General features: G+C 43.2%; 2 protein-coding genes across 7 annotated transcripts; one reads left to right on the plus strand and one right to left on the minus strand.

Annotated features, from left to right (window-relative positions):
- The first annotated feature begins 6268 nt into the window (after positions 1-6268).
- TMEM131 (transmembrane protein 131) lies at positions 6269-184287 on the plus strand. Of its 3 annotated transcripts, none has more exons than XM_054009260.1 (41): positions 6269-6614; positions 36988-37049; positions 58522-58562; positions 89010-89078; positions 106974-107097; positions 117007-117123; positions 118835-118957; positions 120305-120385; positions 122652-122802; positions 122900-122956; positions 125137-125198; positions 131434-131542; positions 133840-133948; positions 134480-134633; positions 134733-134903; positions 135284-135394; positions 135486-135620; positions 136786-136890; positions 138560-138646; positions 141187-141339; positions 142237-142312; positions 142405-142522; positions 145792-145930; positions 146066-146175; positions 146659-146725; positions 148367-148518; positions 149168-149310; positions 150586-150772; positions 152048-152233; positions 154161-154319; positions 155036-155631; positions 161498-161673; positions 162859-162986; positions 165230-165354; positions 165529-165687; positions 168585-168750; positions 177355-177476; positions 177562-177658; positions 178944-179041; positions 181701-181864; positions 183280-184287. In XM_054009260.1, exons 1-41 carry the CDS (start codon positions 6269-6271, stop codon positions 183574-183576), a joined length of 5832 nt encoding a protein of 1943 aa, XP_053865235.1. In that variant the 3' UTR covers positions 183577-184287. The 3 variants fall into 3 exon arrangements, with proteins under 3 accessions (XP_053865235.1, XP_053865244.1, XP_053865253.1); XM_054009269.1 differs by having other exon boundaries at positions 6377-6614; positions 36988-37064; XM_054009278.1 differs by lacking the exon at positions 165529-165687 and having other exon boundaries at positions 6377-6614; positions 36988-37064.
- Positions 181870-240783, minus strand: LOC128826151 (inosine-uridine preferring nucleoside hydrolase-like). 4 transcript variants are annotated; one of them, XR_008442807.1, is made up of 11 exons: positions 240666-240783; positions 227086-227145; positions 226278-226468; positions 212754-212933; positions 210791-210902; positions 210194-210330; positions 209714-209917; positions 190522-190617; positions 189345-189409; positions 187759-187844; positions 181870-181969 (listed from the first exon to the last, which is right to left on the minus strand). XR_008442807.1 is itself a non-coding variant. In XM_054009290.1 (7 exons), exons 3-7 carry the CDS (start codon positions 226455-226457, stop codon positions 209567-209569), a joined length of 960 nt encoding a protein of 319 aa, XP_053865265.1. In that variant the 5' UTR covers positions 226458-226468; positions 227086-227145; positions 240666-240783; the 3' UTR covers positions 206023-209566. The 4 variants fall into 4 exon arrangements, 3 of the variants coding, with proteins under 3 accessions (XP_053865265.1, XP_053865273.1, XP_053865281.1); XM_054009290.1 differs by lacking the exons at positions 181870-181969; positions 187759-187844; positions 189345-189409; positions 190522-190617 and having other exon boundaries at positions 206023-209917; XM_054009298.1 differs by lacking the exons at positions 181870-181969; positions 187759-187844; positions 189345-189409; positions 190522-190617; positions 240666-240783 and adding an exon at positions 235581-238544 and having other exon boundaries at positions 206023-209917.
- Positions 240784-248794: the final 8011 nt, after the last annotated feature.

Consider the following 248794-nt stretch of genomic DNA (forward strand, 5'->3'; position numbering starts at 1 on the left):
ACATGATGGCATATATCACATTAGTAGATGTGCAGGTGAATGAGCCCCTGATAGTGTGGCTGATGTGATTGGGTCCTCTGATGGTGTTGCTAGAGTAGATATGGGGACTGAGTAGGCAACAGGGTTTGTTACAGGGATTGGTTCTTGGGTTAGTGTTTCTGTGGTGTTGTGTGTAGTGCGGGTGAGTATTTGCTTCAATTCAAATGTAAACCTTTTCAATACAATGATCAAAAGGCTATGGAGTTCCAGCCTAGGATTTACAGAATGTCAGGAATGAGGGCCTGCAGCCAGGCCTGAGATCAGCTAGCAAGTTCAGTCTCGAGAGACCATGGGTATGCACCCATGAGAGATAAAGAATTTATTCAGTTGGTTTTATGGCAGCTGCAAACGTGGCTGAAGAGACCCACTAGAGAGGGACTAGCTCTGCCGCATCTGTCACATTTAAAGGTGATGTTTCGACCCTTTGGGCTCTGCCTTCTGAGAGCTCTTTTCTCCTCTGCTAAGCTGGACTGCTTCCTTTCGTAACTCCGGAGATCAGTTAGCTAACTTCAGCGGAAACCCCTAGTCAGCCAGGTCGCTTGATTGGCTGAATGGCATTGCCAAGACAGCTCTTAAGCCCAGCAGTTCCATTGGCCAGTGGCTGCTCAATGCTTACCCCTGCAGCTGTGCTCGCTCTTGTGCCTGCCTTGTTTCCAGCTGCGCTCCAGTCCTTTCCCAGCCTTGCTCCAGCCCTGCTCTAGTCTGCGCCAACCATGCTCCCCTGCTCTGTTTCTGACTCCTGGTTCCTGACTCTGGCTCTGACTCCTGGATCTGGAATCCAACTATTAGGCTGGATCACCACTGCTCCAACCAGTAGGAGTGACCACCCATGACCTGATGAGTGACAGTTCGAGCAGCCTACCAAAAAAAAAGGAGGTAAAGAAGGGGAGTAGAAATGGGTCAGTTCCTGGGATGGATCCCGCTAAGGCCAGCATCATCTTGTGTGAGATAGTGAATGCCAGTGTTCCCTCTAATTTTTTACATCCATGTGCAGAATGAATTTTATGTGCACCAATATGGAGGTGATGTGTGGTGGGGGTGGGGCTAAAGGATTATGAGTGTGGGAGGGGGCTCAGGGCTTGGGCAGAGGGCTGAGGTGCGGGAGGGGGGTGAGGGCTCTGGCTGGGGGTGCGGGCTCTGGGGTGGGGCTGAGGATGAGGGGATTGGGGTGTGGGAGGGAGCTCAAGGCTAGGGCAGAGGGTTGGGGTATGGGAGATGAGGGCTTTGGCTGGGGGTGCAGGCTCTGGGGTGAGGCTGGGGATGAAGGGTTAGGGTGCAGCAGGGGGCTCAGGGCTGGGGCAGAGGGTAGGGTGACCAGGTGTCCGGAAGCAGCCAGCATGTCCCCCCTCTGGATCCTATGCCAAACTGGACCTTCAAGGAGCATATAATCTAGTCTGGATCCAAGAGGAAGACTGCTTTCTGTACCAGGTACAGGCATTTCAAATACCCAGTCCTGGTCCTGCCTTTTAGCCTGTGCAATGCCCTGGCAACCTTTCAGCACTTCATTGATGATATCTTGGACCAGTTTATCTTGATATCCTATTTTTTTCTCCGGATCAGGATCTTCATAACCAGCATGTGCACTGCATCTTAGAAAAACTCCAGGAAAACCACCTCTGGGTGAAGCTTCAGAAATGTGAGTTTGATGGGGACATGGTTTAATTCCTAGGGTGTGCTGTCTCCTCTAAGGGACTCACTATGGACCCATGCAAGGAGTCAGCCATATCTAACTGGGGGGCTCCATAGGACATACGGTTCTTGGGTTTCAATAATATCTACTGGTGTTTCATCAAGGGATTTTCTAGGCTGGTCGCCTCTATGATGACACTCCTGCAAAAAGGAGCATGGTTCATCTGGTCCTCAGAAGCTCAGCCTACCTTTGATCAGCTGATTAGGACATTCACCATGGCACCCATCTTACCACCTAGAGCCCACCAGACCATTAATTGTGGAAGCTGACTTGTCAGATTTTGCCATCTGCGAGGTTGTCCCAGCCAGTGAGCTCCCATAGTCAGCTTCACCCATATGCCTTTTATTCCTGCAAACTGAATGTGGCAGAGAATAATTATAACATCTGAGACACGGCATTACTACCAATCAAGGCAACGCTGAAGAATGGTGTGAAGAATGGTGTCACTCTTGGAGGGAGCTCAGTTCCCAATCCAGGTTCTCACAAACCATAAGAACCTAGAGTACCTCTGGATGGCCAGGCACCTCAATCAATGGCAGATTTGATTTTGTTGTAACCTAGCACCCAGAACCTACAAATGAGAAAGCAGATGCTCTGTCCCACGAAAAGGTGTACCTATAGACTGGCATGGAACGTCTCTTCGCAATCCTTAATGCATCCAATTTTTGTTTCAGGTCAGTTGACTGCAATCTAATGTATCTGTTGTCAGCTGTTCCACGACCCCTTGGCGACCCAGATCCATCAGACCCTGGATAACATAGATGCCCAATCTAGCTCCAAATTCAGGCTGCAGGATGGCCTCTTCTATGACAAGGATCGTATTTATGTTTTGGAATGTCAAGCTAGACTCCAGGTCCTGAAACTGTCATGACATGCCAGTTGATAGTCACTTTGGCCAACCCAAGTTGTAGGGCCTGATAATGCAGAGTTTCTGGTGGGTTGGTCCACATGCATGCACCAAAGAATATGCAAGGCTCTGTGACATTTGCTCCCAAACCAAGAGCTGGCACTTGAAACCGCTCAGCCTTCTCCAGCCTTTGCCCATTTCCCCACCAACCCCGGTCTATGGTATCTATAGACTCTGTTGTGGAGCTGCCTCAGTTTCAAGGGCACAAATATCTTCCCCTACATGGGCTACCAACTGGCATCATGCTGGACTGTGGCCCCCAGTTTGTCTCCCGTTTTTGACAGGAGTTTCAACTGCTTCTCAGCATAAAGTCTCTCACCTTGTCTGCCTACCACCTGCAGACCAATAGGCAAACAGAACAAGTCAACTAGATTCTAGACTAGTACCTACATTGTTTCTTGAATTACCCCCAGGACGACTGGTTTTCTCTGCTTCACTATGCAGAATTCGCCTTTAATAATGCAATCCATGCCTCAACATAACAAAGCTCATTCTGTGTGACTGTTTTCATTCTCAATTCCATCCTGACATACCCATGAACTCCCCAGTACCTGCAGCTGCAGATTGGGCTGTCCACCTACATCAAGAGCTCCAGGAGCAATTGATATCCATAAAGGAAACTTACAAACACCATGCTGACCAAGGTTATCGGACCTCTCTCATCCTGTGGGGGACAAGGTCTGGCTATTGACCCAGAACCTCAAGTTGGTCCACTTGTCAGCCAAATTCGATCATCAGTACTTGTGCCCATTCATGAACTTGGAACAGGTCAATCCTGTAGCCTTCAAGCTACGAATACCTGCTTCACTCAAGACGCACCCAATATTTCACATTTCCCTCCTTAAGCTACGTACTGAGCATATGTTCTCAAATCACTCCAGCCCACCACCACTGCCCACAACCATTAGGGAGCAAGAATAAATTAATCTGGCAAATCTTGAACTCTCGGTGAGTTAGGGAAAAACTCCCTTACCTGGTGAACTGAAAGGGCTATGATCTGGATGACCGATCTTTGGGAACTTGCTGAAAACATCCACACCCCAAACCTACTACAGGACTTCCACTGGGCTCACAGGCACTGGCTTCTAATATTCCCCTGGGGTGTTCTACTCCCACTCAGCCCCAGGCCCTGCCACCACTCCACCCCTTCCCCAATCCCACACCCACCTCTTCCCACCCCCACTCCACCCCTCCCCCCAAGGCTCCACCACACCTCTTTCCGCCTCCTCTCCTGAGTGCACCCTGTCACCACTCCTCCTCCTCCCTCCCAGGGCCTCCTGCATGCCACTGAACAGCTGTTCCACAGCATTCAGGAGGTGCTGGGAGGGTGGGGGAGGAGTTGATCGGTGGGCAGGAGTTGAGGGGAGCATAGCGTGGCTGCAGGTGGGTGCTAAGCACCCTATGACTGGGCTCATCCTGAGAAACCAGGCCCTAGGGCTTCTGAGAGGTGTCCTCAAAAGGGAGGGGCACTGTCAGGAATGAGGGCCTCTAGCTGGGCCTGGGGTCGGCAAGCATCACAGCTGCAACCTCTAATTGGCTGGACTGGCTGAGCAGCATTGCAAGGTCTGCTGTTAAACCTAGCTGTAGCACTGAGCACATGGCTGCTCAGTGCTTATGCCTGCAGCTGTGCTCGCTCCTGTGCCTGCCCTGTTCCCAGCCTTCTTCCAGCCATCCTTAGTTTCTGACTCCAGCTCTGACCCTTGGCTCTGACTCCTGGTTCCTGATTCCAGCTCCGATTCTTGGATCTTGACTCCTGTTCCAGATACTAGGCCAGAACAACACTGCACCGACCACTAGCACTGACTGCCCAGGCCTTGGTCAGAGACACAGAGAAGCCTTTAACTCCCTTCTCGATGCAGTAAGTTTCTATGAGATTTGTGTAACTGATGACATTGTCGATGTTAAGGCTACAGGTGTGCAGAATACCTCATTTCCTCCTTTCCCCCTTGAGATTAATGCCTTTCCCATCCCTCCTATACTGTGACTGTATTTCTAGTGAACAGCAAGAACTAAAGACTGTAGAGTCTCAAGGTGGCCCAGGCATCATTAGACAATAATAAGAAACAAAAAATGAAAAGTATGACACCAATAACTCCAAAGCATATTATTACTTGATAAAAGTCAGTGCTGTCATGTGTGTGTAAAGTGTAATAGGCCATGAAATGATTTAACCTGGTGGTATTCTAAACAAAAAAACTCCCAACCATCCTGGTAGCTGTTTCCATCACTTTCCCCTGACACAACAGACACAATACATACCTCAGAATGACAAGGTGCTAACCTGGGATTAGGGCCCCTTTGGGCTCCTGAATCTTTTCCAGTTTCTAAAAATCATGTGATTTCAAGAAATTCAACCTTAACAAGAGGGGTTAAAAATGTTGTGGTGGGGAACTGGATGATTAAGGTATGGGTATGGTCATATGCAAATTTTCACTCTAATCTTGCCTGGGTCAGCAGTGACTGAACGTTATTGCTAGTGAAAGCTGTTCAGTGACCCACTTTATGTGACATGACTGATGGTCTCAGGCCAGCTCCTAGAAGAGAAGACCAACACAAAAGTCATGATCACACACGGCCTCCTTATTGATAGTCTTAGCATATAAAGCCATGGAATTGCATTAGGTTGACCAGATAGCAAGTGTGAAAAATTGGGACAGGGAGTGGGAGGTAATAGGAGCCTATATTAAAAAAAGCCCCAAATATCGGGACTGTCCCTATAAAATCGGGACATCTGGTCACTCTAAATTGCATAGTTTATGCATGGGCTGTACTACATACGCCGGGGATAAATATTCTCACATTGATACTACACCTAGCATCCCCCTGTATTTCAATTTGCATCACAAATTTTCAAATGTGAATTCTTTTATTGGCATGACAAGTTTTCACACTTATTGCAAAAGGAATACAAGATCCTGCACTACATCATGTACTTGCCTCATCAACAGTGTTACTGAGGGAAGAGGGGAGGTTAATTCCCTTGCTGTTCGCCTTTTATTACTCCATATGCACAGAGTACTATGCCATGCAGGCAGGGGGCAGGGACAATTTGCTCCCATGCAATACCCTGTAGGCCTATTAATGTCCACGCATGGGGGACAGGACCCAGATGTTCAGCACTTTGGCTGGCAGATCTTGTCACCTCTGGGGCTCCCAGGGCAGCACCCTCCAGCAGCATTTAAAGCGCACGGGGGGTGGGTGGGAAAGAGACAAAATCAAGGGGCAATTATCTCCTTCCTCGTAGGAAGCGGCATCCCCCAGGTCTGTAGGCATCTCTGCTGCGGAGTCTCTCCCCACTCATTGATCCATCCTCCCCTTCCCCCCAGGCTGCATGTAGCAGGAAGTGCTGGAGGCAGGAATAGAGAAAGTACCAATACACCATAGAGAATAGACAGCAACAGGGACGGAGCGTCGAACTGCACAACGGACAGGAGTGCGCTTCCTGCCGCCATCTTGAAGCCGGGCAGGAAGCTCCCTCCCTCGGCTAGTTTCACAGCACACCCTCAGCTCTGTGACGTCAAAAGGGGCTGGAGTTTCACCGCCAATCATTTCACGCCAGCGGGAGGAGTAGGCGGGTTCCGGCTGCACGAGCCGCTCCGCAGAGTGTCGCGCTGCCCCTGCCCTCAGCTAAGATGGCGACTGCCCGCTCCGCCCCTCCCCAGCGCGGCGGGGGCGGTGCCGGGCCCGCCCCCTGCCTGGGTGGGTGGGGGTGTTGTGTGTGCGCCAGGCGCCCGCCCGCCCCGGCCGTGACTGACACTCGCACGCGCCCCGGGACGCAGCGAGCCCGGAGCCCCGTTCGCAGGGCACCGCCGACACACCGAGCTCGCGGCAGCAGCGCGATGAGGGCCAGGCGGGAGGTAGCGGCGACGGCCCGCGGCCCCGGCTCTGCCCTCCCGGCGCCCGCCGCCCCCCGGCTCGGAGCGGCGCTGCGGCTGCTGCTCGCGCTGCTCGCGCACACGGCCCGGGCCGAGCAGGAAGGTGAGAGGCGCCCCCGGGCTCCGCTGTTACCGTTTGGGGCCTGGCCGCAGAGCGGGGCCCCGATCCCGGCAGTCTGCGCCGGGCCCAGGCTGGGGAGGATCCCCGGGGCGGGGCGGTTGCTCGGGGACCCGCAGCGCTCGAGCCGGGGAAGCGGCTTCCTCCCGGTTCCGGGACTGAAGGAGCCCCAGTGCCTGGGCCGCTGCCACCCTCGGCAGGGCCCCTGTGCGGGGGGTGCCCCTTCGCAGCGCCTCGCTTCTCCTCCCGGCCGCGCTGCAGGGAGCCCGGCGCTGCCAGCTCACAGACGGGCTGGTCTCCCTGCCGCCCTTCCCGGACTGTCACTGCCGGTCTGACGCGCCCCGCCTCGGCCCGGGGTCAGGCCAGGGCCGGGGGCTGGGTGGGTGGGTGAGAAGCAGGGGTCAGCACTGGCCGTTGAGGCTTATCCGCAGGTTTTCGGAAGGCAGTTGACATTGAGGTGAACTTGTGAATGGGCTTCACCTCGGGACTTTCTCAGAGGCAGTGGCAGGGGGAAGCTGGTGCTGCCTCGTAAAACACCTTCCCTTGCTGGCGCTTCCCCGTGCTTCAGTTCGAAGGCAGCAGCCCATTATGAGACTCTTTTGCATAGTTACCCCCCCAGACTGCTCCGCTAAGAGATTGACATCCACCCCTCCCCCAGAACTTTTGACAGGCTGAACCTAGTCACTGTGTAGGTTAGAGAGTATTTTTTGCCTGAGTTTGGTGAAATTCAGAAAAGGACTTTTAAATTTGGTGTTTTGAAAACTCCGCTACCACTCTTTTGTGTGGCTCATTTTATTTCTCATATGGGTTGACCTAAAATGCTAAGTTTGTTTTGTTGGAGTTGCTGAGATGTGCCTTCTGGTATTGCGGAGGGGCCTAATGGAATAGGTAAAAAGGTAGTGTCTAAAGAGCAACATTTAAATATCAGTGTTATTGTTTATAATATAAGCTGACATTGTGCTGACTTCAGGCTTAGATGCTGAAGCAGTTCCTGGATTAAACAAGAAGTGGAGGTGCACATACAAGGGATAGGGCAGAAATGTGTCCGAGCAGAAGTCCAGAAAGAGGGAGACTGATAGAGAACTGGGAAGTACAAACAGGTCAGGGGAAGCACAGACAGGTGGCCTAGAGCCATAGTTTTGAAGTGAGAGAGCAGCATAGGTGTTTCTGCTGGAGAAATGTGGGATGGGACTCCAGTGTCCTATACACAGAGATCAGAATACATTTATCTAGACTTCCATTTTCTAACCAAGGAATCAATTTTAATAATTACCTAGTAATTTGTTTTTGTAGATTTTAAGGTGGCAATGTTGATGTGGTATGATAGTGACAGAATCCTAGCAGAGAGCTGGTTGGATCCCTTTATTATTCAATTCAAGACATTCTAGTATTTGGGTTTAAAAAAAAGTGTCAGGAATGTAACATTTGAGTGTGGGGAGTTCATAGACCCAAACAGTCAGAACTGTGGTGTCTTCTCAATCATTGGGGAGTTCAAATGTAGACCCTTCCAAAATGTGGTTATTTCCATGCCTTGTGTTTGGTTATAATAATTCTGGTGGATGTTCGCTCATATGTATCTAGTCAGCTCTTAATTGAAATAATCTCCAAATATGATGCCACTGATCTATGCCCTAGAGTTAGTGCCACCTTTAGACTGCTATTTTATGTTGACTCTTTAGGAGGGCTGATCACCTTCGTTCTTTGGGCAATTCCATATTGACATTTTCTGAGAAATAAATGCAATCTGAGACTCAAGACCAAAGTTTGAGCAGGTGCAACTGAGCTCTTTCAAGAAAGCAATATAACTGTGTCAGTAGTTAAATGTGCTTTTATCAGTATAACTTATGCCTGTAAATTTACCCCAACCATACTTCAGCCATCTCCATAGAGTGAATTTGACATCCATGCTCGAGAAGACTCCTTTTGTTGTTTGCTTTTTTGCATGCTGCCTGGATTGGAAGCCCTGGATAAAGTGAACAATGAACCTACCAAGAAAAACTCCGGGATACAGGACCTCTGCCATATTTATGGGAAAAATCTATACTGCTACAAGCAGCCTTATACAGATATAAACTGTGTCTGTACTATAAGTCTGTACTGTTTTAACTAGGTCAATTTCTAAACACAACTAATTATAGTGGTACAAAAACTGTGTAGCCCAGCCTTAAGGTGGATAGAAGTCCATATCCAGACTGAAATTGACTAATATTTGTCATTGATACCCATATGGTTCTGAAGAGCATCAGGGAGACTGTTCAGAATGCTGTTAATCTTTTTTATTTTTATTTTTTAATTGTTTGGGGAAGTAGCAGAGGGACTGGAATTGGTCAGCAGAGTGAGTAAGAAAATACTGAATTCACTTACCATTTGAAGGTTCTGTCATCAGCCATAAGGACAAAAAAATTAAATTTAACTACTCTTCTTTAAAAGCTTGCAGCTGTCTGTGGTTCAGGCTTTCCTTTCTTATTGTTATGAAGGCATCCTACTCTACTGCCAAATGGATTTTTCAAGATCATTTGATATCTTCCAGTTTTTTGGATACTAACCAGTCAAGGTCTAAAACTTGACATGGCATAGAAGTGGTACTAGTCCTTGCTTTCAATATAAGTCTCTGGAATCAGTGCCTGATGGAAGTTTATCTAAGTCTGAGCCAGGCCACATTCAGGAAGAGTTTTAATGTTGCTTTTTAGCAGATGATCTGGAACTTCTGCCATTCAGCTTATTGACAGCATTTTCCTCACCTTCAGCTTGTACAATTGTTGTGTATTTGTTCTTAGTATTCAATATATAACTTTATACAAAACGCTGACCCTGGAAAACAACTTTCCAGAATAATGCAGCATAAAATCCCTGCTTTGCAACTGGGCAACTGACTAATGGGCACCTGACTACTCAGTTAAGTTCCGATAGCCATCTTACCTGCCATTTCACAAGACTGGAGCAGAGAGAGCAGGACTATTAGGGTAACTTCAGTCCCTGATGATGTAACTCTTAAAGATGCTCTTTAGTGCTCATATTGAAACAACTTTTATTTAAACAAACCTAACAATTGACAAGTCAACATGAGCAAATAATACCTTTGCATGTTTGACTTACACTCTTTTAAAGTTCTTGATATTTATCTTTGAAAGATGGCAATTGAACATAAATGGTAGTTAAGATTACCATTAAAGATGGTCTGTACTGGAACCTAGAAAATCCTCTTCTGTTTTCAGCTCTGCAGAAGACTTCCTATGTGACATTGCGTTAGTCACTGTCTCTCTCCACTTTTGCTAACATCTAAAAAATGGGGAGAGTAATACTTCCTTATGTCACAGGAGTATCATAAACATAAATTCATTAATACTAGTGAGGTCCTCAGATTCTACAGTGATGAGTACCCTAGAGAAAAAGCCTATACAATATTTAATATATTTTTTTAAAATTTTCATTCCTTATTTTGTTGTTTCTCGTACACTGCTTTCAAAATTAATGCAAGGCACAGTAAAATAAACTTATTTTAACACTAAAGTTGTGACCCTGATAGTCCAAAATATAATCTGATATAGCAACATCAACGTTGAACTCAAAGGATGCTTATTCTATTATACTGAATTGGCACACCAAAATAATAAACAACATGAGGCAAAAAACTGTTAGTGAAGCAGAGTGGTACATTTTTATCCTGTCATTGAGAAACTGTAGATAACTGGAAAGCTAAGTGGTTTGTGCTACATCTTGCTGTTTTAATGTGTGATGAAAGATAAGATCTTTTTCAGCCAAAGAAGTTTGTCATTTCTGTTTGTATCAATAAGAAAGGAGTAGTAAGTGGTTAGGTAGTGGTTGTCATTTATAGTTGCTAGTCCTGTTAATCCATATTCTTGGGTTGTTAGCCACACTAAATATGGTAGACAGTGTAGTCATAAGAACAGCCATACTGTCTTCTGACAGTGGCCAATGCCATTCAGAGGGAATGAACAAAACAGGCAGTCATCAAGTGATCCATCCCTTGTCATCCATTCCCAGCTTCTGGCACAGTGGCTAAGGACACCATCCCTGCCCATCCTGGCTAATTGCTGTTGATGGACCTATCTTCCATGAACTTAACTACTGTATTTTCTGGCGTATAAGACTACTTTTTAACCCAGGAAAATCTTCTCAAAAGTCGGGGGTCGTCTTATACGCCAGGTGTCATCTTATAGGGCGGGTGCTGAAACTTCCGAGACGGACTGGAGAATCTGCGGTCGCCGCATATGGTGGGGGGAGCTCAAAAACGGCCGCGGCTGCATCCCCGCCCGATGACGAGGTGAGGGGGCGCCTCACCGGGAAGGTGTAAGTGAAGGGCGGAGCAAGCTGCAGGCGTCCGGGACGCCTGGGGTATGGAAAAAAGAGATAGAGCGGCGCTGTGCCCAGAAAAACACGCCTCTTTCACCCGTCTGGCCCGCCCTTGTATCCTATTACCGTACCTCCTTCTCTGCCTCTCAGATCTCGCTCCTGAGGACTGCAGTGAAGCGGCGCAGGCGCGCATGTGCGAGATCTGAGAGGCAGAGAAGGAGGTAATAGGATACAAGGGCGGGCCAGACGGGTGAAAGAGGCGTGTTTGCGCTACCGCTCTGATAGTCTTGGAGACAGGGAGGGCTGGGCAGGCAGGGAGAGCTGACCAATCCAAGCAGGCTTTGTATACAACAACCAGCCAATCGCCGGTAAGGTACATCGCTTGCCGTGATTGGCTGGTTGTTGTATACTGGGTACCACATACAGTACAGCACCAGTATCTGTACCTGTTCATACAGTATAGCACCAGTACATACAGTACAGTATACAAATGTCCAACAGTCAAAACCCCATCATGGCTCCACCAGCAAGAAGAAAGAAATATGAAGCCAGTTTCAAACTTAAAGTTGTAAACTTTGCCATGGAACATAATAACTGCGCTGCTGCAAGACAATATGGAGTAACAGAAAAGATGGTTCGGGACTGGAAAGCAAATGAAAAAGCATTAAAGAGTATGCCAAGGGGTAAGTGTGCATTAAGAAGAGGCACTGCACATTGGCCAGAACTCGAAAAACATGTAGCAGACATGGTGAATGAGCATCGCCAAAACGGTTATGTAGTGACACGAAATAAAATACATTTGTTTGCACTTCAGTGGGCCAAATCTAACCCAGATCACAGCAACAGATTTAAGGCCACTGTATCCTGGTGTACTAGATTCATGGGAAGGCATAATATGGTACTGAGGCAAAAGATGAAAATTGCCCCAAAATTACCTGCAGATCTTGATAGCAAAGTAAATAGTTTCCATCGATATGTAATACAACAGCGCACTAAACATGGCTATGCGTTAAGTAGTATTGGAAATATGGATGAAACTCCAATGAATTTTGATATGGTTGGAAATAAAACTGTCCATCAAAAAGGTGAAAAAACAATTTTAATTAAAACAACAGGACATGAGAAGTCCAGTTTTACAGTGGTACTAGCATGCACAGCTGATGGCGCCAAACTGAGACCAATGATTATTTTTAAAAGAAAAACAATGCCGAAATTCAAGTTCCCTGTTGGTTGTTTTGTACATGTTAATGAAAAAGGCTGGATGGATGAAGAAGTGGTAAAGCTATGGCTTGATAATGTATGGAGCAGGCAACCAGGTGGACTTATTCAAAAATGTAGTCTACTGGTGTGGGATATGTTCAGGGCTCATTTAACTCCCAGCACCAAGCAAATGCTTGCAAGACTAAACACAGATGCGGCAGTTATTCCTGCAGGATTGACATCGTTGGTACAGCCACTGGATGTGTGCCTAAACAAACCATTTAAAGATCGCATTCAAGAACAGTGGAATGAATGGATGGTTAGCGGCGAAAAGTCATTCACAAAAGAAGGAAACATGCGTGCTCCACAGTTGGATGTTTTGTGCAAGTTTGTCATAAAAGCCTGGAATGATATTGATGCAGAAACAGTAATCAAGTCTTTCAAGAAGTGTGGCATATCAAATTCATTAGATGGTATGGAGGACGACTACTTGTGGCAAGATGAAGAGGAAGCCGAAGCTGAGACCACACCATCTGATACGGAATTCGATCCATACGACGACTGCCTTACAAATGTATCACAAGATGTCATTGATGTACTTATGATATCAGATGACGAACAGGAGGATTTTGAAGGCTTTTAAAGGGAAACTGTCACGCCAGCAAAACCTGTAAAAATACCGTAGCTTGCAGTTATGATGGGCGTTGCTAACTCGCCAGGGACTTGCCCGGCACTTGCTCTCTCTCTCTTGTTTGTTATCTTCCTCCTATCATCATCAGTTCCAGTTTGGTTGACAGCTTAGAAAACAAACAGCATGGCAGCTCCCATGGGTTTATTGTCTTATCCTTCCTTTCAGCTTTAGAGTGAATTAGGAAAAGTTTAATCCACTTGCACTGTTTTATGTTTACATGTTTGATGACAAACAGCCTTATGTTTATAAGTGACAGTTTTCCTGCTAAGTACCTGCATGTCATAAGCATTTGAATTAAAATTACCATATTGAAATCAAATCTGATGTTTTTTTAATTTTTTTTGGTGTGCGTTGGAAGAGGGGTAGTCTTATACGGCGAGTATATCCCAAACTCTATATTTTAACTGGAAAAGTTGGGGGTCGTCTTATACGCCCAGTCGTCTTATACGCCGGAAAATACGGTAGTTCTTTTTTTGGACCCTATTATAGTCTTGCCCTTCACAACATCCTCTGGCAAAAAGTTCCAGAGGTTGACTGTGCGTTCTGTGAAGGAATACTTCCTTTTGTTTGTTTTAAACCTGCTGCCTATTAAGTTCATTTGGTGACCCTAGTTCTTGTGTTCTGTGAAGGAGTAAATAACACTTCCTTATTTACTTTCTCCACACTAGTCATGATTTTACAGACCTCTATCATATCCCCTCTTAGTCATCTCTTTCCAGGCTGAAAAGTCCCAGTCTTATTAATCTTTCTTCAGATGGAAGCTGTTCCATACCCCTAGTCATTTTTGTTGTCCTTTTCCATACCTTTTCCAATATCCAACATAGTCTAGTGGATAGGGAGTCAGGAGCCCTGGATTCTACCCCCAGCTGACCTGATGTGTAGCATTTGGAAAGTCATGTGGGTCATAGCCCACAAAATCTTATGCTCTAATTAATTTGTTAGTCTTTAAGGTGCCACAAGACTCCTCATTGTTTTTTCTGACACAGCTATCCCTCTGAAACTTGTATATCTGTTTCTCCTCCCATCCTTTGTCTTCTCTATATTGGCCCCAGGCCTACAATTCTTTGCATGCAGGCGGACTGCTGGGCTCATGGAGCACCTTAAAGTCAACAAATTGCAGGTTCTGGGCCTTAGGCTGTAAGTTCTTCAGGGAGCTCTTTCATTATTGGGTTTTGTATAGTGCCTAGCAAAGTAAGGCCCCAAACTGTGCTCAAGCCTGTAGGTGGTGGTGTAATACAGTTAATATATATTGATGTTTTTAGTTTGAATCAACATGACTTCCAAATCAACAGTATTGCAGTATTTGAAATGCTTACTTTGAGCCATTTAGATATCTTTTAATTAAGGTATTGGCTGAATGCAGAACAATTTCATATAAAAATTAATGTTGGGTATCTATTGTACAACATGTTTGGCTAACTTTTAAAGTGCAGTTCTGCTTCAAAACATGACTTGGCTTTTGGTTCCATATTTGTGTTCTCTCAATGATTCCCAGATCAGATCCACTCAGTTTACAAGTATAAAGATTACATTTCCTACTATAAGCTCTGCAACTCCGTCTGGAATCTGAAAATGAAAGATGGGCTTTTGTGGGCTATGCATAGCAAACAGTGAAGGATTGGTGATGGTTGAAGTACAAGCCAGAACAGAATATAGCTCATTCACTTGCCTATTGCTCTGCAGGGCTAATGGGAGTAAACAGTAGTCAAAATGTTCTTTGTTGCTTTATGTTCTTTCTTTACTATTTGCCTGTATGCTCTCCCAACTGCCCTCCCCGTCCCCACCACTCATGCATGTACACCTCCGCCCTACTCATCTTGCTTCCCAGATTAAAGGGCCTGAGGCAGACACACCATGTAGAGCAGGGAAGCATGGGAAGAAGATAAAAATGAAAGTGAGAGAGAAAACTAATGCTGCTTAAAAACTATTATTTCTTTCATATACAAATTTGCCTCTCCCCTTCCTTTCAGTCCACACCACGTCTATTGGAGACATCTTCTCCAAATGTTTTTTTCCCTTTGTAAAATTGGATGACTTCCACTATAGCTTGTCATATCAGTGAGTCATGCAATTATATTTGTGATTAGTTAGTCACAGACTGAAGAGGTTAGAAATTGCTGATCTGAGATAAAGAGTGAAGAAATTATCTGGATACTTGATGGGCTGTATGTTCATCGGTTGCCTCAGTTTTTGGATCCTCAGTTTGACATCTGTGTAGCACATATTAAATGGATTAAAACTGGCTAACTGATAGATCTCAAATGGGGATGCTTCTAGTGAGGTTCTGCAGGGATCTGTTCTCGTTCCAAGGATATTAAATAGCACAGATTGGTGGGATGGAAAATAATAAAAACAGGTCAGTTCTGCAGAATAATCTATATTGTTTGGTAAGCTGGATTTATCAAAATGCAAGGTTATACATATGTTCATAGACTAAGGCCAGCAGAAATCACTGTGTTCTTCAAATGCAGCAATAAATCTAAATGAATCTTAGCTAACTAAGGAATCTAACTGAGACAAAACCCCATTACTGGGATGTGCCAGTGGTGCAGCTTGGATAGTGGAATGAAATGCACTCCAGCAGGCACTGCTGTGAAACATTTGTGCCGCCTCCTGCCCCTCCCTGTACTTTTTCTGACCATATTGAATGCAAGGCCATAGAAGAGGGTGTGGCGCTCCACTTCCTTAGTTCTTTTCAGCTGTGGCTGCAGATGGACCAGGGACTTCTCCTGGCTGATCCACCCAGATCCAACCCCTTTGAAGATTGTACGTCAGTTAGATCCCTTAGCTGAGATTTGTTTAGATTTATTGCTTTTGTTTTAAGTTATTTATTTTAACATTTTATTAGTTCGTGTGGGCTCATGAATCATAGTGGCAGATCTGAAGGGGACGAGGCTTTGGACTCCCATACCATACCTAGTTTGCTTGGAGGCAGACTACTCTTCTTCACGGTGCACGATCTGCAGCACCTTCTTGCAAGCTCTTGGAGTGGTGCATCAAAACAAACTCCATGACTTGCTGCTTCAGGAGGCTATGCAAACCCTCCACCTCTGTAACTGCCAGTTCCATGAGTACTGTTGGGCTTGTATCAGCCCTTCACCTCCCAGGGAATAAAAAGCAGCCCAAGATCCCACCTGAAGGTAGTATCCTCCTATCATGGAGTGAAAACCAAACCTTGGTACCAAAGAATCCTAAAACATTCGATTTTTGATTCTAGACACAACGGAACCCCATGTATGTCAGCCTTTGTTAGAATAACTTTACGAGTGTGCCCTTTCAGATATGACCGTTTTGGTTCAGAATAAGGGTAGGGCCTGTAAGCAAAACTATGCATTGTTTTGGGTCTCTGTCCTTTAGGATCAGTTCTGAAAACATCACTGGAACCTAGACTAAAAGTTACTGCCTCAGTTCAGGGAAAATCTCAAAGGAAGGGGTGTGCCCCTAATGTAGCAAGTATATCTGTTCCAGGTAATTTTGACTCCTTTGCATGGTCAGCATCCACTATAATGGTAGTTGCCCAGGTACTGCTCAGATCTGCTGTTAGAGCCATTATCTAATTAGTGAACTGTATATCCCCTGGGCAGAGTGATAGGGCCACTTCCTGCTCCCACCTCCCCACTGGAAAAGAGACAGAAAATCAGAGAAGATTTAGATTTCCCCAGCCATATCACTTCCTTCTCCTAAAACACCTTACCAGCGAGGTTTGTCTCCCCCTTTTCAGTTTCAAGAATTCTAAGGCATTAGTTGTCCTTTTACTAACTGCCTTGGAACTGATATTGGATCTGCAATCTGGCAGTGAATCAGATCACGATAAATGGGTTAATATACTAGCTCAGCTCCCATCAGCTGAGGTAAAAGTGAACCCAATAAATGTTACTGAGATGCTCCATGCAGCACACACACACACAAGATCATACCCTTAACCAAGTAGGTACTATGATTGGGATGTGATACTAAATATTAGCAGGCTTAGCAATTCCCTCTTTGGTACAGATCATCATCCTTACAGTGATCTAGCACCACCTATAGGTCAGGGAAAATCTCATGTATCTGCTCAGTTTAGATTATCTGGGTATACTGAGCACTCCCTGATAGTAGTCCCAGATACACTCAGAGAGGAGGATCCGATGGGACTCATCTCATACCAGGACATGGATTTGAAGTCTAATGATCAACTGTCCCCCTGATGACAATGTCGGAGTCATTTCAGCATCTTCACAGGAAGATGTCATTCAGTTTCACGAACTGTGGTCAGAATAGCTTCAACCTTAAAGAACACATCTGTGTCCATAGAAGAGATCTGTCTTTGAGTATTCAATATATTGGGTCCTCCTAATAGCAAGATCACCCCACTCAGTTTTAGAAGCATTATTGCAACTAACCAAAACTATTTGAGCAAATCCTGCCTCTGGTCAAGCCATGTCAAAGAAGGCTGACAAGCTATACCAGTTACCACGTGAGGGTTTTTCTTTTTGTCTTCCTGCTCCTAACTTGTTGGTGGTTGCTGCAGCAATTCAGAGGACAAAATGAGGCCAAGTGCATTCTGTCCCATTTGACAGAGGTGAGAAACTGGATACTCTGGGCAGGATGGTTTTCTCCTCAGCCTCACTAGGCATTAGGATTGCTCTAATGGTCAGGCTCTAAAGGTTTAGATATCAGTGCCATCTCTGGGGCGAAATGGCCTTGTTTGCTAAGGATCTGTCTGAAGAGCAAAGGAAATTGGCTAAAGCCTTAATAAAAGGACAGCTAATAGCTAAACATGGACATGGCTAGATCTACAAAATGACTTGGGTGCCTAAGTTCAACATCTAGATGGCACTGAGATCCTCAGAATCCCCACTCAGCTGCTCATAAACGTGTATGATCACACATTTCTGCTGTTAGTCACCAAGGCGCCTACAAATCTGCTGGTGAGCATGTTCACAGCTGCCTCAGTCTAGGCAGTTGGGTGCCTAAGTCCCAGCAGGATACTCAAACTAAGCATTCCCCTCCCAATCTCGCCTGCAAGTCCTAATCCAATAGGCCTAAACCACACACAGAACTAATGGGGAAAGTCAACCCTCTGCCTGACGTGGAGGAGGGACTTGAACACAAGTCTCCACCTATCAAGAGAGTGCCCTAACCACTGGGCTATGAGGTATTTTGGGGTGGGGGTCTCTATCTCCTGTTGAAACTGTTCTACTGTGTAAATGTGCATTGGAACAGGAAGACTGGACCCCGGGTCCCTTCCCTCCCCAACCAGGTGAGTGCCATAACCACTGGTCTATAGAGTCATTCACACACTCTGGCTGTATATATCTTTAAATACTTGTATGTAGTGACACAGCTTCAGCAGGAGAGATTGAAAGAGATCTGTGTTCATATCCCTTCTCCACACGAGGCAGAGGGGGAGAATTGAATCCATCTCTTGTACATCCCAGGTGAGTACCCTAACCATTGGTGTAATGGTTATAAGAGAGGCATACCACCATCCCTTCCTTCAGTGTTTCATGTGGATGTGTGGCAGGGGGAAGGATTAGCACCTAACCCTTTAAGGAATTCAGGAGATGGTTTAGAGCTGTGAATTCCAAGCAGAGATTGGTGTCTCCCTCTGGCTCATATGTAGGTGCCTAACTGACTTTGAGGGATAGGGCTTAAGACCCACCCCCTTCTGGGCATTTTCTACTGGCTAGGCTCCCCATACAGTGGGCTGGCTTTTATGGATCCAGTTCTTAAGCACCCAACTCTCCCCAAACACTGTGTTAGGGAGCCAGGTAGTTATCAAACTTGGGGCTGTGGATTCCAATGGGTGACAAATCACCTAAAAAGCTAGGCGTGGCAATGCCTAAGTTCCTTTGGTGGATCTAGCCCTTAGAGCCTCGTTCGATGCTTCAGACACTGCAGCAACGGCAGTGGTTTTAGCTATCACAATAGGTCAACATGCATGGTTTAATCTGTCTACACTAGCACTTTTGTCAGTATAACTTATGTTGCTAAGGAATGTGAAAAAACACCCCCCCTGAGCATCATAAGTTACACCGACAGAAGCACTGGTGTGGACAGTGCTATGTTAGCCGGAGACACTCCTCCACTGACATAGCTACTGCTGCTCATTGGCAGTGGTTTAATTATGTTGGCAGAGAGCTCTCTTCCTGTCAGCATAGAGCGGCTAACTGGGAGATCTTACAGCTGCATTGGTATAGCTGAGCTGCTCTAAGGTCTCTAGTGTAGACCTGGCCTTAGATTATCTCATCTTCCACCTGAAACCAGAGCACATGTGGAAGAACATTCATTCATAGGTGATAGCTTGCTCAGTGGAAGGACTGATAGTCCCAGAGAAGATTAGATGCTAGATGAGCAGCTAGATTGCTAGGGGATTATTAACCCGCAAGGAGAAGGTTTGGAGCTCTTGTCTTAATTATTGTAGACAGCAATACACTTCATCCGTTTGTATTTCATACAGAGAGGCTATTATTTGCACAAACAACTTCCAGTTCAATAGCAGCAGAGGCAAAAGAGCGCCAAGCAAATAAAGGACAAATAAATCATACCCTTTTCTTTTGTGTCAAACCTTAGACCACAGGTTTGACATGAGGTTCCAGAGCTGCAAACCAATCTTAAACTATTCACCCCCCTCCTTCCACACCTTTGAGCATCAATTTTCTCACTCCAATAACTGGGGTTTCATCCATACAAATAAATGGATCCTGGAAGTAGTACAAGAAGTTTATTCCATATAATTTGACACCATACTGCCCCTTCCCTATCTCATCAGGAATCAGCTCACAAGAACCTACTTAAAAGCAGAGGTTCACTTGTTCGTAGAAATAGGGGTCAAAGAGGAAGTTCTAAGAGAATTCAGGGGAAAGGGATTCTTTGGAATCAGAAAGTATCTGCTCAGCTCCTTTATCAGAACTTTATTAGAAAGTTCAAATTGTGCATGCTGACTCTATCGTTAATAATTCCCTCCCTACCCACTCAAGTTTGTTTTGAGCTTTCTGTTTAAAAAAGGATGCGTATTTCCACATCTCTCTGGCTTTCACATTGCAGATACCTTTGTTCCATTGTGGGGAGGAATGGGGAGGGAGGAAGATCGCTATCAGTATAGAATCCTTCCATTTGACCTTTTTACCACCCCTTGTATATTTACAAAATACAGCACATCTAAGATAGGGTGTACATGTATACCCTAAGTTACATGAGGCACACATTAAAGGATCATAAGAGAGCTTGTTCAGTGATACAACTTGCACCTGCTTCCATTTGGAGAAACTGGGACTTGGAATAAATTGGGGGGGAAATCACACTTGCTTCCTACTCAAAGAATTCCCTTCATTGGGGAAGATCTGAATTCAAAAGCAGGCAGAGCCTTCCTACCAGAAGAAAGAATCCTGAAAATTCAGTTAGTTATACTCAGGCATCAAGAGTTCTTACCAGATAGTAATGTTCTTCTTCAGACTGGTGGGCCTCAGATCTCAGTTACACATACAAATCCCACCCATGCTTGTCTCAAGATGAGAGTTCTGCAGCAATACTTAGCAAAAGATGATCTCTAAAGCTCAGACAACATGTTCTCAAAGTTGACTCCTCCAAGAGAAGGGTCACAGTGTCCTGAGAGAGCATTCAATCTCCCTGTTTCATCTACAAGTATCACCTTCAGTGCCTCCAACTTTGGGAGGGGAGCCTATTTCAACAATTTACTAATTCATGGTCATCTGGACTATGTGGAGAAAAAGATACATACTAATATTGAGGGCAATTTACTGGGCTCTCAAGGCTTTCCTTCCTCACTTGCAAGGCATAGTAGTCCAACTTGTTAGGTACAACACAACAGCAGTGTCCTATGTAAATAAGCAGAGGAGTTCATTCCCCTCAGCTGTGCAGAGAAGCTGTAGCACCATGGAACTGGTGTATCATCACACTTTACCACATAGTCCTACATTGGGTGGGTTGGGCAAAAACAACAACTTGGCAGGTCAACTGAGCAGGGGCAGAAGAGAACAGCATGAATGGTCTGTAAACACATCAACATGACGTCTTTGCAAGTCTGAGTTATCTGTAAATAGATCTGTTTCCAGCAAAGCACAATGCCAAGTGCCCAAAGTTCTGTTTGAGAGCAGGAGAGCATTCCATTTAGGATGTGTTTCTACTCAACTGGTTTCCTCTCATCCAAAAAGTAATACAGAAGATGTAGCAAGATACAGCCAATAATATGGTTATGACAATGGTTTCCAAACTTCCTTCATCTCTCCAGAGGAGTATATTTATTTAATGTATTACTTTAGCACCTAGGTGCCCCAGTCATGAACCAGGACCCTATTGTTCTAGGTGCTGTACAAACACAGGATGAAAAGACAGTCTTTTTGTTCTATCATCATGGACCTGTTGTCTCAGTAGACCAGCCAGATTTATCACTCCAACCTTCCATTCAGTACACCTGATAGCATGGGCCATAGGACCTCTCTAGATCTGTTAGTTCTTTTGCCGCGTCTTGATAGATATCCTGAAACAATCAACTCACAAGGGCTATGACTTCAAGTGGAAAAGGCTTACAGTTTGGGCATTCAATAACATAGTCCCAGCCTCAACTCCAATCCAGCTCTGTTTGCTTTGCTTGAAACTTTCTGATACCTGCTTTACTGTCTGTGAAAATTCATCTAGCTGTCATATGTGCTTACCACATACTCATTGATAACAGGATTGTATTTACTCATGGCAGAGTAAAGAGATTTATGAAAGGTCTAGTAAGCATCTATCCTCCAGTCAAAGGTTCAGCCCCATCATGGGATCTTAATTTAGTGCTTACTCAATTTATGAAGCTGCCCTTTGAGCCTCTGAATGTTCACTGTTTGTCTATCAATCAAAATAGCATTTATAATAACGATAGCATCTGGCAGGAGAGTAAGCGAATTGCATGCTGATGATTGATGTGACCTTCACAGTTTTCCACAAAGCCAAAGTTGTTCTCCATCACCACCCGAAATTCTTGCCCAAAACAATAATTGATTTCTATCTCAACCAATCATTTATCTACCAATCGTCCTTCCCAAATCTTATGCAAACATCCACATACCAGATACTAAAAGCTTTCTACCTAAATAGAACCAAAGAGTTCTAAAAAGTCACTAAATCTTATGCGCAAAATAAAAGGCAGACCATTACTTCAGAAACTGTCTAAGTGGGTTATGCTGTGCATTGAACAGAGCTACAAATTGGTCTCTGTTCCCTCTCCCTTTCCAGATAGGGATTAGAGCCTATTCCACAAGGGCAAAAATGGCCTCTGTGACATGCCTTAGGCATATTCCCATTGTGGAAATCTCCAGAGCTACAGCATGGAGTTCTAGCCGTGTGTTTACATAATGCTATGCACTAGACCTGGTCAGATGCTCTACTTAGAAGAGCATTACTTCTGTCATTGTTTATTTAGGACTCCTTGTCTCCACTTTCCTTGGATGACGGTACTGTTGATCAAACTGTCCCATGAGTGGGAATGTACAGAGGCCACTCGAATTAAAAATGAAGATTATTCACCTATAATTGGAGTTCTTTAAGATGGACGTTGCATATTCACACTTCCTGCCTACCTTCTCCTCTTCCTCAGAGTCCTAATTATAGTCTTGGATCTGAGAAGGTGGTGGTAGGAGCAGAGGTGACTGGAGTACCTTGCCTTCAGTGTTCAGGAACAGTGAAGGAAGGTGTAGGAGAGGGCGTGAGAGTGCTCCAGTGGGCACCGCTATAAAACATTCCAGTGCGTAAGCTCCATTGCAGGTGCATCCAATGAGTGGGAATGTGCGGAGGCCACTTGAAGAACTCCTGTTACAGTTGAATCACCTTTGTTTAAGCTAGCCTGACCACCTGCCTAACATAGTAGGCTGTTGAATTTTGCCAAGTGAAATGGCGTTGGTGAAACTATTACTGGATTACTGTGTCCAGTTTTGGTGTCAACACTTTAATTTTTTTTTTTTCAAATTGGAAAGAATTCAGAAAAGAGATAAAGAATGATTTTGAATTCTGAAAAAACTAGCTTTTTAGGGAGACTTAAGATAAATATACTTTATCTAAGACAGTTAAGTGATTTGAGCATGATCTAGAAGTACCTACCTAGAAAAGAGATTTCTGATAGAGGGCTCTTTAATTAACAAAGGCATAGGAAAATCCAATGACTGGAAACTGAAACTAGACAAATTCAGACTGGGAAAAAAGGTGCGTGTTTTGACCCATGATGTTAATTAATCATTGGAACAATTTAGTAAGGGATGCAGGGAATTCTGTCACTTGAAATCTTTAAATACAGATTAAAATAATTTCTAAAAGATGTGCTTTAGCTCAGACAGAAGTTATGGTCTTGATGCAGGAATTACATGGCCTTTGTTATGTTGGCGGTCAGAATGAATGATGAAGATAGGTCCTTCTCACTTTAAAGTTTTATTCTATAAAAGGGCCTGATTTTTCGGGAAGGTGCTGAACATCCACCTTTGAGAATCCATCTACTTTAAGGTTTCTCAGGCAGATGGATTCAATTTGAATTCTTTTCAGTTAAACACATTGCAATATTAGACTTCCAAATATATATTGTGCTCTTAACTAACGTTTATGGTTTGTTCTTTTTGAAAAGCCTATGATGATCTCTTCTTTTGTATGCTGCTTCTTGTTTTGCCCTTGTCTCTTTCACTTTTGCTGTTCTTGTACTCCCTCATGCTTTCTCTTCTCTGATCTTATTACATGTTTCAGCCTGCCTCTTCCTGTTCATCTGTGCTCCCACGGTACAAGGTATTTAGTCACTTTGCTAAACAATATATAGGTAATATTAATGCAAGATTACTGACACTTTCCAAAAGGAAGGCTTTATTTCTGCTCTTTCCCTGACCATATACGTAAACTTTGCATTTGGTCAGATGTTGTCTTGGTACAATTTCTTTCCTGTCCTCCAGGCTAACAACACTTTCCAGTGACCTTTGTAGTATGGGAAGTGGAATAGAAGAACTTAAGCAGGAAGGATAGGTTTCACTCTTTCTTCTGATTAGTATCCTCTCTTGTTTATTTTTTAAATATAAACTATTATGCAACACTCCTCCCTGAAGTTATCAGTTTAAAAACTGCTGCTTCTGTTGCTTATCAAAGTACAATCATTGCCCTTGTGAAAATGAATACAATTCTATTCTGAAAAATTACCATGAAAAAATATCAGAGGGGTAGCCGTGTTAGTCTGAATCTGTAAAAAGTAACAGAGGGTCCTGTGGCACATTTAAGACTAACAGAAGTATAGGGAGCATAAGCTTTCGTGGGTAAGAACCTCACTTCTTCAGATGCATGAAAAAATAGTAGCTTCTTACTCAGTTGTCCTGCTGCTTATGTGTCTGTTTCGTTTAGTGACAGAAAGCACCAGGTGATTGTGGGGCAGGAGCCAGGACGGTGAGCAGCATCTGAAGAATGCTGCTGTAGCTTGTAGCCAATTGCAGTCCTTTGTTGTTAGAAAGCTGCTACTGGTAATCCTAATTCTTTTAAAAGGTGTTAATATTGGGCGTCAGGGCAATGTTCATACCCTAGTATCTTGCTCTTCCTGCTCTCTGGCCCTCCCACACTGTGAAAAATCCTGTCTTTCTTCCTCTCTTCTTTAGAGTGAAGAAAATCCTGTGTCAGTGTTCTTAACGGTTGTGTTGTGTGGTGGGATATTGTGAGGTATCGTTGTAATTAGTCTGAATGGATACACTTTTGAAGCAATTTGCTAGAGTTATGTTTGCATTGTGTTTGCACAGTTCACTTAATAGTTTCCTTAATCTCTGGTTAGAGTCACAGGATTGCAGCTTTAGGTGGTTAGTACTGGCACTAGTGGTGAGAATCCTCACATAAAGATAGGGTTACCATCCGTCCGTATTTCCCCGGACATGTCCGGCTCTTGCGTCTTTAAATAGTCGTCCAGGAGGAATTGGTAACAAGGTTAAAAGGTCCGTGATTTTTTCCCCCTCCCCTCCCTCCCTTCCATCAGAGTGTGGCGCGGCTGATTGGGCGGCTGGGCCTGATTGCGCCGCTCCCATTGGCCTCCAGCAGCCAGAGCCCCTCCCCTACTCCCCCCATGCTGCCTGCAGCCGGGTGTAACCACACACACAGCTCCACCGGCAGCGTGTTTTGCCTACACGTGGAGCCAGCAACTGACCGGCATGGGCATGGTAAGGGGAGTCCCGGGAGGCAGTCAGGGAGCAGGGGGAGGGTGGTGAATATGGGGTGGGGGGGGCGATGGGTTATATTCTTCTGTGGTGCTCAAGCTCCAGCAATATCCAGGGCCGGGGGCCCTGCTCCAGCAATATTTCGAGCTGGGTCTCTCCCCCGGCCCTGCCTGGAGTGGGCCCCGGACTCCACCTGCCGCCCCGCCCCCCCCCCGTGGGTCCCCCCCGTCCCTGTCTGAAAGAAAGCAGTGCGCTCCTCTCCCCTGCCTGCTTGTGCTGCCCAAGTAGCACATTCCTACGCCTTCCCGGCAGCAACTGCTGTCTGCTGCTCCAGGGTCCTAGTGCCCCCCATCCACTAATGGCAAGGCAGGCTGCCCTTCCACCCTAGCCCTGAGCCTCTCCAACGCCCCAAACCCCTCATCCCCAGCCCTTATCCCCCTGCACCCTAATCCTCTGCCCCAGCCCTGAGCCCCCTCCTGCATCATGAAACCCTCATCCTCAGACCCACAGCCCTCACCCCTGCATCCCCTCCTATACCCAAACTCCCTCCCCCTTCCCACACACCCCCTCCTGTCCTCAAACTCCCTCCCAAAGCCTGCACCCCCTTCCTTTACACCACTTCCCACCCCCAAACTCCACCCCAGAGCCTGCACCCCTCACCCCCTCCTGCACACTCACCCTCTGCCCCAGCCCGGAGCCTGCACCCAGCACCCAAACTCGATCCCGGAGCCTGCACCCCTCCTGCACCCTAATCCCCAGCCCAGGACCTGCACCCCACTCCTTCTCCCTCCACCCAACCCCCCTCCCAGAGCCTTAGGCAGGTGCGGGGGGCGGGTTCTGGGCACCATCAAAATTTCTACAAACCTGCCACCCATAAGGGTCGGGGCAGTCAGGGGACAGGTAGGGTCCTAGGGGGACAGTTAGGATGGGGGGTTCTCAGGAGGGGGCAGTCAGGGGACAAGAAGCAGAGAGGGTTGGGGATTCTGAGGGGGGCAGTCAGGGGGTGGGAAGTGGGAGGGAGTGGATGGGGGCGGGGCTAGGGCGGGGCTCCCCTCACCCCGGTGTCCTCTCTTTTTTTTGATTGTGGAAATATGGCAACCCTACGTAAAGATAGAATTATTGTGGGTTGGTGGTTGGGTCTTCTGAGCCTGCAGAGGTTATGAGTAGATGGTAAAGAGCTTGGATTCCCAGGGAGACCCAATCTCTCACTGAGTAGCTTGTATGGAGCTGGAGGCTTTGGTTAGGCCTTGGATTGCTGCAGGCCTCAATTAGGTTGTCCAGAATTTGAGAATTGGGATGGGGGAGGGGGGAGTTAAGGTTGCTAACTTTCTAATCGCTGAAAACTGGACACCCTTGCCCCGTCCCCTGCTCTGCCTCTTCCCCGGAATTTCCCACACACCCCCATCGCTCACTCTGCCCCCCAATCCCAGGACTCACCTGCTGCCTACAGAGCTGGGCTGGGAGGAGCTGATGTGGAGCTTGCCCGCCTGCCCAATTAGGACAGCGCGGTCGGGCTCTGACTTAGAAAAGGAGCGAGGGGCTAGGGGCAATTGGGGCACAATGGGGAGGTCAGTCCCTGAAGCGAGGGGCCAGGAGGAATTGCGGGAAGGTCAATCTCTGGAGTGAGGGGCTGGGGGGGCACTTGGGGCACAGGCTGAGGGGGTAGACATGATTTCCTCTCCCCCAGGCAGTGGTGGTTCTGGTACCTTCCTCTCCACCGGAGTCTGGAACTTTGTGTCTGGGAGCCAGTTCTCTCTGTCAGCAACTGAGTAGCTCCTCCAGGTAGTCTGGTGGCACCTTAAAGACTAACAGATTTATTTACCCATGAAAGCTTATCCTCCAGGTAGCAGCTGCTGCTCTTCCGTCTTGATGGGGAGGCTGATTGTAGTTACTCTGGTAACCAACTTTTAGTGTCTGGTCATCAGTACTGACTGGAGACTGCCAGATCCCCTTTTGGACTGGACTTTCTGGTCAAAAACTGGCCACCTGGCAACCCTAACTGGGGAGGATGGGGCAAAGGATAGGTTGTGAGTAACTCTGTTTCAACATTAGTTACAATCAGTTATAACTGTGCAAATGAAAACAATAGATTGTCAGAGGTATAACTGAAGGCCTAATTTAGGTTACTGAGCCTTACTACTTGTGGTGATGCATAAGAAGGAAAAAGCTAGAGCCCTGCGCAGATACAAAAGGTTACATCCACAGAGCTGCAGGGTTCTAGTGACAATGAGTGAGACCATCAGGGCCACAGCCAGCAACTGGGCCAGGAACCACAGCGGTTAAAGCAGCAGCATGTCGGGCTGCTGCTTGCAGGAGCCAGCGTCCAGCCTGGGCAGCTCCTCCGGTGTGGTTGTGCCGCCCCCAGCCCTGCCTACTGGGACAGGCACCAGGCTCACCAGCAGCTGTACCTAGTCACATACGACTCGCACACTCCCGGACAGGAGTCCCATCAATGTTGTACATCGGCAGTAGGGGTAGTCTGTGCATTCGAACAAAATATCTTGTAAGCATGGGTAACCTTCAGTGAGAGCACTTAATCTCTTTCTACTAGTAGGCATACATAGTTCCTTGCAAACTCTTTTTTGCCCAGCACATCATGTTAGTGGAATTTCTTGCTCTCTTTGAAGAGAAACCTTGGTATGCTATTTTTAGCTCTTGAAACGTGACAGGTGCCCTAGGCTAGGGTCTGTTTGAACAGGGCCTGAGGCTGACTCACTTCCATTCTTCCAGGCTAGGTCAAAGTGCTCTTGTCCATCGCCTGTGTGAATCAGGAGTGTGTTGGCACCTTCTATTTTTGGCTGGCTTTCAAAACCAGGACTTTACTAATTGAACTACTAAAGCAAACCCCGCTGCAAAGCTAAACTAAAAGTGGATGAGACAAGTGGATAAAATCCATGTCCAGCTACAGGAAAAATAAATCACGTAACAACTCCCGGAAAGCATTCACTGAAGTAAAGAGCTACTGTATAAAAAGGTTTCAGAATAGCAGCCGTGTTAGTCTGTATCCGCAAAAAGAACAGGAGAACTTGTGGCACCTTAGAGACTAACAAATTTATTTGAACATAAGCTTTCGTGGGCTACAGCATCCGAAGAAGTGGGCTGTAGCCCACGAAAGCTTATGCTCAAATAAATTTGTTAGTCTCTAGGGTGCCACAAGTACTCCTGTTCTTTTTGTATAAGAAGGAATAGCAAAAGGTGTCTGTCCTGCTCTGTCTCAGTGTTTTTCTGTCTTGAGTTTTAAAACTAATATTTACAAATTGTGATAAGGCTAGCACAAAACAAACACATTGTTCTTAATTATTCAACAAAAGTTACTTTGTTTCCAATTTAGCTTAATCTGTTTGCATGTGTGTATATATGTTTGTTTATTTGGTTGGTGCACTTTTAGTCTTGTATAAGATCTCTACTTCAGCTGTAGATGGTTTAACTGTCACTGAGTATTTTCCATGCGAGTGTTAGCCCTTTGCTGAGGGAGGGGGCGTTTAAGGTGATGGGGAAGTGAAAAGAGAAAATGAAAGTTTCTATGTGACATGAGTTTTTGGTCTCAGTCCAGTTCCCCGTGGATGTTTTGCAGGTGGTCTGTGCTTCTCTCTTAAATGTGTATTTATAACCTTGGCCCTGATGGTTCCATCTAGACTCCCTTTAGAGAAGATTTTATTTTATCTGTGCACAGACCTCTGCAAAGGAAAGGAAGAAAGCAGGTCATCTGGCTACACAATCAGCAAGAACAGGTAGTTTGAAAGGGACAGCTGGCTGGTCCTTTTCTGCCCCTAGGACACTATGTGAGGTGATGGGGTCTGTAGGGGAGGAGTGACGTTCTGAATTCTCAACCCAAAATATCATGTTTTAGGAGATGGATAGAAGTTCAGGATGGTTTTTGTGTTACTTGAATCAGTTGGTTCATCTCTAATGAGAGTTGGCCTTTTTTGAACAGCTTGCAGTAATCAGCTGCCTAATTTATCTGTCTCTCTTGTGGCAGAATAAGCTTCCGTTCTCCAGTGAAACTGATGAAAAGTGGTTATTACTGAAAGCATACAACTTTCAACACTATTTTCTGTTATTCTTGGGATGTCTAAGATTTTTATGAAAAGTTGCACTGAGTGAGCATGGCAGTCATATATCCTATGTATAAGTTTCATGGCATGCTGTCCATTTCTCCCAAGTGCAAACTCCTATCTTGTTTTCCTACTCCTTCCCTATCACTGCATATATTAGCCATTTATTAAAACATATTGCTTTTCCCCCTCAAGTATTCCACATGCTGCTCAATTTCCTTCTCATAGGTTATCCATCATCCTATTAGTAATGTTCTGTTGGGTGGACTATAACTTTGTCAGAAAATCTCAGTGTTTCATCTGAGCAAGACAAATTGCACTTTGTGACTCATCTGAACCAAATAAGTTGTTTTTTAAAAAAAATCTGTGGTGTCTTTTCGAATTGAGTGGTCTCAATTTTTATACGTAGTCTATTTCTTTGTGTCAGATACAGTCAAGGCTATAAAACTTACTCATCCAGTCCTAGTCTACTAACACACTAACGTGTACGAATACATGTTATGAATCTTGATATAATGACAATCACATAGATATACAGTGAATGACATTATTGAGCATATTGTAATTGGTTCATGGTTATAATAAACTCGTAGTGAGCTTAGGCACAGAGTGGGTTGGAAAATTAAATTAAAAATTAATGTAGAGTACAAAAGATTATTTTTTTTTAAAAAAATCATTGACTTTTACCCATTTTGGTAAGTTAGGCATCACACTTCCAAAGTGACAAACAAATTTGAAGATAATTCAGAGAACAGATGGTAACAGGTTTCATAAATAAGACTCATAAGGGAAAGGTTTACAATTGGGAGCGTAGTCATTCTAAAAAAAGACTGAGGGGAGACACTGATTTTATGAATACATAAAGAAATATTTTAAAAAACACTGAGCAATTCTTCTTCCTAACATAAAAATAAAAGGTGGAACTAACATGATGCCTGCCTACCATTACTTTAATTACTCTGCTTGTATTTACTACATCTCTTTTTGTCATCCTTTGCCTCATTTATTTAGATCACGGAGACCAAAAAGTAAAGTAAATTGCTGTCTTTAGGCACCAGGAGGCATGGTAGATTTTAGGGCTGTTTGGCTGAATATGAACTTATTCAGTTTAGTATATCGGTTGCACAGTACATCTTTATAACTTTCTGGTGTTGGTTAGGAAGTTATGGTGCTAAGTGCCACCTTGTTTTGGAGGGTTTTTTGTTTTCAAATTAACCCTTCTTTTGGTTATCTGATGCACTGTAGATCTGTATTATTTGTGTCCCAGACCCAAGCATGTTTTGTTCTTTTGTACTGGGCTGAAGACTATCTGTACTTGGTTAATGGTATTTCCTTAATAGGGAATGAGAGAAGAAAAATATATTCACATGCATATTTGTCTTAACTCCTACACACTTGACTTGAGGCAGGAAACAAGAGGTTGGTTGGTGGTGTTGGATAGTGCTGCCTGTGGCTGTATCAACCTGAAGGATGGTGGCATAGGCAAGAAATTACTTGTTTTTACCATACTTCAAAATAAGCTAGGACCTTACAATTAAAAAACACCATGGTTCCTGACCCAAAGAGTGTACCGTCTAAACATGCGACATGACAAGGGAAGATGAAGCTAGAGGGAAGTAAAAGGAATGACTTTCTGACCATCTAGGTTTCAGAATAGCAGCTGTGTTAGTCTGTATCTGCAAAAAGAACAGGAGTACTTGTGGCACCTTAGAGACTAACAAATTTATTTGAGCATAAGCTTTCATGGGCTACAGTATCCGAAGAAGTGGGTTGTAGCCCACGAAAGCTTATGCTCAAATAAATTTGTTAGTCTCTAAGGCCTTGGCTACACTGGCAATTCACAGCGCTGCACTTGCTGCGCTTGGGGTGTGAAAAAACACCCCCCCTGAGTGCAGCACTGTAAAGCGCCAGTGTAATCAGCGCCTGCAGCGCTGCACGCTCGCTCGCAGCGCTGCAAGCTATTCCCCTCGGCAGCGCTGTGAATCCGCGAGTGTAACCAAGGCCTAAGGTGCCACGAGTACTCCTGTTCTTTTGACCATCTAGGTACTTTTATGGGCCTCATCACTGTAATATTTCAGTGTCTGGCAGCTGTCACCAAAATGAGTGTCTGGTGGTTGAGCATGTCTTGTTTTAACATTTGTTCTTAAAGTTTTACACTTCAGAAATGACTGTTCCAAGCTGTGGAAAAGAGTGGAATTTAAATAATCACACATGCAACAGCATATTTGCTAAACTAGCTTGATGAACTTTCTTTCTTCAACATTATTTACTGAACAGAAATTCATGTCTCATTACTGAAGTGTTCATAAAGCAACTTCTAGTATAATAACCTTGGATCAAAATTATGTTGTCCAACTGAATGTTAATGCACACTTGTGCAAAGATAATGTCTTTGCTCTGACAGATATTATGTATATTTAACTGTTAGACTACTAGATTTTTCAAATGTTTAGAGATTTATTAAGATGTTTATGTATATGCATAACATTCTCCCTGTGTGTTTTTTCTTTTCTTTTCCAGTAACATCACAATCAGTTGCTATGAATGATAGTAGATTATTTCAGTTTCTCTGTAAAAGGATTGATGGGACAGTAGAAAGTTAACTTAGAAGAAAGATATTTGAGTGACTTGAGGTGCATGAATAGTAAGGAAGACAAAAAAAAGTTGCTTAATAGGAAAGCTGTCTTAAATGAAGAATTCAATTTTTTGAGGTTGCATCTTGAAGCATATCACTAAACAGCCAGCATATATGGCCTACCAGACTTTTACTAGCTGCTATTGCTTATGACATCACTTCTGTCAGTGATGTGCAGTTATCTACTTTACAGGAGACTTTCCCTGGCCAGGGAAAAAATGGGCAAGCTGTCTGTAAAGGAAATTTTAAAATGGCTTTGGAGCGGAGCCCGGAGCTGGAGCGCGGACCAGTAGGTTTTTGCCCGGAGCTGGAGTGGAGCCGGAGCAGAGCAATTAAAAAATTTGATTGCTTCAAATCCCTGTTTTTAAAATACAGCTTCCCAGACTCCTCATCTGAATTTAGTGACTTCAATCTGAGTGGGAGTCTGAGAAGTTACATGCAACACAAATTTAATGTTATTAAGCTGCAGTTATCCACTCAAATTTTGCTTTTATGAAAATGGAAACAAAGGCTTGAGAGTCAGTGAGTATGTCACCTAAAATAAAAGGTTTAACCACAGAAGCTTAACCACTGGCTGCCTTAAGAGCCACTACTGCTGTGAAGCACCGCTGCAGAGCTTGGCTGCTGGCCGTGACTTCGCCTAGTTCTAACTGTCACTTGCTCTCTGAAAACATGTCTTGCAAAGTGATATAATGATGAAGGGCACTTTTATTTAAAACAATCACTCACTTAAACACAAAGCACCAGTTTTTTCAGAAGGCTTAAGATATATGAAATACAAAAATGACTTGGAGAGTGGCTGAGGAAGCTTGTGGGTTTTACAGGAGAGCTGTCTGCACTCAAGTTGCTTGGTCGTAGGACTCTGACATAGTTATAGTGTATGAGTTGCTGTGTGTTAAGTTACAGTAGTGACTTTTGGAAAAGTACATTCTTTGTTTACGAATTTGAACCTCCTGAGCTACAGTCATTTCACCATGCAGTTTAGGACCTCTGATTTTTAAGTGGCACATTCGTTGGGGAGCGGGGGGGGGGGTGGGGTGGGAAGAGCTCTTTGCCTCTTTTGCTGAGTTATGATGTATGTAGAAGGTGTGAAAGTGGTATTTTAATGGGAGGTGAGTGTTCCAGCATATGTTACATTATACTCAAGTCCTATCTACCCTGTTTTTTCCCCGCCCCAAAGACTTTACAACTGGAGAATTTATAGATTTATGATGTCACAGATAACAAGCAACTAAAACTCGATTGAGGGGAAGGAATGTTCTTATTCACAAATTCTTATAACAGTTTTTTAAAACACAGATGTAACTCAAATACTTAATTGTAGAGGGGGAGTGATGGATCTCTTTGCTAAAGATTCAGCCCAGCCCGATCTCTCACTTTGTCCCTCAGTTGCAGACATAGAGTTCCAAATCTACATGAAGTTCTCCAGGATAAATTTCTGGGTCAAGTATTGAAGACCAGATCTAAAATTCTTGATATTGTGGTTAAAAATGGACTAATAAAAAAAACCTTTTCTGTCAATGCTATCTTTTTTCTACTCACTACTTCCATTGCACCTCACCTTTAAAGTCCTGGATGGCCTGGGTGGGTTCAAGACATATAGAAGTAAAAAATAATGGGTTACTTGAGAACTTGTCTATTATACTTGTGTTGGCAATTAGTTTGACTGGAAGACTCATGTTCTGAGTTACTAGGATTAAACTTTCTAGGACTGATGGCTGTAATTTCTCAGTTGAGATTCCACTGACTTTGCAATTTGGGATTCAGAGCCCAAGTCCTAATGAGCTTGATGTTATGATACAGGAGCTAAATTAAATGGATCTTGTTTGATGTTTTTTTCTATGTAGTTTGTAATGTTGTGAGTAAGTGCTTGATTGCTAGGATAGGCACTCTGTAATACAAAACAGTTAATAGATTAAGAAAACTTCTTTTTTTGTTTGCATATTTAACATAACTTAATTGATCTACACAGGAGTGTTTGGAAAACATTAAGGTTGTAATTCAAATACACAAAAGCAAGCTAATTCAAAGCGAAGATTGACGCTGGAATGACCTGTTCCCACTAATGCCACTGTTAAGATACTGCAGAATGTTTACGCTAAGATTAACTATTTGGAGCCCCACATAATATTGAAGCATACCAGGATGAGTGGGGCTGTATTTGCAGCCTTGTATTTGAAACTTTGCTTTTGAGTTCTAAAGTTTGGAGGCTGACAAAGCAATGCTGTAAAATGACATCCTGGGGTTCTGTATCCTCTTCTCACTTTACAAGTAAAAAAAAATGTTTTTTCTAACTGCAAAGTTTATAAACTCAGCCTGTGAACTCAAAAGCAAACTGTTCTTTCTGTTATTAATAATAATAAAGATTCTGTAATTGGTATGCAAAATATTGTCAATGTGCAAGGCAGTGTAGAGTAGATTCTATCTTCCATAAGAGAAGAGCAGCAGCCGAAAAAGCAAACAGGATGTTAGGAATCATTAAAAAGGGGTTAGAGAATCCAATGAAGAATATCTTATTACCCTTATATAAATCCATGGTATGTCCACATCTTGAATACTGCGTACAGATGTGGGCTCCGCATCTCAAAAAAGATATACTGGCATTAGAAAGGTTCAGAGAAGGCAACTAAAATGATTAGGGGTTTGGAATGGGTCCCATATGAGGAGAGATTAAAGAAATTAGGACTTTTTCAGCTTGGAAAAGAGGAGACTAAAAGAGGATATGATTGACATGTGGAGAAAATGAATAAGGAAAAGTTATTTACTTGTTCCCATAATATAAGAACTAGGGGCCACCAAATGAAATTAATGGGCAGCAGGTTTAAAACAAATAAAAGGAAGTTCTTCTTCACACAGCGCACGGTCAACTTGTGGAACTCCTTGCCTGAGGAGGTTGAAAAGGCTAGGTCTATAACAGGGTTTAAAAGAGAACTAGATAAATTCATGGAGGTTAAGTCCATTAATGGCTATTAGCCAGGATGGGTAAGGAATGGTGTCCCTTGCCTCTGTTTGTCAGATGGTGGAGATGGGTGGCAAGAGAGAGATCACTTGATCATTACGTGTTAGGTTCATTCCCACTGGGGCACCTGGCAATGGCCGCTGTTGGCAGACAGGATACTGAGCTGGATGGACCTTTGGTCTGACTCCGTATGGCCATTCTTATGTTCCTAACTGCACTGTGAAGAAAAACAGTATTTTGATAGCAAAATTAGCTAAAAGGGCTCTAAAGAGTACATTAAAGTACTACTTTTTACATAGCACTATATTTATAGACTAGACCTCTGAGACTTTTTATAAACTAAACTCCATAATTAGATTGAATAAATAAGTTGGATAATGGTATCTTTTGCTTTAGCTGCTGAAACAGAAGGGAAGGGGCCAAGAAAGCTGCCTCAGTGGTCTAGCAGCAACACTCTATAGATCAGGGCTGACTTCTCTCCCTTGGCCACAGTGGCTGAATATTGTGCAGTGAATCAAACTTTGAAGGGAGCTGGCCAGTGTTGGGGCTAAAAAGTTAATTAAATGCCGCCACCTTAAGAGAATTGCCCCCCTCTCCCCCCGGCATCCAGTGTAATATCTTTTCCTTAGCTCTATGGAAAGCAAATCAATCTTCTGGTTAGAGCTGATTGGGAAACCAAACTTCAGTTCTGCACAAATTTGAGGTTTTTAATTATTTTTTTTGTTCCAAATGGGATGAAAAACCACAATTTAAAATCACAGAACTGAAACTTGGCAATTTTTTTCCATTTTGGAAATACTGAAATGCAATTATTCTGAAATGAAATATGCTCCCTGGCATCTCCAGCTGCCCACCTGCTTAGCTGCCATGAAGGTAGTGACCCTGGAAGCCCTGGCAGCTGCTGACTCAAATTGTTAGTCCGATCAATTCAACCACTGACTAGCTTCTGTGAGTGGCAGTGAAACTGATAATTTATTAATTTCAGTCAGCAGTTGTCAGGGTTTACAGAGTTCCTGACTCCCTAGTGGCCCCCTGATGGGCTGCCTTGGACCCAGAAAGCCTGGAAGTCCCAGATCCTCCTTAGTAGGCCTGTTGGGCTGACCAGGAGCCAGGAACGGGAAGCCCTAGGAGCACTGCCTCCCAAGCTCTGAGGCTCAGCCAGTGAGCAGAAGGGGAGCCAGGAGCCTGGGAGTGCTTGCTGTGCTCCAGGCTACCAAGGGCCTTGGGAGTTGGGGCTCCCCGACTCACAGTGAGTCAGTGGATCCAGGTAGCCCCGTGGTCCCCAATTCCAAGGCACTCTGCATAGCAGGGTTGCCCTAGAACAGTGGCTCTCAAACTTTACTGGTGACCCCTTTCACATAGCAAGTCTCTGAGAGTGACTCCCCCTTATAAATTAAAAACACTTTTTTATATATTTAACACCATTATAAATGCTGGAGGCAAAGCAGGATTTGAGGTGGAGGTTGATAGCTTGCGATCCCCCTGTAATAACCTCGTGACCCCCTGAGGGGTCCCGACCCCCAGTTTGAGAACCCCTGCCCTAGAACTAAGTGGATGAGCTAGGAGGAGACCAGGCAGGGTTCCATCAGAAGTTTGTCTAAGTCAGGTTCCACAAAATGTTTAGATTTTGATAAGCCAGTAAAGTGTTATTGGAAAAAATGTTTCAACTTTGCTCTACTGCTGATATGAAATGAACCTCAAGTATTTGAGTATTTTTTGTCTTGAACTTTGCTGATATATGACAGCTGTAATACACTGTTATTCACTATTCTAAAATCTTTTAGGATATAATGGAAGTCAAAAGTAAGGCAGACAATTGAAGTAGTTGAGTTCTAGTCAGTTTTAAACTAGAAATTAAAGAATGATGCTCAGTTACCATTTAGGGTAATATTTCAGTGTTTGACCATGATATTCACTACTGATGCTTATTGATTAAAAATAGCTAATCAGCTACAATACTGTCATGCTCGTGCTTCCTTCATGAATAAGCAACTTGGATGAATAGCTGACTTTTAATTCAACCAGTCCTTCAGTTATACTAGAAAAATTGGATTCAGAACATAGACAAATGTGGTGCTTGCATAGAGAACTTGGAATTGAGCTGTGCATCTCTGGTGGGATAATCAATTAGTCACTAAGATATGGTATTGAAGCTTTTGTTGTTGCCCCTCATCTTTCATAGCAAAAGTCTGGGATTTTCATGGGTGGGGGCAGGGGGAGCTGGGTACTCATGTAACTTAAGTAACAGTAGCTTTCATAAACTGTTTGTGCAAGGCAAATATAATGCTTCCAGTTATGTTTGTTAATGTTATGGGGTTAAGAATATTTCTGTCAGTAACTAGCTTTCCCTTTACTTCACAGCTTTCATCCAGTCGGATAGCATAATAGAAGTGCTACGCTTCAATGAAGGAGGCTTATTGCAGGTAAACAGTCATAAAGTAAGACCCTATCAGTTTAAAGTTTTAGCTCACCTCTGTCTTTTATCACTTCTGTAACTTTCATCCCTTTTTTTAACGTGCTAGCTGCATTCAATGTCTTTTGGTTTAGTGGATCTTGATTTAAGTAAATTAGGAAGTACGACTAAAACTGTGGATTTTCTTAACTGACTTTATGAAATCTTCAGCATGATATTTTTTCTATTGTCTTGCTGCAAGCTGATGAATAATTAAACTGCATTGTCTGAGCAGTATTATTCCTTTGAATGGAACATTAGATAAGGGCATCGCAAAGTCTGTGTATACACTAGGCATAACTTTTGCTAAAATTTCCCACCATTACTACCACTTTTTCTCAGCCCATTAGTGGTAGCAGAGTGAGTGGGACAGGGGTGAAAGGGACCATTAGCGTAAAGAGGTTTCTAGGTAGCTGCCATTGTTTTTAGGCACTGTTATCGATCCCTATGTCATGTGCACCTACTCTGACAAGGCTTAATACACCATTGGCTGCCAGTACCTTGTTTGTGCTAGCACTCCTACCTTTACTGCCATCAGTTGAGCTTAAGCGATAGTAGCTTAGATTCCTTTGCATTTGGCAGGGCTGTTTGAGTTCCTTGTTTCTTGCTCCTGCAACCTTTTGATGGCAACTGGCCCTCTGTATACTTCCTTAGTACCTGCCATTATGTCCAAAAATAACAGTGTAGTGCCTTGGCTTGATTCAGCTAAATTGATCAGCAATGAAATTGCTAATGTTGAGATTTAAATTGTCATCGGACTTGGGTGTGAACACCCTTGATGAACAGGGTAGTTTGTTTCTCTAAGTTTTCATTTCAGGCTGTCTTCATCCATTTTAAAGGTCCTCACAACCATCATGGGTAGAGATCTAGTCTAAGATTTCATTTAAAAAAAATTATGGAGCACAATCTTGTGGCAAGGTATACAGGTGCATAATTACATTTATACACCGGGCTCTGCCTAATGTGCAAGGCCTTGTGTGCGTGAGAAAGTTGCACTCATTTAACTTAAGGTGTGGTTTAACTAAAATCAATTTTAAATAGGTAAAAACAAGGGTGTGGATACTCTTATTTTGATTTTAGTGACTTAATTCTGTCTTGCTTAAAATGATTCTTTAATTGAATTAAGTTAAACAGAAATAAGCCTGGTTTAAACTGAAATAAGTGTCCTTGCAAAGGGTTTGCACTAGTTTAACTAAATAAACCAGGTTAAAATCATACCTTAAACTAAACTTGTGCAAGTTCCTCATGTAGACACGTCCCACATTTCTCATTTGTTACTAGCACAGTTGGGAAGATGATGAAATTCATGACAACTGAGAGCCCTTTGGTACTTATGATAGTTAACAAGCTTAAAATCCAGTAGTGCTTGCAAGTTGGGTGAAGATTGAGAGCTCTAGAATTCTGGGTTTGACTCAATTATTTGTTTCGGGATTACAGAGATTGTAAACTCAATTTGTAGCTCACCTGAGCTGTAAAAGCTATTAACCCTGAAGTATACAATAGGGCTAGTACTCATGACAACATCTAGCACAATTACTTCCCTGTTGGTCCCTATACATTACTATAATACAAATATGTACGGCTAAGACACTGTATACAAACTTGCATGCAAACAAAATCTCAAATTACAGTTAAGATTATTAGAGGAAATAACCTTTATACAAAATACGTATTAAGATTGTTATAATTAATGCTTAAGGGTTTGGAGGTTTAAGAATGCAAAGGACTAGGAAAAGTAACTAGCAAATATATATTCAGTTATTAAATTGGAATGTGTATATTCACCCTACAAATTCTAATGCCACTATCTCTGAGCCACCAGACCTGCTAATGCACTTTATCATCATATCAATCTCTAATTGTATACACCTTAGTCAAAAATATACATACATCAGTGATTAGTGAGATGCATAAGCAGGTGGCTCAGAGATAATGTTATTGGAATGTGTAATGACAGATTTTCTTATGCCACTATCATCATGTAATGGTCTTGTGTATTTTAACTGTAGCACTAGCAATAGATAATATTGTCCAGGAACCATTTTTCATGTTTATGGACCTTTTGAGGGCAGGGCATTTGGTAATGTCTAGCAAAAGTATATGCAATCTCTGATTTCCTTTGTAAAATATTTCAAACTTCCTAGCATTTTACAGGTTACCTGATATAGCACTTGGAAAATGCCAGTCAAAGTTGTTCCTGCAATCTTATCTCTGTACCCTTGTATGTTATAATGAAGGTCTTATTACCTGATCATGTACTATTTCTGAAATACAGGCCTACAATTATTTTTCTATAACTTTTCTAAGGTGCATCATTTAAATGAATGAGGGAAGTGTGTGTACAGTGAATGAGGCAAGAACTCTATTGAGTGCTTGATTTTTCTCACTGCAGCTTGCATCTAAATGAAAACATATATTTAAGCAATAGTACATGATCATAGAATTTTTGTCATGTATGTGCAGATAACATTTGCAGGGCTAACATTCACAATATAGGTTTTTGTATAAAGTTTGTATTCTAGCAACTTTAACTGTAAGTTAGTAAACTTACTATGGCTTCCATTGGTTGTTGCTGGTCCAATTTTATTCACATGCTCTGAAAGTTGACTATAAAACTTTAATGATTTATTCTTATATTAAAAATGTACTTAGCAAAAATAGTATAGAAAAGTAGAGTAAAGGCCAAAATGTTTGTACAGTTCAAAGGCCAGTTCTTTTGAGTTATCATTGTACAGTATATTGTACTCTCAAGCTATTTCATTTTGATGTTTTCTTGCTATAATAGTAAACTATTTTTCTCCTTGTTCTGCAGTTTTTAATATGGTGGTTTGTCAGTTACTCATTTTAGCTGATCCATTGCAACACAACAGAGAAAATATATTTATCATAAGTTCAACTTGCATATCTTGTCAGAGAACAGTTATTTTTACGGAAGCTGTAAACTCTGCAGTGTCTACTTCTGTAGTGTTACACTGCACCACTGTCCGAGTGCTTTTACGCATCACTATTCAAAACTGAGCATTCACCTCTCTATGAATAAGTTCTTGTAAAAATGAAAGGTTTTTCTGGGTCACCTGATGCTGTAGAATGAGAATCAAAGCAATAACTTAAGTTTCGAATTTTAAAAAAGCTTGTCTGAAGGTCAGATACCAGCATTCAGATAATATTTAAAATAACTGATTTTGTATGCAGAACTTCAGTAATGGAATTAAGAAACATTGTATCAAACATTCTTGGGTGTCCTCTCCTTAAGGAAGTGATACGTATCACAGGGTAAGAAGCAAACTTTTATACCCCGGAGGGAATTTACTTATCCAGTAGACAAATTACAAAAGTGCCGACTGTTGCACAATTTGCTTCATTTACTGGTGCTGAAAGGAAAACTAGTCTTGTTGTTGATTTTAAGATCAAAACGTGTATGTATACCTGGAAAATACACTCACAGTAGAACACTGCTAATTCATATTAGTTGGGAGCCCATTACAAATTACTGCACTCTGAGATTTTGACCACCAAAAGCAAGGAAAAGGTGTGCCAAAATGTAGTCAAAATATCTTTGTTTATAATACTTAGTATAATTGTTTAGTTTGTTTTTAATTGTTAGTCACCCACAGAGTATAGAAATCTAATTTATTAGTAATAGTCTGTATCAAATTTTATAAAAGTAAAGAAGCCTTGGTGAGTGAGAGACCTTGCAGCAGGTTGCTATTAAAGTGCTGCTGAGAAGTAGGGGAGAGAGTCATTTTTTCTGTGAATTATGGCATGAGTGTACTAAAACAGTGGTTTTCAAAGTCGGTCTGCCCCTTGTTCAGGGAAAGCCCCTGGTGGGCTGGGCCGGTTTGTTTACCTGCCGCGTCCGCAGGTTTGGCCGATTCAGGTTCAGCTCCCACTGGCTGCGGTTCGCCGCCCCAGGCCAATGGGGACTGCAAGAAGAGGCATGGGCTGAGGGATGTGCTGGCCGCCACTTCCCGCTGCCCCCATTGGCCTGGAGCGGCGAACTGCGGCCAGTGGGAGCCGCGATTGGCCAAACCTGCAGATGCTGCAGGTAAACAAACCGGCCCGGCCTGCCAGGGGATTTCCCTGAACAAGCGCACCTACTAAAGTATGCACAAGTATGATGTTCTGCTTGCCTTAAGGGAACAACGTAGAAGATTTAAGTGCAACAGTTTAGATTGGAATATATGCTTGAATTAATGCATGGTAATTGTGTCCATGATAGAGGTAGGGTTTTAGCTGTGTTAATTTTGCAGATTTGGTCACCTCCACCTACATTCTGTATCCAAATCCGTGTCCTCTGGGACTATATACAGTATTCCAAACCTGCAAGCTTTCTCAAATAGCTTCTGTTTAAAGTACCAATGAACTTCAACTTTTTTTCCTCCAAAAAACATGGACCAGGTGAAACCAGGGATTGAAAATTGTGCAGGCATGGCAACTTTCAGTCCTGGGTGAATAAGTTTTTGACCCAGTATTTTGGTCTGAATAGCTAGAAAAATCTTTACACCAGTAGACATTTGTCATTGTAGGCTTCCTGCCTTACAGCATTCATTTCTAACCTTGATGATTTAAGACGACAGAATTTAAAATCTAAAATTAATCTCAAGAGGGAGGATAATTTTTGATCTTCAAAATTTTGATAGTACTCATGTTTGTCACTTGAAGATATTATACTCTCATGGCAACAAAGGGAGACTGCCAAGAGGTGAACAACTTAACCAATAATGAAGCTTATAGCTGTAGACTTCCTAAAACTGTTCACTCTATAATAGATTTAAAAAAATGTGGTGTACTACACCTTTTGTTGGCCCTTGTTTGGCATGACCTGTGAGTTATTCGTAACTAACATAAATGAAAACTTCACACTACACTAACCATAATTTTCTTTCACAATAAAGACTTACCTTAAGTCGCAAGTAAACCTGTCCAGGAGGATTTAGCAAGTCAGAGTCATCAAATTGTGCAAGAGGGATGTTGGCAGTTCTGCAGCTATTCAAAAGCTGGCTGAAAGTTTGCCAACATGTCTCCCTCTACAGAAGGGAGATGTATACCTGGGGGCAAGGAAAGGGAGATGTATAGAAATAAACAATAATTGCTGTCTGTCAACAAGATGTGACCCTATGTTAGGCTGAATGATACTTTACCACATCTTTTAAAAAACTGTATTTTTAAAAACAAGTACAAATAAACACTTACCTTTTAACTTTCAGAATAAACTCTTCATGGCTATTGACAAACAAGCAAATTTGAAGAGTGTGCCAAGGGCTGCTGTCCCCTAAGAAAGGGATTTACTCTAAACTTGAGGCAATCCAGAAGAGGGGGCGTGTGTGTGTGTCTCCCCCCTCCCCCCATTTGTCTAATGTTTACTCACCCACTCTAAGTAGGGCAGTTATCTTCTAGGCTAGTGATCCGCTTCTCACCTTAAATGGCTGTTAGGTACTGCTCCTAATGCAGTGCATTTTACTCCTTAAGAATAAATACACCCTTTCTTCTACTATTAAGGAAGTGGCAAGAGAACCTCAAGCTCACTCTAAGGCCATGTTTACACTAGAGAGCTTACAGTGGCACAGCTGGACCGATGCAGCAGGGCCTCTGTAAGATCGCTCATGCAGCCACTCTCTCCCGTTGATATAATTAAATCACCCCCGTGAGCAGCAGTAGCTATGTCGGCAGGAGACGTTCTCCCACCAACATAGCACTGTCCACACTGGGGCTTCTGTCAGTGTAACTATGTCGCTCAGGGGTGTGTGTTTTTACACCCTGAGCAACACAAATTATATCTACAAAAATGCTAGTGTAGACATCCATACTGACTGAAGAGTTCTAGGCTATTTTTTCTGCTATAATTGTAGGTATGCAGAATTCCTTTCAGAAGCCGGCTACTGTAAAAGGGTGTAAGTCTTGGCTGGCATATACCAGTTGAAGGAATTGAAGGGCCATATGGATGGAAAGTAACAATAAAAATAACTATGTACAGTTATGTATAATCAGTATCTCTGGTAGTAGACTCATGTAAATTCTGCTTAGCGCCAAAGGTATAGTAATCATAACTGCCTCAGTCCTCAGCATCTCCTGGACAAAAACTAACAGGAAATATAGTGACTTTGCAGTGTGGACAGCTTGCTAAAAGAACCAAGCTGAAGAGTTAGGAGCCTGTGGCTGGAGACCACCTTTGTAAAGGCTATAGTGTCTTAACCAGGATGCTGCCACTCCTTTAATTGTGGGTGATTTGAGAGCTTTAACAGAAGTATTTTACACACATTGCTACACTTTTTGGTAAACCAAAGATAGTATCTCAATTTCATAATGTAAATCATTGAAATCCCTGACATTATGGAAATCTCTGAGGTGCTAGGATTGTGCACTGTATAAATGTCTGCACGTTTTTCACCTTTGCTCCTGAGAAATGTTTTGACATAAACCTTTTTTTGAATCATTTCAGAAATTGGATTTTGTCTTGTTGCATGGAGGAAATTACTATCTTCAGTCTTCAGGGTTTTTTAAAAAAATCAACAGAGCCCAAAAGTGAATGAGTATTGCAAAGCCAATGTCAGTAGAACAGATTGCATCAGCTGGAGTCAACTGATGTTTTCACTACCTCATCTGAGTTAGGTGATGAAAGAGCAGGGGAAAAATGACTAATTCTCAATCCACTAGTTCAGCGAACTCACAGATTTAGGATATTTGATTTTTATTACCTTTATCAAGATATTCATTAATGCTTTATTTAATTCTTCTGTTTATTAACTTAGAGCTCATTAATGTGGAGCAGAGACTGTTAGTTCCTTACCAGCTTGACAGTTGCCTTGTAAGAGCTCAACTGCAGCATAGCAAGCAGCTTTTGTACTACCGGTACTAGAAACATGCCTTAATAACAAACAGGAATGGATATGAAAGATCCCTAGTATATCATGACCCTGAAAAAGTTCCTAACTGTCAGGGTGGTTAAACACTGGAATAAATTGCCTAGGGAGGTTGTGGAATCTCCATCTCTGGAGATATTTAAGAGTAGGTTAGATAAATGTCTATCAGGGATGGTCTAGACAGTATTTGGTCCTGCCATGCAGGCAGGGGACTGGACTCGATGACCTCTCGAGGTCCCTTCCAGTCCTAGAATCTATGAATCTATGACTGGGAGTGACTTTTGAATTTTAGTTTTAAAATAGTGTATGAAAATTACTGTATAAGTAGGTTTAAAAAGAAATCTAAACCTGGGAAGCAGTGGTAGCTTAGGAGCTTTCTCCATCCTTTTCTACTAGCTTATCAGCCAGTGGGAACAGGATAGTCCAACAAATTTATGATTCCAACCCCTTATGAGGCTTGGTTCTGACCAAGGTGTTATAGTATTGGCTGAGTCCCTCTTGGGGGACAGTCACCAGATTGTGTTAATTGGACATAACCTTTAGATCCCACATGCATCCAAGACTGCTGGATCAGGGCAGAGTCCAGGCAGTGTCTTGTGTAGGGTACACTCCTAAGTGCAGACTCCTTGGGATGTGAGACTCCACAGTCCAACTGCCTTAGGTCCTAAAACCAGTGTTAAACCTCCCCGACTTCCTGAATCACTTAGGTATGCTCCCCCAGAATCCCCTCTATAGTTTCCGTCTTCAGGGACATATGGCAGGTAAAGTAAAGGAACACAGACTTTGCACAGGATCTTCTTAAACACATGCACGTTTTACTCTTAGTACAGGAGATACAGATCTATGCAAAATAACAAACATTTGAATGCAATTACCTCTTCATGTCCTCACCATTGAGTGCCTGGGTTTTGGTCAGTGTCCTTGGAGAAGCCAAAGACTCTTGTCTCCTTCCCCTACTCCTCCAACTAATGCCTAAAGTTTTTGATAATGAAGTGGCTCTGTTTGCTTGGAGCCTGCTCTTAAAGCATGCTCTCTGACACAGCTTCACAGAGGTGGATTAAGTGCATTAACAGAAAATCCCCTTGTAGATTCTTCCTACATCGACACACTACAGTGCTACATGACTAGATATAAAGCCAGGAACTCTGGAGACTTGCAGGTATGGTTCCAACACCAACCTTAATTCTACGCTGTATTCCAACCACTTGTTAGTTTTAGGCCAGATACCTCCTTACTTTGCCGATCTTTCTTCTTCCAGTCCACAGTCCCACTATGAGCCAGAGACTAACATTTTACAGCTTGAGATCTGACTACTTATTCACCTCCATATTGTATGCTCCAGTTTACCTCAAAGAAGAGATAGGGGAACAAGTATACATCTAGGCCCTGCTTGGCAGCTTCCTAGTGCCACCAACATGTCACTGCTAACTCTTACTTGCCCCACCCCTAATTAGGTCACTTTCAGTTATGATATAAGATGGTGCTTCACCTGCTCCTCTTCCCTTCAATCTGGGTCCTGCATATTGCTGATGGCCCTCTCCAGCATTGGGCCTGATTCTTAGCCTTCGTTGGAGTTCACCTGACCACCTGTACCTATATAGGGTGAAAGGGTGGATTTAGATTAAGTACAACTAAAGTTCATGTTGCTGCAATTCATGTATTACTCTTTTTGGGGAATTCTGTGCCAAAAATTATGTGCACAATATTTTAAAATTCTGCATATTTTATTTGTCAAAATAAAACAATATAATCACACCAGTTCCAATTATTTTTGGTTATTTATTTCAAAATACGTGTCAGTAAGTATGGCTGTAACAATACTGACAACAAAAAAGATTCAGGAGATGTTTTTGACCAATAGATTCCTTACTAGGCATATTACTCAGTTTTGTATTTAATAATTAATTTTAACTACAATACAGAACCATATTCCCTACACCCCTCAGAAGCAGTGCAAAGGCTTGGTGGAGTCAGGGGTAATGAAGGATCTGAGGGAGAGGGAAGTAATTGCTGGGGAGGAGCCTGGGTGTGAACTTGGAGGGTTGTTGAGTATGGGTGGAAAAAGTATGGAACAGATTTTATTTTGGCATGGAGGTGGGAAGGGATTGTTAGGGAGCTTCCACCATGCAACCCTGGCTGACCCCCTAGCCTCTCCAATTCAGTCAGGTACATCTGCCCCTGTCCCCATGTATCCCTGCACCCCCTTAGCCAGACCTTTCCCCAAGTGTCTCTGTGCCTCCACTCAGCCATCCCTATTTACCCATCTGGCCCTGTACCCTCTCCCCTGTCCCCCTGTGGCCCACCACCTCCCTCCCCACTGTGGCCCTGTGCCTCCACTCCCATTCAGCCCCTGCCTCAGTCTGTCCTCCACCACTAGCCCTTATAAGCCCCTATCTGTGACACCCCCCCCCCCCCCAGCAGCCCCATGTTGTCTCCCCATATCCCCTCTCTCCTGACCTGGCCCGACAGGTGCTGTGAAGAAGGCACTGCAGCCCCTTTCTCTTCCCTATGGTAGCTGGGGCTGGCTGGGGATTGGCGGCTCTGTTCTAGTGCCACAGTGCCCTCTGGTGGGCAAAATGCATAACTGCAGCAACTTTCCAGCAGAAGTTATTTTCTGCGGAGAAAAAAAATATGCATGGCACATTAATTATGTGCATGCACAGTGGCGCAAAATTCCCCCAGGAGTAATATATGTACGAGAGTACATTTAAATGTGGTATGGCAACTGGTGAAAGTCTCTAGCTTGAAGGTGGATGATGGGCAGAGGCATGGGGCTGATTTATGATTGACATTAGAAACTTAATTGCAAATTTAGTTTCTAGCATTCTGAAGCAATAACATTCTCTCTTAAAAGATAGTATCTCAAGCTTTATTAGACATAAAATGCCAGCTCTAATGTTTAACAGCTTCCAGTGTCCATTCATTAAGTCAGCGACCATTACAACCAGACCCCACTTGGTTTATCTTTATAAGATTAACAATTTTTCCCTCATTTCACCTAGACTTAAGAATTCATTTCCCACTAAATTACCTTTTTGTTTGGGAGGCATAGCTGCTAAAAGTAAAGATGAACACATCTTGGAATTGTTCACAACTAAAACTATTGTGGAGTAAAACTTTTTGTATTTTCTAGATGGTTAGCTCAAAAGGCAGACTTTCTTGGAGGAAACCAGTGTCCCATTAATTGACAAGCAGTTAATATTAGTTTGTGCAAAAATGCATATCATGAGGTGGATGTTACAATAAAAATACTGCCACAGAAGACTGACCAAAAGGAACCTTTTATTTCTAAGTGAAAGAAGAGATCTGTGTCCAGAAATGACATGGTCAGGTTTGCTAAATGGCATTCATTTACTGTGCAACTTAGAGAAACTTGCATACATCTCATTATTTTTAACCTTGACCAGGTGCAAACTTCATCTTGGACAGTGCTAACTGTGCCATTGTAACTGCATTTTATGATTACCTTTCCTCCTGTGTAGGTGAGATTTGACAAATTTTTTCTTTAAGTTTTTTATGCTAATGATACATTCTCATTGATGAATCTCTTTCAGGAAAGAGGGGATATATTTTGTATATACAGTAAAAGTGTGTGTGATAGGGAACAATATTACTTTCAACTCAGCACTGCCTTCCCTTTAAAGCGTGGATTGGGAAGGAATAACTGATACGTAGTTTTAGTTCTTGGCAGTCATGCTGACAGCTGGTGGAGAGGTGGACCAAGTCAGACAAGAAAAAGAGCATGCCAAGCTCCAACACAGAACACCCACAAAAGCCCTTGTCTTTTATGCATCTGTATATATTATGGATTTTGCAGGACTATGCAGATTACTAATCAGTTTTATGAAATCCCAATTAGCTGCCACATCAGTTTTGCATTTGCTTTAGTTGTGCAATGATTTAGTTATGCTCATGAGCTGTTCACGTTGCCTTGGTGTCATTTTACCCTAGTTCACCTTGATTTCAAAAGAATCATTGAGATTTGAGTCTCATTTCACATGTATTACATTTAACCCAGGCAGTGAAATAAGTAAAAATACTTTTCTGTATAAATGTCAATCTCTTAGTGATCTTTGTTTTTGCTTCCTGTTTACAATTTTAATACATTGAGAATCTGAGAATTTACAATGTTAATACATTGAGTGTTCTGTTCAGTGATATACAAAGTTTATGATCCGTCTTCATGTATGAAGCATCATAATCTTTTAAATTTAGTTTTAAAGCATAAGGTGTGTGTATGTGTATGTGTATGTATATATATATATATATATATAGAGAGAGAGAGACATTTAATCACAAGTGGAGTAAAAGACATAACTTCATAACTTATGGCGGTAGCTGCAGAAGTACTTATTATTCAGTAGTTCAAATAAGTTGAAGGAACATTTCCATTTATTCCTCTATGTTCAGAAGTTTAATTCTAGCCAGCGTTTGCAAAGATCTTGGTTCAAGACTGACATCAGGTGTCTTGTTTAAGTTTGGAAATTGGCTCACTTAAGATTATATTATCTGCTGAAGAATAAAGGCATCATAAAACTTGCTCCTATTAGTTATGTGACAGCTAGAGCTGATTGGCAAGGATGGGATAGCTTTGGGTAAGTCTTTCTCAGCAGTCTTGTTACTGGACCTAAACCTGCCAGAAATAATCATCCAGTGGCATTATTGAGAGGTTTTGTCAAGTTTTTACCAAGCCATCATATGACTCAGTTCAGAGGCAGTATCATCTAGTGATCAGAACAAGGGATTGAAAGTGAAGATTCTTCTTTTAGTAGTGTCCCTATGGGTGCTTTACTTTAGATGTATCTATGTCCCTGCACCTTTAATCAGAGAATTTAGGTAAGCAGTGTCCATTCTACCTGCACAGGCACTCTCCCTCTTATGGTCTACCTCGAGGCTATCTCTCGTTGCGCAGGTGAACCACCCTCCATTTCTTCTCAACCTCCCTTGGCCTGAGACAGAGCAGTTTACTTACTTACCTCTCTTTATACTTGATAGTGTTTAGTTTATAGTTCTTCTTAGAGTTTCCAATCCTTTTGTATCAGAGGGGTAGCTGTGTTAGTCTGAATCTGTAAAAAGCAACAGAGGGTCCTGTGGCACCTTTGAGACTAACAGAAGTACTGGGAGCATAAGCTTTCGTGGGTAAGAACCTCACTTCTTCAGATGCGGTTCTTACCCACGAAAGCTTATGCTCCCAGTACTTCTGTTAGTCTCAAAGGTGCCACAGGACCCTCTAATCCTTTTGTAGTAACTCTAAAGCAGTGGCTCTCAACCTTTCCAAATTACTGTACCCCTTTCAAGAGTCTGATTTGTCTTGTACCCCCAAGTTTCACCTCAGTTTAAAAACCACTTGTTTACACAATCAGACATAAAAATACAGAAGTCTCGCAGCACACAGTTATTGAAAAATTGCGTACTTTCTCATTTTTACCATATAATTGTAAAATAAATTGGAATGTAAATATTATACTTGTATTTCAGTGTATAGTATCTAGAGCAGTATAAACAAGTCATTATATGCAACTTTAGTTTATGCTGACTTCACTCATGCTTTTTATGTAACCTGTTGTAAAACTAGGAAAATATCTAGATGAGTTGATGTACCGCCTTGAAGACCTCTGAGTACCCCGAGGGGTATTCATACCCCTAGTTGAGAACCACTGCTCTAGCTGTGTGCTGATTGGGCTGTGGGTTGAGAGCCACTGGTCTAGAGCTTCTGTTCTTCAATTCTAAAAAAACAAAACCTTGTTTCAACACTTTTTCCTGCCTTTTGTGTGTGTGTGTGTGTGTGTGTGTGTGTGTGTGTGTGGAATTGCCCCTATAGGGGCATGCCTGGTTCCCCTGGATTCAAAAGGTGCCTCTCCTTGATGGACAGACTCACTCTGGCTGCCTCGGAGAAGCATACATTCTGCAGAAGTGCACCTTCTGCCAACAACTGAAGGCTAGATTTGGAAAGAACCAGGAGCTAGAGCTGAAACTCCTAATGGAGGATGTCTGTAATGGCATGGCACCCACCTCTTGCGAGCGCCCTTTCTGGTCAGGTATGTCTGTGGTCTTTAAACAGTCCTGGCCCTGGTATTAGGCCATACACTTCGGTCTTCCTCTCTGGAGGCAATGGTTTTGCCCTCTTGGTCTGTTCTGGCCCCAACTCTCCAGCTGGACCAGTTCAGTTCCCCTTCCGGGGGTTTATCGCTGTCTGACTGTAGGCCACTTGCCTAGTGGCCTATGGGGGGACCCGGGCCCGCCCACTGCTCCGGGTCCAAGCCCCTGGACACTAAAAATAGCAGCCATGTGCCACTGAGTCCCTTTAGCAAAACTGCTTTCAGTTTCCTGGGCCACTTCCCTGTGGTTCCAGCCTTCGCTGATGTTTCACCCTTACCTAAGGGCTCTTCTATGTTTAGGCCCATCAGCGAGCCAGGAGCTCTTCCTTGCTCCCCTGTTCCCTGCCAGCACTGAGTCTGTGGTGCTGCAGTTACCTTTGGCCAGCCAAGAGCACTATCTGCACTCCGTTAGCATCAGCAAGGAACTGTCTGGCTCTGTAGCTTCTTTTTATATGGCCCTCCTGGGCCTTTATTGGGTGCTCCCTGCAGCCTCTCTGATTGCCTAGCCCTTCACAGTCTTTCTAGGCTGCTCGGATGACTTAGCTCCACTGTTTCTTTCCTGGGACGGGTGTGGCTGGACCCTGAGGCCTCCAGCAGGGGAGCCTCTGAGCCTAGTCCACCCTATCACACCAACCTTAGACTGGTGTCTGACCCCCGGTTCTGAGTATTCTCCAGGTCAATGATTGTCCCTGGAGCCCTCAACCTCCAGAGGGGGAGAATTGCGGAGGAAGTCAGCTGATTTCCCCCGTGCAAAAACCTAGAAAAAGGGCGGCAAGCCCTCAAACTGAGCTCTTGAGCAGCCAGAGGAGATCCCTGACGCATTCGGTCACCTGTGCACCAATGGCTCCGAAACACGGTACCCAGAAAACATAGGGACCACTGGGTACAATCTCTGCTGTAATGCCTAAAGACCTGAGGAGCAAAGCCTCTGAAGTGGCTGCACGGCCTGCTGAAGTTAAGAATAGAGACTGTACCATCTCTACAAAATTGGTACTGACAGAAAGGTCCTTGGTAACAAGTGCTTCAAAGCAGCCCTTGTCATAATGCACCTCCCATAAAAGATCATCAGTACTGATGAGTCAGCACCGGCAATCCCTGATGGTACTGATTGCAACAATGGAATTGCACAAGTTCAGTTTCTCCAGGGACCTTGTGATTGTGGAGGAACTGTAGACCCCACTACGCAGTACCCTATGGCCTCTGTATTTAGAGCCCCAGAAAGAAATTTTTGAGGCGCAGGAGGCCAGACTAGAGGTGGAAACTACTCAACCAATGAACCTTTCTTCCTCCTCACCAGATAAGGTGGTGATGCCCCCTCTTCCACTATTAGCTGATGATTTTAAGCTTTTCCAAGATCTCAGTAAGAGGGTGGCTGATGCTCTGCAGATTCCCCTATCTGTGGTGAAAGACCCCAAGCAACCACTCCTTGCAACAACAATAGCTGCTATGTACGGACTTTCCACATCCCTTCAGAAGTAGCCTGACTCTCTCCCACAGGAGTTGGGAGAACATCTGACAGGCATTATTGTTCAGGCATGCAGGAGTGAAATCAGGAAGGCCAAATAACACTTGGAGTTGCAGCTAGCAAGGGATGTTAAGAGTAACAAGAAGGGTTTCTTCAGGTATGTGAGCAACAAGAAGGAAGTCAAGGAAAGTGTTCCTCCCTTATTGAGTGAGGGAGGCAACCTAGTGACAGAGGATGTGGAAAAAGCTAATGTACTCAATGCTTTTTTTGCCTCTGTTTTCACGAGCAAAGTCAGCTCCCAGAGTACTGCACTGGGCAGCACAGTATGGGGAGGAGGAGACCAGCCCTCTGTGGAGAAAGAAGTGGTTCAGGACTATTTAGAAAAGCTGGACGAGCACAGTCCATGGGGCCAGATGCACTGAATCCGAAGGTGCTAAAGGAGTTAGCAGATGTGATTGCAGAGCCATTGGCCATTATCTTTGAAAAGTCATGGCGATCGGGGGAGGTCCTGGATAACTGAAAAAAGGCTAATATAGTGCCCATCTTTAAAAAAGGGAAGGAGGAAGATCTGGGGAATCACAGACCAGTCAGTCTCACCTAAGTCCCTGGAAAAATCATGGAGCAGGTCCTCGAGGAATCAATTCTGAAGCACTTTGAGGAGAGGAAATTGATCAGAAACAGTCAGCATGGATTCACCAAGGGCAAGTCATGCCTGACTAACCTAATTGCCTTCTATGATGAGATAACTGGGTCTGTGGATGAGGGAAAAACAGTGGACGTGTTATTCCTTGACTTTAGCAAAGCTTTCGATACGGTCTCCCACAGTATTCTTGCCAGCAAGTTAAAGAAGCGTGGGCTGGATGAATGGACTATAAGGTGGATAGAAAGCTGGCTAGATCATCGGGCTCAACGGTTAGTGATCAATGGCTCCATGTCTAGTTGGCAGCTGGTATCAAGTGGAGTTCCCCAAGGGTCGGTCCTGGGGCCGGTTTTGTTCAAGATCTTCATTAATGATTTGTAGGATGGCGTGGACTGCACCCTCAGCAAGTTTGCAGATGATACTAAACTGGTAGGAGTGGTAGATACGCTGGATGGTAAGGATAAGATACAGAAGGACCTAGACAAATTAGAGGATTGGGCCAAAATAAATCTGAGGTTCAAGAAAGACAAGTGCAGAGTCCTGCATTTAGGACAGAAGAATCCCATGCACTGCTAGAGACTAGGGACTGAGTGGCTAGGCAGCAGTTCTGCAGAAAAGGACCTAGGGGTTACAGGGTACGAGAAGCTGGATATGAGTCAACAGTGTGTCCTTGCTGCCAAGAAGGCTAACGGCATTTTGGGCTGTATAAGTAGGAGCATTGCCAGCAGATTGAGGGACGTGATCATTCCCCTCTATTCGGCATTGGTGAGGCTTCATCTGGAGTACTGTGTCCAGTTTTGGGCCCCACACTACAAGAAGGATGTGGAAAAATTGGAAAGAGTCCAGTGGAAGGCAACAAAAATGATTAGGGGGGCTGGGGCACATGACTTATGAGGAGAGACTGAGGGAACTGGGATTATTTAGTCTGCAGAAGAGATGAATGAGGGGGGATTTGATAGCTGCTTTCAACTACCTGAAACAGGGTTCCAAAGAGGATGGAGCTAGGCTGTTCTCAGTGGAACCAGGTGACAGAACGTGGAGTAATGGTCTCAAGTTGCAGTGGGGGAGGTTTAGGATGGATATTAGGGAAAACTTTTTCACTAGGAGGGTGGTGAAGCACTGGAATGGGTTACCTAAGGAGGTGGTGGAATCTCCTTCCTTAGAGGTTTTTAAGGTCAGACTTGACAGAGCCCTGTCTGGGATGATTTAGCTGGGGATTGGTCCTGCTTTGAGCAGGGGGTTGGACTAGATGACCTCCTGAGGTCCCTTCCAACCCTGATATTCTATGATTCTATGACAGGTTGGTCTTGGAGATTATCTCCAAGGGTTACTTTGATCCACTTCACATCCCTCCCTTCTCATGAGAGACTATTAAGTCAGGAAATAGATCATGAGTTATGCCTAGGGGCCATGGTACTAGTCCCTACTCACCTCAAAGGCATGGGGTTTTATTCCAGATATTTCCTGATCCCCAAGAGAAAGAGAGGTTGGAGATCCATACTAGATGTAAGGGCACTAAACAGATATGTGAAGGCACAGAAGTTCAAGATGGTTACACTAGCAGTCATTATTCCATCTCTGGAGCAAAGAGATTGGTTCTTGGCCCTCAGCCTACAAGATGTCTACTCCCACATTTCAGTGTGACCATCCCATGGGAGAGTCCACCGATTTACCTTTGGGCGGGACCATTGTCAATACAGAATGCTCCCATTTGGCCTTGTCCACACCCAGGATATTCTCCCAGGTCCTCTCCGTCATAGTGACATCTATAAACATTAGGCATTGTCCAGGTATGGGTAAATAACGACTGCCTTCTCAAGGTTCATTCTTTCGAAGTTGCCTTGCAAGCCACCCAGAGGACCATGCACATATTTGTGCAACTGGGCCTACATCTCAATAAACAGAAACCAACCTTGATCTCCGTACAACGTCTGGAGTTTATTGGGGCTTAACTTGGTGGAATGTAAGAGAGAGCTGTCCTTTTGCTGCACAGATTCAACACCCTGATGAGTCTCAGTCTCAGCCCATCAACACCAGCCAAGAATTGCCTCTAGCTTCTTTGTGATCCCACACGCACTTTTGACATGAGATGTTTACAGATATGCCTCAAATCTGCCTACTCTCCGAACAAGGACAGGCTAAACAAGCTGCTGTTGATGCCCTCCAGGGTCAAATGCTCCCTGCACTGGTGGAGAGAACCATCCAACATCCGTGCAGGCATCCCGTTCACACAACCAACGCCGATTCTAACAGATGCCTCTCTAATAGGCTGGGGAGCCCACCTAAACAACTGCAAGTCCAGGGAAAGTGGGCTCCCACAGAATTGGTACTCCATATCAATCTTTTGGAATTAAGAGCTGTCAGAAATGCCAGTACACACTTTCTCACACAAAAGTCATGACAGACAATATAGTGTGCATGTTTTACATAAATCACCAAAGGGGTACCAGATCACCTTCCCTTTCCGTGGAAGCACTGTAACTTTGAAATTCGTGCATCCGCCACAATGTACTCATTTCAGCCGCTTACCTGCCAGGGGTGACAGCAGACAGGCCATCAGAATTCCTCATACAACCACGAATGGGAGATGAACCCAGCAGTGCTTCATGGCATATTCAATCTATCGGGAGCCCTGACCATAGACCTGTTTGCTACTTACTGCAACAAGAAATGTCTGTTACTGCTCCAGAGCCGGACTGGGGAAACAGTCTCTAGGAGATGTTCTCATTTTCCCATGGGGCAGGGAGCTGCTATACACCTTTCCTCCATTTCCTCTCATGTCAAAGGTGCTATTAAGGATACAGAAAGACAGAGCAAACGTCATACTGATTGCCTCCTCTTGGCTGAGGCAAGTGTGGTACCCATACTTTGGATAGCTGACAGTGTGTCCTCCAATTAGTCTTCAGTCCATTCATCACCTGCTCTCCCAAAATGACAGATGGATCCTTCACCTCAACCTTCAGAACCTCCAGCTCTAAGTTTGGCTCCTTCATAGTTCCAAAACTTAAAAAGAAAATGCTCTGAGTAGGTGAAAAACGTGTTACTGTGCATTAGGAAATTGACAACTCCTCTCACTTACCCGACGAAGTGGAAATTATTCCAAATTTGGTGCAATTCCAAACAAATAGCTCTGATATCTTCCTACCTCCTTTTGCTCCTATACTATATTCTAGACCTTAAAAGGACTGGTCTCTATCTTAGCTTACTTAAAATACATCTAACAACCATAATTCAGCCTTACACCATCGGGTGGACGGATGCTGAGTATTTTCCCATCCAACACACACATTCTTCAAGGGCATGGGAAATGTCTTCCTGCACATTAGACCACCCACTTCAATGTGGGATCTCAATCTGGTTCTGAAAACCCTAGCTAGACCACCCTTTGAACCTATAGCCACTTGTTCTCTCCTACACCTGTGCACAGAAGTGCTTGAACTGGGGGTGGTGCTGCCCCCCATCTTGAAGTAGTAACAACAACCCAAATACATGGATTCCGCCTTCACCACCCCCACTATAAAAATTGTTCCCGCACCACTGCCTGTGCGTGAAGGCAGCATTTCTTGAGGGCATGACTCAAAACAATGAATAGGGGAAATAGCGGCATAGATGGCGCAGCCACTGTTCACGGTCTTTTTTAAAGACAAAATCACCCTGTGGTAACACCCAAAATTCCTTCCCAAGATAATCTTGTCCTTCCCTATGAACCAGTTCATTCACCTCCCCACTTTTTCCCCAAAACCACATTGTGACAACAGGGAGGCAATACTTCATACACTGATGTTAGGAGATCCTGAGTGTTTTATGTGGACAGGACTAAGGACTTCAGGAAGTCTCCTAAACTCTTCCTTTCATTGATGGAAACACCGAAAGGTTCTTCAATATCTGCTGAAAGACTCTCCAAATTGGTCTCCAGTTGCATTAACCACTGTTCCCATGAGTGTAACCTGCTACCCCAATCAGGAATCTGCACGTACTCCATGAGATCCATTTTTACCTCAGTTGCGTTTGTTAAAGATGTTCTCATCTCAGAAATCTGCAGGGCAGCGACCTGGGCCTCTGCTCATACTTTCGAGAAACACTACATGATCACTCCAGACTCAGCCTCTGATGCCATCTTTGGCTACACAATACTATCGTCTATAATAAACTGCACTCTGAAGCCCCAGCCCTCCATGAGGGATACTGCTGTGAAGTGATCTACAGAGGATCACCCATGGGGACACTACTCAAAGAGGAAGTTACTCACCTTGTGCAGTAACAATGGTTCTTCAAGATGTGTCCCTATGGGTCCCTCCTCCCTTCTACTTTGGAGTTCTTGAGGGGTTCTGCGGTAGAGAGGGAACCGAGGGTGGTTTGCCCATGCAGTGCTAGATAGCCATGAAGGAGGGCTCATGTGCGGGCAGAACAGACACTGCTACCTAAATTCTCTGATTAGAGGCGCGAGGGCGCAGATAAACCCAGAGTGGAGCACCCATAGAGACCTATATCTCAAAGAACCATCGTTATTGCACAAGGTGAGCAACTTCCTTCTCTGGGTTCTATCCCAGACTGTTGGTCAGTATGACTGTTGGCTAGTCAGCATCTCTGTACTTCAGTTCATCCATTGATGATGATAATTTTAACACTCCTCAGACATAGGTGATGCTTAGTTAAAGCTTTTGAATAGAAGATATTATAATGTTGATGGTGCTGTTTAATGGACTCAAGCTTGTACAATACTTGGAGTGATACTCTCCTATTGCCCAGATCTCTAGGACAAGCAAAGTGCTTTCTGAGCTGTTGTCAATTTTGCTTCCTTACAGACAGGGTGCAATAGAGGACTTGTGGTTGGGTTGAATATCTAGCACAACAGCTCTGTACTGCCAGTCACAGAAAAGGGTTGCTATGCATGTGCTTCCTCAGGAGTAGAGGAAGAAAAGGACCCGAGGGAACAGCAGAACACCTGCTGGTCATTATGGAAGGGGATGGGTCTAGCTGATGTCACCCATGCAAATTATGCCTTGGAAGAATGGGGTAGAGGACTACCCACAAATGTTCTGCTGGGCTTACCTGTTGCCAAGGCTTTTATCTGAATGTGTTGTCTGTTAGCACTTTGATTAGACATCTCTTACTGGGGAGGGGGAAGATAGATTGGATCTGGGCTTTCAGCAACAATTAAATTTTCTAGACAAGCCTGAGTAAGCTGTGTACCAATTCTTAGAGCCTTTCAGACATCATAGCTCAGAGTTTAGTTTGATTTGGTTTTAAGACAGAGAATAAATCTTACAAGCTATAGACCACAACTGTATAGTACAAAGGTAGTTATTTTTTGCCAGAAAAGTAAGTAGTAGTTCAATTTGTCAATCAATCCAAAGTATGCTGTGTAGTAAAATAAACTACAGTATGATTCCTTGTTGCTGGAAAGCACAATTTGATTTAACTTTAGGAGGCAGGTTGCCTCTGTAATACTTCAAGATGTATGTATGTTGTTTTTTAAAGCTTGTTAGCTGGTACTAGGGTCTAGCAAGTGAATTTGCAAATAAATCCTTGACTTGCATATGATCTAGTTTGCCATTTTTGCACCAATTGCAGTCCTATAAAACCAAAAGATTTCAAAAATGTCAAGGTGTGTTTTTTTTACTATGGATACACAAAAGGGAAAAGAGTACTCTTTATTGTGTACTCTTGACATCCTGGTTTAATGGCGGCATTCATGAGATTTGTAAAGCAAAAATTCATAGTTCCTTAATACTGAATATTTTTGCTTTTCAGAGACTGTATCCTTAAAAGGACTCCATAACAAGTTTTGTTTGGGGGTTATCTGTAGTATATTACTTTTAGTGGTTAAATGTGCTTTTTAAACTTTGTTTTCTGATATAGTATTGGAAACTTAAAGCTCAGTCCTATTTGCTAACTGAAGTTTCTTTCAATTTCTGCAACTTATGTTTGACTTTCGTTTGATTTATACAATGCCCTTTGTAAGCCCTTCTTACCCCCACGTTAGCTCTTGGTAGGTTAGAGGGGCCATACTTTCCTCTCCTTCTGGCCCATAAAATATTGCCCTTTCTGATTGTTTTTTTTCCTCCTCCCTTTTCAATCTTCCTGAAATGCTTCATACCTCCTAATTTTCCATGTTCCTAAGATTTCAGGAATCATTACTGCCTGCTTGATTCCTGATTTGCAGGGTGCTTTGGTATTTGTTAGTTGCTTGATTTGTTGATATCCTTGGTGGTAGACAGTTGGCAGATACTGACTTGGACTTCCTGCCCCAGACTCAGAACTTGCCTTTGTCTTTTAAAAGACTGTTCTAATTACTTGTTAGCATTGTATTGTTTAATATGGAAAACATATTTGATATCAAGCATTGCAACCTTAACTGTTCGTTCTTCTTGTTACAGACCGACACAAGTATTGGCCTCAGTTCATATCAACAGAAAAGGTAAGGTGTGTTCCAGAATAAGATGTTCGCTTTTAATAAATTCCCCACTGGGGAATTTGTGATTCTTGATGTCAAAAAAATAGACTGTTTTTGTGCAAGTCACTGTTAGAAGTAAGATGGCTTAAATCCAAATATTGTAATCTTTCATTTAGCAATCTGGGCCAATTTCATGTCTGTTATATATGTCAATGATAAACATTTTAGTTGGCTAATGTTTAAATACTAAACATTGTAATGTGTAGTAAACCTCCTGTTATTGAGCATCTCCCTTCATGTATTTGGAACAAGTGAGAAGGAAAGAACACCGTTTCTTACCCATGAAAAACAATTCAGTTCAGTCAGTTTTCTGTTGTGTAAGTGAACACCTCTGCCATTAGGAGATTCCCATGTATGTAACTCACAGAGGAAGAAAAGAGCAGCACCTCATAATAGTCTCATTAAAATGGAAAATTTAGGCTGAATATCTTGGCGAATGTCTTAACAATTAGATTTCTTAGCTTGGGGAATAAAAGTGATGGAAGCCCAGTAGCTTAGGACTCTTGCAGCTACACTGAACAAAAGACGAATGTACATCAGTGAACAATCCTCCACAGCAGAGATGGGGCTTGACTGATTCTGCCTGTAGATTGTGTGTTCTGTTAAAGGTGACCTAACAGGTAAAAGAGGTTTAGTCCCCTTTTTGCTGTTGTATGATTAAAAGCCTGAAAAACTTTTTAGAAGTTTCTTCTTATCTGTCCTGCTGTTTAAAGACTCTATGGGTTACTTGAGAACTTTTTATAACTATGACATCAGAGAATCAAAGCAAGTGAAATGTGATTAATTGCAAAAAGTGGCTTATTCAAGCTGTTACATTTTAATACTTATCTAACTCTTGGGAAACATTCAAGAGGAAAAAGGTGGTGGTAAAGATTCAGCACCACTGCCCCTTCCATTAAAGGCTGAGAAAGTAGAGTCCAACCATCTTTGACTTTTGGTGATTTTTTTCCAGTAAAACCAGAATGATATCCTTTAAAAGGTTGAAGAAGTAATAAAAAAGGAGTGTAGGACTTTTTGGGTGGGGTTGGGGAATTACTTGTAGGATTTTTTTTCATGTATTATGCCTTTTGTTTCTTTATGATCCTTTTTTATATATGTATATTTGACTTTAGAATGGTGGACAATATAAATCCAGAAAAGGGCCGTGCACACAGTATTAAATACACTCTATAAAGCTTCCAAAAAGGGGAAGTGCATGATATAATCTTGTTTTAAATAGTGTTGATAAAAACTTCACATATATTTTGCTGTACAAAATTACCATAGCAATTGCCACACATCTGGGTTGTGAGATGTAGCATTGCATTGTTCTGACTCACAAGTTCTATTCTTTTAAAGAATCTTATATGCATGTGTTGTCCATCTTTATATTTTAAAAGTTGCATCTTTGAAGCTACAAGGAAAACTTTGGTTTGGTCTGGGGAACAAATGGGGTGTCTGTAATAGGACTTTTCTCTTGCATGGTGTCACATTTATTCCTAAATCTCAGGGAGAACCCAGAAAATAAAAATGTACAGTGCAGGTAATTACATAATCATTTACAAATACCTATGGGTAGGTCTGCTGTCAGCTTTCCCCCTTTACCCGCCCTGGTCCACAGCCAACCCACTGCTGGGACCTCGCCATCCTCTCCCTCGAATGGGGATTTAAGATGATTATAAAGGGGGGATTGATTCCCAGCCATACCAGTCATAGAAGCCTCAAACCCCACTGTTTCTTCTCCTTTAAGGAATATCTCATTTAAATCCTTTACCAATCCATTTTATCTGATTACCCTGTCCCTTCCCTATGGAATACCTGCACTGGACATCCCAACGAAGCGCCAGCAATTAACTTGGCTGCCTCCCATACCTAGCCGGATTCCCAGACATCTACTAATGCCCTTTTTAGTATTGACCAAAAGCGTGTCAGTTCCCAAATCTGGCAGGTAGACCCTGTACCCCCCTAAATTATTCTGGTGCCCATGTGCTATGTCCAGATGAGAAATTACTGATACCCCCTTCTCCCAATGCCATGTATGAATTTGGCCATCTCCCTGTTCACATCCCTCCTAGCCTTGTTGATGCAAGGGGGCTTCACTGCTTCCCACCACACCCTGCATTGCAACATGTCCAATGAAATAATTTTTATTCCTAGAAGAAGTTCCAGGATCCACCTGAAGTCCCTCTTAGCTCTGAGCATTAAGTCCACCCCTTTACACATTCCAAATCTGGGAACAATGTATGCCCTCGCATCCTCTGCAGAGCAGGAGCTGGTCCCATAACATGCCTCTCCTCCCATGCTAGCTCAGGACTGCTTCACCACTGAGGCCCAGCTGTGAATCTCCAGACAACTTGGAAGCATGCCTATGTGCCCAGTAACCAATAGTGTGCCTGCAGAGCCACACCACCATCTGCCTGGCCCATCTGCCAGCATCTGGAATGCAAATACAAAGGAAAATTGACATTGATTCTCCACCTGGGATCTCATGTACGTTCTGTATGCTTCAGAATGTCAGTGCCCAATTGCCTGAATTGCTGTAGCTCCGAGGCCCATCTGGACCACTGCTGGTGCCGCCCTGATCCTGAACGAGTGGGAACCAAATTCGCGTGCCGGAAGCCTCAACCTCATCAGTCCTTATCTTAAAACTTGAACAAACCAGTATATTGTGAGGGGACTCTCGTCATGTGAACCAAGGAGGACCTGTCCATCCCTGGCCTTATTACTATGTATGCCCTCACACCCACCATAGGGCAGATTCACCCTCCTGTAGAATAATAGGTTCACCCTGCCCGCCTTGATCCATCTTCATCCTCCTCAACATTAATATCACTGATCATGCCTCCCAACATATAGCCCTCAGATCCAAAACCCTTCCAGAAGAATCCCTACAGGACCCAGGTACTTTTTCGTATATCTTAAAAACTCCAAAAAACGCTACCAGAAATGCCTTCTTGAACAAGGCCATCTCTTGTCCACAGAGATATGTTGGCTCTAGGATCCACGCCAGATCCCTAAGTATTATTAATAGTGATGGGACAACATGTATTCTGTCTAGAGTTGGTGCGTCAAGATTACCTGGCTAGAAACCTCCGAACTAAAATCCCATGACAAGAACCTTGGTAACCATTCAGTTACTGACAAATGTAAGAACCAAGGCAAGTGGAGATGGTTGATGAAGCTGGTTGCTAACACCATGTGCTGCAGCACCCATTCCCATGTAATGGGTCATATCAGTGCCAGGCCCTCCTGCTCCTGAAATAGCACAAAATCATTAAAACTTCTCTCATAGCTCCATAATGTTCGCAGAACCACTGATCTGACAGCCATCATGTGCCAAGGTTCCTTAGTACCTGCAATTAAAATGTCATCTAAGTAATGCACTACCTGCCATAAACCAGTTTCCCACATCACTGCCCAGGGTAACATTGTACTAAATTTCTCCAATGCTGAACAGGATATTGCCCAATCCCCTGGGCGTAGCTTTATCAAATTGTCCTTTGAAAGAGAAATCCAAAAGGTTAAAGTCAGAAGGGTGCACCGTCAGCAATTGAAAAGCAGACAATATCACACTTGGCCATCAGTGGCCCTGGGCCACAATACCTAACCATGCACACAGTCTTTTCAGCAGAGGAGTAGTGCATGGAACACAAGGCCTGATCTATTCCATCGTTAACTGAGCCACTCCGTCGTTCTGATAGGTGGTGAATTAAGCAATATCACCTGTCTTAGGGACCAAGCCTAGGGGAGACGTTCGCATTGTCTATATATGTAAAGGGTTGAATGGCCCTGCTACTCTATTCTTTAATTGTTGTGCAATCTTTTTCTTTCCACGTGGGATCCATTCCCATTAAGGACTTCAGATTTTTGGTATCACATGACTTCTTTCACTGGTAAAGGAGATGATAAACCCTGCAGTAACCCTCCCCCCCCCCCCCCCCCCACAAAAATGCCCTATCTGTCTTGTTTAGGGTAATCCCAAAGGAGCATCCTTATCAACCTCCATCTTAGCCAGAGATTGTGCTCTTGTCCAGCCCCCATATTCAGCTTGCCCCCCACTCCTTCCTGTATGTTAGTCCCTATACCCTGCTCCTGCCCCCAGGGATCTTCAGGCAGCACCTGACTTATCCCACATTCTGTTTCCTCACTGCAGCCTTCCCCAGTTGCTGTGGCAATTGCGGGCTGTATAGGCCCCAAAGCATATTTTGCAAGCATGCTGAAATTTCCAGATGCTACGAAACACGTGCTTACATTAAAATGTCATCATAAGATTCAGGCCTCTGGCGGGCATGCTGTGGAATGAATGGGCCACTGTCAGTGTGGAAAACCCCCAAGCCTCGTGGCGTCATCCATTCTAATCATATCATAGGATATGGACTGTCCCACCGGATTCCAGTTTCTGTCGCCACCCTCCACCCAGTCATAGTTAAACCAAGCCGTTGTCCTTAAAATAGTACGGTTTGATTTCTCCTGACCTCTTGTGAGGGAATGAGGGGTAAATGACCACCCTTCTCTCCCTTAATTCCTCCCTAGAGGAAAAATGGGCAAGTTCCCTGAATCCCAACAAATTCCCCCTATAGATACCCATGCAGCATGGGTCAGAAGGGACTCACTTTCACACCCTGCCCCTGCAATCTCCACCTGGTGCTGGTCACACTCATTCCTGACAGCTTTGTTGCTCTCCAGTGCTGCAATCGTTCATAGTGTTATGCTGTCTGGAGTGGCTCGCTGCCTTGAGTGCCAACCTCAGTGCAGATTGTCAAAAATCAGGGCAGAAACCCAAACTGGTTGTGTGTTCTATAGTTAGATTTCACCAACTCAGTAACAAGTGTGAACTCCTAAAGCACTAAAACAGTCTTACCATGGAGTCACAACAGAGAGTCTTCTCCCCCCCCCCCCCCCCCCCCCCCACCTTGGGCATTCCAGTCTATGTGGCAGTCACTTTACACCAAAAATCAGAATAATATTTCGGTTACTCCCAGTCCCAGAGACCCAGCCACTTAACCCAACTCAATTGTATTCAGATCTCAAACCAAAGACAATGCTTGTAGCCAATCCTGTAATAAACTAACCAAAGATTTATTAATTAAGAAAAGAAATAATTATTTACAAGGTTAAAACTGGAGACACACATGCACAAATAAGTTAGTTTTAGATTTTAAAAGATAATAGAAACTTTTATAATCGGTTCTATATGTCCTGTAGGGCAGACCCATGCCAGTCAGCATGGGCATCTCTTATGTTTAGGAATCTTTGCCTCTGAGTCCAGACAGCATACAGATCCCAGTTTCTCCTTGTCCATGGATTGTTAGCCCCTTCAGCCCAGAAACCAAGCTGATGGCATTAGTTCATGCACAGATCTCCTCCTCTTGGAGGGAGTGAGGCATGCAATCAGCAAGGTTTCTGTCCTGTGACACTACACAATGCCTTCTTTGCCTTCAGTGGGTCATCTTGTGTGCAGGATGAGCACTTTACCCTAATTAATGCTTCTTTTCCTGTTTAGTGTGTTACACTGACAGAGGTTTAAAGTGCAAACACACAGTATAACTTTATACCATGGGATACAGATGATATAAGTAGGATTAATACGTGCAGCATTCTATAAGCATTCCATAAAATCTAAGCACATTCTTATAACACTGATATCTAACTATACTAGGTGAGCCAGACTGGTTTCCAGCTATGCATTTGTCAGTGTTTAGTGAGGTCTTGGGCCTTGGCATGAGCTGGCTCCTGGTATGCCAGCATCACGCATGTCCTGGCTCTGGACAACCCACTACACTTAGTAAGCTTCTCTGTGCTGCAGAAACAACTTCGGAAGCAACTACCTGGATGATTTGAATCAATTCTCTGTTAGCTCCCCCACATCCAAATGCAGCTAGTTCCCCACTGGGAGTGTTTGCTTCTCCAGGATTTACTTTACTTCCCAATGGAGGGGAATCCATTTGGTATTTATTTATTTATTTATTTGTATTTTTTAAAAAGGGCCTTAAAGTCACCAAATGAGCTGATTACTAATGGCAAGGTTGTGAAAATGTTTACCACATAAAGAATCAGCAATAGCCTATTCTACAGTTTTTAGCGTGTGAATCCTGATAGTGCTGGCTGCCTATGTGGTAACCATTGTGACAAAAGTTTTACTAAAAATCCTGAGGTATAGTGGCAAGAAAAGAATGGTGCATGAATTTTTGTGTGCATGCAGTTTTTAATGCCTTTTAAACAACCTGAGGCTAGGTCTACACTACCCGCCTGAATCGGCGGGTAGAAATCGACCTCTCGGGGATCGATTTATCGCGTCCCATCGGGACGCGACAATCGATCCCTGAATCGACGCTCTTACTGCACCAGCGGAGGTGGGAGTAAGCGCCGTCAACAGGAAGCCGCAGAGGTCGATTTTGCCGCCGTCCTCACAGCGGGGTAAGTCGGCTGCGATACGTCGAATTCAGCTACGCTATTCACGTAGCTGAATTTGCATATCTTAAATCGACTCCCCCCTGTAGTGTAGATGTAGCCTAAGAATGGGCTAAGAGGCATTGGAAGTAAAGGATATAATGCACAGTTGTGGACAGGTGGTGCACAAGTTCCTCAAGCAGCACTGCCAATGCACTTCAGTCTTGACCTTACACCCCCTCTTCTCAATTTTTTGCCTCTTGAGTATTCATTAATAAGGCTATGATTTAAATCACAGGTATTTTTAATAAAAGTAATGGACAGGTTACGGGCAATAAACAAAAATTCATGGCCCATGACCTATCCATGACTTATACTATAAATACCCCTGACTAAACCTTGCTGGGGGAGGGCCCTGCTGGTGGTGGAGGGTGCCCCAGGGAGCCGCTGCTGGGGGGGAAGGTGTGGCAGCACCAGCTGCTGGGGGCTGCTGAGAAACGGCTGCTCTGGCCACCCCCAGGACCGCTGCTCAGGTGGTCCCCGGGGCCAGCCGCACCTGTGACTGTTGGGGCCGCACCTACAGTGGCCGGTGCAGCTGGCTGCCCACGGGACCAGTCGCCCCAAGACCCGCCGGTGCAGCTGGCTGCCTGGGCATTCCTGGGTTCAGCCACGCTGGCCGCCGCAGAAGTCACGGAGGTTGTGGAAAGTCATAGATTCATAGATTCTAGGACTGGAAGGGACCTCGAGAGGTCATGGAGTCCAGTCCCCTGCCCACATGCAGGACCAAATACTGTCTAGACCATCCCTGATAGACCTTTATCTAATGGAGTCCATGACTTCTGCAACCTGTGTGACAGACGGAGCCCTATTCATTAACTAGTGTGCAGTACTGAGGAAGCCATCCTGATTCCTTTTCACACAGTGCTCCACAAACTTTCCAATAGGTCCATATCTCATGAAAATTGAAAGTTGTAAATTGTCCTTAATAATGAAAATTCAAATTCCAGTATTCACATTCCTGGTTTGCTTCAGCGCACTGTTTTTGATAATACAACTACCATGCTGTTAACATCAGTACTGAGATAGTAGAAAGCAAACAGAGCAACTGCAGTTTAGAGTGGGTCATGCTGATGCTGTCTGAGTAACAGAGGTACATGCTGTATTAGGTGGGTTCTCCAGCTGTGACTTGTAGGACAAGTGTACACAGTGAGTTGTTGGCTTCTGACTTCCCACCAGAGACATGTTGTATGCTGGTTTCTTTTTTTAATAGATCACAAATTTTGTCCTATTACTCTAACCTGAGTGCTTAAACTGCATCTTAATTTATATTTAGGCACCCGAGTGGTGTGACTTTAAAGGGCTAGTTACTAAAGCTCCTATTTGATTTCTGTGGAAGATATTAGCGCTCTGACCACTTAGGTACCTAACTATGGATTTAGGTGTCTAAATTCAAGTATCCAGATTTGAAAATTTCAGTTAACTGTTTGTGTATCTTAAGTGTCCCGTTTAACTTCTTATTTGAAAATGTTCTTTCAAAATGTTTTAGATATGAATAGATTACTAAATAGGACTTCCTTTGTAAATTTAAATATGCTTAGGGCAAAGAGACAGCATTACAAGACAAACCAGCAGCATGCAGAAATGTTCTTACCCTGACACAGCCAGAATTCTTGCTTGATGCTTCCTCTTACACATTTTAGACACTATATTGAGAACTGCAATAATAAGCATTATTTTCTTTTAGAAATTATGCCAAAAAAACAGGAAGTATATTTGAATAACGTTTCATGCTCCTTCGTGCAGTATTAGGGCAGAGACTTGAATGCTGCATTTCAATTTAAAAGCCAATTATTTGCATTGGTACTGTAAAGTTAAAGCCATCAAATAACTTTACTTTAAGCCCTTAATTTGCCGTTCTTTACCAAGGGTCTATATTAGACCAAGGTTTCTCAACCCATCAGTCATGACTAAGGCTATGTGTTAGTCACGGGTATTTTCAGTAAAAATCACAGACTGGTCACTGGCAGTAAACAAAAATTCGCAGCCCATAACCTGTCCATGATTTTTACTAAAGATACCCGTGACTAAAACTTGTGGGGGGGGGGGGGGAGAAGGGGCTTCCTGGGTGTTGGGGAGAGAGGGTTGGCAGGGCCGGTAGGCTCCCTACTTGGCTCTGCGCCTCCCCCCAGCAGCAGCAGAAGAGTTTGGGTGTGGGAAGGGGCAGAGGGTTGGGGCATGAGGTGGGCTCTGGGCAACATTTACCTGGGGGCTCCCTGGAAGTGGCGACATCCCTCTCCTCAACTGCTAGGTGGAGGCATGGTCGGGCAGCTCTGCGTGCTGCCTCTGCCCAGAGCACTGGCTTCACAGCTCCTGCAGGCAGAGGCAGCATCATGATGAAGGGGCAGCTGGGGGAAGGGGGGGCTAGCCCCCCAAATTTGAGTGAATGATGCTGCAATCCCCTTCATCAGATACCAGTGCCGTTCTCACAGATTTGGTCTGACCAGCCAGCCAAAACTGAGCAGCACTGCAACATAACATCTGGAGCGAGGAGCCATGCTCAGCCATCCCCAGGGGACAGGAGCTTGCTGCTGTGGTACACACAGTGCACTTAAATACTTATTACATAAACATGTGTGTTCTATATTGTGGTTAAGAAATATTTAGTAAGCTAGATTTTTTTTTTGCACTAAAGTTATTTATTGGGTCGTAACTGGCCATCAATGTTTACAAATGGGTCCTTATCCCAAAAAGGTAGAGAACCACTGTATTAGACCGATCTATTTTGACCTTGTCTCACTGCATAACATAAATCTTTTCATTCCAATCTAATAATTTGATGATGCAGAAAACAACTGATGCAACAGATTTAAACACAAGTTTCATGTATATTTCATCAGTTTCTGTATATAATGTTCACAGAAGAAAATATCCTTGGCCGAGATAATTGCTAAGATCCAGAATCTTGTGATGTTATGGGTGCTTTCACGCCCATTGAAAACAATGGGATTTGAGAGTATTCAGTATCAAGATCCAGACCCTAAATTTGACTAGATTTACTGAAACTGAAAAATTTCTTCAAAGTTTTGCAGATAGTCACAGTTCAAACTCATTCCTCCACTCCATTCTCTCCACCACCCTAGTAAACAATTGAGAAGAGTTTTTCAAGCTAAACTCATTAAAAAAAACTACCACTGCATTAAAAATAAAGGTTTGTTCATTCAGTGCTATGCTATTGCTATTATTCTGATCTCTTGATCCTGGCTGGAGTAGTTACTCATTTCTTTCGCTCATCTGTAAACGTAAAGCAGTACAGCACAAAAACCACTGTCAGCCAGTCAGAGAACTTCATATTTTGTTTACAGAAAAAGTTGACGAGATTCCTCCACTCAAGGTTTTCTTACCTCAGACTCTCAGCGCTGCGTTCAGAGAGCAGCCGTCTCCCAGGCAGTCTTTTTTTTTTTTTTTTTAATGGCTGCTTGAATTACCTGTGTGAGCTTCATTAACTGCTCACTTGCCAGGGATTAGGTAGAACAGTGCACCCTGTCATAATTAAATTCTTAAAGTCTCTTTGAATTTGAGCTTGAAACACATTCTTGCCTGGCATGTCAATTTATACAAAATGCATTTAGTTGGGTACACTTGAATTTTAAAAATAAAATTAATTTTTTTTTTTTGGCATTTATTGTGTAATATTACCTCAGACTGTTTAAATGGGCATGTGTGGTAGTAATGTTTTACATATGCAGTGTTGAGAAATATACTCAACTAAGCCATTAGCTTCTTTTAGTACCATATGTTTTTAGTATGGCAACAATTTCAGCGGGAGTTTGTGGGCTGACAGTTACACTGTCATGGTTTTAATAACAGTTATCTTGTGAACCATTAAGTATGGAATCCTTAATACACAAAATTCTATCAGTTTAGTGCTACAATTGTCAATGAAAATTCTTGAGTCAAGTCACAACCTTCAGAAATAACTGAATGTTTGTGTGCATGTAAGAACCATCTTTATGAAAGTGCAACTAAATGTGTAAAATTAAATTTAGTACTGTCTGATTTTTTTAAAATATTTTTAAAGCAATAAAATTAAAGGATACTCTTAAAGCTTCAGCATATCCTTGACTCACTCTGTACTGCTTATTGCATGCAGTTGAATGTAATGGACCTATTTTGCCATTCCAGGAAGAATGGCATAATAGATTTAAATCCAGAGTAGACTCTTTAAATGTAAATGTATGTGTTTTGTGGGGTTTAAGTCAGCCCTTAATGTTGGCGCACAAGGCTTGCTTGTATTTATATAGATATATCGATTTAAAGAAGCAATTCTGGTACACTATTTTTTTAGATTTACTCTTGGTCATATTAGACATGATCTGAATACAGTGAAGTCTAGAATCTTCACATAATATTCAGACGCCTTAGGACCCACATCTTCAGTGCCTTTAATCTGCTCTAGCAGCACATAGGGGTCCAAAAGCTATATTAACAGAAGAGAGGGCTTCTTGGGTTATACGTCAGTGTCTCCCAGTTCCCTGGAGTAGTGTGTGTGGCAGGGGAGCATTGAGTTCTGGCAATTCCTTACCTTCACAACAGCCCCATAAAACCCAAATTAGTTTGGCCCTTAAGCCATTTTTGGCTTCTGCCCACATGACAACCTTCCCCATTGGATCTTGAGGATTGGGGTCTTGGTGTGTCACTTGTACAGATTTTAGATCTAGATAGTCACATAAATGAACATTAGATTTTAAACAAGCTCTCTTTTTCTAGCAAACCACAACAGTGCATATTGAGCATGTTGGGAGAAAGGTAATTCTTTTTTTTTTTTTTTTTTGAAGATACAAGTCATTTTTTAAAAGTGTGATACTGTGTTGCTGTTAATCATATCTGTAGATTGGGTCTTTTTTTTTTTAGCAGTGCATGGTGCCTTTTGTTTGTTTTTTCTGAAGGAATATTATCTGAAAATTGAGCAATAATAGCCTGTGGGTACATTGCAGAGAGATGTTAGCAGTGCTTTGACTTCAGAGTTTGCATTGCATCGCAATCATGTCAGAATCTGCTGGCCTTTTGCCTTGAGGTGCATGTAACCATGCACCTGTGTGCTTATATGCTGGCTGTTCTATCCTTCAGCTATCTTAAATGGGAATGCTGACTAGACACGCAAAGAGGACTCTGTATCTTTAAAAATAGGTTGTGCTTCAACCTCTACTTGGGTACTCTGTTTACTCAGAATTTTGTAGGGTGACGGAGTTGTCATGGAGGTCTTTCCAACCCTCATCTTTTTCCATGGGGGAGCTGCACTTTGTGCTGCACTTCCTTTACAATGATGTAAGGGGGTAAGGGGGGGGGGAGTGATCTCCATTGCCTGCAAAACATATCTTCCCCAGTAAGTGGATGAGTACAGTAAGTTTGCAAGACTGATATGTACAGTTTAAAAACTTAGTCACCAGAACTGCAACTTTTTTTCTGATCTTTAAATTCTGGCCTTGTAATTCCACATAAAAATCCTCAATATGAAATGTCTGTTGTGCAGTTTTAAAGTTTGACTATTGAATTAGACCATTTTTACTTTGTAGTTTTTTCGGCTGTGTGGTAAGAATTTTTGTGCTGCGAGATTTCTTGTTTGTACATTTTGTTGATTTGCTTAGTTAACTAAACTTTCTCTTGCTGTGGCTGTGAAGCTTGTTCTGTCCCCAAAGCTCCATTAGTCTGTAGCTCATATACAGATATTTGTAGCTTTGACATCAGACTGCAGCTCATACACAGGGGAGCAAAGAGGACCCATGGAATTATAGACCTCATCAGCCTAACTTTGATATCTGGAAAGATACTGGAATGAATTATTAAACAATCTGTAAGTACCTAGAGGATAATAGGGTTATAAAGAATAGCCAGAATGAATTTGTCAAGAACAAATCATGCGACACCACCCTAGCTTCCTTCTTTGACAGGGTTACTGGACTAGTGGATAGGGGAGAAATAGTAGATGTGATATCTTATTTAAGTGAGGCTTTTGACATAGTCCCACATGACATTCTCATAAGCAAATTAAGGAAATGTGGTCTAGATAAAATTGCTGTAATGTGGGTGCACAACTGATTGAAAGACTGTATTCAATAAGTAGTTACCAACGGTTTGCTCTCAAACTGGGAGGGCTTATCTAGTGGGGTCCTGCAGGGTTCAGTCCTGGGTCCAGTACTAGTTAATATTTTCATTAATGACTTGGATAAGAGAATGGAGAGCATACTTATAAAATTTGTGGATGCCACCAAACTGGAAGGGATTGCAGACAGTATTAGGATTCAAAATGACTGTGACAAATTAGAGATTTGGTCTGAATTCAACAAGATGAAATTCAATAAAGACAAGTGCAAAATACTTCAGTCACCAGAAGTGTGGTGGCTAGCTTGTTAGGGTGCCACTTACGTTGGCACTCGTATCCCAGACATAACGCAAGAGTTGTCTGCATATCTGCTGGTTAGATTTCAGTCACCTATGAATGGAGACTCAGCAAATCTTGAGCACAATAAGCAACTTCCCTGTCCCAGTGTCTGCTAGTATATCGCACAAGGATAGAGAAGTATATTACATTGGTATGTCTGTTAAAATGAACAGTGAAATATCATCATGATGGCAAATTTCAAATGAATGTGGCCGCCTTGCAAATCGAGTGCCCCCCAGATCGATGTCTGTCAAAGTGTTTAAATTGATCAGATTATATATATATTCAGTGTGTCCATCAGTGACAATCTTATCATGCCACATAAGCTTTTGGCACCCGTGTGATTGCTGGCTTGTAGGAGCATTCCTTGGTACATACACTTCAGAATTAATTGGTCTCCCATTCTTATTATATGTCCATAACAAGAAAGAAACCAAAACTAAAACAGTGCTGATGGAGATGATTGCTGGGTTCAGCATTGAATATTCTGATGTCTGATCTTGTCATACTGATTGGTATGAAGCAGTTGATGGAGACGATGAGAATGGAAAATGTCAATCCAGTGTTCTTGAACCTTCCACAGCACTCACATTTCACTGTCCTACAACAGAGTTGGTATAACTGTGGTTCTATAGATCCGTAGCTTTGTAGCAAGCTTGATGTCACACCGTCCCCACGAAGCTGCTGAAGGGCCTGAAACATATTAGCAACTGCTCACATGTGTCCACATCTTTTGAGCATCCTCCAGCACTGTCTATGATGCTGTCCAAATATGACAGCTGCCCAGTGTCCCATCAACACAAATTAATATTGAGCTAGAGACTGTTTGATGGTAATCACCAGGAATTTAGTTTTATCCTAATTAATAACCAGACCAATGCGTGTTGCTTCTTGCCTGCCCAGATCAGCCATCAGCTGCAGGAATTAATCAGAGTCAGTGAGACATTGTGCACTGTGACAAAGTTCCTCCTCTATCTTGGTAGGTTCTGCGCTTATTGGTGGATTTTCTTGCCTCAGAGATTCACCATGTGGGTTGGGGAACAGCCCAGAGACCTTCCCCTCTGGAAGAACCCACAGTCCAGGTCAATTGGGAGGTTTGGGGGGAACCCGGGCCCGCCCTCTGCTCCGGGTTCCAGCCCAGGGCCCTGTGGACTGCAGCTGTCTATAGTGCCTCCTGTAACAGCTGCATGACAGCTACAACTCCCTGGGCTACTTCTCCATGGCCGCCTCCAAACACCTTCCTTATTCTCACCACAGGATCTTCCTCCTGGTGTCTGATAACGCTTGTGCTCCAGCAGCACACCCTCTCACTCTCAGCTCCTTGCACCTCTTGCTCCCAGCTCCTCACACTACAAACTGAAGTGAGCTCCTTTTTAAAACCCAGGTGCCCTGATTGGCCTGCCTTAATTGATTCTAGCAGCTTCTTCTTAATTGGCTCCAGGTGTCCTAATTAGCCTGCCTGCCTTAACTGGTTCTAGCAAGTTCCTGATTACTCTAGTGCAGCCCCTGCTCTGGTCACTCAGGGAACAAAAAACTACTCATCCAGTGACCAGTATATTTGCCCTCTATCAGACTCCTGTACCCCACTGGTCTGGGTCTGTCACACACAGTGTATTCAAAATCTTGAAGTGGAATGGTGTTGGGTTCAACACCACTGACAGCTGCCCTCTCAAGTGTATCCATCAACCCTTTCAATGGTGGCACGATGCAGTCTTGCCAAACTCCCATGCAGATAGGAAACCCTGGCATGTATCTGCCATGGAATCAAATGCAGCTTTCTGTTATCTTGTAGAGCTCTTTTATCAATGACACTGTCTTCTGAGGATTTCCTCGATGCCTCATCAGATCCCACAAACTTGCTCAATACACTGAATAAAAGGCCTGACAGAAATCTATAAAAAGTGCTGTGCACAGCTTATTAAATTCAGCCATCTTTTAAAAAAACTGTCTCAAGGTCATTCCACTGTTGACTAGATCTTTACCAAATCTAAAGTTGCACTGAGTATTTCAGCCTTTGCTACAAATTGCATCATTGATTCAAGACACTAATACAGAAGCAAATGCTTTCCCTGAGTCCAGTGATAGCATAATACCTCTGTAATAGTGACTTTCAGTGTTAGTGAATAGGTATTGTCTAAACATATTAGGTCCATGGATTTAACTAAAGGTGTAGTGTTGCACCAGTTTAGTTAAACAATTGCCACTTATGTGTGGACACTCTTAACATGGGTTTAAATTCAAGTTTAGTTTGGACTAGGATTTAAGGTGTGGTGATAAATTGTTACCTAGTTTAGTTTTATACCTTATAAAAGCAATTACAGTTTAGCTAAGATGGTCCAGTTAAAATCCTAACCTAGGTTTATATAAATGTAGTCCTTGTTTAAATGGAAAAGTTTTGCCACTTATACCACTGTAGATGCTTTTAGTCTCCTGTAAGTGGCTTTTTTGATTGTCTAGACACCTTCCCAAGCAACATAAGTCAAACCAAAGTCACTCTTATACCAGAATAAGAGGGTCTGCATGGGGGTTTATATTAGTTAAGCTTTTCACCTTAAGTTATATTGAAAAAAATTCTGTGTAAACAAAGCCTTTTATCCTAATCCAGACAACCTAGATTCATTAATTTTGATTCACATGTTGAAGATCCTCTCCATGACCATAACTAGAGGTTTTTAAACAATGGATTTGGGGCACAAGTATGGTATATTAAGAAAGGACAATTGCATGATAACTTGTTTTATGTATCTGTGTAATCACTTATACAAAGGGCCTTGGTCATGACTGAAGGATGCCCCTATTCTGAAATAAGACCCTAAAGGCAGTTGAATGAATTCTGTTTATGGAAATAGTATCTTCTACATAAATCGGATGGAGAAGCCTGAGCAGAAAAATCAAACCCTTTTATACTCTATTTAAATTTAAAAGGAAAAAGACAGGAAAGTAGCTTTCCACCTCTGTAAATTCAAGCAGTGGTTCTCAACTCGGGGTCCGCAGCCCCAGGGGGACTGTGAGCCAGTTTCAGGGGGTCCCTGAGCACTGGTGCCCTGTGGAGCAGAAGCCCCAAACCCAGGGGCAGAGATGGAGAGGAGCACGGGGAGAGTTGTCCCTCCAAACTGCAGTGCCTTAACCAGAGTGGGGCAGTCCTGGGGGCAGCTCCACACATTCCCCCTGCCCCAAAGTCCCACCTCCTGGCCAGGTCTGAGGTGGGAAGCCAGAGCCAGGCAGTGCGGGGTAGCTGCTACTCTGGCTGGTGCTATGGAGGGCTCAGCTGCTGCGCTCCCATCTCCTCTTCCTTCTCAGCTCCCAGCCTCTCTTGATTGCTCGCAGAGCTGCTAAGAGCCACCCTGTTGGAGGGACCTAGTTCTGGCAGAGCCCTCAGGGAGCAACAACCGCGGGGTGGGGCCCTCCTGGCACAGCCTCTAGCTACCGCCCTGCCTGAACACTTTCCAACATAACAGCACCTATGGCTTGCCATTGGGGAAAATGAAGGACCCTGGTATGAGGGGAGGGAAGGGAAGGGGGAAATGGAGGGGCTTATCCCCTGGCATGGGGGAAAGGGTAATGGGAGGTATACAAAGCTCTTTGAATGGACAGAGTGGGGAATGGGGGACACAGCTTTGCGGTGTGTGTGTGTGTGTGGTTGCAGGCATTCCTAAAATTAAATGGGATAGGAGGGTGGTGCGCAGGGAATTTGAAGGGGGCGTGGAGGGACGTAAGTAGCCCCAGGTTTGTGCAATGCGCTCAGCCTACAGAAGCAACGAAGTGTGCAACCCTCTTAATTATCATATCTTATTGAAGTGTGGAGCCCTTCGGTTTTAAAGATTTAGGCTGTTGCAGTCACCCACATGGGGTGAGTTCTCATACATGTCAAAGTTGTTACCCACTTGTGTTTATTATGAGGAATAGAGTTGGCTGTTAACAGGAAGAGACAAACCTTTATTGAAAGTGAACTTAAAGTGAGAAAATAACTTGTTTTGCATGAAACCTCAGCGGCACTTAGTTGAAAGTGTAGAACATCGCACATAATGTGGGCAGAAAGTTGCAAACATAATACGTTGCAGTTAAGATAAATGTGAAGCATCTATTTTCCTAGACCAATTCTTATTGAATGAGATATGACTAATGAGATGTTGGGAAGATCTTGCTCACAGTACAGTGGCAAAAATTCCGGCACAATGCTATAAAAGATTTGAAAGTTAAAAAAAAAAACAAAAAAAAAAACCTAATGCTCACAGTTTTCTAGAATTTAAGAATCATAAGGAATCATTTTATAAACATAGCCTACAAACAATTGCAAGCAATCTCCTGAAATTATAAGAAGTTGGGGCAGCCAAGCCATCAAATGAATTAAAATAAATAGTATTTGGCTAAGTTAAAGTTGAGAAGAGGCTTTGGGGAATAGAATGCCAAGGTTTAAAAGTGGAAAGCTTGGTGAGACTCTCACTCTGCATTTGTAGTGTTACTTGGGCAGATTTGGAGTGGCAAATGTGTTAAATTTCTTAGTAATGACTTAATACATTCTCTATGAACACTTACAAAATCCCATGTATAAACCTAAAATACCTGCCTACACTACACTCTGAGACATAATTTGAGATGTGAATGGAAGGAAAGCGGGTACGCCAGAACTTGTTACAAGGAAGAGGTGGTTATTAAGTATTCTGAATTGTATAGTCTTTCAAAGTAAGTATATAATAGAATGTGATAAGTACAGTTGTATAGTTGTAATATAGAGTGTGAAACTAATTTGAGATCTAAAATGTAACTTATAAGCGTCTAGTTAGACTTCTAAGGATTGGATGATTTTCAGTGTTGTATGCCTAAACTTAGGCACCTGTGTAAACTGATTTTTTTCAAACAAGCTATGTGGCATCTCCCATTGGATCATCTATTTAGGTGCCTGGTTATGGACTTAGGAGTCTCCTTAGGCATCCAATTTTGAAAATCTCAGCAAATAAATGAGAAGTAATGTCCCCCATTTTATTTCAAAACATTTATCTTGCTTTGTGCATCACTTACCATCAGTTTTCTGCTGCTTTCTGATTTGACACTGATCAAAAGCTTGTGATATAGACCCCATGAGTAGTGTGAAAACATTTCATATTTGGGTAAATGCCTGTTTGTGGGTGTGGGCAGAAGAGTTTTGGGGGGGATAGGCTAAACAGAGTGCTGGAGGCCGTTAGAGACACAAAGATACAGTTTAAAAATTGGAAATAAAATCCTAGTGAGAAAAATAGGAAGGAATGTCAACTGTGGCAAGTCAAACGTGAAAGTAGAGTTAAGCAGGCCAAAAAAGAATTTAAAGAGCAACTAGTAAAAGACGTTTAACAGCAAACAAAAATTTTATACATCTATGGCGGGAAGGTGCTAAAGGAGCACTCAAGGAAGATAAGGTCATTGCAGAGAAGCTAAATTAATTCTTTGCATCAGTCTTCACTGCAGAGGATGTGAGGGAGATCCCCACACCTGATCCTCAGATTTGTGACCTAGAAAGAATGGAACTATCCCAGATTGAGGTGTCAATAGAGGAGATTTTGGAACCGATGGATGAATTAAAGAGTAATAAGTCACTGGGACCAGATGGTATGTATTCACCAAGAGTTCTGAAGGAACTCAAATATGAAATTACAGAACCTTCTCCTTCAAATCTTTACATTCCTTCTTCGAGGCCTTATAAGGGTAACCCTGCAAGATTTGTGTGCAAACCTGAAGTTTGTAGAGTTACCTAGTATATTGTCTGAACTAGACTGTAAACTCCTTGGGGCAGGGATTATGTAATTTTTTTGTATAATGCGTGAGAACATTGTTGGCACTCCATATACAAATATAATTAGAAGCTAGCCATTTCTTTAGCCGTGTCCAGCAATTACAATAAAATTGGAAAATCAATGCTGATATGTTAAAATATTGCTAATTAGTGCTCACCAGCTTGTTTTTAATTAAAAGTGAAGTTAAATGTCCTCAAAATGGCCTTGCAAATAGAATCCCTAACTTTACAGGCAGAAATCCAAGAATTGAAAAACTGCTATCTAGCCAGTTAGACCAGCTGATTATTATCTAATGCCTATAGAAAACTACTTGTAAACTATTTGCCTATTCTTTGAGACTAAGCAAACAATCAGTTTACAACAGTGTGTATAACTAAACTCGTTCCCTTGTGTAGACACCTCTAAAAGGACACACGTTTTTGTAACTACTTCTACCTGTGCTTTGAAATCAGTAGAAGAAAAAAATCTCTCATTAATGTATTGCAGCATTTGTGAATGTATTATCACATTTAGGCACTTATGTTCTGTAAGAAACTGCATAAATTCAAGTATTTCTCCCATCTGTCACTTCCGTCCGTGCATGCATCAAAAGTAGATCAGTGAAATAGACGTACCAAAAATTTGGGCTCTGGCTGTCCTGTCAGATCAGAGTGGAATAACAATGATTTTTAAATCAATTTTTAATCGACAGTTAAAAAATTTAAATCAGTAAACTATAGTATAGTTTACATTTTACTCATCCTTTAAAATGAGAAGAAAGTGAGGTCTTAAATTGCTAACTTGGATGTTTTGTACTTGTTCCTTTAGTTTTCCAGTAGTTAGTAGAAAGTCTATGTAAAATATGAAATTCTACTAAGTTTTATGCTTAAAATCCTCATCTGTACTGAAGAAATACACAGATATAGGCAAATCAGAACATCTACTTGCACTTCCCCACCTCAATTTCCTCAGCACTCCTGAGATTCTTTGGGCTAAGTCAGTATCCCCAGTGGAGTCCAGAATCCCGCCGTCTGCACCTAGTCAGTCAGTCTGTCTCTCTTTGTCCTTTGCACCTGGCTTCCTTTCTTCTTCCTTGGCTGGTCCCTCAGTTAAACAAGACCCCTCTGCTGTGAAAGCATGGCTCTCTGATCCTCTTTCCTGCCCAAGCTTCTTGCGTCTCTCTTGTTTCCCCTGACCTTCTCAGTCTGTATGATTTTAAAGGTTAGCATCAACACTTTGGTTTTTTGTTGTCCTGTTCGGAGATTTCCCCAACGTGGTTGAACTGGTCTCCCAGTTCAAGCAACCCTCCTTAGCATACCTGTTTAGTAGTCAGAATATAGTTGTTAAGGGTAATGACTTTCCATTGTCCCTGGTCTGGGAAATGGGTGACACAGGTCTGACGGAACATAGCTGATACGCCATACACTGCGGCATGAAATGATTCAGCAGTTTCATAACATCAGTCTGAATTTATATATTTTTACATAAGCAGATTCTCCAAATTGTCACAGTGACTTAAATTGCACCTTGCATCTGTATGCCCAAATTAGTCTGCTTGGAGAAGTTTCTTGTATACAGCTGAATACCCCTGATGTTAGGACTCAGTTGTATATCTGTCTCCTAAACAGAGCCGGCTCCAGGGTTTTGGCCGCCCCAAGCAGCCCAAAAAAAAAAAAGCCGCGATCCGTTGCGGCAATTCGGTGGAAGGTCCTTCGCTCCGAGCAGGAGTGAGGCACCATCCGCTGAATTGCCGCCGAATAGCTGGACCTGCCGCCCCTCTTTGGAGTGGCCACCCCAAGCACCTGCTTGGCAAGCTGGTGCCTGGAGCCGGCCCTGCTCCTAAATAGAACCAAACTTAATTGATCATTTCAGTAGTGTGGTAAAAAAATTTTTTATTAAATCCCTTAAGTATGATTACAGTAGAATTCATTGTAAATGTAAGCATGATATTTTTGTGTTCATCTCATGTTCTAGCATATTAGGTTTTCAAAAACACCCTAATATGGTTGACATTGGTTTATAAATAACTAAATTTCATTTTATTATTGAGTTAGAAGTAGACTTTCTTGTTGCGGTCTTTGTGAGATAGTGTTTTAGATAAAATATAAATAATAAAAATATATGGAGATAGGTATATCTCATAGAACAGGAAGGGACCCTGAAAGATCAAGTCCAGCCCTCTGCCTTCATTAGCAGGACCAAGTACTGATTTTGCCCCAGATCCCGAACTGGCCCCCCCAGGATTGAACTCAACCCTGGGTTTAGCAGGCCAATGCTCAAACCACCGAGATATCCCTCACCCCCTCAGATGCCACTGAAGCATGATTATTAATAAGTTGTTGCCAAAATATTGCATTTGGTGCAGTTCAGAAGTGTTAGCATGGAATCAAATCAATGTAAAATATATCTCAAATTTCTGTTCCAGAAGATCCTTACATGGCAATATGCATGCATAGCAACTGCTAATGTTGGCTGTTCAGTGGAGAGTCTGATTAGCATGTATAATCTTTCAAGATGCCCAGTTCTACATTTTCATATTTAAAAAAATAACAAATGTCAAGTTAAAAATAAGGAAGATGAAGAGACTTACCTGGTTTAGAAAAGTTTGGGTACTTGCCTATTGTGATTAAATTGGCCTGTAGCCATCCCACCTTGGGCTGTAAGCTTATTAGATCTCACAAGCTAAGCAGGGCAGGGCTGGGACAGTACTTAGTTGAAGACCTTCAAGGAATACATGTAGGTGCTGCAGAAAGACATTAGTGACTCAGTAGGTAGCAATTTCATCTGAGTCAGGTAGGTAGCCCTACTCCAGCTCCCAGTTTTATAGGGTCCAAAGACCATAACACATGCACTGGAATAGCCCATGAAAAGGTCCTGATCAAATTTCAGTGGTGATAATTACCTTCCCTCTTCACCCATGCTCCCCTGCTGAGCCAACTGTGCAGTACTGGAAGGGGTGTGTGGACAGATTCCATTACTGGTAAAAGGGGCGTGACAGGAAAGGTTTGGGCACCACTTATCTATTGGCTACATAGAAAAAGTACCTTCTGAACAAATTGGTTTTCTGCATGTATGAGAGTCATAGGTTTGCTTCAGTGACGAATAACTCCTACGTTTTATTCTTGCAAACACTTCAGAGCTGAGAAGCGGAAGAAAAGTTAGCTGAATTACTTTTTGGTTTGTACCATCAACAGAATTAACTGTGTGTCAGCTGCAGCATCTATATTAATGTTCATTCCTAAGCCAAAATAATAGCTTGACTTTTATTTTTTAGTCCTCAAATTGCTTGCAGGGCTGGCAATTAAAAAATACTTTTGAATTGACTTGCTGTTGAAGGCATTGAGAGAAATAAACATGGAACCTCAGTACCATTTTTAGTCACTTTTGGGGGACTATACAACCACAGTGTGATCCTTGTTCCCACTGTCAGAAGCCTTGAAATGTTTTTTCCATGCAGGCAGGGGGCCAGGGTCCAAGAATATAGCAGTCTGAAAAAGTTGCATTCTACAATAATGTGGAGTGTCCTAGGATAAATGTCTGCTCCCTAGTTCTGGTATTCTTAACAGTTGTAAGAAAGTCAAGAATTGTGAGGGGCGAAAAAAGCACTCTTTGATCTTGACATTTTTTAGAAGGTTCTCAGAAAACTCTACTATTCAACAATTTAAACTATGGGTATTAAAATACTTGCCTTACAAGATGGCCTTCCTAATAGTTGTTAACCTTGTGAGAATTGTGAATATCTGCAGAGGTCAGTCTCATTTCCTTTTAAATGAATCTCTAAAGCCACTCGTTCTTTTGAGTTCAACTTTCATTTTACCTTAGAGTTAAAATAGACCCCCTAGTAATAAATCCCTCGTTTTGGTGGGCAAACTCCAGCATAAATATTAGTCTATATAGTTCTAACAAAATACTTAAACAGCTGGTTTCTTTAAGGTTCTTACCATTGCGTAAGAAATAATTTGGGTGGGTGGATAGATAGGTAGATGCAGTCAGTCTCAGAGCCTGTTTCATCTAAAAAATTAGAGAGGTAGAAAATCTACTGGACATGTAGTACATTCTTCATGCCAATGTAGATTTTGGTCCCTGTTGTATATTTTCTTAGACTAGTTTTAAACACTGTACAAGAAATAGTACTTCAACTCCTTCTATTGAAAGACTATACCACAGTCATGGACTTTACTGGTTAGACATTTTTCCTGATACTCTCTTAATTTCATTATTCTTAGTTATAGTTTAAGATACTGAGGTAAACCATTGGAGTTTAACCCTACAAATGTTGACCATTATATGCCCTTTTCACTTTTTTTGTTTAACCAAACTGGATTACCATAATGTCTTTCCTCATAAATGTGTCCCTTCAGGGTCCTAGTCACCTTTGTTACTCTTCTATAAATTTTCTCCATTGATCCCTGTTTGTTTATACCATTCTGGAACTGAAGAAAAATAGGCTCTGACTCCAGATGCCTTAGAATTCACACATGGGGGAAATTAGGATTCAGAAAAGATAATTGGCAAAAGGAAATTATTTAAAAATGTGTAAAGCTCCTCTAACAGCAGAGAGGGCTAGGGGTATGTCTACATTATGGGATTAATCCGAATTTATATAATTTGAATTTTGGAAACAGATTGTATAAAGTCGAATGTATGCAGCCACACTTAAGCACATTAATTCGGCGGTGTGCGTCCATGTCTGGAAAGGGTCCAGAGAAGAGCAACAAGTATGATTAAAGGTCTTGAGAACATGACCTATGAAGGAAGGCTGAAAGAATTGGGTTTGTTTAGTCTGGAAAAGAGAAGACTGAGAGGGGACATGATAGCAGTTTTCAGGTATCTAAAAGGGTGTCATGAGGAGGAGGGAGAAAACTTGTTCACCTTAGCCTCTAAGGATAGAACAAGAAGCAATGGGCTTAAACTGCAGCAAGGGAGGTCTAGGTTGGACATTAGGAAAAAGTTCCTAACTGTCAGGGTGGTTAAACACTGGAATAAATTGCCTAGGGAGGTTGTGGAATCTCCATCTCTGGAGATATTTAAGAGTAGGTTAGATAAATGTCTATCAGGGATGGTCTAGACAGTATTTGGTCCTGCCATGCGGGCAGGGGACTGGACTCGATGACCTCTCGAGGTCCCTTCCAGTGCTAGAATCTATGAATCTATGTACCGGGGCTAGCGTCGATTTCCGGAGCGTTGCACTGTGGGTAGCTATCCCATAGTTCCCGCAGTCTCCTCGGCCCATTGGAATTCTGGGTTGAGATCCCAATGCCTAATGGGGCCAAAAACATTGTCACGGGTGGTTCTGGGTACATCCTCCCCCCTCTCCAGGGAAGCAACAGCAGACAACCGTTTTGCGCCTTTTTCCTGGGTGAACAGTGCAGACGCCATACCACGGCAAGCATGGAGCCTGCTCAGCTCAAGACCGCAGTCATGAACATTGTAAACACCTCATGCGTTATCGTGCAGTTTATGCTGAACCAGAACCTGCAAAACCAGGCGGCGAGGAGTAGCCTGCGGCAGCGAGAGTGATGAGGACATGGACATGGAATTCTATCAAACCGCAGGCCCCGGTGCTTTGGAGATCATGCTGTTAATGGGGCAGGTTATAGCCGTGGAACGCCGATTCTGGGCCCAGGAAACAAGCACAGACTGGTGGGACCGCATAGTGTTGTAGGTGTGGGACGATTCCCAGTGGCTGCGAAACTTTCACATGCGTAAGGGCACTTTCATGGAACTTTGTGACTTGCTTTCCCCTGCCCTGAAGTGCCAGAATACCAAGATGAGAGCAGCCCTCACAGTTGAGAAGTGAGTGGCGATAGCCCTGTGGAAGTTTGCAACGCCAGACAGCTACCGGTCAGTCGGGAATCAATTTGGAGTGGGCAAATCTACTGTGGGAGCTGCTGTGATGCAAGTAGCCAAAGCAATCACTGAGCTGCTGCTACGAAAGGTAGTGACTCTGGGAAATGTGCAGGTCATAGTGGATGGCTTTGCTGCAATGGGATTCCCTAACTGTGGTGGGACGATAGATGGAACCCATATCTCTATCTTGGCACCGGAGCACCAGGGTACCCAGTACATAAACTGCAAGGGGTACTTTTCAATGGTGCTGCAAGCACTTGTGGATCGCAAGGGACGTTTCACCAACATCAACGTGGGCTGGCTGGGAAGGGTTCATGATGCTCGTGTCTTCAGGAACACTACTCTGTTTAAACGGCTGCAGCAAGGGACTTACTTCCCGGACCAGAAAATAACCGTTGGGGATGTTGAAATGCCTATAGTTATCCTTGGAGACCCAGCCTACCCCTTAATGCCATGGCTCATGAAGCCATACACAGGCAGCCTGGACAGGGAGTCAGGAGCTGTTCAACTACAGGCTGAGCAAGTGCAGAATGGTGGTAGAATGTGCATTTGGCCGTTTAAAAGGTCGCTGGTGCTCGTTACCAACTTGGTCAGACCTCAGCCAAACCAATATCCCCATTGTTATTGCTGCTTGCTGTGTGCTCCACAATCTCTGAGAGTAAGGGGGAGACCTTTATGGTGGGGTGGGAGGCTGAGGCAAATCGCCTGGCTGCTGATTATGCACAGCCAGACACCAGGGCGATTAGAAGATCACACCAGGAAGCGCTGCGCATCTGAGAAGCTTTGAAAACCAGTTTCATGACTGGCCAGGCTACGGTGTGAAAGTTCTGTTTGTTGAAAACCCGCCCCCTTGATTGACTCATTTCCTGTAAGCAAACACCCCCCCCCCTTAAATCACAGCTTGCTTTTAAACGAAATAAAGTCACTATAGTTTAAAAATCATGTATTCTTTATTAATTGATTATAAACATAGGGAGAGAACCGACAAGGTAACCCGGATGAGGTTTGGGAGGAGGATAGGAGGGAAATAAAAGGCCACTGAAAAAAGTCAATATAATGACAGCCTTTTGCTTGGGCTGTCCACTGGGGTGGAGTGGGAGGGTGCACGGAACCTCCCCTCCCCACCCCCCACGTTCTTACACGTCTGGGTGAGTAGGCTATGGAACATGGTGAGGGGGAGGGAGGTTATACAGTGGCTGTAGCGGCACTCTGTTATCCTGCTGCCATTCCTGAAGCTCCACCAGACGCTGGAGCATGTCTGTTTGATCACGCAGCAGCCCCAGCGCTGCAGCCTGCCACCTTTCATTCGAGCGTCCCTCATGATCTCACGTTCACTGGCATCTTTCCTGTACTTAGATACCGTGTCCTTCCAGTCATTCAAATGAGCTCTTTCATTGCGGGTGCATTCCATTATTTCCGAGAACATCTCGTCTCGCGTCCTCTTTCTCCGCCGCCTTATCTGAGATAGCCTTCAGGACGGAGGAGGGAGGCTTGAAAAATTTACAGCTGCTGGAGGGATGGAAAAAAGGAGAGAATTTTTTAAAAAGATACATTTTACAGAACAACGCTTATATTCTTTCATGGTGAAAAACACTATTCACATTACATAGCACATGTGATTTCAGTACAAGGTCGTATTTTCCATCTTAATATTGAGTGCCTGTGGCTTTGGTGTTAAAGATCACAGACGTAGGTCCGGGCAACAGAATTCGGCTTGCATGCGGCCATGGTAAGCCATTGTCTTTCGGCTTCTGCGCCCTCCTTTCCCACATACCAAGCAAAGCCCGTTGACTGCTGCGGTTTTCCTGTTAACCTTCAGCAGCAGAAAACAAACTAACCCCCACCCCATCCAATTCTCTGGGATGATCGCTTTATCCCTCCCCCCACCACGTGGCTGGTATCAGGGAAGATCCCTGCTAGCCAAAGGCAAAAAGCTCAGCACCAATTCTCACCACCCCCCCACGCTTGGCTAACTGCAGGGAAGGATTTCTTTTCGGCCACAGGCAAACAGCCCAGTAGGAACGACCACCTCTGTCCCCTTAAATTCCCGTATTTTAACCAGGTTACCATGAGCGATATCACTCTCCTTAGGATTACACAGCAAGATAAAGAACGAATGTTGCTTGAATGCCAGCAAACACCGGGACCATACGCTGCCAGGCTTTGTCATGCAATGATACCAGATTACTTGCTGCAAGCATGGCGTGGTCAAGTGTCCTATCATGGAGGACGGAATAAGGCTGCACTGCCCAGAAACCTTGTGGCAAGGCTTTTGGAGTACCTCCAGGAGAGCTTCATGGAGATGTCCCTGGAGGATTTCCGCTCCATCCACAGACATGTTAACAGACTTTTCCAGTAGCTGTACTGGCTGCGAATGCATCCCAAGTCCTCAGGGCAAATTAATCATTTAAAAAACGCTTGCTTTTAAACCATGTTTTATACTTTAAAAGGTAAACTCACCTGAGGTCCCTTCCATGGGGTCATGGTCTTGGGTACTGGCTTGGGAGGGTACTTCAGTCAGGCTGAGAAAAAGATCCTGGTTGTTGGGGAGAACGGAGTGCTGTGTGCTCTCCTCCTCCTCCTCCTCCTCCTCTTCCCCGTCCGCAGAATCCTCAGGTGTGGCTGATGAGATTACCCCCACCTTGGAATCCACGGTCAGAGGTGGGGTAGTGGTGGCGGCCCCCCCTAGAATTGCATGCAGCTCAGCGTAGAAGCGGCATGTCTGTGGCTCTGACCCGGAGCGACCGTTTGCCTCCTTTGTTTTCTGATAGGCTTGTCTGAGCTCCTTGACTTTCACGGGACACTGATCTGAGTCCCTATTGTGGCCTCTCTCCATCATGCCCTTTGGAGATTATTTTTAAAGGTTTTGGCATTTCGTCTTTTCGAACGAAGTTCTGCTAGCACTGAATCCTCTCCCCATATAGCGATCAGATCCAGTACGGTCCATGTTGGTGCTCTTTCAATTATCGGCCTGCATGGTTATCTGTGCTGATGAGCTCTCTGTGGTCACCTATGCTCTCCTGTGCTGGGCAAACAGAGAATGAAATTCAAATGTTCGCGGGGTTTTTCCTGTCTACCTGGCCAGTGCATCAGAGTTCAGATTGCTGTCCAGAGCGGTCCCAATGGTGCACAGTAGGATAGCTCCCGGAGGCCAATACCATCGAATTGCGGCCACACTAACCCTAATTTGAAATGACAATATCGATTTTGGCGCTACTCCGCTTGTCGGGGAGGATTACAGAAATCTATTTTAAGAGCCCTTTATTTTGAAATAAATGGCTTCGTTATGTGGACGGGTGCAGGGTTAATTCGATTTAACACTGCTAAATTCGAATTAAACTCATAGTGTAGACCAGGCCTAGGACTCAAATTAGGCAGAGTATCACAGAATGTGCCCACGTTGCTTTTTGTGGTTTCTACCATCTTGTTCTCCAAAGTTTTGTCTTTTTATTTAAAAGTCTCTAGCCATTATGGTTGTGAAGAAAACCTTCAAAAAGTGAGCAAAGTGTAACCCAGAGATCCCCAAACCGAGGGGGCACAGAGGAACCTTCTGCTCCGTCCCTGTCCCCAGCCATGACCTCCTGACCAGGTATTGAGTTATCCCTAAGTGTGCCTTTAGTTCCAAATCATAGTATACCAAAAAGATTGCTTAAGAGTATCATTCAAAACTATTTAAAAATCCACATAGGAGAGTAGTTGCAGAAAGGCGCAAGCTTGTCTCCTTTGGAGTAAATTTGTTATACAGTTTAAAATAGCACAGTTGGAGTGGAAGCAGTAAATAGAGAAAAGTATATGGGTCCAAAGAAGGTTTTATATTTCGATGTTGAGGAATTTGCATTGAGCTAATGCCCACCTTTCACAAATAACTGTTTTGAAACTATATTGTGTGGGTTAGCATAAAACTTATAGAGATGCCATAATGCAGTATTTTAACTTCTTAATGGCTGAATTCTAAAGCAGCTATGAATGTGCACAGCCACTCTGTCAGTCATGACCACTGGTAAGTGGCTTAGTTACATAGTAGAGCCTCGCTAATTTTCTCACATGGCCACTTCTCACTTCAGCACTGAGCTGTTAAATCTTTGCTGAGGGCTCGTATTGCTAAGTCTTCATTGGTTTTGCAAACACATTACTGGATTGGTCATGGTCAAGGCTTTAATCTGGTTCTAAAATACAGTTAAGATTCTGTCTGGTATTTTAATTTTGTAGTTGGTTCCCCAACTACACTGTGGTTGGAATGTGGACATATGCCCTTAAATTTGATCAATATTTAGCTTTTCTTTGAAGTACAATGGGAGAGACTTAGGTTCGCATTATGTGCACAATTTCTTTTCAAATCCCATTGTCACAATTACAGGGCTAGTTGCACTACTGTCCCTTTTCTGGTCTCTCTAATTGCAGTCCCTCACATGTTAGGGGCCTTTACCTATCTCAGGATACAAATCCAGAATTTTCCCATTCATAGACCAGGCCCTGTGTTACAGTATCCTGGGGGTATGTCTACACTGCAGTTAAACACTCTTGGATGGCACATGTCTGCTGACTCGGGCTCGCACTATGGGGCTGTCTAATTGTGGTGTAGACATTCAGGTTGAGGCTGGAGCCTGGATTCTGGGACGCCGAGCCCAGGCTCCAGCCCAAGCCCGTACATCTGCACTGCAGTTAGTCAGCCCCATTGTGCAAGCCCAGGGAACCCAAGTCATTTGACCACTGGCCAGCCATGAATGTTTAATTGCAGTGTAGACATACCCTATGCATCAACTGTGCTTGCCCAGCAGGAACGACAGTTTGGCACCTGTGGCACTTCCCTTTGTGAGTCTGTGATCAGGGGTATTGTGACAAAACAGCTTTCTTAAAACCAAAGCATTGTTTAAAAGTAGAAACATAGCATTTAGAGATAATTTTAAAGCAAGTCTTTATGCATGCCTATCTTACCTAAAGGCTTACTATGCTCTGGTCATTGTCACCTATTCTTTGTACATGGTAGGTTGCAGGGCTGTTGCTAGCAAGTCAGGCTTCTGTATCCAAATAGAGACTGACTATAGAGCTTCCACTCAGAGAGATACACCAAAGATGTCTTCTATAAGATCCTTTAAAGTACTGCCAGATAGGGCTGAGGTTAGCTGAAGTTAAGATACAGTAGAACCTCCAAGTTACGAACAGCGGAGTTACTAACTAATCAGTCAACCACACACCTAATTTGGAACCGGAAGTATGCCATCAGGCAGCAGAGACCCCCCCCCCCTTCGCCCCAGAACAAGGAAATACTGTACAGTAAAGTACTGTGTTAAACATAAACTGCTTAATAATAAAAAAAGGGAAAGTGTAAATTTTTTTTAAAAGATAAGGAAACTTTCTGTGCTTGTTTCATTTAAATTAAGATGGTTAAAAGCAGCATTTTTCTTCTGCGTAGTAAAGTTTCAAAGCTGTATTCGGTTCAGTTGTAAACTTTTGAAGAACAGCTATAATGTTTTGTTTAGAGTTACAAACATTTAGAGTTACGAATACCTCCATTCCTGAAACCTGAGGTTCTACTGTGTGTTGTACACAATGCCACCTAGTGGCTGAAGAGTATAGTATGGTTCAGCATTCCATTCGTTATCTAGTCAGTGCTAACTTCTTCAGACACCCCCAGAAACTGTCAGTCTCTGTGTAGTTCCTCGGAACAACTCCCCTCTTCCCTTGAGAGGATTCTTGCTTTAAAATCTGCCACAGTTCTCTTGATATTCTGATTCCCAAGCCTTTTCCTGTTTTTTGTTGAGAAGTGGCTTATTTTGAGCCATTTTCCCCCTTCCTGCTTGCTTGTCTTACAGATCCCTTTTAAACTAAACCAATATAGTTGTACACTAAAGCAATGACCTGGTTAATATACAGTATTCATAAATTACAGAGCAGCTCCAATTCTATCACATCTATTTCATTCAAAGAGAAGTAAAATACTTTGGGGTCAGCAAGCAAAGTTCAATTTCAATTTGAAATTAATTATTCTTCCTTCTTGTTCCTCAGTGTATCTCTGTATCGGGGGAATTGCAGACCTATCCGGTTTGAACCACCGATGCTGGATTTCCATGAACAGTAAGTAGAAAAGCATAATGGCACAGTGTGGGGGGATGTAGAGGAGTATAGGGAAAATAGTGGAAGTTTTGCCTGTCCAAGCTGGAATTTTATGTTGATCCTGAGTTATTTGTTAATCCGTGGAGGGAAAGGGAGTCATGTATATAGTTTTGTCAAAGTGGTTGTCCAGAAATACCCTATGCACATGGAAGTATCCTTCTCCCTTTTATAGTAAATACATTGCTAAACATTAAAGCTATATGAAAGTGCTTTATTTTACAAGTATTAATTAATGGCCTTTGTCAGTGCAATGAACAACAGACTATAGCTAACATGCCAAATTTGTATTAACACGTTACAAAAAGAACTTGTAAGAGACGATAACCAACCATCTTAGGTTCGTCTGTGTTTCAGTACTTTGGTTTGGGAACTTTCATGATTTTTAAATGTCAATAAGTGGTCATGGTCAGAAAACGAACTGTAGTTATTTGCTTATTATGTTGTTTAAGCAAAAATGTACAGTACAAAAGTGCCATGTTAATCACATCTCCGCTATAACCACAAAATGTGATTGAATATCATTCATATAAATAATGCAGTACAAGAACTTCTAAATTCAGTAAGTTTAAAGACTGCTCATGTAGATAACTTTTTTCTATAACACAGGTTTGATTATATGGTCTTAGTAACTGAATAAGAATAAAGTAAATGTATGGGGAAATTCCTGAAGAAGTTTTGATTTGTAGTAAATACACAGCATTCTTTTAAGAGTTGAAGTTTTATTTTTATGCAGTTTTTTTTATCATAATGTTAATGGCTTCTACTCCTTTACTTTGTAGAAAAATCTTGCTTTTAAAATGATCTTCTGTAAGCACATCTGAAGGAAATTAAATGAGTTATGTGAACTTCCAATTTTTTTAAAATTTCGGAAGTACTTGAATATCTATTTTTCATAAAAATATGAATTTTAATATAAAATATCAGCATTTTAGCATTAAAACTGATGTCTTAAATGTTTGTTCTAGTAAGTTTGCTCTTCATTATGCTTCAGTTGTTTTTTATATAAATCTATCCTTCCAGAACTCTCTCACTTTGAAACAAGTCAGTTAATAGAGAGCTGTAACACTGCCAAAACTATTCAAGTTTCTGATCTGCAAAGGGCATGTGCAGCTCTGTAGAATTAGTGCCAAATGATGTAGGCTTTTTTAACCAAATACGGAAATTTCTCAATTAAAAGTTGTAATAGGAGCATGTGTGTCAGACTTTGGTTCGTTAAATGTTTTCTTCACTTCTAAAAAATACAAATATGTTAAATATATTTTACCTGCTGTAGAAAGTTGAAATGCATTGCTGCAGTTATACATTTAGTCAGAAAACAATGGTCTGCTATTATGATAGATTTGTTAAAATTTTAGTAGGACCATGTTGAACACAATGTGGAAAATAGTAGATTTTGTTAGAGGTAACTAGGTCATGTTTGGTTGTCCCCTTCATGCTCCTAGTAGGGCTGGAAAAATCTTGAGGAGGAGAAAAAGTGATAGTCTTGGGTTGTAAGTAGCACATGTATGAACTGCAGGTAAAAGGGGAGGAGGAGGGTAGCCCCAGAGTCTCCATCCCATATTGGGGAGATGGAGTGAGAAGGGGCTCTGCACACACCTCTGCAGCATAGGAGGCTTGCAAAGGTGTAAACTGGCCCATTCATCTCATTCAGATGAGAACATGCCAGTGAAAATACCCCATGGAGATTTACACCTTGAAATACTGTCTCTGAGAAGCTGAACTGCTCCCTTCATCTCAATGGGTGTTCTCCTTTCCCTCCTCTCATCACTGTACCTTTGGCATGTACTAAACATGTCCCAGCTTCTTATGAGTCTCAGCCCCCTGTGCCTATGGCATGCACTGAGATGCCTCCTCCCAGCTTCCAGAACAGGCCCAGTCTATCATGCCTAGTGATGCCTTGCAGGAGTTCAATAAGACTGTCTTAGTAAAGAGAACCAATTCTTCCTGGCCAGGAATCTAGTGTCAGCCTCTCTGGTGTCATTTTTCCATATGATAGCTACTCCCTCCCGTATCAGTCTAGTCTCACACCACCATAGCTGGCTTCATAATACTGCCCACCAGACTGTCCCAGGTTGGACTCGGGCAAGCAAGTAGATGGCTCTGACCTGTTGTATCAAATGCAAAACCTGATATTTTTAAGTGTGAAATTTCATGTATTTTACCAGTTGAGATACACTTGGTGAGTTTGGTTTTAAAAAACTAATTGTATCCAGTATGCTTGTTTCACCAATTTAGAATTCCCCCCCAGATAACCAGCTCTTAAGCACTGCATTGCTATGTCACTGGGGGTCCATGTAGACCATGTTGGATTGCCACTGATTAAACAGAAAAGAGATACTAAATTAACCTCTCACTTGTAGAGGGTGATCCCTCTAGAAGAGGGACGAGATTTATTGACTGCTGCCATAGCTCTAACAGTATGTGACTAGAGGACTTTCTTTTCATTTTCTTTCAATACGGTCTTTCTCATAAGCACTAAATTTACAATTCATATTGTAAAAGCAGTCTGCCAGTATATTCATTGAGGTTGTTGAATCATGATTAACAGACTATGAAAGTCTTCAAATGGTACTGAAATCTTCATTCTGTGGCAAAACGTATCTGTGGAATGGTCTTGCCTCGCTTGTGTTGAAAAGCATCTGCCACATCTCAACCTATGCCTAATGTTTTCTTCCTAGGTTAATATTCTACAAGCCTAACTTTAGTTTTTGTTTTGTTTTCTGTTTATCACTGCAAGTAGTTCTATCTTGCCTGTAAGCTCTATGCTTTTAATATTTGGTAGGCAGTTTTACTCTGAAAAGAATACAGAACAGCTTTGTCTGCACTTAAAAGGAATTGCTTGTTAATGTTTAAATTGAATATCTGAGTCCTTTCTGCATGTGATTTAAGAGTAGTTTAAGGGAATGAGAAGCGGATCAGACCCTTGTTTCTTCAAGAACTCTATTAATCTCTAACAGGATATGGGGAAAATAATTATAAGCAAGCAGGAAAATTATCCAGATAATTGTCATTCTTTTACATTCTTTTTTTCTTTAAGCAGCCATTTTCACAGATTTCAAGGTGATTTTATAAGATAGCTGTAATAAAGAACCAAATGTGCATTTGTCATGTTTTTCATACATAAGTGCTTTATAGTAGCACTTACATTTTAGACGTGCTCAGGGTAATATAAAATATTTTTCTTCTCTCTTTGTAACAGACTTTAATTCACATCTGTTTTGGAGTTGGTTAAAAAATTTAATCTAGAAAACAGTTCTACAGGTAGATCAAAACCAAATATGTTAAGTTGATGCAATCTGTTTTCTATCTGTAAATTATTTTATCTTAGAATGAGGGATGCTGGTAGGTCAAATAATGCAATAATTTAAAGCCTTGTATCATAGAATCTTAGAAGATTAGGGTTGGAAGAGACCTCAGGAGGTCATCTAGTCCGACCCCCTGCTCAAAACAGGACCAATCCCAACCAAATTGAGCCATTGATCCACTACCCGTTGAGCCCGAAAATCTAGTCCACTTTCTATCCACCTTATAGTCCATTAATCCAATCCATACTTTAACTTGCTGGCAAGAATACTGTGGGAGACCATATCAAAAACTTTGCTAATGTCAAGATATATCACGTCCACCACTTTTCCCATATCCACAGAGCCAGTTATCTCATCACAGAAGGCAATCAGGTTGGTCAGGCATGACTTGCTCTTGGTGAATTCATATCGACTGTTCTTGATCACCTTCCTCTCCTCCAAGTGTTTCAAAATGGATTCCTTGAGAACCTGCTCCATAACTTTGGTACAGTTCATTCTGGGTGACATGATTGGATAATGACCTGCTCTCAGTATTTCAATCTGTGGAGCTTTGAAAACCAGTTGAAAAGAGGCTGATTCACTGCAAAGATTGGTCCAAAAATATACCTTATAAAAATCTTTGTACTTGTTACATTAATTAAAACTTGAAGATTAAGAATCTGTCTCTGATAGTGCAGTGATATCTCTTCCTTAATTTCTGCTGTATTTCCCCTGGTAGAGTGACCCAACTGATCTCAGTTTCTCTCTCCGTTACCTTGGTCAGAAAAGTAACTCGTCCATATTGCTCAGACCAACCATTATGTATGTCTGAGTGCAAAGCAGGGAGCACACTTTTTTAGTGCTTTGGTCTTGTCCACTATCTTGTTTTCCATGAAGCTGTGGCAAGAGTCCAAAGCTGTGCTGTTAATAATAGATGAGAAGTGACCAAAATTATGAAAGGATAACCTTTCCATTTAGGGCAAACTGGGTATTGCACGTGTCACTGAAGTCAGAGTAGTCTCCTTTGCTTAGGTCTCTTTTTTCATAGGAAGCTTTCCCTTAGACTGGCTTTCTGCAGCTGTCAAAGGTGATTATGGGGAAAAAGTTTGTAGGCAGCCTCAGAATTCATAAAGGCTCTCTCTGTCTAGAACCAGGGCAGACCTGTTAGAGCAGGGGTGGGCAAACTTTTTGGCCCAAGGGCTGCATCAGGTTTTGTAAATTATATGGAGGGCCGGTTAGGGCAGGGGGTTGTGGCCCAGCCCCCACCTATCTACTCCCCCCTGGGATTTCTGCCTCATCCAACTCCCCCATTCCCTGACGGCCCCCCTGGGACCCTTGCCCATCCAACCACCCCTTCTCCCTGTCCCCTGACCGCCTACTGCTGCCCCATCCAACCCCCCCTCCTTCCTGACTGCTCCCCCCCAGAACCCCTGCCCCCATTCAACCCCCTGTCATCCCCCCGACCCCTATCCACACCCCTGACTACCACCCCGAACTCCTCTGTCCTCTATCCATCCCCCCCTGCTCCCTGCCCCCTTACCACACTCCCTGGAACACTGGTGACTGGCAGTGCTACAGCTGTGCCGCCTGGCTGGAGCCGGGTCACACTGCTGCTGCCACTCAGCACAGACCCCGGGTCAGGCCGGGCTCTGCAGCTGCGCTGCCCCAGGAGTTCACAGCCCCAACCCCCAGAGCGGAGCAAACGAGCTGAGGCTTTCAGGGGAGAGGGAACAGCAGGGGAGGTGTTTGGGGCTAGCCTCCCGGGCCAGGAGCTTGGGGCCAGGCAGGACGGTCCCGCGGGCCGTAGTTTGCCCACCTCTGTGTTAGAGGGTCTAGACTTTTCTTTCCCTGAACCTAAATAAAGAAGAATCCAAAAATCACAAAAAAATCTTTCTATTTTTCCTCATCCTCCAATTTTCCCACAAAGAAGTAGAGCTAGAAGGGGAGAGATGTTAAGGTTGAACGGGAATTCCTGCTGAGATTACATTCTCAGCTTTTAATACTCAAATGAAATCTTACAAATTTCAGAAGGCAAGTTTGCATTTGTTTGAAGAATCCCACACTAGATATAGATTGAAAAGAAGCCAGAGGTGTTCTCAGTAAAGGTCTTTTCCAAGCAACCTATCCTTGCCCCACAATGAACAGATGGAAATCTCTGAGAATTACTTTGAGCCAATAACCAGGACCCTTGTAAGCTTTAGCCGCAGGTTCAACATGGCTCAGTGCAAGGGACTTACCCACCTCTTTACCTCTAAAGAGGAGGGTAAATTTCATATTCACTAAAACAATTCTAGCAGCTATATGTTTCCGATGCCTTCAGATTCTCTTCCAGATTCATAACTTCAGTTCTTCTTCGAGTGATTGTTCACATCCATTACACATTAGGTGTGCGCGCGATGCCTGCACGGACGTCGGAAACTTTTTCCTTCAGCAGCTCCTGTCGGGTCATAGATTCATAGATTCTAGGACTGGAAGGGACCTCGAGAGGTCATCGAGTCCAGTCCCCTGCCCGCATGGCAGGACCAAATACTGCCTAGACCATCCCTGATAGACATTTATCTAACCTACTCTTAAATATCTCCAGAGATGGAGATTCCACAACCTCCCTAGGCAATTTGTTCCAGTGTTTAACCACCCTGACAGTTAGGAACTTTTTCCTAATGTCCAATCTAGACCTCCCTTGCTGCAGTTTAAACCCATTGCTTCTGGTTCTATCCTTAGAGGCTAAGGTGAACAAGTTCTCTCCCTCCTCCTTATGACACCCTTTTATATACCTGAAAACTGCTATCATGTCCCCTCTCAGTCTTCTCTTTTCCAAACTAAACAAACCCAATTCTTTCAGCCTTCCTTCATAGGTCATGTTCTCAAGACCTTTAATCATTCTTGTTGCTCTTCTTTGGACCCTTTCCAGTTTCTCCACATCTTTTTTAAAATGCGGCGCCCAGAACTGGACACAATACTCCAGCTGAGGCCTAACCAGAGCAGAGTAGAGCGGAAGAATGACTTCTCGTGTCTTGCTCACAACACACCTGTTAATGCATCCCAGAATCATGTTTGCTTTTTTTGCAACAGCATCACACTGTTGACTCATATTTAGCTTGTGGTCCACTATAACCCCTAGATCCCTTTCTGCCGTACTCCTTCCTAGACAGTCTTTTCCCATTCTGTATGTGTGAAATTGATTTTTCCTTCCTAAGTGGAGCACTTTGCATTTGTCTTTGTTAAACTTCATCCTGTTTAACTCAGACCATTTCTCCAATTTGTCCAGATCATTTTGAATTATGACCCTGTCCTCCAAAGTAGTTGCAATCCCTCCCAGTTTGGTATCATCCGCAAACTTAATAAGCGTACTTTCTATGCCAATATCTAAGTCGTTGATGAAGATATTGAACAGAGCCGGTCCCAAAACAGACCCCTGCGGTACCCCACTCGTTACGCCTTTCCAGCAGGATTGGGAACCATTAATAACAACTCTCTGAGTACGATTATCCAGCCAGTTATGCACCCACCTTATAGTAGCCCCATCTAGTTTGTATTTGCCTAGTTTATCGATAAGAATATCATGCGAGACCGTATCAAATGCCTTACTAAAGTCTAGGTATACCACATCCACCGCTTCACCCTTATCCACAAGGCTCGTTATCCTATCAAAGAAAGCTATCAGATTGGTTTGACATGATTTGTTCTTCACAAATCCATGCTGGCTATTCCCTATCACCTTACCACCTTCCAAGTGTTGGCAGACGATTTCCTTAATTACTTGCTCCATTATCTTCCCTGGCACAGAAGTTAAACTAACTGGTCTGTAGTTACCTGGGTTGTTTTTATTTCCCTTTTTATAGATGGGCACTATATTTGCCCTTTTCCAGTCTTCTGGAATCTCTCCCGTCTCCCATGACTTTCCAAAGATAATAGCTAGAGGCTCAGATACCTCCTCTATTAGCTCCTTGAGTATTCTAGGATGCATTTCATCAGGCCCGGGTGACTTGCAGGCATCTAACTTTTCTAAGTGATGTTTAACTTGTTCTTTTTTTATTTTATCCGCTAAACCTACCCCCTTCCCATTAGCATTCACTATGTTAGGCATTCCTTCAGACTTCTCGGTGAAGACCGAAACAAAGAAGTCATTAAGCATCTCTGCCATTTCCAAGTTTCCTGTTACTGTTTCTCCCTCTTCACTAAGCAGTGGGCCTACCCTGTCTTTGGTCTTCCTCTTGCTTCTAATGTATTGATAAAAAGTCTTCTTGTTTCCTTTTATTCCCGTAGCTAGTTTGAGCTCATTTTGTGCCTTTGCCTTTCTAATCTTGCCCCTGCATTCCTGTGTTGTTTGCCTATATTCATCCTTTGTAATCTGTCCTAGTTTCCATTTTTTATATGACTCCTTTTTATTTTTTAGATCGTGCAAGATCTCGTGGTTAAGCCACGGTGGTCTTTTGCCACATTTTCTATCTTTCCTAACCAGCGGAATAGCTTGCTTTTGGGCCCTTAATAGTGTCCCTTTGAAAAACTGCCAACTCTCCTCAGTTGTTTTTCCCCTCAGTCTTGATTCCCATGGGACCTTACCTATCAGCTCTCTGAGCTTCCCAAAATCTGCCTTCCTGAAATCCATTGTCTCTATTTTGCTGTTCTCCCTTCTACCCTTCCTTAGAATTGCAAACTCTATGATTTCATGATCACTTTCACCCAGGCTGCCTTCTACTTTCACATTCTCAACGAGTTCCTCCCTATTTGTTAAAATCAAGTCTAGAACAGCTTCCCCCCTAGTAGCTTTTTCAACCTTCTGAAATAAAAAGTTGTCTCCAATGCAGTCCAAGAATTTGTTGGATAGTCTGTTCCCCGCTGTGTTATTTTCCCAACATATATCCGGATAGTTGAAGTCCCCCATCACCACCAAATCTTGGGCTTTAGATGATTTTGTTAGTTGCTTGAAAAAAGCCTCATCCACCTCTTCCACCTGGTTAGGTGGCCTGTAGTAGACGCCTAGCATGACATCTCCCTTGTTTTTTGCCCCTTTAAGCCTAACCCAGAGACTCTCAACACTTCCGTCTCCTATGTCCATCTCTACCTCAGTCCAAGTGTGTACATTTTTAATATATAAGGCAACACCTCCTCCCTTTTTCCCCTGTCTATCCTTCCTGAGCAAGCTGTACCCATCCACACCAACATTCCAATCATGTGTATTATCCCACCAAGTTTCAGTGATGCCAACAATGTCATAGTTGTATTTATTTATTAGCACTTCCAGTTCTTCCTGCTTATTCCCCATACTTCTCGCATTTGTATATAGGCATCTAAGATACTGGTTTGATCTTTCCTCCCAGTTTTTTCCTGACTCTCCTTTCTCTCTGCCAATATAGCCCACACTCCCTCTTGTTTCCGACTCATTTCCCCGGTCTCCATGTTCCCCACTTACCTGTGGGCTTTGCTCACCTGTCCCCGTCGAACCTAGTTTAAAGCCCTCCTCACTAGGTTAGCCAGTCTGTGTCCGAATAGGGTCTTCCCTCTCCTCGAAAGGTGAACGCCATCTCTGCCTAGCAGTCCTTCCTCGAATAGCATCCCGTGGTCTAGGAAGCCAAAGCCCTCCTGGCAACACCATCTTCGCAGCCAGGCATTCACCTCCATGATGCATCTGTCTCTGCCCGGGCCCCTACCTTTAACAGGAAGAATTGAAGAGAATACCACCTGTGCTCCAAACTCCTTCACCCGTGCTCCCAGAGCCCTGTAGTCACTCTTGATCCGCTCAGTGTCACACCGCGCAGTATCATTTGTGCCCACATGGATGAGTAGCATGGGGTAGTAGTCAGAGGGCCGGATAATCCTCGACAATGCCTCCGTAACGTCTCGGATACGGGCCCCCGGCAGGCAGCATACCTCCCGAGATGAAATGTCAGGGCGACAGATGGGCGCCTCCGTCCCCCTCAGCAGAGAGTCTCCGACCACCACTACCCTACGTTTCCTATTCGCAGTGGTGGCAGCAGACTCTCCAGCCTTAGGGGTACGAGGCTTCTCCTCCTTTACTGTAGGGAGTGATTCCTTCTTTCCTGTATCAAGAAGAGCATAACGGTTACCTATAACCACGGCAGGAGGGTTCGGAGCAAGGGTGGAGCACTGCCTGCTGCCAGAAGTAACCAGCTGCCAGCGTCCACCCTGAGCCATCTCCTCCTCCACCAGTGGTGTATCAGCAGTCCTGTGTACTGGGACAGCTACCTCAGCTGTCTCCACATGGACACTGTCGAGGAATTGCTCGTGGATACGGATGCTCCTCAACCTAGCCACCTCCTCCTGTAGCTCTCCCACCTGCTGCCTGAGAGATTCCACCAGCAGGCACCTTTCACATTGGATGGTCCCCCCCAGCCTGGATATCAGTAAGTGGAAATTGCAAGTTACAGTCTTTGCAAAACCACACCAGGATCTGGGTAGAGGCATCCATGCTTAGGCACTCTGTCTGGCTACAGGCACAGGTGGAGGAGACAGTAGCAGTGCTGGCACAGGTGTTGCGGGTCTTCCTAACCATCGTAAGCCTCCCTCTGTCAAACTCCCGTCTGCAGCCCCCTGTCAGCTGAAAGGGTTGTTTAAGCAAACAGTTAGAATGTAGTTGCTTTATAGGTATTAAGGGGAATCAAGAGAAAACAGATGGAACCGGCAAGGGACCCTCGCCCCCTTCCTGCTCCCTTCCAAACTCCCTTGCGAAACTCCCTGTTAGCAGCCCCTGTTCGCAAAGCTCCCTGGTCGCTTGTGCGCTGCCCCGCTCTAGCGTGTATATATATCTCCCTGCGGGCCCGACCCTCCCTCAGTTCCTTCTTACCGTCCGTGGCGGCGTTGGAACAACTCTCTCTCGTCTGAGAGTGTCCCTTAGCGTTAGTAGTTAGTGTTAATCTTAGCAGTTATCAGTTCTTTAGTAGTAGTTAAGCTCCTTTGTTTTAGGTGTTTGGTCAATCCTGACACCGGCCCTGGGTGGCGGTGCATGCCGCATGCCCAAGGCTTGTGCCATGTGCCACAAGCCTATGCTGATAAGCGATCCCCACGACACGTGTCTCCGTTGCCTGGGGGAAGCACACCAAAAAGAGCGCTGCAAGATCTGTAAGGCCTTCAAGCCCAGGACTAAGAAAGAGAGAGACTTTCGCCTTAAGCAGCTGCTCATGGAGGCTGCATTACAGCCATCCACTTCGGCGGCACCGTCAACCTCGGTGCGGAGTGCCCCGGCATCGGTTCGTGATCCAACACCGGTGGGGCACCCTAAGCCTATGGCACCGGTCGTCTTCACCGGCAAAATCGAAGGGCCAACCCAAGGCCCGAGGACACTCCCCACATAAGAGGGTAGTGCCCGCGAAGAACTTGAGTGCGCCTAAGGGCGTTGCGGCCCCAGCACAGATCCCGGTGCCAGTGGCTCCGGCGCCGAAAGGCCCATCGAGCCCCAGGATAGCGTATCCAGTGAGGAGGAAGGGCTGGAGGAGCTTTTGGAACAGCCCTCCACCCCGGACACGTTTGAGGCAGCAAAGGACCTCATCGAATTGTCGGCTGGGGGCCCCCTTCAAGCTAAAGACAATCCGCTGAGACTGCCATCCAGAGGCAAGCCGGCAATGGTGCACCCATCATGGTCACCATCTCGGCACCGATCCCGGTCGAGCTCCGCCTTGGTGGACTCCCGGCTACCCTCCGCGCAGAGAGCCACACAGCCGTTGGGCCCCAATAAGCGCCCGGCACCGACCCAGCAGCCCTACTCGAGTAGGCACCTGCGATCCCCAAGACCGACCACTCACAGTCGTTCCCGGTCCCGAGTCACCGGTCCCGATCCAGGTCCAGGTCGGCAAGATGCTACTCCCGGTCACGGAGGCACTACTCTCCGACCCCGGACTGTCACCGTCCCACGGTACCGCCGTGGCCTTCCAGGTCACTGTCCGTGGTTTCTGAGGCAGACTCGGACCAGTCCAGCAGATATACCCACAGGGCACCGGCCAGTAGGGAACACGAAGCTGCTTGGCACCCACAATGGGGCCAGCCAGGACAATGTCCATTCTGGACCCCTTGGGCCTACCACCAGCAAGGCCCCCCGTCCAGGACCTCGAGATCTGGCCCCTCGGGACACCGGTCCCGCTCTCCTCAGGGGCGCCCCTCCTCTCGCAAGGAGGCCACAGTCTCCAGACCACCGGAGCGAGAAAGAGCCAACTCGGCACCGAGCCCGGCACCGTCTCAGGCCCACATCATAGGGCAGACTCCAGATGAGTGCCCAGTCGGTGAGGAGTTGCAGGAAGAGGAAGACGCACAAAAGGCCCTAACCTCTTCCTCCTCACCAGATGAAGCTGTGGCAGGCACGACAGTGTCCACCCCTCCCCCAATTGACCATCGGGCGCACCAGGAACTGCTCCACCAAGTAGCCCTCAATCTGGGGTTGCAGGCGGAGGAGACGGTAGAGCAGGAGGACATCCTATGGTTGACATCCTAAGCCCGGAGGGCCCCTCCAGGATCACGCTCCTGCTCATAAAAACGGTACAGTCCAACTATAAAACAGTATGGCAAACACCGGCCTCCAGTGCACCAACTGCGAAAGGCGTGGAGAGGAAATACTTCACCCCCTCTAAGGGGTTTGACTTCCTCTTCTCTCACCCAACACTGTTCGCTGGTCGTCTCTGCGGTCAACGAACGAGAGCGACATGGCCAGCAAGCCCTGGCCCCCAAGGCCAAGGAGGCAAAACGCTTGGACTTATTTGGGAGGAAGGTCTACTTGTCCAGGGGCCTCCAGTTGAGGATCGCTAACCAACAAGCGATTCTGAACAGAGACAACTTCAATTCTTGGGCATCAGTCTCCAAGTTTAAGGGTTCACAACCCGAGTTTGCGGCCATAGTGGACGAAGGGAAGGCAGTAGCCAAAACCTCTCTGCAGGCCTCCCTTGACTCCGCGGATGCAGCTGCCAGGACAATCGCGTCAGGAGTAGTGATGAGGCGCTTGGCATGGCTACAGGCTTCCAGCCTTCCCCCAGAGGTGCAAAACACCTTGCAAGACCTTCCGTTGGAGGGGTCAGGCTTGTTTTCGGACCAGACGGATGCCAGACTACGTAGCCTCAAAGACTCTCGAGCAACCCTCAAGTCATTGGGCATGCACACCCCAGTGACACAGAGGAACCCCTTTAAGCCCCAACTACCACAGAGGCAATACCACCCTCGTCCTAGACAGGAACCGTACCGCAGAAGGGGCAGGGATAACAGGCGTTGACGTAACATGCCTAACCAGGGCCAAAACCACGGCCAAGGCAAGCCGCAGCCAGGAAATAAGCAAGGGTTTTGAAGCTGCGATCGAGGACAGCGTACCGACCCTTATACCGGATCCCCCTCTATGTTTCAGGGACCGCCTGTTCCATTTTTACCATGCTTGGTTCCGTATAACATCGGACCGCTGGGTCCTGCGCATGGTGGAGGCGGGTTACACCCTTCAGTTCTCCTCACCCCCTCCCTCCTGCCCCCCATCCTCGTGCGGGCCCTCCTCAAAGTAGGAGCAGTGGAAGAGGTCCCTCCGGATGTAAGGGGGAAAGGGTTTTACTCCAGATATTTCCTCATTCCCAAAGCAAAAGGCGGCCTCCGTCCCATTTTGGATCTACGCAGACTAAACAAATTTTTGGTCAAGGCACGTTTTCGTATGGTCTCCCTTGGCGCTATTATCCCATCCCTGGATCCGGAGGATTGGTACGCTGCCCTCGATATGAAAGATGCATACTTCCACATTGCCATCCGCCGGCCCACCGACGGTTCCTGCGCTTCACCATCAACTGACACCATTTCCAATTTACAGTCTTGCCCTTCGGCCTAGCAATGGCCCCGCGAGTGTTCACGAAATGCATGTCCATGGTGGCAGCCTTTCTTCGAAAAGAAAGATGCAGGTATACCCGTACTTGGACGACTGGCTCCTTGCGGACAGGTCAGAGGACGAGGTCCGCTCCCATGTGACACTGGCATTACAGGTGTTCCGCAAGCTCGGTCTACTGGTCAATGTACCCAAGTCCTCACTGATCCCCACGCAGAGACTGGATTTCATAGGAGCAGTCCTGGACTCGGGGCGGCATAGGCAAGTCTTCCAGTGTCACGGTTCTTGGCCATTCAGAGGATCGTAAGCTCCATCCAACAATTCCCCACAACCACGGCCAGATGCTGCATGCAACTCTTGAGGCACATGGCGGCTTGCACACATGTCGTCAGACATGCCCGCCTAAGACTCAGGCCATTACAGTTGTGACTGGCCCAAACGTATCGCCCTAACAGAGACCCCTTAGACCTAGTAGTGACAATCCCAGCTCGGGTGTCGAACTCCCTCCGCTGGTGGCTCGATCAGCAGCAGGTTTGCGAAGGGGTCCCTTTCGCCACCCCGCAACCCACTCTGACGTTAGTAACAGATGCGTCGGACCTGGGCTGGGGGGCGCACCTTGGGGACCTGCGGACCCAGGGCTTATGGTCCAGGAAAGAAAAGTTGCTTCACATCAATTTGAAGGAGTTAAGGGCAGTTCGCCTTGCCTGCCAGACCTTTCATGCTACCATAGAAGGCCACAGTGTGTTAGTTCTGACGGCCATGTTCTACATAAACAAGCAGGGCAGGTCCCGATCCTCTCCCCTCTGTCACGAGGCGCTCCTCCTATGGGATTTCTGTATAGACCATTCAGTCCACCTACAGGCAGCATATCTCCCAGGGGTCCAAAACGGGTTAGCAGACCACCTCAGCCGGTCCTACCACATGGACGAATGGACTCTGAGAGAGGACGTCCTGCATTCAATCTTCCAGAGGTGGGGATTTCCCCAGGTGGATCTCTTCGGCACCAAGGACAACAGCCAATGCCCTCAGTTTTGTGCATTCCAGAACCTCAGCCCAGCTCAGTGGCAGATGCCTTCGCGATTCCGTGGGGCGGGAGCCTGAGGTATGCCTTCCCGCCATTCCTGCTCATCCACAGGGTCGTGCTCAAGACCCGCAGGGACAAGGCGACAGTCATCCTCATCGCACCGGCGTGGCCATGCCAACATTGGTTCACGACCCTGCTGGAACTGTCTGTGACCGCCCCGATCGCCCTCCTCCTCTATCGCGACCTCATCACGCAGGACCGGGGTCGCCTACTCCACCCGAACCTACCGTCGCTACATCTCACGGCGTGGTATCTCTGGCTAAACGATACGGAGCACAGGTGCTCCCACCAGGTCCAGCAAATTCTTCTTGGTAGTAGGAAGCCCTCCACAAGAGCGACCTACCTTGCCAAATGGAAGAGGTTCTCCCACTGGTGTGAGTCTCATCACATACAGTCTCTGCAGGCCTCCGTCCCATCAATACTGGACTACTTGCTGCACCTCAAGCATCAAGGGCTTGCCCCCACCTCATTTAAAGTGCATCTGGTTGTCATATCGGCGTTCCACCCCGGAGAGTTGCGGGTTTCGGTGTTCTCCAACCCCACAGTAGTCTGATTCCTCAAGGGGCTGGAGAGGGTGTTTTGCTACTCCTGCCCGCCGGTCCCAGCATGGAATTTTAACCTGGTCCTAACTAAACTCACGGGGCCGCCCTTTGAACCCCTAGCCTCTTGCTCCCTCATGCACCTCTCATGGAAGGTAGCGTTTCTAGTGGCCATCACATCGGCTAGGAGGGTATAGGAATTGAGAGCCCTAACTTCGGAACCTCCTTATACAGTTTTTTATAAGGATAAGGTGCAACCGAGGCTGCACCCCAAATTCCTTCCTAAGGTGGTCACGCAATTTCATATGGGACAGGACATTTGTTTACCAGTGTTCTTCCCTAAGCCCCATACAGACCCAAGCCACCGCAGCCTGCATACCCTTGATGTCCGTAGAGCCTTGGCATTCTATCTGGAACGGACCAGACCATTCCGCAAGTCGACGCAACTGTTCATTGCCATTGCGGAGAGAATGAAAGGCCAGCCTATCTCGGCGCAACGCTTGTCAGCATGGATTGTGCTTTGCATACGCACATGCTATGAGCTCGCCAACGTACCAGACCTGGAGATCAGGGCTCATTCGACTAGGGCCCAAGCGTCTTTGGCGGCTTTCTTGGCGCAGGTTCCACTCCAGGAAATCTGTAAAGCGGCCACCTGGTCGTTGGTGCATATGTTCACAGCCCACTACGCGATCCATCATCAGACCAGAGAGGACGCGGTGGTCGGCAGGGCTATGCTTCGATCAATTGTTCCTTGACTCCTACCCTCCTCCAGTGGTAAGCTTGTGAGTCACCTAATGTGTAATGGACGTGAACAATCACTCGAAGAAGAAAAACCGGTTACCTACCTTCTGTAACTGTTGTTCTTCGAGATGTGTTGTTCACGTCCATTACACTTCCCACCCTCCTTCCCCTCTGTCGGAGTCACCGGCAAAAAGGAACCAAGGGAGGGTCAGGCCCTCAGGGATATATATACGCTAGAGCGGGGTGCTGCTCTGGCAGGAGGGAGGGACTCTGCCAGCCCGACGGGAGCCGCTGAGGGGAAAAGTTTCCGACGTCCATGCACGCGACACGCGCACACCTAATGTGTAATGGACGTGAACAACACATCTCGAAGAACAACAGTTACAGAAGGTAGGTAACCGTTTTTTATCAGGTGCTACATATAGCTGCATTTCTAGAAAGCCAAACAGTGCAGAGTGGGAAGATAGTATTTCAGTGGAATAAAAATAACTTGTTAGTAACTATATCCTTGTTTGATAACACCTTGGCCTTTAGCTTCAGGATGCTTAGCACAGGATACTCTTATTACTTCATAAACAGGAAGCATTTTCCAGTTACCTAAATGATCAATTGTGATACAAGTTGATTATTATCACTCAGGTATCTGTCAAATGCTTGCTTGACTGTCAGCAAAATTATTGTGCTTCACATTTGGAACCTAAAATGAAAAGTTATAGAAACAATTGCATAATTACACTAGCATTTGTTAAGTAAACTGGTAACTAGCCAAAACTTAAGTTGCAAGGATCTTCAACACTTTTGATTTGTATAAAACTATTTACTGGAATTGCTGTATGGTATCTACTGTAATGAAAGTGTACACTATTTGAATAGACAGACTATAGTTTTAGGGAGCAAGTACACACATGAGCTGAGGGTAACTTTCAGAGACTGACTTGGAGTAAACTTGTTAGTTACATACCCTCAAACCCCAGAATGGTTTATGTGAAAGGTATGTTTTATGAAGTCTAAAACAAATTTCTTCAGAGACATTAAAGTCTGAAAAGCAATCATGAAATCAAAGCATGTCTTATTTTGTCAGTATATATGTGCTTTAATAAAAGGAGTGAGTCAAAAACTACGTAGAACAAATTATCTATTTGATTTTACTGTTACTGAAAAGCTTGCAGTTTATTCATCGTTTTTGTCAAGTGAATGGATTTTGTAGTCTCACTGCTCTTTAGAGCTTCTGCACTGATAGCCTGATTTAGTTACCTGAAGTGTATTTTAAGAACCTTTGCTATGTTGTCCTAGAGATGTAAAATTCAAATAAGAATATTAGATTATATTATAATACTGAATCAAAAGTGATGTATATATTTGTATGCTTCTAAAATACAGTACATTTTCTTTATAGTAAACAGATAGGAAATACAGGACCCAGATAGGACTGCTCATGATGATCTAATGAAAATAATTTCAGCATTTGAGGGTTGCGGATTGGTGTTGTGTGTTCCCTTTTTTTCTTTAAGTTGCTTTGATGTTACAAACTTGTAAAAGAAAGGAGCGATGGCTTCGTATCAGTTTCCCATCTGGAAAACAGTGATATTACTTTACTTCACAGGGGTGCTTAGGTTAAATTCTTAATGTTTAGGGCAGGGGTGGCCAACTCCTGGGGCTCCAGAGACACGTGCTCTTCAGAAGTTAATATGCGGCTCCTTGTGTAGGCACCAACTCTGGGGCTGAATCTACAGGCGCCAACTTTCCAATGTGCTGGGGGGTGCTCACTGCTCAACCCCTGGCTCTACCACAGGCCCTGCCCCCACTCCACCCCTTCCTGCCCCCTCCCCTGAGTCTGCCATGCCCTCGCTCCCCCCCACACACACACACACACACTCCCCCGAGCCTCCTGCACACCACGAACCAGTTGATCGGGAGGTGTGGGGAGGGAGGGGGAGGCGCTGATCGGCGGGGCTACCAGTGGGTGGGAGGTGCTGGGATCAGGGTGGGGAGAGCTGAAGGGGGGGGGAGGAGGGCTGCTGACTTATTACTGTGGCTCTTTGGCAGTGTACATTGGTAAATTCTGGCTCTTTCTCAGGCTCAGGTTGGCCACCCCTGATTTACGGTGTGTCCAGACACTACAACAAGCACCAGAGAAAAGTGTATAATTAAATAAAATAAATAAATAAACTACAGAACAAGAGCAAGCTTGTAAGGAGGTGTTGCTTTTCTTATTTCCAGGGAAGACTTAAGTATTGCTTCATAATGATTTTAATGAGGACTTAAGTATGTGAATTCTTTTCACTGCTTTATTTAAATTTGTATTTCTTGTCCAGTCTTCTGTGATATGAAACCTAATAATAATTCTATCTAATAAAACACAGTAAAAACATTCTGAATAGACTTATGTTCGTTTCTCTTGTCTTTTGACAGGCCAGTTGGGATGCCAAAAATGGAAAAAGTTTATCTACATAACCCTAGTTTAGAAGAAACTATTATATTAGTATCAATATCTGCTACAACATCACATTTTCATGCATCATTCTTTCAAAATAGGGTGAGTTACTCTGCTTATTAAAGTTATCCTGTTTTTCTTATGACTGTGAAAACTTGTTTCTCTTCGTAATGAGTAGCTCTTGCTTTAAACAAAATTTCTGGTGGATATCTAAAACTTTATGGATTCTTCAGTTCTTTTGATCTTTACCAAGACTGATAAAACAACTTTTCATTTCTAAAAGGATTTTCAGCAATTAAATATCCAGGCCTGACTGCAGTTGTGATTTGCACACACTTTCCTTTATGAATCCTGGTTTTTCTTCCCAAAGGTTGCCAAGCTATGTCACAACAACCTTCGCTTCAATTGGAGGACCCTAGGAAGCTGCTTTTCCTGTGTTCTTAATAATCACTGATGTTGGCCAGAGGAGAAGCTGAGATGTAGGGTACATGTAGGAATGCACTTTAAAATTTCTAGGCTGTTTCTCAACACTAGTTCTGTCAGTGATTTAAGCTTAGTTTACGCTGTGTGCAGAGGTTTTTACTACTGTCAGTCTAATCCTGTTTAGAACAGAGAGTAACTTTCTAGTATAGGTCTCAAAATAAAGAGCAGAGTTTAGGGTGATGATTTGTTTTTAGTTACAGTACAGTATACTAACTATTGTTTGCAGTGGTGCAAGTAGAATTCATTTCTTACCGGTACGCTGCACTCATGGGAGGGAAACAGAGGGGGGCATGTGACTTCCACATGTGACTCTTCCTTGCCCCAGCCCGGGGCCCCATCCCTTCCCCATGATCCATCTCATGTTACTTGGGGGAGCGAGGGAGGCTCTGTCATCCTCTTGCTGCGCAGGAGACTTCTGAACTGCAGGGCTCTCTGGAACCACAATGGTGAATGGAACAGAACATGGGGCCACTGGACAGCCCCACGCTGGCAACTCCTCTGACATGGCTGTACTGCCCCTCAGCCCTTCCATGCAGATGCATCTCCTGAATCCTGTCTGGGGTCTGTACAGCCTTGCCGGAGGACAGGGCGTGGGGTGGGGCTGGGATGGAGGAACAGTACAGCCGCTCCAGGGGAGCTGCTGGCATTCTGCTCCTTTTGTCGCTGTGGTTCCCTGCTCCTTTTGCTGCTGCGATTCCCAGGAGAGCCCTGCGGTTCAGCCCTGGAGCGGCTGTACCAACCCCAGCCCTGTCCTCCGGTGAAGCTGCTGTACAGATCCCAGCCGGGAGACGCAGCTGCGTGGAAGAACTGGGCGTGGTACAGCCGCACCAGAGGACGCAGCCCCACATTCTGTTCCTCCTGTGTCTTTCCGGTACAGCGTACTGGCTATAAATATCTTACTGGTACGGCGTACCAGACTGTACCGCCCTACTTGCACCATTGATTGTTTGTATACTACTTTCCTTTACATTCTAAACGTTTCTTTCCAGTAAAGTCTTGCTAATTTTGCCATGAAAGGAACCTGCATTGAAATCCTTAGGACTCGTTAAACTAACACTGAAGTATTTTTGTGGGGAGCAACTGAAACTCCTCTGCCTTTAACCTGATCCTTAAGCTCACTAGGTCATTCCTGCTTCCTTTAATGTCAGTCAGTTTACTCTTTTGGCACCTATCAGCAGTTTTTTTGAGGTAATAGTTTCTACAGCCAATTCCAGGATTGTGTGGGGTTTTTAAAGTTTTTAAATACATTTATTATAAGGGAGAAAATTGGAAACAGTAAATAAGCAGACACAACTAGATTAAGATTATGAAAAAGGTAGCCAGCTGTGCTCTAAGGTTAGTTACAGAGAATACTAGCTAAGTCTTACCTTTTAGGAAGTCCCGTGTCAGCTAGTTGCTGTCTGAGGCTCTCTCTTCCCCCTTCGCCCCCTGTGGTCTGTCTAAATTAGGACAGGAACCTGTTACTGACAATGGTTGTCAACTGGTCCCTTCTAGATCTATGTCAACTGATATCAGTACAGTTTGGCTGGTAATGTAGACGGGGTCAAATGGTTTTAAACTCTGACAGAACCTATATCATACTAGGCTTCTAGGATGCTTCTGTGGAGATGCTGAAAACAATTTCTCCCTGTTTACGCTAGCAGCCAAACTGCTGTAAATATCACTTGAGGAGCAGCTGGGGGGAGATTCACTGTTAAATTGTCAATAATGTGAATCACTTTCGGAGAATAATCAGACCCTCTGAATCACAAACTGGCTAGTTCCATTCCTTCTCTTGTAATCCAGAGTGAAGGTCTGAGTCCATGTAGTGTTTTTATAAGTCATACATTATTGTATCCTTTAATCAGATATCAGTCCACAAGTACAGTTGTATTTTAAAGTTCTAACCTATTTGCTTAGATGTTCAGTACAATACTCAGAAGCATCTTTCAATTCACTTAATTTTGAAAGGGTCCAGAGCCGAACTTTCACCCATTTCAAAAGAAGTCTTTGAACCTGTCCAAGAGGTGAGTCCTTTAAGATGGATACAGAAATGCTGTGCATTTGAGAGAGAGAGAGGAAAAAAAAAAAAAACCCTCCAAAAAACAAGTAGCCCAAAAGTTTCTGATATACCTGAAGGATCTTTCAAAAGGTCTTCAGTTCACTTTGTGCTCTTTGAGCTTGCATTTTTCTTGAAGCAGCTGCTATTAGCATGGTTAATGAACACTTCAGATTGGGAATTTGTTTCCTAGCTGAACACGGTTTAGAAAATAAAAATTAATAGAAAATACACATAGAGCCAACATATTGCTATAACAGATACAAGCCAAATTGAATAGCGAGGTCTGAACTGTCACACTGAGATCAGAAATACCTTAATATGTTTACTTCATTCTTTGTAATGTTAAATCCAAAGATCTGATTAATTTTAGTTAAACCATTCTACCTCTTGTAAACCTGATGTACAGTACTCTTGATAGAGTGGATGTGTCTGCCTCGAGTATGACAAATTTACAGGGGGTTGTACTTGTTACTAACCCATCAGAGCAGTTTTTTCCAAGGCCTGTGAAGCAGATGAGACAGGCATTGGGCTCTCAGCCAAGAAATTTGAAGAGGGCTAGCACCTGTGTGCGCTTTGTTGTTTGTTTTTGTCTCGTTGTGTTCAGAAAACTAACAGCTTGGGTCCTTAACCATGAGATGTCCTTTCTCAGTGTTGAGACTTATGATATTTTAATAGTCAATAAATCAAGGTATAGAAAAAATTTATTTTTAAATTTACTATATCAAGTAGCTTTGAATATGAGTGAGATTTGAGAATGTGGTAGGGAAACAGTTCATTATCCTGAATTTACAAGTAGGTAATTCCAGTCTTTATCTGGCCAAATAAATTTCTCATTCGTCTTGCTTCATTTCTCAGTGAAATGGCAATTCATTTTTATTATTTAAAGGACACTGTCAAGATTGGTTTACCATTCTGTCCCCCCCCCCCCCCCATTAAATTTTGTAGAAATTCCTTCCGTTTAAAAACTTATCAAAGTATCACAATACAGCAGAATAAACATAGTTTGGGCAGACAAAGATGAAAAAAACTTGGCACGTGTAATGCTTAATGTGAGTTTTTCAAAACAAATGTTGTATTGCTGTTTCTTAAAAGTGATGGATGAGATGAAGAGGACAGAAGGAAAAGTGGGAATAGAGTTTACTTTTTCTCCATTTAAAGATAATGATCATTGACACTTTTTAAAAATTTTAATAAGTCAGTGAAGTGATGCGTGGTGAGAGTTGATGCACTGATGTTTCACCACCAAAGTGGCAAAACTGGATAAATAAGAAAGTGCCTTTTGATAATCAGTGCCCAAACCCTGTACTGTAATCTTTAATGTTACGGAATGTTTTGGTTCTAAGTGTTGATATGATTATTCAGGATTTAAGTTCCTGATTTAAGGTTGAAGTTTGTAATATCATACTGTGTGGACACTGAGATTCAACTTCCTTTGCCTATTAAAGGTAGAATGAATAGGTGATATACAGTATTTTCTCCTTATGAAATTGACTTTGTGTTTTCAAACTAAAATCTTTGAGAAATTTCAGTGACATTTTAGATTATGCTGTTAGAAACCCATAGGAATATATTATTTCTAACTAAGTATACAATAGCTTGAATATTGCTTTGTTCCTCATTAATATTTTTTGCTAATGTTTAAATGTGCAGTTTCAGCTAAACATTCTTTGAACTATATAGCTTTCATTGTGGCTATCTTAAACTGATTTGAAAAAACAAATTACAATGAGGAGAAAATAAGACTGATATTAGAAATGCATTAACTCATTTAGGGTATGTCTACACTGCAAAATTAGGTTGAATTTATAGAAGCCGGTTTTATAGATATCGGTTTTATACAATCGATTGTGTGTGTCCCCACCTAAAATGCTCTAAGTGCATGAAGTCGGCGGACTCGCTAGTACCGAGACTAGCGTCGACTTCCGGAGTGTTGCACTGTGGGTAGCTATCCCACAGTTCCCGCAGTCTCCGCTGCCCATTGGAATTCTGGGTTGAGATCCCAATGCCTGATGATGCAAAACAGTGTCATGGGGGGTTCTGGGTACGTGTCATAGGCCCCTTCCCCTCTGTCAGAGCAACGGCAGACAATCAATTTGCGCCTTTTTACCTGGGTTACCTGTGCAGACAACATACCACGGCAAGCATGGAGCCTGCTCAGCTCACCATCACCATAGGTCATCTGGGTGCTCTCAGACGTGGGGCTGCATTGCTACACAGCAGCAGCCCCTTGCCTTTTGGCAGTAGATGGTGTATTACGACTGGTATCCGTCATTGTCGTATTCCAGCTCAATCAGAGGCACCTGGGCAGACATGCTTTGTCTCCTGGAGACTTAGTCCTGCCGGCAGTCCTATTGAACCGTCTTGACGATGATGGCTAGCAGTTGTAGTACAGTATCTTCTGCCAAGCACCCAGAAGATGCCGAGGGCTATCAGTCATGCTGCACCGTCTGCAGCCAGCTAAAGATGTAAAAAATAGCTGTATTCATTTGCTTCCCCCACCCTCAGTGAAATCAACAGCCTGCTAAACCCAGGGTTTTGAGTTCAATCTTTGGGGGGGGCATTCTGTGTGACAGTTGTTTGTGTTTCTCCCTGATGCACAGTCACCTTTGTTGATTTTAACTCCCGGTACCTGTACGCCATATCGTCTGTCGCCCCTCCCTCCATCAGTTTCGCACCTTTTTTCAGACCAGACGCCATAGCACTGGGATCATGGAGCCCGCTCAGATCACTGCGGCAATTATGAGCACTATGAACACCACGCGCATTGTCCTGGAGTATATGCAGAGCCAGGACATGCCAAAGCAAAACCAGGACCAGCTGAGGAGGCGATTGCAGTGCGGCGACGAGAGCGATGAGGAAATTGACATGGACATAGACCTTTCACAAAGTATGGGCCCCAGCAATGTGCAAATCATGGTGTTAGTGGGGCAGGTTCATGGCGTGGAATACCGATTCTGGGCCCGGGAAACAAGCACAGACTGGTGGGACCTCATCGTGTTGCAGGTGTGGGACGATTCTCAGTGGCTGCGAAACTTTCGCATGCGTAAGGGCACTTTCATGTAACTTTGTGACTTGCTTTCCCCTGCCCTGAAGTGCCAGAATACCAGGATGAGAGCAGCCCTCACAGTTGAGAAGCGAGTGGCGATAGCCCTGTGGAAGCTTGCAACGCCAGACAGCTACTGGTCAGTTGGGAATCAATTTGGAGTGGGCAAATCTACTGTGGGGGCTGCTGTGATCCATGTTGCCAGGGCAATCAGACCTGGTGATATCAAGGGTAGTGACTCTGGGAAACGTGCAGGTCATAGTGGATGGCTTTGCTGCAATGGGATTCCCAAACTGTGGTGGGGCGATAGACGGAACCCATATCCCTATCTTGGCACCAGAGCACCAAGCCACCGAGTACAGAAACTGCAAGGGGTACTTTTCAATGCTGCTGCAAGCCCTGGTGGATCACAAGGGACGTTTCACCAACATCAGCGTGGGATGGCTGGGAAAGGTACACGATGCTCGTGTCTTCAGGCACTCTGGTCTGTTTCGAAAGCTGGAGGAAGGGACATTCTTCCCGGACCAGAAAATAACCGTTGGGGATGTTGAAATGCTTATTGTGATCCTTGGGGACCCAGCCTACCCCTTAATGCCATGGCTCATGAAGCCGTACACAGGCAGCCTGGACAGTAGTCAGGACCTGTTCAACTACAGGCTGAGCAAGTGCCGAATGGTGGTGGACTGTGCATTTGGACGTTTAAAAGCGCGCTGGCGCAGCTTACTGACTCGGATAGACCTCAGCGAAACCAATATCCCCATTGTTATTGTTGCTTGCTGTGCGCTCCACAATATCTGTGAGAGTAAGGGGGAGACATTTATGGCGGGGTGGGAGGTTGAGGCAAATCGCCTGGCCACAGCCAGACACCAGGGCGGTTAGAAGAGTACAGCAGGGCACGGTGTGCATCAGAGAAGCTTTGAAAACCAGTTTTGTGACTGACCAGGCTACTGTGTGAAACTTCTGTTTTGTTTTTCTCCTTGATGAACCCTCCGCCCTCCCTGCCCCCCCCCCACCCCGGTTCACTCTACTTCCCTGTAAACCAACCACCCCACCCTCCCCCCTTCGAGCACCGCTTGCAGAGGCAATAAAGTCATTGTTACTTCTCATTCATGCATTCTTTATTAATTCATCAAACAACTAGGGGGATAATTGCCAAGGTAGCCCGGTATGGGTGGGGGAGGAGGGAAGGAAAAGGACACACTGCAGTTTAAACCTTTAACACTTATTGAAGGCCAGCCTTCCGATGCTCAGGCAATCATCTGGGGTGGAGTGACTGGGTGGCCGGAGGCCCCCCCACCGTGTTCTTGGGCATCTGGGTGAGGAGGCAATGGGACTTGGGGAGGAGGGCTGTTGGTTACACAGGGGCTGTAGCGGTGGTCTCTGCTCCTGCTGCCTTTCCTGCAGCTCAACCATACGCTGGAGCATATCAGTTTGATGCTCCAGCAGCCGGAGCATCGACTCTTGCCTTCTGTCTGCAAGCTGACGCCACCTATCATCTTCAGCCCGCCACTTGCTCTGTTCAGCCCACAATTCATCCCGCCACCTCTCCTCTCGTTCAAATTGTGCTTTTTTGCACTCTGACATTGACTGCCTCCACGCATTCTGCTGTGCTCTTTCAGCATGGGAGGACATCTGGAGCCCCGTGAACATATCATCCCGAGTCCGCCGTTTTCTCCTTCTAATCTTCGCTAGCCTCTGCGAAGAGAAACATTTGCAGCTGGTGGAGGAGAAGGGAGAGGTGGTTAAAAAAACACATTTTAGAGAACAATGGGTACACTCTTTCACGTTAAATTTTGCTGTTCACATTACACAGCACATGTGCTTCCGTTACAAGGTCACATTTTTCCTCTTATATTGAGGGCCTGCCGGTTTGGTGTGAGAGATCACTCACGCAGTGCCAGGCAACAGAATTCGGCTCGCAGGCAGCCATGGTAAGCCACAGTCTTTTGGCTTTTTTCACCTTCATAACATGTGGGAATGGTTTCAAACAGCAGCGCCCTCATTTCCCATACCAAGGACCCATTGGGTTGACCATTTAAAATGGGTTTGCAATGTAAAAGGAGGGACTGGGGTTTCCGGGTTAACATGCAGCACAAACCCAACTACCCCCCCCCCCCCACACACACACACACCCAATTCTCTGGGATGATCACTCCCCCCGCCCCCCCACCGCGTGGCTAACAGCGGGGAACATTTCTCTTCAGCCGAGCAGGAACGGGCTGAATGTCCCCTGAATGTCCCCTTAATAAAATCACCCCATTTCAACCAGGTGACTGTGAATGATATCACTCTCTTGAGGATAACAAAGAGAGATAAGGAATGGATGTTGTCTGCATGCCAGCAAACACCGGGACCATACGCTGCCACGCTTTGTTATGCAATGATTCCAGACTATTTGCTACTGGCCTGGCATGGTAAAGTGTCCTACCATGGTGGATGGGATAAGGCAGCCCTCCCCAGAAACCTTTTGCAAAGGCTTTGGGAGTACATGAAGGAGAGCTTTCTGGAGATGTCCCTGGAGGATTTCCGCTCCGTCCCCTACACATTAACAGACTTTTCCAGTAGCTGTACTGGCCACGATTGCCAGGGCAAATTAATCATTAATCATTAAACATGCTTGCTTTTAAACCGTGTGTAATATTTACAAAAGTACACTCACCAGAGGTCCCTTGTGTGCCCTCAGGGTCTGGGAGCATGCCTTGGGTGAGTTCGGAGGTTACTGGTTCCAGGTCCAGGTTGATAAACATATCCTGGCTGTTGGGGAAACTGGTTTCTCCACTTTCTTGCTGTGAGCTATCTTCGTTGTCTTCATCATCATCGTCTTCATCATCATCATCTTCCACGTACCCCAAACCCGCTTCCCTGGTGCATGTTTCTCCATTGATGGAGTCAAAGCACACAGTTGGGGTAGTGGTGGCTGCACCCCCTAGCATGGCATGCAGCTCCATGTAGAAGCGGCATGTTTGCGGCTCTGCCCCAGACCTTCCGTTTGCCTCTCTGGTTTTGTGGTAGGCTTGCCTTAGCTCCTTAATTTTCACGCGGCACTGCTGTGCGTCCCAGTTATGGCCTCTGTCCTTCATGGCCTTTGAGACCTTTTTTAATATTTTGCCATTTCGTTTACTGCTGTGGAGTTCAGCTAGCACTGATTCGTCTCCCCATATGGCGAGCAGATCCCGTACCTCCCGTTCTGTCCATGCTGGAGCTCTTTTGCGATCCTGGGACTCCATCATGGTTACCTGTGCTGATGAGCTCTGCGTGGTCACCTGTGCTCTCCATGCTGGGCAAACAGGAAATGAAATTCAAAAGTTCGCGGGACTTTTCCTGTCTACCTGGTCAGTGCATCTGAGTTGAGAGTTTTGCCCAGAGCAGTCACAATGAAGCACTGTGGGATAGCTCCCGGAGGCCAATAATGTCGAATTCCGTCCACATTACCCCAAATCCGACCCGCAAAGGCCAATTTTAGTGCTAATCCCCTCATTGGAGGTGGAGTAAAGAAATCAGTTTTAAAGGGCCCTTTAAGTTGAAAGAAAGGGCTTCGTCGTGTGGACATGTCCAGGCTTAATTCGATTTAACGCTGCTAAAGTCGACCTAAACCCGTAGTGTAGACCAGGCCTTAGTCAAAGTCCCACTTACTGTGCCATTCTGTGGTTGCTGACTTTCCTTCAGATTCCTCTTTGTGCCAGAACTATACTCCAGGATCTGAGCTGCATGTAAAAATAAAATTGAGTTTCTAGCCTGTATAGTTACAAAGAAAACTTTAAAAACATTAATGGAGTGTAAAACAATGTAGTGATATCTGCCTGAGTGATATCTGCCTGTAAGACTGTCTGAAACAGTAATTCTAACGCAGGAGTAAATGGCCTCATTCATATCCATGAGTGATAATGCTGAAACTTAATGTCATTAAATGTCAGAACTTTTTAACTGCTAATAACTTTAACAGAAATATTCATCTATTTTTTATTTTATTTTGGGTAACACTTTAAGGTGCTATACAAACACACATGTTGTTATGGTCCTTGTCCCCAAAAGCATAATCTCTAACAACCTTCTATGCATCCAAAAGTTCTGCCATAATCGCTAGTTTCTTCACACCAACATTCATTATGCAGCTATAAGTTATCAGTACAAAGTTTCTAAAGGATATTGAACATAAAAACATAAGGTGTAGTGTACATTTTAATCATAATTTCAAACTAAACATGTAATGTATTGATTATATTATTCATATTCACGTTTAACTCAGTTTAAAACCTCCTTTCCTTTATGTGAAGCTGCCAGAGAATTTCTAGTCTGCTGCAAAATCCTTTCCATAGAATTTAGGTCAAGTTTGCCATGAAGTACACTGGAGGGGATTCTTGACTATAACATGCAACATTGTTTATTTGAAAGGTGTAAAGTCCTCCCTAAATATTCTTATTTTCTCATTGCTTTTATTTTTCAGAAAATTCTTCCAGGAGGGAACACATCTTTTGATGTAGTTTTCCTTGCAAGAGTAGTTGGGAATGTAGAGAACACTTTATTTATTAACACTTCCAATCATGGGGTATTTACTTACCAGGTAAGAGAAGAAATGGTAGAATAATCTTTTTAATATTCTTAAAATAGATAACCATATAGGTCTGTGAATATCTTTTGTGAATATGTTTAGTGGCAGGTATAAAAAGTGTTGTTTAGCCATCTAGAGAGGTGCCAAGAAATGGAGAAAAGTACCATAGAATTTGTTGCCTGACTGAGAGCATTAATACTTATAAACACCATTATGCTGACAAATTGCTATATGTAAATACCCCTATCAAAACCTAATACTGAGCATCCTGTCTGAAAAGTTCCCTGAAGACAAAGATATGCAGTAGCTTACCCATTATTACCACAAATTTGTATCTGTTCCTGATTGGAGCAACATTTTTGATAGAATACTTTCCTTTGGTGTTGTGCAGAAAGCTTATCAATTAAGGGCAAGAGTCTGACCCCCTAACTCATATTGTGGATGCTGTTCAGTGAGAATAAGGGTATCTGAATCAGATATTAAATAACTTCACATATAAGGGTAGTTATTCTTTGTATATCTTGTATGTACTAGGGAGCGCCAAAGGTTCCTCCATATATAATGTGGATGTCTTAGTGTTAAGTTAGGAGGATGGAATTCTTCAAAAGGCTGGCAATGTGATAGAGATGTCAACTTCTAGGTCACTTGTAAGTTGATTCAAATAATTAGTAAATTAAGTACTTGCCAGTAGTATATCTACCAATGCTGTTAGGCATATGAGAAATGAGCGGGAAGGAGAAATGGTGATGGGCAAATAGATTCTGTGACCGGGTTACTAAGCCAGTTTTTGAAAATCTGTACTGAATTCCCTAACAATATATATTTTTTAAAGTAACTGCAGAATTATATGCCAGTAATTTTGCTGTTGTTTACTAGATGCCCAATGGGCCAACTTAATATAATAATTCATATGCTAGATTTTAAAGTTTGGTTTTAGTCTGAAGTCACTCAGTAAAATATGACAGAGAGGAGAAGAATAAAGCAGGCAAGATGGACGTAGGTTAAATTGCTCAGTGTATTTTCTTATAGTACGAGGGCAAGGGAGGATTCAGTGAAATTGAAAGACAGAAATTTTAAAACTGATTAAAGGACATTTTTTTATTCAGCACACAGTTAACCTGTGGAACTCATTGCCACTAAATATAATTCAAGTGAAGAGGTTATCATAATTAAAAGAAAAAATTAGCTGTGTGGATAATGAGAACATTTGTAGCTAAAATGGATAGGGTAGTAAAATATAGAGAAATACCCATGTTTCTGTGTGTTAGCCTGCTGCTCAGATACTATGACCGTGAGTGTGATATTAGAACCTATATAGAACAGAGAGGAAGTTTAATTGTTTAGGAAGAAATTAGTTATTCTGTAACTGTCCTTTATGAGATCACCTTTGTGAAACATCTGGTACTGGCCACTCAGAAAAAATATCGGACCAGAGAGATCAACAATCTGACTTGGCTTTTGTCACTCTCAATGTTCCGTGTTTGTGTGTCAGTAGTTATAGAAATCATACTTTTGGTTGTACACTGAGCCAACTTGATCTGAAATAAACATGGATTTCCATGATGCCTTTTTAAACTTAATTTTCAGAGTTAGAGCACACTTTAAATTGATGGCATTTATTTGAAAAATTGCTGAGTCTGTCTGTTCCCTAAAATTGACACCTTTTTTAGATACAATACTAGTTGCAGAAACTAAGACTTATTTTTTCTCTGGTTTGAAACAGGTGTTTGGTGTTGGAGTCCCGAACCCTTATCGGTTGCGCCCTTTTATTGGGGCAAGAGTTCCTGTAAATAGCAGTTTTTCTCCAATAATAAATATACATAATCCCCACAGTGAACCTTTGCAGGTGAGCATCAGGTGCCAGTTTCCTGTGTGTGTTTATTTTTTACAGTGTTCACTGAAATTTGTTCACTATTTGCTTTGAAATTGCATAAAAATTACAAAGTGTTTTGTTTAAGAATGCTTCTCTCTCTTTTCTCCTCCCCACCCCCCTTTTCAAAACTCCTTTTCTGGTATTTTGAGCACTACGTGCTCTGTATAAAATGCACTAAAGGAGAAAACACTCAGAATTGATTTGATGACTTGATTGTCTACTTTAATATTTTGAGAAGCTGTGTTCAAAGAATTGTACAGAATTACAAATAAACAGGTATGTAAATTTAGGGCCGAATCTTGCAAATTATAAACACTTGCATAACTATACACGCAAGTCCCACTAGAATCATTGGGATTGCTCACAGGCAGAAAATTGAATAGAAGTTTGCATGATTTGGGTTTCTTATGTGAAACTACTCTCTAAAGAGGAAATTTAAAAAATAGAAAAAGCATGAAATTAGCCAATTTAAAAGCACTTTTCATAATACTCGTGTAAAAAATTAAACTTGACAAGCCACTTTAGAAGTTAGTATATGTGCTTAATCTTTGCCTTCACTGGTAATTAAGGAAAAACATTGATGCAAGCAAAATGCAGTATATTTTCAAAGCAGAGAATAAAGGAAAGTGACTCATTGTTTGAACACAGACAAGTCACTTAACTTCTCTATGCATGTGTTCTCAACTGTAAAATGGAGTATAATCATTTTTAACCACTTTTGTAAAGTGTTGAGATTTATGGATGAAAAATATATCAATTCTAAAACATTAATAAAAAGGGAAAGGGAAAAAGTTTCCTTAAAAATGACTGTTTATTTGTCAAAGACTGTCAGAAGTATTGAAAGTCTGTTGTACACAGTAACTAAAACTAAATTTATTTTCCTCTACTGAAGTTAAAAAAAAAAAAAAAAAAAAAATAGATGTAACTTGTCCTAAACTACCTCATTGTGTGAATGGCTTCTTTTTTAAATTTACAGAAATATCTTCTGAGGGCAAAAGTGTTCTAACATTCAGACATAGTTAATGTTGGAAGTGGTAGCTGTGCCTGCCTGGAAAAGAAAACCAATCTTCCACTGATGTGATTTCTGTAAATGTGACACCTTATGTTCTACAAATTTTGGCATACATAGATGTAGAAGGTGCCTGTTTCCTGAAGCTTAACACAGATTTTGCTGATTTCAGATAATTACAAATTTATCAAAATCGGAATAGATCCAACAGACTGGGCTCTTGTGCCTTTGCTGGTCCATTACACTGTTGATTAGATTATAATTTCACATAACTAATGAAAGCTCTTTTTAATATTTGTTTTTTGTCATAGGTGGTAGAAATGTATTCAAGTGGAGGTGATCTCCACCTAGAGCTTCCGACAGGTCAACAAGGGGGTACAAAAAAACTGTGGGTGAGTGGTAATACGTTTTCTAACAGGTTCTATATTCATTTTGGTCTGGTGATTTGTTCTTGTTCAGCAATCATTTAAAAAGTAGATAAGCATACAAATTACTATTATTAAATTGAAGTCAATGGGAGTTGGATCAGATACTTATTTAATTACAGATGTCTACTCATGTATTTTTCTGAAATGGGAAAAATAGAAAAATATACAGTGATTCATGTTGGGGTCATGATGCCACTTGAGCATTGTCATGTATAGGATGTCAAATTATATATATGACTGTTGCAGAGTGAAAGATTCCCAAACAAGAACTTCCACATGTACATCCTTAGTTTATGTATCCGTGGGTGAAGGGGTGTACTGTCACCATTCTAGTTCTGGGCTTGATTAATTTCAGAAATACCTTTTATAGAGGTGTACTCTACCTTAATTTCTTCTCTACCTCCATTTTGAGATGAGTGGTGCCCTTTTGAAGTGGGACTGACAAAGGCTTTTATCCTTCACTAGGAAGTTCTATAAAGAAACCAAAATACATTTCAGCAGCTTAAAGCTACATCTTTAAGATACAAAATGCCACATGTTAGAAATGTATGATTGCAGTGCACAGAGTTTATGGTTATTAAACAGTGTATAAATCACCTTAGAAATCTCTTTGCTATGGCTGACAACCTTTATTAAAGGAGAAAAATTTCTTCATTGTCTAAGAGAAAAAAAACCTGCATGTTGTGTTGAATAAAAGCAATACACCTATATTTGGTTATGATGGAAATGTACGTTTATTGTATGTTGCTTTTGTATTACTCTGTATTCAAGTGATTATTTGTGCTATTAACATTCTCCTCTTAAATATGAACTCCATCCAATGTGAATACAACAAAATTCCACAGTTATGCCTTTATCTTTTTCTGATAAGGGTTGAAAAATTCTTCTGTCCCCTTCTCAGAGTCCCGAGAAAAACTCCTGTTGCAAGGCAACCTAAGCCTTCTCTCCAACAGAAGAGGGCTAAGAGTGACCTCTTCCTAAGGCACCACTTTCAATCCTCCAGTAGCATTGCTAGAGATCAGCATGTGGCACTGTAGAGGGGTTTGGCCCTCTCTGGAGCGGTGGGGAACCACACTGCCTCGCTACTTCCTTTCAGTTGTGATGGGGAATTAGCCTGACCCTGGGAGTCTCTCGCCGCGGCAGCAGTTGAGGCAAAACACAACAGTTATTCACGCCCTATCAGCGGGCAGTAGTGAGTCACGGGCTCAAGTCCTCAGACAGGAGCTGAGCAACTGTTATATAATGAGCAGGCCCAGGCCCTGGGTCAGGGTGGGGCAGCAAAGAGTCAATGGCTCAGGCCCTCAGACAGAGGCTGAGCAAAGGCAAGTAAACAGCAAGTCTCTTGGCTCCGAAGGGCGTGGGAGAGGGGGAGACTGCCACCCAACTTGTGGGTGGCAGGGGGGACGCAGGCCCACCTACTCCACTGTGTCCCAGCCCGGGGCCCTAGCAGCGGCAGAAGGCCTGCTGCTGAGTCAGTGGGGATCCTGGCCGCAACACACTGACATAGGTTCTGGGAGTGCTGCAGCCAGACTAGGGTCGGCTGCTCCCGGGCTACTTCCTAACTCTCCCTCTCTATAGGTACCTGGGTCTGGACGGTGTCCTCCAAGGGGTCAAGCACCATGGGCTCCTCAGGGTAACTGGTGAGGGGTAGGCTTGGCAGCTCCTCTGGGTAACTTGCGAGGGGCAGGCTTGACAGTTCCTCCGGGCTCTGGTCGGTGTCAGGCATCGGCAAGTCAGACCAGTCTTCAGGTCAGCTGCTGATTGCCAGGGTCTACCAACCAGGCATCTGGTCTCTCCGGCAGCTGTTCCTCTAGTAAGCTCTGGGGCTGGGCTTCCATACTTCCTGTCCTACGCCTTGACCTCTGGGGCGCAGGCACAGGATTCACTGGCTCTGCCCACTTTGGTGTCCGGAGAGGCTCGTCCCTCTCCAGGGCAGCGGGGAACCACACCGCCTCACTACAGGCATGCTTTTCCTCAGGCCAAACATGCTGACACAGAAATCTGAATGTATCTTTGTATTGTGCTGTCGGTAGATTTCTAGCTATCCCTTCTTTTCTTTTTTATAAATATGCAATTATAATCCACTCAATATACTGCTAATTCTTTTTAGAGCATTGTCTACACATAAAAATGACACCAAATATTCTGAATTTTTTTAATATAATGTGTTTGATGTTGCACCTTATTGGAGCTACTGCATTCTTATTTGTGTCTGTGATTATTTCAAAAGGAAATTCCCCCCTATGAAACAAAGGGAGTGATGAGAGCCAGCTTTTCTTCAAGAGAAGCAGATAATCATACAGCCTTCATTAGAATAAAAACAAATGCCTCAGACAACACAAAATTTATCATTCTTCCTGTTGAAGTAGAGGTTACAACAGGTTTGTAGGAAAATGCAATATTCAAAATATTCAGTTTATATTGCTATACTAGAATAAGAAAATATTATTAATGGTTTTCCTTTCCTTTTTTGTAAAGCTCCAGGAATCTATTCATCAACAGAAATGCTAGATTTTGGTACACTACGAACACAAGGTAAATTGTACTTAGGGTTTCTCGTTCTAGGTTTTAAAAATTAAATCCCACCCCAAAAAAATAAGATTGTAGAAAATATACATAGAAAATTCCTAGCTCTTCATTAACAAAAATTATTTGTGGAGGGGAATGGTGAACCCCAAAGATCCTTCTGTCTGCTGAGCTTAATTTGTGCTTGTCTTCAAAGGCGGTTTTTTTTTTTTAAATGTAATTAAAGGAAAATGACTTTTAAAATGCCATTTAAAACGGATTTTTTCCTCCTAATAATAATCCAAAATGTAGTAGGGTGTAGTAAAAAAATAAATACTTAACATCAGATAAAATATAAAACTAAAACCAAAAAAATAACTTGGGTATAACTTGGGTCTGATTTTCAAAGATGGATGGATGTGATTGCAGATGCCAAGCTGTCATAACTATAAAGGGAAGGGTAACAGCCCTCCTGTGTACAATACTATAAAATCCCTCCTGGCCAGAGACTCCAAAATCCTTTTCCCTGTAAAGGGTTAAGAAGCTCAGGTAACCTGGCGGACACCTGACCCAAAGGACCAATAAGGGGACATGATACTTTCAAATCTTGGTGGGGGGAAGGGTTTTGTTTTGGGGTTGTTCACTCTTGGGACTAAGAGGGACCAGACGTCAATCCAGGCTCTCCAAATCTTTCTGAATAAGTCTCTCATATTTCAAACTTGTAAGTAAACAGCCAGGCAAGGCGTGTTAGTTTTTATATTTGTTTTCTCAACTTGTAAATGTACTTTTTGCTAGGGTGTTTACCTCTGTTTGCTGTAACTTTGAACTTAAAGCTAGAGTGGGGTCCTCTGGGCTCTTTAAGTTTGATTGCCCTGTAAAGTTATTTCCCATCCTGATTTTACAGAGATGATTTTTACCTTTTTCTTTAATTAAAAGCCTTCTTTTTAAGAACCTGATTGATTTTTCCTTGTTTTAAGATCCAAGGGGTTTGGATCTGTATTCACCAGGGAATTGGTGAAGAATCTCTCAAGGCGACCCAGGGACGGGAATTAGCACTTCGGGAGTGGTGGCAGCGGAACCAGATCTAAGCTGGTAGTTAAGCTTAGAAGTTTCATGCAGGCCCCCACATTTGTACCCTAAAGTTCAGAGTGGGGAAGCAGCCTTGACGCAAGCTCATGTGCAAAAGTATTATCAGTGCATGCAAATAAGCAGTTAAATATGTGGCTATATGCAAATAATTTGTATGCATTATTATACTGATGGTATGGAGAAATTAGACGGGCACAGTTGCACACACCTAACTCTGAGAACTAGGTCCATACAGTTTATTTCCTTAACTTTTGAGTGAGGTTTTTGTTTTTTAGGTGACTCGAGTTTTGCAACGTTGTACACAAATGTTAGAATATATTCTAACTTAGAGGTTTTCAATCTTTTTTCATTTGTGCACCCCACATTTTTTTTCAAAAGAACGTGCAGACCCCTTCGGAAATCTTACACATAGTCTGTGCATCCCCAGGGGTCCACAGACCACAGGTTAAAAACTATTTTTCTAATTTAATTGAATTTGCTGTTCTGATTTAATCTTCATTTGTTGAAATATTGGTCAATTACATGATTATGAAATCTTGGCACAAATGTTTATATAGTTAAGGATTAAATGTGAACAAAAAATCTGTTAATGTTCAGTATGTGCATCAGAGAAAGCAATACATAGGTGTCAGTTTTATGAGATGGTAATAACTTGCAACTTTGGTAAAAGAAAAAAATCCATCTTTGGTGGGTATGAAAAGACAGAACTAGTGGGTGGTTTGGTTTTTTTTTGAGGGGGTGACATTGCTTCTGAAATGTTATGTTATTGAGTGATTCTTTCATTTTATATGGAATGATGTCCATGTAATCATTTTATTGGGTGAACATTGGTGTAGTAGAGCCGCAGTTGCTCATTGTAACATTATTAACCTGCTGAATTCTTTTTGATTTAGAAATCAGAATGATTGAAGTACATAAAATGTACTTAATACATAGAAACATAGTTTTAAAAACGTAACATACTCTTATGAATAACAAGTTTCTGACTGGCTGAACTGTTTTTAAAGTTTCATATAGAATAATGTTCAATTTGTGCAGAAATCTGGTTGGAACAGATTGCTTTTTGTATGATGGATTATACAGTAGTATGACCTGATAATTAATTTCTTTGTTTTTAACAGACATGCCAAAAATTTTAAATCTACATTTATTAAATTCAGGAACAAAGGATGTACCAATTACAGTAAGTTTTATTTCCTTTTAATTTCACATGTTTTGTTTAGTTTTATGAAAGGAAGAGGACTGTGTCCAAACTTTCTTTCATTGATATTAACATGATATAGTCCACTAAGTGGTGGTCAAGGTTGAATTCTAGGAAACGTACTTTGTTTCTTTTCCCTGAATTGATATCCCAAGCTTCTAAACAGTCCAGTGGCTCATTACCAAGATATAGCTTGAAGTCTTTCTGACATTGACTCTAGAAATTGCAACATGTTTCGCTTAATTTCTTATGTTTTTACTTTCATTCTCAGTTCAAACTGCCTGCCTACCTTAGTCTTATTAAAGCAGTACATCCTGAGGTTGCATATATAATTCTTTGGCTTCTTGAAGCTTCTCCTCTCACCAGTTAGCAAGCTGCAGTAGGTCTAGCAGGACAGATAATGAAGGGGTTAACTCTGCCATATGCTTGTCCTCTCACCAGCCCCAGTGGAAGCCTCTGGGCCCTGTGTGCCCCTCTACACTCACACTCCATGTGGCAAAGTAGGTATCAACAGAAGCCTACAGAAAGCCCCTTGAAGCGTCTATGCTTTTTAGTTTGCCAACAGCAGCTTCAGCATGAGGGGCAAGTCCCCAGGGCTTTCCATCTTCCTCTCCTCACAGTGTTGTACTATCCAGAGTTTTGGAATTTATCTGCTTTTGCTGTTTTGCCATTGGTTGTTGGCCCTGTCTTCATCTTGCCCCACCATCACTACCCTTCTGTTGCCTGGTTTCTCTTCCTGCCTTCTGTGCTTCTCAGTTTCCTTCCCTCTCTCCCTCTGCTGTTTCTTCCACCTCTCCCCAGTCTTTTAACCCTATAGTCACACCTCTTCCCACCACTTTCCATCCCCATTTGAATCCCATGGAGGGCCCTTATGAACAACTAATACAAGGTCTAATACCAAAGCTAAAAACATAAATCCATCAAGATCCTTAATCTCTCTAATTCTCGGCTCTGTATGAGCTGAGGGGTGAAAACATTTATTTGCAATCACATTTTGTTCTCATTACTTCTATCATCACCCTTACCCCCTCTCTGCCTTCTTTTTCTTTTTCCCTTTTGCATTTTCCCTGTTTGTTTTGTGGGGGCAGGAACTGTTACTTTTGTGGTCTGTAAAGTATCTAGCGCACTTCATGAATGCAATATATGTTGTTTTGCTAGTGATACCGGTTGCTTGAATCCAAATATGGTGCTGAGTTACTACCTGCTTCATGCATCTCCAGAAAAGGTCCATCTGTTTGTGAGGTTGTGGTATCTACATAAGTGTAGCTTTATATCTTGTTCTTGATCATTAGGAAACTATTTGATTATCACCTGTTCCAGATGAGATTGTTTGTCACTTTCTTACACATTAACTAGTGCTTTTTTGCTCTATGATTACTTTATTATAGTGTCCACTTTTACAAGCTGTTACCATTGCAAGAATAAATGTTTTGGCACTTTGATAAATATGAGATGTTTTTCAAGGTTTTGGACAGGGAGTTGTACATTTTGATTTGCACCTAATTCCTTGGACATAACCTGAGATGTGTTTTTATTCAAAAGAATCAACTACTGTATTGGTGTGATATTTATGGACTATAGTCTTTTAGCATTTCAGACAGGGCTTGAATTTCTATTACCTTGCCAGTCAAACTGATTCCAGAGCAGCTAGTATGGGTATGGGTTCTTTCCTTAAACTCCTGTGAATGGGGCTCCTTCTAGAACAGTTAAGACATATACTGTTGGCCTTCTAGAGCTTGTGTTCCAAAGCAGGTCACAAGCAAGGAACAAGTCTGTCACAAATTTTATTTTAATGTCGAGAAAAGACAGTGTCTATATTTAGCGTACATCTAAGCTGACTGCTATTGAAAAGAAGTATCTGCAGGTTATCCATGTACACGCTAATAGTATTGTAGCCAAAGTTACTATATTCTTTCTTTTGTGCGTACTTAGCCAGGCCAATTGAACACATTACCTGGTAGTAGAAGCCTATAGAAAACTAAACACAAAATCACTTTGACTCGTTCTGAATTCTGTGGCTGATCAAAGAATTTACTCTTAATTTTTATTCTGGAGAGAATCATATTTACTTTCCTGCTGGCTGGATAATATTTAGCAACCTTTTAGTGGTTCAACTATGCGACAGTGTCAAAATTTTATTAAAAACTTGTCATTGGTTATTTTTTGTCTGTTTATGTTCTAGAATGAACACTTAACAGTTCTGTAACTTGGTAAATTTCTTTATTAAACACATTTGGTTGCTAGAACAGAACTGCTCCTGTTGGCACAGCAGATACTAGTACAGACATGCTGCTCTCCCTGCATAAGTACTTGGAAAGTTGTGCTGTTTAGTAAGGGGAGTTTCATGCATGTGGGGAGAGCAGCATACGGAAGCTGAGATCCATCATAGGAATATGAGAACACAGTATATCTACCAAGGTATATAATCCTTATCACTTGCCCAATGTTTCATACAGAAATAACTATTTTTCTCCTTTCCAGTCTATATGAGAAATACGTGATTCATCTATAGGTGTTTTTGTTTGTGTATGTTTATTATTTGGGGCAGGGGGTGAGAGACAATGGAGGGGAAGCTAAGTTAAGGAAATGCTTTCTTAAAAGTTAGCCATTAGGGGCGTTATGTGGTAAGGTTTCAGTTTCTGTGAAAGTTGGCAAGGTTATGCCCCCCTCTAGGTTGAGGATTCAGTTCAGGGTTTAGCTGTCTGTTTTTGAGTCTGATTAATGGAAGGTAGGGGGAAGAAGAGAAGAAGGAATCTTCCAGTTCTTCCACCATAACTATACTATAGCTTCATTGTTCACACTCCAAGGAAGGTATAGGAGGTATAAGTTTTCAAATATGTTGTTACCTATTGATTGGGCACACAGTAAAAGTGAATGTCATTTAGTTAAGCTGGATCGGTAAGTTGGAACATCCGCATGGAAGTCTGAGTGCAACAGTCCATGGCAGATCCAAATGTTGTGTAGTTTGGCTACTTGAAACTTTTCCTTTTTCCTTGTGTGATCATATGGCAGTTGCTGGTTTACATAGGCAGGCTGGACTGATGGCCCAGCATTCATTCTTGGTGAGAGGTTTTCAGCTTTGGAATATCATTCCTGTGCCTTCCCTGGGTGCAGATTTGGTGACTTCCTAGGAACACTACACCTCTACCCCGATATAATACTGTCCTCGGGAGCCAAAAAATCTTACCGCGTTATAGGTGAAACTGCATTATATCGAACTTGCTTTGATCCGCCGGAGTGCGCAGCCCCAGAGCACTGCTTTACCGCGTTATATATGAATTCGTGTTATATCAGGGTAGAGGTATATAATAAACTTGTTTTTCTAAGGTGGTATTTAGATGAGAGTTTTAATTTGGGGGGAAATGAGATTTTGTTTTAGATTTAAGAAGATCTTTGAGGTGGTTGGTTGTTCCTTAATCTCTCCAATTTGAATTAATTTGCTTTTAAATGTTTTAATTTATGTGGAGAATTTGAGAGCTACAAATGAAAACAATTAAGGAATTTTGGACAGCAACAGAACTTAGTAATACAAACATTAATTCCTTTCAATGAGTTTCAGCCACGAGGTAAGCATTTTGAGGAGTCCACCTACAGAACTTTGGTGAACCACTGATGTTGAGTTAGGTGCATTTTTAAAATTTCCTACTTTCCTGACAGAACTATATAAAGAATCTTGTATATAGAATGAACTGTCCTTTTAAATATTTCCCAATTTTAATTGCTGGATATAACTTTTATAATTTTCAACTTTGGCTATTAAGGAACAGATAAAAGTTTAGTATCAGAGGGGTAGCAGTGTTAGTCTGGATCTGTAAAAAGCAACAGAGTCCTGTGGCACCTTTAAGACTAACAGATGTATTGGAGCATAAGCTTTTGTGGGTGAATACCGACTTTGTCAGATGCATGTAATGGAAATTTCCAGAGGCAGGTATAAATATGCAGGCAAGAATCAGTCTGGAGATAACGAGGTTAGTTCAATCAGGGAGGGTGAGGTCCTCTGCTAGCAGTTGAGGTGTGAACACCAAGGGAGGAGAAACTGCTTTTATAGTTGGCTAGCCGTTCACAGTCTTTGTTTAATCCTGATCTGATGGTGTCAAATTTGCAAATGAACTGAAGCTCTCAGCAGTTTCTCTTTGGAGTCTGGTCCTGAAGTTTTTTTGCTGTAAGATGGCTACCTTTACATCTGCTATTGTGTGGCCAGGGAGGTTGAAGTGTTCTTCTACAGGTTTTTGTATATTGCCATTCCTGATATCTGACTTGTGTCCATTTATCCTTTTACGTAGTGACTGTCCAGTTTGGCCAATGTACATAGCAGAAGGGCATTGCTGGCACATGATGGCATATATAACATTGGTGGACGTGCAGGTGAATGAACCGGTGATGTTGTAGCTGTTCTGGTTAGGTCCTGTGATGGTATTGCTGGTGTAGATATGTGGGCAGAGTTGGCATCGAGGTTTGTTGCATGGATTAGTTCCTGAGTTAGAGTTGTTATGGTGCAGTGTGTGCTTGCTGGTGAGAATATGCTTAAGGTTGGCGGGTTGTCTGTGGGCGAGGACTGGCCTGCCTCCCAAGGTCTGTGAAAACGTGAAACTCAGATAAAAGTTAGTGTGCCTCAATCAGTTGAATATGCAAGAACCATTAAAAACTGTTATGCATTGGTTTAGGGGAGGTACAAATGGCCATAAAATGTGAGTTCTGTGCTTGTTTACAGCACCTTCAAAGGTTTTTTATTTTGCAACACACACAGTTCTCTCCAGGGAGCTGGTAATATATGTGATTCATGAATAGACCCATCAAGGTCATCTGTACTACACCAGAGCATATTTGACCATAAAACCCAGTACCTCTTAATCCAAAGACACACATCTCTTCCACTTAACTGAAAGTGACTGTTTGTTAGCTGTACAGTAGAACCTCAGATATATGAGCACCTGGGGAATGGAGGTTGTTCGTAACTCTGAACAAAACATTATGGTTGTTCTTTCAAAAGCTTACAACTGAACATTTCCTTAATACAGCTTTGAAACTTTACTATGCAGAAGAAAAATGCTGCTTTCCCTTTATTTTTTAGTAGTTTACATTTAAACACAGTCCTGTGCGGTGTTTGTTTTTTGTTTTTTGCTTTTTGTCTCTGCTGCTGCCTGATTGCATACTTCCGGCTCCAAATGAGGGGTGTGATTGACTGGTCAGTTCGTAACTCTGCTGTTTGTAACTCTAAAGTTCTACTGTAGTAGTGTTAGTTGGGCTGGTTGTATCTGGAAGCCAGCCACTCAAGGGCATCTGATCTGGTTTGGATAGGTCTGATAACTCATCTAGCAGAAAGCAGTAATATAGATATACAAGATTTTAGAAATTGGCTTCTTTAAATGAAGAAAATCCCAGCAACTTTTATTAAATAACATGGTACTGATATATTCAAGATCCTGAACTACTATGTTGTATGACATTGGGACCTCTTCAAATAAGCTGTGGCTAATCACAGTGACAGAATGACTTCCTAACCATGTTCATTGACTGACTCCTTTCACAACTTTAATACCATTTCCACTCACTTTAGAACATTAAAATGCTGTTGGAATCTGAAAAGTGACCCTGTAAAATTGTAGAATTCCATGTGTAGTATCTGACGTGACAAATAAATTTTCTCCGTATTCAAGTAACATTTTTTTCTAACAGCCAGCTCTGCAAATTCAACCTACACTCTGAGTCAAGCTGGGATCATTGCCTTGTGAATCATCAAATGGCACAACCTTTATTGATTAACTTTAAATACTTAACAGTTCTGTTGATGTGTGAACCAGAAAAGAAGCTAGTTTTCTTCTGTAGGTGTATTAGCTCTGCAGCATTAGCAACAGAAAAATCTTAGCTATTATAAAAGTAAGATAAAACTCACTGCCTGTGTGTATTGTATTATTTTTTACATAGTCACTTTTCTCCCCATAACCACACGTGGATTCACCTAATATTGTTAGTGGAAAGTTCTGTATTACCCACTTTCCTGGATGTTAACTTGACTAATTCAGAGTCCTTTGACAAGTTCCTAAGCCTCTTAATCTTATAATGCCGTCTTCATTATAGTGAATATTAAATTGTAAAAAAAGCTGCAAATGCTGTTCACCTGATCATTTGGAAAAATACAAAAAGCTGTGCACTGTTTTGGTGGTGGTTGTAAATTTTCAGCAAATTAACTGTTTAATATTTTGGCTTCTGTTTGCAGAGTGTTAGACCCACACCACAAAATGAAGCTATAACAGTACACTTTAAGCCAGTTACATTAAAAGCTTCTGAAAGTAAATATACCAAAGTTGCAAGCATTAGTTTTGATGGTAAGTATTTTTTCTTTCTTTGTAGAAATTTTAAAATATTTCTAAAGAGCTACTGAAATCTCATGAAAACTTTAAAAATACTTTTTTGGAAAAATGTATGTCCTGTGTCATATTTCTAAGGAAAGTGAGTCAGTCATTCCTTCTCATGTCAGAATTTTGTTGATTCACGTGACTTCAAAACTGGTTTCTTTGGAAATAATTATGGCATGTAAACCTGTAAGTTAGTAGCAGGAATAGATGAATTCTAAAGTAATCCATCTTGTAAACATTTTAAAAAAATGGAATAGCAAAATTACTTGGATGCATAAGCAGAATTGTTTGTAGAATATATCCGTTTTTAGTTGACTAACTGTTAAAGGTAAAACAGAATCATTGATGGTAAATATTAGGTATTTATGAATTTCAAGAAAGCAGATACATCCTATCCAAATTCCTATTACTAAAGTATAAGGAAAGTATCATCTCTTGGATCTTCAGTATTTTCCAAAATCAGATCAGAAAACTTTCAATTTGGGGCAATCCCAGAAGATATGAAAATAATTCCATATACCATGGAATCCTCTCCAGCATTCTGCTATGAATTTTAAATCTATTTTGTTTTGAAAGATTGGTGTGCAAAATAAAACTTCCACTGGTATTCTTTCCATCAGGGAGAGCACATACTGCTCACAGTGGCTAATCACTTATATCCCTCCTGTCCATTGGAGAGACTTGGTGGTTCATTTCCTTTTCCAACCTAACCTCATGTGGTCAATATTGCCCTGCAATTTTATTGGAAAAAGTGCATAAAACATACCTGTTTTCTACCAAAGTTTTTATTGAGTTATCAGAATAAGTGTTTGACGCATCCACAAGTTATTACAGTAAAAATATTACAGGGTGTAGTATGTCTCTCAGGCTGAAATTATTCAGAATGGAGGTTTGTGTGTTTGGATATCATTCATTTAGAGATGAACCAAGCTAAAATGTTGGGAGACTCCCCAAGTGAATTATGATCATTGCAACTTTTAAGAGCATAATATTAAAAGTTTGTAAGAAAAGAGTGAAATAAGAAGTTAGGACACAAATTCTAGATTTGCCAAATGTCCCCAGCTTGAGGCAAGGATTTGTCCAGATTTAGAAATTTGAAGAAAAAACAGATTATTAAGACAGAGATAAAATGAGTGTGGTAGGCACTTTAAGTTGCTTAGGGTGAAGTTGCAGACTCAGCTGGGTACAACATTCTGTCTAATAAACCATTTGCAGCATTTAAGTGGTTGGCTAATGGGTTGGTTTCATGAAGAGGACCTATTCTTAACATTTTTCTGATTTCACTGCCCTAATATATGAAAATGGTAGGTGTTTGTGGCTTCCACCAGCCAATATTCATGACTTCATTAACTGCTTTCTTGTGGTGTTTCTACAAGCATGATGTTCTGTTTGCTGAGAGACCTTGGGAACAACCCCCAAGGCTTCTATCTTGTTTCAGCTTGTGCTATGTCGGAGTCCTTGCAAGCACTGTGGTTTTGCTTATTTCTATAGTCTTCCAGGTTAAAACGTCCAGGTTTTTTTTCTTTCCTTATTTAATAATACTGGATCCCTGTGACTTTTATTTGAGGTTTATTCAATGCCACTCTCTGAAATTTCCTTAGGGAAAAGATTGTTTCCTCCCCCATCATAACCCTAACTCACAAATAGCTTTCTCTTGTTCACATTTATTTTCCTTGCCCACTGATAGAGTAACTTGTTGGCTAATTCCTTGTCTACTTCAGCAAGGCTCAAATTGGGACTTAATTTTGTTGCACTCTGCTCCCAATAACTACTAGTCTGAGAGTTTGGACTGAGTTTTTTTTTTTTTTAAATCACTGCCAAACATCCAGTATGATTGTTTGCCTAAAAATATTCAGTCTTAAGAATCTCTCCAGCTCCACCATATGCAGCCTATTGATACTAGTAAATGTCTCTTAATAGAAAGTATCTCATCTAGTAACAACAGGTAATCTTGAAGCAGTTCTTTAGAATAAGGAATATGAAGAGGGAGGTCACGATTTTTAAATAACTGTGCCCTGGACTATTAGTGACTAAAGTACACATCTTCTTATGCATATAAAGAAAAAAATTACAGCTTTAGTATTTTATGTATAAATCAGTTAGGTGAGAAAAATGATCCTACTACTGGTTTGCAGCAGTTAACTTTTAATGGCAGCTTTAATTGCTTAACAATGAAATTTTCAGAATAAAGAATAGCTATTGATTTACTATTTTATGTAAATAAAGTGATCACAGAACCTATTTTGTTCTTTGTCGTACATGTGCAGCATCAAAAGCAAAAAGACCTTCTCAGTCTTCTGGAAAAATAACTGTTAAAGCAAAAGAGAAGAGTTATTCAAAACTTGAAATTCCATATCAAGCAGAAATATTAGATGGGTAAGTCTGTATAAACTGATTGCTGATTAAAAATTAAACACAGAGAATCAGCCGCTTTTCTTTTCTTTTCTTTTTTTGTTCTTTTATTTGTGTTTTGTGGAATAAGGTTGTTGTTTATGTACTCTTAACTATGGAGTTCTTCCAGTAGCACAGCTGCTGGTTCTAATTTTCTTTCTTGGGATAGCAGATGAGCTAGTGTTACTCAGTAATACATAAGCAAATTTCAAGATTTGGACTCTCAGTGGCTTTCATGAGTCATTTACCTAAGAGGCTTATGCTATGTATGTCATATTTTCAGAATGCAAACTTATATCACTTGCTCTTCTATTCTATTCTAAAATGTTTGAACAATCACTGTTTTGTGCTTGGATTGCCCTGCCACTGTAGCCTGAAGCAAGGGTAGAGAGTATACACTGGGAGAGCCATCCCTTTTGCGTGAATTGCCTGCTTTTAGTCTTTGGAGGTAAAGAGCACAGGAGATTATTTTTGAGGAAAATCTGAAGTTTTTGATACATTTTTCTTTTTAAATAGATATTTAGGATTTGATCATGCTGCCACATTGTTTCACATCCGGGATAGTCCTGCTGACTCTGTGGAAAGGCCAATCTATCTTACAAATACATTCAGTTTTGCAGTCCTCATTCATGATGTTGTGTTACCAGAAGAAGTAAAAACAATGTTTAAGGTAAGCCCAATTCCAATGAAAGTTTTCCCTAATATTAAATATTTAATGAACTATACTATATTAAATTTTAACATTGATGTTATTTCTTCACTAATTTAGGTCCAGAACTTCAGCAAACCAGTCTTGATCCCACCTAATGAATCCATATATATTTTCACACTTTATTTTATGCCTTCCACGTCATCTGTTCATGTAGATAACAATATTTTACTTATCACCAACGCTTCTAAATTTCAACTGCCTGTGCGAGCATACACAGGTTTTTTAGATGTAAGTATTTATTTTTTCCTTGAAATTTCACGCTAGATCAAAGAATACTAATTTGATTTCCTTGGTCTTTCTCCATGGTAGCTGTTCAACTCCTCTGTGATTTAAAACAAAAAAAGCAAACTAAATTTTACTGCCCCTTTCCCCATGACATTCTCAACGTACTAAATAATTTGTCAGGGATTGGTTTAACGTGGTGAGTTTTTTCCCCTGTTTTTTCCATACTTTCTCGGTTTTGTGGTTTGTTTGGTTCATGGATAGAATAAAGCATAGTCCCAGATTTTTAATGCTTTCACTTATTAATGAATTTGTTAGTGAACTCTGATTTTGAATGTACTGTGTATTTTTAAGTGCAACTATAATGCCTTTCTTAATCTCTCTAGTACTTTGTATTACCCCCCAAACTCGAGGAACGTTTCATAGATTTTGGCATATTGAGTGCCACAGAAACTACTAGCATTTTATTTGCAATCATCAACAGTAATCCCATTGAGGTAAGAATCAACATATTTTAAATTCCTGTTTGTTGTAGTAAATTTTTGCATCTATGTCATTGCTGAGATTGTCATCTTTGTCTTTTTTAAGCTGGCTATAAAAAGCTGGCATGTTATAGGGGATGGCTTGACTATAGAACTCCTGGTTACTGAAAAAGGCAATAGAACAACAATAATTGCAAACCTTCCAGAATTAGAAAATGCCAGTGTATCTGATCAATCTTCAGTAAGTAAACTCTTCTTTTTGAGTCCTTAATTAAAAGCTGCATGTAGCACATTGATAAGGGATGATAAATAATGTAGCAATGAATGACGTAAGTATAACTCTCTGTCATGAAGATATTCACAGGATAAGGAACAAGGTAGCATGTTTTGAATAGAAGGTAAAATAAATTTTGTTCTTATGTGGGATAGTTGTAGCCTAAGGGTACACTTGATGGGTTGGTGAGATTCTAAAATAAAATGTTCAGAAAGCTTGGTTTACACTCTTCCTGGGTCGTTGCATAGTAGTCATTTCCCTGGTCACTTTCTAGAGCTGAATGAACTTTGAACTAGTCATTCATAACAGCTGCTCAGGGAAGTGAAAGTGATCCAAGCAGATAGCAGCAGGTTTCACTCTACTTTCCTCAGCTGCTCTTATGAAATATAAGTGGTACATATGAATATACAAAGATGGGCTCAACCTGTGAATTTCTTTGTTTACAGAATGTTCCCACTGCAACCTTTGTTGGGTCTTTGTCCAGTTAGCTGGAAGAAAAGGGGCATTGCCCCTTTAAGGTCTCCCTTGCAGTAGATGGAGAGAAAGGAATAAAGTCATGGCCTAATTAAACCAAATCCATGGCTTCCTGTCTTTCTTCTGGTGTGGATGGACAATGGACAGAAAGGGTTATTTTTTTATAATCATATTTTATTTGTATAAGCAGCTTGCAGGGATTGATGGTTAACCCACTATCACTGATGCTGCTCATAGTATTAAATCATAATACTATTGTTAACATTAATACATGGCAGCTACAAATCCCAAGCTTGGTTCTGCTGTTCTTACCATAGTTAAATAACTCACTTCGCTCTCTGCCAGGATATATTGTGTTCTGTTTTGGAAAATTAGGTCTTATAAAGGGAAACTTTAGAAACATTAATCTAGGTAACACCGTAAATGTTCATGGTGGTTTGCAAATAAGTTTAAAAAAAATCTCCCTGGGCTGAGGAATTTACAGTCTAATTTAGTCAGAATATTGATTAAGTTGAAAGAAAAATAATTTAAACAGATTCTGTATTGGTATATAGAACTTGCAGTTTATTAGGTATGTTTCCTATTAACATTTCTGTTTATAATGGAAGAATGTGGCATAAAACATAAATGATTCATTATATATTTGTACCATTTACAGGTAATTCTAGCATCTGGTTACTATGCTGTGTTTAGAGTAAAACTAATAGCAAAAGAACTTGAAGGAATTCATGATGGAGCCATACAAATAACAACAGATTATGAGGTATACTTATTGCCCACCTAAATGACAGTGGTGCTGCCGTAGATGAGAGGCGTTAATTGTTATATTTTGGCTATTGTGTAAAAGACATTTTATCCTATTGTGGACTGGTATTTTGTGCTATACTTGAAGGTTTTTTACTGACTGAGATACTAACTCTGAAAAGCAGTTGCTACATTGGTGCAGTAGTTCCTTGCCATAACTGATGCTGCAAACCACATCAGTAATCAACTATGAAGTCATAACAGTTCCATTGATGACATGTCTGGATCCTGGTGGATAGAATACTGTATTAAGCATATGTTACAATGAAATACAGTGGTACTGTATTTGCTCTGAACGGATTTGAAAAAAAGGCAAGTTTCATTCAGCTTTCCACTTTGCTTCTGGAATCTGTTTCAATCTATTATGTGATGCTTCAAAGTGAGTCCAAGTGCATTGAGGCTCGATGCATACTCAAAGCACCATGGATCTTTTGACATGATACACTGTGGTGACACTCGTAGTGTATCATGTCAGTCATTTGTGTGAAAGCTCATTGTAGCACCTCCTTTTGAGACATTTAGCATGTGTTATCAGCCCACAATATGGAGTCGTACTGTTGGAGAGAAGTAATAGAAAGTTACTTTACTTGACCTCTTTGATCTTCAGTGCTAATATCCACAAAATAAGATCTATTCTAATCTATACAATAAGAGGCGTAACCTTGAAGCATATAATGGGATCACTTTAATTTTTAACAACATTTGGCTGTAACTTTTGATGTCTTTAAGTGTGTGTTGACATAGCATATTATAAACTATATAGTGAACATTGTGTTTGTTTTTGTGCGTTTATGGAGTCAGGAAGTGTTGTAGCGTATTCTGAATGTAGCTACAGAAAAGGGGGATATTTTAGAAGTCTTCCAGTAGTCTGTAATTGGCAGAAATAATATTGGCATTTGTTTGCATATGCACCGATGTATACATATTTGACCCTCTGGGCAACCATAAAATCTGAAGCTATTTGTTTTTTCCTGTGTGTGCCCACACTTCAGTCTTATTCTGATTTTGAGGACTTTGTTGCACTGATATATCTGTTCATCTTTAATATTACTTATATATATTCCAATCCATAAAACAGAGGTTTGTGTCTACAGCTTAATACTTTACCGTGATTTATAGTGCTTCTAGAGCAGTTTAATATCTCCTGTGTAAACACAAGTGCAGTATTTTTAAGAAGATGTCATAGTATTTTCCAAGGAAAATCAAAAATTCTCATTGGAAAGTTTGTAACTTGTTTGTATGTTTTATTCTGCATTGTAATGAGTTGCATATAAATTGATAGAAGGCGTGTGATTAAGGAAAAATGGGCTTCTTAATATTTTTCCTGATAAACTTTTGACTTGAGGAATTTTCTTTTAGAAAATTGGCTGAGGAATCAAAATATTGGGCTGGATGATGAGACTTTAAAATAATCATCCTTGCATTAAACTTGACACACTTGGTTGTCATATCATTATGCCAAGTCTGTTGGCTTGATTATATGTAAATATGAAACATGAATAATAGAACTTTAGATTTTTAGAAAATGTTTTGGTGTAACTAAAAACAGAAATAAAAGGATGAATAGATGGATATATAAAGATGCCACTTGGAGCAGATGTATTACTAAACTTCTCTTGTTCTTTCAGATTTTGACAATTCCCGTGAAGGCTGTAATTGCTGTGGGTTCACTGACTTGCTCCCCTAAACACATTCACCTTCCACCTTCCTTTCCAGTAAGCTATTTTCTTGACAATATTTTCTTTCTTTTTTTTCTTCAGATCCTTTCCAGGAGCAACTTCCTTTATGATTTGCTTTATGACTTGTGAATTGCTATGCTGGAGGGAACAGTGGTGATTATTCTTAAACTCTCATTAGCCGTCACTATAGAAGCGTTTATCACCCCAGATGCTAGGCATGACACACACCTCAACTCCCCTTTTATTGTATCACTTGAACAGAGCCTGGGATATTGACTCCTGGCCCAGACTTGGCTTTCTATTCAGCTTCATTATGATGTAGCTGTGCTCAGTTGTTTTCCCCATCATTCCTTCTGCATTAGTGCCAGGAATAGAAGAGAGGCATCTAATTATATCAGGTATATCTCCAGATTTCTGAGATCTTCAGAAGAAAGACTTTGAAACCAAAGAAACTCTTAAATTGGCCAGTTTAGAAAAATACAAAAGTAGTTGTGTATTTAGCATTTTTTCCCAACCTGGAGATGGGTTGCCCCTAAGGGGGTATGTGGCACAGTACAGGAACAATACAGCAGGGAAGCTGTATGATCCTGGATCCACTTTAATCCCTCTGTAGAATCACAATGACTGCTTGTGGAGATTTGCCTATCTTTCATCTCTGCTGCTGCAGCAGTCTTCATGCACTGAGCCCCAGAAGCATTTGATTTTCTACAGGGCTGTGTGTCAGGGAGCAGCCCATTAACCAGATCTTATCTTCTCTGCTCCCATGGCATGTGGCACAACTATGGGATCACGTGCAGCCTGGCCCAGCTGTGAGCCGTGAATGGATGATCACCCAGTCTGAACAGCATGTAGCCTTCTGATGGGTAGCGAACCAAGGAGGAGGGAGAATCATCAGGGAAAGGAATATAAAAACTAAAAGTGCAGGGGGAGAGGGAGATCAGAGAGGAGAGATGGTAGCAAAGGACTAGGGTAGGGGTGCTTTATTGCAAGGGCGTGAGTTGAGCACAGGATAAGAATTGGATTGTTAAGATTTTTGAAAGGCTGTCACTCACAAAGGGGATGGTTCAGCTGTATAGTCTCTTCTTGTTGGTAATCACTGTACAGGTTTAGGACAGTGTTTTGATTAAAAGAACAAAACCTAAAGAGTTTAATGGAGTCCCAATTGCCCATTAATAAAAGATGGGTGTATCTGCAGGACTCCATACATGGGGCTCTGGCACAGTCATTTCTTCCTCCTATGGAATGTGTCCGTTCATCAGGACAAAGCCGTGTAGTAAACTATCCCTTCACGCACCAGTCATCACTTTGAAAAATGATTTTTCTTGTTTATGACACGTCAAGAATTTCCTGAGCCCATAGCTGTAACTTACCCCCATTCTTCACCCCAGCTCATGCACTGAGATATATAAAAGGTAAATCTCAGATTTCATTTGAGGGAAGGATGCAAGTTTTTAGTCCACTTCCTTGCAATAATACCTCGAAAACATAATTTGTTTGCATCTCTCTCTATTCTTTGGTGAAGGTTGAAAGGTGGTCACTGATCTTGACTAAAGATCACAGGTTATTCCTATTCCCCTTCACATTTACCAGCATTGACCTTTGCAATGAGTGGAAAAACATGACCACAGGTCCCGTGATTTTTGGTAGGATCTCAGAGTAGTTTGTGGCTATGGGGGCTGTAACATCTATACCGCCAGAGATGGCAGTTAGGGCAATTACAATTTCCAGCTAAGCCAGTCCTCTACTGAGCATCCGTGATGGCTTTTTGCCAGAAGAGGGAGTATCTCAATGTGTGCCAGCGTGGTTTAGTGAAATAGACACAGGATGGAGAACATGGGGCTCAAGCATTCTAATCAGAGTTATGCAGATGACAGTTGAGTCGTCTAACTCTTCTGCTTTAAAATGATGAAATGTCACTTACCTGCTTTATAGAGGGATGATCATGACTAGAGCTGGCACAAAAACTTGGAATTTCAAAATTTTCTGTGAAACATCTATCTGTTTCTCATAAATTTTCATGAAAGTTTCATCCTGTTTTTTGGCTATCTCTGGTTGTGATGTTTTAGTAGTAGTGTTTTTAAAGCACTATATGTGTTCTACATTTCACCATATACATACTCGCAACCCCGCAGTAGCTGAGGGCCTACTGGATTCCAGAATCCTACTTTATTGTGCCTTTCAAAATACTTCTAAATGTTTGCTGCTATGCACCAGTTCCATCACAAGCAGCTGGTTCCCCTTGTGCCTCGGGGGAACCTAAAATCCAGCCCTTAGTCTCCATCTTTTGGCACCTTTAATATAAAAGGAGTCTGATACATTTGGGGAGTATCTCAAAAAATCATCTTCCTAATCCTCCTCAAAATTCTTAGGGTGGTTCTGTGCATAGTAGTGTGATAAACTGCAGAGGATTTGACTCCGTTTTGGGAGGGCAGAACAAAAAATTGTGCAGGCCTCCACCAAAATGCTAAGGAAGGTAAATGCTACCTGTGTAGGTAGATGTCTGATGGCTTGCCCACTATGTGTTGAGAGTGGGAGAAATGTATACAGTATAATTTTTTTTCTTTCCTTTCCTTTAGGGGAAAATAGTTCATCAGAGTTTAAATATTATGAATTCCTTCTCTCAGAAGGTGAAAATACAATATGTACGCTCTCTGTCCGAAGATGTGCGGTTTTATTACAAGAGATTAAGGAGCAATAAAGAAGATTTAGAGGCAGGAAAAAAATCAAAGGTTGGAAAGTTTTGTGTATTAGTACTAATAGGCAGTTTTTCTTTAAACGTAACACATTGATAATTTTGCAGTTATTCAGAGAATCAAGAATATCAGGGTTGGAAGGGACCTCAGGAGGTCATCTAATCCAACCCCCGGCTCAAAGCAGGACTAATCCCCAACTAAAGCATCCCAGACAGGGCTTTGTCAAGCCTGACCTTAAAAACCTCTAAGGAAGGAGATTCCACCACCTCCCTAGGTAACCCATTGAAGTGCTTCACCACTCTCCTAGTGAAAAAGTTTTTCCTAATATCCAACCTAAACCTCCCCCACTGCAACTTGAGACTATTACTCCACGTTCTGTCACCTGGTACCACTGAACAGCCTAGCTCCATCCTCTTTTTGGAACCCCATTTCAGGTAGTTGAAAGCAGCTATCAAATCCCCCCTTCGTTCTTCTCTTCTGCAGACTAAATAATCCCAGTTCCCTCCGCCTCTCCTCATAAATCATGTGTTCTAGTTCCCTAATCATTTTTGTTGCCCTCTGCTGGACTCTTTCCAATTTTTCCACATCCTTCTTGTAGTGTGGGGCCCGAAACTGGACACAGTACTCCAGATGAGGCCTCACCAATGCCGAATAGAGGGGAATGATCACGTCCCTCGATCTGCTGGCAATGCTCCTACTTTTACAGCCCAAAATGCTGTTAGTCTTCTTGACAACAAGGGCACACTGTTGACTCTCGTCCAGCTTCTCGTCCACTGTAACCCCTAGGTCCTTTTCTGCAGAACTGCTGCCTAGCCACTCGGTCCCTAGTCTGTAGCCGTGCATGGGATTCTTCCATCCTAAATGCAGGCATTTTTCTTTATTTTAGTCATCAGAGATGCTTACTTCATTTAATTGTTTTTGTACGTTTTGCAGATAGCAAATATTTATTTTGATCCTGGTTTACAGTGTGGGAATCACTGTTATGTTGGATTGCCTTTCTTATCTAAATGTAAGTAATTTTCATTTTTGCAATTAAAATCTCAATGTATTCCCCCCCTTAATATTGAAGGGTTGTATAAAAGTATGGTTTTTGTTTTTTAGCTGAACCTAAAGTTCAGCACAGCTTAACGATGCAAGAAGATGCATGGGATTCTGATTGGGATTTGCATGAGAACTTATTCAGAGTGTGGGCAGGAATCAGAGAGAACTCAGGTCATAGGTGAGTGTATATTTGCCCTGTGGCCTGTGAATCACTTGATTCTTTTTGTTTTGTGTTGCCTGTTTACAGTATTGAATTCTTGTGTTGCCAGAGAAGGGCAAGGAATAGTTGCTAGGTTTGCTCTTCTAAAAGAGTTTGAAGGGGGACAAATGACATTTTCCTGAAGATGCTATGTTTGGCTTAGGTCAGTGGATATCAAACTTTTTTTTTTCTGAAGACCACTTGAAAATGCAGAGGGTCTCGGCTGGCCACTTAATGATCTTTCCAAATGTTGTTGGTACAGTTAGCGAACTATTGTAAAGCACTTCGGATAAAAGCGCTATACAAAAAAAATCCCTTAATCATTAATGTTTTTTGTTCTACAAATAAAAGCACACAACTCATATTTTAATATCTAATGCAATGAATGTGCCCTGTCTTCCCCCACCATGGCAGCCCCCGAGCTGGGGCTGAGAAGGAGGGGTGGGTCTGTCCCTCTCTCCCCTGCTGCAACTGCCTCCGAGCTGAGGCTGGGAAGGAGAGCAGGAGTCTCTCCCTGGCAGCTGCAGCCCTGGAACTGAGGAAAGTCGCCTCTTTCTCTAGCCACCACAGTTCTGCACATCCCAAATTCCGCCCCACCCCCTCTTCTCACCCCACTGCCCTTTTCCACCTACCCTCTATTTCCCCCCACCCCACCCCAAGGCCACCACCTCACCTTGCATGTGCATCTTCTCCAGGGGCCAGGCACCTAATTAGTTGAGTCATGCCTGCACGACTCCGCTAATTAGGTGGGGTGGCCCTTCATTCTCTCATATGCGGCCGCCCAGGTGTGCACCTTAGAGGAAACTATCCACGGACCACCTGAATGGAGCTCGCAAATCACTGGTGGTCCATGGACCACAGTTTGAGAACCTCTGGCTTAGGTAAATCAACTAGTGTGAATTTGTAGTTGACCATCTTTCTTTGTAAACTAGAAGGCTAAAAGAAACCCCAGCTTACACAGTATTCCTAAAATATGTGGTATTGCTTGTGCAAAATAGCTGCTGTGCTCCTGTTTATCTAGATTGTCTCCTTTTGCCACTGTACTGAGATTGCTACTTTTCAGTGGTGAATAAAGTAATCTCTTAGTTTTGTGTAAAGTATTTTGGGATACTTTTTTGAAAGGTGTTATATGGAGCGTGATAATGACTAAAAACATATTCAAACTAATGCCTAAGAAGTTGAACTGTTGTGTGGTGCTACTGTGCTCTGTTAAAAGCATCTGCTATATTTCATGCATGAAATGGCTGCTTTTCAATGGTGGATAATATGTTCAATGTCTCAAGGGTATTGTGTGAATTAGTTAATGTTGGCAAAGTGCTTTTGAGATCCTATTTATTGTGATAATATCCATTTTAACTTGGATTTTATTAATGTTCTAGACTTTGTGAAAACACAAAAAGACTTAACATAGGTAATGAAATATTGCAATAGAACTATATCAACAGCCTAACAAAAGTGCCTGGCGCATCGCTCAGAAAGCACAACAGTAACTTTTAAAGGAAGGGAAATATGACCCTGTCAGAATTCCCCGAAATTATCTACTTTTTGCAGCTTACATTAAAGGCTAGAATATTTGAGGAAGAGGGAAAGAAATACAGGAAAACACATCTCCAAATAGTTACATGATGCAGTGAATGTGTAAAGCCCTCTAAATTCAGTTAAAGAAACAAATAACACAGAGAAACTTTAAACAAAGAATAGGGCATGCTCGGTCTGACTACTGGACAGACCTGACTGGTACTAAAGCCACGCCAACAGAAGGCCTTGGCTGAAGTGCTTGAGACCTATAAAACCCTGACTTTTTGTCCATACCTCCGGTGTTCCCATCTGCTTACTGAATCTCCACACCAGCTAGTAAGTGTTATTTGGGTGTTGGGCTACTCTGTCCCTGACTGGGTGAGAATCTCTTTGGCCTGGTCTGATGACTCATCATACTTATCCTTCAGTTCCATTTCCTCCCTAAGCTTGTGCGCTGCACCTTTTAGCATGACCGTGGAGCTCAGAAGAGTGAGTGCACTGAGCAGCTGGGCCAGAGAAGGGACCATCACTGGGGCAAGAGGAAAACTGTATTAGGGATACAGAAAAATTTAAGAGCTTAGTTCAGTTAGACTAGATGGCTAATTTCCTATCTCAAATTGGAATCAAATTGCAACTGGATCAGGGGACAAACATGTATCCTCAGTACTGTCATCCCTAAACATTCAAATATCATGACTCAGGCCTCATTAAATCATGAGATTTAACATAAATAAATAGACGCTCTCCGGGTTGCACAAACCCTACTTACAGAAATCCGGACTTACGGAAAAAGTTCCGTACACTTTTTAAAATTTATTTGCGTAATTGTTGGAGATACGTTCCCGATTTACGCAAAACTCTACTTACGCAAGGCGTTCCGGAACGGAATGCTTGCATAAGTTGGGGAGCTTCTGTTTGAGATTCTTTTCATTTACTTTCTGGATTGGACATTTAGGGTTCACTTGGGTCAGATTAAGATTTTTCTCTGCAGCCATGGGAGTTGGAAACTCTTCGTGAAAATCTTAACTTTCATTAAAATCATCTGACTCCAGGATCTGGTGCTGAAGAACACCAAATATCCTGAGACTTGTGATAAAATGGTAGGAGTTGGCATTGCTGTAACATTGTGTGTCCTGTATTTATGACCTAGACAGACTTTAACACAATTTGTGAAGCCGTATAGCTGGAGCTATACCATATTGGACCAGTGTTTAAAAACAGCTAATGTTTATAGAAGTGACTTTGAATATCCACTCATGGGTTTTAATACTGTTTGATCCTATTCACACTGGACAGCCAAACAGTATTAGAAAAGGATTCAGCAGTAGCTGTTTACTCTAACTCCCTTTTTGCACCACTGTAGTCAGAGCCTTAGTCATGGTCTCTCTACCATAAAACACCTTTGTAACAAAAGAATACTCTGGTAATTGAAGGAGGCATGGGAGGAACAAAACAAGAAAGCATAGAATATTCTGCAAAGGTGTGACAGCACAGACAGTGTGGTTGTGTTGTCCCTTTGTGCTGTGCTTTCCTTTTCTTATAATGGAAATAGCAGTAAGTACAGGTAAAGATCAAATGTTTGACAAAAGTAAAAATATATTGAAGAGTGGTGCATTCCAAAATAATTATACATTTTCTAGAGTGCATGAAAAGTTAACAAAATGTTGTTGTTTGTTAGGCTATCGACATTCCACTATCACAAGGTGGATTTTATAACTTTTTTTTTCTAGATTGAGTGCCATGTTTGAAGTGGACACAGATCTCCAGAAGGATGTAATATTGAAAATCACAGCTGAACTGGCCTGGCCATCCATACTTGGTTCACCACGCCATTTAAGTTTCCCACTTACCAATACCAACAGCTCATCAGTAAGTGTGTGTGTTAATAGGATAATTTTACAGTGACACAGCGTAGTATGAAATAGGTCTTAATATTTGGAAGTTTCACTACATTCACAATTAATATGAATGTAAATGTTTGTCAAATTGTTGCTTTTGTATTAGGAGGAAGAAATACTTCTAGAAAACCCAGCAGATGTTCCTGTCTATGTTCAATTCCTTCCTTTAGCTCTGTATTCCAACCCATCATCTTTTGTAGACAAATTAATAGAACGGTAAGTATTGTTTGGAATATTTAAACCCCTCTTGCTTTGATGCCAAATGTGCTACTTGCGGGGAGGTGAGGGGGAAATCAATGCAGTATTTATCAACAACGGCTGTGTTGTAGAGAGAATTCAGAGCTTTAGTATAAATGGGAAATTAAAAGGTAAAGAAACTTTAGTACACTTTCATTGCCAGTCATCAATTTAGGGCAAAGCTGGTGAGCTAAACAAATGCTTCAGATTTTCCTCTTTGGAATGCAGAGTGGAGAAGGGAGAGAACAAGCAAAATAAGAAAAATGAGTGGCCATTTTATCTGTGTGGTCTTCATTACAGTCATCTTAATATAAATCCTGTGCTTTTGGTTAGTGTTGAAATCCAGAAATTATTTGAAAGTGTTATAAAGGCCATATTGTCAATTATGTGAATTTCATAAATACCTGTACATCCTATCTCACTGTAATATAGTTTGGTAAGAAGTATATGTTTATATTTTAGGTTTAACTTGAGTAAGCCAACAAATTTCAATTTGAGGACACTAGAATTCCAGGTTTCCAGAAACTCTGTAAGTTATTTTAAAACACTTTTTCTTCTTTTCTAATAGTTTTTACATAGCCACACAAATATTGTATAATAAAAATACAGCCATAAAGTCTTCGAAGTTATGACTGGCGTGTGATGTTTGTTGGATATGTTAATGGAAATTGCAGAGCAGTGTTCCTGCAAGTCTAGTGTGTAATTCAATTTTAACTTTTTTTTTCTATATGTTTATTCTTTTATGTAATTATAGAACTTGAAGATGAAAAATTTCTGTTGGCTTATTTTATTCATCCCCTTACTGATATATAAGTATTCTATACAGTATATTCTTGGATGCTAGTTTTAAATACCCAGGTGGTGGGGCATCTGTCACTTCACTTTTTTGACCGTCTTAATTTTACTTGTGATCTCCCCCTAAGCAGATGTTCTCCTTGAGTGTATAAACACTTATTCTTTTCCCTCCAAGTAGTCAGTTTTTAGATAAGCTATACCTAGTTACTTATTTCAGGAGTTCTCAACCTTTTTCTTTCTGAGGTCCCCCCCCAACATGCTATAAAATCTCCATGGCCCACCTGTGCCACAACAACTGTTTTTCTGCATATAAAAGCCAGAGACAGCATTAGGGAGGAGCAAGCAGGGCAATAGCCCAGGACTCCACACCACAGAGCGCCTCGCAAAGCTAAGGTGCTCAGGCTTCAGCCCTGGGTGGCAGGGCTCAGGGCCCTGGGCTTCAGCCCCATGCGGTGGGGCTTCGGCTTTCTGACCTGGGCCTCAGCAAGTCTAATGCCAGCCCTGCTTGGCAGGCCCCCTGAAACCTGCTTGTGGCCCCTCAGGGGGCCCGGACCCCTGGTTGAGAACCACTGATTTATTTTACTATCCTCTCATAAATCAGTGCTTTCTTACAGTAAGATCAAGATCAGGAAAAGGTCACTTGAGAAATTCTTAGAAATTTTAGATTTGTGTTCTCCTTTTACGTTGGTAATACTTAGTCTGTCTACCTCCAAAGTGTGTTCTGAAGATTTAATAATTGTAGAGCACTTTGAAGATGTGAAGCACTATATAATTGCAAAGTAATAATATTAGCGTTAGAGATGCACATGAAACAACCCCCTGAATACCTTGTCCTCTGAGGGTTTTAGGAACCCAGGTGAGTGTTTTGTAGCTCAGATTGCGCATGGTGAATAATCCAGTTGCACCACTTTGAAGTTGGTAATAAATATAGGATTTTTTTGTGCTGTAGATCTTTTGTTTTTCTGTTAAAGGCTGTGGTAGCTTAAAAATTAAAAATAACAAGTGTTGCATATCAACTGGTGGCAGAATAGCAGCTGCAACCTGTTCTTTTTGCCTGATCAAACTCTCATTGACTTAAGACTATTTGTATCTTACCAGTTACTTGAAGGGAACTTCCAGTTCATGGTGGACACTCTTGTGAATAAATGTTTGTGTGTATTTAAAAAAAAACAAAAAAACTTTTTTTCTGTTACCCTTTAAGTCTAATAGAGAATTAGAAGACTTTAACTAGGCTAATTAAGTATTTAAACAACTTCATCAGGAAGCACGTTTTGATATAAGAATTTTTTAGAAAATATAGTTTGTATGTACTCAGTGGAATCTATGAAAAATTCCCTATTTTTAAAAAGTGGTTTTTATTTTTCATTGTCTTAAGGTTCAGCCATTGCAGAGCACTACAGGATTTGCAGAGGGTCTGTCTCGACATTCGGTTTTAAACATAGTTTTAAAGCCTGGAGAGCGAAAATCTGTCAAAGTAAAATTTACTCCAGTTCTTAATAAGACTGTTTCATCATTAATTATCATCAGGTATGGTAGGTCTCTGAATTAGATTTGAGTTAATTAGGTTCTTATTTATGTTAGGTTCACATTTGACACTTGTGACCAATAAGTTGTCCCATTGTTTCAAGATTAATTGTGGAATCTCCAGGTTTGGAATGATGGATTTAGTTTGTATACACTACACTATGATTTACAGTGGTCAAAGGCATTCAGTTCATATCTTCAAATATTCACGTATTGCCAATATGTTTTCTATATTAAGATGTTTAGATTCTTTTCAAGTTCATCTATACATTTTGTATTGAAAGTAGGAACTTGTCAAACACTATTTTCCTAAAATATTCTTGCTTTGAGAAGTCGAGAGTTTAAATAAGTGTGTTTACTGTTCGAAAAAAACATGTAGGAGCTTTGCAGTTCTAAGTGTTAATGATAAAATTTTATTATAACTAAATCATGAGTTTCTTCACTAAAGTTTAGTATGCTTTGTGTTGGTTACTGCAGCCCCTAACCTGCAAACACTTATGCATGGGAATTGTGAGTGAGATTACTCATATACATAAAACTGTTCTAGGATTGGGATGTAATGTAATATAGTTTGTGAACATGTTTGTGAGAGCAGTGGAGTGCATATTTATTTTGCTAAAAGTTTCTTCTTTCCCCTATTCTCTTTATACAGAAATAATTTGACTGTAATAGATGCTATAATGGTACAAGGCCAAGGAACAACTGAAAGTCTGAGGGTTGCAGGCAAGCCTCCGGTTCCAGGAAGTTCATTACGTTTTAAGATCACTGAAACGTTATTAAAAGACTGTTCAGAAAGTGAGTATTCTATGAAGACCTATTACACTGAACAGAAAATCTCATGACATCTGATGTACACAACTACGAATATCTGCAGTAACTAGAAAATATCACTTGTTTTATAATGCCTTGATGAAATGAATCTCTAAAAATATGTAAAATGTGTGAACTTGTGGCTGATGTACCATGACAAATACTGTATTTCACTATACAAGCAATATTTCTGAGATTTTTTTTTTATTTTCATAGTGTCTTGGGCATTTTGTCATTGTAAACAGATTAATTAGTAAATGTAAACATACAGATGAAGGTCTGTCCAATGTTACTTTAGTTTAAAGTGATGGATACTAGAGGCTATATAACCTCAATTTTTAAGAGCAAAAGAGTGAAGACAGCCCACTACAATGGCCCTGGATCTCTCAATCGGAGAATAGGTGAACCAAAGCAGCAGCCAGCCCTCTGTCTTCCTGAATCCTTTAGCAGCCCTCAACGCGAACAGTTTGTGCAGGGGGCAGGGAAGGAAGAGGGTAGAGGAATTGGGGCTGAAGAACTAGTCAAGAAGATTTGGCCCTCAGCCTTTGCCAGAGATCCATAGTATTTCTTCATGGATGGTGAGCCAAACCCTTCTCCCTTGAGTGATGTGTAGAAAACTCAGTTGAAGTTGAAAACTCAGATCCTACCTCTAAACATGTGCCTCACATTGGTTTTCCACTAGCAGTGTAAATTCTTAAAAGGCTATATTCCTCTTAATGATGCTGACTTCAATGTCTTTGATGTCATCCATGAGCTTTATTTTTGGGATAGAAAAGAATTTAGTGTTAGAGTACAGATAATACTACACATACTATCTGAAAGTAATGTTTACAACGTTCAGTTAAATGCTGCTAGTACAGGAACTGCGTACAGAAGAAACGTAGACACAGTGATGAACAATAGCTTACACCACTACACAGTTGGGGAGCAGGTTTGTTATAAGCAATATTAGTCTCAATAGAGTAGCTTTCTCCAGGTTTTTTGTGAGGGAATAATAGATGCTCTGGAATTGGACAGAAACCATTCTACTTGACAGCCATCTGACACTGCTTGCAGAGACCTCTGTTTTAACATCTTGTCCAAAGGTCAGCACTTCGACCACCCACCACTTCCCTGATGCATGTATTTCCTAGTATCACTGTTGGGCTTAAAGTGAGGATGGTACTAACAGAACTGTGCAAGCATTTTTTGTAGATAATGAATTTACTGCACTATAGTGGCTTAACACAGTCCTAATTGCATTGTTCCATATCTTTTTAGAAATGAAATTAAAAGAACCAAATTTCACACTGAAAAGAACATTCAAAGTGGAGAACACAGGGCAGCTTCAGATTAATGTGAAGTCCATGGAAATCAGTGGATATACATGTGAAGGATATGGATTTAAAGTTGTTAACTGTCAAGAGTTTGCACTAAGTGCCAATGCCTCTAAAGACATTGTCATATTGTAAGTACATTGTTAAAGAGTGAGGCCACTTTCCTCATGTAGATCATTTGATGATACTCTTACATTAGAAAATGTATGTACAAAGCTTTACTCAGTAAGAAATCGGTGTTGATTAAATCCTCTTTTTTTTTCATTTAAACTTTGAGTTGCTTCATTTTCTTCTGTACGAACAAAAATTGTGACACTTCCTTTCCTTTCTAAAAGTGGAACAAACAGGTTGTAAGAACCTATAAAAGAGATTTCACAGCTGAGTACAGTGTTGTATTTACTGGTCATTAAACAGTTTGCTGTAAACTTGGAACTGTATAAACAAATGCATATTAAGACAACTTCATGGATATTGTAGACTATAGACCTAGATTAACGTATCCTTTTGGTTAATTGCAGTGTGTACTGAAAAAGATCCATCTCTGTATTATGAGTGCCCCTATCATAATGTACAGCATTTTAACCCTGCAGGCTTTGTGTGTGCTGCACTGACTGAAATTGTAGTGGGTGTTTTAATCAAGAATTGGCTACAGAAAGGACCCTCTGCTCCAAAAATGATCTTGGGCCCTGATTGTATTTAATGCTTCTTTTGTATACTAATTGCTTAGCCTTTACTAAAAATTCATAGAATTTAAGACTGTAAAGGAGCACTCTAATTAACTAGCCTAGCCTGCTGCATGACATACGCCATAGGATTTCACACATGAATACCTGCATCGAGCTCAACAATTAGTGATGGGACTAAAGCATAGCTTTCTAGAAAGATACTCAATCTTGACTTGAAGATGAAGTGACGAAATTTCCACTTTTCTTGGTAATCTGTTTCATTGCTTAATTACTGTCGTTCTTAAATTTTGCATGTTTTGCATAATTTTAGTTTGATTTTTTTTCTTAACGAAAAAAATGGGGCCAAATCTAATTCCAACCATTGTATCTAGTTGGCTTCATCTGCTAGATAAATCTGCCCTCTGGTATTGGCTTAATTCTAGGCCTTCCCTCTTATTGAATATATTCTTTCTGTGTATGTACTTAGAGACTGATTTCATTGTCTCTTAAGCTACTTGAATAATATCCATAGGTACTATTTGGCTAAGGTGTCTGGGAGACTAGTGATCATCCTACTGATTCAGTCAGTTTCAGCAAACCTCCTCAAATTGCAGTTGCTATTATCTTTTTAAAATACGAAAAGGATGAATAATGCAAATTATTTAAAACTTAAAACTGTCTTACTGGATTTAGTCTTAAAAAATATGGACAGGTATAACCATCTGCATTTATTTTTTTCAGGTTTACACCAGATTTCACTGCTTCCAGAGTCATTCGTGAACTGAAGTTCATTACAGCAGGAGGCTCTGAATTTATATTTGTATTGAATGCATCTCTTCCATATCATATGTTAGCAACATGTGCAGAAGCCCTGCCTAGACCCAGTTGGGAGCTGGCACTGTACATAATCATCTCAGGAATAATGAGGTATGAGTTGCTTGTACCTGCATAATGTACATGGAGTTGTCTGAGTTTGAATACAAAATACAAAGGGTAGATGCTTTGTTTTTAGTATAATTTAGGATACATTTTGTATACAGTGCAATTGGTAATTGATGTAAAATAATGTATTCTGGTAAGATGAAGTTAAGAAGCAGCAGGTGCAAACTACTGTGGATTTTGTGCTAACACCATGGTGTTGAGAATTTTAACTTTCTGTGAAAAACTAGTGCAAAATACAGCCTGTTCGTCCAGAATGTCTTTGCTAAGATCAAATATTGTACTCCTATTAACCATGATGATGTGTGATTGTTTATAGCTGTAACTAAGCCAGACTTGAACCAAGTTGGTGATTGGTCCTGCTTTGAGCAGGGGGTTGGACTCGATGACCTCCTGAGGTCCCTTCCAACCCTGATATTCTATGATTCTATGATAAGTTATGAATTGAGGCAACGTTATTAAACATGGCTTCTTTTGGAGGTGAGAAGTCACTCTTCCACGGCGCAGAACCTTAGGGAGATATGAAACAGTGACTTAGATGAGTTTAGCAGCAAATGCCTTTTGAATGATTTAATTCTGCTGCCATCTTTATATGTGATAGACAACTGGTGATACTAATAATGGAATTTCTGAGAACCTGGAGGGCATTATTGAGTCATATGTAAAACATTTAAAATAGAGTACCATCAGTTAGTGAGGTTACATAGTAGCATATGAATACACCGGACAACAAAGCACATTTTGCTAGGCAGCGTACAAACACGTAGTGAGAGAGTCCCTTCCAGGAAGAGCTTACAATCTAAATAGACAAAACAAAGAATGTAGTGGGAGAGAGAGGTGCACACTGAGGTGAAGTAAGTTGTTTGAGGTCACAGCTCAGATCAATGGCAAAGCTGGGTGTAGAAACCTGGGTCTCCTGACTTTCAGTCCAGTACCTCCCCCAAGAAATATCATAGTTACAACAGAAATGAAAATAAATTTGTTTTGCAGTTTCACTGTATTGAAACACTACTGACTGAGTATAACTAAAATATCAACAGTAAAACTGTAAAAATAAGAATTGAATGATGGAAACATGGAAACAGAAGAAAACTTATTTTTTTTTACTCAAGCAACAGTGTGTTATATAAACACACACATGCACTCTTTTTTTCTCCCAGTACAATCACTTGATGTGTGTATTCAATAGTACTTTTAGTCTGCACACTAAATCTGTTTAACAGTATTTTAGTCCATCTAGTATGTTTTAATTACTCAATGGCACTTTTAACCCAAGAATTAAAATTTCTTCGGTTTTCTGTGCATTAAATCAGATGCTAACCTATGCTCCTCCCCTCATCTCTCTCCCTCTTCCCCCAGTGACAGTGTGGTTTTGACAGGAAACAGTAGCTAAGGCCAAAATTCTGCCCTCTTATATAGAGTATTGATGAACTTATCTGGAGATGTTTCCCTATTGTTTGATTGATCAGTTTTCCTTAACTCTTTTATCGCATCTTTGTGTAAAACTTTTTTGTGAATTAGTACTTCATTTCACTCAGTGGAAATATCAAGAAGCTGTCAAAAATTTGGAAGAAGGAGATGAGACCATGCTGATTGAAACAAGTTAACTTCTGCTTCAGAAACTTATTTTTTCCATAACTTTTTGGTTTGGGGATCACATCTATATCTTGTCTTTGTACTTTAATTGTAACTCCCATAGTAATAAGTGTACATTGAGGGGTTAAATAGGTGTGTGTGTCATGCTGGGATTTTGCTCTTTACAGCAACCTATAAAATTGCTTTTTTGGGTACTGTTCACCTTTTAGCTTTCGATTTGTTGGCAGAAGATGCATCTTCTTTGCCTTGTAGCATTCAGCCTCATCACCCCTAAAACGACAACAAAATTAATATTTTTTTATACTTCTATTTCCTATAGTGTACTCTTTCTCTTGGTAATTGGAACAGCCTATTTAGATGCTCAAGGAATTTGGGAGCCATTCAGGAGGCGCCTGTCCTTTGAGGCATCAAACCCTCCCTTTGATATGGGAAGGCCATTTGATCTCAGGAGAATAGTTGGAATTTCATCTGACGGAAAGTAAGTACACGCACATTTGAACAAGGCCACTTGGAAAGGAACATTTCTTTTAGTACAGGAGACTAATCAAGGCCACCCTCCTAACAAAAGGGGCTGGTAATTTAGCAATGACTTAAGAGGGCATCCAAATAGTGTGGGGAGGATGGAGGAATTCCTACTTTTTTGTGTAAATCAACATAGTAAATTACATACTACCTGTTAGAAAAACAGAAAGTGTGTAATGCAACAGACTGGGGCAAAAGTGTCTCTCCTTAAAGCTCTCTGCCTAGGGCAGAGGTAGTCAATAGGCGGACCACGGGCCAAATCTGGACCGCCAGATACTCTTGAACAGACTGTGAAATCTTTTTATTTACTACTTGTTGTTGTTGCAATGTGAAAAAGGTTTCTCTGGAGTCTGGACCTTGACTATACCTTTGCAAAAAATAGACCACCTTGGCCTCCTCGGGCTTTATTTGAAAAAGAAACTCCCCACACCAGTATTCCTTCTCACGTGTACTATGTGGTGTTGCTGTGATTTGTCCACAAATGTAAATAAGCAAGTGAATAATGGATATTAAGTATTGTCAGTTGAGCTTTAAGGGAGTTTTCATGTTACGTTTCTGTGATAAATAAGCCAAGAACTGTGTAGCTCAGGATTACTAATTGATGTAATAACTCTTCTTATGTAGAGGAATATACACTTACTGTATATTTGAACACACTTGCTCTTCTTCCAGCTTGAATGCACTTGGATCGGACTCTAATCACAGTTCCTCCAGAGGAATCTATGGAGCAGGTGGTTCCTCATCACGATCCAGTACAGGAAGTCATAAGCAATGCAATCCAACAGCACATCTGCACAGCAATAGAAATTCAGCTGATATTGAAAATGTCAAATCTAAAAACAATTCAAATGTTGCTAGCAGGACTTCCCTACAGACAGCTTCCACGCAGTCATCTAACAGGGGAGGTCCCCTTATCCTGGATTCAAGTGTTATAGCTCAGAATCATACAGCAGGCAGAAGATCCAGAGGGGCAAAGCAGAACCAGCAAACAAACCAGCAACATGCTCAAGTTCTCTTAGAGCAGCATTCACAACAGCCAACACCAACAGTGCCTCAGCAACAAGAGCAACAGACTGAAAGTTCTTTGTCACAATCACCACTTCTTAACCCTTCACACCCAGAATGTACCAGCAACACAAGGCACAGCTCCGAGGATTCAGATATCACTGGTCTGATAGAAACTATGGACAAAGAGTTTGACCACCCAGAGTCCCCTTCCCCAGATGTGTTTACAGAGCAGCCCCCATCTCCAGTAACAAAAAACAAAGGTAATACAACTCTGCTTTGCTTAATGATACGGGTGGCACATTATGACAGTCAAGGAGTGAGTTTTGAACCAGTAAACGTAAAGGTTACAGTTTCATAGTGTTGTAAGCTGCTAACTTCTCAGCTGTACCAGAGCTTCATGCATGATCCTGAGTAGGGTTCATACACTTCCTTTCTGTCACTTGATAATACTGGAATTGTCCATTCAACATTGGATAAATTTTCTTTTGCAAGTTTTATATGAAATAGGTTTTTACTGAAAACCCGATGTGTATATATTTAGAAATCTTTTAAAATTACTCCGGGCTTCAGTCCTTTTAGCCTACAGTTAGTTTTGGGAAAGTGGGGGTGGTTGCCCTAGTTTATTATGAAAACTGAAAAGTAGGGGATTGTGAATCAATACAGTACTGTCAGAATGGAATTCTTCATGCCTAGCACTTGCAGTTGTGACAGAAAATCCTTGATGTTAGGAGGTCGACAAGTTAATAAATGGCACCTGCTTGATTTTATTTTTTATAAAGTGTGTTAATCTTGAAGCTAGGGTGCCTGTAGAGTTGTTTATATGTGCACCTTTTGATTTCTCAAATGCTCTTGAAGTACATACGTCGTGTGTTTTGATTTTAGACAGTTTTTAAAACAAATTTTGAAATTCTTAATAGAAATTTATCCTTATGCTGTAAATATTTCGTTAGTGTAGTTTTTGATTACACTGATTGTCCAAAACTGTTTTCTAATTAGCCAGTTGAGTCTAATGCACACATCTCTGATGGGTCACTCTAGTTACAAATTTAAATCTAGTATTCTTTTTAGTGGTTTGTTTGGTTTGGGGTTTTTTTTGGGAGGTGGGACTCATTTAGGCAGTTTTGTTTACATGGAATATTGCTGACTCCTTTCATACACACTATATAAAATTCATTAGAGATGGACATAGGTGGGGGAAGAGAACAGAGGATATGGTTAGAAACCCTAAAATGACTGTGTAATCACAACAGATAAAGCAATTTTAACTTGTATTGTAATCATTAAAAAATACAGCATAGTAACACAACATTGTTATGGACAGATGGTATTAAATATTCCTGATGGATGCAAAGTGTTGGCTGTGCTTATGAATGAGATGCATCTAGGATTCCAGCAGTATCAGGATCTAGTGGAACTATAGAGACATTACTTTTTATTTCTTAAGACTTGGAAACAAAATTGTTGTGTCTTTTAACAAATGAATGGCTAGTATGACTTAACTACCATTTTCATATCTGGTTCCTGGTTGGAACAATTCTCAGCAATTCGTATATTGGAAGATTATCTTAACATATTTAGGATGAAAATAGTTGTTCCTAAATATTGCGAGTGCTGGTTATAAAGGTTTTATTTACCCATTTTTCAAGCCTGCGTAATCACTTGCTAGTTTGTTGTCTAACAGTTTCAGCAGAAGTCTAAATGAAGTTAGAACATTTCACATAACTCCTAATGAATCATTTATAAGACAGATGTCCATTTTTTCTCTTAACTTTTTCCTAATTCTAAATACCTTCAGATAAGTACGTACTTCTATAAAAAGCATCCCTTTAGTAGCCTTGGTCATTTCTGCTTGGGAGTGAGGCTATATTGGATGCTTTTATTTTTTTTCTTTGCTTTCAGACAAGCAGTGTTATGGTGTTAACTTTTCATCTTCTCAAACCAACAAAATGCATTTATATATAAAAAGCCCTTCATCCTTAGAAAAGTCTACACAAAACTAATATTTACTATACAGTTTTGAGTTCTACAATTCGAATGATAAAAGCTCAGTGCAATACATGATAAAACTTGTCCATTTCCAGTCTCCCTCTAATACACTTTTTTAAACTATTTCTTTATTGAGATACTTGCTTCATCCATTAGGACTTGGATTTTAAAAAATTGGGGCCCGATTCTTCAAGCAGTTGTGCATGTAACTATGCGTGTACCCAAATGTTTGCATAATCAGCCTCTTATGAAATAAAATTTGTGACATGGTATCTAGCTAAGGAGTATCACTTTGAGAAACAGCTGCCGCAAGACTTTACAAATCTATAAACTAGTCCTTCAGTGATAGTACACGAGGGGTCGGCAACCTCTGGCACACAGCTTGCCAGGGTAAGCACCCTGGCGGGCCGGACCAGTTTGTTTACCTGCCGTGTCCGCAGGTTTGGCCGGTTGCAGCTCCCACTGGCCGTGGTTCACCACTCCAGGCCAATGGGGGCGGCGGGAAGCGGCGCAGGCCAAGGGATGTGCTGGCCATGGCTTCCCGCCGCCCCCATTGGCCCGGAGCGGCGAACCACGGCCAGTTGGAGTTGTGATTGGCTGAACCTGCGGACGCGGCAGGTAAACAAACTGGTCCGGTCCGCCAAGGTGCTTACCCTGGCGAGCTGTGTGCCAGAGGTTGCCGACCCTTGTAGTACATTCTCAAAGTGTGAAGTTTGTTTGTGAAATATCAGGACCTTGTCTGATTTTGTTACATGAAATTGCACAAGATAAAATACAGGAATTTTTTTGTCATAAGTATAATTTCGAGAGGTTACATCTAAGAGAGCAATTTCATCACCTAAAATTATATAACTTCTCTGTATGCGAAAGCTTAGGAATGTTAGAACAGACACTTCAGGTTGATAGGACTATATTCTGATTTGTTAGCACCCATGAAAACGTGTTGTTTTGGGAAATCCTGATTTTTATTTTTTTTAACAGTTCACTGGGTTTATTAGTGTGAAAGATGCAACTTTTTGAATGTTTGATTTTGTTCAAATGTTTATGTAGGATTGATCAAATACTGTTGTATCCAGAATGTGGTGTTAGTAACATTGGGGGAAAAAATCAAAATAGAGAAGTTAGTTCCATTATAGATAAACCAGACTCTTACAGGTGTCTTACGGTATTTTAGAGAGCATTATCAGAGTGAAAATGTGTATTAAACAAATTTCCTTACTTATCCTAGAGAGGTAAAGTAGGTGAGGTAATGTCTTTTATTGTTGGTGAGAGACAAGCTTTTGAGCCACACAGAGCTCTTCTTCAGGTCTGGGAAAGGAACTCCCAACCTTACAACAAAAATGCAAGGTTGAACAGATTGTTTAGCATAAGTAATTATTACTTGTATATTGTAATGGATCATTCAAGATAGAGTGGCCTGTTAAGATCTCTGGAGTCATAGGACAAAAAGTGGGGGTTAGTGGATAAGCCATAATAAGTTGGTCCAATAAAAAATATTACCTTACCTAACTTGTCTCTCTAATATCCTGGGACCAGCATGGCTACTTGCATACTTACCTACCCTACTAATAACTTACTGTAAAAATGAATGGAATTTTTAAACATTTATCTGGTAACTAGACTTTCCCAGCTTCAGATTCTTGTGCCCCAACACAGTGAAGCAAACAGTACAAGGGTTATTTTTGTTAAAAGTATTGTTTACAGTCAACATTTTTTCATTTCATGAAAATATTTCAAGTCATCTAAGGTTTGCTAAGTTTTAAATGAATTACTCTAAGGTTTGATAAGTATGTGTGTCTTTACAAAACCTAAATTTTGGGCCAAATTCGACCTAGCTCTTTAAATTACCCATTTAACAAGGTCTCTTGTAAGAAATCAACAGAGATTTCATTAGTTAATGTACATCTGTTAAAGAAGCACAGTCAACTTGAAATCTACTTTTAAAAAAAAAACAAAAGTTCAAGGTGGTTTCATATACACCTGATCTTTAGTTCCTCTACCAACTTTTCTATTTTTTTACATGAACAGGAGACACTGATAATGTGAGCCAGGCTTTTAATGGTATTTAGGTTCCTAAATATGCAGTTAGCTACCTAGTCGAATTTTTAGAAGCACTTATATTGATCTTTAGGCATCAGAATACCTTTAAAATCTGTCCTTATTTAGTCTGTGCCTTTGACAAAACTTTGTCTATAGACATAGCTAAAAAATGAGAATTTCCCCCCCAATCTTAGTAACTAATAACAAAAGCAGGGGGAAATTTCCTGAGAGAAATGTAATTTTTTTAAAAGTAGACTGTTTTCTTCCAACCATTGTTGGCTGCTAGAATGAACCTTGCTTGATGTGTAACTTTGTGTATTTTTCAACCTTCTCAATTGTGATAATGAATAGCCAGATCTAGAAGGAGGAGAAGTCAATCATTAGGTTTGCAAAAATGTTTAAATATATTTCCTGAAGGTTTCTACTAACTATTTTACAGTTTAATGCTGAAGAACATGTTAGGAGCAATAGCTTCTCAGATGGTATGTGGATTTAAAATGAATTTTTGCAGTGTTGGTTTTTAACTTTTATACCCAGAAAAATAGAAGTTTAGCTTATAGGTACAGACTGTGCGGGGACAGCTTTGCACAATGGGGCTCTCTTCACAACTACGTGTCTTCAGGGTCAGATCCTTATTTTGTGTAGTATTTTTCATATAACTTTTGTTCCAAAAACTTTTACACAATTAAGTATGGCAACAACCATTATGAACCAGATTCAGTTCCAACATAAGCAGACACAAATCTCATTGGAAATTTACCCCCATTTACAATAGAGCTGAATTTGGTCTTCTCTCAAATAAAATATTAAAAACAAAACAGCAGTGTATAGACAATATGGCTTATAAGTGAATGCATTTAATCTTAAAGCCAACATCTAAGGAGGATCTTATTAAATGGTATTGTAGTGGATGGCTGGCAGAAAGTAATAAGGGAATAACTAGAGGTAATGGCGAGAGAAGCCTATAGATCAAGATGAAGGTGTTTAAAAACAAAACAAATCCACACCTGTTGCTCAAGTTGCTTCATATTGATGTTCTTTAGGATGTTAACTCATTTCCCTTCCCCAAGAGTCCAAGACATACCATTGTATTTTGTCTACCAAGAATTCTGGCAGGATTTTGATAGATCTATAGATGATGCTCCTTTGAACCTATCTCCCCAGTAAATTTCTCTGAGCTCAAGCACCTTCAACCTGAAATTGAGAGAAACCAAAAAGAAATAAGTATAATTAAATGTAATTAGCTCCTCTTTATATATAGATTTGTTGTAGAGACTGGTGAGTGATCTTAACTGTTACAACTAACTTTATAGATAAGTCTATGGATTTTTTAATACATTTTTCCTGTTTTGTCCTGTAGTAACATTCAAAACATTTGGGCTTAAAATGTAGGACATAAAATTTAGTTTTAAGTATTAAATTTTAACTTGGAACAAAATATGCTGAAGACAGATTGATGTTTAATCTGTATCCCCCGGCATACTTGTTACATCCTCTCATAAGAACCTTGTAATATTTTTAAATATTCTCCATCAAATTACTGCAGTTCTCAAATAAAAAATGCACGACTGAAGTCTGCAGAGCAGTTCCATTTCTCATTTGTCTGTTAAGGTGATAAAACTTTCATAGTGATTTCTAAAGTGATTGTTGTCAAAATCAGTCCTGGATGGTGAAATTCTAATACTAAACGTTAAGGAATTCAAACTGAACTCCAGTCACATGGTAGCAAAGAGTCACAGAGGAGAACTATGTATGCCTAAGTGGCCAGTGTCTGTAGAATGTGGGTAATGTTGGTAGGATCTGTGGGAGTAAACGTAGGAGTGTTAGTATTGGTCAGAGTCCTTTAGGTTTGACATGACTTGTTTAGATGAAGTGAAGTGGTATAAAGACATATTAGCAAAAGTCTGAAGTGGCACTTTTAGCCACCCTATGAGAGAAAAGATGAAAATGCTATGGCAGTCTAATTCTCCTTGAGCTAAGAGCTGCAGCTGGCTTGGGAGGCTTAGTGATGGATTGTTTTTCAGTGCACAAAGTGGTGCAAAACACTCCCAGTCTTGGAGCACAGCTGCTAATAATCTGGAGCTGCCCTTATCTCCCTAGGGAAAGGGAAACCGTTTCAGCGCAAATCTAAACCACCGAAGAAGAGGGAGGAAAAGGAGAGAAGAGGAAAGGGAAAGCAACAGGAGGATGAACTGAAAGATTCTTTGGCAGATGATGACAGTTCTTCAACCACCACAGAAACCTCCAATCCAGACACAGAACCGCTCCTGAAGGAGGTACAGAACCATTAAAGAGAGGGAAGGGGTACTCTTCTCAGATACGTAGTGGCTCACCTAAGTAGAAAGCATGGCTTTGCTTTTGACACACATTCATTTATAGTGGGAGCTGCTACTTCTTCTGTGTTCGCTGATGCCAAGGATAGTAATAAGCAGCCTGTTTCCAAATCTCTCTGAGAAATAAAGGGATTCTTCCTTCATAGAACAGAGAATTAGAACATGCTTATATCGCTAACTTGTTTCACTCACGGGGCCAAATGATGCTAGGGAATCAACTACAGCGTCTCAACCACTGATATATTGGTCAAATGGTCATGATAATGGTTTTGTCTCAAAACATGCATTATGAAACCAAAATAAAACTAATTGGGGAGAACAGAAAGCCAGAGCCAAATTTAGGCATGTTTTTAATGTGATGAATTTGTTGCAGCTAGAATCCTGCTGTTTTGAAAGCAAAACTGGTTAAATACATGTTAAAATATTTAGGATTCAGTTTGATCAGTTTTTGCTTTGCAAGATGGTTAGTCATTAATTTGACAGTGTAATTATATCACCTTAGTCATAAAGCACAGAGCGTTTGTAAAATGAGAGAGAGGAAATAACTCAAATGGTGAAGTTGCTTGAACTTGCTATTTCTTTGCTTAAAAGCATCCTATCTAGATGAGATATGGAACCATTTCAGTTTTGGGTCGTCTGTCAAATGCAGCCCAGGTCATCAATGACAGAAAGTTACCATCCCCTGATGACTGATCAGTGACTTATACGAACTGAGTTGTCCATCTCCGTCCAAAGTCCATAACCAGCATCCTTTTTAACAGTCTCCCCAAAGGTCTGAATGAACATGGAGTTGGAACTACCCTCATGTTCCTAGAATGGCCCCCAAAAATCAGGTTTGAAGTACATTAGTAGGGTAATCTGAGGAAGTTTGCACTGCTGCTGCCCATCCTGTACTATTTCTGTGGATAAGCAGAGACTGAAATCCTCTAGGAAGGTCAACTACCTTTTGATAGGCATCACTTTCGGGATGGAGGGGATGGTCACTATTGAGTGGTGAAATGTTATCATCCATTATGCAAATTGCTCACAATTGCTGATGCCATTTTCTCTCTCTGGTTTTTATTGAAGCAGGATCCTTCAGTTACTATTCTTAATGTTTTCTATGTTACCGTGTGTTGGCTTTTGTAGGAACCAGAAAAGCAAAAGGGAAAACAAGCCATGCCAGAAAAGCATGAAAGTGAAATATTCCAAATAAAACAGAGAGGGAAAAAACTATCAAATATCAAGAAAGAAATTCCAGCAGATGTGAAATCAAGGTGAGCATAATTATAAGGATCTCCTCCTAGTTAGGAAGGTTTTATGCTTGAAGGGGAAATGTGAAGGTAGAGCTTTCTGTCATCTTCAAGTCTTTGGGCTGCCAGCCTGCTCAGAAAAACCTACCTGTAGGAGTGGCTAATCTTTCTTGTCTTCCTTCCTGATGTTGGAGAATATCTGTTTTGTAAATGTAAGGAAACATCTGACAGGAATGCTGTGCATCATTGAGATACATGCTAGATCTTCAGCAGTGAATCAACTGCAATAATGTGACGCTTTTGGTAACGAACTTCATGTAGAAAAACTGATATGGCCAACATTCCATCAAGTATTGCAACTACGTAATAAAGTACACGGTTCATACCTGTGGTTGATATCAGATACTCTTGGTGGAATTATAGTCACAGAATTTTTCCTGTTGAGTCTTCTAATTAGGGCCCTACCAAATTCATGGTCTGTTTTGGCCAATTTCAGGACCACGGTTTTTTTAAATTAGTCAGTTTCACGCTTTTAGTTGTTTATATCTGAAATTTCACAGTGTAGTAACTGGGGTCCCAACCCAAAAGACTGTCGGGGTCAGGGGGTCGCAAGGCTATTGTAGGGGGGGGCCGAGAGATTGCCATCCTCCCTCTACCCTGCTGCTGGGGGAGGGGGAGAGGGGCAGCTCTACCTTCAGAGCTGGGCAGCTATAGAGCAGAGGCTGCTGGCCAGGTGCCAACCTCTAAAGTCAGTACCATCACCAAAACAGCTGGAGCTGCAGCCTCTCTGCATGGGGTGAATAAGGGTGTCACAGTTGGAGCCACAGTGTGTGTGTGTGTGTGTGTGACAGCTCTAGCTTGCCCGCACAAGGGGGAGGGGTGTCTGACAACTGGAGTCAAGGAGCTTCCTGCAGCTAGGAGAGTTCTCAGAGGTGGGTCGAAGCAGCCCCTGCAGGGGAAGAGGAAGTCTGAATCCCGGGCTGGGACTAGCACTGGAGTCCTGCGCAGTGTAGGAGCCCCCAGCTGGGCGCCAGATTTCACAGGGGGGATCATATTTCACCACTGAAATACTTATAATTTATGGATCAGATTCCCAGATCGGTGATCTGGGAAGGCTACTGCTACCTCTTCCTCTTGTCTGGTGCTAGAATGATTTTTACTATGCCTCTGCATCATCTGTGCCAACAGAGGTTTAGTCTTACTACACCCATTTCTTTCTGACACTGCTGACTAGGGAGTTTTATAAAATCACAAATGCCACACCTCTGAATTGCATAATAGATGGAATGCAGAATATTAATTTGTGTGTTCCTGCAAGGCTTGTGGCAAATAAATACTAGACTAGCAGAAATCTAGAGTGTGTTATACACTGATTTCCTTCAGACTACTTCTGAAAATGCTGCTTTATATAGTCTCCTCTCTTTCCTTTACCACGATCGTATTTTGTTTGCTTTCCAAATTATAGACAGGTATTTATTAATAAACACTTACGTTATGACCGCATCAAAAGGCCATACTGAGGATTGTGTTGGTGAGACTCCCCCTGTCCTAAAAAGTTTACAGTCTGAATGGTTGGGAATTAAGAATAAAATATACAGGCAAATGAGCTTGCTATTGGTTGCAACAGTTTTGTTGTTTTTTAATGTTTAACTGGGAGTCGAGATGGGATGATGGGAGTGGCAGGAATGTTTGAACTAGTAAGAATAGAAAACAGAACTGAGGAGAAGAGGGGCAATCACAGCTCATCACCTACCTCGCTGTGACAGTTTTGTACCATCAGAAAGCTCCAGTTTGGGAAAAAAATCAGTGGGTTCTTGAAGTTGTGGGTTAGTTTAGAGGCCATTCTAGGTCTATGGGGATGGCAGCATAAAAGGTATAGAGATAGAGTTTGAAGGAGGAGACAGATGGGGTGATAAGGCACCCAGGGATTTGGGTGCCTGAGAGTGCAATGGGGTGTAGGAGGAGATGAGAGCAGAGATGTAGACAAAGGCAGAGTTACAGTTATGGAGAACTTTGAATGGGAGGAGAAGCTTGACATAAACAAGGAAGGCCAATGCAGAAATTCAAAGAAAAGAGGAGACTTAGAGCAGTAGGAATAGATGATCTTGGCAGCTGCAGTCAGGATGGACTGAAGTTAGGGGAGTAATGAGGCAAGTCAGAGAATACCAGACTTGTATAAAACTACACGGCGTGTATATACGTGAAACTCTTCTGCAACACTTCACCCAGCAACCAAGAATAAATCTGTGTTCATGTTTTCACTTTAGTTCCTTGGAGTTACCATATACTCCCCCACTGGAAAACAAACAGCGCAAAACCTTTTCATCCAAGATGTCTCTTCAGCACATGCTGACAAATGGGTCCAAATCAAGAAACCTCCCGAAAACAAGAGGTACAATATATCAGTTACTCTTAAACAAATATTTGGGGTTTGGAGGATTTTTGTTAAATTACACAAGTGGTTTTTTAAATTTTCAGTTTTTAGAGTTCTAGCTTCTAGATCGCTGCACAAGGAGAAAGAAGTGCATCTCTTAATGGCTATGGCTTGCTCTGTTTTTTTGTACAGGTCCAAACAATAAGTTAATGGACAGCAGGCCATCAGCACTAGCAAAATTTCTCCCCAGTGGCTCTGGACAGGAATTAGGCAATACCAGCAGTTCAGAAGGGGAAAAAGATTCTCCGCCACCAGAGTGGGACTCGGTGCCACTTCACAAAGCAGGCAGCTGTAAGTACAGTTACTGTACAACAGGAGGCTACCGTGTTCTGCAAAACAGCAAGGACTGTTTGTTGTGATTCTTCTTTAAATCTTCCCATCCTCCCTCCTCACACAATCCTGTTCCTGTTTTTTCTGTAGTGGCCCCCATTTTGACAGAATCTAGTAGTAGTGTGGAGGTCTGAAAATGAGGGGTAGAACCTTGATTTTTCTACAGTTCTTTAGCAATGGGCAGAATTGTGCAAAAGCTGAGAATTGGCGATGATGGGGAGAATATTCATACAGCTAATTGTCTGAAAACAGAATGCACCGTTCTCTTGAAATGTGGGCTCCATTTTGTCAGGTCCAGTAGACGCTGTCCAAACACACAGGATGACACAGTCCCCACCCCAAAGAGCTTATAATCTTTGGCCAGGTCTACGCTTGGGAGGCTTTGCTAGTAGAGCAATAGCAATATGTTAGATTGGCAAAGAGCCAGGGCAGCTGCAACTTATACTAGCAAAACTTATCACACCCCTGACAGCAGAAGTCTGTAGTGTAGACATGGCCTCAAAACCTGACACTTCTACAAATGTGAACCCCAGTCCTGCAAATGGATCTGTATAGATGCAAGGGACTCCCAGCGTGGATTCAGTTGCAGGATCAGGGCCACTGTCTATAAATGGGCAGGTAGTTGCACCTCCGCCTGTGAGTGCATCTAGTCAGCTACCATTTGAGATTGTAAAACATGTGGGCTGACCTGGGGAAATGGCTCTGAGGTGCCAGTGAATTTGAAGTGCCATACATACCTATGGCACTGCAGAAATAATCAGCATCAGAATTTTCAGTGAGTGTGAACTGAACTGGGTCACTTGCTGGAGGATTCTCTGCACCTTGAGGTCTTTAAACCACGATTTGAGGACTTCAATAACTCAGACATAGGTTAGGGGTTTGTTATAGGAGTGGGTGGGTGAGATTCTGTGGCCTGAGTTGTGCAGGAGGTCAGACTAGATGATCATAATGGTCCCTTCTGACCTTAAAGTCTATGAGTGAGTGAAAGCTGAGGTTAAAACTAGCCAATTTGAATGTCCTAGGGAATGAGAATATCTGAAGTAACCAGAGAGTATTTATTAGACGGAACTACTCACTATTACTATTTGCATTTCAATAGCAGCCAGAGCCCCCAGTAAGAACCAAGACTACCTCATGCTCAGTTCTGTACAGACATAATAAAGCAGTCCCTCTCCCAAAGAGCTTACTAAAAAGGCTTTACAATCTTATTCCCCTTCCATACAGTACAAACCAGCTTTGCCTGAGTCTTTCATCCAAGCTGTATCCCAAAAAAGCTTATAGATGTGAATAATACAAGATGAGAGTATTCTGGTGGGACCAGGGACAACTTTCTGTCCAACTTGAAGCCAGATGCTACACCTCAATCATTTGTTATGCAGTCAGGCTTTGAGGGCTGTGTTTGGTTCCAACTGATGACTGATACTTCAGGGCAGGGCATGAAACCAGAGAAACAATCAAACCTGGCTTTATGCCAACAGTGGAGGGGAGGAAATCGTGAAATGCAGAGTTCCTGCTTGATTCCACTTTCTCAGGAAGATCTTTGCCACTGCTGGCACAGATTGCTTTGGATGTAAACATATGCCTCTTGTAGTGATTATAATAGCATTTGTTTGTTGGTTTGGGTTTTTGCTTTCCTGCCCCTATATATTCATCTTCCCTGGAGTGAGAGTTTCAGCCACAAAACATTGAAAGATAATGGGGAGCTCTAGTTCTGGGGTAGGTGGAGAGTGGGGGGGTGGACATGGTTCCCCTTTCTAGGTGTGTAAGAGAGAAGCAGCAGCCTTCTGCATTGAGCGAGCAGGCACTAATGAAGACCATAGGAAAAGGTCAGTGTGATAGGAGCTAAGTGGCATGGATGAAAATTACAGCAGAGGTGGAGCTAAGGTAGGGATGTGTAGAGGTGATGATTGTCAGATGTAGGTGATGTGGTAGAATAACAGTTTATGGTCGAGTGTGATGCTAAGGCTACAGACAATGGAGGAAAATAGGAGATTTTTAATTGGGGAAATGGAGGTGGGTTTAAAGATACACCTTTCTCTACCCATTCCATGCTTTTTATATCCTGCTTTAACTCATTTTGTAAATAAACTACCTGCTGCCTTTGCTCCAGTTCACTATCCCAAAGGTATATAGCCAAAGACATTCCTATATAGGTCTGATGTGCAGTCCTGCAGCAATTTTAATTAGCAACTATATCAGTATTGGCTTCCTGTGCTGCAGTGTGCATCCATTTTTTTGCTGACAATTCAGAAATCTCCTGTTGTAAACTAAATCTGGTTCTGGATCGAGCTATGTTTTTTCTGCATTAATTATTAACCTATAAGTGATTTAAAAAAAAAAAAAAGCTTTTAAACAAAACGCTGAGAACTAGAACTGTGGGAAAGGTTGACTTGCAAAATGGTTGGAAAACTTAATTTTTACCGAAGTTTGTTCACCTGGTGTTTTAGCAAAAATTATAAACAGCTTTTTCACCCGACTGAAATCTACACAGACTCTGTGGTGGAAGGCCACTACCACGATTTGATAGTTTATTAGCAGAAAATTACAGGCTATAATAAAATTAGTTTTTGCTGAAGTTCTGTCACTAGTACAACTCCAAGACAGCTTTCCTCAGCCCAGCTTTTTGTGACATTATATTGGTTGATATTCATTTCACTTAATTCTCCATTTTCTTTCTATGAAAATTTGATATATGAATATTTCATACATAAATATTGTTACATGAATATATTTGAATGTAAAAATTTCTGAGAATTTGAGCAGGAGCTACAGTACTTCAGAAAAGATGACAAACCTCCTTAAGAGTTGCCCATGTGGTGAAATGAATACTATAAGACCTTTTTTGCTTGGTTTCCCAGCTACCGACAACCTTTATAAATTGTCTCTGCAAACCCTCAACGCAGATGCTTTCTTGAAACAACGACAGACCTCACCAACTCCTGCCTCTCCGTCTCCACCCCCTGCATCTCTAGCTTTTGTGCCACGAAGCACTTATAGTAGTATTGTGAACAGCAGTTGCAGCAAGTAAGTTGAAACCTCTCCTTCGTGTTAAGCAAGTTTTCAGTCTTTTTGCAATTATGTGAAGCTCATAGAAACATACAAATTAGAGGTGGAAAAAGAGCTGTCAGGTTATCTAAGTCATCCCCCTGCCAATATATTTCCCTAAAATATATTTCTTAATGTGTTTTCTCTCCCTTTTAATACTCTTTCCATTTCCCACGTAATTTCTATGGTTCTTGATTTAAAATGCTCTGAATTTGTTCTTGAAAATGTACCACTCCTGTAATTTTGCAATGGGTTGGGGTTTCTTAACTTTGATTCTTCAACGTGGCAGATTGGGAAAATGTGTCATCATAGACCACTGCTTGAGGTTGAAATGCTGCTGCTGAGACCTCTGTATCCATGATTTTACTGCTGCTGCTTTTGAGAAGCTGAAATTGATATAACAACTGAATTCCTCTGACACTTGCATTTTAAGCTGTTTGAGTACTGTTGGGCAAAATGTATTGATTCACTGTAAGATGATAAGCAATGATTGCTTTTTCCAGTTAAGGTTTGAGTAATCTTAATACATACCTCAGTTAGCCACTGCAACGCTGGCTGAAAATTATCCCATTGACTTCTTCAAAAAATCCAGTTGTCAGTCTGTTCAGCAAGAAGTTCCGAAATTCTTAAACTTCCATTGTCGTCCCTATTTATCTCCCTGTTGTGATAATCTGTGGTTGCCCTTGGGGTTAACGTCTGTTGTTTATCTTTGTAGGAAACCGAGGGCAGGTCTATGCTTAACCGCTCTAGCGGCGCAGCAGCACTGGTGCAGCTGCGCCGCTGTAGCACTTCAGTGAAGACTGCCTTGCTGATAGGAGAGCAGGCAGAGTTGGCAGAGTTAGTCCACATCCGCCAGAGGCAGTAGCTGTGTCGATGGGAGAAGCCCTGTTGTCGTCATAGCGCTGTCTACACTAGGGGTTAGGTCAGTATAAATGCATTGCTCAGGGATGTGAAAAATCCACCCCCCTGAGCAACGCCATTAAACTGATGTAAGTTTACAGTGTAGACCTGGCCTGACATCTTCCTGGTTTTACTAGCTTTGCCCAGTTTATTGAAAAGAATGATGGCATATACTCCTTTTATCCAGTAAGAACACAATATAGTTATAGATATCCTATCATTTTATTACTTCCAGAGTCATCCATTTACAGGACACTGGTACTTTAATGATCACACATTTATCAAACTTAGAAGAAATAATATTTCATGCATATCATAGTAGAGACATTATCTCAAAGCTGTGCAGTGCTTTTAAAAGCTCGGGATCCTCCATGTAACACAGATAACTGGGAATCTGATATAAAAATTCCTGCTCATCTTAACTCTACATTTAGTGAAAAAAACTAGAAATATACTTCTTAATCGCCTATATGTCCTAACTATCTGATTATCAAATGTCTACAATTGCACATAAGCGGTTTTTAAAAGCATAGATTATATGGAATTAGCTGATCAGTGCCGTTCTGCAGTAGGCTCTTATAAGCATATAGGGGAAATGGTAAACATAAGCTAGAATGGTGTTGCATTTTCCCATAAAGCTATATTTCCCCACTGATGCTGATAGCAATGTAGCCATGAAAAATTGATTCCCGTCTGCATTTTCTTTTGATAATTTTTTTTTCTGTTGCTACTGAGTGGTGTAATCTCAATATTCCTCCTTATAATTGGAAAAACTTACTGCCCTAAAGTATAAAAATATACATATTTTACTTCCTGGGCACAGTTGTTAATCTTTACTGAAAGAAAATCATATATATTTACAAATAAAATTTAAAAATCCAGCAGCTAAAATTAGCTCCTCTATCCCTACTGTTGTAGACTGAGACTAAGTAACATTAAAATACAATGACTTCTCTTAATTTTTTTACTTTTCCCTTATACAAATTCACCTCAATATTTGCGGTATTCCCTATATATCCAAGGAACAGTAAAATACTGAGGTAATGTTATAGAACATAGTTAATCTTTTAAGTATGACCTTTCTGCTCAGATTTCATGTAACTTGATTTTTCTCCACATTTGATGGCTAAAATATGGCTGCATATCAACAGTCTTTCTTACCAGCTTAGAGTGGCAAAACTACAGAATAGGCTTGTTAAATTTTTCAAATCAGCACTGGCTCAGTCATCTGCTCGTTTAAGAGCACTCAAGACCTTATCCAGTGCCCATTTAAATCAATTGGAAGACTTCCATTAATTTCAGTGAGGATTTGCAGTGGCTTTTAATCAGTATGATGCTTAAATTTTCCTCCAGTGAGTTTGGGTAGATGTGCTTGTTTTGTGGGGATTAAAATTACTGAAATGGGACGATGCCGTCCTCTGCTTAACAGTATTCTGAAATTTAGTTTGTCTAGAAGTTGTAATTCTGAGTAGTTAATTAAAAAAAATAATCATCATATGCCTCGGAGTACTAGTCATGGACCAGGACTCCATTGTGCTAGGTGCTGTACGGACACAAAACAAAGACTGTCCCTGCCTTGCACAGCCTAAGTATACGATGAGATATCAAATGAATACAGAGAGACAGAGTGACGAGTACAAGAACACAGTGGTACCACAGTGGTCAGCCTGATTGGCAGTGGCCTCTACACATCAACCAACTAACTCTTACATTTTTTGTAGGCATCATGTCAAAGGAGAGTTTGAAGGAGGATAATGAGGTAGTTTTTCAGATGTTTACAGGGAGCTCCTCCAAGTGGAAGAAAGCACAAAGGAGTGTCTGAAGATGTAGTAAGTGGCCAGTGGAGTCTGGAGGTAGTTGCTGACTGGAGGCAGGAGTCAACATTTCAATACTGAATGAGAGGTCATAGGTAGTGGGGTGGGAATAGGCTCTGAAGACCCTTGTAAATGAAGACAGGAAGTTTAGGTTTGGTGTGAATGAACAGGCGGAGTCACTGGAGAGATTCAAAGAGAAGGGTGACATGATCAAAGCAACAGGCCCTTAATATCATCTTTGAGCAGCCTTCTGAATGGATATCAGTAGGGCAAGACTGTATTTTTTCAAGGCCAGAGAGAGAGTTGTTGCAGTAATTAGGATGAGAGCATGGATGACCAACTTTAGCTGTGTGGAGGGCTTCTGTTCCTTCTCAACAATCTCCAAGACAGGATGACACATTCGAGAACCAGGAAAGAAGACCTGACAAGGAAGCTACTCCACAATCTAATATTTCTTCTTTCTCTTTGAATGAAGCTGTCATCTCATGTTTACTTTTTCAGACAGTTTCAAGATCTGATCGTTCCTATTAGAAGTAGTGCAGAAAATACGGCCCACACCCCTACTCCACCCCTGCTGAGTTCTTCTTTCAGGCATGGGCAAAGACTACTCCCCATGACAAGGATCACAAGTATTTGGACCTTTTGGGGCACAGGCAATTCTGGAAAAATACAATCGCATTAATTATACAACAATTAGCTCTTATTGAACATCTTCCACAAGAGCAGTTTCAAGCCATCATTGCAGAAGGGTAGCTCTTGGCTAGAATAGCCCAGCAAGCTTCTTTTTCTACTGCTACAGCTGTAGTAATGTGCAAGGCATCATGGCTCCAATCCTCAGGAGCCATGTGAGGTCCAGAACGTGGTAAGGGGACCTCCTTTTCAATGGTCTAAAGTTATTCAGGGACACCACAGATGATTTGCTGCGTACTTTGAAGGAATCCAGAGCTCGTCCATGTTCGCTGGGCATATGTCCACCTGCAAATAAAAGGTTTTGTCTATATCAGATAGTGCAGATCACATCCTTTTCAGTTCTCCACTTTACATAGACCATCAGAACCACCTAGAAAAAAGCCCAGCTTTCAAAAGGGAAGATCTTCATCTGCTACAGCAACCACGACTCAGCAGTTGACAAAGGCCAACGTTCCTTTTAAGTTTTCTGTTGAGAGCCATGAACACTCCTGCAATCCAGACCTGTTGTTGCACCATCTTACCCCATCAAACTTTTCCATATTATGGGGATTCTGTTTTCCATTTTCATACCTCATGAGAACAGATTACCTCCAACAGATGGTTTTGGAGGTTATAACTTCAGGATACACCATTCATTTCTGCTTCATGCCCCCTTGCCACCCTCTTCTCTGTCCCTTTTCAGGGACCCCTCTCACAAACCTCTTCTGAAGCAAGAAGTTCAGTCCCTTCTCTGTTTAGGAGCAATAGAACTAGTTCCCACTCCACACAAGAGAAGAGGGCTTTATTCCAAGGACGACTTGGTTACCAAAAAGAGAGGCAAATGGAGACTGATTTTTAGATCTACAGATGCAGAATACCTTTGTCAGGGTATAGAAATTAAAGATGACGCTCAGCCATCATTCCATCTCTGGACCTGGGGACTGCTTTGTGACCTTGACTGTTCGGAGATGTTTCATGGTGAGGCAGAACCACTACCAATATCATGTCCTTTCTTTCAGATTAGCTACCGCTCCCAGGCTGTTCACAAAAGTCATGGAAATGGTGGCTGCACAACTTCATCGGTGGGGAGTAATGGTCTTCCCTGGCCTCAACAATTGGCTTATCAAGGGACACTTCTACACAGATGTCAAATTGGCAGTTTCAGGGCTACAACTGTTCAACAGTCTTGGTCTCCAGCTCATCTTCATGAAATCCTCCCTCCTACCTTTACAAAGGATAGAGTTTATAGGGGCCGTTCTTGACCCCACCACAGCCAGAGCTCATCTCCAAATGGCTAGTGGGAGTCGCGATCGGCTGAACCTGCGGACGCGGCAGGTAAACAAACCGGCCCAGCCCGCCAGGTGCTTTCCCTGAACAAGCGGTGGCCCTAGTTTGAGAACCACTGATCTTGATGTTTCTCAAAGCTGTACTTTCTTGCACCACAGAAGTTTAAGAGGTTCTGCTGAATGTCTACTACCAGAAAAACTTACCTTGCTTTCAGAAATAGAAAAGGTTTTAGCACTGGTGTACTCAACATAGTTTGTCTCCTGTTGATTCATTCTGAAGAAAGAGGCCTTTCTTTGGGTTCCATTAAAATTCACATAGCTGCCATCACAGCATTCCATTCTCCCATACAAGCCTTCTCGGTATTTGCTTACTCTGCAATGTTGAGATTTATAAAGGATCTACTAGACCTCTTCCCGAATGTTAGACACTCTACTCCCACCCGGGACTTAAAGTTAGTTCTCAATGCTCTGGTGAAGCCACACTTTGAATCATTAGCAGCCTGTTCAATTCTGAACCTCTCCATGAAAACCGCATTCCTGGTGGTTATTATCTCTGCCCAAAAGGCTGGAGAAACTGTGAGCTTTATATGGAGGGTCAACCGTTTCCATCTTTGTCAAAGATAAAGTTTCTCTCTGACCATATCCACACTTTCTACCCAAGATTACTTAGGATTTTCATATCAATGAATTAATTAATCTCCCAGTAGTCTATCACAAGCCTCATCAGTCAAGACAGGAAGTTGGTCTTTGTACCTTAGATGTTGGGAGAGCATTGACTATCTATCTGGACAAAGCTAGATCTTTTTGATCTTACCTGAGATTTTGTTTTTATTGCCAACAGAGCTAAAGGGGTTCCAGTAATTACTTAGATGCTTTCTAAGTTTCTGGTTGCGTACTCTTTTGTTATGCACTTGCTAATATACTCTGCCTGCTTAAGGTCATCGCTCATTCTACCAGATTGTATTGCATGTCTGTGGCCCTGCTAAAGGACATGTCCTTTTACAGAAATATGCAAGGTTGCTGCATGGGCTTGGACCCACACTTCCTCAAGACATTATACATTGGTCGATGCTTCCTGGGCAGATGCTGGCTTTGGCTCTGCAGTCCTGTAGGCAGCCTTAGACTGAGTTCCAAAGCCCCCATGTTCTTCAGGGGGTACTATTAAGGAGTCACCTCAAGTGGAGCACACATAGCAACACGACTCTGAGAGGTTACTGGAGTTCTTTGAGATGGGTGTCCCTGTGGGTGCTTCACTACCTGCTCTCTTTCCACTCTGCTTTGGAGTCACCTTCTTTGGGCTTTGCAGTGGAGAAGGAACTGAGGGAAGTTTTTGAGAACAAGGATCTGTGGGGCATATGCAGGGGCCAAATGGGCACTGACACCAAAAATTTCTGAAGGTGCGTGCAAACCTCAAGAAGAACTCCAGGAACTGTACAAGGAAAATAATCTCTCCTTGAATGGTGTGTACCTAGGATAGATTTGTTCACTTTGCCTCTCTGCAAAGTTACTAGTTTTCTGCACATGGCATTGAGTGAAGCACACTGAGAATAAAAGTCTTCTGTGCCTACTGGAAGTTGGGGGGTTGATGTACATGTTTCCCTCATTAACTGTAGTAGTAAAGGACTCGACCAGCTCATGAAAGAGAGAAACTAGCTTGTTACATTTAAACTCTGAACCTTACTACAACCCAGCTCAGGATAGCATGGCTCCTAAGGGGCTAGAGATGTGCCTAAGCATGTGTCTGAAGTTCTGTCTGCTCAGGAGTCTTCCAGAAAAGCAAACCAATGAAAGGAGAGAGAACCTGTTTGACTTTCTTCTTCTGTCTTAGTATGTGCTACAGATCTCATCCGTAAAATACATTTCACAGCCATTTCAACTTCATAGCCATATAGAAAATAGACCAGTTTCTCTGCAGCCCAAAGTCATCAGTCTCATGAGGGACTTCATTGCATTTAAAACCTCCCACTAAAAAGTCCCAGGTGTTGTAAGATATTAACGTGGTATTTAGGAAGCTACTAAAACATCCCCTTGAGTCACTGGATACTTCGGATGTTCAGGCACCTAAATTCCTTTCAAAGGCAGTGCTTAAATTCCACCTTAATTAAATCAGTTATCCAGCCAACTTTCTTCCTCTGCCTTTATGCCTTCCCAGCAAGGCTCTTCTACGAAAACTAAACATAAACAGGTCCTGAAGTTTTCATCTGTAGTGAAACCTAAAAACCCTTAGAAAGGGCTTTAAGTTTTCTGTTTCATTTTAACCTGATACACTAGGTTATGCTGTTTCCAAGAGCCATGTCAAATGGCTGGCTGCATCTCATATTTTTGTTCCTTAGACTTGTAACTTTATAGATATGTGCTATGGTTAGTCCAGGGATCGGCAACCTTTTGCATGCGGCTTGCCAGGGTAAGCACCTTGGCGGGCCAGACCGGTTTGTTTTCTTGCCACGTCCGCAGGTTTGGCCGATCGTGGCTCCCACTGGCTGCGGTTCACCTCTCAAGGCCAATGGGGGTGGCAGGGAGCGGCGCGGGCCGAGGGGTGTGCTGGCCGCCGCTTCCTGCCGCCAGTGGGAGTCGTGATTGGCCGAACCTGCAGACGTGGCAGGTAAACAAACCGGCCCGGCCCACCAGGGGGCTTACCCTCGCGAGCCGCGTGCCAAAGGTTGCTGACCCCTGGGTTAGTCAGAGAGGAGTGTATCACATGCCCCCAGCATCTGGTAATCATTTAACTGTGAGATTTGGAGGACAGCCAAATTAAGTTACTTGCGTGCTTCTATGAGGTGTTACTGCATGGCCTATGTCACCACAAGCTTGTAAACTTAGCCCAGCAGTGCTATAGGAATTCTCTGAACGAGCAGTGCTCCAGGTCTCCCACTCCACAGTAGCTTTATTTTCTGGTATAACTTTCTCTCTCTTGATGTATTTTATCCCTTCATTAAGTAACTTCTAAGATAGGTTCATCTGAATAAAGCACATTGCTACCTTGCAGTATATTTGCTTCTGCTTGTACTTGTCACTTTTCTGTTCATACAGGTATGTTTACTTCTAAAAAAATTTTGAGAGAAATACTCTGGAAATTAAGTCTCCAAGAGTGGGGACCTATTTCAGCTGGCATCTTTTGAAAATAAAATTACTTTCCTTGTAACGTTTGCTGAAGATGGAAGGATATATTAGATCATTGCTCCACTGAGCACCTCCCTTCAGAGCCCAAAATTCTGTAATCCATTTGATTTTTCAAAATTTGTACATTTCCACTTTTTGCTTACAAAGCAGCTAATGGCAGGAGGCACTAGGATTTAGAAATGGTTGCATTGTGGGGCAGAACATGACACCTCCTGCTGGAACCATTAGGTTTAGAATTCTAAGCTTCAGAAAGTTTACTCCATCCAAGCTAGAAGCATGGACCCAAATCTGATGATCTTTTGCAACCTGTATATTACAACTAATTTTTCCATTCACCTACCTTTGTCCCCCACCCCACATCCTAACTAATTCATCCTCCAAGGGGGTCCTCCATATTCTGTAGGAATTCAACCCTTCTTGCCTTTATTTTCTAGGTCCTGCCTAACCAAACTTTTCTTCCAGATTAAGAAAACTAATGTATTTCCTCTAGATCTCAGCAATGCTGCTGCTTGGAGCCTCTGTGTTTGTAATCACTCAATAGTAATTCCTTTGTTTGATTATGTAGTCAAATTATTGACATCTGGTTGTTCTAGTCACAGATCTAAATGTCAACAGGATAATTAAAAACTGGGCTTTGGGAGCTAGTGCGGTATTGTATTCTGGTCAAAAAGGTCACTAAGCTATTTCTGTAATAACTTTATATAATTGCAAAGCCAGTTAAATACTAGTCCTGAGAACTTCCTTTTGTAGTAATGTGCTGAATCCCAACATTTTACCTTTTTTTCCCCACCCAGTGAAACAAAAAGCAAGCCCTTTAACGGTATCAAACACAAGTTGGCAAAGGCAGCCTCTCTCCCTGGCAGGAACGGAAATCCCACCTTTGCTGCTGTAGCTGCAGGTTACGACAAGAGCCCAGGTAATGGCACTGTTTTGGAGTACAGTGTTGAATGATGTTCTTGTACCATTTCATTGCTTTACTTAATTTGAATTCATTGTTGCAGGTGGTAGTGGATTAGCAAAGGTTTCACCAAATAAAGCAGATGTTTCTGGCAATATCAGCATTTCTCACACACCTGTTGACAGCGATGGCTCTGACAGGTAACTAATACACTTCTAGTAACCATCCCCCCCATTCCCTCACCACCCATATAAAAACCCTAGGGAATACACATGAAGTCAACAGAGGCATTCTCTGCATGGCTAAGAGGAGCTCATTCTGGTTCCTAGAAGGGATTCTTTTATTAAAAATTTCCGAGTTGGATATCGGAAGATGACCTTCTAAACATGAGTATCATTAGCATGTCCAAGTTTCAGACCTATATGGGTGACTTGGAAGTAGGGGAAAGTGTCCTTAATGGCATCTGATTCTTATCCTTTCTTTAACTCTTTTTTCCCTTTGCGAGACAATTCTGTCTTCGTCCCCATCCAAACAATAGGGAACCCACGTGGCTTTCTCAGCATCTTGAGAAGCATGCACTAGGTTCACCTGATGTAGCCTATAGGTGGAATTTCTGACCACAAAGCAGGGGAACCAAGTGCAACGCTCTTCCTCTCCTAATTTAACCTTGAGGGCAGGAATGGTGACTGCATTTCCCAATGTTGAGGGCAGAAGCAGAGTGTAGTCAGACTAACTGATACTCCCCAGTTGGCAGCGTGACCTATGTGAAGTGGGAATGAATGTTACATCAACGTTGTTATTAGAGCAATGGGAGAAAATGAGCTCTGAGGGAGGATGTTTGTCACACATCTAGTAACTGTTATGGAGTAAGAACTAGACATCCACTAGGCTTCTGCTTTTCTGACCAAGCTTCTCCCTCCCTCCCCCCATTTGTTATTGATCCCAGTTAACCTATCTGCTTTTCATTAAATTTAAATCCAGAAACTACAAACTTAGTAATTGAATGGCTTTCTTTTAAGGGATCTCTCAAATAATTTAGAACCTAGACTTCACTGGCTGGCAGAGAATTTCTCCTAGATTGTGACACCAAAAACTTCTGAGAAATTGAGCGAAAGAGCTATTGTCAAACGTGCACTTGTTATAACTGTATCAGCAATTAACTAATCTGCTCTATTTCCGGAGAGGTTTATCTCTCATAAGACAGGTGCCAACAGAAAAGTAAGCAAAAAGGCTAACTGAAATACTTAGGGCCAAATAAGAGAAATCTAAATTAACTGAGTGCAATAATGAGTTAAAATTAAAAAATATATATATTTAAAATACTTCAGTTCTCTTTACACGTGGTCTCCTATTTCGACTTGTACTTCCTAACAATATATCTGTTTGTTCCACACAATGTTTATATGTATAGCACTAAGTTGTTATCATTAGTGATACAATTTCAGTGTTAACTTTTGTGTATTGTTCCTCCCCCTGTATGTTTAGTTCTGGTTTGTGGAGTCCCATCAGCAACCCTAGCAGCCCTGACTTCACACCCCTCAATTCATTCTCAGCATTTGGAAATTCTTTCAACTTAACTGGAGGTGAGCTTTTTAACACTAAAATTAGTAAATAATAATTAGTGGAGTGTGAAAAATTCTTCATTCCTTTCTCCATATTGGAAAAATAAAAATAGTTCTTCAGTTTTTTTGTTTAAGGGGAAGGAATGGTCTATACAATGGTTCTCAACCAGGAGTATGCATAACCCAAGGGGTACACAGAGGTCTTCCAGAGGGTACATCAACTCATCTGGATATTTGCCTATATTTACAACAAGCTACATAAAAAGCACAAGCGACATCAGTACAAATGAAAATTTCATACAGTGACTTGTTTATACTGCTCTATATACTATACACAGAAATATAAATAAAATATTTATAGTCCAATTGATTTCTTTTATAATTATATGGTATAAATGAGAAAGTAAGAAATTTTTCAGTAAGTGTGGCTGTGACACTTTTTTGTATTTTTTTTGTCTGATTTTGTAACCAAGTAGTTTTTAAGTCAGGTGAAACTTGGGGTACACAAGATAAATCAGATTCCTGAAGGGGTACAGTAGTCTGGAAAGGTTGAGAGCCGATGGTCTAACCCAGAAGAAATAGCAATTTATTTTGATATTACTTATATGCTGAAACTGTAGCGACAGTAACATTCTGGTTTTAACTGTCCTAAAGTGGACAAAGAAAGACAACAGATGTATGTTGCTTCACTTGGTTAGGAATAGAAAGTAGGCTTAGATTATACTCTTATTTGAAGCTGACAATTTCAAACGGTTTTCTGCTGTGAAGCTTTATGAGGTCTCGGATTTATGCCATTGGGTCTTGCTGTGTTGGATTGACTTCTCATGTGGTAGTATGGTAGGGTTACCATATTTCAGCAAGCAAAAAAGAGGACGGGAGGAGCCCCGCCCTAGCCCCACCCCTGCCCCTCCCACTTCCCGCCCCCCCAGAATCCCCAACCCTCCCCCCGCTCCTTGTCCCCTGACTTCCCCCTCCTGGGACCCCTGCTCCTAACTGTCCTCCAGAACCCCACCCCCTACCTGTACCCTGACTGCCCAAAACTTTCTCCACTCCCCCCAAAAAGCCCCCCCCCCGAACTCCCGACTCCCCCCCCTGTCTCTTGACTGCCCCCTCCAGAACCTCCCTGCCCCTTCTCCTGCCCCCTGGCCCCCTTACCCTGCTGCTCAGAACATGGTGTTAGGCTCTGTGTGGAGCTGGACATGTGGCTGCGCTCCCCAGCACAACACACAACCCGGTCCCTGGCCCTGCACAGTGCTGCCGGAGCGGGGCGCTGGGCTGCCGGGGAGGAGGAGCTGCCGGCTCAGAATGCAGGGAGAGGGGAAGGGGGAGGAGGAGCTCTACAGCTGCTCCGGAGTCCAGCCCGTGACTTTCCTGCAGCCCTCCCAGCCGCTCGCTCTGCTCTGCCTGGGGGGAAATCCCGGACATTTTGAGTGATTTACAAATTCCCCCCCCGGACGCTATTTTTAGCACAAAAAGGAGGACGTGTCCGGGTAAATCCGGACGAATGGTAACCCTAAGTATGGTGCTTCTTTTGAGTGACAGGAAATGCTGCTTCCAAAAATACTAGTTAATAGGCTATTGGGAGATCAACAGCAAGGTAACTAGCTATGGGAAGTTTTTTCTAAACTACATGTGTCAGTATTCAGATTGCCAAAGTTGCCGGATGTAAAAACTGTATAAAATAACACCTGCTCTACGGAAGAGAGATAATGAGCTTCTGTTCTCCTTGTCTCAGAACAAAAGAACAAGAGGACTTTCAATGAAACCAAATGGTAGACATTTCAAAACTGATAAAAAGAAACACTTTACATTCAATTAATAATTAGATTGTGGGACTTTGAATCCTACTAAATTATTGATGCCACAAAATGTTATTGAGGCAAAATGGGATTGGAAGCTTATTTGGACAACAAGACTATGCAGAGTTATAGCAGTTAATGGAAACAGTGTTTTGGGACAGAGACAGCCCTCATGCTTCAGGTTTTAAATCAGTCTCGAGCTATTGGGGATCAGGATGAGACCAGATGAGATCATACCTGCCTACTGTGGGGTTTTTGCACCTTCCACTCAATCACGTAGTGTTGGCCACTTTCAAAAATGATACCGGACAAGATGGACTGTGGGTCTTATCCAGTATGGCAGTTCTGACATTCTTTTACAGCAGTGAAAAAACCTGTTCTATTTCAGCTGTAACTGAGAAGGTAATGCTGCAAATGTGATCCCTGAGACCTTGTTTCATCACCTTAACCTGTTCCATCTCTGGGATTTATTCTTTATTATTCATTAAGAATTCCCGACATAAACTTGACCACCACCCCACAATGATGTTGGCAAGGAATCCCAATTCCTGGCACTAATGAACTAATATCCAGTACTGCGAAAAGCACTGAAGAGGGGGGGGTGTGTGTGTGTGTGTAACTTTTTCTCTAAGTATGATCTTGGTTCCAGTAAGATGTCAGCTGTGGACAGCAAGCTTCCAGGATTGTGCTGGATGAGTTTTTCAGATATTCCCCTATCTGGTACAACAGATAGAAAAATAGAGAAAGCTCATGTATAGATCCTATCTGTTTCCTCCTGTATTGGTATCCACTACACTGTGGAAACTCTTACACTATAATATTGTGTTTAAAATATCAGGGGAAATGTGAAGTGTTCTTTGTTCGTTTGTTTTCCTTTTTAGAGGTTTTCAGCAAACTTGGGCTCCCTCGATCTGCTTATGGCCAGGATATGCAGCGAAACTGGAGTGAAGTTAGTAACATCCCTTCATCCATCTGGGACTCTTCGGCTACCGCTCCTGTACCCTCCTGGCCAACAAATTCAGGTTCCCCAACTCACACAACTGCAGTAAGTACACAGGCTATATAATCTTTTTTAATTGAGTGCTGCTGAAAGTTCATTCAATCTTCAAGTGAAGAGTTGACAAGGAAGAACATAGTCAAAATAAAATAGCTGTTGAATAAAAAAAAACTATTAAAATCATATGGGTGCTGTAAAAACCAATGAAAACTATCAGCTCACCTGCAAATAGATCACTGTATATTGCTTTACACAAAATACTTGTCTTAGGGCTGGTCTTACAGCAATGGTGGAAGCACCTGGAATTTTTATAAAATCACTTGTTTGGTACCCAAGCACTTCCAGCATTGCACATACACACCCGTAGTGCTGCTATCTATCCTGCACCGAAAGCCAGGAGCATTAGCTCTATCACCTGTAAAGCTACTCCTTCTGTTTTCATGCACAATTAAGAACAGCCAAGGTGACATTTGGCAGATCTTGATTCTGCTTAGTAGCCCCAATATCCCAACCTCTAAATCACTGCAGTCCAAGACATGTGATGTTTTCATACCCACTCTTGAAGATTTTCCTAACGCTGCAGCTTAAAAACAAAGGCCATAAACACAGAGAAAGAAATCAGAAACTGAAGGATAGAGTCTTTGCCGACCATTGACTTTAACCACGCAGGTCATATAGCTAGCTAGCTAGAAAGAAGAATAGATCCTACATTCAGACAGATAGTGGTAGGTCCACACTCTCATCCTCACACTCCATATTTTACTCATTTAGTATGAAGACTAACATTCAGGACAGCAATGGGGAAGGGTTTTTGTTGAATTGTGTCATGTTTTTTCTCTTGCTACGGTTAGTTCTTATAGTGTACAGGGAAATTAGTTTGTGTACAGTTTCCTCCCCATTTCAATGCAGTGTTTACCTCATATAAGAGTTTAGGTGGTGTGATGCACCTTTTGTTGCTAAACTTTAACTGTTTGGTTTAACTTATCATTTTAGTGACATAGGAGAGATTATAAGAATGTCACTTTGATAACACTTCAGCATCCTCTGCAACTACTACCTAAATCACTTCTCGGTAGTTCCCTTTTGCTGGTGCATAGTTAGTTTCACATAGGAGCAGGGATGACTCCTCCATTCCTGGGGAAAAAAATTTGCAGAAATGAAGTTTCAGTATTCAAGGTGAAAATCTTGAGATTCAAAATCCAGGTTGTTACTACTTAATTTTCCAAAATGAGTTTTAATTTTTGCCCTCAAATGCAGAATTCATGGGTATGTAATTGTTTAACATATGGAAACGTATCAGGCTGTAGAAAGCTCAGGTAATGTTGAAGTCCAGTGCTGGACTAACTAAACGTGTCTGAGCTAAAGGAAACATTAGTTTGAAAGCTGCCAGACAAAGAGCAATGACTAAGACTAATGCTGTATTAACAGGTTTATAACTAACCAACAATTTTTTTGTACTGCAGTCGATCCTTGGCAATCCCAGTAGCCTGTGGTCTACCACCACTCCATTCAGCAGTTCTATTTGGTCAAGTAACCTCAACAGCACCCTTCCCTTCACCACTCCGGCAAATACGTTATCTGGTATTGATCTCATGGGTAGTGAAAACTCCCCCGCTCCTCCTCCATCTACTGTTGCCAGTGTTACTAACCCGGCTGAAGACATGGGACAGACCTATAATCCCTGGCGAATTTGGAGCCCTACAATCGGAAGAAGAAGCTCAGATCCTTGGTCTAACACTCACTATACTCATGAAAACTGAAATTAGGCTATACAAAGGGACTTTTATCCTGATCATGATCCAATTCTGAATATGCCATTTTTGAAACATCATTTTCAGGCTATTACCATTGCTTTTTTCTTCCCTTTTTGCAACAAAGTTAGGAACCAGTCCTGCTTTCATCACTTTCTCCTTTTAAAGTCTACCTTGCAATTACGATAGTGTGAGATTGCAGTTAAGCTTGAAAAAGTCAGTGTGGTGACAAACCAAACTTCAGCTAAGATTTGTAAATCGGAACAATTTTCATTGGTTTCATATTTTATCATCTGCCATTCTTTATTTGGGAGACCATTTGAATTAGAAAATGGTCCCAGCATGCAGCAATTTTATCAAAGTACCAGTTTTTGGTTTTTAATTTTTTTTTTCCAGTATTATGCTCCAAGATCTAATTTTTTAAAAAAGCACCTTGTGCTAAAAATGCAGAGTATTTTTTTAAAATAAGGCTGTCTTTGTTAACAGGTTCTAAGAATGTAAAAACATTAAGAGCAAAACTGGCTGAATGTAAGAGAATTCATTCTGTTAAGACTGTGTACACTTTCTGTGCTCTTTGTACATTTGTAAACCTGAATGCATTTTTAAGTTGAACTGAAATGCACATAGCCAAGACTTGTGAAAGAAACAAGATACCCCGTGCATTTCTTACAGACACAACTTTGGGTTGTACTTTAAAATAAATAATGCTTTTTTCAAAAACTGTCTATTGTGTTTCTATGCTCCAGGCTCTGCAGATTTGCATATGTATAGGTCTGTTTGGCCATAATGGCTTCAAGGCAATTTTCATTCTGTGCACATGGGCTTTATGAGCGGGAACCCCACTGCACATGAAACACCTTCCATTGCAGGCTGTTGTTTTCAGAGCAGTGGAACTATATTAGTGCAGGTCACCTATATGGAGGTTTGCTCTCTAGAAGAACACTGTGCAAAAACACCTATTGAGTGTAAACTTTCTTTTGAAAGCCAGCTGTGATAAAGTTTGCTAGCAACAGGCTTGGCAGCAACGGCTACACCTCTAGTCTGGTAATGCTGCTCTTCCTGTCAGTCACTAGACAGCAATACTAGGCATATTGGCTCCTCCAAAGCTGTGTGTTGTGTTTGCAGATCAAGTTCACTCCTACACTTCGATAGTGCCCTTTGCCAGCAGTGAATCAAGTATGTTCTTAGTGCTTCCTGGGGGTAAGAGCTGCAGAAGGCAGCAAAAGATACACTTGATTTTGTTTTCACGCATGGTGTGCTCTCTGCAGAGTAACCTCTCCTACAACTGCTTGTACAACATAGAGAAGGGAGACTACCTCTGCTACTCAATGCTTCCCTGCAAGAGCAGAAAAGCAGACGAGAAGGGCATTCGTATCAGCTGTTCTTGCTGCCTCTGGACAAAGCTTAAAGGTATGAATTTCTGAAAAAGGAACTTTAGAAATGCAGGAGGGGAATACAAGAAAACCTTGGAATTCCTGGATTGTAGAGTCCAGGCTGACAGCTAGATCTTTGAGTTCACCAGCCATTCTTTCATACACTGTGTTCCACTACCTTTTGATAACTAGACTGAACCATTTACAAGACAGCCTGTCACCAGCTCTGTATTTGCATGCTGTGGACAAGAGCCACTGACATGTCCTAGCATGTTTCCTCAATTCCCTCTAGTTTTGACCCAAGTAGGAAGTGAGACTATTCTAAAGCAGGCACTCCCACCCAAACTCCAACTATACCTTCCCTGAAATCCCAACCCCAACTCTGCCCTCAGGGGGTGCAGCAGGGGGCTCAGGGCGGTGGGTTGGGATGCAGGAGAGGTGTGGGGTGAGATGGGGTTCAGGGCAGGGGGCCAGGGTGTAGGAGAGGTTTGGGGGGCAGGGCGTGCCTGCCCTGCCCCGCACCGCTCCAGGAAGAGGCTGGAACGTGGGGAAGAGAGGGGGGCTGTGTGTTGCTGTTGCTTCAGGCACCGACCCCAGCAGCTCCCATTGGCTGCAGTTCCCGTTCCCGGCCAATTGGAGGTGCTGGCGGCGCTCCCTGAAGCAACAGCACCACACAGCCCCTCTGCCCCCCCTTCCCTACATTCCAGCCTCTTCCCGGCGCAGGGCAGGCAGGAAGTCTGCCCTGCCCCTGGTGCACATCCAGCCAGAGCTGCTCTAGGTAAACACTGGGGGAGGGCAGGGGGGCTGTGAGGGGCTTGCGGGCTGCTGCCTGTTTGAGACCCCTGCGCTAAAGTGTAGTCAAACAAATACTTGAATAGGGTGGGGGAGGGGGTTTTGTATACATACATCTGCACAGCCCATATTCTATTTTAGCCCCTAGCGTAGACCTGAGCCATTGCTGAGTTTTAAGCCACCTTTTTTTTTTTTTTTTTTGCACTTGTAAGCCTGGGATAGCTGTGCCAGCGCTGCTCTTCAATATTTATGCCAACTTTTACACAGGCTGCAAATCACTTAAAGGGCCAGGGCAGCTGCCTGAATCATGAAGATGCTGGGAAGCCCAGGCCGTGTACCCCATGCAAATGCAGGAAGGGAAGGGATGAGATAGGATTTATTACCAAGCATCCTCCTACACCAGCTTTATGACCACACACATGAAGCATCACCATGCCAAGAAGCACCCGTGCTAGCCACCTTGCTAGCCCGGAAACTCATTAGCCTGCTAAATTATTGACTGAAGGCACTTTAAAATTTGCTTACAACAAAACTGACCTGTCTGGTTTAACTGAGCAGCATGACGACATCTGGGCTTTAGCTGGTGCCTTAAGTGCTGTATTAGAGCTGACAGTACAAGACCATATTTATTAACTCTGACACTGCCATCACACCTACTCATTTTTACTCTTCTGCATTCCAGTTATTCTCTAGCAGCCTCCCCTCCTTAACACATTTTTTTTTAACCTTTCCTAGGCCCCATTTAACCCTATCTATTGCCCATGTTACTTCCTCATGTCCTTAGGAAGATATGTCTGGCCACCCTTCTTCCTTTCAGGTATAGTCGGGTGGCTTTGATCATCAAGACTACTGCAATCTTGGCATCAGTGCAGGCCAGAAGATGATGATGGCCTCTGACCTGCCTTTCCCTTATGCCAGGAGAGGCAGTAAACTACCAAGGGGGGTGTAGTTGGGAGAGCTGCAAGATCCAAAGGAGGTAGCACTGCAAAATTATTGCACTCATTGGGGAAGGGATGTATGATCAAATGGCCTGACAGGCTGTGGAAACTGGAAGAAAACCCCAGGAGCCCTAGACCTGACGAAGATGACATCTTATCCTAGTTCAAGATGACTAGCTGAGCAAGTGAGGCGTGATTAGGGTTTCTAGGCCCTGGGGAGTGCTCACTAATCCTGTCTCCTCCCCTGACCTTGTTCTCCTAATGTGATCGAACTTTCCTCACTGCCACTTCCTAAACTACTCATGCTAAAACCCAGTGCAGGGAAGGCAATATGCATCATGCAGAGAGAAACAGGCAATGGAAGGAGGAGAGAGAGGACTAATGCCTCTCTCCCTCATTCCAGAAGTATCAGCAGGATGCTGCTGCACTTGGAGGTTCCTCAAGGTTAATGCTCCTTTATCAACTAGAGATCCCCTACAATTAGGTCAAGTGCAAGCAATCCTGGAGACTTGTCATGGCATGTACAATATAAGAACAGGGCCTAGGTTTCATAAGTGCACCAGAGGATTTAGTCAGAATTTTGAGGAACCTCAACCACACAGGGCCACAGAAAAGTGACTGAAACGGCACCGTTACTGCAAGGGGCTGCTTGTGTGTCCAAGCTGCTTAGGTTACTGAAAGGAAAGGAGGATTTTTACCACTGTCAGCATCACAAAGCCTACTGCACTGCAAGAACAAGCTGGAGTCTGTCTTACATCAACAAAATATCAGCTAAGTTCTGCTTTTTCAATCTTTACTCTTGGTGATGAAGAGTGAGGCTGGAAAGAACAGCATGATTTTCCCTGCAGCCCCTAAGCTGAACCAATATCTGAAATTGTTCTGCCTCTAGAATCAGCTATGAATGGCACAGAGAATAAAGATGAAATGATATTTCCCCAGAATCAGTTACTAGTACATAACCCCACTTTCAACTAGAAATCTATCAATGGAGACCCTTCATTACATCTGCAGCTCAAAATTGCCTTGCTAGAGGTTGCACAGGGCCAAATCCTGCTCCCATTGAAGCCGCTGAGAGATTTGCCATTTACTTTGTTTGCAGGATCAGGCCCTCATTCCGGAAAAGTCCAACGGCTCAAGAGAAAACATCCAGTGAGAGATTTCCTCAGTTCATCGCCTGGCACAAAGAAAGGAAATCAGTATCCTAAGCTTTAAATTCATTAGTGCTTGTAAAGTGAATGGACAGAGAATGCACAGGGAAACTGTACAGTTTAGATAAACGGCAAAAAACAAGTCAGCGCATTTAAAGCAAGTGACAAATCCAGACTGTGAATATTTCAGTGTGGGTGAAAGAAGGTTCCCTTTTTAATGCCAGATGAATTCAAATGGCAAAAAGAAGCTACGGTGTTCTTCCCCGCCCAGCTCACAAAATACACAGTGGAAGTGTGTTAATCCTTAAGCCAGGGATTGGCAACCTTTGGCACGCGTCCCGCCAGGTAAGTCCCCTGATGGGCCGGGCCAGTTTGTTTACCTGCTGCATCCACAGGTTCGGCTGATCGTGGCTCCCACTGGCCGCGGTCCGCCATCCCAGGGCAATGGGGGCGGCGGGAAGCGGCGGCCAGCACATCCCTTGGCCCGCGCTGCTTCACGCAGCCCCCATTGGCGATCGGCCAAACCTGCGGACGTGGCAGGTAAGCAAACCAGCCCGCCAGGGAGCTTACCTTGACAGGCCGCGTGTCAAAGGTTGCCAATCCCTGCCTTAAGCAATGTCCACGGAGATCTGGTCATTATTATACAGCTTGTTTTAAAATTACAAATTTTGGAGTCGGGCCCTGTCCCTAAGGTTTCAACTGATGTTTGCAGCCATTTAAAATGAAAACAAGGCCCATTAAACATACAGTGATACTAAGTCAGCATATAATAGCAGGCAGAAATCTATACTGCAGCTATTAAAACAATCAGAATAGAATATTGCTGAAATCAGTAGGCTGCTGCCAGACAACTGCAGCAAATCGACAATATTTTACTGTGCTTTCCTGTGTGTGTCTTTGTGGAGCCTCCTTGAGAAGTTTCAGCTATTTAGCCCCTAAGGCAGTGGAAACCACACTGGCAAATTTCCCCCACACTGCCAGCAATTGTGATTAAATCAGTGATTTGCAAATCACACCTTGTCTAACTCAACAGATTTGACCAATACAATTAAATTCCTCTCTGCACAGCAAATAACTAGAGAGCTTTAAATATAGATCAACAGCACCACCCTGTGGCTTAAGTAAATGTAGTACTTTCAGATTTGTCAGTTTTCAAAGGTAAGATACAACAAGCCAGAATAGGCCTTGTCTACAGTACCGCGGTAAGTCAACCTAAGTTACACTACTCCAGCTACATGAATAACGTAACTGGAGTCGATGTAACTTAGGTCGACTTACAGTGGTGTCTACACTGCACTGCATCGATGGGAGACACTCTCCCGTCGACTTATCTCACTCTTCTCGTTATGGTAGAGTAACGGAGTCGGCCGGACAGCGCTCTGCCATCAATTTAGCAGGTCTTCACCAGACCCGCTAAATTGACCCCCATGCATTGATCACAGCAGCATCAATCTCTGGTAAATGTAGACATGACCATAGGGAGAAAGTAGGGCCAGAGAGAGCCCTTGCAATGAAACAGTACTTACATTTTGTGTTTGTACAACACTTAGCACGCAACTGGGTCCTGGTCCATGACTGGGGCTCCTAGGTGCTACAGTGATACAAGTACAGTAAATATTACTTCCTGTAAATATTTTACCATATACTACTTGTAGGTCAAGTTATCTAACTAAACTGGACACTATATCTCCTATTAAAGTGTCCTTTTATTTATTATCTATGGCTAGCTCTACCCTCTGCCTTCCTCCTCCAAAAAAGTCAATTTTTCATGTTCCCATTCTGCACCTGCCTACCCCCTGTCTATTTTTATACAGTTTAGGTATTTTTGATTTACACACCTCATATTTTCCCCAGTCCTTCAGACTGGTTTTCCCTTTCCTCCCTTTCATTGTTTTTCACTTGCCCCTCTCCTTCCTTCCTTCTTGCACACAGCCCCTATACGTGAGCACTATACATGAGCTAAATATTGAAAGACTCAGTATCATATTCTGGTCATAGCACATTGGACAACTACAGTTCATGGATGCTCATGAATATATACACACACATAAATAAGATAAGCACCTGCATATATCTGCACAGTGAACTGCATAACTCCCACAATCATTCTCTTGGGTTTATGTAGTTCACTGTATGATCATAAGCTGATGTGTTTGAAGAAGAGAGGTGGATGAACTCTCCTTCCAGAAAAAGAGGGAAAAAATTAAGCGTATAAGGAAAAAATGACAAAGTAGTTCTAGAGAACAATGAGAGAGAGTTCCAAGCTATATGAATGACTTTGGAGAATGGATCACGCACACAGGATTAGTGATCACAGGAGCGGAGGGCAGTCTCAAGTAACTGAAAGGAGTCCCAGAATCTGAAATTAGGAAGTGGCATAATCATGCCCAAACACGTGGAAACTTTTCCGCATACTTTGGTAAGATAGTGAGATGTGGGACACTAGCTCCACAAACAGCACTAAGAACACAGAACTAGACAAACACAGCTAAATAAAAGTGTCTCTAACATCATTCATTCATAGGTTAATGTTACAGAAAAAGGAATTCAGTCTCCCCCATCCTCCCAAAAACCAGAACATTCAGCCTGAAGGGTGACTATCTCCAAGGCATAGAGAGCTCCCCTCCTTTTGCTCCCTCTTCTATGTCAAGAAAAATTAAGTTACATATTACATCACAAATAACTGAAAAAAAGGTTACTAACCTTAAAGATCTGCCTCTTCATTTTTAATTTTTTTATATCTAGGCTGAAAACTAGGCACATGGTGTGATTGGCTTTGTAGGTTGGACTAGAGATGACCTGTAAAAGTTTTAAGAAGGCAAGTGAGACGACACATTTTTGGGCTTTTGCATCTGTGGACTTGTAAATATGCATATTAAAATATCCTAAGACAACAAGTCTGGGGTGTTTCACCGCCATCACCAACAAGGTATCAGTGAGCTCCATCACATACAGATACCATTATGATCTAGAGTTAGATGCACCAGGGAAATATATGGTAGAGCATAATTTTATTATAACCTAGAAGCAAAGGGGGTTCAGATGCAGGAGCAGTGGCTCCTTTAGAAAACTACATCTTCCATGCCTGTTTTCTTTGCTCTCTCTCCCCACCACCATATCATGTAGCTCTCTTACCCTAGTGCTTTAAAGGACACATAGGCATTGGAGGGAAGATAAGGTTACTCATCCTGTGCTATAACTGAGGTTCTTTGAGATGTGTATCCTTATGAGTGCTCCACTTTAGATGTGTCTGCATCCCCGTGCCTAGCATCAGAGATTTTTGGTAGCAGTGCTCATTTGGCCCACAAATGCACTCTCCCTGTCTCATGCTGTGTTCAGCAGCTATATAGCGCTGTGTGGCCAAACCACCCTCAGTTCCTTCTCTACCACAGAGTCCATGTCTGAAACGCCGAAGTAGTTGGGAGGAGGGTGGGTAGTGAAGCACCCATAGAGACAGACATCTCAAAGAACCTCAGTTACTCCACAGGATGAGTAATCTTCCCTTCTTCTTCAAGTAGTGTCCCTATGGGTGCTCCACTTTCAGTGACTGTAGAGCAGTGCCTCTCATTGGAAGGATGGGGCTGCGGAGTTGGATTTGTTAGTGATGTTAAAACAGTCAATCCTAATAGATCATCGGATGATGAGCCCCCCCAATGGTGTAGTGCTCCATGAATGAGTGAGCAGAGCCCAAGTCGCTGCTTTACAAATGTCTGTGATTGGTACATTGCCCTGGAAAGCTATACAGGTGGAAAGCGATCTTGTTGAGTGTGTTCGAGTCCCTGGTGGGGGTTGCAAATTATGCTGATGATAGCAAAGGTTAATACAACCGGAAATCCACATTTCAAAAGTCATTGTTTTGTATGGCTGATCCCGTCAATCTCTCTGCAATAGAAAGGAATAATCTTGGTGACTTTCTGAAGGGTTTGGTCCTTTTGAGAGAGAAGGCTAACACCCTTCTAATGTCTAGTGGTGGAACATGGCCTCCCTTTTATTCCCATGCGGTCTAGGGAAGAATGATGAAAGACGAATAGGCTGATACATGTGGAATGACAAAGGTATTTTAGGTAGGAACTTTGGATGTGGTCTTAACAGGATTTTATCTTTGAAGAAAATTGTGAAAGGGGGTACACCATGAGAGCACCTATGTCTCCCACTCTTCATACATGAAAGGGACTTTTCATAGATGTATGAGTGAGCAAGCCGCCCTGGGCTCTAACAGAGGACCAGTGAGGCATTGTAGCACTAGGTTACTGTCCAAAGATGGAGTGGGATCTTATACTTCGGAGTAGAGGTTTCGAATACCTCTGAGAAATGTTTTGGTTATAAGATGGGTGAATACTGAGTGTCCATCAATCTTGTGGTGGAAGGCCATAAGGGACGTGAGATGTACTCTAACTGAACTTGAGGATAGTCCTGTTTTTTTTAGATCTAGGATGTAGTCCAGTACCAGTGGCAAGGGAGAGGTTGCAGCTGTGGCGTGTCTATTGTCGCACGAGGTCTGGAATCTCTTCTATTTGTGCAGGTAAGTATATCACATAGTTGATCTTCTGCTATTTAATAGTATCTCCTTTACATCTTCAGAACAGGTCATTTTGATATTCTGGAACCACTGAGGAGCCATGCTTTCACATGGAGAATCTTAAGGTTCGGATGGTGCACGTGGCCAGCATCTGAGACAGGAGATGTGGAACTGGGTGGAGAATGACGGGTGGGCATACGACCATCCGTAAGAGGTAAGGGAACCATGTTTGTCTGGGTCACGTTGGGGTTATCAAGATGGCGCTGGCTTTTTCTTCTTTTATTTTGTGTATTACTTTGTGTATTAATGGGATCGGCAGAAAGGCGTATACCAGATGTGCATCCCATTTGATAAGGAAGGCTTCCCCCAGCGATCAATGACCCAGTCCTGCTCTTGAGCAGAACTGTGGGCACTTGCTGTTCCTGATCATGGCAAAAAGATCTATGCTTGGGAATCCCCAACATCTGAATATTTTGTGTAGGACCGTGGTGTCTATTTCACATTCGTGTTTCTGTGAGAATTTCCTGCTTAGTGCATCTGCTGTGGTGTTTTGACATCCTGGTAGGCAAGTAACTGAGATGTTGACCCTATGGTGAATGCACCAATTCCATCATTTCAGAGCTTCGGCACACAGGGATGGTGACCTTGCTCCTCCTTGTTAGTTTATGTAAAGCACACAAGTGATGTTATCTGTCATTATGTTCTTGTTTCTGATTAGCATTGAAAAGTGTGAACATGCATTCCGGTCTGCTCATAGCTCCAGTAGATTGATGTGTAACATCGACTCTGAAGGGGACCACTTGCCCTGTACTCTGTAGTCCTGCAAGTGTGTTCCCCAACCCAACAGAGACGCATCCATTGTCAGTATTCGTGATGGTGGTGGTTGTGAGAAAGGAACTCCAGCACACACATTGTGGGGCTTTGTCTACCAGTCTAGTGAGCTTTTGACTGCGACTGACACTGAGAGAGACTTGTTCAAGTTGTATCTGTGTGGAACGTATATTGTCCTGAGCCACCCCAAAGGCAACGCAAATATAATTTGGCATGTCTTACAACAAAGATGGTCGCTGCCATATGTCCTAGTAGTTGTAAGCATGTTCTGGCTGATATCTGTGGACTGGTTTGCACTGTGGAAATCAAATTGACTAGGGTGGTAAATCTGTGTGTTAGTAAGGAGTATTTGGCCTCCTCTGCATTGAGGTAGGCCCCAATGAATTCTAGGTGTTGTACAGGTGTCAAAGTTGATTTTTGAGTGTTTATTTGTAAGCCTAGTCGTAAGAAAAGAGCCACAGTCATAGACGATGTGTGGGACGGGGGCATGTGGGATCAAATGTCCCCCCCCCCCCCAATTTTTGCTTGGCCTGTCGAGGGGGAGAGGGGCTCAGCCCTTTTCCCTGGCAGTCTGGCTCAAGCAGGGAGCTGAAAAGGCGGGACCAGCCACTTCTGATCCTGGCCACTCCGGGCACTACTCTGGGCAGCATGGCAGCTGCCTGCGAGAGCCCAGATGGTGAAGCAGCAGCAGCAGGCTACCCCGCTGCCCAGGCCTGGCTGCTGGGGACAATGGCCGAGCGAGTTGGGAGTCCTCCCTGTCATGTCTCGCTTGGCCTGTCCCCGACAGCCAGGCCCCAGGGGGAGGGAGAACTCGCCACTGCCTCCTCTCGAGCCAGGTTCTCTCTCAGGCAGCCGCCACACTGCCCAGAACAGTGACCCAGAGCGTCCCCATCCCACTCCGTGCCCGGGCCTGGCTGACGGGGACAGGGGCTGAACGTACCCGGGGGAGATGCATCGGGAAAAAGAGAGTGCCCCCTCCTGCAGGTAACTCTGGTGGGCAGGGAGAGTCCGGTGGCCCCGAGCTGGACACAGGGCAGGTGGGTCACTGGGCAGAGGAGACACATGGTCGGTCATGTGCTTCCCCAGTATCTAATAGCTACTAATGTGCTATCTCAAGAGGGGGCTTTGAGTAGGCAATTATCCAAGTATGGGAAGATCATAATTCCTTGTTTTCAGAGGTGCACAGCCATCACCACAAGGACCTTGGAGAACATTCGGGGGGCCGCAGAAAGGCCAAACGGAAGTACTTTGTACCAATAGTGGTCCTGCCCCAGAGAAAATTTGAGGAATCTCCTGTGGGATGGATGTATGATAATATGAAAATATGCATTTTGGAGGTTGAGGATTGAGAACCAATCCCCCTGGTCCAGTGCTGGGATTATTGTTGCTAACGTGACTATCCTGAATTGTTGTACTTTCATGAATGTGTTGAGTTTTCTTAAGCTTAAGATGGGTATCCAACCATCGTTCTTTTTCTGAATTAGGTAATAGTTGGAATAAAAGCCCCGCCCACTGTGTTGGATCGGAACTGGTTCTACAGCACCAAAGTGTAGGAGGTAGTTTATTTCCTCCCATAAAAGGTGCTCATGAGAAAGGTAATTGAAGAGGGATGGGGAGGCAGGGCGGGTAGGAGGGAGGGATATAAACTGAATTGGGTACCCATTGTTTGCTAATTTCTAACATCCACTTGTCCGAGGTGATACTCTGCCACATTGGGTAGAATAGAGTCAGACGGTTGCCAAACTGATGGACACTTTCTGGTGGTTGCAGCACATGGGTCTGAGGGAGACATCTCATGGCCTCGATCAAATTCTCAAAATTGTTGCTTTGGAGTGGATGGTTGGGATGTTGATGATTGAGATGGAGGTGGCCTACGCTTTTTAGCCGGTCTCCTCCTTTGAGCCATATTGTCCCTGAGGAGGACCGTATGGAGTAGGCCTCAATCACTCTGAAGAATGGTATTTACCTGGCCTTCTCTTGTACACAGGCATGTAGATACTTAAAGACTAAAGAATTGCCCTAGAGTCTCTTAAGGAATGGAAGGATTCATCCATCTTGTCCGCAAACAATTTGGATTCTTTAAAGGGAATATCCTGTACCTCTTTTGGAAACCCCGAGAGGTGGAGCCATGACACCCTTCACATGACCACAGCTGTAGAAATGGATCATGCAGCTACATCAGCTGCATCCAAGGAAGCTTGTAAAGTTGTCCTAGCCAGAAGGTGAACCTCAGAGATAATTGCCTGGAATTGTTCTTTTTTGTCATCAGGAATGTAATCAATAAATTCATTCAGCTTTGAATAGTTGGTATGATTATATTTGGACATCAGGGCTTCATGATTGGCAATTGTAGAGTCAGTGATGAGTAGGCTTTGCATCCAAATAGGCCTAAATGCTTCCATTCTTTATCATTTGGGATAGTTTTAGTATGGTATTGTCTGCCCTGCTCATTCACAGCTTCAACCATTAAACAATTCAGGGAAGGGTGCAAGAACAAGAAATCCATGCCCTTAGAGGGGACACAGTACATTTTGTCCGCTCTTTTACAGGTGGGTGGTATTATGGCAGGGGTCTGCCAGATGGCCTTAGCTGGGTCTATTTATGGGAATGCAATTTTAGATGAGGTTGATGTATGTTTCTAGAATATCCAGCAATTTATGTTAAGACTCTCTAACTTCTTTGAGTGGTATTTGTAGTGTCTGCAATTCTCTTGAATAATTCCTGAAATTGTTTAAAATCATCAGCTGTTGTCAGGGGAGGATAAGGAGAGAGAGAATAAGAAGGAGAATATATTATTGCCCTTATATAAATCGATGGTACGCCCACATCTTGAATACCGCACACAGATGTGGTCTCCTTATCTCAAAAAAAGATATACCAGCACTAGAGAAGGGCAACTAAAATGATTAGGGGTTTGGAACGGGTCCCATATGAGGAGAGATTAAAGAGGCTAGGACTTTTCAGCTTGGAAAAGAGGAGACTAAGGGAAGATATGATAGAGGTATATAAAATCATGAGTGATGTGGAGAAAGTAGATAAGGAAAAGTTATTTACTTATTGCCATAATACAAGACTAGAGGTCACCAAATGAAATTAATAGGCAGCAGGTTTAAAACAAATAAAAGGAAGTTCTTCTACACACAGCGCACAGTCAACTTGTGGAACTCCTGACCTGAGGAGGTTGTGAAGGCTAGGACTATAACAGTGTTTAAAAGAGAACTGGATAAATTCATGGAGGTTAAGTCCATTAATGGCTATTAGCCAGGATGGGTAAGGAATGGTGTCCCTAAACTCTGTTTGTCAGAGGGTGGAGATGGATGGCAAGAGAGAGATCATTTGATCATTACCTGTTAGGTTCAGTCCCTCTGGGGCACCTGGCATTGGCCACTGTCGGTAGACAGGATACTGGGCTAGATGGACCTTTGGTCTGACCCAGTACAGCCGTTCTTATGAGGAGACATGACAGCCTCGTCCAGAGATGATTAGGAAATAAATGGCTGCTCCGGTGGCTTCCTTATCAGTTCTTTCATCCTGCTCCTCAAATGTCTTGTCCTGAGACTTGGGGGGTCTAGCCACCCAGGCTGATGGGGAGCACCTCATTCTCTCTCTGTGGGTGCTAGGAGGCCTGGAAAATTGCTGTCTGTATGCAGCCCAGTAAGGCCAGTGTGGTGGAAATGTCCATATCACCCATGTGCATCACCTCTAGGCTGGTATCTCACCTGCACAAATGGATCTGAGCTGGTAACTGCCTGTTGAGGTGGGTTGTGGTATGTTAATGTGAAGTAAACCTCCTCCTCCTCCCTCATTGTCCTCCTCACTGGGGGGAGGAAGGGGAGACACTAACCTGTTTGGTTGCATTCAGTTGGTACCGAGTGCACTATGGGTGTGATGCATACCAGGGCAATATCAATACTGAGAAGCTGAGATTCCGGTGTCTTGGATACGAGCAAGTCCTGGAAATGAAATTCTTGCAGTATCAGGATGGGCATTGGTAACAACGAAGATATTGGGGGCAGTACCGCTATAGTTGAAGCGGTTGACAGTGCCGAGGGGGCTCTGCGTTCCGTTGAGTGATTGGTAGGTGGTGCCATAATCTGCTGCAGCGTTGATCTAATCAGTGCCACATGTCTGAGCAACTCTGTTGGTACCATTGTGGAGAAGCTAGGCCTATTTCTACCACTCCTTTCCAAGCCCGCCCTCCTTGGCTTTACCAAAATCAGCGGTACCGGAGGATCCCACTGACTCAAAGGTACTCAACTGTGCTCCGGTCGGTACCAATGTCATTGAGCATGCTGGGGACCTTTTCTTTTTAACTGGTTTCCTGGTAGGGAAACTCGGTGCCTGCTTCGTGGCAGCCATTTTGCGAGGAATGCAGCAACTTTCTCTGCACAGTTAGCAGGGAATGTTTCTTTGAAGCTGTCATCTGGGGCGAGGGGGATCACTGCCCAGACTGGGTCTCCAAGTCAGGGTCGGAAGCTGGCCAAAGTGAACTCCATCATAATAAATTTTAACTTGAGCTCCCTGCCTTTTTTGGTGCATGCCTTGAGCTTGAGGCAATGCATACACTTCTGAAGCATGTGTTCCTCTCCTAGGCAGTGGATGCACCATGAGTGTCCATCGCTGACAGGAATAGCCTCCTGGGGAACACTGTTTGAACCTGGGAGAGCCTGGAATGCCCCTCTTTTCTAGCTGTTTTTCCCTCATGGGAAGGAGTATGGGGGGAACAACTATACTACTCCAAGGATAATTAACAAATCTTTAGCAATTTTTTTTAAAACAATAAAGAAATAAAATGAGGGGTGAGAGGGTATTGCTGATATCCAAAGAAAATTTTAAATTGAAATCAATTTATGTAAAAATATTTTTGTGTAGTTATCTTAAACTTTAAAAATAACCACATGCTTTTAAAATGCAGCTGGTCAAATGAGTGAACCATATTATACTAATTTCAGAGACTCTGTAAATCACCTGTCATTTCATCCTCTTTATGATTATTAAAATGCCCTGAATATCTTAGACCTTACCAGGATTAGTAAATGTTTATTATGTACAAACCTTAGAAAATACAATGCACTGATTAAGTGTAAACCATTATTTAGCTAGCTATGACAGATAAGCAAGGGTGATTTCAGGAACACTTGACACAGGATTTTTTTTTTTTAAGTTGGAATAAAATTGTTTACAATGTGTCACTCAGCAAGGTTGCCAATTTTCTATCCACAAATAGATTAGCTGCAATGATCTCCAAAGTAATTTGCCATTATCAACTGAATATTTGAATGTATTGTATTAAAAATCCTTTATGTGCTGCTGTGTCCAAAACTGAAGGGACCTCAAAACTTGGTATTAGGAAGTAAGTTACTGAAGTGCTTTGGGGTATCTGTCTTGGAATGTTTCGTGGCTGACTAGTTTTGGTTTTGTGCTTTTGCCTCTATGCCATAAAAAAGGTAGGCATGATTTTTTATATAGAGATTGTTATTGAGCAAAGCATCAAAAATATATTCCTTACCTACTTGGCTGGTTAGCTGGTTTTTGTTTTATCAACTTTAATTGTTCTTTTCTGACCAGTCACAATGACAAAATATCTTTTGATTTCAGAATGCCCAATAATGGAAATCTGCATCTAATTACATGAGACTATTCAATCTTCTCTGAAGCTCATGGAGGAAACACCACACCCAAAATTCAAGTGGAGAGCAAAAAAAAGATCAAATTTGCAGCATCTCCAATTCTCTGTTTTTCAAGTAAGTGGTCAGAAAATCTTCAGTGAATTAAGATTTTAGTGACTCATTTTTCAAGGTGTTTCTCCTTCATTGTTGAAGGTCCAAATCCAGGCAGCCACCAAGAGGTCCAGCAGCGTGCCGAACCAGTGCTGGCGAGGCCAAGCCAGGAACTGTATCATAGAAGATTAGGGGTGGAAGAGACCTCAGGAGGTCATCTAGTACAAAACCCTGCTCAAAGCAGGACCAATCCCAACTAAATCCTCCCAGCCAGGGCTTTGTCAAGCCGGGCCTTAAAAACTTCTAAGGATGGAGATTCCACCACCTCCCTAGGTAACCCATTCCAGTACTTCACCACCCTCCTAGTGAAATAGTTTTTCCTAATATCCAACCTAGGCCTCCCCCACTGCAACTTGAGACCATTGCCCCTTGTTCTGTCATCTGCCACCACTGAGAACATGAGCAATCGAACTGCTCCCTTACATACAGTGCAGGGTATAGCCAGAGGATATTATGCTGAGCACCCAATGGTCTGAGGTCAGTCGCAAACAGGCCGACCGGAAGGGACGCAGGTGGTTGAGGAAAGAGTAGGAAGGTGGATCCTGGGATGTGACTGGGGCATCGTCCTCGAGCTCACCCTCAAAATGCCTCTTTCTGGCTTTCCTGGTTTCTTGAAGGGCCGGACTGAGTAGAGGAATGGAAAGATGAGGGGTGTCATTGTTTAAACCCTTTGTCTCTGTCCTTTTTTCTACATGTGCTCAGCCAGGAAGTTCTGCAGGACCTAGGTAGAGGAGGCGGAGGACAGAAGGACTTCCTGGCCTGCTAAGGAGTATGAAGGTCCAGAGAGTAGAAGATGGTACGGGAGTCTTTCAGACCATGCAGCCATATGTCCATGAGCTCTGAGAAGAACCTAGTTCCCTCAAACGGGAGGTCCTGCAGAGTGGACTGAATCTCCTGGGATAACCCGGAGGTCTGCAACCAAGAGCTGCGCCTCATTACCACCGCAGAGTCAACAACCCTGGCCGCTGAATTCATCACGTCCCACACCATCTGGAAGGCACCTTTCGCCAGCGCTGTACCTTCCCTCCACTAAAGCGGCAAACTCCTGAGCTCGATCCTGTGTGAGGACCGCCTTGAATTTACCAAGGGAGTCCCACAGGTTAAAATTGCACCTGCCCAACAGGGTCTGGTGATTAGAATCCAAAATAGCAGGCTGGTCATTGAATAAATATTTCTGACAAATAAGTCCAGTCTCTCTGCGTCTTCTTTAGCGTGCCACTTACCTGGCCCTCTCATTAACAGTAGACACAACCAATGACCCAGCTGGAGGGTGAGTATAAAGGTATTCAAATCCCTTTGCAGGGATGTAATACTTCTTTTCCGCCTTCTTAGAAGTGGGTGGAATAGAAGAGGGGGTCTGCCACAGCGACTTTGCGATCTTAAGGATCCCTGGGTGGATGGGCAGTGCGATCTGGGCCAGGGTGGTGGAGGATAAGAGGTTGAAAATGTCATCTGATTGCTCCACCAATTCCTCAATTTCCAGATTTAAATTGGTAGCCAGCCTTTTAAGGAGGGCCTGGTGCTCCTTGAAGTCGTCAGGGGACTGGCAGGCTGGGAGGGGCCTGTCACCACTTTGTCTGGCGGTGAAGACAATTGCACCGCAAGGGGAGGGGCAAGTTCCCCTTCCCTTTCTGGGGATGGCTCCATAGGCATTGAAGCCTGCTGTGATTCCCCCACGTCGGATTCCTCATTGTGCTCTGACCCCGGTGCCATGGGTGGTTTGTCCGAGGTGGCCAGGGAGGAGTGGTGGGAGTACAGGACCGGCATCAGTATGCCCCAAGGATTCCAATAAGGCCATTGAGCAGGTCACTGTCCTTGCTGCCATGCCGCCTCCATGGATGCCGCACCGGTCTTGTGAATCACTGCTGACTCGCCCTTTCTTGGCAAGGGGCTGAACTCCTGCTCCAAACCAGACCATTCCCCCTCCGGTGACCAGGGCAGAGCTGTGGAAGCCTGTGTCTACACACCGGTCCCTGACAAGGGTCAGTTGGCAGAAGGCAAGGATCAATGCCCTGCCTGACGACCAGTGCCACGATGAGGGGCAGTCCTGCACTGATAGGAGATCGTCTAGGAGATAGTGACCTGCTCCATGGTGATCTCTGGCAGGAGGTTCACCAGTACCGCAAGTACGGGGACTGGTGCCTCAACTCCGGTGTTCCGTGCCTTATAGGAGAGCATGGTACCAAGTTTTCTGGCCAGAGACTGGTGTTGCAGGGCCAGGGTCCTGGGTATTGGAGATAGGGACCTACCCCTATGGTTCAGGGATTGAGGGTGTTCCACTGCCCTTTGGGGAGGTCCCATGACTGACTTGCCCTTAAACGGTAAGGCCTTAGCCAAGTCTGGCACTTGGCTCACCTATGGTGTCGGACGGCCCTCTAGATCTTTAGCCACCTGGGCTGCTTCGGGCAACGAAGGCCCTAGGAGGAGGTCCCCTGCTGCTCCCGGGAATCGGAGGCAGATCCCTGGCTGGGTGTGAGGGTCCGACCGGAGCGGTACTCCCTTGGAGCTCTGAGGCGGGTACATGGCCTGACATAGTTCCTTTGCCCAAAGCTCCCTTCCCTTACTTAGTTGGTGCCAGGGAGCCCGTCTTCTGCCGCTTCTTGGGCATTGGCAGGGTGAACGATGCTGGGCGGGGCCCGGTGCCAGCAGTGCACTCCGCACCGATGCCGAAGTGCTAGGAGTGAAGTCCAAATGAGAGGGCTCCGACACCGGACGAAGCTCAGCCTCCATGAGGAGGGCCCTCAAACGGATATTCCGCCCCTTCTGGGTTCTAGGGCAAAAGTTCTTACAAATCTTGCACTTGTCCTTTATTTGGGACTCCCCCAAGCACTTCAAACAGCTGTCATGGGGGTCACTAATAGGCATCTGCCTGTTGCATGACTAACATGGTTTGAAGCCCAGGAAATGGGGCATGCCCCACTCCGGGGTGAAGTCCCAGCCAGAACTCTGCTACTAAGCTAACAACTAACACTAACACTAATGGCTAACTAAGTACCTAAGAACTATACACAAAAGAGGTAATAATACCTGTTAAGAACTGCTAACACTCTTGCAATGTAAGACGAGGTGCTCTAACCAACCGTTACAGGTGGTAAGAAGGAACTGAGAGGGCATAGGGCTGGCGGCGCCTAATATACAGGTGCACTGGCATGGCACTCAAGAGGGCGCTACAGCCGACCCTCCGGATACCACTAAGGCAAAAAATCTCTGATGACTGTGCACATGGGCGTGCAAACACTTAGAATGGAATCGACATGAGCAAGCACTCGAAGAACAATGGGTTTAATATCAGTAAGACTGTTGCTTTTTAATGACTCCACATAGAAGCGGGGGGGGGGATGGAGCAGCTAGAACCCAGAACTTCCACAGTAGTATGTGACCAAAAGCGGGACAGAGGCTGCTTTAAAAGAGGAGTGCTTCTCTAAGCAAGGCCAGCAAGACCAAGCCACCGCAACATGCAAGAAAGGCCAAGCTTTGAAGGCCGAGCCTAAGGACTCTGACCAAACCTACGACTCACAGAAGGAGTGAGATCATATTTGGGGGACTGCATCCAGTATTTTGTTTTTCCAAAGATCTGTAACTCTCTAGTGTGCTTTGTTAAGAGTAAAGCGTAGGTTGTTGCTAAGCCTTTGTTTCTTGCTTTCCTGCCACACTGTTCCTGAAGGATTTAACTAGAAACCAGAGCTTCCATAGCCAGGTGGACTTGGGGCAGGGGGGAAGAGAACATGTCTAAGCAACTGGGAGTTTGGCAGGGTTATGGCACTAATTCCAGGGTCTGAAATTAGACTTCAAGATCCACTACCCAAGAAAGGTGTCAGATTCAGTGTCTGCATATGGAAGTGTGCCTGAGAGATCCAGAGCTAGGAACAGTGATCAGTCACTGCCCCAGAGCTAGGGGGGCTTAAAAGCACCTGAGATCTGGCGACTGTGTCCACTAACAACAGACTGGAGTCAGTCCAGAGAAGGAGACCAGGCCAGGTCATGACAGGGGATTTAGGCAATGTGAGTAGGGACCTGTGGGGAGTAGAAGTGCAGCTAATGATGTACATGAATCCCTTCTCTTTTGTAGAATACTCTTGACAAGAGAAATGTAGCACCTGATAGACATTTAATGTGTGCCGCCTCTCCACTGACTCCATCAACTGGTCTTGTGTGGGCCCAGCTCCAACCAACCAATTAGGATTGCACGCACAGTGCATAAACTTTCAGTTATGGGCATGAATAATGGCTAAAAGTGACTCTAAATTCATCAATGAAGGGCTAAAAAACAGCCTCCTTCTTGCAACAGTTCCTTCTCAGCATTTACCTACCTACCTACCTACCTACCAAGTTTTGTGTAGATAGACAATGTTTAATAAGAGATAATCAGTCAACAATGAACAGCATAACTGACCAGGGAAAATTTCATCCAGAGCCCAATTTCAAAGGCTTTCATTTAAACCTTGTGAAAATAATTATAGTAACTACAAAGAAAACTCAAAGGGCATAAAAACTAGCAAGGTGTAAAATTTCACAGATTACCCACCTACTTTTGGAGAAATCCACCCCAGGAAATTATGCCTCATGTTAAAAGCATTTTAGAATGCAATTCTAATTAAGAAATCATTACCAGGGAGTTTAAGAATAAATTATAACAGGGATAACCACAAGACTCATGAAGGGAAGCACGGCTCTTTCCTAATGCATGAAATAACTGGTTTATTTCACTTCCCATTTTGCACATTCAGGATTTTCCAAGTAACAAATTAAAATTAGCAGTTGGAAAGGACACAGACAGGTATTTAGTATTTGTATCTACTTCCAAAATCATACATGCTTTTTATACTGATGCATCCGAATACAAAATGCCATGAACATACTGATTAGTGATATCAAACATATACAGTATTCTTAAAAAATCATATGAATTATATATAAAAATACAAGTAGCAAATGTCAAAAAATGTCAAGTTAAAGTTACAGTAGGATGATTATTTCTGAATATTTGCCATTACTGTAATATAAACAGAAACAGCAACAATAGTTTAGATGTAAGTGTGAACTTTTTAAGTTATTCTTTGTGTTTCTTGTTAAAAGTTTAAACAAAAACTTGGTTTTTGTTCCTGTTTGACAAACAGATTTGATTTCCCCCTCCCTCCCTCAAGAGTATGAATTAGTATTCTTTTATTATCTCTTTGCTTTCAGAAGAATTATTCATTTGTTACACAACTCTAGGAACAGATTTAGCTAATTGCTGCTGCTGAACCAGTATTAAGGCACTATTACAGAAAATACTTTAACTAAAACGATGTCAGTGGTTCCATTGACTGTGATGCTTTATGTTACACATATGCTTATCAAACATGTGCTTACAATGTACCTGTACTGAACCATAGCTTTAGAGCACTGGTTCTCAAACTGGGGGCATGAAGAAATTCCAAGGGGGGGCGCAAGGCTGCCCAGCACTTGAGCTCCCAGCAGGGGAGGCTAGCCTCCGGCTCCTCCCCTCCTGTCCACCCTCCCCCGCAGCCACGCCGCTGCGCAGGCAGTACGGCTTGCACCCGCCCACCTCCCAGGCTTTCCAATAAGCCAGTCCTGCTGCTCTGAGCGGCCTGGTAAGGGTGCGGGGAGCAGGGGGAGGATAAGGGGCAGGAGGGGGGCAGTCAGGGGACAGGGAGCGGTTAAAGGGGGAGGAGTTCCGGGGGTGGTGGTTAGGAGACAGGGAGCGGGGGGGTTGGATAGGGAGTGGGGTCCAGGGGGGGCGCGGTGGGTCCTGGGAGGGGGCGGTCAGGGAACAAGGAGCGGGGGGGATTGAATAGGGAGTGGGGTCCTTGGGGGGGGGCGGTTAGGGGACAAGGATCGGGGGTGGTTGGATGATAAAGGAGAGGTGGGGGGCGTGCAGGGCCAGCTTTAGGAAGTGCGGGGCCCAATTCGAACATTTTCGGCGGGGCCCCGGCAGGGATGACAAACAAACAAACAAAAAAAACCTGTAAAAAAGCCCTTTCATTTCTTCCATGTATTATTTACTTTCCATAACTATATAAATAATAAAATTATATATTATGTACATTGTGTCATATATGCTGTTGATCGGTTATTAATGAGCTCCATTTCACATGTGTGGGTCCCCGCCACTCCCTGGGGGTGTGTGTGCACATGTGTGGGTCCCAGCTGTTCTGTGCAGGGTTACTGCCCTGGGAACTGCAGGGCACCAATGGACATGGGGCTGGCTGGAGGTAGGTTCTGGCTGCAGGCAGAGCAAGGGGTGCAGGGCTGGCTGGAGACAGGGGTGTGTGGAGCGGGCTGGCTTCAGGCAGGGCGGCTGCAGGGGGATGTGGCAGGGGTTAGCAGGGCTGGAGACAGAGGAGTGCGGGATTGGCTGGCTCAGGCAGGGGGGTTCGGCAGGGGTTGGCTGGGGGGAAGCCGGGCCACCTGGAATGACGCACCGGCTGATGCTGGTACGCCATACCGGGGCTTGGGCGCGGGGCCCTTTTAGGCGCGGGGCCCGATTCAGGGGAATTGGTTGAATTGGCCTAAAGCCGGCCCTGGGGGCGTGAGGGTTTCTCAAAAATGAAAAAGGGGCCGTGATGCCGAAAAGTTTGGAAACCACGGCTTTAGAGCATGCAAACTAAAATATTCAGTCCAGGTCCTACATTAACAAGTTGCTATTCTTTAGTTTCTTATTGCTGGAGAGCTGGGTTTCAAAAGTAGATAATTAGCAAATAATGACTTTCCCTTTTTAAGTTATAGCAAATTTTGGAGTCAAAACTAAAGAATCTCTTCTAATAAATTAAATATTCTGAACTGTTGACAGCCACAGAGTAGAATTTTACCCCAGAAAGGTAACAATTAAATACATGTATTTCAACTGGAAATTTTATATACAGAGTTTGCTACTGAAATAATGTGAAATACTTAATTGGGTGTCATACCAGACTAATGTGACAAATCTAATTAAATGCAATTAATCTTATACTCTGCTTTAATTCCCTTTTCCTCGGCTTAAACGTTTTAGTACTGTGCAACTACTTTACTATTGATTAGGAGAATTTGGGTCCAAGTACTATTTCACTCATGTCCATTTTGAGCAATATGGTCTTTTGCTATTAAAATAATTACATCAGTGAAAACAATTTCCAGCATAAGTTTAACTGCTCGACTGACATGATCAGAAAGTAAAGGCAATCTACAGAACAGGAACAGCATGGATAGAGACAAGGCAGGTGTTAAGGGTATGAGACTGCCTAGAACAGCATACCTGAAGCAGCAGCAGATGTAAGTAATTTCCCTATCATGAATAAATGCATTTGTATAACTTGGCCACCAAGACTCTCGCTAACCAAGAGATTTATATGACAGAACTTTGTCTCAAACTCTCAAAATGTAAAACATATGTTCTGTATAGTTCTTTGCTGGTAAGAGTCATTAGGTGTCTTGCATCATGAGTTACGAGTCTAATAGCATTCCAAGTCATGCAAGTCACTGAAGTAGCAAAAAGGAGACAATTAGGAACCATAGCGATAGAAGCCTGCATCGTAAATAAGGCAATTACAGCCATAAAACTTCTATCCTTCTAACATTAAAATCGTTAGTACAATCAGCAAAGAATAAACTCAAAACAATTTCTTCGGGGCTACAATTTCTTCTTACTAATTCAAAGCTAGCAAAATGGAGTATAAAGCAAAATGGAATACAATTTAGAGTATAGTGCAATTTACTTGAGACAATTTCTTCCCATTAGGCTTATGCTTACACCTAACGGGTTTGCTACTGTCATCTGTGAGAAGTCCAAGGCTTGAACCTCAGCCCATCTCAATTGGCAGAAGCATATACTGAGTGTTCCTTTTCTATGCACTGTGAAATAGGTAACTAGAACAAGGTAGGGCCTAGACTATGAGCAAAAAATCTGGGATTCAGGAAAAGGAGGAGTTTTTAAAGCTTATCACTGAAGAGCTTGTCTCTATGGACAGTATATGTCCTTCACCACAGAACACAAATGACTGCCAGATACGCTGCTTGATTTAAGTTAAGACTTCTCAAACATTTTCATAATGTATATTACATCTTAATAAAGATAGAATTTAATTGCATGGACCACTTTCTACTCCATCCACAATCTGACATCTATTACAAGTAGATCCAACACTTTGAAACTGATTATTAGTGATGCAGAAGAAAACTCAACACTCAAGCTCTACAATCTATCCTGAAGGATGATCCCTTACTCTCACAGATCTTGGGAGACAGGCCAGTCCTCGCTTACAGACAGCCCCCCAACCTGAAGCAAATACTCACCAGCAACCACACAACAAAAACACTAACCCAGGAACCTATCCTGGCAACAAAGCCCGTTGCCAGCTCCGTCCACATATCTATTCAGTGGACACTATTATAGGACCTAATCACATCAGCCACACTATCAGAGGCTCATTCACCTGCACATCTCCCAATGTGATATATGCCAGCAATGCCCCTCTGCCATGTACACTGGCCAAACCGGACAGTCTCTATGCAAAAGAATAAATGGACATGAATCAGACGTCAAGAATTATAACATTCAAAAACCAGTCGCAGAACACTTCAACCTCCCTGGTCACTCAATTACAGATCTAAAAGTCGCAATTATTCAATAAAAAAACTTCAAAAACAGACTCCAATGAGAGACTGCAGAACGAGAATTAATTTGCAAACTGGACACTATTAAATTAGGCTTGAATAAAGACAGGGAGTGGATGAGTCATTACACAAACTAAAAACTAGTTCCCCCTATTAATTTTCCCCCTATTGTTACTCACACCTTCTTGTCAACTGTTTGAAATGGGCCATCCTGATTATCACTACAAAAGGTTTTTTTCTCTTGCTGATAATAGCCCACCTTAAGTGATTAGTCTCATTCGAGTTGGTAGGGCAACACCCATTTTTTTTCATGTTCTCTGTGTGTATATATATATATATATCTATCTATCTTCCTACTGTATTTTCCACTGCATGCATCTGATGAAGTGGGCTTTAGCCCACAAAAGCTTATGCTCAAATAAATTTGTTAATCTCTAAGAGTGCCACAAGTACTCTTCGTTCTTTTATCACTCTTGTTCATCTTCTAAATATTTTTTATATAATACAAGATGGAGTGGTACGAAGGTTCTCTGGGTGAGAGTTTGGGATGACCAGTTCGGATGATCACACATTTTTCACAGCGGTAAAATTATGTAGGCAATCCCAAGCAAATGCTGATAAAACCTTTCTACCACATCATTCTGTATGGACAAAGAAAATCCATTTTACAGGATATGGTATCTTAAACAGAGTTTTAGAGTTTTCTTTTAGTGTAAACATTCATTGTATTCCTAACCCTATAAAGTTTTCACTACAAAGGGCCAGATCCTCAACCATAAAAAGCCTCTTGGGAAGGTGTAATTATGTTTTGTTCTTAAATGGTAGATGTTTGAAGCTGCTCAGAGGTATGAAATATTAGGATAAGTTCCAAGGAGATGGATCAATGGGCAAAGGGGAAGGCAAAGCAATCAAAGACTCCTGACAAATTACTTTAACACATGGTCAGGGCCGGCTCCAGGCACCAGCCTGGCAAGCAGGTGCTTGGGGCAGCCGCTCCAGAGAGGGGCGGCACGTCCAGGTATTCGGCGGCAATTCGGCGGACGGTCCCTCACTCCCACTCGGAGCGAAGGACCTCCAGCCGAATTGCCGCCGCAGATCGCGATCGTGGCTTTTTTTTTTGGCTGCTTGGGGCGGCCAAAACCCTAGAGCCGGCCCTGCACATGGCTGTGCAGCTTCTGAAGTAATTGCTCATTTACTTGTGTCTTCAGTGCTGTTCATTCTGCAGAATCTACAAACAAGCGTGCTTTTTTGTTGTGTAAACTGGACTCAGGTTACAAACCCACTTTAAATAAGATATATAACAGATGTCAGATGATAAACTTTCATTCACTACATTTCTGGGCCATATTCAAATTAGTAAACTGAAGTTAAACAGTTTTGTTTCCCATGACCATGGTCCTTCCAATTCTTCTACATCTTCCCTTTTTACAAATTTTCAAAAATGTGTTTTAAATTTTATCATTACATGTTGAGCTGCTGGATCTTAAAGTGGCTTTTAAATAATACTTTGCAAATCCTTAATCTAGATTCTCTAAGTAAAAATTGGCTTGTTTTTCCATAATAATAAAGCAGTGAGAATCAGAACAATCTATCTTCTCCATCTTACAAACTAATGACAGATCATAATTTATATGTATATTCTAGATTTCAATGCTCTTTTATTGCTGTTTCTGTCTACTGAGTAAATGCATTTTTTTAAACTTGGGTAAGTAAAGTATTTACATGCTAAACTAGGGTACTGGCCTACCAGGTAATAAGTGCATTCAGAGTTATCTAACAATTAGGCTGCCATTTTAACTTGCACTTCGAATTCTCTCACTATTGGAGATTTAAATGGGTCCTTTTCATATTTACTTGAATGCACTTTGTTGGAAATCTGACATAAGAGAAAGTTATTAACTAAAAATAATTGTATGTTGTCTGATAGGAGCTATGAATCTGAAGTTATCTGTACCACTGTAACTAGACCTACAGTTACAGTTCAAAATTAACAAGATTGGGAAATTTATCACACAGCCAAATGTTATTTTAAAGCAGCAATGAGAAATTCCTTGAACTTCTCTAAATCACACTTATTAATGACAAAAGCTTTATTTTTCTTCTTAAGAAGACCAGTTATATCCATTACCATCATTCCTCTAGTTAGTGAACCATTCAGCTCCACACTTACAGCAGCTTCTATGGCTTCTGTGACAAAGCTCTCGTCAATTGCAGCAGCCATAGCATAGGAATCACAACACACAAATCCTGAAGTCCATAAGATGTTGCCTGTATTTTCGTGTTCTGACTTCATTAATTTTATACTGTGGGCAAATATTTTCTCTGTGAACTTAGCTTTTTTGGTGTCCTGATTAATCCACTCATGATAGAATTCCTGCAAACCAAAAGAATAATGTTGGCGATTAAAAAATGAAGAGAAACATTGGGATATAGCTTCATCCCTCCTTTTGCGATTAAGTCAAGACTGCCCAGCATTAGAGCATGTACACAGCTTTAGATACAGTTATTTTTACATTCCAATTCAGGGAGCTCTGATTTAGGACACAGTCCTGTAATATGATCCATGTGGACATACCCCTGCACCCATGGACACTGAGTTTCACCAGATTTACCTTTAACATTAATTTACATTAAACATTTGGTGTCTTACCCAAGACAATGAATTGCGACATGTAAATTCCCATGTTGCAATATAAGTAGGGCAAGTGAACTCATTTAAGACAACATACGCAGCTTCTGGATCAGTTGCAAAATTGAATTCTCCACAGACTGTAACATTTCCTCTGGCTAACAAAAACATAAACCAAAAAAGTAACTGTTCAGTATATTTGCTTATTTTCTTCAATCATTTTACTTTTCAGTACCAAAACGTACAATATTTACTGCACCTTGTCCATTTTGCTTACCAAAAAATCATAATACAAAAAAGAACATGTCCAAAACAAATCATATTTTTAGCATTAAACTATTATCATAAGATAAATTTATTATAAAATTCCAACAAAGATTTAACTTCAAGTTAAGGTCATTGAAAGGTATTAACTATGAGTGCAATTACTAAAAATCAAGGAAATCACACATTATGGCAACATTAACAACTACACCAACCTCCTTTCCCATACCTAATCTAATACACAAATGCATGCAGTCTAGCAATCGTATAAAAAAGGCCAAACAGCTTCTGAATAAGCACACCGGAGTTATTAGTTAAAATGTTTGCCTACTGATCATTTTATAAATTACTTACATTCTACATTTCCTCCCATAATGAACACATTTTTAAGCTTCTTAGGAAATGTTGGATCCAATTTCACTGCCAAAGCTAGATTAGTCAAAGGACCAGTGGCAACTAGAGAAATCTACAAAACATAAACAAAACACTACTCCATCTCTTTACATGTTACTCCAATGAAAACAAACCAAGAGACCCCAGATCACATTTTTCTAAGTGGCTTGTTTTAAACATTTGTTTACAGTTCTGTTAAAGCAGTGTTTCCCAAACTTGGGACGCCGCTTGTTTAGGGAAAGCCCCTGGCAGGCCAGGCTGGTTTGTTTACCTGCCGCGTTTACAGGTCCGACCGAGCACGGCTCCCACTGGTCGCAGTTCACTGCTCCAGGCCAATGGGAGCCGCTGGAAGCAGCGCGGGCCGAAGGATGTGGCCAGTGGGAGCCGCGATCAGCCGGACCTGCGGACGCGGCAGGTAAACAAACTGGCCCGGCCCACCAGGGGCTTTCCCTAACCAAGCGGCGTCCCAAGTTTGGGAAACACTGCGTTAAAGCAACACTCTGTGACTTCATCTATTGGTGGATTACTTCTCCCACTCGACAGAAAGATTAGCTATGTTGGGGTTCTTTTGGAATGCACACTGCAGATGTCTGGGAATCCCAGAGAAATCACATACTTCTTTTTTCATCTGTAGTTGTTCAAGACATTACGGTCTTTTCTTGCTTTTATTGGAATACTGCCATAAAAACTCCAACAGGAGCTATCTATAAAGACTCAGAAGCAGCAGCTAGTCCAGAATGAGGCTGTTCATCTGCTAGGTGTAGTGAGTTCGTATGAGCACACAAAGAAAATTAATATTTTAATTTTTCTATAAATTTGAGAAGACTGTTAGAATGAGAGACCTGGAAAATCAAGTCATCAGTTTAGCTATTGAACAGTTACACCATCGGTGAAGACAGACACTTCACTATGCCATTCCACCAATGTGCCACAACTCTGACCACCTTTAGAGGTAAGATATTCTTCACAGACTCCATGTCCATTCAATCCTTGGTCTCTGCTGGAACTGTTATGTATCTTGACAATCATTATCAAGTCCAGGGGTGGCTTTTGTGATTTGTCTACTTGTCCATAGGGAATTGGACTGAGCGCCTGATCCATTTCATATGGATCAAACACCCATCAAACAGTAATAGCTTTCAACGAGGCTTATAATCTGAATTTGCGATAAAGATGAAACACACTATGTCCTATCTTCAGTCCCTCCAAGTCATGCAATCTGCCATAAGGAAAACTATGATATAGAAACACTGAGGCCCCAAAATGAAGTACCATGGTAGTTTGTGGCTCTTAGCTCTGTAGGGATGTAAAATTCTAAAGAAGATAAAAAAAACTGATAAATTAAACAAAGGCATAGAGGGTCTTAGTTATTATGAAAGATTGATACCTTGTGCCTACACAGTAGAAGTTGAGAAAGAGAAGGTAGTAGGAAATCTGATTCCAATATATACCTAAAAGAGGATCACAAAGACATGAGCAAGGACATGTTCGAGATAAGCAGCAAACAAACATATGGAGTCTCCTAAATATTAAATAAAGATTTTATTCCTCTGGGAGAAAAGGGGATGGTAAATCAGTGTCTCAAATTCTTTGCCTCGAGAATTACCTGACTAAAGGGACAATTAATTGGACACCAGTGACTTGGGACTAGATGTTTAATTATGGTTATTCATGTACAGGGTTAAACTGAATGCCAAATTTCAGTCTGAGAAACAATTTCTTCCAGCCCAAGTGTACAATGCCATGGACTACCAGGAGAAGGTAGGCGGGTCACCTTCCACTGAAGACCGAACCTGGATCCTCCATTAGGATTAGACAGGCAAAACAATTCCATATAATTGCAAGGCATTAGCATAAACAGACTTTGGTCCTGCTTGCTGTCCTCTGTTACTACATAAAAAAATGATATAAAGAACATTCTCACCTGACCAGGCTTCTCATTAACAATTCTTAACATTGCAATCACAGCATGTTCTTTCTGTAGATGGTCTAATCCTGGAGCATTCGGAACAGGAACATCACCCAAACCATCTCTTCCATGAAAGAAAGCCCCTTCCACAGGACCACCAAGTAAGGGAGCAGAAGCACCTTGATAAACTGGAATCTAAACAAGATGTAAGTTGCAAAAACAGACTGAATACAGCATGGCTGCACATCACCTAAAGGCATCTTGCTTCTATTTAAATTTATTTATCCCAGTACTGCCACCAACACTGTTTTATTTACAGTATTAACCCTGTTGTTACATAAATACACAATCTATTGTAAGGAGCAGATAATGTTTGTGTTTGGAGCAAGTCTCAGGAGTGCTTAATTATTATTCATGGTGTCTTCTTGTTACTGATTGAGCCCCCTTCCCTCCTCCGTGGTTACCAGCTCCTTCCCCTGCCCCCCCCCCCATGGTTCACCTGAGTGCCTCCAGCCTCGGAGCGCTGGGCAAGCGGCCCCTCCACCCCAGCACTGGGTGGACGGTGGCGCAGCCCTCCGTCCCCTGCCCTGGAGCACCAAGCAGGCGGACGGCACCTCCCCTCACCCAACACCGGGCGGGTGGATGGCACACGCCCCCCTCCAGCCCCAGAGCACTGGGCAGGCGGTGCACCCCTCCCAGCCACGAAGCACTAGGCGGGTGGGTGGGCTGTGTGTGGCCCCAACCAGGAGCCACCCGAAGTCCCAGCTACCCTAGACCCAGCCCAAGAAGGCTCCCTGGAAGAGGAGCAGCCTGCCTGGGCTGGGGCCAAGGGCAAGCAGGAGGGGCCTCGGGGTAGAGTGTGGGCAAGGCCACGTGGGGCTGTTTGGGGAGTCACAGTCTTCCCCAGCCTGTACTACCCAGCATCCATGATATCAACCATGAATAGGTTTACAAGAAAAGTGAAGCAGGATCTCAGCAAGTCTTCAAACCTGTCCTGAAAGTCATCAAGCAGTCCTTGTAATTTACCTTTGTATTCCTCGAGTTTGTGATCTTCAACTTTGATTTCAGGAAATGTGTTTACCCTACTCTTGAAATAGGGAAAGTGGTTGAAGTCTCTTGACACTGTCTCTTTTCAGAAACTTTAACTTGTTCTGGAAGCTGAAGATGCTCTGAGGTCAGAAATAATCTTATCCTTCCCTTGGATTGCCAAATTGAGAGTTTGCAGATGCTGCATAATATCAGTGAAAAACATCAGATCCTGCATCCATTGCTCATCTTTCAGTTGTGGATAGGACTTTTCCTTTTCTTCAGTGAAAGCACTGATAGGCTCCAACAGTTCCACAAACCTATTTAAGACATTGCTGGTTGATAACCACCTCACAATACAGTAGAAAGAGACATTGTTGGGTTTGTCTTCAAGATCCAGCTCTTCAATGACATTTTTGAATGTCAATGAGTCTTCCCATTTGAACGGATGAAATTGACAGTTTCTAGGACTATTTTTGTAACACTTTCATACTTGAAGTATCTGCCTGTGAGATGTTCATGATGGATGATGCAATGAACAGGGAGGAACTCTGGAAATTTGGGATTGCTTTTCAAGAGTCCGATAAGACCTACTTTTTTCCCCACCATTGCAGGTGGGGAAAATCATCCATTGCAACACTGACAAGTTTATCCAGCGGTACATCGGCATTTATCAATGCTTCGTCAAGTGCATTCTTTATGTCAACAACACGGGTTGTTTCTTTTAGCACCATTAAGTCCAATATTTCTTCTTTCACAATTAAATCTGTGGAAACATAGCAAATAAATATTGCTAGTTGTGGTTTATCTTGAATATCTGTGGATTCAACGACAACTAGGCTGAATGCTAGAGAATTCTTTAGATCGTTTTGCATGTTGTTTGCAACATCGTCACTGATCTGGGAGATCTGCCTCTCCATACTGTGGTGTGAAATTGGAATTTGCTGCATTAGTCACTGAAGTTTTGTGTTCCTTGGATCTAAAATTGCAACCACTTCTGCAATATTTTTCTTAACAAATTCTCCATCACAACATGGATGTTTAGCATGAGCAATATTCCATGTCATAACAAAACTAGCTTCAGTCGTTGTGTCAGCTTCCTTACTGAACGCAGAAAGTAGTGTCTGATGACTGTTGAGGCATAATTTTAATGTGGTTAGCTTGTTTTTCCTTAATTCTGATCCAGGAGGGTACTTAGACGAAAAGTTATTGTGGCCTGGTCTACACTACGACTTTAATTCGGATTTATCAGCTTTAATTCGAATTAACCCTGTAACCGTCCACACAACGACGCCATTTAATTCGATGTAAAGGGCCCTTTAAATCGATTTCTGTACTCCACCCCAACGAGCGGAGTAGCGCCAAAATCGATTTTAGCAATTCGAATTAGGGTTAGTGTGGCCGCAATTCGATGGTATTGGCCTCCGGGAGCTATCCCACAGTGCATCATTGTGACCGCTCTGGACAGCAATCCGAACTCGGATGCACTGGCCAGGTAGACAGGAAAAGCCCCGCGAACATTTAAACTTCATTTCCTGTTTGCCCAGCGTGGAGAGCACAGGTGACCACAGATACCTCATCAGCACAGGTAACCATGCAGGCTGATAATCGAAAAAGAGCACCAGCATGGACCGTGAGGGAGGTACTGGATCTGATCGCTGTATGGGGAGAGGATTCAGTGCTTGCAGAACTTCGTTCTAAAAGACGAAATGCAAAAACTTTTGAAAAAATTTCCAAGGGCATGATGGAGAGAGGCCACAATAGGGACTCTGAGCAGTGCCGCGTGAAGGTCAAGGAGCTCAGACAAGCCTATCAAAAAACAAAGGAGGCAAACGGTCGCTCCGGGTCAGAGCCGTGGACATGTCGCTACTACGCCGAGCTGCATGCAATTCTAGGGGGGGCTGCCACCACTACCCCACCTTTGTTCGTGGATTCTGGGTCGGGGATAGTCTCGACGCCTGAGGATTCTGCCGATGGGGTAGAGGAGGAGGAGGAGGAGGAGGATGAGCTTGCAGAGAGCACACAGCACTCCATTCTCCCCAACAGCCAGGATCTTTTTATCACCCTGACTGAAGTACCTTCCCAAGCCTCCCAAGCCAGTACCCAAGACTCTGACCCCATGGAAGGGACCTCAGGTGAGTTTACCTTTTAAAATATAAAACTTGTTTTAAAAGCAAACGGTTTTTAATGATTACTTTGCCTGACTTTGCATTCGCGGTCAGTTCAGCTACTGGAAAAGTCTGTAGCTACTGGAAAAGTCTGTTAACGTGTATGGGGATGGAGCGGAAATCCTCCAGGGACATCTCCATGAAGCTCTCCTGGAGGTACTCCGAAAGCCTTGCCAGAAGGTTTCTGGGCAGTGCATCCTTATTCCCTCCTCCATGGTAGGACACTTGACCACGCCATGCTTGCAGCAAGTAATCTGGTATCATTGCCTGACAAAGCCTGGCAGCGTATGGTCCCGGTGTTTGCTGGCATTCAAGCAACATCCGTTCTTTATCTTGTTGTGTAATCCTCAGGAGAGTGATATCACTCCTGGTAACCTGGTTGAAATACGGGAACTTAATTAAGGGGACAGAGGTGGCCGTTCCTACTGGGCTGTTTGCCTGTGGCGGAAAATAAATCCTTCCCTGCAGTTAGCCAAGCGCAGATGGGAAATTGGCCCTGAAGTTTTCCGCGTTTGGCTAGCAGGGATCTTCCCTGTTACCAGCCACGCGGTGGGGGGAGGGTACCGTGATCATCCCAGAGAATTCATGGTGAGGGGGGGGGTCGGCGGTGGGGGGGAGGGTAGTTTGGTGCCTGCAGGGATCTTCCCTGATACCAGCCACGCGGTGGGGGGAGGGGTACCGTGATCATCCCAGAGAATTCATGGCGGGGGGGGGTTAGTTTGTTTTCTGGTGCTGCTGAATGTTAACAAAAAAACCGCAGCACTCTACTTGCCTGAAGGGGCCCAGACAAGCCCCCCCACACTGCCCCCCCCCCAACTGGCTGAGATTGGCCAGGCTTCTGCAGCACTCTACAGGCTATGCTTGGTATGTGGGAAAGGAGGGTGCAGAAGCTGTAAAACAATGGCTTACCATGGCCGCATGCAAGCCGAATTCTGTTGCCCAGACCTGTGATCTCTAGCAGCAAAGCCACAAGCACTCAGCATTAAGAGGCAAAATGCGACCTTGCACAGAAATCACATGTGCTATGTAATGTGAACAGTGTTGGTCACCGTGAAAGAGTATAAGCATTGTTCTGCAAAATGTAGCTTTTAAAACAATTCTCTCTTTTTCCCCCTCCCTACAGCAGCTGCAAATTCCTCAAGCCTCCCTCCTCCATCCCGAAGGTTATCACAGATAAGGCATCGTAAGAAGAAGACGCGGGAGGACATGTTTTCTGAAATTATGCAATCCAGCAGGAGTGACAGAGCTCATCTGAATGAGTGGAAGGAAACAGTTTCAAAGTATAGGAAAGAAGTCAGTGAACGTGAGGAGAGGAGGGACCAACGTGAGGAGAGGAGAGACGATCGAGATGAGAGATGGCGGCAGGAAGACCAGAGGATGAAGGATGCAACGCTGGGGCTGCTCCGGCGTCTGGTGGAGGTTCAGGAACGGCTGCTGGAAAACAGACTGCCGCTTCAGCCCCTGTTCCACCCTCTCCCCTCCCCATGTTCCGTATCCTCCTCACCCAGACGTGTAAGAACGCGGGGGGGGAGGCTCCGTACACCTTCCCATTCCACCCCAGTAGACAGCCCAAGCAAAAGGCTGTCATTTTTTTAACCTTTTCTTTGTGGCTTTTTCCTTCCCAGCAATCCTCCTCCCAAATACCACCCGGGTTCCCTCCCTCTTTTTCTAATCTATTAATAAAGAATAAATGATTTTTAAATGATAGTGACTTTATTTGGTTTGAAAGAAAGATGGGGGAAGGGGCAGGGTGGGTTCCTTACAGAAAATCAGTCAGTAAAGGGGGAGGGTTTTCATGAAGGAGAAACAAACAGATATTTCACACGGTAGCCTGGCCAGCCATGAAACTGGTTTTCAAAGCTTCTCTGATGCACAGCGCTTCATGGTGTGATCTTCTAATCGCCCTGGTGTCTGGCTGCGCGTAATCAGCAGCCAGGCGATTTGCCTCAGCCTCCCACCCCGCCATAAAGGTCTCCCCCTTACTTTCACAGAGATTGTGGAGCACACAGCAAGCAGAAATAACAATGGGGAGACTTCTTTGGCTGAGGTCAGAGCGAGTTAATAATGAACGCCAGCGACCTTTTAAACGGCCAAATGCACATTCTACCACCATTCTGCACTTGCTTAGCCTGTAGTTAAACAGCTCCTGACTCCTGTCCAGGCTGCCTGTGTATGGCTTCATAAGCCATGGCATTAAGGGGTAGGCTGGGTCCCCAAGAATAACTATGGGCATTTCAACATCCCCAACGGTTATTTTCTGGTCCGGAAAGTAAGTCCCTTGCTGCAGCCCTTTAAACAGAGTAGTGTTCCTGAAGACGCGAGCGTCATGAACCCTTCCCGCCCAGCCCGCGTTGATGTTGGTGAAACGTCCCTTGTGATCCACAAGTGCTTGCAGCACCATTGAAAAGTACCCCTTGCGGTTTATGTACTCAGTGGCTTGGTGCTCCGGTGCCAAGATAGGGATATGGGTTCCGTCTATTGCCCCACCACAGTTAGGGAATCCCATTGCAGCAAAACCATCCACTATAGCCTGCACATTTCCCAGAGTCCCTAACTTTCGTAGCAGCACCTGAGTGATTGCTTTGGCTACTTGCATCACAGCAGCCCCCACAGTAGATTTGCCCACTCCAAATTGATTCCCGACTGACCGGTAGCTGTCTGGCGTTGCAAGCTTCCACAGGGCTATCGCCACGCGCTTCTCAACTGTGAGGGCTGCTCTCATCTTGGTATTCTGGCGTTTCAGGGCAGGAGACAGCAAGTCACAAAGTTCCATGAAAGTGCCCTTACGCATGCGAAAGTTCCGCAGCCACTGGGAATCGTCCCAGACCTGCAACACCATGCGGTCCCACCAGTCTGTGCTTGTTTCCCTTGCCCAGAATCGGCGTTCCATGGATAGAATCTGCCCCATTAACAACATGATCTCCAAAGCACCGGGGCCTGTGGTTTCACTGAATTCTGTGTCCGTGTCCATGTCCTCATCATGCTTGTCGCTGCGCTTCCGCCGCCGCTGCCTCCTCGCCTCGTTTTTCTGGTCCTGGCTGAGCATAAACTCCACGAGAACGCGCGAGGTGTTTGCAATATTCATGAGTGCTGTCTTGACCTCAGCGGGCTCCATGCTTGCCGTGGTATGGAGTCTGCAGTGTTCACCCACCCAGGAAAAAAGGCGCGAAAATGGTTGTCTGCCATCCGTTGCTTTCATGCAGGGAGGGAGGGAGTGAGGCTGTACCCAGAACCACCTGCGATGATGTTTTTTGTCCCATCAGGCACTGGGATCTTAACCCACAATCCCAATGGGCGCGGGAGACTGCGGGAACTATGGGATAGCTATGGAATTGCTACCCACAGTGCAACAGTGCAGAAATCGACGCTAGCCCCGGTACTTGGACGCACACCACCGAATTACTGTGCTAGTGTGGCCGCACTCATTTCGACTTTATACAACCTGTTTCTCAAATCCGAATTATCTAAATTCGGATTAATCCCGTAGTGTAGTCATACCCTGTGAGTAAGTTGAGTAATTGTCCACATGAATTCCACTCTTAGAGACTAACAATCAGTTATAAATTGCCTGGAGGTGGGTATTAGGAGTCCTACTTAAATGGCTATAAGACAACCTTAACAAAACCAACATCTGACGTGGAAGCCCTTACTAAGCAATAGTGTCTTGTAAATGTGTCGTTTAAGCTCCACATAACTGCTCCTCAAATATCGTGGAATGAGCTTTAGTCTGGCTAGATGGATCTATCCTGGCTAATTCATAATATGCCCTTAAATATCTGGAGACCCACTTAATCAGGCTTTGGAAAGAAAACCAGGAGATGAAAGGACCGGCTCGTATGGAACTCTGAGACAATCTGGGGAGAAACTTGGAATGAGGTCTAAAAATGACCCTGTCCTTACAAAATACTGTATATAGACAATATGTCAGAAGGGCCTGAACCTCCCCTTCCCTGCAAGCTCATGTAATGGCCACCAGAAAGGCAGTCTTCATCGACTGGTGGGGAACAAGTTGCTGAGGGTTCAAAGTGGGGACCCATCAACCCTGCTAATAAATATTATATTGCTATACTATATTGAGGTCCCAAAAAGGGAGGGGGGCTCCTGCTTTGGGGGAAAAACATGTGAGGCCTTTAGGAATCTTGCTACTATAGAGTGGGAAAACACAGTATTACCAAGGAGTGAGGGATGATGTACAGACATTGCTGCTACATGGACCTTTATGACCTGATGTAAAGTCTAGACTGTTTCAGGACTAGCAAATTCTCCACTATTGCTAAAACTAAAGATGTCAAAGAAGAAAACTACCACTGGCATCCCAAGTAGAAAACCTCTTTCATTTAGCCTTATAAGTAAGGTTGAAGGTTTCCCTGCTTTGAAGCAGAATGTTCTGAGTCTCAGCTGAACAGTTTCTTTCAGTAGATGTAAACCACACAACATCTAGGTCGGGGTGGGCAAACTTCTTGGCCTGAGGGCCACATCAGGGTATGGAAATTGTATGGTGGGCCATGAATGCTCACAAAATTGGGGGTATGGGTGTGGGGGAGTGACTAGGGGTGAGGGCTCTGGGTGCAGAAGGGGGATCCAGGCTGGGACCGAGGGTGGGAAGGGGATCAGGGCTGTGGCAGGGGATTGGAGCACGAGGGGGGCTGATGGGTGCAAACTCTGGGCAACACTTACGGCAAGCAGCTGCTGGAAGCATGTCCCCCCTCCATGGGTGCCACTAGGTGGCTCTGTGCGCTGCCCCATCCGCAGGCACCACCCCTGCAGTTCACATTGGCCAGGAACCGTGGCCAATGGGAGCTGCGGGGGCGGCGCCTGCGGACGGGGCAGTGCACAGAGCCGCCTGGCCAGACCTCCGTGTACTACGTAGGAGCCAGAAGGGTTCATGCTGGCTGCTTCCTGGAAGCCATGCAGAGCGGGGCAAGCACCCAACCCCACTCTCCGGCTGGAGCAATGCAAACCCCCAACCCTGCTCTCTGGCGGGAGCTGAGGGCCGGATTAAGTGGTCTGATGGGCCAAATGTGGCCTGTGGGCCATAGTTTGCCCACCCCTGATCTAGGCTGTGAGGTGTAAAAATACTGGATCCAGGTACAAAATCTGTCAATTCTGGAAGATTGTCAGGCAGAGCAGGTAAGGTGATAAGTGGCTGCAATGAAAGTTTCATGAAATCCAAATACCAGAACTGCTTGGTCCATACTGGGGCTATCATAACAACACTTCATCCTGCCTCAGTATCCGGGGTATCATAGGGATTGGCAGAAAGGCATACTTCAACCCTGGCATCCAAGGGATGAGAAAGGCATCGGTCAGGGAGCTTTAGCTTGCACCCCTTCTGGAACAGAAGAATGTCTAACACTTGTTATGGTCTGTTGCTACTTTTGGGAATCCCCATTTACAAAAGATGTTCTGTAAGACTGAGTCTTTGAGAGTACACTTGTTGTCAGGGAATTGCCTGCTGAGTTGATCTGCCAAGGTGTTCAAAAGGCTGAAAAGGTGCACAGTCACATATGTAACTTGGTTCAGAATGTACCTATTCCGTAGTCCTATGGCTTCCTGACAGAGTGAGAATGTTCTTGTTCCCCATTGCATGCTGACACAATCCACAGCTGTGGTGTTGTCTGTCAATACTTGTATTAAGGATTCCTAAAGAAGAGGCAGGAATGCTTTGCATACCAAGCTGACTCTGAGCTCTAACACATATATATGGGAGTAAGCTTCCTGAGGGAACCACAAATCCTGAATTTGAAGGTCATAATCTAGATCAGTGGTGGGCAACCTCCGGCCCGTAAGCGTAATCCGCTGGCGGGCCGTGAGACAGTGTTTACATTGACCGTCCGCAGGCACGGCCACCCGCAGCTCTCAGTGAAGATCCAAGATAGGCCATCAACCTCCTTTTTTCTTTGGGATCAAAAAGTAATGGGAGTAAAAAGCCACCTCCTGCATTGCTCCCGGCTGTAAAAGGGAGCGTACTCCCCATTCTGATGGTCTTTCACGAGACGGTTCCCTGAAAAGAGCCAGGAAAGGAGGCAGTAGGAGGGTAGGGAGAAGGATGGGATTGAAACTGAATTGGGTGCCCCTTGGTTACCATCTCTGGGACCCATAAAGCCAAGGTAACCTCAGCTCAAATTTTTCCAAAACAAAAAAGAGGGAGTTGCCAAGGGGGAGGTGTAGAACAAAATAGGTTCTCTGATCATCTATCAGTTTCTTAACTTTGCATCGCACCTGCTGCCTGGTGGTACCCTAAGACTGTGGGGCAGCAGAGGAGGCAGAGGGTTGTCTCCAGTGGAATATCTGTCTCTTCATTGGCCGTTTCGAAGTACAATGTGGCTGACTGTAAAGCTGAACTGAGGTATGCTGTCTATAGGATGTTGATGTGGCTGCTTCCTTCTTGGGTTGGAACTCAAAGTCCTAAAGAGAGCAGAGTTGGCCTTGAATCTTTTGGAGACCACAGAGCTTCACCAATGCTGTTGTTGAAAAGCTCATTACCCTCAAATGGGAGGTTCTTGCTTGTTGCCTAGAGCTTCCTGGGGATCCTTGAAGACTGAAGCCACAAAGATCTCCTCCTGGCTATTGCAGTAGCTATTGCGTGCACTGTGGTGTCAGACATGTCCAGCAAATGGATTCTTTGCTTCAGTCTTCACGGCTGAGGATGTTAGGGAGATTCCCAAACCTGAGCCGGCTTTTGTAGGCGACAAATCTGAGGAATTGTCACAGATTGAAGTGTCACTAGAGGTGGTTTTGGAATTAATTGATAAACTTATCATTAACAAGTCCCCGGGACCAGATGGCATTCACCCAAGAGTTCTGAAAGAACTCAAATGTGAAGTTGCGGAACTATTAACTAAGGTTTGTAACCTGTCCTTTAAATCGGCTTCTGTACCCAATGACTGGAAGTTAGCTAATGTAATGCCAATGTTTAAAAAGGGCTCTAGAGGTAATCCCGGCAATTACAGACCGGTAAGTCTAACGTCGGTACCGGACAAATTAGTTGAAACAATAGTTAAGAATAAAATTGTCAGACATATAGAAAAACAAACTGTTGAGCAATAGTCAACATGGTTTCTGTAAAGGGAAATCGTGTCTTACTAATCTATTAGAGTTCTTTGAAGGGGTCAACAAACGTGGACAAGGGGGAATCCAGTGGACATAGTGTACTTAGATTTCCAGAAAGCCTTTGAGAAGGTCTCTCACCAAAGACTTATGTAAATTAAACTGTCATGGGATAAAAGGGAAGGTCCTTTCATGGATTGAGAACTGGTTAAAAGACAGGGAACAGAGGTAGGAATAAATGGTAAATTCTCAGAATGGAGAGGGGTAACTAGCGGTGTTCCCCAAGGGTCAGTCCTCAGACCGATCCTATTCAACTTATTCATAAATGATCTGGAGAAAGGGGTAAACAGTGAGGTGGCAGAGTTTGCAGATGATACGAAACTGCTCAAGATAGTTAAGACCAAAGCAGACTGTGCAGAACTTCAAAAAGATCTCTCAAAACTAAGTGATTGGGCAACAAAATGGCAAATGAAATTTAATGTGGATAAATGTAAAGTAATGCACATTGGAAAAATAACCCCAACTATACATACAATATGATGGGGGCTAATTTAGCTACAACAAGTCAGGAAAAAGATCTTGGAGACATCGTGGATAGTTCTCTGAAGATGTCCACGCAGTGTGCAGAGGTGGTCAAAAAAGCAAACAGGATGTTAGGAATCATTAAAAAGGGGATAGAGAATAAGACTGAGAATATATTATTGCCCTTATATAAATCAATGGTATGCCCACATCTCGAATACTGTGTACAGATGTGGTCTCCTTATCTCAAAAAAGATATACTGGCACTAGAAAAGGTTCAGAAAAGGGCAACTAAAATGATTAGGGGTTTGGAATGGGTCCCATATGAGGAGAGATTAAAGAGGCTAGGACTCTTCAGCTTGGAAAAGAGGAGACTAAGGAGGGATATGATAGAGGTATTAAAATCATGAGTGATGTGGAGTAAGTGGATAAGGAAAAGTTATTTACTTATTCCCATAATACAAGAACTAGGGGTCACCAAATGAAATTAATAGGCAGCAGGTTTAAAACAAATAGAAGGAAGTTCTTCTTCACGCAGCGCACAGTCAACTTGTGGAACTCCTTACCTGAGGAGGTTGTGAAAGCTAGGACTATAGCAGCGTTTAAAAGAGACCTGGAAAAATTCAGGGTGGTTAAGTCCATTAATGGCTATTAGCCAGGATGAGTAAGGAATGGTGTCCTTAGACTCTGTTTGTCAGAGGGTGGAGATGGATGGCAGGAGAGAGATCATTTGACCATTGCCTGTTAGGTTCACTCCCTCTAGGGCACCTGGCATTGGCTACTGTCGGTAGACAGGATACTGGGCTAGATGAACCTTTGGTCTGACCCGGTACGGCCGTTCTTATGTTATAGACTGTAGAGAAGTACAGGCAGTCACTTGAAAACTTTAATGGCAACGGCACATCTCCTCTTGCTGCTCATTGGGCAATTATAAATTGAGACAATCGGTTCCAGTTTAAAAAGTCATATTTTGAAAGGCAGGCTGGATAGACAGCCACCTTCCTCTGGAGCATAGCTGTTAGATACACCTTGTAGATGAATAGATCGAGCTTTTTTGGATCCTTTTCTCTTGGCATAGATTTAAAAGGTCCATGCTGTTTTGTTCTCTCCTGTAGCGCTGCCACTAGAAAAGAACCCAGTGTTGGATGTAAACAGAAAATCAAATATGCAGCAGGAACCTCGTGCCCACTGTCTGCTCTTTTTGACATGGACGGGATGGATACAGATGGCTTGTGCAGGCTCTAGTAGACTTTCATTAATGGGAATGCTCATGGTGAGCATCCCTATTGCAGAAGGATCCAGAATGACCAAGTTTCTTATCAGAGGGGTAGCCGTATTTGTTGCTTTTTACAGATCCAGACTAAGAGTCCTGTGGCACCTTATAGACTAACAGATGTATTGGAGCATAAGCTTTTGTGGGTGAATACCCACTTCGTCAGACGTCTGACGAAGTGGGTATTCACCCATGAAAGCTTATGCTCCAATACGTCTGTTAGTCTATAAGGTGCCACAGGACTCTTTGTTGCAAGTTTCTTATGATTTTCTTGGACCAATTCCAGAGGTATGTCTCAGCAATTTGGAATGACTTCAATCAAAGCAATTTAAATCACAATTTAAATCAGCAAGCTGGAAACACTAATTTAAATAATTGGTTTTAATCTTATTTTGCTTTTGTAATTTTTAGTTATTTTGCTAAAGAATGGTTGACTCTCATTGGTTGGTAACCACTAAAACATGTTGATTTGGAACGAAATACAGCCTTTACACTAAATTTGGTACTACTTTTTGCTAACCAGGAGGCTATAATACATATACACACACACACACACACATTTACTTACTTGAGCAACAAGTAATCTTAATTTACATTTATTCAGATTCTTATTGTTTACCTTTTTCTTATGTTAAGAAATGCCATTCACCTTTTTTCTTTACTAGATGAATCAATTTTTACTTGTGAACTGTGTCAATTTGAATGGAAATTCAAATTCCATTAAAAATGCACAAAACAGCATTTTAAATTATTTTATTAAGAAAACTAACTTAAATGTGCTGGATATGTGAGGAAAAAAAGTAAATTTATCAAAACATGTTTTACATTTATAACTGATTTATTAAATGAAGTATTATCTGTAGTTAGTGAATTGAACCAATTGCTTCCAACTAAAAATGCTTCCATGTCTCTCAAGATTTTAGAACTCATCCTCTCATACCTATGCTAGCTGCCACAGGAAGTAAGAAGGAGCTGATGGACAATTGGGCCTACTCCTTTTATGCCAATTAAGGGGGAGATGGAAGGGGGCACAAGGGCACCCGAGGCACAGCATGGTCCCAATGAAAACTGCTGGCCAAAAGAATCCAAATCTCACGTGCATGGATGCATGCACACAGTGTATGGAATCCATGTGGACAATCACTTGAAGCAGCAATATTACAGGATCAATTCCAAAGTATATCCTAGGAGTGATCAAATCAGTGGCACTAAAATTGCAGAGCCTTTATGAAAAGGGCAGAAATTTCACATCAGCCAGGAAAAATATATATACCGATAGGATTTTTTTTTTTAAAGGATCTAGGAAAATTACTATTACTATTCCTGGGATTGATATGGTGAGACAATAAACAAGACAAAAAAATTACCCTATATCAGCAAAGAAATTATTTATGGAGCAGAAATTATAAAAGGTGACCCTAGCCTATATGAGTTGATGATTTTTAAGCAAGACCTGACACAGAGATAAACCCATTCACATACATTTAAGAGACTGATTACCTCAAGCCTTTTACAAACTTGTAGCACACGGAGTACATTTTTGCAGACGTTTTCCAACACTGTGTTTCCATAACAGCAAGTAATTCCCAGGATTTCAACACTGGGAGATGCCAGCGCCATCATTATGGCTTGAGCATCATCGACTCCACAATCAACATCAATCAACAGCAACTTTGTCATTTTTTAAATACCTACGAAAAAGTTACAAGCAGATTAGACAACTAACCTAATAATTAAGATTAAGATACAGTAGGTCATGTGGAGAGAACATATTCTAAAGATATGGCTACAGTTTAACTGGGTTTCAGTTCAAACACTGTAGGTTATTTGCCAAAACCTTTTTCTACAGACTTTTGTTTTATTTCAGTTTACATCTGACTTTTTTTGTAATGTTTTATGTAACATAAAATTCACCCACCTCTATTTTAAAAGAAAATGTCAAGAATCACTGATTTGTAAATCCACAGGAACCTAAAAATGAGTGGTTACCTAACTGGAACTTTTGAGAAGTTTTCATATGTTAACTACAACATTTGTGCAGTGATTTAAAAAAAATCAAATGTACATGTTTATATATACCCAATTAAAATAATTGGGGATATTGTAAATTACCACCGAATACCAGTTTATATTAAAATTGAAATGATTTCTTAATCCCTATGAAAAAGCTAATAGTTATTTACACGCCTTGTGACAGTCAAGTAAATTATAATTTGGGAGGTAGAGACAATACCCACATAGAGGGGAGGAAAAAGCATCTGAAACCAGCACACAATTATAGGAGCTGGGCCACAACTTTAACACTTACCTTCCTCAAAGCTTCCTTCCCAATTAGAAAATAGTTTATGATCGTCTCCACTGCAATTATCTTAAATGAGATGAGAAAATATTATTCATACTCAGTAGAACTGCAACCATTTTCTGCTAACATAAATTCTTGCACCTTCATAAGTACTGGCTTCTAGTTTTCACTGGAGATGCTCCACCCCTGCTCCACCCCCTCCCTGAGGCCCCCACCCACCTGCCCCTCCCTGCTCTCCACCTTCACAGAAACCCTTCCCTGAGCCTCCAAACAGCTGTTTGATGGTGGCTGCCGAACAGCTGTTTGGTGGCATCCCCAATTAGCTCATCAGGGGCACCACCCAACAGCTGTGGCAGATGGGTTCTGAGCACCCGCTATTTTTTTTCTGTGAGTGCTCCAGCCCCGGAGCACCCACGGAGTCGACACCTAATCACTGTCAAATCATGTTGACATTAATGATAGGTTACCCCATTTGCTTTCTGTGACTTAGTTTGTCTCTGAAGTTCAAAGTTCACCCAGGGACATCTCCCTTTTAATTGACCTGCTGCTCACAAACAGGGAAGAACTAGTAGGGGAAGCAAAAGTGGATGGGAACCTGGGAGGCAGTGACCATGAGATGGTCGAGTTCAGGATCCTGACACAAGGAAGAAAGGAGAGCAGCAGAATACGGACCCTGGACTTCAGAAAAGCAGACTTTGACTCCCTCAGGGAACAGATGGGCAGGATCCCCTGGGAGAATAACATGAAGGGCAAAGGGGTCCAGGAGAGCTGGCTGTATTTTAAAGAATCCTTATTGAGGTTGCAGGAACAAACCATCCCGATGTGTAGAAAGAATAGTAAATATGGCAGGCGACCAGCTTGGCTAAACAGTGAAATCCTTGCTGATCTTAAACGCAAAAAAGAGGCTTATAAGGAGTGGAAGATTGGACAAATGACCAGGGAGGAGTATAAAAATATTGCTCAGGCGTGCAGGAGTGAAATCAGGAAGGCCAAATCACACTTGGAGTTGCAGTTAGCAAGAGATGTTAAGAGTAACAAGAAGGGTTTCTTCAGGTATGTTAGCAACAAGAAGAAAATCAAGGAAAGTGTGGGCCCCTTACTGAATGAGGGAGGCAACCTAGTGACCGAGGATGTGGAAAAAGCTAATGTACTCAATGATTTTTTTGCCTCTGTCTTCACGCACAAGGTCAGCTCCCAGATTGCTGCACTGGGCAGTACAGCATGGGGAGAAGGTGACCAACCCTCTGTGGAGAAAGAAGTGGTTCGGGACTATTTAGAAAAACTGGACGTGCACAAGTCCATGGGGCCGGATGCGCTGCATCCGAGGGTGCTAAAGGAGTTGGCGGGTGAGATTGCAGAGCCATTAGCCATTATTTTTGAAAACTCATGGCGATCGGGGGAGGTCCCAGATGACTGGAAAAAGGCTAATGTAGTGCCCATCTTTAAAAAAGGGAAGAAGGAGGATCCGGGGAACTACAGGCCAGTCAGCCTCACCTCAGTCCCTGGAAAAATCATGGAGCAGGTCCTCAAGGAATCAATTATGAAACATTTAGAGGAGAGGAAAGTGATCAGGAACAGTCAGCATGGATTCACGAAGGGGAAGTCGTGCCTGACTAACCTAATTGCCTTCTATGATGAGATAACTGGCTCTGTGGATGAGGGGAAAGCAGTGGATGTGTTATTTCTTGACTTTAGCAAAGCTTTTGATACTGTCTCCCACAGTATTCTTGCCACCAAGTTAAAGAAGTATGGGCTGGATGAATGGACTGTAAGGTGGATAGAAAGCTGGCTAGATCATCGGGCTCAACGGGTAGTGATCAATGGCTCCATGTCTAGTTGGCAGCCGGTTTCAAGTGGAGTGCCCCAAGGGTCGGTCCTGGGGCCGGTTTTGTTTAATATCTTTATTAATGATCTGGAGGATGGTGTGGACTGCACTCTCAGCAAGTTTGCAGATGACACTAAACTAGGAGGCGTGGTAGATACACTAGAGGGTAGGGATCGGATACAGAGGGACCTAGACAAATTAGAGGATTGGGCAGAAAAAAACCTGATGAGGTTCAACAAGGACAAGTGCAGAGTCCTGCACTTAGGACGGAAGAATCCCATGCACTGCTACAGACTAGGGACCGAATGGCTAGGTAGCAGTTCTGCTGAAAAGGACCTAGGGGTCACAGTGGACGAGAAGCTGGATATGAGTCAACAGTGTGCTCTTGTTGCCAAGAAGGCTAACGGCATTTTGGGCTGTATAAGTAGGGGCATTGCCAGCAGATCGAGGAACGTGATCGTTCCCCTTTATTAGACATTGGTGAGGCCTCATCTGGAATACTGTGTCCAGTTTTGGTCCCCACACTACAAGAAGGATGTGGAAAAATTGGAAAGAGTCCAGCGGAGGGCAACAAAAATGATTAGGGGTCTGGAGCACATGACTTATGAGGAGAGGCTGAGAGAACTGGGATTGTTTAGTCTCCAGAAGAGAAGAATGAGGGGGGATTTGATAGCAGCCTTCAACTACCTGAAGGGGGGTTCCAAAGAGGATGGAGCTCGGCTGTTCTCAGTGGTGGCAGATGACAGAACAAGGAGCAATGGTCTCAAGTTGCAGTGGGGGAGGTCCAGGTTGGATATCAGGAAAAACTATTTCACTAGGAGGGTGGTGAAACACTGGAATGCGTTACCTAGGGAGGTGGTGGAGTCTCCTTCCTTGGAGGTTTTTAAGGCCCGGCTTGACAAAGCCCTGGCTGGGATGATTTAGCTGGGAATTGGTCCTGCTTTGAGCAGGGGGTTGGACTAGATGACCTCCTGAGGTCCCTTCCAACTCTGATATTCTATGATTCTATGATTCTGAGTCAACGAAGTCCCAAGCGCCTCTCCTGTCTCTCTCTCGCCTTTATCTCACATAATCTGATGCAGTGCTCTCAACAACACTGCATTAGCTACACTTTCCTGAGAAAGTTCTCAGTTTTCATCTTTTGGATCCACCATTAGATTTGCTCCAATACTTTTGGAGAAAAATTGCTATGAGAAATGTGTGTTGACACACTCCTCAATCATACACCCCCCAGGCGTTCCTGAGACAGCTGTATTTAGTTGTTTTTTCTTCTACCTTCAACTCTAGCAAGGTGCACAGCTCTTCTTACTTGGGCCCATTTGAGAAGTCTTTTGGCAGAGAAGACTAAATTATTTTTTTGTCTGTGTGTCCCAGCCCTATAGCCACCCAACTAATAACAATACATTGCTCTGATTGAGCAATAATGGGAGAGTAATCTCCCAAAACAGATACTGCCAGATGCCGGACGTAGCCAGTTCCTGGAAATCAGCATGAAACGTCCACTGATTTTACAGCTGAAGAAAACATGTACAATGCCAGGGAAAGCATTTCACTAAAACATGTCAATCTAAAGCTGATAACCCAGGTCAAATTTCCACAGACTCAGATTCCAAGGCCAGAAGGGACCATCGTGATCCTCTAGTCCAGAGGTCTCAAACGCGGCCCGTGGATGGATTCCTGCAGGATGCCCCAGGAGCACAGGTTCGCGCCTCCGCTGTCATGTAAAGTCACACGGGTTCTGCTCAGCTTGTCCGCGCTCGTTAGCGACCAGAGGGCCGAGCCCCCAGCCCCCCGCCAGCAAACCTCTGGGAGCAAGTCACTAACATTGAGCGAAAAGCGCCGGTGTAGCGGTACACCGGCCGGTCACCCTCTTGGGGTCCACTAGGCATAGCTACCAGCTAACTCGGGAGAGTGGAAGGCCAAAAGTGCCGATGAAGCTCTTTTGCTCTGGATCTGTGAACCACAGTGACTCCATCTTGGGAACTCTCACCTACTTCTATGCTAACTGCTTACATGCTCTGAAGCAGGCTGAAGCAGAAATGTATTGGTCAGCGTTTCTAGCAGATGGCTGCAGTTTCACTCACACTAGCAGAAATAATAGAGATAAGGAGCGGGGAAAAAGGAGGGGTAGTTAGTTTGCAGGCATCTAATCCAAGGTCGCAAAGACTGAGAAAGTTTTCTCACAAGAGCTTATTGTAACAGTTGTCTGGAAGGGAGGGGGAAGGAGGAACAGCCAAAGAGATGTATGCAAACAGTTTGAAGTATAAAAGATAAAAGTTGTTTGTATTTGTTGCACTGGATTTGAGACATGCTGGTCTCCTAGTGCCATTTCAGAGCTCTGAAATAAACTTGGCTTGCTTTCTCCCCTCGGTGTCTTTATTGGTGCCAAGCACACCGGGCGACGAACCCCGTTTGCCATCTCGGGCCCAGTTCTGGGCAGGCAACAGTTTTGGCGCCCAAAGTGGGGCTCGAGGCTGAAATTTAGCCTTGCCCGGATCCCTCCTGGTGGCCGACGGATTATGACGACGACTGACGCCCAGAGCGCTCACCGGTGACTTCATCGGGGGCCTCGGCAGAGACGTGGTTTGCTCGACCCCGGAGGGCACAACGGTGCAACGCACACAGACAGCGGAGAAGCAGCTGTGGGCGACGGTGGGGAACCGGTCCCGTGGAGAGGGCGACGGTGCAGAACCGGACCCTTGGATAAGGTAGGAACAGTCCAGTGGGGACTTATCTGTCTTGACCTGGGGACGCCCAGTGTCTGCCTGTTTTGACCTGGGGACGCCCAGAGTCTCCCTCGGTATGGGGCAGGGACAGAGTACAGCCGGCAGGGTACAGTGTACACCCTTAGAATGCATTCTGGTGAACTGGAAAGTGTTTGGATCTGATCAGTTGATTAAAAGTAAATTGAAAAGGTTCTGTACAGTTGATTGGCCTCAGTACCAGCTAGAGCGCCAAGAAAGGTGGCCACCGGAAGGATCACTTAATTACAACACGATCCTTCAATTGCTTTTGTTCTGTCAGAGAACAGGTAAATGGAATGAACATCTCTATGCGTATACGTTCATGGTGTTAAGAAATAGGACTGATATTTTGCTCAAGTGCCATTTGACTCCGACAGGCTCGGTAGTAACGGCTGCTAAACCCCAGAACCCTCCCACTGTTGTAATGCCAGAATCGGTGTCCCCTTTGGCTCCTCCACCCCCACAGGCTCCAGAGAGACCCTCCCCCCGTGGGATTGTATCCATTGATTACGAAGAGTGTGGTAGCCCGTCCAGGAACGGCCAACGCAGATAGTGTCTGTATATTCGCATGTACCTTTTAATCCAATCCAGCTGGCTGCTTTTAAGGCAGAGGCAGGAGAATTTTCAACGAATCCAAGCAAGTTCATTTCTATCTTTGAAGGATGTCTAGCTAGCCATAAGCCTGACTGGGATGATTGTAATATACTTATGAGAACCCTGTTGTCTGAAGTGGAGCGGAATCAGGTCATAGCCAAAGCTAGGGAGGAGGCACAGAAAAGGCATGATGAGGATAGAGAAGGCAAGCCGTTGCCGGATGTCGCTGTCCCCCTAGGGGAACCCCGGTGGAATCCGAATGAGGAGGGGGATTTGAGGCTGCTTAACTCCTATAAGGAACTGCTTATGCATGGTCTCCGACACTCAGCTGTCAGGCATAACAATTGGGCTAAGCCTTATGAACTAATCCAGGACTCGAAAGAAAGTCCAGGGGTTTTCCTGCAGCGTATTCGGGATACTATCAGGCAAACTACTAGTGCAAACCCAGATGATCAGGCAACTGAGGCAATTATAAAGGGTATCTTCACCAGCCGTGCGGCCCCTGATATTAAAAGGAAATTGCAGAAAAAGAAGGATTTAATGGGAATGTCTATGGCTCAGATTTTGGAGACTGCAAACAGGGCTTATAGCCTTAGAGAGGGAGAGAAGGAAAAAAGGCAAGTGAAAATGATGGTAGCGGCGGTGCAGGCCAGCGGCAATGAAATGCCACAGAAAGGTGGAAGGGGTCGGGGAATGAGAGGCCGTGGATGTGGACGCCCTGGCCCCCAGGTCAGGCGCCTGGGTCGTAACCAGTGTGCCATATGCCGTAAGGAGGGACACTGGAAAAATGAATGCCCTGAAAGGGAAGGTACCCCTATGATGGCAGTGGAGGATCGAGATTAGGGGTGTCAGGGGAGACGGACCATCCTACCCCCGGAACCCCGAGTAAATGTGCAGGTGGGAGATGCGGATATAGACTTTTTAATAGACTCTGGAGCAGCAAGGACCGCTGTAAACAAACCCCTACAGTTGCCTGTGGCAGGCTCCCTCACTGTGGTGGGTGCCACAGGGAAAGGAACCAAGTGCCCAGTATATGCCCCAGCGAAATGTGCCTTGGGAAACAGAACTGTATCACACAAGCTGGTTTACCTCCCTGATTGTCCAACACCACTATTAGGATGGGTGGGATCTGCTTTGTCGCTTAGGTGCCACCCTGCATTTCACTCAAGATGATATAACCCTACCTTACCCCCTGAGAATGCTTGGATAATGACCCTTGCAGTTGAACCCTCAGCTATGCAAGCCCAGAGTGGAGTGAGTGGGAAAAGCAGGTTTTTCCTCTAGTCTGGGCATCAGGGGTCCCAGGGAAAGCAAACCGTCAAACCCCTGTGCATATTCAGCTCCTCCCAGGAAAAAGCCCAGTGCGGCTCAAACAGTATCCTATTAAAAGGGAAGCCAGAGAGGGACTACAAGAGACTATAGATCGGTTCTTAGAGTGTGGTGTACTACAGGAATGCCAGTCGGCTTGGAACACCCCTATTCTGCCCATACAAAAGCCCAATGGCACGTATCGCTGGTACAGGACCTCAGGGCAGTTAATGAGCGGGTTAAGACTCTGCACCCCCTGGTTCCAAATCCGTATACACTGTTGGCCTCTATAGGGGGGGCAATATACCCATTTCTCAGTCCTAGATTTAAAAGATGTTCTCTTCACGATTCCAGTTGACATCCAGTCTCAGGAGATATTCTCCTTTGAATGGGAAGACAAACGAAGGGTTAAAAAGCAGCTTTGTTGGACAGTATTGGCTCAAGTATTTAAAAATTCCCCCACTCTGTTTGGACAGGCTTTGGTCAGAGACTTGGAGGAGTGGGATAATTCAGACAGAGCCCTCCTGCTGCAATATGTAGATGACTTAATTGCTGCTGTGGGTCTAATCCCTTGTCTCAGAGCTACTGTGAGTCTCCTAAATTTTATTGGACTGCGAGGATACAGGGTATCTCAAAGCAAAGCCCAAATTGCTCTTTCAGAGGTTCAATATCTGGGATTTCACATCAGGCAGGGAGAGAGCCTCCTTTCTTTCGTTTGAGAGCTGTCTATCTGCCAAGTTCCCATCCCCAGCAACCGTAAACGGCTTAGGGCATTCCTGGGCATGGCAGGTTTTTGCAGAATATGGATTCCAGAGTTTGGACTGTGGGCTAAACCTCTGTATGAATGTGTTAAGGGAGCGGAACATGACCCCTTTCACTGGTCCCCAGAAGCGGACAGGGCATTTAAAATCTTGAAAAGGAAGCTAATGGAAGCTCCAGCCCCGGGTTTGCCCGATATATCTAAGCCGTTCCAACTGTATGTGCATGAACGAAAAGGGGTAGCTTTGGGAATGCTTACCCAGCTATTAGGTGCCTGGAAACGTCCTGTGGCATACTTTTCTAAACAACTGGATCAAGTTTCAAAGGGATGGCCAGCCTGTTTGAAGGCGGTCACAGCTACTGCTCTAGTGCTTGGGGAAGCTGAAAAACTGACACTGGGAGGAACTGTGCAAGTGTATGTTCCCCATATGGTCCGAGCCTTGCTGGACACTAAGGGTGGTCTTTGGCTCACACAGGCTCGGGTTGCTCGGTACCAGGCGAAGCTGTTAGAGAATCCTGAAGTTACCCTGCAGATCCGTCCTTCCCTTAATCCAGCTACCCTGCTACCAGAGACAGAAAAGCAGGAACATGACTGTCTAGAAATCATAGATGTTCAGTATTCTAGCCGCCCAGAGCTAAAAGATCAGCCACTCCCAAATGCTGTCTTGGAATGGTATACGGATGGCAGTAGTACTGTTGTGGATGGGCAAAGGAGGGCTGGTTATGCTATTGTGTCTCTTCATGATACCGTGTGTCAAGGCTGTATCCCCACTTTGAACTTTAGGGTACAAATGTAGGGGCCTGCATGAAAACTTCTAAGCTTAACTACCAGCTTAGCTCTGGTCCCGCTGCCACCATTTCCCAATGGATTCCCTCCCTGGGAAGCCTTGAGAAACCTTCACCAATTCCCTGGTGAATACAGATCCAAACCCCTTGGATCTTAAAACAAGGAGAAATTAACCATTCCCCTCCTTCCTCCCACCAACTCCTGGTGAATCAAGATCCAAACCCCTTGGATCTTAAAACAAGGAAAAATCAATCAGGTTCTTAAAAAGAAGGCTTTTAATTAAAGAAAAAGGTAAAAATCATCTCTGTAAAATCAGTATGGAAATTAACCTTACAGGGTAATCAAACTTAAAGAGCTTAGAGGACTCCCCTCTAGTCCTAGGTTCAAAGTACAGCAAACAAAGATAAACACTCTAGTAAAAGGTACATTTACAAGTTGAGAAAACAAAGGAAAACTAACATGCCTTGCCTGGCTATTTACTTACAAGTTTGAAATAGGAGAGACTTGTTTAGAAAGATGTGGAGAACCTGGATTGATGTCTGGTCCCTCTCAGTCCCGAGAGCGAATGCACTCCCAAACAAAGAACACAAACAAAAGCCTCCCCCCCCCCCAAAGATTTGAAAGTATCTTGTCCCCTTATTGGTCCTTTAGGTCAGATGCCAGCCAGGTTACCTGAGCTTCTTAACCCTTTACAGGGAAAAGGATTTTGGAGTCTCTGGCCAGGAGGGATTTTATAGTACTGTACACAGGACAGCTGTTACCCTTCCCTTTATAGTTATGACACCGTGGAAGCTGAGAGTTTACCTGCTGAGACATCTGCCCAACTTGCTGAACTAGTGGCCATAACTCGTGCACTCGAGCTGGCAAAAGACAAACGGGTTAATATCTTTACTGACTCCAAGTATGCTTTTGGGGTATTGCATGCTCACGCTGGTTTGTGGAAGCAAAGGGGAATGCTAACAGCCCAAGGTTCTCCGGTCAAGCATGGGTCTCAAATTCTCCGGCTTTTTGAAGCAGTACAACTCCCCTCAGCAGTAGCAGTGGTGCATTGCAAAGCCCATCAAAGGGAAGATCAAGATGTATCCAAGGGTAATGCCAGAGCAGACAGGGAAGCTAAGCGCACTGCTACCCTGAAATCAGCAACTGAGGAGACTGCCCAAATGCATGCCCTCATCCCATCAGTGGGTGAGCTTGCAGCCCCTCAGTACTCCCAAGAGGACAGAAACCTGGCTGACAGTCTCGGTCTCCAGGAAAAGGAGGGATGGCTTTATTCCACAGAGGGAAAAATCCTCCTGCCCAAGGGCTTGATTCGTCCAGTGTTGCAGAAACTGCATCAAACCACACTCACAGGCAGAGAGGCTCTTACCCAGCTCATGAATAAATATTTTCTAACCTCTGGACTTAAACCCCTAGCATCACAGGTACAGGCTGAATGTTTAATCTGCCAAAAGAATAACCCTTGACCAGGAGTAGCAGTGCCACCAGCCACCCTGGAACCTACCCCAGGCCCAGGATTAGTGTGGCAAATAGACTTTACTGAGTTTCCCAGGACCCAAGGGTACAGGTACCTTCTCGTCTTAGTGGATCGATTCAGTGGATGGCCTGAGGCCTTCCCATGTCGCAACAACACTGCCAAGACAGTGGCTCTTAAGTTTGTCAAGGAAATCCTTCCTCGCTTCGGCCTTCCTCAGTGGATGGAATCTGATAATGGAACACACTTCACATCTCAAATTGTTCAAAAGATATCAAGTGCTCTGCAAATCCCCTGGAAGCTCCACACACCCTGGCAACCACAAGCCAGTGGAGTAGTGGAACGCACAAATCAGACACTCAAGCGACACCTCTCAAAGGTCTGTCAGGAGGCCTCTCTTAAGTGGCCTGATGCTTTGCCCCTTGTGTTACTTCGCATTCGTGCTCTCCCTAAGGGTAGGATAGGGCTTAGTCCCTTCGAGATTATGTTTGGAAGAGCATGGCCTATGAATGGTTCCCCAGTTCTGGCAGGGGAATGGGAAGTGGGGTGTGGTTTCTTGTCTCAGTAGATGTGCTCTCTGTTTGCTGTTCTTTCTTCTCTTCACAGGTACACCAAAGATTCACAGCCTCTTCTGCTGGATACTCCGGTCCACTCCCTGCAGCCTGGTGACTCCGTTCTCGTGCGGACCTGGAAGGATGAGCCTCTCCAAGAGAAGTGGAAGGGACCCCACACCATCCTGCTTGTCACCCACACAACGGCAAAGGTCGAAGGACACAAGAACTGGTTTCATCATTCTCGACTGAAAGCAGTACCCACTCCTGAACAGTGGACTGTCCAGCCTGCAGAGAAGACTGCTAATGACGATTTGGGACTTAAGCTGTTATTCAAAAGACAGTAAGGGTCACTGGGAATGCCTGGTGTTCTCTCTGAACAGCCACAGCGCACTCCCTGCGAGAACCCTGAGCATTGGTTTTTGCCAATGATACCCTAGCCATAGAGAAAAGCATAAGTTCTGAGCTGTACCAGCTTCGACTGCTGGCTTTACAGAACCGTCAGGCCCTAGATTATGTGTTAGCCTCACGAGGCGGGGTCTGTGCCCTTATTGGAGAAGAGTGTTGTACCTATGTCCCAGAGTTTTCACAGGACATTAACAAGCACATCTTGTCAGCTGAACGGGCCTTTAACCAGTGGAAGGCCCAGGAAAGAGAACCCACTATTTTGGATTCCCTTTGGGGTTGGATACCTGGTTTAGGAGAACTAGGGGATATAGGGGGAAGCATTGTTTGCATCTTGCTCACAGGTGTGGTGATATGTTTTGTTCTTGTTCTTTTGCTCATTTGCTGTAAAGTGCTCATACTAAGATTTGTACCTCCCATACCCCAGAAGTTCCCTTCTACCCTCTCATTGATAATCCTGATTGCATGGAGCTTAATCGCATTCTGTCTTTAGAGTATGAGAAAACTCTGACAAAGGTTTGTTGAGTGTTCTCAAAGGAGGGATTGTTGGGGTCCACTAGGCATAGCTACCAGGTAACTCGGGAGAGTGGAAGGCCAAAAGTGCCGATGAAGCTTTTTTGCTCTGGGTCTGTGAACCACAGTGACTCCATCTTGGGAACTCTCACCTACTTCTATGCTAACTGCTTACATGCTCTGAAGCAGGCTGAAGCAGAAATGTATTGGTCAGCGTTTCTAGCAGATGGCTGCAGTTTCACTCACACTAGCAGAAATAATAGAGATAAGGAGCGGGGGAAAAGGAGGGGTAGTTAGTTTGCAGGCATCTAATCCAAGGTCGCAAAGACTGAGAAAGTTTTCTCACAAGAGCTTATTGTAACAGTTGTCTGGAAGGGAGGGGGAAGGAGGAACAGCCAAAGAGATGTATGCAAACAGTTTGAAGTATAAAAGGTAAAAGTTGTTTGTATTTGTTGCACTGGATTTGAGACATGCTGGTCTCCTAGTGCCAGTTCAGAGCTCTGAAATAAACCTGGCTTGCTTTCTCCCCTCGGTGTCTTTATTGGTGCCAAGCACACTGGGCGACGAACCCCCTGTTCGCCATCTCGGGCCCAGTTCTGGGTACGCAACAACCACACAGCCCCCTGCTCAGCGCCGGCAGATTTCAGTTGCCGAGGTCAAAACAGGGCGGCACGTTTCTCTCAGCGGGGGCGTCTCGGGACTCAGGGGCCGCGTGGGGGGGCGCTTCCCGCGGCCGAAGACGCCCCGACTCCCTCCGTAGGGAAGAGTCCCACACGCAGCGCCCCTCACAGAGGCAGCGGGGCCCGAGCGTTGGTTTGGGACTCTGAGCCCGCGAGCCTCCGGCGCTGGGCTCCAGAGAGGGGCCGGCCCCGCCCCTACCGGCCGGCGGCCCCGCCGCTCCGGGAGCCCAGCCCGATGGGCGACGTCCGTGTCCCACACACGTTGCGGCCAATCCAGAGCCGGTCCCGCGATTCTCGTCCCGCCAGTGGTGGGAGAGCCAAGCAGGGGGGTCACGTGAGCTAACACCCCAGCCAGCGCGCGCTCGTTGCCCGGGGGGCAGGAGTCACGCGGATGCGCTCGTTCGGCATGCAGAGGGGAGGGGCGAGGGGGGACTGGTCGCGCGCCTGAGCAGTGGTCCAGCGGCAGGTGCTGGCCCAGCTACGACCCCCGCCTCGCCTCGCCCCCCAGCGCCAGGCGCGGGTTTGCTGCCGAGATGCGGCCCCCGGTCCCCGTCTGCATCAAGGGAAGCCGCTCCTCGGAGCAGTGCGGGTGGGTCGGCCCGGGCCTGCTCATGCGGGCTGGGTCATTGCAGTGTAGACATTGGGATTTAGGCTGCAGCCTGCACTCTGAGCCATGAAACAACCCCAGGAGCCCGAGTCGGTTGGCACAGGGCAGCTGCGGGTGTCTCGGTGCCATGTAGGCGCACCTGCTGTCAGATCGTTCTACAGAATAGCAAAGTTCCTGCCTCAGGCTCTGCCTGGCCCCACCCTCCCTCCATCAGTCTGGCCACCCCCATCACCCGGTCATGCACCCAGCCCCCCTCCATCATACAGCAAGGCACCCCAGCACTGTACCCACTTAACCAGTTCCCCCATCACTCATGGGGCAGCAAGCTGCCCTCCCCCATCACTCCCAGTCACACCCTCCATCATGCATGTGAGCAGGCCTCCCCACCCCATGGCCCAGCAAAGAATCTGTCACGCGTTAGCTGGTGGCCTGCCCAGAGCTCACTGCTGTTCTGTGGATGGTAGGGCCAGTGTTGCCACCACATTCACATTCAGACAGGGACTGATTACCTCAAACCTGTTACAAACTTCATAGTACCGTGGCTAACAGCATTCAACATCAACCTTCTCCAGATATGTGCCTGGGCCACAGTAGCCATTGAGTCACACGGAGATGATTAAGGACTGGGCTTAACACAGTTTTGCTGTTGCTATCTCCTTTTGAAACTGATGTAGTTAAAGCAGAGCAATTGCCTAGTATATACTTGTTTAAACAGTATGGTTTAGCCCCACAATTCACACTTATGGCAGTATAGTGTATTCCCACAAATTTATGCTAAAAAAACTTTACCAGTAGAACAGCATCCTCATTAGGGGATGTACTGATTTAACTATACTGGTAATAAAATCAACCCTATAACCAAAAGAGTTAAATTGGTTAAAAATAACTGCATAGACCCGGCCTAAAAACAAGATTACATCATTTAACAACATGCTTTGGGAAGCTGATTCATGCTGTCTCCTTTATTTGTATTTGGTTAAAAAAACACACACACACATTTATTAAGCTTAGGATAGAAACAAGACAGCTCCCGAAAGTGATCTTTAGAGATACCCACCTGGCAAGCCTCCCAGCTAGAGAAGCTACCATTTTAAGGACCTAAAATAGTTTTCGTTCCACACAGTTACAATTGAAAGGTGACCATTAGTACTATGTTGACAGACATACTGCTCTGGAACCTTATTACACACAGATTTACAATGCAAGTAAATTAGTCAAGCATGGCTTTTCCTTCTCAAAACTATACCTATGTTGCCATGTCATGTTACTTCTCTTCAAGGTGATCTTATATTAAATTTCCAACAATATCCCCAAAACAGACATTAAATTAGCATATAGTTACCTGGTATGTTTTGTGCTATTTTTCAAATCTGGTGTTATGCTTGCTGCTTTTCAAGTATGTTGGAATTTGATCTGGAAGTAGAGAACTTTATAACATACCAGTTAATTCCTAATTTGCTGAAAACAGAAGCCGTGTGGGTGTACTGTTGTATATGAACTTGGGACTCTTTTCACTCTTTACTCAATATGTTGACATAAGATGAAATTCCATTGATTATATAATACATTTGAAAGCTCAGACCTTTGCACTTCCCAGTTTTCCTGCACAATAAAAATAGATGTCAGATAACTATCAATCCTACCATGTTCTAGATTTTTTTCCACACATTCAGGGCCTAACTTTGCACATTCTCATAATTATTACTTTATATTACAGTTAGACTCAGGGCCAGACTATGCAGCACCAGGTACTCCTGGGTGAATCTTGCACCACTGTGCATGTGCAGAATTTAAGTCCCCCACAGATTTCTTCACTTCCCTGCAGAAAAATGACTTTCTGATGGGGAAGCAAGGGGAAGCCACAAAAGCGGTCATGAGACCCACCCCAGCAGTATGTTTCGGGTGCCCAGGGCAGCCAGCAGAGAGGTAAATTACTGTGGGCCATAGGTTGGGACTGGGGAAAACCCGGCTGGTGGTCTTACCCTGCACCGGGCTCAGATGCTAGTCCTGGCTAGTCCTGGATGGGGAGGACGGGACTTCCTCTTTCCCTGCCCGGCATCTGGGGCCGTGTCAGACCCACCCCCAGATTTCTCCCCTGGCTATAGGAAGCTCTACAAACTCTCCGCCCCCCTCCCCACCACTTCCTGCACCCATCGCTCCTCAGCTGCTGGGGGAAGGATCCCTGTACTAGGGAGCTGCTCCCCCATCCACCCAACCACTGTGCATCCAGACTCCCTCAGACCCGGACCCTCCCACTGAGCCACACCTCCCTGCACCCAGAACCGTCCCTGAGCCCCACTCCTCCTGCACCACCCCAAGCCACCCACACCTGGATCCACACCCTACCGAATCCCAACCAATTGCACCTAGATCTCCACTCCACTAAGCCCAACTCCCCCCAGCATCTGGATCCCCTCCCCCGCTGAGCCCCAACCACGTTCACCTGGACCCCCCTGCAGAGTCCTATTACTGTTGCACCCAGATCCCCCACTGAGCCGCCTGCACCCAGATTGCCCCACACAGAACTCTTAACCCACACCCGGATCCCCCCCACACTAAGCCACTCCCCTCCACACTTGGAGCCTGCCTTGCTGCCTGCTCATGCCTGGTGCACCTGACAGAGAGGGGCAGGGCCCTGGGGTGTTTCTGGGGCAGGCTCTGTCCTTGTGCAGTGTCAGAGTTGGGTGCAGCCTCATCGCAAAGTCTGTGTCCTGGGGGGGGGAGCTGAACAGTGACATCCCACCTCTGTGCAGCCAGTGGCCTGTGCTCCCCAATGCCATGTTGGAGCCCCACATTTATTTGACAAATAAAATTTGCAGAATTTTAAAATATTGTGTGCAGAATTTTTAATTTTTTTGCGCAGAATGCCCTCAGGAGTAACTGCTGCCCTGGTTGTGTAGAGTTCATTGCCAAGGAGAGAGCCCATATAAAGGCCACAACTGAGACTGGAGCCCCTTTGTGCCAGCCAAAACAAACACCGAGACAATCCCTGTCCACAGAGGTTTGCAATCTAAATCAGGGGTGGGCAAACTTTTTGGCCCAAGGGCCACACCGGGGTGCAAAACTGTATGGAAGGTCGAGTAAGGAAGGCTGTGCCTCCCCAAAGAGCCTGGCTCCCACCCCCTATCCGACCCCTCCCACTTTCCACCCCCTGACTGCCCCCCTCAGAACCCCCTGCCCCTTGTCCCCTGACTGCCCCTAACCACCCCTGGGGACCCCACCCCCTATCCAACCCCCCCTGCTTCCTGTCCCCTGACTGCCCCGACCCCTATCCAATCCCCTGCCCCCTGACAGGCCCCCCGGGATCCCACCCCCTATCCAATCCCCCCGGTTCCCCATCCCCTGACCCCCCCGAACCTCTGCCCCATCCAACTGCTCCCTGTCTGCCCCCCAGGACCCACTGCCCCATATCCAACCCCCGGCCCCCTTACCGTGCCACTCAGAGCAGCATGTCTGGAGCTGCGCCTCCCCGCCAGAGCCAGACATGCTGCTGTGCTGCCCTGCATGAGCACGCGGCCCCACCGCCCAGAGCGCTATCTGCAGGGCGGCATAGCTGCAGGGGAGCGGGGCTAGCTGCCCAGTCAGGAGCCGGACAGGACGGTCCCGCAGGCCGGATGTGGCCTGCAGGCTGTAGTTTCCCCACCCCCCGATCTAAATAGAACGACAAAGGGTGAGAGGGGAAACTGAGGCCCAGAGCCTTGCCCAAAGAAATACAGCAAGTCAGTGGCAAAGCCAAGAATAGAACACAGATCTCACCTTCCAGTCCAATGCCTTATCCACGAGATCACACTGCCTTCTCTTGTAAAATAATCCCAGTTTTATCCTCCCTTTGCTAATAGTTTACAAAACAATTGTTCAGATATTTTTGCAATTTGACATTTCTTTGGGGAATTTTGAGGTTCTCTTTAACTTGCTTCATTTTTATAGCTAAAATAACAGTTTTAATTTTCCTCATGAAATGAAATTTTGGAAGACTCGTGTTTATTCTTTATGTTAATTTTTACATACTTAACCACATTTGTTGCTATGGCCTCTTAACTCATCTGGGCTTCACTGGTATGAATTTAGAATTGTGTGGTCTGCTACCCTGGGCCAAGAGCCAGGAACTCAAGAGTTCAAATCCCAATACTGACTGATTTCCACTGTGGCCTCAGACAGGTCTCTTACTCTTTGTGCTTCAGTTTCTCCATCTGTAAAATGAGGATGAAAATATCATATCCGAATTTTCTGAGTGTTAATAAGTTTCAGTATCAGCACCGGTACATCACAATCTGTACCTAATAATAGGAGAGGGTTATTTTTATTAATAAAACTATTTTCATGAGGAGTAATTTTTATAGGTCAGAAGCCTGTAATACCTTCCTGTACTATAAATATTTACACTGGGATGTATCCAGATGATTATAGCCTGAAACTCTAAGACACATTTTAGCTTCTAACTCTATGATACAGTGTCCCTGATTTTTCAATGGTTTCCTTCTTTGAGGTCTGTGGTTCATACACACACTTACCTGCTTAGCTAATGTAGTCCGAAGATCTATTTCCACAACAGAATGGATATTGTGCTTCCAAGAAAGGCTCTGAAAGGATAAAACCTTAAGCATACTGCTGTCAAAAAAACCTGTAATTATAGTATTTATTAAGAGCATTCACAAGGCAAACATAATACAGCACAGAAAACATTAAACAAAATTATTATAAGAAATCTCTGTAATAGATATAATACAACTTTATCCATGCTATTGGAAATCTTTGTTAGAAAGAGAGTGAAAGATAACTTAATAAAACTAATAAACATACATGTTTAGTAATAAGGACTTGATTTCTTTTATAGGAGCTGGCAGACCTGCTTGCTCAGTGTAGAAGGCCAAAAAGAATTTCAGAACCTTCTTTATTCTGAGACACAAAGATTGGCTGAACCCCTTATCTGGCCATTTGGCTGACTATGATATCTCTCTAATGAATCTCTTTGGCATATACAACTTTATAGAACCATCCGTTATTGATTTCATTGTGTGCTTGGGTTATCAGGTCACTGGAAAACCTCCTGCTTTATAGCCAGGGAGTGTAAAAATCAAAGCACTTGTGAGGGGCCCTTTGCTGAGAAAGTTTTTTTTTATCCAGTTTTCATATTCTGTGGTTTTCAATTAATTCAGCCTTGCATACTTCAAAACTTCTTGACTTCACTTAAAGCCAATGTCCCAAGCAGAAATTTTTGACCAATCACACAGTTAATAAAAAGTTCACTTCTTGACTCGAATTTAAAATTAATTTTGTTCTCATAGCATAGAAATGAGGGATGAGGGGACATGCAGGAGGGGGGAGTGCATGGAAAAGTCATACTTACACCTCCCAAGAATCAATCATTAAGAGTGTAGATTCAGACACAGCAGGGAACAGAAAGACGGCAAACCCTAAACATCAGATGTTGGCAGAAATATTATGATTCTGGAATTAATATTCATTAAATTACAAATAGAGGCAGGATTTCTGTCCCTTTAAGTATCAGAGGGGTAGCCGTGTTAGTCTGAATCTGTAAAAAGCAACAGAGGGTCCTGTGGCACCTTTGAGACTAACAGAAGTACTGGGAGCATAAGCTTTCGTGGGTCAGAACCTCACTTCTTCAGATGCAAGAAGATGCATCTGAAGAAGTGAGGTTCTGACCCACGAAAGCTTATGCTCCCAGTACTTCTGTTAGTCTCAAAGGTGCCACAGGACCCTCTGTTGCTTGTCCCTTTAAGTAATCCCTGCTGGATTAAAATCCTTCATTCTCTGAGAGCTTTCCAACATTCAGATGTTGAAGTAATTGTTTCTAGAGAGAATACATCATGAATGACTTACAGGGTCATTTATGTCCATACTAAATGCGGGATTTGATTATTACAATAGTTGGGTTTGTGATGACTGGGAGAACCACATAGTGAGTTACCTGGCAGATGCAAAGTTGTGGAGACATCTAGATAGATTTATGTGCAATGCTGGGGAGGAGCCAGTAATCGTGGTACACTGAGGTACCAATGATATAAGGAAAGGTAGAAGAGGGCTCCTGAAGGCCAAATTTAGGCTGCTAGTTAAGAGATTAAAGTCCAGGACCTCCATGGTTGCATTCTCTGAAATGCTTCCAGTTCCAGGCACAGGGACATCTCAAAAAAGGTGACTCAATGTGTGGAGGAGACAAAGGTGTTGGATGGGAGGGATTTAGTTTTATTAGGGAACCTTTTGGGAAAGGAGGAGCCTGTAGATGGGTTCCATCTAAACCAAAACAGAACCAGATTGCTGGCATGTAAAATTAAAAAGGTTATAGAGGCGTTTTTAATCTAAGGGCTAGGGGAAAGCTGACAGTGCAGCAAAGCACACAGCTCAGCCAGAGACAACCTTCCAGGGAGACTTTATTGAAGTGACTACTTCATATCCCAGTAAAGAGGAGAGGATAGAAGTAAAGTATAGGTTAAGAACTGAAGTGAAATAGTCAATCACATCACATGAAGGCAGACAACTAAATGCTGACAAATTTTATAAGTGCTTGTTCACAAATGCTAGAAGTCTAAACTTGAGTGCCTGGTATTAAATGAAGATATGGATATAATAAGCATCACAGAAACTTGGTGGAACAATGATAATCAACGGGACACGGTAATAATAGGGTACAAAATATATAGGAATAACAGAGTAGGTTGCGCTGGTGGGGGAGTGGCACCATATGTGAAAGAAAGCATAGACTCAAATATAGTAAAAATTTTAAATGACTCAAATTGTACCATAGAATCTCTATGGATAGAATTCCATGCTTAAATAATAAGAGTATAGCAGTAGGAATTACTACGAACCACCTGACCATGAGAGTGATAGTGACTGTGAAATGCTAAGGGAGATTAGAGAGGCTACAAAAACAGAAAATCCAATAATAATTGGGGATTTCAATTATCCACATATTGTCTGGGTAAATGTCACCTCAGGATGGGATGCAGAAATAAAATTTCTAGACACCATTAATGACTGCTTCTTGGAGCAGCTAGTCCTGGAACCCACAAGGAGAGAGGCAATTCTGATTTAGTCCAAAGTGGCACGCAGGATCTGGGCCAAGAGATGAAGCGCTTGGTAATAGCGGCCAGTTTTCAGTATGGAGAGAGGTAAATAGTGTTGTCCTCCAGGGATCTGTATAGGGACCAGTAGTGTTCAACATATTCATAGATCTGGAAAAAGGTATACTGTAAACAATGAGTTGGCAAAGTTTGCAGATGATACAAAATTACGCAAAATAGTTAAGTCCAAAGCAGTTGACTGCAAACAGTTACAAAGGGATCTCACAAAACTATGTGACTGGGCAACAAAAAGACACATGAAATTCAATGTTGATTAAATGCAAAGTAATGCATACTGGAAAATATAATCCCAACTATATATACACAAAATGACGGGGTCTAAATGAGCTGTTACCACTCAAGAAAAAGATCTTGGAGTCATTGTAGATAGTTCTCTGAAAATATCTACTCCGTGTGCAGCAGTAGTCAAAAAAAGCAAATAGGATGTTAAGAATCATTAGAAAAGGGATAGAAAATAAGACAGAAAATATCATAATGGCAATACATAAATCCATGTCCCTAGGCCTCTGACTGCCAGAAGCTCGGACTGGATGAGAGGGGATGGATCACTTGATAAGTTGCCCTATTCTGCTCATTCCCTCTAAAGCATTTGGCATTGGCCACTGTCAGAAAACAGGATACTGAGCTAGATGGACCATTGGTCTGACCCAGTATGGATGTTCTTATGTTCTTATCACTTTAAAAAAAGAAAAAAATAATGTTATAATCAAGTAATTACACAGTTAAAAACACATCAAGCGTATTAACTTTTGATTCTAACTTCCGTTTATTTCTCTCATAGGTTTAAATACAAAAATAGGAATGTAACAAATTATGAACCTAGAGTTATACATGAAAGGGACTGTTGTCCCCTTACTAAAACTCAGTGGGGGTGTTTTGGTTGGCTAGCTCCCAGCACTAAAAGGGGAGGGGTCGATGGGAAATCAGGACCCTGAGACTGACAGTCCCCAGGAACAATGGGGAGAGGCCAGTGCTCCAGGTCAGCCTGATTGACAGGGCAGGCAGCTAATCAGGGAGTCAGGAGGCCAGGGCGGGTCCTGTCCTCCTGTGAGCTGGAATTGCCTGGGTCAGACAGAGTGGGGCCGAGCTAAGGAGAGAGCAGAGGCCCAAGCTGAGCTGTGGAGCAGAGCCGAGCCACCCAGAGGGGCCAGACAAGCAGCCCAGGAAGCAGGTCAGTGCTGGGAGCAGAGTCACAGAAGCAGCCCACAGAGCAGACCTGTGCTGGGGGCAGAGCTGTAGCAACCAGAGCCAGACAGGCCAGAGAAGCAGCCCAGGGAGCTGAAGGCAGAGCAGCGGCAGTGCTAAGGCAGAGTGGAGCTGGGGCTGGAGCAGTCTGGAGCCGAGTGCGGTGAGCAGCTGGTGAGAGCGAGGGGGACCCTGGGCAGCGGGCCCAGTGCAGGGACATGCCCCCAGCCAAGAGGCATTGGAGGCCAGACTTGGAGGGGGATCGTAACCCAATGGGGTGGGGGAGATGCTGGGAAGAAGGGTCCTGCCACCTAGAGTCTGAGAGCATGTGACCACTGCCAGAGCAAGTGTCAGACCCACAGCATCCCTGCAGCACAGCCAGCGCCTGAGAAGGGGCCTGGGACTTGTGAGGAACAGACTGAACTTCTCTTACATTCCAGAGATGCTGGTTGTGATGTCCCCATGCCACAGGGCGGGGTTACGTGTTTTCCTTTAACCGTTCCCATTTTTTCCTTATATTTTAAAATTGATTGCTGTTTAATAAATTGTATTTGCTTTGAACTGTATGTATGATCACTGGGTCAGGGAAGTGTCCAGTGCAGAGAGAGCACCCCGGAGTGGGGACACCGAACCCCTGCCCTAAGTGACCACAACAAGGTTGGGGGTTGAGCCCCCCAGGAATCCTGGGCCCAGCCTTGTTGGGGATACGAGGATTCTGCCACACAGGAGCGTGGATGGGGAGCCCTCGAGGTCAGGCGGGCCTCTGGGTAGAGGAAGTGGGAGTGAGGACTCAGATCCTTTCGCTAGCCCACTTCACCGGGGTCGTGTATAAGCCAGGAAACAGCGGGACTATTCCCCCGCTTACACACACAAGTAGTAATAAATAAAATTCCTGAAAGAGGAAAGAAACCCATGTAGTTCCTACTTAGCAGTAAGATTTTTAATGATCTCTTGATGTACACATCAAAAAAGCTTTCCAAGCTTGTATGAAGTAGCAAATTTTACCAAGATGGAGCAACTAAGTACGCATCCTAGTTACTAATAATGCATTTGCACATTTATAATTTAGATGTAATAGAATTACTAAAATAAAACATTTAAAAGGATACACATAAGGTGACTTTCAACATCAGGATCTGCTACTTTCTCTCTGCAGGCTCAGCATTTGCACTAGCAATTCTTT

The sequence above is a fragment of the Malaclemys terrapin genome, chromosome 1 (assembly GCF_027887155.1).
Source record: "Malaclemys terrapin pileata isolate rMalTer1 chromosome 1, rMalTer1.hap1, whole genome shotgun sequence".
In the NCBI taxonomy this organism is placed as follows: Eukaryota; Metazoa; Chordata; order Testudines; family Emydidae; genus Malaclemys; species Malaclemys terrapin.

What these genes read in the sequence shown, in the direction of transcription:
- TMEM131 (XM_054009260.1), top strand. Translation starts at nt 6,269, where the DNA reads ATGGCGACTGCCCGCTCCGCCCCTCCCCAGCGCGGCGGGGGCGGTGCC. An exon ending in CATCATTCTTTCAAAATAGG is followed by an intron (nt 107,098 to 117,006) that starts GTGAGTTACTCT and finishes TTTATTTTTCAG; the next exon opens with AAAATTCTTCCAGGAGGGAA. An exon ending in TGCAAGCATTAGTTTTGATG is followed by an intron (nt 131,543 to 133,839) that starts GTAAGTATTTTT and finishes GTACATGTGCAG; the next exon opens with CATCAAAAGCAAAAAGACCT.
- LOC128826151 (XM_054009290.1), bottom strand. Translation starts at nt 226,457, where the DNA reads ATGACAAAGTTGCTGTTGATTGATGTTGATTGTGGAGTCGATGATGCT. An exon ending in AAGTTTGTAAAAGGCTTGAG is followed by an intron (nt 212,934 to 226,277) that starts GTAATCAGTCTC and finishes CATCTTGTTTAG; the next exon opens with ATTCCAGTTTATCAAGGTGC. An exon ending in TTAATGAGAAGCCTGGTCAG is followed by an intron (nt 210,903 to 212,753) that starts GTGAGAATGTTC and finishes TATGTTTTGTAG; the next exon opens with ATTTCTCTAGTTGCCACTGG.